This window comes from Coregonus clupeaformis, chromosome 12 (genome assembly GCF_020615455.1).
Source record: "Coregonus clupeaformis isolate EN_2021a chromosome 12, ASM2061545v1, whole genome shotgun sequence".
Taxonomy (NCBI): Eukaryota; Metazoa; Chordata; class Actinopteri; order Salmoniformes; family Salmonidae; genus Coregonus; species Coregonus clupeaformis.
Genome location: NC_059203.1, coordinates 43005107 through 43293464, shown reverse-complemented (window position 1 = coordinate 43293464; position 288358 = coordinate 43005107). Strand labels below are relative to the sequence as shown.

The 288358-nt window shown below is 42.5% G+C and overlaps 8 protein-coding genes and 2 pseudogenes across 17 annotated transcripts; 1 reads left to right on the top strand and 9 right to left on the bottom strand.

Moving 5' to 3' along the window:
- Positions 1-75893: 75893 nt before the first annotated feature.
- On the bottom strand, positions 75894-95685 carry LOC121578479 (annotated as a pseudogene).
- Positions 95686-96082: 397 nt separating this feature from the next.
- On the bottom strand, positions 96083-102983 carry LOC121578478 (annotated as a pseudogene).
- A 1048-nt stretch (positions 102984-104031) lies between these two features.
- On the top strand, positions 104032-109824 carry LOC121578674 (TRAF-interacting protein). Of its 3 annotated transcripts, none has more exons than XM_041893058.1 (16): positions 104032-104073; positions 105161-105272; positions 105413-105470; positions 105610-105696; positions 105829-105868; positions 105986-106113; positions 106209-106303; positions 106414-106527; positions 107755-107842; positions 107946-108035; positions 108167-108255; positions 108371-108526; positions 108630-108678; positions 108860-108967; positions 109186-109236; positions 109438-109824. In XM_041893058.1, exons 2-16 carry the CDS (start codon positions 105175-105177, stop codon positions 109549-109551), a joined length of 1365 nt encoding a protein of 454 aa, XP_041748992.1. In that variant the 5' UTR covers positions 104032-104073; positions 105161-105174; the 3' UTR covers positions 109552-109824. The 3 variants fall into 3 exon arrangements, with proteins under 3 accessions (XP_041748992.1, XP_041748990.1, XP_041748993.1); XM_041893056.2 differs by lacking the exon at positions 104032-104073 and adding an exon at positions 104084-104413; XM_041893059.2 differs by lacking the exon at positions 104032-104073 and adding an exon at positions 104441-104901.
- A 1184-nt stretch (positions 109825-111008) lies between these two features.
- On the bottom strand, positions 111009-151451 carry LOC121578261 (metabotropic glutamate receptor 6-like). The gene is made up of 12 exons (XM_041892492.1): positions 150991-151451; positions 147826-148409; positions 121113-121329; positions 120820-120955; positions 120510-120664; positions 120235-120375; positions 119924-120124; positions 117024-117163; positions 116145-116768; positions 115660-115971; positions 112357-112592; positions 111009-112222 (listed from the first exon to the last, which is right to left on the bottom strand). The coding sequence occupies exons 2-12, from the start codon at positions 148339-148341 to the stop codon at positions 112219-112221; spliced, it is 2682 nt and encodes an 893-aa protein (XP_041748426.1). The 5' UTR covers positions 148342-148409; positions 150991-151451; the 3' UTR covers positions 111009-112218.
- Positions 151452-152127: 676 nt separating this feature from the next.
- On the bottom strand, positions 152128-167182 carry LOC121578673 (catechol O-methyltransferase B-like). 2 transcript variants are annotated; one of them, XM_041893055.2, is made up of 6 exons: positions 167155-167182; positions 165077-165248; positions 159088-159205; positions 153198-153391; positions 152917-153048; positions 152128-152766 (listed from the first exon to the last, which is right to left on the bottom strand). In XM_041893055.2, exons 2-6 carry the CDS (start codon positions 165245-165247, stop codon positions 152584-152586), a joined length of 798 nt encoding a protein of 265 aa, XP_041748989.2. In that variant the 5' UTR covers position 165248; positions 167155-167182; the 3' UTR covers positions 152128-152583. The 2 variants fall into 2 exon arrangements, with proteins under 2 accessions (XP_041748989.2, XP_041748988.2); XM_041893054.2 differs by lacking the exon at positions 167155-167182 and adding an exon at positions 166688-166793.
- A 188-nt stretch (positions 167183-167370) lies between these two features.
- On the bottom strand, positions 167371-178858 carry LOC121578260 (SRSF protein kinase 2). Of its 4 annotated transcripts, XM_041892487.2 has the most exons (16): positions 178696-178726; positions 178342-178393; positions 175513-175893; positions 175294-175402; positions 175093-175180; positions 174817-174904; positions 174583-174689; positions 174274-174439; positions 173990-174015; positions 173784-173840; positions 172878-173250; positions 170975-171072; positions 169140-169247; positions 168990-169059; positions 168777-168869; positions 167371-168582 (listed from the first exon to the last, which is right to left on the bottom strand). In XM_041892487.2, exons 3-16 carry the CDS (start codon positions 175778-175780, stop codon positions 168398-168400), a joined length of 1836 nt encoding a protein of 611 aa, XP_041748421.1. In that variant the 5' UTR covers positions 175781-175893; positions 178342-178393; positions 178696-178726; the 3' UTR covers positions 167371-168397. The 4 variants fall into 4 exon arrangements, with proteins under 4 accessions (XP_041748421.1, XP_041748423.2, XP_041748422.1 ...); XM_041892489.2 differs by lacking the exon at positions 175513-175893 and having other exon boundaries at positions 178696-178858; XM_041892488.2 differs by lacking the exon at positions 173784-173840.
- Positions 178859-183258: 4400 nt separating this feature from the next.
- Positions 183259-210690, bottom strand: LOC121578259 (coiled-coil domain-containing protein 120-like). Its single transcript, XM_041892485.2, has 11 exons — positions 210610-210690; positions 193115-193260; positions 192921-193023; positions 192335-192453; positions 191394-191498; positions 191169-191289; positions 190564-190623; positions 190021-190177; positions 189826-189927; positions 185030-186058; positions 183259-184927 (listed from the first exon to the last, which is right to left on the bottom strand). The coding sequence occupies exons 3-11, from the start codon at positions 192967-192969 to the stop codon at positions 184831-184833; spliced, it is 1839 nt and encodes a 612-aa protein (XP_041748419.1). The 5' UTR covers positions 192970-193023; positions 193115-193260; positions 210610-210690; the 3' UTR covers positions 183259-184830.
- A 250-nt stretch (positions 210691-210940) lies between these two features.
- On the bottom strand, positions 210941-229638 carry LOC121578258. 3 transcript variants are annotated; one of them, XM_041892483.2, is made up of 17 exons: positions 229565-229638; positions 227674-228367; positions 226964-227107; positions 224680-224818; positions 224232-224560; positions 221383-221465; positions 221156-221205; positions 220818-220958; positions 220681-220734; positions 220416-220436; positions 215632-215730; positions 215218-215382; positions 214808-215017; positions 214534-214605; positions 214158-214244; positions 213830-214006; positions 210941-213591 (listed from the first exon to the last, which is right to left on the bottom strand). In XM_041892483.2, exons 2-17 carry the CDS (start codon positions 228147-228149, stop codon positions 213115-213117), a joined length of 2724 nt encoding a protein of 907 aa, XP_041748417.1. In that variant the 5' UTR covers positions 228150-228367; positions 229565-229638; the 3' UTR covers positions 210941-213114. The 3 variants fall into 3 exon arrangements, with proteins under 3 accessions (XP_041748417.1, XP_041748416.1, XP_041748418.1); XM_041892482.2 differs by having other exon boundaries at positions 229467-229602; XM_041892484.2 differs by having other exon boundaries at positions 214808-214996; positions 229467-229602.
- Positions 229639-230758: 1120 nt separating this feature from the next.
- Positions 230759-250536, bottom strand: LOC121578257 (CXXC-type zinc finger protein 1-like). The gene is made up of 14 exons (XM_041892480.2): positions 250448-250536; positions 237038-237150; positions 236844-236944; positions 236605-236747; positions 234998-235153; positions 234728-234874; positions 234443-234550; positions 234051-234229; positions 233757-233964; positions 233506-233616; positions 231954-232003; positions 231747-231843; positions 231466-231618; positions 230759-231157 (listed from the first exon to the last, which is right to left on the bottom strand). Exons 1-14 carry the CDS (start codon positions 250466-250468, stop codon positions 231011-231013), a joined length of 1734 nt encoding a protein of 577 aa, XP_041748414.2. The 5' UTR covers positions 250469-250536; the 3' UTR covers positions 230759-231010.
- A 24779-nt stretch (positions 250537-275315) lies between these two features.
- tfe3b (transcription factor binding to IGHM enhancer 3b) lies at positions 275316-284622 on the bottom strand. 2 transcript variants are annotated; one of them, XM_041892478.1, is made up of 10 exons: positions 284542-284622; positions 284099-284191; positions 282962-283173; positions 282577-282801; positions 281808-281903; positions 279964-280075; positions 279685-279735; positions 279473-279548; positions 279141-279288; positions 275316-276644 (listed from the first exon to the last, which is right to left on the bottom strand). In XM_041892478.1, the coding sequence occupies exons 3-10, from the start codon at positions 283151-283153 to the stop codon at positions 276192-276194; spliced, it is 1353 nt and encodes a 450-aa protein (XP_041748412.1). In that variant the 5' UTR covers positions 283154-283173; positions 284099-284191; positions 284542-284622; the 3' UTR covers positions 275316-276191. The 2 variants fall into 2 exon arrangements, with proteins under 2 accessions (XP_041748412.1, XP_041748413.1); XM_041892479.1 differs by lacking the exon at positions 284099-284191.
- Positions 284623-288358: the final 3736 nt, after the last annotated feature.

Sequence of the window (288358 nt, the reverse complement as noted above, 5' to 3'; positions counted from 1 at the left end):
ATTAGCAACTAGCTGTCCTCTCAAGAGGAATCTTTCTAACTGTGACTAATGCTTATAATGTGACCCAGGTTATCACTCAAAAAACTAGAGTGCATACCACCAACAGTGTTGGATCTGTGACATCCACTTGTATTGATCATATCTTCACTAATACTGCAAAGCTTTGCTCCACAGCAATATCAGTTCCCATTGGCTGTAGTGACCATAACATTGTGGCTATAACAAGGAATGGCAAAGTGCTAAAGGTTGGGCCTGAAGTAATTTATAAAAGATAATTCAAAATGTTTTCTCAGGACTCATTTGCTGAAGATGTAAAACATTTATGTTGGTCTGATGTGTATGAGGAAGTGAATCCAGATGCAGCACTGGAAGCAGGGCCACTGGAAAACGTGTTGGGAGGCGGCATTTGCCACACCACTTTTGATTTAGTTTAATAAAATATATAGACGCAGTGCTGTTTTTTAGACCGATTTGCATCATGATTTGTCAACTCGCACACAATTTCTCTGTCCTGAAGGCTCTTTTGGATGTCACTCCCGACAGACACAAGCAAAAACTCTTACATAAATTTAGCAGCCTAAACATTAGCGATCTGACATGCTGTATTGCATGGAAACAATACTATTTTTCAGTCTGATCAACTGTAGGCTACTAACAACAGCAGCTGCATAGTCTAGCCTACTAGGCACCCTGTCCCTGTGGCCAGCGTAAACGAATCGGTAACATTGTGTATTTATAGCCCATTTGATGGTCAGAAAATGTGAATGGGACCAGATTTGTTTTTTATTCAAACGGGCTGATTACGCTACCTAGACTTTTTCAAATCCAAAATTATTAACTGAAATTAACCAATGAACACAATAGCTGATGTACAGTGGCTTGCGAAAGTATTCACTCCCCTTGGCATATTTCCTATTTTGTTGCCTTACTACATGGAATTAAAATGGAATATTTGGGGGTTTGTATCATTTGATTTACACAACATGCCTACCACTTTGAAGATGCAAAATATTTTTTATTATGAAACAAACAAGAAATAAGACAAAAAAAACAGAAAACTTGAGTGTGCATAACTATTCACCCCCCCCAAAGTCAGTACTTTGTAGAGCCACCTTTTGCAGCAATTACAGATGCAAGTCTCTTGGGGAATGTCTCTATAAGCTTGTCACATCTAGCCACTGGGATTTTTTCCCATTCTTCAAGGCAAAACTGCTCCAGCTGCTTCAAGTTGGATGGGTTCCGCTGGTGTACAGCAATCTTTAAGTCATACCACAGATTCTCAATTGGATTGAGGTCTGGTCTTTGACTAGGCCATTCCAAGACATTTAAATGTTTCCCCTTAAACCACTCGAGAATTGCTTTAGCAGTATGCTTAGGGTCATTGTCCTGCTGGAAGGTGAACCTCCGTCCCAGTCTCAAATCTCTGGAAGACTGAAACAGGTTTCTCTCAAGAATTTCCCTGTATTTAGCGCCATCCATCATTCCTTCAATTCCGACCAGTTTCCCAGTCCCTGCCAATGAAAAACATCCCCAAAGCATGATGCTGCCACCACCATGCTTCACTGTGGGGATGGTGTTCTCGGGGTGGTGAGAGGTGTTGGGTTTGCACCAGACATAGCTTTTCCTTGATGGCCAAAAAGCTCAATTTTAGTCTCATCTGACCAGAGTACCTTCTTCCATATGTTTGGGGAGTCTCCCACATGCCTTTTTTGCGAACATTACATTTATTTCCGTAAAGCCCAGCTCTGTGGAGTGTATGGCTTAAAGTGGTCCTATGGACAGATACTCCAATCTCCACTGTGGAGCTTTACAGCTCCTTCAGGGTTATCTTTGGTCTCTTTGTTGCCTCTCTGATTAATGCCCTCCTTGCCCGGTCCGTGAGTTTTGGTGGGCGGCCCTCTCTTGGCAGGTTTGTTGTGTTGCCATATTCTTACCATTTTTTAATAATGAATTTAATGATGCTCCGTGGGATGTTCAAAGTTTCTGATATTTTTTTATAACCCAACCCTGATATGTTCTACTCCACAACTTTGTCCCTGACCTGTTTGGAGAGCTCCTCTTCATGGTGTCACTTGCTTGGTGGTGCCCCTTGATTAGTGGAGTTGCAGACTCTGGGGCCTTCAGAACAGGGGTATATATATATACTGAGATCATGTGACACTTAGATTGCACACCGGTGGACTTTATTTAACTAATTATGTGACTTCTGAAGGTAATTGATTGCACCAGATCTTATTTAGGGGCTTAATAGCAAAGGGAGTGAATAAATATGCACGCACCACTTTTCCATAATTTATTTTTTAGAATTTTTTTAAACACGTTATTCTTTTAATTTCACTTCACCAATTTGGACTATTTTGTGTATGTCCGTTACATTAAATCCAAATAAAAATCCATTTAAATTACAGGTTGTAATGCAACAAAATAGGAAAAACGTCAAGGGGGATGAATACTTTTGCAAGGCACTGTATTACCAAACCAAGATAAAGTACATAAAACACAATGGAAAAAGACTTGAAATGATATCATGGGCAGAAAACCTGTGTCTGCACCACCACATACTCTCACCACTGGTGTCCCCCAGGGCTCGGTTCTAGGCCCTCTCCTCTTCTCTCCATACACCAAGTCACTCGGCTCTGTCATATCCTCACATGGTCTCTCTTATCATTGCTATGCTGATGGCACTCAACTACTTTTCTTCTTCCCCCCTTCTGACACCCAGGTGGCGACACGTATCTCTGCCAACGTGACAGATATCTCAGTTTGGATGTCGGCCCACCAACTCAAGCTCAACCGCGACAAGACGGAGCTGCTCTTCCTCCCAGGGAAGGCCTGCCCAATCCAAGACCTCTCCATCACGGTTGACAACTCCACAGGGTCCCCCTCCCAGAGTTCAAAGAACCTTGGCGTGACCCTGGACAACACCCTACCATTCTCTGCAAACATCAAAGCAGTGACTCGCTCCTGCAGGTTCATGCTCTACAACATCCGTAGAGTACAATCTTACCTCACACAGGAAGCGGCTCAGGTCCTAATCCAGGCACTTCTCATCTCCCATCTGGACTACTGCAACTCGCTGTTGGCTGGGCTCCCCGCTTGTGCCATCAAACCCCTGCAATTTATCCAGAATGCTGCAGCCCGCCTGGTGTTCAACCTTACCAAGTTCTCCCATGTCACCCTGCTCCTCCGCACACTCCACTGGCTTCCAGTCGAAGCTCGCATCCACTACAAGACCACGATACTTGCCTACGGAGCAGCAAGAGGAACTGCTCCTCCCTACCTTCAGGCTATGCTCAAATCCTACACCCCAACCCGAGCACTCCGTTCTGCCACCTCTGGTTTCTTGCCACTCCCACCCTTACGGGAGGGCAATTCCCGCTCAGCCCAGTCCAAGCTCTTCTCTGTCCTGGCACCCCAATGCTGGAACCAGCTTTCCCCTGCAGCTAGGACCGCAGAGTCCCTGCCCATCTTCCGAAAACATCTGAAACCCAACCTCGTCAAAGAGTATCTTAACTAATCCTACAGCACCCCCCCAATACACCCCTTCCTCAGATATACCCCTCTCCATCTTCACAAAACTTTGTCAATATGACTTGACCATGATAACTGACCATCCAATGTTATTTCTAGGAGTTTAGCTTTTTCAACTTGTTCAATGGTCACACCCTTTATGCACAACTCCAGTTGAGGTTTATGGTTAAGAGAATGCTTTGAACCAAATACAATGCTTTTGGTTTTAGATGTATTTAAGACCAGTTTTTTGTTAATGACCTATTCTGACACTAACTGCAAGACCCATTCTGACACTCCTTGCTAATAGTCTCAGTGGGCTCACTGGCTGTAGGTGCTGATGTGTAGTGTGCAATCATCAGCATACATTTTAAATTCTCGTAAGACAAGTGGAAAATCATTTGTAAAAATAGAGAAGAGTAGCGGTCCAAGGCAACTGCCCTGAGGGTTACCGCATCTGATGTTAGAGAATTTCCATTGAAGAACACTGAGTTCTGTTGGATAAGTAACTCTCCAACCATGTGATGGCAGGTGATGTAAAGCCGTAACAAGTGAGTTTTTTCTATGACAAATTATGATCAATAACATCAAAGGCTACACTGAAATCTAACAGTACAGCTCTCCAACTATCATCTTACTATCCATTTCGTTTAGCCAATCATCAGTCATCTAAGTCAGTGGAGTACAAGTTTAGTGACCTTCCCTATATGCATGCTGAAAGTCAGTAGTTAACTTGTTATTTGAAAAAGCTCTGTGTGTGGAGACTACAACGCTGCCAGGGGGTGAACGGGTGTGAGGGTAAGCCTGGGTATATAGTGGATCGCAATAAGCATTCAAATCTGTGGGGTTTGGAAGTGCTTTTGGCCTTTGTGGGAAAGGTGACAAGAAATGGAATCAACTACAGCAACAGACTGCTCTCAGAGCTGAATTCAGCATATTTTTTAATAATGTACAATGGGGGGTTTCATGTGCAACGTAAATTATATTGAAAAAGACCCAGTCTGTAGTCTTGACAAATTAAATTAATATTGCTTAAGACTGCAATCTTGGTCTAACACAGTGTGATTTGATTATATAATATCCAATCCCAAATATGACATTGTGTTCTTTGTTCCTAAAGGAATGGAGGGTAAATCATAGGCAGACTACTGTATATTTCAATAGCATTATTCTTTCCTTTGCATTGATTATGCAGGAGCTGATCCCGTTTAGTCTGTCAGCTCAGGCATTGTCTCTCTATGTGCACACACACCATGCCTCCTGCCATGCAAACATCACTATTGATTTGAGCAATAAAGCACTGAGAGCCTGTTTGCCTGAGGGGCAGGAAGTCCAGAGATGATGGTGGCACAGGCACAGCCCTGGGGGAGGAGTGACAGTCAGTAGCACCCTGCAGGGACCTGCTGGACCCCAACCTCCCCCCACTGGCAGGTACCATTAGACAACCAGGCCTTCTGGCTATAACACACTCTCTCCTTGCCTCCTCTCTGGTTAAGAGGATGCAGAGAAGAAAACAGGATGAAAGTTTGTCGAGTGCTGCCTGAAACGGTTCCAAGCTGGTGACTCAATGGGTGAGATGTTGTTAGATTGAGATTTGAATTTCGGAGAGGCACAAAATAATAATCCCGCCTCATTTCAGATTCATAGGTGCACCTACATACATTGTCAAAAATAAATTAAAAGTATCTAAGATTCCAAATGAATCATTGGAGTTCTGCTAAAAATAGAAAGCATGGGAACTATTAATCCCCACACTTATCAAAAGGTTAAGAAGTGTATCTTCTTTGGGCCACAGCAGAGTGCAGCCATGAATGAAAGAGTGCCTGTCTCCAAGGTTCTGGATTGGGTGCAGTTAGAGATTCCTCAGGATGTTCAGACGAAGGAATTATGTGTGTGCTGCACAAAACCATTCATAATGCATGCTGTTTAGACCATAGAGTGTAACATCATCCATCATTCCAGATTTCACTTCCCCCTCTCTTTCTTCCCAAGGACTATTAAATTAAACATACAGTGCATTCGGAAAGTATTCAGATCCTTGACTTTTTCCACATTTTGTTACGCTAAAGCCTTTTTCTAAAATTGATTAAATCGTTTTTTTCCCCTCATCAATCTACACACAATACGCTATAATGAAAAAGAAAAGAAAAATATTAAAAAGAAAAAACGGAAATATCACATTTACATAAGTATTCAGACCCTTTACTCAGTACTTTGTTGAAGCACCTTTGGCAGCGATTACAGCCTCGATTCTTCTTGGGTATACAAGCTTGGCACGCCTATATTTGGGGAGCTTCTCCCATTCTTCTCTGCAGATCCTCTCAAGCTCTGTCAGGTTGGATGGGGAGCGTTGCTGCACAGCTATTTTCTGGTCTCTCCAGAGATGTTCGATTGGGTTCAAGTTCAGGCTCTGGCTGAGCCACTCAAGGACATTCAGAGACTTGTCCCGAAGCCACTCCTGCGTTGTCTTTGCTGTGTGCTTAGGATCGTTGTCGTGTTGGAAGGTGAACCTTCGCCCCAGTCTGAGGTTCTGAGGGCTCTGGAGCAGGTTTTCATCAAGGATCTCGCTGTACTTTGCACCGTTCATCTTTCCCTCGACCCAGACTAGTCTCCCAGTCCCTGCCGCTGAAAAACATCCCCACAGCATGATGCTGCCACCACCATGCTTCACAGTAGGGATGGTGCCAGGTTTCCTCCAGATGTGACGCTTGGCATTCAGGCCAAAGAGTTCAATCTTGGTTTCATCAGACCAGATAATCTTGTTTCTCATGGTCTGAGAGACTTTAGGTGCCTTTTGGCAAACTCCAAGCAGGATGTCATGTGCCTTTTACTGAGGAGTGGCTTCCGTCTGGCCACTCTACCATAAAGGCCTGATTGGTGGAGTGCTGCAGAGATGGTTGTCCTTCTGGAATGTTCTCCCATCTCCATAGAGGAACTCTGGAGCTCTATCAGAGTGACCTTCAGGTTCTTGGTCACCTCCCTGACCAAGGCCCTTCTCCCTCGATTGCTCAGTTTGGCCGGGAGGCCAGCTCGAGGAACAGTTTTGGTGGTTCAAAACTTCTTCCATTTAAGAATGATGGAGACCACTGTGTTCTTTGGGACCTTCAATGCTACATTTTTTTTTTTTACCCTTCCCCAGATCTGTGCTTCGACACAATCCTGTCTCGGAGCTCTACAGACAATTCCTTCGACCTCATGGCTTGGTTTTTGCTCTGACATGCACTGTCAACTGTGGGACCTTATATAGACAGGTGTGTGCTTTTCAAAATCATGTCCAATCAATTGAATTTACCACAGGGGGACTCCAATGAAGTTGTAGAAACATCTCAAGGATGATCAATGGGAACATGATGCACCTGATCTCAATTTCGAGTCTCATAGCAAAGGGTCGGAATACTTATGTAAATAAGGTATTAAAGTTTAACGTTTTTTATAAATGTGCAAAAACTTCTAAAAACCTGTTTTCACTTTGTCATGATGGGGTATTGTGTGCAGATTGATGAGGAAAAACATTAATTTAATCAATTTTAGAATAAGGCTGTAATGTAACAAAATGTGGAAAAGTCAACGGGTCTGAATACTTTCCGAAGGCACTGTAAAGGACTGTATAGATCAAGGCTAGGTAAGCAAACAATTATCATTAACTACTACCAACAGTAAATATTAACATGTTAATGCGTGCGATTAATTTAAAAAATGCACAACAGCGTAATTTTTTGGGACGCCATTAATGAATTTTCATATTTTTAACCTTTGAACCTAAATAGTCATCAACAATCATACACGCTCACGCTAGTTTGCTTTGTCACCCACTTGCTATGAGTGAATGATGGAGAAAGCTGCAAAAGGTCTGTTATCGTTTACAAGCAAAACACACCGTTGACGCCGCCAATACTAGTAACGTTAGTAGTGAGAGGGCCGGCAGCGGAGGACATCCTCGGCAGGCAACTCTAGATGAGAGTGCGAGCGGGAGGCCTATGGCCAAGTCAACGAGCAGCAAGCTAACAAAAGCTGCAAAGTGAATAGCTACAGCTTGCAGGCCAATTCACATTGTGGATATCATTCGTATCACATCGAACAACTCAATGGATGATTTAACCCTGAGATCCACCGTAGTTATAAGAATACACGAGCTGAATGAAAACGAGAGGGCTACGAAAGCAGAAGAGTTTAAACATGCAATGGCTGTTGCTCTCACAGGAGATCACTGGACGTCGGTGAGTAACCACAACTACCTTGGTGTTACAGCGCACTATGCTGAGAGGCACTATGCTGAAATGTCCGCTGAGCATTTCATGGATGTAGCAAAGCAGTGGAACATTGAACAGAAAGTTACCACACTTTGCACAGACAGTGCACGGAACGTGATTGCAGCTGCGAGACACCTGCCTTTTTAACACATGCCCTGCACTGCGCACAAATCAAGTCATATTTTATTTGTCACATGCGCCGAATACAACAAGTGCAGACTGCCCTACAAAGACAAAACACAGTAACTACGAATTAGGTCGAAAATCTTTGATCTGTTGTAATATCCAGGTATATTATCTGATTAATGTGGTATTTAGTTCCTGACACAAGAACAAGCCAGTTGATCTGAATATATCATGGAGTATCGGAAATTGCTGTCTGTCTAGACAGAAAACTACTTTGAAGTCAGAATTTTTTTAAAACAGTTATTGCATTTTGCCTTTGTAGGGCAGTAGCATTTACCATGAAATGCTTACTTATGAGCCCTTTCCCAACAATGCAGAGTTACAAAGTAAGAAAAAATTTAAGGAAATAGTAACACAATAAAATAACAATAACGAGGCCAGATACAAGGAGTACCGGTACCGAGTCAATGTGCAGGGGTATGAGGTAATATGTACATGTAGGTAGGGTAAAAGTGACTAGGCAATCGGGATAGATAATAAATAGAGTAGCAGCACCGTATGTGAAGACTGAACGCCTTCAAAGGTCTGTCACAGTGTCCCTGCAGAATAGTGGGTTTGACAATGACCTAGCCTAACGCTGAAAAGTTGTTGGGCATTTCAAACACAGCCCACCAAATGCTGCAGAGCTAAGACAACAGCAAGTTGCAAATGGGCAACAGAAGGAGATGGAATTCCACTCTGGAATGGTCAAGCATTTGCACAGAAACCAACAACCACTGAGAGATGCTCTGGCCCAACAGAAAACAACCATCACCATGCCAGCCACAGCTGAACTGGAGACACTACTGGAGCCCTGCAGGTAATACTCTTCTTTATCACACTATCCAGGATACACTTCCACACTCCATCCCCAGGTGGCAGCAACCATTTCTAGGTTCTGAGCCAAGGCTTGATAAGCACATCAGGTGTTGCCAGTTAAAGGGAATAGTCAGAATGCCAGCTTGGGTAGCCAGCTGGTTTTGTTTGTTTTTGAGTATTTAGTTTGGGCATGCCTTTTGTATTTTTGTACATATTTATGTTTTGTCACCATCTGAACAAATAATACTCTGTTTGGACTGGCTGACCAAAAGGTCAAAAGAGACAGAGCTGGCCCTGGACCAAGGTAAGGTTGCTGTCTCTCTGGGCAAAGTTTGTAGCAGGTGTTTGTGTTGGGCTAGCATGCTAGGTAAGGTTTTCAGCAATGCTAGTGTCAGTTTCAGGTTGCATGTTAGCAAGATAGCTGATGGCTTGGTCAACAGAAATGTGTGGTGTGGCCACGACCGCGAAGGTAGTCAATTGTTTGCAGCTGGTAGTTATTAGCTACTATAGGGCTGATGAGGTGTTTTGCTCGTGGCTCAGAACATTTAGTGTTGACTGCTATGGTTTTTGTAGCTTTTGTTAGTGCTGTGTGCAGGATTAGATTTCCCAGTTGGAGTCTGGAGGACTCTGTGTCACGTTTTTGTGTTAGGGCTAGTGGCTGTGACTATAGTTTGTGGCATTTGTGCAATGCATTCTGGTTTGGTTTTTGCTTGGTAGGAGTGTTTATCTCTGGGGCTTTGAGCGAATGTATTGGTTGGTTAGTGGTGAGCTAGTGGCTAACTGACTTTTGTCAGTCGATTGGTTCTCTTTAGCTTACGGTTTTGAGTATGGGGGCTTTTAAGCCAGCAGTGTTTTAGGTAGAGTTAGAGGATAGTTGGGGTTTTCTCAAGCTAACGAGGGAACTGTTATGTCAAGTGACAGAAATGCTAGAGGTTGAAATGGAAGAGGAGGTGAGCAAGTTAGAGGTTGCAGTGCTGTTATCTGAGAAGTGGAGTGAGTTCTTGCCTCTTGTTCTGGTGGATAGCAGTCAGGAGGAAGACTTGTTGGAAATTGCAAGGCTAGAACAGGAAATAGCACTTGAAAAAGCAGATAAATGAAGGACAGCATAGAGGGGAGAGTTTGTTGCCAGTCAGTCTTGTTAATAAACCAGTTTTCACCAGTGATCAGTGATGCTCTAGTTTACTCAAGTGACCAGGTTTGTGTAACCCCAGTGAAAAGTCTCAGGGGGCAAAGTTTCTCAAGGAGAGTTTTGCGGTGTCCCCAGTGTTAAGTTACTCAGTCAGTAGTGTGCTGATGGCAAACCAGATGGGGAAGAGGATGATGTGTGTGCGGTCTTGAAGGAAACATTATTTACCAAACTTAACAGTGGTTCCCAGGAAATGGTTCTCCCTAGTGAGGAATGTGATTCTTGTGTGTCTCTAGCTGAGACCTTCTGGGCAGAGATATGTGATGTAGTGTACCCTCTGCAGGTTGAGTCGAGTGTCAATTTCTTTGGTGGGTTGAGTGATACTGAGCAGTGTTGCCAACTAATTTTCAGGGGAAGTTGCTAGAGGCAGGTCGATTTGTTGCTAAATGACGTTGTGATGACGTCATTACGTAATAAAGTAAAACTGCGTCATTACGTAGAATACACAATAACGTTACTCAATTTGACTGGCCATCTCGGCAACAAATATGATTTGACATTTGTTAGTTTAGATCTGTTTATTATCACATTTATTTGTAAAAATAATATAAACACAACACATTTTATATGATCAGATATAAACACATTGAATTATTGAACAATTACACATTATTGAACAATTATTAACTAGTAAACCTACACATTCTGAACAATTATCGTTTTAAGCAGGGTATTGGTAGTTAGCTAATATGCTGCCTAACTGATCAACAATTGTAGGTACAAGCTAATAACAAAGTGTATATATGCTATCTTATTGAACAAGCAACTTAACTCAAATAATGATGTGTGCATTAGGCAGCTCTCTCCAGGTTGTTGTGCTGCTTGGCTGGCCTGCTGCTGCCTGTGCACGAGCTGAGCGCCTGCTGCTGATGTCACTCACAATGCACTTTTGCAGCCAGGCACGTGTGTTGTGACTGAGTGTGTGACAGAGAAAATAGTTTTTGTATCAATTAGAGGGAAAATATTTGCGTCACTTTCCAAAAGTTGCTAAAAGTTCCAAATACATTTTTAAAAGTAGCTACATTTGTTGCTAGTTGCTGTTTTAAAAAATAAAAAGTTGCCAGGGTAGTCTGAAAAGTTGCTAAATCTAGCAACAAAATTGCTATGTTGGCATCACCGATACTGAGCCACTAGTTCAATATGTGATCTGAGAAATTAGTTGGTTCTTCTTAGTGATTTGTTGTAATCAGTTTGTCAGTGGGTCTTTTTGTTCCTTTAGCTGACACATTCTTTGCCACAGTGGATGAAGTTGTGGTTACTCAGCAGGCTGACCGTGAGGTTGTTAGGGTGTCAGGTTTTGATTTAGCTGACAAGTTTCTCAATGTTAAGGTTAGTGTGGATCCTCTGGAAGACCCGGTCTGGATTTTGCGGGGTGACACTGCTGTGTCTTGTGTAGAAGTGTCTTGAATCAGGAGCTTGAAGTGAATTTGGTGGAAAAAGCCAGATCCACCGGTTTTGTCACTTCTGGTCGTTGAGGAGCGGTTGACAGCTCCTGCAGCATGTACAGTTGAAGTCTGAAGTTTACATACACCTTAGCCAAATATATTTAATTCCCTGTCTTAGGTCAGTTAGGATCACCACTTTATTTTAAGAATGTGAAATGTCAGAATAATAGTAGAGTGATTTATTTCAGCTTTTATTTCTTTCATCACATTCCCAGTGGGTCAGAAGTTTACATACACTCAATTAGTATTTGGTAGCATTGCATTTAAATTGTTTAACTTGGGTCAAACGTTTCGGGTAGCCTTCCACAAGCTTCCCACAATAAGCTGGGTGAATTTTGTCCCATTCCTCCTGACAGAGCTGGTGTAACTGAGTCAGGTTTGTAGGCCTCCTTGCTCGCACACGCTTTTTCAGTTCTGCCCACAAATGTTCTATAGGATTGAGGTCAGGGCTTTGTGATGGCCACTCCAATACCTTTACTTTGTTGTCCTTAAGCCATTTTGCCACAATTTTGGAAGTATGCTTGGGGTCATTGTCCATTTGGAAGACCCATTTGCAACCAAGCTTTAACTTCCTGACTGATGTCTTGAGATGTTGCTTCAATATATCCACATAATTTTCCTTCCTCATGATGCCATCTATTTTATGAAGTGCACCAGTCCCTCCTGCAGCAAAGCACCCCCACAGCATGATGCTGCCACCCCCGTGCTTCACGGTTGGGATGGTGTTCTTCGGCTTGCAAGCAACCCCCTTTTTCCTCCAAACATAACGATGGTCATTATGGCCGAACCGTTCCATTTTTGTTTCATCAGACCAGAGGACATTTCTCCAAAAAGTACGATCTTTGTCCCCATGTGCAGTTGCAAACCGTAGTCTGGCTTTTTTATGGCGGTTTTGGAGCAGTGGCTTCTTCCTTGCTGAGCGGCCTTTCAGGTTATGTCGATATAGGACTCGTTTTACTGTGGATATATATACTTTTGTACCTGTTTCCTCCAGCATCTTCACAAGGTCCTTTGCTGTTCTTCTGGGATTGATTTGCACTTTTCTCACCAAACTACGTTCATCTCTAGGAGACAGAATGCGTCTCCTTCCTGAGCGGTATTTTTTATTATTTTTTATTTCACCTTTATTTAACCAGGTAAGCCAGTTGAGAACAAGTTCTCATTTACAACTGCGACCTGGACAAGATAAAAACAACAACACAGTTACATATGGGGTAAAAAAAAACAAAGTCAAAAAATACAACAGAAAATATATATACAGTGTGTGCAAATGTAGCAAGTTATGGAGGTAAGGCAATAAGTAGGCTATAGTGCAAAATAATTACAATTAGTATTAACACTGGAATGCTAGATGTGCAAGAGATCATGTGCAAATAGAGATACTGGGGTGCAAAAGAGCAAAATAAATAACAATATAGGGATGAGGTAGTTGGGTGGGCTAATTTCAGATGGGCTGTGTACAGGTGCAGTGATCGGTAAGGTGCTCTGACAACTGATGCTTAAAGTTAGTGAGGGAGATAAGAGTCTCCAGCTTCAGAGATTTTTGCAATTCGTTCCAGTCATTGGCAGCAGAGAACTGGAAGGAATGGCGGCCAAAGGAGGTGTTGGCTTTGGGAATGACCAGTGAGATATACCTGCTGGAGCGCAGACTACGGGTGGGTGCTGCTATGGTGACCAATGAGCTAAGATAAGTATGATGGCTGCGTGTTTATACTTGCGTACTATTGTTTGTACAGCTGAACGTGGTACCTTCAGGCATTTGGAAATTGCTCCCAAGGATGAACCAGACTTGTGGAGGTCTACAATTATTTTTCTGAGGTCTTGGCAGATTTCTTTTGATTTTCCCATGATGTCAAGCAAAGAGGCACTGAGTTTGAAGGTAAGCCTTGAAATACATCCACAGGTACACCTCCAATTGACTCAAATGATGTCAATTAGCCTATCAGAAGCTTCTAAAGCCATGATGTAATTTTCTGGAATTTTCCAAGCTGTTTAAAGGCACAGTCAACTTAGTGTATGTTAACTTCTGACCAACTGAAATTGTGATACAGTGAATTATAAGTGAAATAATCTGTCTGTAAACAATTGTTGGAAAAATTACTTGTCATGCACAAAGTAGACTTGCCAAAACTATAATTTGTTAACAAGACATTTGTGGAGTGGTTGGAAAACAAGTTTTAATGACTCCAACCTAAGTGTATGTAAACTTCCGACTTCAACTGTAGGCCTAGTGTGTCTCGTTAAGGTGGAGGAAAGTGAGGAAGATGTGGCTAAGAGTTCCCCTCCAGTGAGCGCTCCGGCTGGAAGTTTTATGGAAACGAAATAGTATCAAAGTTAGGAAAATACATACTGGTGACTGAGGTTTTCTTTTCTTGTTGGGGTAGGTGTTATGATTTGGGCGAGGGGAGGGCCTTGTAGCCATCCCAGGAGGGGGAGTAGCAATGGTAAAAAATTATTGATGAACGAGTAGCCCAGGCGATGTGTTGATAAAACTTTGATGGTGTTTTCCTCAAATGTTCTTTATTAAAGTCCTCAGCTACAATAAATGCGGCCTCAGGATATGCGGTTTCCAGTTTGCACATAGTCCAGTGTAGTTCCTTGAGAGCCGTCGCAGTATCTGCTTGAGAGGGAATATACGGCCATGACAATGACCGACAATAATTATCTTGAGGTAATGCGGTCGGCATTTGATGGTGAGGTATTCCAGACCGGGAAAACAAAAGGACTTGAGTTCCTGTACATTACCACAATCACACCATGAGTAGTTAATGGTGGTGGGGGGGTACGAACAAATAATTAAATTCAGGTTACAGACCATGTAACTAGGCCTAAGACCCCTAGACTTTGCGAATGCATCAATATTAGTAGGCTTATTCTGCCTTCTATTCTTTTGGCCAAGCGCCTTTTGTTTTGGCGCCATCCAGTGGCTGTTTTGTGTAGCCGCAGCTAACATGTACTATGCTCTGCTACTTTGTTGGTGGTGAAATAGGAAATTAGGCAGTTCAGCCTCATTGTTGGAAAAGAGCAACATAATACTGCTGTTTATCTTCTGCCATCCTTCTTGTTAATTTCTAAGATCATCTTTTAATTGTAAGTATTTTCTGCAGGTCATGTTTTAATTCTGAGTTAAGTAAATCGATAACATGTATTCGCTCGCTAGACTAGCCTGCCTGTTAAGTGCTGTTTTTCAGCTAGCTTCTCTCTACATGTGATTTCTCTTCACACTTAAGTTAGCTTACATGTTATTTAGATATGAATACTCAAGCAGGATACGTACGTTTTCTATGTACAGTGTTGGTCAAGTATTGTTCATTATGCGACTATGAAACATCGGTTAGACTCTATTGTGCATTTATATTGCCTTTTAGTCTGAGCTGCTACAATTTAATTTTTTGGTAAAACTGGAGGTTTATGGAAAGCCTATCCCTGACTGGTTCAGTTCTTGATTGGAGTTTGGCTGGCTGTCAAATTATCATCTGAAAATGTCAATGTTTGTTTTAGCAACTGGCTCAGTGGAAAGTAATAGGAGGACTACAGTGAATGGTAGCATGTTTATGTTCTGGTGAAAATGCTATTAAAAACATTCTGATCCAGATTGTCTTTCCGTCCCTTACAATCAAAGCATAGTTTGCCTATAACTCAATGCACTGTTTCTTAACCCTTGGGCGCGTACGAACACACCTGTGTGATCATTCTACAGTGGTCCCTGCAGCATACGCTCAAACAGGAGTGATTAGAACACTTCATTAGAATGTCTAGTTATGATTGATGCAACAGTCAGTGTTTGAGCTGGCCACACCTTTTTCACAAACATTTTGCACAAACAGTCTTTACAATGTTATGTCCTCAATGTGAGAAGTTTATTTTTGGATGCAATGTTCAGACATTCACAGAAGTAGAAACAGCATAACACAATTTTCATCCCAATTGGAAAATGTACGCTACATTAGTCCTAGCGCTGACTGAGTAAAAAGTGAGCTAACACAAGTGGTCATATTTGGCATGCTCTCGGCTGATAGAAACCATAATATGAATTAGCTAATAGCAATTAGTATTTTTCAATTCATCACATCACAGGTGAGCTCACCAGTGATTGAAATAATTGAGAAACACTTTCTAAAAATCAAAAGTAATCCCATGTTGGGTAGAGGTTGTGCGCGCCGCCATGTTTGTTTTTCTGCATCAACCAAGGAAAAGGAGACCAAATGAGTTGGGTCTGTTTGCAGTATGCATGTTTAAGGCGAAGGGGGAGTGTCGTCTACCATCATTCACTTCCGGATGTTTACTTGAAAGACGAGTGAACCATCTCTTCACCTCGTTTTGCTATAACATCTTTCGTCTGACAGACGTTTACGTGACACCCAGAATGCATTGAATGTCAACAAAAATGGCCGGCAATAACTTAGCATTAGCTCATAGGTACAAACTTCAACAAAGTATTTTACACACGTGTCCATTATAATCTACGTAAGAATTGGAATGTGTGATTTGTCACCAGTACTTAAATGTGAATAAAATGCTAAATAAAGAAATTATGACCGTGAGGAATCAGATTCTGACAGTGACTGTGAGGCGCTGCCCCCCAACCTTGTGGCCATTGAGAACCCTGAATCTGAGGACCCCTTGCCCACTGACGAAGTCCCAGGTCCCTCTGAAGATACTGGTGGTGATGGGGGTACACAAACAGTGGGTGTAATACAGGAGGTCTGCGATACCTGGAAGGCCGCCAGCCATTTCAGCCCTCCTGGCCCTGCTGTTGGCTTGGAGTCCCATTCTGGAGTGCAAAGCCCATTGCCATCTCCCTCTGAGGCAGAGTGCTTCAAGCTGTTTCTGACAGAGGAGCTGGTGGGAGACATGGTCGAGGAGACCAATCGCTATGCCTTGGAGCTACAGGAGAAGAGGGAGCCACAGGGATGGTGGACCACCTGACGAGGGAGAGGGAAAGTTCAAACCAGACTGTGCTTGACTATAATCGCAAAATGGGGGCAGTGGATAAGGCGGACATGACAAACAGCTTTGTGGCATGCGCTCGGAAAACCACCAAGTGGTATAAGAACATATTTTTCCATCTGATCGACACCGCTGTCCTCAATGGACACGTAGTTCTCCGCCAGCTAAAAAGTGAGATTACTGAACATGTTTTTTTGTAATTGCACATAGTTCACATACAAATCAAAAACAGTTCCATTATGCAATTGCGTATATTGACAATCTCGCCCACCTCCCCACTCACTCATCCTCCTTACTGCTTCTCAAAAACAGTAAGTTGCTAGCATACAAAAGCTGTCCTCAATCTTCGGCACGAAAGATGTCCAGTTATGTTGTTGGCAAGTTATGTTCAATACTGTGTGTGGTTTCTGAAAGTGCAGAATAAAGAGGAATTATTAGTAATTAGAATGAAATCAGGACATAGCAATAAAACAATATTACAAGTAACATGACTGAAGAGCTTCACAAGGGGGCAGGGCAAAGCTATGCAGGCCAAATTAATACACAGGCCAATGCAATGGTCATAAGGCCAGGGCAGCTTCCAAGGATACAAGACAAGCTAATACTTATTTGATGCCATTAGCATTGTTTTACAGAACTAATAGAAAATGTTTACTATTTAAGCAGAATTGAGTATAACACCATACAGATTATGAAATCAGTACCTCGTGTGTCTGCAGTTATAAAGGAAGACACACAATACATTATACTCAATACATAAATACGGTGTGCTACTGTAGAAATGACAACAGGATAAACAAACTGTATTATGATAAGGTAATAAGGCACTTACTTTGATTGGAACGCACACAGTAATTATTATTAAGGTAAACAACTGAAGGCAATGCGGGAGCCAGCTGGAATAAGCGGAAGGGGGGGGAAAGTTCTGACTGGAGATGTGCAAATGTCTGCATACTTGACCTGAGGAAACACATTTTCAAACAATCAAAGATTTCATGGACACCAAAAGGACATTGCTAAATTGTGTAGGCCCCATAGTAGTCTTCTAAAATGGCTATTTGCAGCTGCCTTTTTTTAAAGCAGGTAATTTAATTAACTCTGCATTATCGCTCTTTAGTGGTGGACATTCAAAGGTCCCACCTGTTATGTGGATAGGACATGATTTAGAACATTTTGTACCACAAAGAGATGTTTTAAATGTAGAACTAATGTACACTGTCCTCCAATTATTCTGGCCCTTGTGACTGTGCAGTTTCTCCCAGTCCCCTGGCCATGTTTATCCCCCAGGCTGTCCAGCTGCTCAGTAGCTATGTTTCCATTAACTTGTCCAGTGATTTTTGTCATCATTTAGAAAGTTCACATAGAAAATAGATGTGACAATTGCCTGCTACGATGTGTTTCCATTGAACTGTCTTGTGTCAATGAAAAGAGCTGGATATAATGCAAGGATTTACTCATATTTGCCTACCGTTATTCTAATAATTCTCATGTGCCAACGTATCATCACTGTCCATGCTATGGTAACCTAACATAGCAGGCATAAAATAAATCCTGCCAAGAAACTGTGGCAACAACATTTATTGCCACTAGTGGCAAACAGTTGAACAGAAGCCGTTACTGATGAACACATTAGTTCCAAGACCAGTAACTGTTGATGACCAATCGGGGATTAGAAAAATCTGTTGGAGAATGGAAACCCAGCTATATTAGCTAACTACCAAAGTTGTCCAGGCAGTGTCAAACTTAATGTTTTATGAGCTAAATGATGCCTAGGTAGCAATGTCCTGTTTTATGGGATAGAGTGAAACACATTTTGTTGATACCAGTTTCAATCTGTCAGTGCAACTGACTGGCTAGCGGCGCGTAGCTAACATTAGCTATCATATTTTTGCGCAATTTAATGTGATAGCTAGCTAGCTAACTAATGATTTGCCTAAACACTTATATTTTTGGGTGAATACTGTGGTGTCGAGATAACGATGCTGATATGCTGTGTAGACAAGAAATCCGCGGACACTGTACTTGATTATAAAGGTTTATTATATCAAAGGTTCCAGCGTCAATTTACAGATTTCTGCAGAATCTGGAGAACATCTAACCCAATCTCAAATCTGATTATTCTCCCCGTCCTTTGTTGAAAACCTGATATATATATATATATATATATCTGCTATGTAACATAAGATGGGTGTTTTGAATAGACCAATCCCTGGCTTCCACATATCCAAGTCTCCTCTGTTTCAGGGGGCCCCTATAGTAATGCTTTCCAGATGTTTCAGCAAAGCAGAGTAAAATTCCTCTAACACACCATTTGCAAACGTCAGCCAAAATTATAAACTGTTCAGATACTACAATACGTTGCTGTCTTTTAATACCAATATGCTAGTGTCACGGTTCAGTAGCATGTCACCTTGCACAACAGCCTATGTAGCAACAATGAGTTGATTTGACATGAAAGTAAAACTTAACTTATGCTGATGGATTCCCTTACCCGTGCTGTTGGAAGAGGCTGAATTGGGAGGATGACTCATCAACACCCTGGAAATATATGTTTGTGGTGGACTCACACTCATTTATCACTCTTAAAAAGTGTTGAGTATCGGCTTCAAGATTTATATGGCAAGTAAATGCAGGTCTTATTCTCATAAATGTAGCCCATACATTAATTATTTGTAACAATTAGGTCTTTCATTGCTTTAAACTAGTAACAATCACATGTTCTTTCTAGAAGCAATCAGTTACAAACCAAAAATATAGATTGAGGCCTTCAATCAAACTGAGGACAGAGAAATGTGTGCACCAGACAGGTCAAGGCTTCTTGCATGCATGGCTTTGAGATATAACTTAAACAAAACAAAAAATGCTAGGTTGCAGGCATTGGATCAATAGTTGGGTTGTTTTCTGTAAAAACAGCAAGATTGGGTTGTTGGTGCTGGGTTATTAAGGTTGGGTTATGGATATTTGACGCAGCCAGTGGGTTAATTCAAATCAAATCAAATCAAATTGTATTGGCCACATGCGCCGAATACAACAGGTGCAGACATTACAGTGAAATGCTTACTTACAGCCCTTAACCAACAGTGCATTTATTTTTAACAAAAAAGTAAAAATTAAACAACAACAAAAAAAGTGTTGAGAAAAAAAGAGCAGAAGTAAAATAAAATAACAGTAGGGAGGCTATATATACAGGGGGGTGCCGGTGCAGAGTCAATGTGCGGGGGCACCGGCTAGTTGAGGTAGTTGAAGTAATATGTACATGTGGGCAGAGTTAAAGTGACTATGCATAAATAATTAACAGTAGCAGCAGTGTAAAAGGATGGGGTGGGGGGGCAGTGCAAATAGTCTGGGTAGCCATGATTAGCTGTTCAGGAGTCTTATGGCTTGGGGGTAGAAGCTGTTGAGAAGTCTTTTGGACCTAGACTTGGCACTCCGGTACCGCTTGCCGTGCGGTAGCAGAGAGAACAGTCTATGACTAGGGTGGCTGGAGTCTTTGACAATTATTATTCTAATAATTCTCATGTGCCAACGTATCATTTACATTTTTTACATTTTTAGTCATTTAGCAGACGCTCTTATCCAGAGCGACTTACAGTTAGTGAATACATATTTTTTTTTTTTTTTTTTTTTTTATACTGGCCCCCCGTGGGAATCGAACCCACAACCCTGGCGTTGCAAACGCCATGCTCTATCAACTGAGCTACATCCCTGCCGGCCATTCCCTCCCCTACCCTGGACAACGCTGGGCCAATTGTGCGTCACCCATGAGTCTCCCGGTCGCGGCCGGCTGCGACAGAGCCTGGATTCGAACCAGGATCTCTAGTGACACAGTTAGCACTGCGATGCAGTGCCTTAGACCACTGCGCCACTCAGGAGCCCCATCACTGTCCATGCTATGGTAACCTAACATAGCAGGCATAAAATAAATGGTGCCATGGTGAAACTTGCACTCATGTATATCTGAAATAATTGGATGGTGAAACTTGCATCCAGCCAACCAGAAAAGCAAGATGAAGCAATTCAGGCATTCTTGAAAATCAGGACAAAGATCCTGCCAAGAATGTGAGCAAGTGTCGAGACGTGGCAACTTGCAAGTCTTCTAGTGCGACTGACTGAGTGGAAAACGGCTAACGTTATTTCGACAGAAGGGTGTTTTGGCTGTAACAAACGTTACAAATTTGATGGTAATTAAGGTTAAATAAGTTGTCCTATCATGATTAGGTAGCTAGCTAACATTAGCTTGAGCATTAACTAATTACCGTTGGCTAGCTAGCCATTTTCTATGCTAATATCTCTGGCTGTGGTAACGTTAGCCTCGCGGCGGTAGTTTACTGGAGTGTTCAAATCAAATTGTATTCGTCACGTGCTGAATACAACAGGTGCAGACCTTAGAGTAAAATGCTTACTTACAAGCCCTTAACCAACAATGCAGTTTTAAGAAAAATAAGTTAAGTAAAAAATATAAAGAAATAACAAATGATTAAAGAGCAGCAGTAAAATAACAGTAGTGAGGCTATATACAGGGGGTACCGGTACAGAGTCAATGTGTGGGGGCACAGGTTAGTCGAGGTAATTGAGGTAATATGTACATGTTGGTAGAGTTAAAGTGACTATGCGTAGATAATAAACAGAGTGACAGCAGCGTAAAAGAGGGGGTGGGTGGGGACAATGCAAATAGTCCGGGTAGCCATTTTGATTAGCTGTTCAGGAGTCTTATGGCTTGGGGGTAGAAGCTATTAAGAAGCCTTTTGGACCTTGACTTGGCGCTCTCGTGCACCGCCTGGTATAGAGGTCCTGGATGGCAGGAAGCTTGGCCCCAGTGATGTACTGGGCCGTACGCACTACTCTCTGCAGTGCCTTGCGGTCGGAGGCCGAGCAGTTGCCAAACCAGGCAGTGATGCAACCAGTCAGGATGCTCTCGACGTTGCAGCTGTATAACTTTTTGAGGATCTGAGGACCCATGCCAAATCTTTTCAGTCTCCTGAGGGGGAATAGGTTTCATCGTGCCCTCTTCACGACTGTCTTGGTGTGTTTGGACCATGATCGTTTGTTGGTGTGGACACCAAGGAATTTGAAGCTCTCAACCTGTCCACTACAGCCCCGTCGATGAGAATGGGGGCTTGCTCAGTCCTCCTTTTCCTGTAGTCCACAATCATCTCCTTTGTCTTGATCACGTTGAGGGAGAGGTTGTTATCCTGGCACCACATGGCCAGGTTTCTGACCACCTCCCTATAGGCTGTGTCATCGTTGTCGGTGATCAGGCCTACCACCGTTGTTTCGTCGGCAAACTTAATGAAGGTGTTGGAGTCGTGCCTGGCCATGCAGTCATGGGTGAACAAGGAGTACAGGAGGGGACTGAGCACACACCCCTGAGGGGCCCCAGTGTTGAGAATCAGCGTGGCAGATGTGTTGTTACCTACCCTTACCACCTGGGGGCGGACCGTCAGGAAGTTCAGGATCCAGTTGCAGAGGGAGGTGTTTAGTCCCTGGGTCCTTAGCTTAGTGATGAGCTTTGAAGGCACTATGGTGTTAAACGCTGAGCTGTAGTCAATGAATAGCATTCTCACATAGGTGTTCCTTTTGTCCAAGTGGGAAAGGGCAGTGTGGAGTGCAATAGAGATTGCATCTGTTGGGGCGGTATGCAAATTGGAGTGGGTCTAAGGTTTCTGGGATAATGGTTTTGATGTGAGCCATGACCATCCTTTCAAAGCACTTCATGCCTACAGACGTGAGTGCTACGGGTCTGTAGTCATTTAGGCAGGTTACCTTAGTGTTCTTGGGCACAAGAACTATGGTGGTCTGCTTGAAATATGTTGGTATTACAGACTCAGTCAGGGACAGGTTGAAAATGTCAGTGAAGACACTTGCAAATTGGTCAGCGCATGCTCGGAGTACACTTCCTGGTAATCTGTCTGGCCTTGTGAATGTTGACCTGTTTAAAGGTCTTACTCCCATCGGCTACGGAGAGCGTGATAACACAGCTCTCATGCATACTTCAGTGTTACTTGCCTCCAAGCGAGCATAGAAGTAATTTAGCTCGTCTGGTAGGCTTGTCACTGGGCAGCTCGCGGCTGTGCTTCCCTTTTGTAGTGTGTAATAGTTTGCAAGCCCTGCTACATCCGACGAGCGTCAGAGCCGGTGTAGTACGACTCAATCTTAGTCCTTTATTGACGCCTTGCCTGTTTGATGGTTCGTCGGAGGGCATAGCGGGATTTCTTATAAGCGTCCGGGTTAAAGCGGCAGCTCTACCCTTTAGCTCAGTGCGGATGTTGCCTGTAATCCATGGCTTCTGGTTGGGGTATGTACGTATGGTCACTGTGGAGACGACGTCATCGATGCACTTATTGATGAAGCCAGTGACTGATGTGGTGTACTCCTCAATGCCATCGGAAGAATCCCGGAACATTTTCCAGTCTGTTGTCGCAGAATATAGCTAAATGTCCTTATTTTTTTTATTTTTTTGTGTACTAAATTAACTAGCTAGCTACCTACCTTAGCTAGCTAAGTCTGACACTCCTTCTGGACTGCGTCGGACACTGTTTCACTCATTAATGTTAGCTAAGTTACCATAGCTAGATTTTACTTATTCTCCGTCTGGGTTATTTTAACCAAGCTACACTGAACAAAAATATAAAAGCAACATGCAGCAATTTGAGGTACAGTTCATATAAGGAAATCAGTCAATTGAAATAAATAAACTAGGCCCTAATCTATGGATTTCAAATGAATGGGAATACATATATGCATCTGTTGGTCACAGATAAAAAAATTTATCAGAAAACCAGTCAGCATTTGGTGTGACCACCATTTGCCTCATGCAACGCAACACATCTCCTTCGCATAGAATTGATCAGGCTGTTGATTGTGGCCTGTGGAATGTCCCACTCCTGTGCGAAGTTGCTGGATATTGGTGGAAACTGGAACACGCTGTTGTACATGTTGATCCAGAGCATCCCAAAAATGCTCAATGGGTGACATGTCTGGTGAGTATGCGGTCCATGGAAGAACTGGGACATTTTCAGCTTCTAGGAGCTAGCAGCGGATGAATGGCTCGACAATGGGCCCCAGGATCTCGTCGCGGTATCTCTCTGCATTCAAATTGCCATCGATAAAATGCAATTGTGTTCGTTGTCCGTAGCTTATACCTGCCCATACCATAACCCCACCGCCACCATGGGACACGCTGTTTACAACATTGACATCAGCAAACCGCTCACCCACACAACGCCATACTGCCCAGTACAGTTGAAACCGGGATTCATCTGTAAAGAGCACACTTCTCCAGCGTGCCAGTGGCCATCGAAGGTGAGCATTTGCCCACTGAAGTCGGTTACGACGCCAAACTGCAGTCAGGTCAAGACCCTGGTGAGGACGACGAGCACGCAGATGAGCTTCCCTGAGACGGTTTCTTTGATTGTGCAAACCCACAGTTTCATCAGCTGTCCAGGGGGCTGATCTCAGATGATCCCATAGGTGAATAAGCCGGATGTGGAGGTCCTGGGCAGGTGTTGGACGTACTGCCAAATTCTCTAAAATGACACTGGAGGAGGTTTATGATAGAGAATTTAACATTCAATGCATGCCAATTGCACGCTCCCTCAACTTGAGGCATCTGTGGCATTGTTGTTACAAAACGGTACATTTTTAGTGGCATTTTACTGTCCCCAGCACAAGGTGCACCTGTGTAATGATTATGCTGTTTAATCAGCTTCTTGATATGCCACACCAGTCAGGTGGATGGATTATCTTGGCAAAGGAGAAATGCTCACTGACATGGATGTAAACAAATTTCTGCACAACATTTTTGGAGTGCTTTTTGTGTATATGGAACATTTCTGGGATCTTTTATTTCAGTTCATGAAACATGGGACCAACACTTTACATGTTAAGTTTATATTTTTGGCAGGCTTCTCATGCTTGCATGGTGATTGATTGAGTTAGCTGGCGTCACTGTAGCTACTGGTTTTCAATGGTTTCTGAGAGTGACAGCTTTAGTCGAAGTTGAGGAGGATGGATGCAAATTCTGTTAGCTAGTTAACGTTAGTTTAACTTAAATTTGATACAGCCAAGTTAGAATAGCTAGCTATGTTTCCAACATTTCTTTATTTCTGTACTTAAATGCGGAGGTCAAGGCCAATGGACAGCTTTGTAAAGGATATGCTGAATGAGTGGAACCTGGCCAAAGTTTGAGGGTAAGTAAAACAGACATTCTTTTTTTGAAAGTGAGGGGACAGAGCTTGGGGGGAGGAAACACTGATTTTCAGTGACCCTGTGTAAAACAGTATCTACGTCTTACACAGTCATCTAACCAATAGTACAACCTTAATGAAAACTTGAAAGACTTAACTTCACCAGAGCCTCTTAGAACCATGCAGCCACTTTGGGACTAGATACATTACATGCAGAGGAGGCTGGTGGGAGGAGCTATAGTAGGACGGGCTCATTGTAATGGCTGAAATGGAATAAATATAACAGTATCGAACACATCAAACATATGGAAACCACGTTTGACTCCTTTCCATTGATTCCAGTCATTACAATGAGCCCGTCGTCCTATAGCTCCTCCCACCAGCCTCCTGTGATTACATGCACAGTTAGTCTGGCTTTCATTTTACCATACTTGCTTTATTGGGCATTTGCACAGATTCTGTCACAGTGACCAACCTGACACACAACACAGGCTGGGAGCAGCTCATGGGCACTTAGGGGTAAAGTGGCCATGCTTACCTTGTTGCATTTATCACCAGCAGGTAATTCTCGAACATTTTGAACCATGTTAAAAACAGTAACTCTGGCTTTCCCGGGCAAGGTAAGTAAGCAGGTGGGAGAGGAAAAGAAAGCCCATCAATCTCATCGCCAGTTGTTGTGTAGTATGTAGTAGTAAGTGAAGACTTTACTCAGTAACAGAGGTCCAGGCGGAAAGGTACGTTTTAACGTGGCTTTACTGTTGCATCCATATTATAATTTTTTTCCCGTATCCCTTGCGTCACGTCTTTATCCATACAAGTCATTAACCATGACCTTTCTAAGAGCGACACATCGTAAGTGAACACAACAGTTGAAATTAATGTTCTTGCATATGTTGTCTTGACGGTGTTTGCAACATGTGTACCAAATTGTTACAATACGAATACCTGTGATCTGATTTATATGCATTTATGTGCCAGACCATGCCCACGTGAATGTTTATTGGTCACTTTGTTTTAGGTACTAGTCTGGAAAATATTGCGTTGAGAGACCTTTGTCCGTGGATGTCACAGCAGTCGCTCTGGATAAGAGCGTCTGCTAAATGACTAAAATGTAAATATCAAGTTTCATGCGGATCTGTCATTAAGTGCCAGAGGAGTAGCATTTTAAGTGTTTTTCACAAAATTCAAAATGGCCTTATGGGTTCCTTGTGAGGAGAGGGACATATGTATCGAATTTCATGACTTTAGGTCAAAGAGGGTGAGGGGTGTGACCTTCCAAAGTTTGCGTTTTCAATCGCTTGTTATAGCGCCACCATCTGGCCAATCCACAGTCCCCTCCCCGATTTCATCGTGGGAGACAATGCTTTCAGAGGTAAAACAAACGGGGGAGTGATACTGGGAGGAAGGAGGGATGCACCTTCAGGCCTCTGAATACCAACAACATACCCCAGCATGGAAGCTCAAGCCTGGGCTTACGTGCTACAAGGCTTCTCTACTGGGAGCTCAACACTGACGTCTTTCCCTTTTCCACTGTATCTTACTGCTCCGTGATCTGATGAAGACCTACACAATGAACATTGAAGCGTAAGACAACACTCAAGGAGTTGTGGGATATAAACATTAATTGAGTGGCAAGAAAATAGACGGCATGTAGGGTGATGAAATGGATCAGGATGCTAAAGCTGAAATATGAATTAAGCTCCCCGGGCCTCTATGCTGCTTGGTGCTCCCCACACACTGTCTGCATTACGAGCAGATGGTAGGTGGTGAGATGCCGTTGACTTCTGTTCGTGGGTAGATTGTTTTTTCAAGGAGATAAGAGTCTCTCCATTGACTGGGAAGATGGACTGCCTTCATACTGCCAAAAGTCACATGTGAACATCTGCTGTTAGAAACAGTGCCAAAATGGATTAAACTAATTTTTCTCTCACCGATCTACACACAATACCCCATAATGACAGTGACATTTTATTGAAAATGAAATACAGAAATATCTCATTTACATAAGTAAATTGATCATCCTTGATGTTTCTACAACTTAATTGGAGTCCACCTGTGGTAAATTCAATTGATTGGACATTATTTGGAAAGGCACACACCTGTCTATATAAGGTCCCACAGTTGGCAGTGCATGTCAGAGCAGAAACTATACTGTGAAGTCCAAGGAACTGTCCGCAGATCGCCAAGATATATCTGGGGAAGGGCATAAAAAAATATGGAACTACCCAGACTTTGCCTAGAGCTGGCCGGCCAATGAAACTGAGCAACTGGGCAAAAACGACCTTGGTCAGGGAGGTGACCAAGAAACCAATGACCACTCTGACAGAACTACAGAGTTCCTTGGTTAAGATGGGAGAACCTGCCAGAAGGGCAACTACAGCACTTTACCAATCTGGGCTTTACGGGAGAGTGGCCAGACGGAAGCCACTACTGAGAAAAAGGCACATGGCAGTACGCCTGGAGGTTGCAAAAAGGAATGGTGCCTTTATACTGGCCCCCCATGGGAAACGAACCCACAACCCTGGCGTTGCAAACGCCATGCTCTATCAACTGAGCTACATCCCTGCCGGCCATTCCCTCCCCTACCCTGGACGACGCTGGGCCAATTGTGCGCCGCCCATGAGTCTCCCGGTCGCGGCCGGCTGCGACAGAGCCTGGATTCGAACCAGGATCTCTAGTGGCACAGTTAGCACTGCGATGCAGTGCCTTAGACCACTGCGCCACTCAGGAGCAATGACCCCAAGTATACAGTGACCCCAAGTATACAATGACCCCAAGTATACAGCCAAAACAATGCTGGAATGGCTTCAGAGCAAGAATGTGAAAGTAATTGAGTGGCCCAGCCAAAGCCCAGACTTGAATCCCATTAAAAATCGGTGGAAAGACCTAAAGATTGGTGTTCACCGCCACTCCCCATCGAAACCTAACAGAGCTTGAGAAAATCTGCAAGGACGAATGGGAGAAAATCCCCAAATCCAGATGTGCAAAGCTGATACAGACACCCAAGATGACTAAAAGCTGTAATCGCCGTCAAAGGTGCTTCTACAAAGTATTGACTCGGGGGTGAATTCTTACAGTGCATTTGAAAAGTATTCAGACCCCTTGACTTCCACATTTTGTTACATTATAGCCTTATTCTAAAATTGATTAAATCTACACACAATACACCATAATGACAAAGCAAAAACGTTTTTTTTTTTATGTTTGCAAATGTATTAAAAATAAAAAAATTGAAATCACATTTACATAAGTATTCAGACCCTTCACTCTAAAGCACCTTTGGCAGCGATTACAGCCTCAAGTCTTCTTGAGTATGACGCTACAAGCTTGGCACACCTGTATTTTGGGAGTTTCTCCCATTCTTCTCTGCAGATCCTCTTAAGCTCTGTCAGGTTGGATGGGGAGCGTCACTGCACAGCTATTTTCAGGTCTCTCCAGAGATGTTCGATTGGGTTCAAGTCCAGGCTCTGGCTGGGCCACTCAAGGACATTCAGAGACTTGTCCCGAAGCCACTCCTGCGTTGTCTTGGCTGTGTGCTTCAGGTCATTGTCCTGTTGGAAGGTGAACCTTCACCCCTGTCTGAGGTCCTGAGCACTCTAGAGCAGGTTTTCATCAAGGATCTCTCTGTACTTTGCTCTGTTCATCTTTCCCTCGATCCTGACTAGTCTCCCAGTCCCTGCCGCTGAAAAACATCCCCACAGCATGATGCTGCCACCACCATGCTTCACAGTAGGGATGGTGCCAGGTTTCCTCCAGACGTGATGCTTGGCATTCAGGCCAAAGAGTTCAATCTTGGTTTCATCAGACCAGAGAATCTTGTTTCTCCAAAATGTTTCTCATGGTCTGAGAGTCTTTAGGTGCCTTTTGGCAAACTCCAAGCGGGCTGTCATGTGCCTTTTACTGATGATTGGCTTCCGTCTGGCCACTCTACCATAAAGGCCTGATTGGTGGAGTGCTGCAGAGACAGTTGTAGCTCTGGAATGTTCTCCCATCTCCAAATAGGAATGGAGCTCTGTCAGAGTGACCATCGGGTTCTTGGTCACCTCCCTGACCAAGGCCCTTCTCCCCCGATTGCGCAGTTTGGCCGGGAGGTCAGCTCTACGAAGAGTCTTGGTGGTTCCAAACTTCTTCCATTTAAAGAATGATGGAGGCCACTGTGTTCTTTGGGACCTTCAATGCTGCAGAAGTTTTTTGGTACCCTTCCCCAGATCTGTGCCTCGACACAATCCTGTCTCGGAGCGTTACGGACAATGCCTTCAACCTCATGGTTTGGTTCTTGCTCTGAAATGTACTGTCAACTGTGGGACCTTATATAGACAGGTGTGTGCCTTTCCAAATCATGTCCAATCAATTGAATTTACCACAGGTGGACTCCAATCAAGTTGTAAAAACATCCCAAGGATGATCAATGGAAACAGGATGCACCTGAGCTAAATTGTCTCACAGCAAAGGGTCTGAATACTTATGTAAATAAGGTATTTCTGTTATTTTCAATACATTTGCAAAAATGTATAAACCTGTTTTCACTGTCGTTATGGCGTATTGTGTGTAGATTGATGAGGAAAACAATTTATTTAATCCTTTTTAGAATAAGGCTGTAACGTAACAAAGTGGAAAAAGTCGGGGTCTGAATACTTTCCGAATGCACTATGTAAATGAGATTTCTGTATTTAATTTTCAATGAATTTGCTAACATTTCTTATAACATGTTTTCACTCTTATGGGTTATTGTGTGTAAATGGGTGAGATTTTTTTATTTATTTAATCCGTTTTGAATTCAGGCTGTAATAAGTCACGGTATGAATACTTTCTGAAGACACTGTATATCTGTTGATGTGTTTTTTTATCTCACAATAGACCCAGACTCTGTGCAAGACTGCACTGTGTTGCAATAGTTATGGGAAGGCAGTGGGGAAAAAACACAGCTGAATTTTTTATAAATGAACAAAACAACGCTTCTGCATAGAGCTATTCCATGCACATGTTCTGCAGAGTACGCATAGACAATGACTTCAGAATTACAAGGCTCAATTTAATACAACTGTTGATTTGTTCTGGATGCAGTGTATTTTTGGATGCAGAGATGGTACATTTGCTGGAAAGGGAAGAACTCTACCTCTTTTCTTCACTGAAACATTTTGACAATCATGACTACCCAACCAGTGTCAAATGCCTTTTTTTCCCCAGGTATTTGTTTAAACCGATAACCATGCTGCATTAAAGAAAAGCGCATTGTTTCCTGTGTAAAGAATTCAGCAACCCACTCCAAAATATGATTCTGACAGATGCAGCACTACCATTAATAGGGAGAGACAGAACAAACAGATACTATGAATGCACACTTGGCTTAAGCCTTTGTTTATGACGTTTGTGTGGGTGTGTGTGTGAATGTACAGATCTCTGTACCATGTGTGAGAAAGCAGGCTAAGAAATTAGCAGGGTTATTGACGTGTTGGTTCACACTCCACAATAAACAACCCAGATGAGGTCATTTTGTTTTACACTGTTGCATTGTGATTCATGAAGTTTTTATCGACATGTCTCCATAGTCAATCTGTACCCACAGACCCCTAAGGCACTAATGCTCAATGGCTTCAGTATAGTCCATTTGGCTGCTGTCTCAGTGTTTGTAATTAAGTGTTTGCAGCTGCCATAGAGATCCCCCAAAGTATCCATATTCCATGATGACATCCTCAGTTCACGAGGGCCCTTATGTCAATCCAAATAATGAAGTCGCCACTAAAACAAGACCAGAGATTAGGTCCTCATGAGGCCTGCAGAGATGATGATGATGAAATCAGAAAATTTATCAACACTGCCCTGGCAATGGCTGACGTGTAAGGTCAGTAGTGCACAGTGGCGTGGATCGGGAGACCCCGTGGTATGCTAGGTGGAGGGGATGATTATGGTGGGGGTAGGGTGTGTAAGGGCTCTTCATCACTCTTCTGTCAGCATAATCACTCTTCAGAGTGATTACTCTGTTTAGACCACACTATTACATAAACCAGCACTCAGGTCCTATAGCAGCCAGCCCTAATTTGTAGTTGTCCAAATCAACATACCTGTGGTAGAGGTAGAGTAGGACTGCATTCTTGTGGATAATCTTGTTTTGGGGCTAAGGGCCTAATTGTAGGTTGAGGCCAAAGCTTGTCTGTTGCACAAATACATATTCTCTTTACATAACTAATATCAGCAACGAAGTTAGAGTAAATTGTTGTAAAACAATTTTTACATAGTTCTCTGGGGTTGACGTTTTTCATTATGAGCAAATTGGGATTATTCCTTTTTAATTGTGACCATTAATACTCCCAATGCCAATCTGTAGTTATTGATAGGGGATTACACTGGACACTGATTTTAATATACAGGAACCCAGAGAAACCTCAGCCTAATCACAAGATGTCTGCATCAAATCTACAGTGCTGTGAAAAAGTATTTGCCCCCTTTCTATTTCTCTACTTTTGCATATGTTTAATATTAAACATTATCAGATCTTCAACCAAAACTGAATATTAGATAAAGGAAACCTGAGTGAACAAATAACACAATTGCATACTTATTTCATAAAGTTATGCAACATCCAATGCCACTGAGTGAAAAAGTAATTTCCCCCTTTTGGATGAGATGGGTCCCATTTTATGTCTGGCGAAAACTAAACACTGCATTCCACAGTAAGAACCTCATACCAATGGTCAAGCATGGTGGTGGTAGTGTGATGGTTTGGGGATGCTTTGCTGCTTCGGGACCTGGGCGACTTGCCTTAATAGAAGGAACCATGAATTCTGCTCTGTATCAGATCATTCTACAGGAGAATGTCAGGCCATCCATCTGTGAGCTGAAGCTGAAGCGCAGCTGGGCCATGCAGCATGATAAAGATCCAAAACACATAATCAAGTCTACATGAAAATGGTTAAAAAGCTACACATTTTAAGTTTTGGAATGGCCTTGTCAAAGTCCAGACCTAATCCCAATTGAGATGTGGCAGGACTTGAAACGAGCAGTTAATGCTTGAAAACCCACAAATGTCGCTGAGTTAAAGCAGTTGTGCATGCAAGAGTGGGCCAAAACTCATCCACAGCAATGTGTGACTGATCAACAACTACAGGAAGCATTTGGTTGCAGTCATTGCAGCTAAAGGTGGCACAACCAGTTATTGAGTGTAAGTGGGCAATTACTTTTTCACACAGGGGAATTGGGTGTTGCATAACTTGGTCCTCTGTAGCTCAGCTGGTAGAGCACGGCGCTTGTATCGCCAAGGTAGTGGGTTCGATCCCCGGGACCACCCATACACAAAAATGTATGCACGCATGACTGTAAGTCGCTTTGGATAAAAGCGTCTGCTAAATGGCTTATTATTTATTATTATTAATTAAATAAATAAAATAAGAATACATTTGTTTTGTTATTTGTAAACTCAGGCTTTTTTTTGTTGCAAATTGTTCGTACTTTTTAACTCTGCATTGTTGGGAAAGGGCTCGTTAGCAAGCATTTCCCGGTAAAGTCTACACCGGTTTTATTCGGCGCATGTGACAAATAAAATGTGATTTGATTTGAGTGAGCTGAATAATTCATTTACACAGTTTTGCTCTGGGTAAGGAGCACTTTAGTGTTGGCTTCATCCTCAGGCCATACCCTGAGTCCGACGCAAAGACTTACTGCTTTGTCAAGTCAAGGCCCAAAACCCTGTCATCAGTGTGACGAAAAAACTGAGGAAAAGGGGGAGGAGGAAGGGGTGCCCTCCTCCCCCTTTTATTGGCCAACGTGGCCAACGTTATTGGCCAATTATTGGCCAACGTGCAATAATTGGAAAACAAACTGGACGATCTACGATTTTAAGACTATCCTACCAACGGGACATTTAAAAACTGTAATATCTTATGTTTCACAGAGACGTGGCTGAACGACGACACGGATAATATAGAGCTGGCTGGCTTCTCTCTGTGTTGGCGGGACAGAGCTGCTACGTCTGGTAAGACGAGGAGTGTGTGTCTATTTGTCAATATCTGCTGGTGCACGATGTCTAATATTAAAGAAGTCTCAAGGTATTGCTCGCCTGATGTAGAATACCTCAGTGTGGTCTACAGCTTATCATATCTACCAAGAGTTCTCATCTATATTATTCGTAGCAGTCTATTCACCACCACAAACAAGAAAATGCTCATCCAGAAGCGGCGCTCCTAGTCGGACATTAATGCAGGCAAACTTAAATCCGTTTTACCTCATTTTCTACCAGCATGTCACGTGCAACCAGAGGGGGAAAAAAAACTCTAGACCACCTTCACTCTACACACAGAGACCCATACAAAGCTTGCCCTCCATTTGGCAAATCTGACCATAATTCTATCCTCCTGCTTACGAGCAAAAACTAAAGCAGGACGTACCAGTGACTCGCTCAAAACGGAAGTGGTCAGATGACGTGGATGCTACGCAACAGCACTGTTTTGCTAGCACAGACTGGAATATGTTCCAGGATTCATCCAACGGCATTGAGGAGTATACCACCTCAGTCACAGGCTTCATCAATAAGTGTATTGACAACGTCACCACAGTGACCGTACGTACATTTCCCAACCAGAAAAATGGATTACAGGCAACATCTGCACAGAGCTAAAGGCTAGAGCTGCCGCTTTCAAGGAGCAGGACACTAATCCGGACGCTTATAAGAAATCCCGCTATGCCCTCAGAGGAACCATCAAACAGGCAAAGCGTCAATACAGGACTAAGATTGAGTCAAACTACACTGGCTCTGATGCTCGTCGGATGTGGCAGGGCTTGAGAAAAATTACGGACTACAAAGGGAAACCCAGCCGCGAGCTATGTGTATGTAAACTTCTGACCCACTGGGAATGTGATGAAAGAAATAAAAGCTGAAATAAATCCATTCTCTCTACTATTATTCTGACATTTCACAATCTTAAAATAAAGTGGTGATCCTAACTGACCTAAGACAGGGAATCTTTACTAGGATTAAATGTCAGTAATTGTGAAAAACTGAGTTTAAATGTATTTGGCTAAGGTGTATGTAAACTTCCGATTTCAAATGTATATACTAGGCGGTGTCAGAGGAAGGCCCAAAAAATTGTCAAAGACTCCAGTCACCCAAGTCATAGACTGTTCTCTCTGCTACCGCACGGCAAGCAGTACCGGAGCGCCAAGTCTAGGTCCAAAAGGCTCCTTAACAGCTTCTACCCCCAAGCCATAACACTGCTGAACAATTAATAAAATGGCCACCTGGACTATTTACATTGACCCCCCCTTGTTTTTACACTGTTGCTATTTTCTGTTTATTATCTATGCATAGTCATTTTACAAATTACCTCGACTAACCTGTACCTCCGCACATTGACTCGGTACTGGTACCCCCTGTATATAGCCTTGTTATTGTTATGTAATTTTCTTGTGTTACTTTTAGAATTTTTATTTTGTTTAACTTTAGTTTATTTTGGAAAAACAATTCTTAACTTTATTTCTTGAACTGCATTGTTGGTTAAGGACTTGTAAGTAAGCATTTCATGGTAAGGTCTACACCTGTTGTATTCGGCGCAGGTGACAAAACAATTTGATTTGATACCCTATGACTCTCCCATTCCCAGCTCTTAATGCTGATGGAAGATGTTGCTGGGTGGGAATGATGACAGGGTATAGTACGTTACTGTACGAATAGGTTTGTGGAACTCACTTCCCATGCTGAAAACAATGGCGAAGCTAGTAGAAAACATTGACTGTGATTTTCCTTTTTATTCATCAGGAGCAATCCAAGATACATCTCATTCTTGTTGGTCTTTTCATTTGTTTGTCTCCTTGACATTCAATTATTACTTTTCATATACAATTTTCTGATAAGTGTGTTAAGTAGATTCAATATGCTAGATTTATCATCATTCTCATACAGTATGTGTAATCTTCATAACAGCTGCAAGTCCTAACAGTTGTTGTGTTTCAAACTTGAACCATTCACATGGGGAAGATGTTGCATGCTGTATCCTTGTAGTGCCTCCAACTGTTTTGTTGTTTTTCTATTTGTTCTGCACTTCGTGACCCAAAGAAGCATACATAACATAAATATTTGAGAAAAAGGTTGTGATTTTGCCTGGAGTTGAGATTGTCCAAGCACACACAATATATCCCTTCATGCTGAACCTAATCCATTATTCACAAAACGTATTCCTCTCACAGAAGCCAGAGAAGCACCATTTTGAAATGGGTTTAGGGAGAAAATTCCTTCACACCGAGACAAACTAAATAGCTAGTGCTTCCTACAACTTCCAAATGTAACTAAACTATGTTGCAATGTACAAATAAAGACTTATCTACTATATTGAACCAAATTCTGGCATTGCTTTTGGCAACCTACACATCCTCATTATGAAAACAACAGCAGTTACCTTGGCAACAAGCACACCACAATAAGGGCATGTTGGGAGACAAACAGATCGTGCTGTGAGGTGGATGCTGGATCCATGTAATAGATTGACGTAATCAAGGACATTTACTGTACATCCACTCGTACTAAGATCTTGGGTGAAATCTCCAAAGCAACACCCATGGAGACCATTCTGTCACATGGATACTGGGTCATTTTTCCTCTCACCTCCTAATGTACTATCACTGAAGAGGAAGTGGGATTCTCACATGCAGCAGCAAGGTTGCTCAGTCCTGGTTTGAAACGGTGCCGGATGGCACTCTGGTACCTCACAAAGGAGGAACACCTCAGTCCGTCTTTATACAGTATGTTTGGTGTATGCTTGATGAGTTGACGCCAAAATGGTAGGCAGGTGGAATCTGAATTTCATCCATTTCACCCGGCCAGTGCTACTGATAACATTTCACACACTTCAACTGCTTGGTCCATTTCAGTTTGGCACTGATCAAAGAATGATTCCTCTGGGGGAGGTTTTATAATGCTGCTGCTTGTAATGCTGAAGACTCCAGAGGCCTCTCATTATGTCACGTGACTGGATTATTGTTAGCAATAGCTTCTGTCTAGGTGTGACTTTTCCATTTGGGCCTTTTGCCAAACTGCCAAGCAACACCAGGCAGCTCAGCTGGTTTTCCCTTCACACCTAGACTGCAGCTCATGGAATACTGGAGCATGGAGGGCTTCATTAGGGCCCTGTCATACGATGGGCCACGATGTGTGCTCATGCCCAAACACAGCCGCTAACAAGGAAGTCATGACAGTAGAATCGCACCACAGTGACAGCCTTGGATAATTGTACTTCGACCTACATTCTGTTCGCCTGGAGGAACTGCACCCATCCAAAATTGAATTACCGCCTACCTTGCTATTCTGGCAGGGGAAATGTGGCAAACATGATTTGGTCTGCACACACTCCATCACTGATTAAATTAATCTGGAGCTCCATTATCATGTCCCTGCCCTGAGCAGGAGCCAGGGTTTGTTTGGTTGTTTTTACAGTATGAATTTTGATGTTCAGTTTTGCAATGCAGAATTGTTGGAAGACGTAACCATGATATGTTTTCTCAGCCATGTATTCAAAATAATACAAGTCAAAGTTACAAGGCCACTTGTGGAATGAGTAAGTCATATATGTGGTAAATTGTGCAAGGGAAGTGATGTATTTAAAGGGGGGGGAAAAAGCAGGGCTACACAAACAACATTGAATATATTGTAATGCTAAATCATAATCTATGAGTAAAATATGACACCCACCTGACTTATTCAGACACCGTAGCAGGTCAACAGAGGGGGTTGGTTTGAGTTTGTCCGCCCACAGACAGGCCTAAGAAGGTTTTTGCATGACAATGACAATACATACAATTATCCTGTCACACCTTATTCATTCTAACCTACTATATCTACACTGTTCGCTCAGTTTAATTGGCTGTTGGGAGTGAATGTGAGGAATTGCTGAAATATAGAAAACAATTGGTTTGGGATTTCTTTCAATTTTATGAGAATGCTACGTTGATTCATACCTCAGTTTTGTTGTTTTGTCTTGATTATGGCTACATTTACATATTTGTGCCTTGCCATGGCCTTCTATGTTATTCCACCCTGTCACTAATTATTCCTGCAGATGTATTAGAGGACCCTGGTTAATGTGACTTATCTGGGTGACTCAGTTGGCCTGTTTTCGCTCATATCAACTCATATTTAAAGTTGGAATAATTTATATAACACCAAATGTCACAAGTACTACAACCGACAAGAGGATATGTTCAATTTATTCACCCAGTCTTACTACACAGGAACCCACAGTCAGCCGGCTAGCATATGAACACGTCATAAGCAATGGCAAATATGTAGAATTGCAGGACATTAGCTTTAAAACTGCAAAATGTTCTCTCATCCCCATGGCAAAATATGAAGAATAGCATAAGATGAGCTACAAAACAGCCAATTTTCTTTGTCCCATGGCAAAATGTGTGGAATTGCAGGAATTTAGCTTTAAAACTGCAACATTTTCTCTCAGCCTCATGACAAAATGTGTAGAATAGCATTATGGAGGTAGGTGCCCCGGGGCCCCAAATGCATTAGTCCTGCCCTGATGATATTATAGTTCCCCAGTCTGAGTTAAAGCAAATAATTAAATGTCTAACATACATCTAATAGTGGGGCAAATCATGCTACAGTATCTTGGCCTGAAACATTTGTATTGGGCAATTCCACGATAACGTGATTCTACACACTGGCTTATTTCTTTATTCACCTTTATTTAACCAGGTAAGCCAGGGATGTAGCTCAGTTGGTAGAGCATGGCATTTGCAACGCCAGGGTTGTGGGTTTGATTCCAGTATAAAAAATATATATATATATATAAAATGTATGCACTCACTAACTGTAAGTAGCTCTGGATAAGAGCGTCTGCTAAATGACTAAAATGTAAATGTAAGCCAGTTGAGAACAAGTTCTCATTTACAACTGCGACCTGGCCAAGATAAAGCAAAGCAGTGCGATTTAAAAACAACAGTTACATATGGAATAAACAAAACGTACAGTCAATAACACAATAGAAAATCTATATAAAGTGTGTGCAAATGTAAGTTCTGGAGGTAAGGCAATAAATAGGTCATAGTGCAAAATAATTACAATTTAGTATTAACACTGGAGTGATAGATATGTAGAAGATGATGTGCAAATAGAGATACTGGGGTGCAAATGAGCAAAATAAATAACAATGTAAATAATAATATGGGGATGAGGTAGTTGGGTGGGCTAATTACAGATGGGCTGTGTACAGGTGCAGTGATCGGTAAGCTGCTCTGACAACTGATGCTTAAAGATAGTGAGGGAGATAAGTGTCTCCAGCTTCAGAGATTTCTGCAGTTCGTTCTAGTCATTTGCAGCAGAGAACTGGAAGGAATATGGTGGCCAAAGGAGGTGTTGGCTTTGGGGATGACCAGTGAGATATACCTGCTGGAACGCATACTACGGGTGGGTGTTGCTATGGTGACCAATGAGCTAATATAAGGCAGGGATTTGCCTAGAAGTGATTTATAGATGACCTGGAGCCAGTGGGATTGGCGACGAATATGTAGTGAGGACCAGCCAACGAGAGCGTACAGGTCACAATGGTGGGTAGTATATGGGGTTTTGGTGACAAAACGGATGGCATCCAATTTGCTGAGAAGAGTGTTGGAAGCTATTTTATAAATGACATCGCCGAAGACAAGGATCGGTAGGATAGTACGTTTTACGAGGGCATGTTTAGCAGCATGAGTGAAGGAGGCTTTGTTGCGAAATAGGAAGCCGATTCTAGATTTAACTTTGGATTGGAGATGCTTAATGTGAGTCCGGAAGGAGAGTTTACGGTCTAACCAGACACCTAGGTATTTGTAGTTGTCCACATATTCTAAGTCAGACCCACCGAGAGTAGTGATTCTAGTCGGGCGGGCGGGTGCAAGCAGCGTTCGATTTAAGAGCATGCATATAGTTTTACTAGCGTTTTAAGAGCAGTTGGAGGCCACGGAAGGAGTGTTGTATGCCATTGAAGCTCATTTGGTTTGTTAACACAGTGTCCAATGAAGGGCCAGATGTATACAAAATGGTGTCGTCTGCGTAGAGATGGATCTGAGAGTCACCAGCAGCAAGAGCGACATCATTGATATACACAGAGAATAGAGTAGGCCCGAGAACTGAACCCTGTGGCAGCCCAATAGACTGCCAGAGGTCCAAACAGGCCCTCCGATTTGACACATTGAACTCTATCTGAGAAGTAGTTGGTGAACCAGGCAAGGCAGTCATTTGAGAAACCAAGGCTATTTAGTCTGCCAATAAGAAAGCGTGAAAGCCTTGGCCAGGTCGATAAAGACGGCTGCACAGTACTGTCATTCATCGATCGCGGTTATTATATCATTTAGGACCTTGAGCGTGGCTGAGGTGCACCCATGACCAGCTCAGAAACCAGATTGCGTAGTGGAGAAGGTACGGTGGGAATCGAAATGGTCGGTGATCTGTTTGTTAACTTGGCTTTCAAATACTTTCAAAAGGCAGGGCAGGATGGATATAGGTCTGTAACAGTTTGGATCTAGAGTGTCACCCCCTTTGAAGAGGGGGATGACCGCGGCAGCTTTCCAATCTCTGGGGATCTCAGACAATACGAAAGAGGGGTTGAATAGGCTAGTAATAGGGGTTGCGACAATTTCGGCGGCTAATTTTAGAAAGAAAGGGTCCAGATTGTCTGATTTGTAGGGGTGCAGATTTAGCAGCTCTTTCAGGACATCAGCTATCTGAATTTGGGTGAAGGAAAAGCAGGGGGGGCATGGGCAAGTTGCAGCAGAGGGTGCAGAGCTGGTGGCCGGGGTAGGGGTAGCCAGGTGGAAAGCATGGCCAGCCGTAGCAAAATGCTTATTGAAATTCTCGATTATCGTAGATTTATCGGTGGTGACAGTGGTTCCTAGCCTCAGTGCAGTGGGTAGCTGGGAGGAGGTGCTCTTATTCTCCATGGACTTTAGTGTCCCAAAACTTTTTGGAGTTAGTGCTACAGGATGAAAATTTCTGTTTGAAAAAGCTAGCCTTTGCTTTCCTAACTGATTGTGTATATTTGTTCCTGACTTCCCTGAAAAGTTGCATATCACGGGGGCTGTTCGATGCTAATGCAGTACGCCACAGGATGTTTTTGTGCTGGTCAAGGGCAGTCAAGTCTGGGGTGAACCAGGGGCTATATCTGTTCTTAGTTCTGAATTTTTGAATGGGGCATGCTTATTTAAGATGGAGAGGAAAGCACTTTTGAAGAACATCCAGGCATCCTCTACTGACGGAATGAGGTCAATATCCATCCAGGATACCTGGGCCAGGTCAATTAGAAAGGCCTGCTCACTGAAGTGTTTTAGGGAGCGTTTGACAGTGATGAGGGGTGGTCGTTTGATCGCGGACCCATTACGGACGCAGGCAATGAGGCAGTGATCGCTGAGATCCTGGTTGAAGACAGCAGAGGTGTATTTAGAGGGTAAATTAGTCAGGATGATATCTATGAGGGTGCCCATGTTAACGGATTTAGGGTTGTACCTGGTAGGTTCCTTGATAATTTGTGAGAGATTGAGGGCATCTAGTTTAGATTGTAGGACGGCCGGGGTGTTAAGCATATCCCAGTTTAGGTCACCAAGCAGTACGAACTCTGAGGATAGATGGGGGGCAAGCAATTCATATATGGTGTCCAGGGCACAACTGGGGGCTGAGGGGGGTCTGTAGCAAGCGGCAACAGTGAGACTTATTTCTTGGAAGGTGAAGCTCAAACTGTAGAAGCTCAAACTGTTTGGGCACAGACCTGGATAGTATGATAGCCTGCAGAGCTCTATCTCTACAGTAGATTGCAACTCCGCCCCCTTTGGCAGTTCTATCTAGACGGAAAATGTTGTAATTCGGGATGGAAATGTCTTAATATTTGGTGGCCTTCCTAAGCCAGGATTCAGACACTGCTAGAACATCAGGGTTGACAGAGTGTGCTAACGCAGTGAATAACTCAAACTTGGGGAGGAGGCTTCTGATGTTAACATGCAAGAAACCAAGGCTTTTACGGTGACAGAAGTCAACAAATGATAGCGCCTGGGGGGTAGGAGTGATACTGGGGGCTACAGAGCCTGGGTTAACCTCTACATCACCAGAGGAGGAATAGAATAAGGATTTGGCTAAAGGCTTTAAGAACTGGTCTTCTAGTACGTTGGGTACAGAGAATAAAAGTGGCAGATTTCCGGGCATTGTAGAATAGATTCAGGGCATTATGTACAAACAAGGATATGGAAGGATATGAGTACAGTGGAGGTACACCTAAGCATTGGGTAACAATGAAAGAGAGAGCATCACTGGAGGTACCGATTTGAGCCGGTCTCCGCGTGTATGGGGGGTGGGACAAAGGAGCTCTCTGAGGCTGGTTGAGCAGGACTGGGGGCTCTACAGTGAAATAGTACAATAAGAACGAGCCCAAACAGCAATAGGCTAGGCATATTGACATGGGAGAGAGGCATAACGCAATCTCAGGTGTTATTCGAGAGGGCTAAGACAACAACTGGTAATGGCGATGAAAGTTTGGGCTGAGGCTAAACAGATAAACAGGATAGGGTACAGTGTAAAGGAACAGTCCAGCAGGCATCAGCTGTGTAGCTGAGTGATCATAAGGTCCAGTGAACAGCAATAGGTAAGTCCGGGAGCAATTCGTAGGCTGCTACAGCACAGGCGAGCAGGAGGCACGGCTGTTGATTGCGCATGCTAGCGGGCCGGGGCTAGCAGATGGATCTTCGTGGTCGTCGCAACGGTAAGCCTGTTGAAACCACATCAGACGATTACGTCGGCAGACCAGTCGTGATGGATCGGCGGGGCTCCATGTCGACACTAGGAGGTCCCGTCCGGTTGACAGAGAGGTAGATAGCCGGGAGATGGGCCTGGCTCGAGGCTAGCTCAAGGCTAACTGGTGCGTCGGGACAGTGGTGAATTAGCCAACAACAGCCATTCAGTTTCAGCTAGCTAGTTGCGATGATCCGGTGTTAAGGTCCAGTGATTCCGGCAGAAAATCCGATATGCTCTGGGTCGATAGCACGCTGTGCAGACTGGCTGATAATTGTCCAGGCTAGAGCTGGCTGGTAGGTAGTGCAGGCCACAGACAGTGATGAAGACCGCTAACAGTGGCTAATAGCAAGTAGCTAGTTAGCTGGCTAGTTTCAGCCATAGGTTCTTGATAAAAATAAAGAAATAATAGAATCCGTTCCACATTGGGTGAGGCGGGTTGCGGGAAAGTATATTTAGTTAAAGGATGGAAAGTGAGAGAGAACTATATACGAAAAAATAAAAAAACTGGCTATTTACACGAGGATTGATTGCTTCTGTGGACATGTGTCTTTTATACAGGTAACGAGCTGAGATTAGGAGCACACTCTTAAAGGGAGTGCTCCTAATCTCAGCTTGTTACCTGTACAAAAGACACATGTCCACAGAAGCAATCAATCAGATTCCAAACTCTCCACCATGGCCAAGACCAAAGAGCTCTCCAAGGATGACAGGGACAAGATTGTAGACCTACACAAGGCTGGAATGGGCTACAAGACCATCGCCAAGTAGCTTGGTGAGAAGGTGACAACAGTTGGTGTGATTATTCGCGAATGGAAGAAACACAAAAGAACTGTCAATCTCCCTCGGCCTGGGGCTCCATGCAAGATCTCACCTCGTGGAGTTGCAATGATCGTGAGAACGGTGAGGAATCAGCCCATAACTACACGGGAGGATCTTGTCAATGATCTCAAGGCAGCTGGGACCATAGTCACCAAGAAAACAATTGGTAACACACTACGCCGTGAAGGACTGAAATCCTGCAGCGCCCGCAAGGTCCCCCTGCTCAAGAAAGCACATACAGGGCCGTCTGAAGTTTGCCAATGAACATCTGAATGATTCAGAGGAGAACTGGGAGAAAGTGTTGTGGTCAGATGAGACCAAAATCAAGCTCTTTGGCATCAACTCAACTTGCCGTGTTTGGAGGAGGAGGAATGCTGCCTATGACCCCAAGAACACCATCCCCACCGTCAAACATGGAGGTGGAAACATTATGCTTTGGGGGTGTTTTTCTGCTAAGGGGACAGGACAACTTCACCGCATCAAAGGGACGATGGACGGGGCCATGTACCATCAAATCTTGGGTGAGAACCTCCTTCCCTCAGCCAGGCCATTGTAAATGGGTCGTGGATGGGTATTCCAGCATGACAATGACCCAAAACACACGGCCAAGGCAACAAAGGAGTGGCTCAAGAAGAGGTACATTAAGGTCCTGGAGTGGCCTAGCCAGTCTCCAGACCTTAATCCCATAGAAAATCTGTGGAGGGAGCTGAAGGTTCGAGTTGCCAAACGTCAGCCTCGAAACCTTAATGGCTTGGAGAAGATCTGCAAAGAGGAGTGGAACAAAATCCCTCCTGAGATGTGTGCAAACCTGTTGGCCAACTACAAGAAACGTCTGACCTCTGTGATTGCCAACAAGGGTTTTGCCACCAAGTACTAAGTCATGTTTTGCAGAGGGGTCAAATACTTATTTCCCTCATTAAAATGCAAATCAATTTATAACATTTTTGACATGCGTTTTTCTGGATGTTTTTGTTGTTATTCTGTCTCACTGTTTAAATAAACCTACCATTAAAATTATAGACTGATCATGTCTTTGTCAGTGGGCAAACGTACAAAATCAGCAGGGGATCAAATACTTTTTTCCCTCACTGTAGCTGATATGGCTGACTTGTTTAAACAAATGTGGTTTCTACTGACAATTGAGATGTACAAACTATGGCATAAGGGGATGAAGAGCGGATAAGAGGCAATCCATAATTTCAATTAAAACAATGAGCGAACTAGGACAGACGTAGTCAATATAACTATTTGTTCAGCACTTTTGAAATGTACAGAGACAGAATTCAGAACATGGGCCATTCTTACAGAATTCTCCCTGTACACCAAGTCAGAACCGTAGGATAAATAAAGGGGGCATATAAGCAGACAATGAAAGCTCTTACAATATTCAATGATTACATTTCTCTAAAACAGGCTATAGGCTACATGTGCACCACCAAGTCAGAACAGTAGGAGAAATTTAAGATTTAAGAGGGGGAAAAGGGACCCAATTATTAGGGTGAGGCACATGGGCTACTAACAGCTTACTACACAACATACACTTTGTATTACTTTCTTAGCTACAGTATACATATCTCCCTGGTATATTACATCATTTATGCAGCAGCATATAATACATTTTTGGACTCACCTTGTTGTGCTGTGCTCACTTGAACAGGAAGGTGGCACGGCGATCCTTCGTGGGCAAATTTTGTCATCAAAGTCTGGCATTCTCTGGATTTATGGTGCTTTCAAGACAACTGGGAACTCGAATCATGATGACATCAGTGATCTTCAGGTCGGAGCTCCAGAAAGAGGCCCGAGTTCCTGACTTGCAATTCCGAGTTAGGTGACCTTTCAAAATGCATTTTCTCAGTCAGAGCTAATTTTTTCAGAGTTCCCAGTTATGATTTTCCAGTTGTTTTTGAGCGCGGCAGAAGTCATGCATGTCAACGCTTTTAGCGTTCCTCGACCATTCGGCCTCCGAGGAGCGACCACCAGTCATCGGCGTCGCAGGTCGGACCGCAGAACACAGGTTTCCCTCGAGGGCGCCCTCCAAGCTCATCACTAAGCTCAGGGCCCTAGGTCTGAACCCCTCCTTGTGCAACTGGGTCCTGGACTTCCTGACGGGTGGACCTCAATTGGCAACAACACCTCCGCTCAGCCCCCTCCTGTATTCCCTGTTCACCCATGACTGCGAGGCCACGCACATCTCCAACTCAATCATCAAGTTTGCTGACGATGCACCAGTGGGAGGTCTGATTACCAACAATGACGACAGTCTACAGGGAGGTGAGAGCCCTGGCGGAGTGGTGCCAGGAAAATAACCTCTCCCTCAACATCAACAAAACTAAGGAGCTGATCGTGGACTACAGGAGACATCAGATAGAGCATGCCCCCATCCACATCGACGGGGCCGCAGTGGAGATGGTCAAAAGCTTCAAGTTCCTCTGCATGCACATCACTGATGACCTGAAATGGTCCCTTCACACAGACAGTGTGGTGAAGAAGGCGCAATAGCGCCTCTTCAACAATCAGGAGGCTTGGCCCCTAAGACCCTCACAAACTTCTGGTCAGCCCAACGCATCACCGGGGCACACTGCCTGCCCTCCATCACATCTACAGCACCCGGTGTCACAGGAAGGCTAAGATGATATCAAGGGCCTCAGCCACCTGAGCCACGGCCTGTTCACCCCACTACCATATACAGTCGTGGTCAAATGTTTTGAGAATGACACAAATATTAATTTTCACAAAGTCTGCTGCCTCAGTTTTTATGATGGCAATTTGCATATACTCCAGAATGTTATGAGTGATCAGATGAATTGCAAAGTCCCTCTTTGCCATGAAAATGAACTTAATCCCAAAAAAACATTTCCACTGCATTTCAGCCCTACCACAAAAGGACCAACTGACATCGTCAGTGATTCTCTCGTGAACACAGGTGAGAGTGTTGACGAGGACAAGGCTGGAGATCACTCTGTCATGCTGATTGAGTTAGAATAACAGACTGGAAGCTTTAAAAGGTTTGAGAATGACACAAGTATTGGTCTTCAAAGTTTGCTGCTTCAGTGTTTTGAAATATTTTTGTCAGATGTTACTATGGTATACTGAAGTATAATTACAAGCATTCCATAAGTGTCAAAGGCTTTTATTGACAATTACATTAATTTTATGCAAAGAGTCAATATTTGCAGTGTTGACCCTTCTTTTTCAAGACCTCTGCAATCCGTCCTGGCATACTGTCAATTAACTTCTGGGCCAAATCCTGACTGATGGCAGCCCATTCTTGCATAATCAATGCTTGGAATTTGTCTGAATTTGTGGGTTTTTGTTTGTCCACCCGCCTCTTGAGGATTGACCACAAGTTCTCAATGGGATTAAGGTCTGGGGAGTTTCCTGGCCATGGACCTAAAATGTCGATGTTTTGTTCCCCGAGCCACTTAGTTATCACTTTTGCCTTGTGGCAAGGTGGTCCATTATGCTGGAAAAGGCATTGTTCGTCACCAAACTGTTATTGGATGGTTGGGAGAAGTTGCTCTCGGAGGATGTGTTGGTACCATTCTTTATTTATGGCTGTGTTCTTAGGCAAAATTGTGAGTGAGCCCACTCCCTTGGATCATTGAACGCTGGGCACTTTAATCATGTTTACATACTTTTTTACCCACTTTATATGTATATACTGCATCCTATATACAGTAACTACTGCTGTACACACCTTTTCTATTCATATACTGTCCATACACACCATTATACAGTGAGTGTACAAAACATGCCCTTTCCATGGCATAGACTGACCAGGTGAAAGCTATGATCCCTTATTGATGTCACTTGTTAAATACATTTCAATCAGTGTAGGTGAAGGAGAGGAGGCAGGTTAAAGAAGGATTTTTAAGCCTTGAGAAAATGGAGACATGGATTGTGTATGTGTGCCTTTCAGGGGGTGAATGGGCAAGACAAAATAATTAAGTGCCTTTGAACGGGGTATGGTAGTGTCAAGAACTGCAACGCTGCTGGGTTTTTCATGCTCAACAGTTTCCCGTATGTATCAAGAATGGTCCACCACCCCAAAGGACACCCAGCCAACTTGGCACAACTGTGGGAAGCATTGGAGTCAACATGGGCCAGCATCCCTGTGGAACGCTTTTGGCACCTTGTTGAGTCCATGCCCTGAGGAATTTAGGCTGTTCTTAGGGTGAAAGGGGGTGCAACTCAATATTAGGAAGGTGTTCCTAATGTTTTGTAAACTCAGTGTATACTTCCATTGATTTAAAAAAAACTTGTACTGGGATACTTTCAGACAAGGCATGTGTTTGTCATAGAGCAAAACAACCAACATGTACGTGTTTGTGAGAGACTCACCTTTCCATAGAGAGGTCATATTAGTGTGTAGCCCAAACTGTTCGGGCGTTACAGACAGAAGTTGGCAGATCTGCAGTACCCACTTCAGATGAGTCCTGTGTGGTTCGGAGAACAATATCGTGTTCGTGAGAGTCTCATCTTTCCATAGAGGTGTCATAATAGACGTTTCCATGAGAAGACCAATTTTTGGGATGTCTCATGGTCTGACAAACATCGCTGTAGCTCTGCCACCTTTCACCGCAGGTGCGGAAGGGTGACATCGGCGGATGCCGTGGATTGAGACGCTTCCAAAAATATGATTTTTGATGGGGATTTTTTTATTATGCTAAATAGATTTCCGCGGGGGCATTGACATCGACTCTAGAGGGTTAATGTACCTCTTCAGTGTATGGACTTCTTCCTTGGCTGCTCTCTCAATAACCTCAAGGGAGGCTAGACCCCTGCTTGTTTTACGTTTGTATACACAGGGCATGATGTCCTCTCTGTAACAATAAAAATTCACTATCTTGTTCATATGACACATTGCAAAAATACTATGTATATTATGCATAAAACAGACAATGTAATCATGTATGGGGTTTGGAGCCATTGGCTCAACCTACTTCAAGGCAAACATTTTTACTATATTAGCCCACACAGCTTCAAGGATGCACTTTCATGCTAGGATTAGGATGTCATATTGTAGCTTATAGAGACCCCAATTTATGAACAAAACAATCTACTTTGGTATAGATACAAGCATCATGAAACCTCTAATACATTAATTTAAAGTTTTTTTGGGACCTAACTTGCTTACCACTTTTGCCATGTGGTTTCTTCCTTCACAGTCTCCATGAAATGATGACATGGTCACATGATTAATTTTGTGTACGCTTTCCTAGAAACAAGGGATGGCCCAACTAACCTTTTGGCTCAACTTACCCCACTCTTCCCTACTGCTGGAGTGTTTTGAAGTGTGAAGGAATGACCAAGAGCCATATGTGACAGATCCAAGTAGGAAAGATGAGTTGCGCTAGAAGAGACAGAGAACCTTGTGAGTGATGTCATGCCCCAGATGCCTGAGGGACAGCCTGGGTCTCACTGGTCTTTGTACAGAGACAAATCCTGTGATGGTCACTATAGCTCCATGTGTTCAGATATGATAGGCAAGTCTCACTGTCCAAAACAGCCTTCAACACTATAGTAGCCAACGCTTTCCATCTGTTCATTTTGGATGGTTTTCAAAAGATCACATTGTCATCAGCATACCCAAATTTCACAGTTTTTATTTTAATTTTTACATAACAATATTGTGGTCAAACTCAGCAGTGATTGTGATTATATTGTGTTTATCAATGTCATATCTGAAACCTATTTATTGGAATAAGGTGCATTGGTTTGGAAATATCTGACATGAGAAACTGGTGGAGAATTATACATTATGTATGTGTAGCGGGTGATTTTGATGGAGTCAGGCGCAGGAGGGTAAATCACATAATAAATGGTTTATTCGGCAGTACAGCGGTACGCAGCAATGCGTAAAACACTCCAGTGCGGTAAATACAGCTCACTGGAGAACACAAGGCACATGGGTGAATATCCCGGCGATACAATATACAGTTGAAGTCGGAAGTTTACATACACCTTAGCCAAATACATATAAACTCAGTTTTTCACAATTCCTGACATTTAATCCTAGTAGAAATCCCACGTTTTAGGTCAGTTAGAATAATAGTAGAGTGATTTATTTCAGCTTTTATATCTTTCATCACATTCCCAGTAGGTCAGAAGTTTACATAAACTCAATTAGTATTTGGTAACATTGTCTTTTAAATTGTTTAACTTGGGTCAAACGTTTCGGGGAGCCTTCCACAAGCTTCCCACAATAAGTTGGGTGAATTTTGGCCCATTCCTCCTGACAGAGCTGGTGTAACTGAGTCAGGTTTGTAGGCCTCCTTGCTCTCACACGCTTTTTCAGTTCTACCCACAAATGTTCTATAGGATTGAGGTCAGGGCTTTGTGATGGCCACTCCAATACCTTGACTTTGTTGTCCTTAAGCCATTTTGCCACAACTTTGGAAGTATGCTTGGGGTCATTGTCCATTTCGACCAAGCTTTAACTTCCTGACTGATGTCTTGAGATGTTGCTTCAATATATCCACATAATTTCCTTCCTCATGATGCCATCTATTTTGTGAAGTGCACCAGTCCCTCCTGCAGCAAAGCACCCCCACAGCATGATGCTGCCACCCCCGTGCTTCACGGTTGGGATGGTGTTCTTCGGCTTGCAAGCAACCCCCTTTTTCCTCCAAACATAACGATGGTCATTATGGCCAAACAGTTCTATTTTTGTTTCATCAGACCAGAGGACACTTCTCCAAAAAGTACGATCTTTGTCCCCATGTGCAGTTGCAAACCGTAGTCTGGCTTTTTATGGTGGTTTTGGAGCAGTGGCTTCTTCCTTGCTGAGCGGTCTTTCAGGTTATGTCGATATAGGACTTGTTTTACTGTGGATATAGATACTTTTGTACCTGTTTCCTCCAGCATCTTCAAGGTCCTTTTGCTGTTGTTCTGGGATTGATTTGCACTTTTCGGCCACCAAAGTACGTTAATCTCTAGGAGACAGAACGCGTCTCCTTCCTGAGCGTTATGACGGCTGCGTGGTCCCATGGTGATTATACTTGTGTACTATTGTTTGTACAGATGAACGTGGTACCTTCAGGCGTTTGGAAATTGCTCCCAATGATGAACCAGACTTGTGGAGGTCTACTCATTTTTTTCCTGAGGTCTTGGCTGATTTCTTTTGATTTTCCCATGATGTCAAGCAAAGCGGCACTGAGTTTGAAGGTAGACCTTGAAATACATCGACAGGTACACCTCCAATTGACTCAAATGATGTCAATTAGCCTATCAGAAGCTTCTAAAGCCATGACATCATTTTCTGACATTTTCCAAGCTGTTTAAAGGCACAGTCAACTTAGTGTATGGAAACTTCTGACCCACTGGAATTGTGATACAGTGAATTATAAGTGAAATAATCTGTCTGTAAACAATTGTTGGAAAGATTACTTATGTCATGCACAAAGTAGATGTCCTAACCGACTTGCCAAAACTATAGTTTGTTAACAAGAAATGTGTGGAGTGGTTGAAAAACGAGTTTTAATGACTCGAACCTAAGTGTATGTAAACTTCCGACTTCAACTGTAGCTCCACCGAGCTATGGTGACCTCCACAATAAACAATCAAACACAAAGACGGGGGGCAGAGGGAATACTTATACGGGTACTAATGAGGGGATATGATCCAGGTGTGTGTTTTGTAATAAACAAGACAAAACTAATGAAATTATGAGATGAGGAGCGGCAGTGGCTAGAAGGCCGGTGACGACGAACACCGAAGCCTGCCCGAACAAGGAGAGGAGGAAGCTTCGGAGGAAGTCGTGACAGTATGATTTCTGTGCATTAATCATAGTCTCTAAGTATAGTGGGAAATGTTGAAATATCAAATTATTCTAAATAAACAAACAATCCAAACATCCTCATTGCAATCTGATGCAAATACAACATTTAGCACCAGTTTGATGTTGTATAACGCAATTCCTTATAAGCTCCTTAACTCAAACATTTTCCCTCGCTAGCATCTTATCACCTTTGAAATATATTGGCAGACACTGTATTTGCATATACAAGACTGTCAGTTTGAGGAGAAAATAGTAAATTATTTTCAGGCGAACATATACTGTATGGTGTTTATTCAGGTGGTATCATGGCAATGCTTTTTTGGTCAATAATGGCTCTCAGAAGCTCACAGATTCCATAGAGAAAATATGACCAAACAATCCTTTTAGAGAATTTTAAATCAATTCCATAACAGCTGCCTTCAGAAAGGCCTAATGACGGAGTCTCATTATACAGTATGTTCCATCCCAAATAGTACTTGCACCTAACAAACAAAACCAAACAGAAGAAATGTATTATATAAAAAAAGTGTGAACAGGCCATGGGTTCTATGGCATTTAATGGGTCAACTTTATTAAGACAAAAACAAAACTGCAAGTTGCTTAAAATGTCAGTTCAGAATATACTTTTACTTCCAGGAAGCATACTGTACTCCAGTACTATCTAACTTATGGCCAAAAGCACACATATTTGCAGTGAACCAATATCTGTCAGAAACGTGTATAAGTCCCAGATAATCGCTTCACTTTGCTAATACAAAATGACTCAGCATTTCAAACCTTTTAACGAGTGTGAGAAAGTGAGGACAAGCAGAGGAAACGCTCAACAACTATCAACACAACTCCACTCTACTCAGATCTGGGGCAGTGAGGGGAAAAAAACGAATCTCTAATCCAGAAAAAAAAAGCGAAAACCTGGGATAGCAGTGAGCTGCTGACGGCATGCCTGAGCTCCTCTCGCTCTCTCCTTTTCCTGTGTGTGATTAACAAGAGTGTGAGATGAGGAGAGAGCATTTGGAGAGTGGTGTCACTGGGGCCAGGACATTTAGCTCAGAAAGAGTGGCTCATTAGAACAACAATGTAGCAAGACACCACCCGAGGGACAGACAGAACCACTGGCACGATGTAACTATCTCCACCTCTCAGATGATACTGCCTGGTTTTAAATTGACAGTCACATACTTCACAATGCCATTGTGGTAATATGGTATTGATTATAATTGACAAGGTGATTTGACCCCCAAGTCATCATATTACATGTTGTAGAAATGAATTCTCTATCAAATAACAATTAAGTTGTGTCAAGGCAAGAGGGTCATTTGAGGTTACAGCATATGTGGCTTGTCTGGAAGGAACCCCATTATAATGTACAACTAACAGGAATTGCCAAACATGTCCTTATCATGTACTCACCTACTGTATTTAACAAGCTGTATCTATCAGTGGAATGTGCTGTGTGTTCTCAGTACAGAGAGACAATATTTCAACAAGTTATTACTCATTATAACATGATTGATCTTTTCTGACAGGGTAGAATATTTACGGTAACAAAAGGGCAAGCTCCTCAATGTGCATGCCCTGAGTAGGCTACTGATGAAATCACTGTGACACAATGCCCTACTATAACCTCAACCCACTGTGCTTGCATTACCATAATGACAAAAAATCGAATCAAATAAACTTGTATTTGTCACATGCGCCGAATACAACAGGTACCTTACAGTGAAATGCTTACTTACTGCACAAGCTCTTTCCCAAAGATGCAGAGTTAAATAAGAAAATAAAAACACATGAGAAATAAAACACACAGGAATGAATCTATATACAAGGAGTACCAATACCATTTCAATGTGCAGGGTTATGAGGTAGAGGTAGATATGTACATGTAGGCAGGGGTAAAGTGACTAGGCATCAAGATCGATATTGATAACAGTAAAAATAAGTAACAGCAGCGTGTGTGTTTGTGTGTGTGCATAAAGTCAGTGCAGATAGCCCAGGCAGCCATTGATTAGCTATTCAACAGTCTTATTGCTTGGAGATAGAAGCTGTCACAGAGCCTGTTGGTCCGAGACCTGATGCTCCAGTACCACGGTAGCAGAAAGAACAGTCCATGACTTGGGTGGCTGAAGTCTTTGGCAATTTTACGGGCCTTCCTCTGACACCGCCTGGTATAAAGGTCCTGGATTGCAGGGAGCTCGGCCTCGGTAATGTACTGGTCCGTACACACTACCCTCTGAAGTTGTCATGCTATATTTGGCTTCTCTTGCTGTTTCATTGACCACAGACCGCAATCAGGGGAAAGGTCATGCCATGTTTTTGGTTTGTGGGAAATCTTACTTGAGAACAAGAACATGAGATCGGCTGTCATCAAGAGCTGTGTCTGATGTACTGTAGCGTACATATTGCAGCTATAATAAACAAAAATCAATGACCACCTTAGCTATTCCTATCTTACTGAATCATTGTGAATTTAGCTGGCAGGGGTGTGCTCTGCTGTCCTACCCCACTGTCATTGCAATGTTGTAATTAAGTATTATGTTAATTGTCACGGCTGGGGTTGAGGAGCTGCAGGTTTTTATTAGCTGCTGGGGTAAGTACTTTTTTCTTAAGGGGAGGAAGCCAGGGCCAATCCTCCAGTGTAACACTGGATCATTATTATACTCTGTTTTTTACAGGGGAGTGGGAGGGTCAGGGTTGTGCCAGAAGTCTGATTGGAGGTGAACAACTGCATACCATAATATGTGATCCATATTCTTGTAAGTATGGCACCAACTGTGGTTTCCATTGTCAATAGCTAATCATGTCACATACAGTTGAAGTCGTAAGTTTACATACACTTAGGTTCGAGTCATTAAAACTCGTTTTTCAACCACTCCACAAATTTCTTGTTAACAAACTATAGTTTTGGCAAGTCGGTTAGGACATCTACACTGCTCAAAAAAATAAAGGGAACACTTAAGCAACACAATGTAACTCCAAGTCAATCACACTTCTGTGAAATCAAACTGTCCACTTAGGAAGCAACACTGATTGACAATACATTTCACATGCTGTTGTGCAAATGGAATAGACAACAGGTGGAAATTATAGGCAATTAGCAAGACACCCCCAATAAAGGACTGGTTTTGCAGGTGGTGACCACAGACCACTTCTCAGTTCCTATGCTTCCTGGCTGATGTTTTGGTCACTTTTGAATGCTGGCGGTGCTTTCACTCTAGTGGTAGCATGAGACGGAGTCTACAACCCACATAAGTGGCTCAGGTAGTGCAGCTCATCCAGGATGGCACATCAATGCGAGCTGTGGCAAGAAGGTTTGCTGTGTCTGTCAGCGTAGTGTCCAGAGCATGGAGGCGCTACCAGGAGACAGGCCAGTACATCAGGAGACGTGGAGGAGGCCGTAGGAGGGCAACAACCCAGCAGCAGGACTGCTACCTCCGCCTTTGTGCAAGGAGGAGCAGGAGGAGCACTGCCAGAGCCCTGCAAAATGACCTCCAGCAGGCCACAAATGTGCATGTCTGCTCAAACGGTCAGAAACAGACTCTATGAGGGCCCGACGTCCACAGATGGGGGTTGTGCTTACAGCCCAACACCGTGCAGGACGTTTGGCATTTGCCAGAGAACACCAAGATTGGCAAATTCGCCACTGGCACCCTGTGCTCTTCACAGATGAAAGCAGGTTCACACTGAACACATGTGACAGACGTGACAGAGTCTGGAGACGCCGTGGAGAACGTTCTGCTGCCTGCAACATCCTCCAGCATGACTGGTTTGGCGGTGGGTCAGTCATGGTGTGGGGTGGCATTTCTTTGGGGGGGCCGCACAGCCATCCATGTGCTCGCCAGAGGTAGCCTGACTGCCATTAGGTACCAAGATGAGATCCTCAGACCCCTTGTGAGACCATATGCTGGTGCGGTTGGCCCTGGGTTCCTCCTAATGCAAGACAATGCTAGACCTCATGTGGCTGGAGTGTGTCAGCAGTTCCTGCAAGAGGAAGGCATTGATGCTATGGACTGGCCTGCCCGTTCCCCAGACCTGAATCCAATTGAGCACATCTGGGACATCATGTCTCGCTCCATCCACCAACGCCACGTTGCACCACAGACTGTCCAGGAGTTGGCGGATGCTTTAGTCCAGGTCTGGGAGGAGATCCCTCAGGAGACCATCCGCCACCTCATCAGGAGCATGCCCAGGCATTGTAGGGAGGTCATACAGGCACGTGGAGGCCACACACACTATTGAGCCTCATTTTGACTTGTTTTAAGGACATTACATCAAAGTTGGATCAGCCTGTAATGTGGTTTTCCACTTTAATTTTGAGGGTGACTCCAAATCCAGACCTCCATGGGTTGATACATTTGATTTCCATTGATACTTTTTGTGTGATTTTGTTGTCAGCACATTCAACTATGTAAAGAAAAAAGTATTTAATAAGATTATTTCATTCATTCAGATCTAGGATGTTGTTTAAGTGTTCCCTTTATTTTTTTGAGCAGTGTACTTTGTGCATGACACAAGTAATTTTTCCAACAATTGTTTACAGACGGATTATTTCACTTATATTTCACTGTATCACAATTCCAGTGGGTCAGAAGTTTACATACACTAAGTTGATTGTGCCTTTTAAACAGCTTGGAAAATGCCAGAAAATGTCATGGCTTTAGAAGCTTCTGATAGGCTAATTGACATAATTTGAGTCAATTGGAGGTGTACCTGTGGATGTATTTCAAGGCCTACCTTCAAACTCAGTGCATCTTTGCTTGACATCATGGGAAAATCTAAAGAAATCAGCCAAGACTTCAGAAAAAAAAATGTAGACCTCCACAAGTCTGGTTCATCCTTGGGAGCAATTTCCAAACGCCTGAAGGTATCCCATTAGTACACAAGTATAAACACCATGGGACCACACAGTCGTCATACCGTACTTTGGTGTCGAAAAATGCAAATCAATCCCAGAACAACAGCAAAGTACCTTGTGAAGATGCTGGAGGAAACGGGTACAAAAGTATCTATATCCACAGTAAAACAAGTCCTATATCGACATAACCTGAAAGGCCGCTCAGCGAGGAAGAAGCCACTGCTCCAAAACCGCCATAAAAAAGCCAGACTACGGTTTGCAACTGCACATGGGGACAAAGATCGTACTTTTTGGAGAAATGTCCTCTGGTCTGATGAAACAAAAATAGAACTGTTTGGCCATAATGACCATCGTTATGTTTGGAGGAAAAAGGGGGGTCTTGCAAGCCAAAGAACACCATCCCAACCGTGAAGCACGGGGGTGGCAGCATCATGCTGTGGGGGTGCTTTGCTGCAGGACGGACTGGTGCACTTCACAAAATAGATGGCATCATGAGGAAGGAAATTATATATATATATATATATATTGAAGCAACATCTCAAGACATCAGTCATGAAGTTAAAGCTTGGTCGCAAATGGGTCTTCCAAATGGACAATGACCCCAAGCATACTTCCAAAGTTGTGGCAAAATGGCTTAAGGACAACAAAGTCAAGGTATTGGAGTGGCCATCACAAAGCCTGACCTCAATCCTATAGAAAATGTGTGGCCAGACCTGAAAAAGCTTGTGCGAGCAAGGAGAAGGAGGCCTACAAACAGCTCTGTCAGGAGGAATGGATCAAAATTCACCCAACTTATTGTGGGAAGCTTGTGGAAGGCTACCCGAAACATTTGACCCAAGTTAAACAATTTAAAGGCAATGCTACCAAATACTAATTGAGTGTATGTAAACTTCTGACCCACTGGGAATGTGATGAAAGAAATAAAAACTGAAATAAATCATTCTCTCTACTATTATTCTGACATTTCACATTCTTAAAATAAAGTGGTGATCCTAACTGACCTAAGACAGGGAAGTTTTACTAGTTTAAATGTATTTGGCTAAGGTGTATGTAAACTTCTGACTTCAACTGTATATAGTGTTTTGGCAACTCAGCAGCAAGAGTCTCATTTTTGAATAAGAAAACCGAAATTGCTACAAATGTTTCCATTTGACTAGTCTGGCCCTGGTGAGAGCTATTGGCCAGAGGTAACAACACACAGGAGCATGCCTGCTGGTGTTCACTAAATCAGTGTGGCAGAGGGAGAATGGTAATTTGCCAGGCGTTGCTCCAGGACAGTTCTTAACCTGACTGTAGCATGCACTGTGAACTCAGCATGGCATCCTAAAGTACAGCAGGACTTCTGGAGCCAACGGCAACACAAGAACCACTAGAATATCTGACATGTTGTTGTCTAAATCTACCTCTGTCATTCTGTCATCTTTCAACCATCATTTGTCATCAGCCTCTTGCTATATCATTCTCTTTATGTTTCTTCTCTTTCAAAGATGGAATCATAGGCTGGCACACATAATCGAGGAACAGCATTTTTGTGAAATGTTTTGTGACTATTTAAGATCCCTGGGTGTAAGTCAGCTTTAGCCAAAACAAATATATGGAAGGCATATTTAGCCATTTTATTTTTGTTTATGAAGTTGTTGATTTCTTAGATGCATATTTAATGGATGTGTGAGTAGTAGAAACATATGAAGATAATTTATTACAATAAAGGGCCATCCAAAGATTTGTATTCCCAGGTAAAATAGATTTACATAATATAATATGCAAATATACACGCACAACTCTACTCAACTCTAACACCAACACCAATCAATACTTTAAAGCTATAACTGACACATCACCAAGATAACTGCAATTTAATAGGGAACACATCAAGAATGATACTGGTTAACAATACTGTACATATTTTGAAGTAAACACACATCATTTTAAGGACTTGTAATAATAAAGTGAAAGAGGAGGACTGTTTGAATGCCTTATGTAATGGTCACCTATGTTGCTCTGACACTCCACAGATGTGTCAGGAGAGGTAGGCAGCAGTTCCAACACTATTTCAGCATAACAGCAGTAAGAGCTCTTATCCCTCTCTGCAAGCCCACACTCGGACAGGGGCTGAGGCACTTGACAAGCACGAGCAACAGCAAGGCCAGATACCATAATAGAAAATGGATGTAAATGGCATGTTATAGAAGTGTCCAGACAATTTTTTTTGCGATTTGACTTGTTTTTGATAAATTTACTCCAACCAGCGTTGACTTCCTCATCCTCGTTCTGCAGTATGGGGGCTAAAATAAAAAATTAACAAAAGCTCCATAACATCCAAATAATTCCTTTTAGAAACGGACAGTATAGTGGTGTAGGTCTTTGGATGTTGTACACATGAAATTGTGTCATTCGGAACTTTATCTGCAACTTTATATTCCAATTTGTTTCCTATACAGAGCTGTGCAGGCCGGGGGTGTCCGTGTAGTATATGGACACACCCGGCCTCCACAGCTGGTAGGGGAAATGGCTTGAGTCGCACAAAATGGAATATAACGTTGCAGATAAAGACCTGCATCAGTATACTGAGAGCGTGTCCATTTCTAAAATGTTTGTATTTTTCATACTGCAGAATGAGGATGAGGCAATCAATTGCTGGTTGGGATAAGTTTCTAAAAAACAAGTGAAATTGCAAAAGATACGTGTCTGGACACTTCTAGAACATGCCATTTACACTCAAAATATAGATTTGGTTGTAAAAAATGTAACTTTCCTTTAAAGAGACAGTCCAGTCCCCTGGGACCATCCACATGATTGATGTTTGTTTTATTCCATAATAAATGTCAGCTTGAAATTATATTTCCAAAGTCAATGCAGCCCAGATATGGTTATAATGTATCTCCTTTACTTTTAAGTGGAATGTACTCTCTTTTTTGTATTTTATTAGGGATCCCCATTAGCTGCTGCCAAGGCAGCAGCTACTCTTCCTGGGGTCCAAACACATTAAGACACTTACATTACACATAAAATAAAATATAAAACAGTACATCATATAACAATGTCACACCACCACATTTCCAAAACACAAAATGTATAATACCCCCATACAACAATATTACAATGTATGTGTGTGTAAAGTGCGGTTGCTAGCGCCCGTGTGCGTATGCGTGTGTCTGTACCTGTGTGTGTGTCTCTTCACAATCCCCGCTGTTCCATAAGGTGTATTTTTATCTGTTTTTTAAATCTGATTCTACTGCTTGCATCAGTTACCTGGTGTGGAATAGAGTTCCATGTAGTCATGGCTTTATGTAGTACTGTGCGCCTCCCATAGTCTGTTCTGGACTTGGAGATTGTGAAGAGACCTCTAGTGGCATGTCTTGTGGTGTATGCATGGGTGTCCAAGCTGTGTGCTAGTAGTTTAAACAGACAGCTTGGTGCATTCAGCTTGTCAACACTTCTTACAAAAAGTAGTGATGAAGTCAATCTCTCCCCCACTTTGAGCCATGAGAGATTGACATGTATATCATTAATGTTAGCTCTCCGTGTACATATAAGGGCTAGCCGTGCTGCCCTGTTCTGAGCCAATTGTAATTTTCCTAAGTCACTATGAATTTGAAGGGAAAGGAACATTCTGGCCTCAGCTCATCAAAAGGTGTTCAGGAGAGAAAATAATGTATTCAGCAGACTCTTTTGGTATTTCTCTCGCTCTCTTTCTCTGAAATTCCGACAAGTTCTTTTGATTACAGAAACACATCTGAAACCTTGAGCAGTGCTGACTGTCTGGCTTTACTTTTCCACAGATATTTCAACAGGCGCTGGCCTTTAAAGGATAAAAAACAAGCCAGTGCCTCAAACAAATATACCGTACGCCTCTGAAACAATCGAGTCTACTAGCTGAATAAATTTGAATTCCATTCTTGCATTTTTCCCTGAGGTCATTCTGATTCACTGTAATAAGATGGAGGTTCATGCTAAGGCTGACTGTCTACATGCAAATCTCTGTAACAAACCCTGACCTCCAGCACAGCAGATAAGTATCTGCTACTCAACATAATCCATTAGCAAATACTCTCATTGGCACTGAAGTGATGTGAGGATAATGTGGATGTTGTTGCAAATTGTGTTCGCCTACTGCAACCATTTACTGTGAGATGGGGAGTGGTTGGCTTATCACAAGAGAACCATATCACATACAGTACCGTGATGAAGTCTAATTTTGCACAGGTATTTTCACAAACTGCATTCTAATTATAGGGCTTGTTCAGTAGCTACCTAAATGTGGACATTAAGCTGGTTTCAGCTGCCATTGTATTAAACTCTTATCATACTGTACCATTGTGTGCACAAGTTTGTATATAAGGGCTTAGAATCCCTATGTGTTAATTGTAGAACAAAATGATTGAAAGACAATCGGATGAGCACAGGGACTGACTTTTTGTAAATGTTAGCTACATGTCTTCTGGCTCAGTTCATGTGAAGCACAGGCAGTCTCACGGTGCTATTCCCAGATCATTTACTCTGGAGTGATTCAGTCCTGTTGTTGGACAAACAAACACCACCGCAGCCCTTTATGTCCTTGTGAAGCCAGTGAGATGGTGAGTGACTAAGTGTTTGCCATTGTAAATTATTCAGCCAGTGCCCCAAACAGTTACATGCTGAGCTGCTCGCTCAGGGGTTATTGTACTTTAGCATGGACAGTAAGTAGTGTCAGTAGTTATTAATGAAACAGGCTTTTCATGACATAAAGAACCACATGGCCGTATCCTTAACAAGATAGTGTACATGATAAAGAATTTATGGATTTGGACCAAGGGGCAGATTGAACCAGGTGGTCAGTTTGACCTTTCCTTGACTCTTCGTTTGAGCAGATGAGACACTCACTGTATAGCAAAGTTATTATAGTAAACGAAAACTAATCATGAAAAAACAATTTAGTAAACTGATATAAAACAATTAACAAACCCATTTTTAAAACTATACTGAAACTATTATCTTTGACTCCAAAACAAACTAAAATATAACAAAAACCATCATGAATTATGTTCAGTTTTAGTTTTTGGGGGGCAAAAATGTAATGGTGTTTTCAAGTATTTTTTTCTAATGGGGTTTTCAAGCTTCTGAATCTGGCGGGGCATATTGAGATTGACTTTATAATTTAAAGGTAGACTCAGCATGACGGTGCCACGAGCAGCACCGCAGATATTGGGAGCATTTGCGTGGTAAGGCTAAAGCAACCGACTGTAGACTAAAGTCGAGGAGTGAAGTCGGGGGAGGTGTATCTGCGACAGCCGAACGTCTTTTTTCTAACAGCAAGGCTCAGATCAACATGGCAGTGTTGCCATTATTTATAAACATTTTTTTAATAATGTCGAAGTAAACATGCAGGACGTATCTAACCCAGAGACGGAGGAAGTAGGGGTGCAGGAATTCAGCAGCACCCCTATATTTGTACACTGAAGTTTTAGCCTACTGCAGTAACTGAAATATGGACATGACAGTAGGCCTATAACTCTCACATGTAGCCTACTGCGGTAAAATTATGCACCAAATGCACATTTTGTCTTGGGAATAGGAGTGGAGAAATATTATTTATTTCAGCATCTTGAGAGAACGTGAATGCTTGGTTAGGGACCCTGCAAAATCTGACATTAGGCTATTTCAACCACATAAAATATGTATCCAAGACACTTGGATCCATGTGGTCCTCTGTAGCTCAGCTGGTAGAGCACGGCGCTTGTAACGCCAAGGTAGTGGGATCGATCCCCGGGACCACCCATACACAAAAAAATGAATGCGCGCATGATTGTAAGTCGCTTTGGATAAAAGCGTCTGCTAAATGGCATATTAATATATTATATTTATTAAAACTGAAATCATATCAGATTCATGTTGGATTGTTTTCACAGCTTTTCATTTCCTTGTCATTTGGACATTTTGCAGCGAAAATCTTTCTGCTGTTTTAGAGATAGCCTATTGCATTTTCTCCCTGGTCCCTACCTTGCTCTGCGAGCAGAAATGGAAGATAAAACTTGAACGATGTCAACTAGATTATGCTTATTATTGATGAATTAATTGCCCTGTACTGCTTTTTTTGTCTTCTAGGGCAACACCTAGCCTAATGAGAGAAGATAAGATGCATGTACTGTAGGTCTATCTAATTATAGACAAGTTGGCTTACAAATAGTCTACCAAATGTCCGAAATGATATGCAGAAAAATATCTTAAGTAGGGATGAAAGTAGCCTGATTAGGCAGAGATGACTGGCCGGGCAAATCTGACCATGACTCCATTCTCCTGCTTCCTGTTTATGAATAAAAGCTCAAACAGGAAGTACCTGTACGGAAGGGGTTGGATGAAGCAGACGCAAGGCTATAAAACTGTTTCGCTAGTACAAACTGGGATATGTTCCAGGAAAAATTCCATAGCAATGAGGAGTTTCCAACAACAGTCACAGGCTTCATCCATAACTGCATAGACCATGTCGTCCGCACAGTGATTATAAGAACGTATCCAAACCAAAAACCATGGATTACAGGCAATGTCTGTGCTGGGCTAAAGGCTAGAGATACCGCTTACAAGGAACGGGACACGGACATGGATGAATACAAGAAAGCCTGCTACGACCTCATGGAACATGGAAAAGGACAATATAGGAGGAAGGTGGAATTCTATCACACCAGCTCCCACACTCGTCGGATGTGGAAGGGCTTGCAGACGATAACTTATTACAAAGGGAAACCCAGCTATAAGTACCCAGCGATGCAGAACTCTTAAGCGAGCTAAATGCCTTTATGCTCGCTTCGAGGAATATAACACTGTGCCTTGCATGAAAGCCCCTGTTTTACCGGATGTTTGTGTGATATCGCTCTCTGTGGCAGATGTGAGCAAAACGTTTAAACAGGTTAACAATCACAAGGCCGGAATACCAGGGCGCGTTCTCAAAGCATGCGCAAATGAGCTGGCAAGTGTCTTCACGGCCATTTTCAATCCCTCTTTGTCCCAGTCTGTAATCCCGACATGTTTCAAGATGACTACCATTGTCCCTCTTCCCAAGAACTCCAAGGTAACCTACCTAAATGACTATCGCCCTGTAGCACTCACATCCTGTAATTATGAAGTGTTTTGAAAGGCTGGTCATGACACAAATGAACACCATCTTCCCAGACACCCTAGACCCACTCCAATTTGCATACCACCCCAACAGATTCACAGATGATCCAATCTCAATTGCACTTCACATTGCAAAGAACTACAAAGGGTGGTAGGGACAGCGCAGTACATCACTGGGGCCGAGCTCCAGGAACTCTATATCAGGCAGTGTCAGAGGAAGGCCAGAAAAATTGCCAAAGACTCTAGCCACCCAAGCCATAGACTTTTCACTCTACTACCGTCCGGCAAACGGTCCCGGAGCATCGGCTCTCGGACAAACAGCTTCTACCCCCAAGCCATAAGACTGTTAAATAGCCAGACTACTAAATTGTAAATTAATGGTACCCAAACTATCTGCCCTGACCCTACGGCAGGGGTGGGCAAACCTTTTGGCTCAAAGGCCACATTGAGTTTTTGAAACCAAGTGAAGGGCCACATACTATACAGTGGGGAAAAAAAGTATTTAGTCAGCCACCAATTGTGCAAGTTCTCCCACTTAAAAAGATGAGAGAGGCCTGTAATTTTCATCATAGGTACACGTCAACTATGACAGACAAAATGAGAAGAAAAAAAATCCAGAAAATCACATTGTAGGATTTGTAATGAATTTATTTGCAAATTATGGTGGAAAATAAGTATTTGGTCAATAACAAAAGTTTCTCAATACTTTGTTATATACCCTTTGTTGGCAATGACACAGGTCAAATGTTTTCTGTAAGTCTTCACAAGGTTTTCACACACTGTTGCTGGTATTTTGGCCCATTCCTCCATGCAGATCTCCTCTAGAGCAGTGATGTTTTGGGGCTGTCGCTGGGCAACACGGACTTTCAACTCCCCTCCAAAGATTTTCTATGGGGTTGAGATCTGGAGACTGGCTAGGCCACTCCAGGACCTTGAAATGCTTCTTACGAAGCCACTCCTTCGTTGCCCGGGCGGTGTGTTTGGGATCATTGTCATGCTGAAAGACCCAGCCACGTTTCATCTTCAATGCCCTTGCTGATGGAAGGAGGTTTTCACTCAAAATCTCACGATACATGGCCGCATTCATTCTTTCCTTTACACGGATCAGACGTCCTGGTCCCTTTGCAGAAAAACAGCCCCAAAGCATGATGTTTCCACCCCCATGCTTCACAGTAGTTATGGTGTTCTTTGGATGCAACTCAGCATTCTTTGTCCTCCAAACACGACGAGTTGAGTTTTTACCAAAAAGTTCTATTTTGGTTTCATCTGACCATATGACATTCTCCCAATCCTCTTCTGGATCATCCAAATGCACTCTAGCAAACTTCAGACGGGCCTGGACATGTACTGGCTTAAGCAGGGGGACACGTCTGGCACTGCAGGATTTGAGTCCCTGGCGGCGTAGTGTGTTACTGATGGTAGGCTTTGTTACTTTGGTCCCAGCTCTCTGCAGGTCATTCACTAGGTCCCCCCGTGTGGTTCTGGGATTTTTGCTCACCGTTCTTGTGATCATTTTGACCCCACGGGGTGAGATCTTGCGTGGAGCCCCAGATCGAGGGAGATTATCAGTGGTCTTGTATGTCTTCCATTTCCTAATAATTGCTCCCACAGTTGATTTCTTCAAACCAAGCTGCTTACCTATTGCAGATTCAGTCTTCCCAGCCTGGTGCAGGTCTACAATTTTGTTTCTGGTGTCCTTTGACAGCTCTTTGGTCTTGGCCATAGTGGAGTTTGGAGTGTGACTGTTTGAGGTTGTGGACAGGTGTATTTTATACTGATAACAAGTTCAAACAGGTGCCATTAATAGAGGTAACGAGTGGAGGACAGAGGAGCCTCTTAAAGAAGAAGTTACAGGTCTGTGAGAGCCAGAAATCTTGCTTGTTTGTAGGTGACCAAATACTTATTTTCCACCATAATTTGCAAATAAATTCATAAAAAATCCTACAATGTGATTTTCTGGATTTTTTCATCATAGTCATAGTTGACGTGTACCTATGATGAAAATTACAGGCCTCTCTCATCTTTTTAAGTGGGAGAACTTGCACAATTGGTGGCTGACTAAATACTTTTTTCCCCCACTGTATGCGTGACAAAACATGTGAAGCCTTTATTCATTTTCACATTGACACGCAACTACTAGTGTACTGTAGGTGTACATATGCTTGCAGAACAATTCTACCCTTGTTTTTTGTGAACAAATGTTTCACAAAATTGATATAATTTATAACATCACAGACAGTCAAACACACACACAGATCCTGCATCTCTACCCTTGTAAAGTATAATCAAACTTAGTCACAATATGCAAATTTAAAAATATTATATGACTCATGACATGCAAAATGTAACAGCAGATGTGAAAAAAGAAAACTATTCTAAAATTTGAGTAAAACATGTGGTAAGAGCATCCATTTCATTTGGAATGGTCTGTTTTTGAAAGCATATTAAGGAACAAGTCTCATCTCCATTGTGAGCTATATTTACAGTTATCCAATCACATCAGCCCAAATCTGACTGATTAGTTATTACCTGTATCCAAGTGCATTGCTGGATAATTCTCACTGCTGTAACACAACAAAATGTGGAATAAGTCATGGGGTATGAATACTTTCTGAAGGCACTGTAACATACCACACATACCGACACAACACAAACACACATCCATACACATTACAAGCACAATCACACACAAACAGTTTTTACACTCATCATATGCTGCTGCTACTCTGTTCTTTATTTTACTCTTATCATTATCTATCGTGATGCCTAGTCACTTTACCCTTGTTACGTGTGACATGTTTATCTTTCTCCCAATTGTCCTTTGTAGTGTCCTTTGACTAGAGCGTATAGACTGTTTGTCGTGTGAGAGAGAGAGAGAGAGGGCACTTTTTGTTTGGTTGTTTGGCTGAGGATTTGGTTATTGGTTGTTTTGATTTATCTTTGTTTGTGTTCCAGCCTGTCCTCCTGCTATATTCCACCCTACCTGGGTCCTGGAGAAGGGAGAGGTAGTTCTGCCCATGGGTGTACATTCACACGTAGATAACCCACTGTTTTATACACTAGGTTAGCCGGGCGGGTGTCACCCCTGTATTTGTGGTAACAGGTAGGAAAGCGGGTTAAGGCTTAGAGTGTGTTAGGAAGGATTAGATGTGTAGAAGAGGAGGGACCTTTTTGTTTATTTTCATTACTTGGACCCCGTTCCCAAACATTCCCTTCTCTTACCATCCCTGGTTTGTTTGATTGGTCTTTGTTTTATTACTGTTTCTTAATGGGTGTTGTATATTCATTTTGTTTAATACCTTACTAAACGTCCCCGAGGGCTAACATTGAGTTCTGGTTGTTGTGTCTGGTTATTTTAGTTCGTTACACCCCACATTTCTTCCCCATCCATCTAGTTTACCTTGTGTGCGCAGGCACGGGCATTTACGTCTCCTCCTCAGACGAACTACACCCGAGGGGAGAACGTAACATGGGGGCTCGTCCGGGATCTTTGATCCAGCTTGTGCCCGCACACTTTGGTAGTAGATGTGGATTGTGTGGGTGTTGTGTTGGGTGTAGTGTTTAGTTCTGTATTGGATGTTGTAGTTAGGTGGTGGATTTAGAAAATGGCCACCTTTTTAACCTGAAGTTTTTTCTGGATAACCCTACGTGGGAGGGTTTTGAGAATTGTAGGAGAGTGGATTTAGAGACTTTGGCAGACCATTTCAATATCTCCGTGCCAAGGGGTTTTGTTAAGGCGGAGGTAAGGGTATTGGTGTTAGCGGCGCTGATTAAACAGCAGGTGTTGTTTTTGCCTCGGCCTGCGGTGGGAGAGGTGGTGGATGCTCCGGGTACCCCGTATAGGCCCGACGATGAGGTCGAGTATAAGGCCCCAGTCACCTTGCCTCGATTTGACCCTCTCTCTTCTATGCCTACGGCTGTACACTTGCAGCTGGAGGTAGAAGAGAGAGCACAAATCCGAAAGGATGAGCTACATCTCAAGTTGGAGATGCGCCGACTGGAGTTGGAAGCAGAAAGGGACATAAAGATTAAGATAAGGCAGATGGACTTCGAAATGCACAAATTAGAATTAGAGGCAGAGACGGCGAGGCTGGCCGCTGTCCCTGCCGTTCCCACTAGTGTGTTTTCCACCCCAGGATCTGCCTCTATCTTTGACATTAGCCGGCATATTGCTTTAGTTCCACAATTCCGTGAGTCTGAGGTTGACTCTTACTTTTGTGCATTAGAACGCATAGCAGTGGCTTTGAAATGGCCTAGGGATGTGTGGCCGCTGTTACTTCAGTGTAAATTGTCCGGTAAAGCGCATGAGGTGATGGGTACTCTCTCTCTCTCGCTGATAGTCTTAATTACGACATTAAGGCTACTGTGCTCCGTGGGTATGAGCTTGTGCCGGAGGCTTATAGACAAAAGTTTAGAAAGCACTCCAAATCCTCTATAAAAACTTTTGTTGAATTCGCTAGAGAGAAGGAATCTCTCTTTGACAAATGGTGCTCAGTGAGTAAAATCAATGACTTTGAAGGTCTTCATGAATTAATGTTATTGGAAGAATTTAAAAACAGCCTCCCAGAGAGGTTGGTTGTATACATTAATGAACAGAAAGTGTTAAAGTTATCTGAAGCCGCGGTGCTTGCAGATGAGTTTGTGTTAACACATAAAACAGTGTTTCCCACACACCATAGTGAGAATAGACTGGTTGTATCCTCTCCTGTCTACAATTCCCACCGTTACTCAGGAGGTACACGGCTGACTCCAAAGGAGGAACGCGCGTGTTTTTACTGTCATAAAGTCTGACACGTAATTTCGGAATGTATGTCTTTAAAACGAAAGTCACCACCTTCAACCCCTAAACCCCATAAAAGTGTGGGTTTGATTAAGGTAACCACTAAGAGCTCTGTAAAGGAGAGTCCTGGGGTTGTACTAAGTCGTCCCGATCCAACCTACGACCCGTTCCTATTTAAAGGCTTTGTTTCACTAACAGGTGATTCTGGAGAACAAAAGCCAGTTTTGATATTGAGAGATACTGGTGCGGCTCAGTCTGTAATTCTCTTGAGTGTTCTGCCCTGGTCAGAGGAGTCTTATTGTGGCTCTAGTGTATTATTAAGGGGGATCGAAATGAGTTGTGTGCCTGTTCCGTTACATACTGTCCATTTGACTTCTGATCTAGTGAGTGGATGTTTCAGAATCGGTGTACAGTCCGAGCTTCCCATAAATGGGGTTGCTCTAATCATGGGTAACGATCTAGCAGGAGGCAAAGTTGTGCCTGTGTTAGAAGTGCTAGACAAGCCTGATGCTCAATCAAGTGCTGATGTTTTGGCCACTACGTTTCCCGAAGCATTTCCAGCGTGTGCCATTACGCGTGCACAGTCGCATCCCTTAGGTACCATGGTAGACTTAGCTGACTCTGTGCTTGCACCTATGTTGAATGGGGAAGATATCCAGTGTTCTACTCCTGTGTTCCCAGTGAGTTCTGATTATGAGGATGGTAATAAAGACAAAACAATGGCTTCCTCGGTGGACTGTTTAAGGTTGCCAGTTACTCGGGAGAAGCTAATAGCTGCCCAGAAAGAGGATGTGGGCTTGGCCAAATGTTTTTCCTCCATGTTACCTTTGAGTGAGGCAAAAAGGAAAGGGGTGACGTATTTCCTTGAAGGGTCTTTTGACGAGAAAATGGACTCCCCGTGCTGACCTAGAAAATGATTGGAGTTCCGTTTTCCAAATTGTAGTTCCTGCCACGTTTCAGACTAAGGTGTTGTCCCTAGCTCATGATATTCCCTGGTCTGGTCATCTAGGGGTGACTAAAACCTACGATCGAATCCTCCGTCACTTCTTCTGGAAGGGAATGAAACGGGATGTGGCTCGTTATTGCCGTACATGTAGTACGTGCCAAGTGGTGGGGAAGCCTAACCAGGTAATTTCCCCGGCTCCTCTCTGCCCGATTCCGGTCATGGGAGAGCCGTTTGAGAAAGTAATAATCGATTGTGTTGGTCCATTACCCAGGACTAAGTCGGGTAATCAATTCTTGTTAACAATGTGCACTGCTACAAGGTATCCAGAGGCGATCACCAGTAAGGCAATTGTGAAGGCGCTGATTTAAGTATTTCTCTACCTTGTACGATTTTTGGAAATCCAAAGACTGCTCAAGGCACTAATTTTACATCAAGATTGTTTGGTAGTGTGTTGAAGTCCTTGTCAGTGTCCCATCAGATGTCTAGCGCTTACCACCCGGAGAGTCAGAGTGCGCTGGAACGTTGGCATCAGACGCTAAAAGCCATGTTGCGTAAATACTGTATGGACACAGAAAAAGATTGGGATGAGGGGGTGCCGTATGTGCTGTTTGCTATTCGGGAGACCGTACAAGAGTCTTTTGGGTTTAGCCCAGCTGAGCTAATCTTTGGTCACACAATGAGAGGGCCTCTAACGGTACTGAAAGAACAAATTATGGCTGATGATTCAGTTGGGTCCTCTACTAATGTACTAGACTATGTTAGTCAAGTCCGGGAGCAGTTGCCTGACGCCTGTGCTGTAGCCAGAGAAAATCTGTCTTCCACACAAAAGAAAATGAAATGTCACTTTGATGTAAAAACTGTCTCGTTCTTTTCAACCAGGTGACCAAGTCTTGGTGTTGTTGCCGGTACCCGGCTCATGTCTCTCTTCCAGTTTCTCTGACCCATATTTGGTGGAGCGAAAACTCAGTGATACTGATTATGTTATCAAAACGCCAGACCATAGACGCCCATTTCGGGTTTGTCACATTAACATGATTAAAGCTTATCATGTTAGAGTTGGTATCGAATCCCCCATTACCAGTAAACCTCCTGTGGTATCCTCTGTTGCTTCTGTGAGCATGGTTACCCACCCAGGAGTCAGCGTAAATGATGAGGACGGTTTGGTGATGCGAAATACTCCTGAGCAGTGTGCTCGTATATGTAATTCGTAGATGGTAGCGTCTCTCCAATCCCATTTGTTGCATTTGAATGATCAGCAGAGGGCTGATATTGAATTACTAATCACTGATTTTCCGAGTCTCTATAAGGATGTTCCCAGTCGTACAAATGTGTTGCAACATGATATAAATGTAGGTGATGCTGCTCCAATCAAACAGCACCCTTACCGTGTGAATTCAATCAAGAGGGTAATGATGAAGAAAGAGGTAACTTATTTAGTGGAAAATTAGATGGCAATCCCCAGTGGCAGTCCTTGGAGTTCCTCCTGTCTGCTGATTCCAAAGCCTGACGGGACTCAAAGGTTTTGCACTGACTACAGAAAAGTGAATAATGTTACTATACCCGACTCATTCCCTTTACCTTGTATGGACGACTGTATAGACACCATTGGATCGGCTGCGTATGTTACTAAGCTTGACTTGTTAAAAGGTTATTGGCAGGTGCCTTTAATCCCTCGTGCCTCTGAGGTGTCTGCTTTTGTAACCCCTGACAGTTTCTGCCAGTACACAGTAATGGCTTTTGGAATGAGGAACGTCCTGGCCATGTTTCAACGTTTGGTAAATATTGTATTGGCTGATGTTCCTGATTGTACCGCATATCTTGATGACCTGGTTGTTCATTCGACCACCTGGCTTGATCACATGAGCACATTGAGGGCTGTGTTTGCACGCTTGGCCAGCGCTTCTTTGACCCTTAACTTAGCCAAATGTGAGTTTGGAAAGGCTACTGTTACATATTTGGGTAAAGAGGTGGGGCGGGGTCAGGTTCGTACAGTAACAGCTAAGGTGGACGCTATCACCCGGTTTCCTGCCCCTGCCACTCGACGGGAATTACGCAGATTCTTAGGCATGACGGGTTATTATCGTACATTTTGTAGGAATTTCTCAACTGTTGTAGCCCCAATGACTAGGTTACTCAGTCCTTCAGTGTCCTTTGAGTGGACCGCTGAGTGTCAATCTGCTCCTGTTCTTTCTGCCCCTGATTTCAAGAAACCATTTAAGTTGGAGGTGGATGCCAGTTCAGTGGGTGCAGGTGCTGTACTTTTACAGGAACACGATGGTCTAGATCGCCCCGTTTGTTACTTCTCTCGCAAATTCAACAGCTGTCAGTCACGTTATTCCACTATCGAACAGGAGCCGCATGTACAACCACAACCAACGTCTCATGCGTTGGGCGTTGGTTATACAGGGTTATAATTTAGAAATTAATCATATAAAGGGTGCAGAAAACGTGGTTGCGGATGCTCTGTCACGTGCCTAGTTCAGAGACAAAATGTAAATAATAGAGCGGGAGGGTTGACAACTATGGGGGGATGTGTTGGAAGTAAGTACTTGGTATTATATATATATATATATATATATAGAAATGTCATGCTCTTATCATAAACCCAGGGGTTTACTCTTTTTGGGGGGCGTGTTACGTGTGACATGTTTTTCTTTCTCCCAATCGTCCTTTGTAGTGTGTGTGTGTGGTTCAGAGTGGTTGTTCTGTTTGTGTGTTCTGGTTATTACAGGTGTGCTGAGTTGTGGCTGACGATGGTGGGCGTGGCTTCGGTCCAGAGTCCTGGCAGCTGTCGTTGAGTGACTGATTGACTAGAGCATATAAACTGTTTGTCGTGTGAGCTCGAGCGAGAGGGCTCTTTTTGTTTGGCTGAGGATTTGGTTATTGGTTGTTTTGTTTTATCTTTGTTTGTGGTCCAGCCTGTCCTCCTGCTATATTCCACCCTACCTGGGTCCTGGAGAAGGGAGAGGTAGTTCTGCCCATGGGTGTACATTCACACGTAGATAACCCACTGTTTTATACACTAGGTTAGCCGGGCGGGTGTCACCCCTGTATTTGTGGTAACAGGTAGGAAAGCGGGTTAAGGCTTAGAGTGTGTTAGGAAGGATTAGGTGTGTAGAAGAGGAGGGGCCTTTTGTTTATTTTCATTACTTGGACCCCGTTCCCAAACATTCCCTTCTCTTACCTTCCCTGGTTTGTTTGATTGGTCTTTGTTTTATTACTGTTTCTTAATGGGTGTTGTATATTCATTTTGTTTAATACCTTACTAAACGTCCCCGAGGGCTAACATTGAGTTCTGGTTGTTGAGTCTGGTTATTTTAGTTCGTTACACCCCACATTTCTTCCCCATCCATCTAGTTTACATTGTGTGCGCAGACACGGGCTTTCATGTACTGTACATATCTACCTCAAATACTACCTTGTACCTCTGCACATTGATCTGGTACTCCCTGTATATAGCTCCATTCTTGTGTATTTTATTCCTCGTGTTACTATTTTAAACTCTGCATCATTGGGAAAGGCTCCTAAACAAGCATTTCATGGTAAAGTCTACACCAGTTGTATTCACCACGTGACAAATAAAAACTGATTTGGGATCGTGACGCGCGTGGACAGCAGTGGACACATCAATCAATTCAGAATACAAGTGTGCCTAATGACAATCCCCGAATGCCATTACACTTTTGGTGTTCTAAGATGAATGGCGGTGCACTGTTTTAGATGCTGGAATCATTATAAAGTGGATCGAACGTGCGCAGGTAGCCTATTTTTTTTGAAGTGATTTGTTTGACAATCAAATGAAACATCATGCCTCGTTTTGTTCATGCCACATTAAAAGTTAATTTGAAAAAATACAGTTAAATGACGTCATTACTATTATTCACAATGGAGGTCCCGCACCCCCTTTGAAAAAATCATTCCGCCATCCCTGTTCTAACCTGCATATCACACACTCACAAACTGAAATCAGAATATAATGTGTACACATTGTACAATCAATTAGTGAGAGAACCTCATATCACATTTATTAGTATATATCAACTGTGTACACAAATCATTGCTAATTTGTTCCTGTTTCAGTCATGTCTTTGGTCACGTTTGCATGAGTCAAACAAAAACACCCTAATGATTGGTTGATAATAGAGCCTCCCACAATGCAGGCGATGGCTGCAGGATAAAGTTGGTGAAGAGCAACTGCAGAAACTTGCAGTCAAAACTTAATGAGCTTTGGTTGGATTTAAACCCCTCTCTAACAGTGAGTCAGACACAGCAGTGTTTTAACACAACCCATGCTCTTTCTTAAACACTACTACTAGAGGTGAGAATCGACCTGAATAACCCTTCACACTTGTTGAGGATTTAAAGCTTGATAAAGACTGATGTCAGCAAGAAGTCATTAGAAGTCATTAGCCCTGCTCCTCCATCTTCAATTGGGACATACCTTGAAGTCCCAGGCCAAGTCCATTTGAGGGTAGGAAAGAGGAGGAAAAGGCTTTACTCTGACTAGTATTGTGAGAGGACAGATGGGTCAGAACCACTGAGAGACCTTCTGTTTAAGGAAAAGATATGGTGCTTCTTCAGCATGCATCAGACAAGTTGAATTACCACAAGCAATCATTTACTTGGGATTGACAGCATTGATCATTGATTTGTCCGTCTGCTTTTAGGATTCCAATTTCCTAATCCACTAACTGTAATGAGCAGGATTACAGAGCTAATCAATTTGGAGACGAAAACTACTTTCAAAAGCTGAGACAAAATATAATTTGGAACTATGCAAACACTAAGCAAACAGTGTCTATCCAATCACCAAAACCATATATGGGTTTTTCGAATACCTAGAGTGCAACATTTCAAAGAAAATATGTATATTCCTAAAGCGCTAGGTGCCAAATAATATTCTTAAATGGATTCTTTACACTTTTTTAATCGTTTTTACATCTTCTCTCTCAATCCATGCAAAGTGTTTCCAAAGAAATCAACAAGATTGATTGACCTCTTGCTGCAAATAATTCAGACATGTTGCTGTGAAATCAATAGTTTTTAACGTCACCATATTTCAAACCCATCTTCCCGGACCCTGGACCAATATCGGCTTGTCAGAGTGAATCTCCTCTCTGCTGTCAACACAGTCTGGAGAGAAAAGGTTTGATTTTTTTTGCTCCCCTTTCAAAAAATATGTGTAAATTATTCATGGCTTGCATTAAAGATGCAGACTGGATCTCTCTGGGGAGTAAAGTTTTCTTCCAGATGAAAAACTGACATAGTAACAGTGTGCATTCTTCTCATCTGCTCTGTTGAGCTCCAGCCCCAATCAGCAGAGCTAGGCAGTCGAAGGCCTATACACTACTGATGGATGTCTGGATCAATACTGTCAGTCAATCACCATGCCTCTTACATTACTGATTTCTATTCTGACACATTGTTTTGTGCCACAAGAAAATAACCTTGATTTACCATCTTGTTTCTCATGGTCTGAGAGTCGTTAGGTGCCTTTTGGCAAACTCTAAGCGGGCTGTCATGTGCCTTTCACTGAGGAGTGGCTTCCGTCTGGCCACTCTACCATAAAGGCCTGATTGGTGGGGTGCTGCAGAGATTGTTGTCCTTCTGGAAGGTTCTCCTATCTCTACAGAGGAACTCTAGAGCTCTTTCAGAGTGACCATCGGGTTCCTTCTCCCCTTATTGTTCAGTTTGGCCGGGTGGCAAGCTCTAGGAAGAGTCTTGGTGGTTCCAAACTTCTTACATTTAAGAATGATGGAGGCCACTGTGTTCTTGAGGACCTTCAATGCTGCAGAAATGTTTTGGTACCCTTCCCCAGATCTGTGCCTCGACATAATCATGTCTCGGAGCTCTACGGACAATTCCTTCGACCTCATGGCTTGGTTTTTGCTCTGACATGCACTGTCAACTGTAGGACCTTTATATAGACAGGTGTGTTCCTTTCCAAATCATGTCCAATCAATTGAATATACCACAGGTGGACTCCAATCAAGTTGTAGAAACATCTCAAGGATGATCAATGGAAACAGGATGCACCTAAGCTCAATTTCTAGTCTCATAGCAAAGGGTCTGAATACTTATGTAAATAAGGTATTTCTGTTTTTTATTTCCATAATTTTTTTATTTCCATAGATTTGCAAACATTTCTAAAAACTTGTTTTCGCTTTGTCATTATGGGGTATTGTGTATAGATTGCTGAGGAATTGTTTTTATTTAATCAATTTTTAAATAAGTCTGTCACGTAAAAAAATTTGGAAAAGGTCAAGGGGTCTGAATAATTTCCGAAGGCACTGTATGTCTGTTTGAAGTGTATGTATTGGATCATACAAGTGGTTAGGCATTTTCAACACACAAATGTTTCTTAACCTTTTACTGCAGTGGGCTTAATCAGGGTCACACAGAGTGATTAAACAAATCTACTTTGAAACAAAAGTATACACCTCACACACATGGTTATGGGCTTAACAAAAAGAAGACACCCGTACTATGTCAGATAAAGTTTAAATGTATTCCATTTTGAGTTTGCATCCCAATATTACACTTTATATACATCGCAGAAGACTGAAATATAACAAAACCGTTTGACATAGAAACACTGGATTTTCGGCGTATTTAAAATAAATAGACATTTTATTAATTATGAAAAATATTAATAACATTCCACCCATGAGGCCATTGACTGCAGGAAAGGGCCATAAAGACTTGAAGAGAAGTAGTCTTTCATGGTTGAGGAGAAATGGACTATCATGCATGTTGTTGATGTTAGTTCTGTGTGTGCTGTTAAGGGCAAGGCATGCTGCTTTGTTTTGAGCCAACTGCAGCTTTGTTAGGTCTTTCTTTGCTGCACCTGACCATATTACCTGACAGTAATCAAGATGGGACAAGACCAGAGCCTGAACAACTAGTACAGTTGATTTTTGTGTCAAAAAACGCAGAACTTATTTTTATAATAGACATACCTCTCCCCATCTTCACTACAACTTTGTCAATATGACTTGACCATGATAACTGACTATCCAATGTTACTCCTAGGAGTTCAGCTTTTTTAGCTTGTTCAATGATCACATCCTTAAATGCACAACTCAAGTTGAGGTTTAGGTCTAAGAGAATGCTTTGAACCAAATGCAATGCTTTTGGGTTTAGATGTATTTAAGACCCGTTTATTATTAATTACCCATTCTGACATTGACCGTAACTCCTTGCTCAGACTAGACCAATCACCTGGTTTGTGATTGAAATCCACTTATTCGTGTGTCTTTCATGAATTTTGCATAAGTAATTTGTGTCCATTTCACTATAATTTGTGATAGTGGGTTGCATAGGTGGGTCACAGTGGTTGCAGCATTAGCACACAGGCAGGCGGTGCGGTGAGAGAGCGAGCAGGCTCTTCATCCCTTGCTTCTTTAAAACCCAGGGTTCTGCCCTCCCCGGCACCCAGACACATTTTTGACAATGTGCGCTTCTCTCAGAACAAATCACAGGCCCCGCCATCTGGGAATTCACTTTTGTTCTTTGGTAGCTTGGAAAGAAAAAAACGTTGATGTTTATTTCCCTCTAGTTTTATTGGTCTTGGATTATTTTTGTGTGCAAGAAGCGGGATTGTTGTTACTTATTTTTTAACTTTGTTACCATTTTCCACAGAAAGTCAGCTCGTCTTTGGATGGGTGTTTTATTGTTGTTCATTCCATTTATTAATTACAGAAAAAACGAATGAGCTACTAACCACTGTGTGCAGTCTTAAAGATAGATATGCAGTTTGAGAGTAAGGAAATGTTATGCATATGGTATTTACACCAATGCTACATGTTTTTCAGCGTCTCTTTTACTTTATGGTGTTCAGAAAATGTGATTTACATATTAAAGTGCTGTGTTTTCTCCATATTTCTCCAGTGTACATATTTCTCTAATACAACACTGGCCTCTAGTGGAAGTCTTTCTCAATGACAGTAATAATATCCTGATTGACAACTCATGAGGAATTAACAGTAATGGTTTACACCAGTCTCAGTTGTCTCTGATCTACTGTAAGTGTACAGTAACAATGGATGAAGCGCCACATGGGAAGAAGCTAATGTAAAAAAATATCTTATCATAGTGGATTTTTACTTAAATAAGCAATTTTACTCAAATCTCACGAACAAGAGTCTATAAACAAATATGTCAATATTTCGCTATCTAAAACACATTGTCATTGAAATAAGTAACAGAATAATGACAGATCACTGTTAAAACATTAGGGTCCATTTTGTTTGCAAAAGTATGATCCAAATTATACATTATAATTACTTCATCTCAAAACAATTAAGAGAAAACATATAGACATTACATCCGTTCTTATAATACAAAAAGCTTTGCCAGGTAGTATACTATAATGTGAGTGGGGGAGGAACTTTCAGGTCCCAACACTGCAGCATGATGGCATACCTGGAGAGAGTTACATATAGCACTTAGTTTTTCTCAATCGCCTACAAGCATTTTTGGATCTGTGTTGAAACGTATCTATACATTTTACATTAAATTGCTTGTTACTGGGTAAGTATATTGTAAATACGTGTATATCCATTGCAACAACATTGTAATTACAGAGTTGGTTGTTAAAGATTGTCATATTGTAAGTACAATGTAACTAAGAGGGTTATAACTAATGTTCCCTAATTTCTCCTAGTTAGCTTATTGTCGGCAAAGGTGGTTTCATTCTAACTACATAGTAATTATAAAGGTTACCCTACTGGGTTTCACTTTACATTGTAAGTTGTTAGCTCCTGGGTTGGTACATGATAATTACAAGTATATCTTATGTAACTACATTGTTCTTACATTTCACTTTATTCAGTATACCCTTTGAGCCACGTATGTATTGTAAATAAATACATGTATTATTATGTAAATACATGTTCATTTAAATATGTAAATTGATTGATCTCCTGGGATTTTAAAAAGACAGACTAACTTTCTGTTTTGTCTGCTTGAACTCGAGATAAATATGGTTGTGTTAATCTTTTTGCATGCAGTTTCTTTTGATTAATGTATTTGCAATTTTGACGGTATGTTTTTGATGAATGTATTTATGTTTTGAGAAGGCAACTACATTTTGAAAAAGCATTTACTGTTTTGCAAAAGGCCACAGAGTTCTGTGTCTTGTGGACTCTGTTTTGAAAATCGACAACACTGTTCCAAACTATTTTTTTTGGAAAAACTAATCGGGTGCTTTCTTCTAACAATAGGAGTACAAGTCCTACAAAATGCTTAACTGAAATAAAATAGTATTGTGCAGGCTCAGTAAATAACATCTGTAATTACACATGTGGAATAACCTTCAGCAAGTGGATGTGGAATTACACATTCCTTGTTCCAATTGTGTAATAACTGATACTGCTACAACCCTATTACCATGTAATTACATAGTAATACCTATGTAACTACTATGTGGCCTTACAGGGGCAACTTAATGTAAAGAGTTACCCAATGTGCTTTTTATTTTATTTTTTATTATCAGGAATAATATTACATTTGATTAGTTTGAAATTGTTTAGTGAAATATGCATAAAAGGAGAGTAATTGCCCATAATTCTGTACCTTTGGATAGTTGTACTTTCAATTTTGATCATGATTTAGTGACTGCAAAGAAAATGTATCGATCTTCTGGGATTTTAAAAAGAGAGACTAACTTTCTGTTTAGTCTGCTTGGACTCAAGAGATAAGTATGGTTGCCTTAATCTTTTTGCATGCAGTTAACTGAAATAAAATAGTATTGTGCAGGCTATGTACTCATTTCAACTTACGGACTGAAATGATTAAGCAAAAGCGATATGGAGGTGATTCATGGCTTTTACATATTTGAGATATTGAGACCCATGTTTGTTCCCACACGGAAAAGTCAGCCATTATGTTGTGTTCTTGTTCTCAATCATTAATCTGTCTTTCAACACTTCCTATTTGTTACTGGGAGAGGGGACACATTAGATTAGACTGTAGGATTAATCACTGATATTGGGACGAGGACACAGGGAAAAACATGTTGACGTTCATATGTAATCTCACTCCAGCGTGTGTGTGTGTGTGTGTGTGCGTGTGTGTGTGTGTGTGTGTGTGCGTGCTCTTGCGCACGTGAGGATATCTTTGAAGTGAATATAGTGATGATCATTAACTCCCAGACTACACTGCTTAACCATATTCGAATATGACTGTGGTGGACATTTACGGGTTTAACACTGCAGGTTGACCTTTCCAACATCTTTTAATTACTGGCTAGACTTTCCTGTTCCTCTTTGTTGCAACTGAAGAGTTGGGAAATTCATACGCCATAACTTTCTGATTTTTTTTAAGCATCTCTGTTAGTATAACCATATTTACTATAGACATATTTGTTTACTTTGAACAGGGCTTTTCTTTTAGTTCTAATATGAAGTGTTAATAGACTATCATTACCACTACTTACAAAGGGTCAGGACAGAACTGTGGTTGGGGGAGTCTCCTGCCCTTCAGTAGGTAATGTGTGTTGTCATAGGGGTCCACCTCTGGGTAGGGGCTTGCTCCTCTGGTTAACATCTTGGTGAGAAAGGATTTGGGGGTAATATAAAGTTGCTCTTTTGCTGTGTAGTAACACTATAATGAATGAAGTAACATTGTCAGTCCTAATTCCACAAATGCTGCCTAATTCTTATTATGTTATCAGAAAGTAATTCCTTCACTTACTACGTCTGACTTGGCAGTGAATTTCTGTGTCTGTAGGCTCTCAATGGCCATCCACTTGACTGGTAGCTTGGCCTTCCTGTGGTCCTGGATGCTGTAGTACTCCTTATCAAACACATCCCTGGCCATGCCAAAGTCTGCCACCTTCACTGTGGATGACTCATCCAGCCTGCACAGACAATAATAAGGGCAAGATTGGTGATCTGTGAAAGCAAGCCTGCAACTATAGTACAGTAGCATTGCTAAATAAAATATAATCAGTTTGCTTATGTCAGGTCTAATGTATAGTTTAGCCAGTCTCCAGACCTTAATCCCATAGAAAATCTGTGGAGAGAGCTGAAGGTTCGAGTTGCCAAACGTCAGCCTCGAAACCTTAATGACTTGGAGAAGATCTGCAAAGAGGAGTGGGACAAAATCCCTCCTGAGATGTGTGCAAACCTGGTGGCCAACTACAAGAAACGTCTGACCTCTGTGATTGCCAACAAGGGTTTTGCCACCAAGTACTAAATCATGTTTTGCAGAGGGGTCAAATACTTATTTCCCTCATTAAAATGCAAATCAATTCATAACATTTTTGACATGCGTTTTTCTGGATTTATTTGTTGTTATTCTGTCTCTCACTGTTCAAATAAACCTACCATTAAAATTATAGACTGATCATTTCTTTGTCAGTGGGCAAACGTACAAAATCAGCAGGGGATCAAATACTTTTTTCCCTCACTGTAAGTGAACATTATAATTGGAATGAGATTTAACGACATACTGTACATCACGTCATGGGTTTAACTCCCTATTATTTAAAATGGCCAATTTGACATATAGTATAATAACACCTGCTAATCCATCAGTAGAGACTAAAAGGTATGGGAGTAGTAGCCTATGTGCATTTGATTGTTGTCTAAAAAACACAAAAAGCACTCTCTGTGTAGTGCTGTACACACTGTAATGAGACTGACCCTTGCCAATGATCTGGTGATGCTGGACAATGAGCATGTCTGCTGGGATCAGCACATCCTTCACCTCCTCCAGGAGCTCTGGTCTGAAGCTGGAGATGGAGATCTTCTCAGGGGGCAGGAGGGGGGTGAGTGTGGGGTCCATGCTGCCTGCAGCGTAGGCCAGGCTGGGGAACACCACTGGGCTTCCCAGAGCCGAACTTGGCCTCTGAGGCACGACTACTAGAGTGGTAAAGGGCAAGGTCAGTAGAGTTCCTTCAGCATGTGTAGATAATGCACATACATCAGTGTGTGTAGATAATGCACATACATCAGTGTGTGTAGATAATGCACGTACATCAGTATGTATAGATAATGCACATACATCAGTGTGTGTAGATAATGCACATACATCAGTATGTGTAGATAATGCACATACATCAGCATGTGTAGATTTCAACCACTGAATAGAAACTGAACGAGATACAAAATATATATTACCCAATTAGAGTCTCACCTCTTCTGTAGTCACCTACAGGTGACAGTTCCACACTACTTCTGTAGGATCGGTTGTGGTTTTGGGCCAAACGGGTCTCCACCTGAGAGGCTGGAAATGTCACAAGAGTTTTCAATCATAAACCACGGGAGTAGGAAACTGCATCACAGTCAACAAGACAATGTTAGCTACCACTGTCACTGTGCATGGCTGTAGATGTCCTACGTTAAACCAGTTGCATAAGACATTATCATTACATGTCATGGGGTTGTGTAAGATGACCTGATCAAAGTCCAGACAGACAGGGAACCCCACCTTTCTTCTACTTCCTCAGGTGCTTCATGACTACGAAGGCCAGCACGGCCCCTGCCACCAGGGCCCCCAGTATCCCCAGTACGATGCATACCATGTAGTGGTTACTGACCAGGACCACAGCCCCAACGTTGTGAACCTGCCCATTGATGGAGATCTGGGGAAGGAGAGACAGTGGGTGGGTCTTGATTGATTCATTTTATTTCCTAGTTTAAAAAACACATACACACATACAGTGGGGAGAACAAGTATTTGATACACTGCCGATTTTGCAGGTTTTCCTACTTACAAAGCATGTAGAGGTCTGTAATTTTATCATAGGTACACTTCAACTGTGAGAGACGGAATCTAAAACAAAAATCCAGAAAATCACATTGTATGATTTTTAAGTAATTAATTTGCATTTTATTGCATGACATAAGTATTTGATCACCTACCAACCAGTAAGAATTCCGGCTCTCACAGACCTGTTAGTTTTTCTTTAAGAAGCCCTCCTGTTCTCCACTCATTACCTGTATTAACTGCACCTGTTTGAACTCGTTACCTGTATAAAAGACACCTGTCCACACACTCAATCAAACAGACTCCAACCTCTCCACAATGGCCAAGACCAGAGAGCTGTGTAAGGACATCAGGGATAAAATTGTAGACCTGCACAAGGCTGGGCTGGGCTACAGGACAAAAGGCAAGCAGCTTGGTGAGAAGGCAACAACTGTTGGCGCAATTATAAGAAAATGGAAGAAGTTCAAGATGACGGTCAATCATCCTCGATCTGGGGCTCCATGCAAGATCTCACCTCGTGGGGCATCAACGATCATGAGGAAGGTGAGGGATCAGCCCAGAACTACACGGCAGGACCTGGTCAATGACCTGAAGAGAGCTGGGACCACAGTCTCAAAGAAAACCATTAGTAACACACTACGCTGTCGTGGATTAAAATCCTGCAGCGCACGCAAGGTCCCCCTGCTCAAGCCAGCGCATGTCCAGGCCCGTCTGAAGTTTGCCAATGACCATCTGGATGATACAGAGGAGGAATGGGAGAAGGTCATGTGGTCTGATGAGACAAAAATAGAGCTTTTTGGTCTAAACTCCACTCGCCATGTTTGGAGGAAGAAGAAGGATGAGTACAACCCCAAGAACACCATCCCAACCGTGAAGCATGGAGGTGGGAAACATCATTCTTTGGGGATGCTTTTCTGCAAAGGGGACAGGACGACTGCACCGTATTGAGGGGAGGATGGATGGGGCCATGTATCGCGAGATCTTGGCCAACAACCTCCTTCCCTCCGTAAGAGCATTGAAGATGGGTCGTGGCTGGGTCTTCCAGCATGACAACGACCCGAAACACACAGCCAGGGCAACTAAGGAGTGGCTCCGTAAGAAGCATCTCAAGGTCCTGGAGTGGCCTAGCCAGTCTCCAGACCTGAACCCAATAGAACATCTTTGGAGGGAGCTGAAAGTCCGTATTGCCCAGCGACAGCCCCGAAACCTGAAGGATCTGGAGAAGGTCTGTATGGAGGAGTGGGCCAAAATCCCTGCTGCAGTGTGTGAAAACCTGGTCAAGACCTACAGGAAACGTATGATCTCTGTAATTGCAAAGAAAGGTTTCTGTACCAAATATTAAGTTCTGCTTTTCTGATGTATCAAATACTTATGTCATGCAATAAAATGCAAATTAATTACTTAAAAATCATACAATGTGATTTTCTGGATTTTTGTTTTAGATTCCGTCTCTCACAGTTGAAGTGTACCTATGATACAAATTACAGACCTCTACATGCTTTGTAAGTAGGAAAACCTGCAAAATCGGCAGTGTATCAAATACTTGTTCTCCCCACTGTAGATACAAACATGTTATTTTTTTTCTATTGCTCAGTCTTTAGCCAGCTTTTGACATTCTTTTTAAATGAAGTTATGGTCGGCATGGTCACACACCAAGACTACTGCCAAAGACTGCTGTCTTGTTTTCCTGTAATTTCGCCACACATTCAGGGAAAACAACCAAGTGGAGCCCAATAGTAGGATGTGTATGGTTAACATACTCTAATGTTGAATGCACAACATAGTGTCCATAAACCAACAAACCTTCACAGGCAGTCCTTCACTGATGGTTACATTTCTGGGGATCCTGCAGGTGATTTAATTGTCCAGAACTTTCGCGTCATAATCCACTCCTCCCACTGTCATAGTGATTGTCATGCAGGAACTCACAAGGTTCAGTTTCTGGTGCTGTGAGGGGGAAGAAAAAGAGTTCTGAGTTTTCTACTTTAACATTTTTAAACAATATGTAAGCAATAAAAAACAAAATTCCTATTCCTTCTGACAGTAATTACCAGTCAAATAGACATGACACCATGAAAAATGTGTGTTGTTATGGCGCTGTTGCACTTACATGTAGTGACACTTCATCTTGTCCAGGGTACAGCCTAAGTACATGGCCCTCAGTTTCAAAGGGTATGGGTTCGCCATAGGGGTGGTAGGAGAACTCTCCATTCCACAGTCCAACAGCTCCATCCATATCAAAGGAGAGCTCCCCTTCCTCTGTCTCTTCCCGGGGGAGAGCAGGAGTTATGCACTCCATCCGTGTGAGCAACGACTTGCCTTTGCACTCCTGGAGGGAATTATAAAAGAGTTGTATGCATATGATTACATGAAACATATATTTTTTTATCTCTATCATGTATACAGTATGTGGTTGTATAATATTTTATTGGCCCGTAACGGTGACAGGTTTCAGGTGGCCCTCATTGGGCCTAAAGCGGATGAAGGTCCTGTAAACAGAGTCCAAGTCCAATGATTATCTTTGACCCCCTGGAGTCGACAGAGAAAAACAATGGAGAGTGGAGTGCGTGACAATAACATTTGCAGATTCTACAGAGACCCACCAGCAGGGCTTAGATCTATCCACCTTTTATTTTGGTTGAGATGGTGACACAGATTGTTAAGGCTGGCCTACCTGTCGAAACTGCAGTCTGGGAGGACGGCTGTGACCTCTGGGTTCTCTTTGTAGTAGAAGACTTTGGTGGTGAGGACAGGGGACTTGTCTATGAACACACTGAGGGGAATGTCCCTCACCTCCGAGATAGGCTGAGACAGACAGATGATGGAGGACATGTTCCCTCTGGGCACTGTGACTCTGGAGACAGGTGAAGTAGGGAGGAGTATACTCCTACAGGTCAGACTTAGGGTCACCTCACTCTACACATAGTTTTATGTGTTTATCACCCTACATCTGACACGTTAAAAAGTTTAACAGACTACTTAAAATATATAGTATATTTAGAAAATTTAAAAAAGGATCCACCACACTGACTTAATCATCACAACTAATTTACTAGTTTTTCATTCACTCCCTGTAATTGAAAGGTTTAAATTAAAAATTAAAAATAAAGTAGTCTGAGCACAGATTGCGATCAGTTTCCCATACTGACGTTACTGTACACACACATGCTGGGACAAGCATAGGGCTCACACATGTAAATAGTAGATAGTAAATTATGTCATACAGGCAGGTATTTTAGAAGTACAGGTTAGAGAAAACAGGCTTTGGGTGAAGACGTCACAGGAGAGCCATAATGACATAACCAGTAACTGGGTCATTCCACGAAATGAGTGCCTTTTGCGTCCTTTGATATTTTGCACCAAAATTGAAATGAAAAGCCTGTTATGTTCAACTACGTGCCCTGTAATATAGACCACATGGAAAATTCAATAAAAGTAGATTTTTTATTTGAATAAAGACTTGCTAAAGTGCCAAAATCATAATTGTAAAGCCTTAGTTATTTTGTTTCTTTGACAAAGTAATTTCTGAAGATTATTATTTATTTCATGTGATTAGTGATTCATTTGATTAGTGATTCATCCCACAAGGTCAACCATGTTACGTGAACTGAACACTCATTTTAATATGGTTAAACTATTCCTTTTTAAATATTATTTTCAAAAGAAACATTGAACATCTAATAGTCAAATCATAGTGTAAAAGCAGGTGAGCTGGATTGTCCATTTTCTGGTGTTTTGTGGTGGAAAACAGAGTGTGCCAAGCATAACACGTCAACCCTGTTACCCATAGATAGACAGGCTATAAATGTTTTAACAATTTCATTTTTTTTGTGAAGCTTGCATTCAATTACCCCTCCCTGTTGCACACAACAAGCTTCCACAAGGGGATTAATGGCTGATTTAAGATGAAATTGTCAACCCTGTTACAGTCAACCCTGTTACTTTATTTGGCACTTAATAGGCACTTACTATAGTAATCTTTTGGCAAAACATGTTTTTTATTATGTTGAACATGACAGAATGTAAACATTTTGTGAAATCAAACGTTTTTTCACCAAGTTACACATCTCAAAATGCACCGAATTGGTGGAATGGCTCAACTACATCCACCTGGTGATTGGGCAGGGCTCTCCATTCAGAGTGACCTTCCTGGTCTTCCCAGCGTCCAGGTGAGGCCCAGTCACAGTGATCAGAGTTCCCCCAACACGAGGCCCGTAGTTGGGCTGGATTTCTGTGATGTTGGGAATCTGCCAGAGGGAGAAAAATGTCACCGGTTTAATCCTAAAGCCATTCATAAAGTACCCCTGAAAGTGTGATGGTGAATTTGTATGTACAACAGAGGATACTTCCAAACTCACTTGATAATTACAGTATGTCTCTGTTACATGTAATAATGCATCTTATTATTTACAGAGGCATAATCAAATGAGTCACCCAACTGAAACTAAGTAGTGCAATCAATTGTAGATTCAAATTACCACAAAGGTAAATCCTGGCATCTCTGATTTCCCGTCGATGGAGTAGCGGCCCTCCACCTTCCCCTCATGCACCTCCACAGTGATGTTAACTGATTTGGACAGCTCAATGGGCCCCGAGCGGATCTTACACACCAGGCTAAGGAGTGGCACAACAACAGTGTCAAACTAATAAAAAATAAAATAAAAAAACATTGATGAAGCAGAAATTACCATGAGACGTCAACCCATTTCAGTTGAATTAACATCTACAGTATGCTGCATTACTGGCCCATACTAGTTGAGTAAAACCTACCTACTGTACACCTATATGTCAATTTCACTAATATGATCCACTGTGTATCTCAAATCAAATAAAAAATTTCACATGCGCCGAATACAACAGGTGTAGACTTCATTGTGAAATGCTTACTTACAGTGCCTTCGGAAAGTATTCAGACCCTTTGACTTTTTCCCCATTTTGTTAAGTTACAGCCTTATTCTAAAATTGATTAAATAAATAAAAATCCTAAGCAATCTGCACACAATACCCCATAATGACAATGCAAAAACAGGTTTATAGAAATTTTTGCAAATGCAAAAAAAATGAAATATCACATTTACATAAGTATTCAGACCCTTTGCTACGAGACTCGAAATTGAGCTCAGGTGCATCTTGTTTCCATTGATCATCCTTGAGATGTTTCCACAACTTGATTGGAGTCCACCTGTGGTAGATTAAATTGATTGGACATGATTTGGAACGTCTTTATAAGGTCCCACAGCTGACAGTGCATGTCAGAGCAAAAACCAAGCCATGTGGTCGAAGGAGTTGACCGTAGAGCTCTGTGACAGGATTGTGACGAGGCACAGATCTGGGGAAGGGTACTAAAACATTTCTGCAACATTGAAGGTCCCCAAGAACACAGTGTCCTCCATCATTCTTAAATGGAAGAAGTTTGGAACCACCAAGACTCTTCCTAGAGCTGGCCGACCGGCCAAACTGAGCAATCGGGGGAGAAGGGCCTTGGTCAGGGTGGTGACCAAGAACCCGATGGTCACTCTGACAGTGCTCTAGAGTTCCTCTGTGGAGATGGGATAACCTTCCAGAAGGACAACCATCTCTGCAGCACTCCACCAATCAGGCCTTTATGGTAGAATGGCCAGACGGAAGCCACTCCTCAGTAAAAGGCACATGACAGCCCGCATGAAGTTTGCCAAAAGGCACCTAAAGACCCTTAGACCATGAGAAACAAGATTCTCTGGTCTGATGAAACCAAGATTCAACTATTTGGCCTGAATGCCTAGTATCAGGTCTGGAGGAAATCTGGCACCATCCCTACGGTGAAGCATGGTGGTGGCAGCATCATGCTGCGGGGGTGTTTTTCAGCGGCAGGGACTGGGAGACTAGTCAGGATCGAGGCAAAGATGAACGGCGCAAAGTACAGAGAGATCCTTGATGAAAACCTGCTCCAGAGCGCTCAGGACCTCAGACTGGGGCAAAGGTTCACCTTCCAACAGGACAACGACCCGAAGCACACAGCCAAGACAACGCAGAAGTGGCTTCGGGACAAGTCTCTGAATGTCCTTGAGTGGCCCAGCCAGAGCCCAGACTTGAACCCGATCGAACATCTCTGGAGAGACCTGAAAATCGCTGTGCAGCAACGCTCCCCATCCAACCTGACAGAGCTTGAGAGGATCTGCAGAGAAGAATGGGAGAAACTCCCCAAATACAGGTGTGCCAAGCTTGTAGCATCATACCCAATAAGACTTGAGGATGTAGTTGCTGCCAAAGGTGCTTCAACAAGGTACTGAGTAAAGTGTCTGAATACTTATGTAAATGTAATATTTATGTGGGGGGTTTTAAATATAAATTAGCAAAACATTTATAAAAACCTGTTTTTGCTTTGTCATTATGGGGTAATGAGGGGGAAAACAATTTAATCCATTTTAGAATAAGGCTGTAACCTAACAAAATGTGGAAAAAGTCAAGGGGTCTGAATACTTTCCGAAGGCACTGTACAATCCCTTTCCCAAAAATGCAGAGTTAAAAAGTAAGAAAAATTTGCACTAAATCAAAAGGAAATGGTAACACAATAAAATAACAATAACAAGACTATATACAAGGTGCACCAGTACCGAATCAATGTGCATGGGTACGAGGTAGTTGAGGTAATTGAGATAATTTGAACATGTAGGTAGGGGTAAAAGTGACTAGGCAATCAGGAAAGAAAATAAACAGAGTAGCAGCAGCGTATGTGAAAGAGAGGGAAAGTGTGTCTATGTGTGAGTTTGTGTGTGTTGTCAATATGCATGTGTTTTGTGTGTGTGCGTGCGTGCATGTGTGGGTAGAGTCCGGTGAGTGTGCATAGAGCCGGTGCAAGAGAGTCAGTGCAAATAAAAAGGGGGTCAATGCAAATAGTCCGGGTAGCCATTTGATTAACTGTTTAGCAGTCTTGGCGCTCTGGTACCGCTTGCCGTGCAGTAGCAGATAGAACAGTCTATGACTTGGGTGGCTGGAGTCTTTTACAATTTTTAGGGCCTTCCTCTGACACCGCCTGGTATAGAGGTTCTGGATGGCAGGGAGCTCGGCCCCAGTGATGTACTGGGCCGTACACACTGCCTTCTGTAGCGCCTTACAGTCTAATGCCAAGCAGTTGAAATACCAAGCGGTGATGCAGCCAGTCAAGATGCTCTCAATGGTGCAGCTGTAGAACTTTTTGAGGATCTGAGGGCCCATGCCAAATCTTTTCAGCCTCCTGAGGGGGGAAAAGCGTTGTCGTACCCTCTTCACGACTGTGTTGGTGTGTTTGGACCATGATAGGTCCTTAGTGATGTGGACACAGAGGAACTTAACGCTCTTGACACGCTCCACTACAGCCCCATTGATGTGAATTGGGGCGTGCTCGGACCTCCGTTTCCTGTAGTCTACGATCAGCTCCTTTGTCTTGCTGACGTTGAGGGAGAGGTCTCTGACCTTCTCCCTATAGGCTTTCTCATCGTCGTCGGTGATCAGGCCTACCACCATTGTGTCGTCGGCAAACTTAATGATGGTGTTGGAGTCTTGCACAGCCACGCAGTCATGGGTGAACAGGGAGTACTGGAGGGGACTAAGCATGCACCCCTGAGGGGCCCCCGTGTTGAGGGTCAGCATGGTGGATGTGTTGTTGCCTACCTTCTGTCATTGTTAGTGGTACTCACTGTGTGTTGTTGCTTCAATATATCCACATAATTTTCCTTGCTCATGATGCCATCACTTGTGTGAAGTGCACCAGTCCATACTGCAGCAAAGCTCCCCCACAGCATGATGCTGCCACCCCCATGCTTCACGGTTGGGATGGTGTTCTTCGGCTTGCAAGACCCCCCTTTTTCCTCCAAACATAACAATGGTCATTATGGCCAAACAGTTCTATTTTTGTTTCATCAGACCAGAGGACATTTCTCCAAAAAGTGCGATCTTTGTCCCCATGTGCAGTTGCAAACCATAGTCTGGCTTTTTTATGGCGGTTTTGGAGCAGTGGCTTCTTCCTTGCTGAGCGGCCTTTCAGGTTATGTCGATATAGGACTCGTTTTACTGTGGATATAGATACTTTTGTGCCTGTTTCCTCCAGCATCTTCACAAGGTCCTTTGCTGTTGTTCTGATATTGATTTGCACTTTTCGCACCAAAGTACGTTAATCTCTAGGAGACAGAACGCGTCTCCTTCCTGAGCGGTATGACGGCTGTGTGGTCCCATGGTGTTTATACTTGCGTACTATTGTTTATACAGATGAACGTGGTACCTTCAGGTGTTTGGAAATTGCTCCCAAAGATGAACCAGACTTGTGGAGGTCTACATTTTTTTTTCTGAGGTCTTGGCTGATTTCTTTTGATTTTCCCATGATGTCAAGCAAAGAGGCACTAAGTTTGAAGGTAGGCCTTAAAATACATCCACAGGTACACCTCCAATTGACTCATGTGATGTCAATTAGCCTATCAGAAGCTTCTAAAGCCATGACATCATTATCTGGAATTTTCCAAGCTGTTTAAAGGCACAGTCAACTTAGCGTATGTAAACTTCTGACCCACTGGAATTGTGATACAGTGAATTATAAGTGAAATAATCTGTCAATTGTTGGAAAAATTACTTGTGTCATGCACAAAGAAGATGTCCTAACCGACTTGCCAAAACTATAGTTTGTTAACAAGAAATGTGTGGAGTGGTTGAAAAAACGAGTTTTAATGACTCCAACCTAAGTGTATGTAAATTTTCGACTTCAACTGTATCTTTATGATAACCATACACACATATGACTAATTACATTTCTTTGAATTCATCAACACATTATTCCACATAGAACCTAGCCAGCATTAAGATCCATTGTATGATAGGGTAGCTAACTGCTCCAATCTAAACTTCCCTGCATTAAACAAACACATCCCTCTCCCCAGTTCTTCTCACCCCGGTAATACCAGGGGGGCAAGACTCGTTCCTCCAGCGGCCACTGCACTCCTCCTCCCAGGAACACTCTCCAGAGCACCAGCCACAGACCATGAACTCAGGGGCCGTCAGGCACATGGCACAGGTCATGAAGTGCTGGCAGCCTGGCCCCCTCTGAGGCACCTGGATCACCTGCCAGCCAAAGAGAGAGATTTGATTAACTTTGATTCAATCAAAGAGTCACTTTGATTGCTGTGTTTGCTAACTGTAACTGACTTTGAACAGGCTTTTCCAAACCTTGTCGCCAACCACAAACAGTAGAGATTCTGATGAGCACACAGAAGCAATTGAGGCGACCCTCTGGTTCTCTACCAAGGTGTAATTGGCAAAGATAATAGGGCTTGATCTTCTCAAAACAAGCTGCCAAAAAGACAGAGCAGATCGTTAATAATCTATCGAAGAAGAGCAGAACTACAGAATGTTCACATTTTAAATTTAACTCCATCTTGGATTAGATCAAATGGATCAGGATCACACTCTATTGTGAGCTCTCTGTCCGCCTCCATACCTGCAGGAGCCGTCCAGTGGAGGTGCCAATGTGCGCCACGGTCTTGTTCTCTATGGTGGTGACAAGCAGGGAGGTGAGCAGGACGTAATTCATCTGCCTGTTGAAGAGGTCCACTCTGTAATAGGGCTTAGACACCATGGTGGGGTGGTCCCTGCAGGTGGCGTTGTTCTTCATGCTCTGGTCACAGGGAGATGGGGCATAGTAGATAGGGAGATGATGTATGTTTTGAGTAGGGCCAGGAGTATTTTCTGACCATGGGCCTAGACCAAGAAAAAATAATTTGGGGTAGTTATAGCCCATAACAAGCGCCCAGAGTTTTTTCTGGTCAGGATGAATCAGAATAATTCTGGGCTGCAAACCAACGACTCATAGGGGCATGTGTAAATAAATCTACTTGTGCTATTCAAATAACATATTCAAAACTACTTACACAATACTTGGATAACACAAAATTACCAAAAGCAGAAAAATGTGTTCACATTTCATAAAAAAAGCTCTCTAGCTACAACCTGTTAAAGTGCTTTAGTAAATGTAGGTTATGAGGGTACTTGACATCAGGCCTTGAGGCACTATAGCCTACTGCTGTTGTTTTGTAAACAGATGTTCTAGGAACAAGGAACTGGGTGAGCAGTTTTTCTGATGCCAAGTGAACAAGGAAGAAAAGGTTGTAAAGCAAATGCACCCAAGCTTGTGTTATGCTTTATAAGGGAACACTTTGAGAACACACTGACCAATGAGTTTCTCCACAGCTCTGATGTTATTATATCAGTTCTATTCTGTGCAACTTTATTGACTGATTTAGCCCACCTTCCTCATGGGACCAGAAAACCTTTGTTCTGCTTCAGCTTCCTGAATGAACCACAATGGCGTCTGACCTCAGATGCGAAAGACCCACAGTGATTCATAGCTCTCACTACTATATTATATTTATTATACTGATGTGGTACAAAGAAACTCCATCTAAAGAGGTACAAATAACATGTTTAATAAACATAAATTGTCTCAGATGTCAAGTTCCAACAGTCATTGTCATGAATATGCACAAAAACTAGAAGAACAAGGATATAACCAAGGAACAGTATGTGCTTATTAGTTCAGGTCCAACAGAACTGTTAGTGCTATTTGGGAATCAAAATCTGTACTACTGACACAGATGCCAAAATGGAATATGCCTTATCAGTGTATTTTTCTGACTGTCTATATCTATATGTTTTCTCCCACAATACTGTACTAGGAAAAGGTTGGCTAAGGTGGGTTTGTTTCCATGGTTTCATAACATCTGGGCATGCTGGAGGAAGAGGGCAGACAGTGTGGCAAAGACCAGACAACAATAAGCACTCAACGCCACGGGCCAGTAAAATAACACATAAATAGGCTTCAAATTATATGACTAAATATACCTACTTCAATAATACCTACTACACAACAGATAATGACACTCATGGGAAGTGTAGTTGTTCTTCTGAGAAGCAGGGTTATTAGTAGCAGCTGTGAGCTACTGTTGGAGAGGGAGGGACCAGGATTTCAGATTCCTGTAAATTCCAGCTGGCAGGCCACTCCTGCCCTGAATTGTGAAAAAAAAAAGGAACAGCCAAGTTGTCACGATCGTCTAAGGAGGAGGACCAATGCGCAGCGTTGAAGGTGAACATATTTATATTTATTAGAGTATGATCACACGATCAAAACAACAGACGAAAAACGTGATGTCTACGGTTGAACACAAACCAAATAAGAACAAGAAACCACAAACACAAAGTGAAAGACAGACAGTTAAATATGGCTCCCAATCAGAGACAACCAGCTGACACTCGTTGCCTCTGATTGGGAGTCACTCAGGCCAACATAGAAATACAAACATAGAATTACACACCCTGGCTCAACATAACAGTGTCCCCAGAGCCAGGGCGTGACAGTACCCCCTAAAGGCGCGGACTCCGACCGCGCCAACTAAATACCACAGGGGAGGGACCGGGTGGGCACTCCGCCTTGGCGGCGGATCCGGCTCGGGCCTGATCCCCACTCCCTCTCCAACCCCCCAAAGTACCCCTGGTCCGGTCTGGCCCCGCTGGCCGGAGCTGGACTGCACACTGATGGAGCGGATTGCTCTAGCTCCGGCGTAACGCATCTGACCGGTGCCGGACCAGGCACCAGTGGAACAGGCACGGGCCGTGCCGGACCGACGACGCACACCACTGGCTTGGTGTGGGGAACAGGCACGGGCCGTGCTGGACTGACGACGCACACCACTGGCTTGGTGTGGGGAGCAGGAGCGGGCCGAACAGGGCTGACGAAACGCACCACTGACTTGGTGCGGGGAGCAGGCCGGGCCGAGCTGGCGACACGCACCGTAGACTTGGTGCGGGGAGCAGGAACGGGCCGAGCCGGGCTGACGAAACGCACCACAGACTTGGTGCGGGGAGCAGGAATGGGCCGGACTGGGCTGGCGACGCGCACCACAGACTTGGTGCGGAGAGCAGGAACGGGCCGGACAGGGCTGACGAAACGCACCACAGACTTGGTGCGGAGAGCAGGAACGGGCCGGACAGGGCTGACGAAACGCACCACAGACTTGGTGCGGGGAGCAGGAACGGGCCGAGCCGGGCTGACGAGCGCACCACTGACTTGGTGCGGGAGCAGGAACAGACCGGACCGTACTGGGGACACACACCACTGGCCCTACATCGGGATCTGGAACAGGCCGGACCGGACTGGTAACACACCCCAGTACCTCTCGCCGTGCCTCTCCACCTTCCATCCCCTCTTCGACCAGTGGCCCCCGTAACCTGGCGGCCTCCTCTGCCAACCCGCTGGACCGCTCTATCGCGGCCTCCTGCTGCCCTGACGTCGTGAGCCCCCCCCCTAAAAAATTTCTGGGGGTCTCTCCTCCCCGTGGGCCAGGCCTCTATCGTTCTCGCCCAACTCTCGCTCTTCTGTCTCCAACTCCCGCTATTCAGCTCCTCAATGGGCTTGACCCTACGGTTGAACACAAACCGAACAAGAAACCACAAACACAAAGTGAAAGACAGACAGTTAAATATGGCTCCCAATCAGAGACAACCAGCTGACACTCGTTGCCTCTGATTGGGAGTCACTCAGGCCAACATAGAAATACAAACATAGAATTACACACCCTGGCTCAACATAACAGTGTCCCCAGAGCCAGGGCGTGACACAAGTACTGTAAAACAGTAGTCCCTCTCGGAGTCACGTTCACTGCGGTTACGTTGGTTGTACTGGGGTACGGCTGTAAAAATCCCTCAAAATCTATTGTTGATGCCCATTCAAATTAGCCCCCCTAAAGAATCTCAGAACCAGAGATCTGTAGAGGTCAGGGAATATTTGGGGAGTCAAATGAGATCTCATAGTAGTGACACTCACTGGCACGTTTTCAGTTATTTGCTGATATTCTTAGTCAATAAATTAAAAATTAAAAAATAACAATCAAAAATGTCAATGGACATTATGGCAGACACGTAGTTCAATTTCACAGTATTAAAACATGTTAATTCCCAGCTAAATGAGGCATACAATTCATTTGACTGACAATAAAACATTGCCAAAGTCACCGTTCCATGAGAGATTTATTCAAAGACGCATATCCGGAAACAGGTTTAAAAGCTAACTAACTCCCAAACGTTGGCCTCTGTCCAAAATCATGTTCCTTTTCAGCTGTTTTCTTGTGTTGGCATAATGGTGTGTCCTTTTTCCATTAAGCAGTTTTCCATCCCACAAAAAACCTTCCAGACAAATGGATTGCTCTCTAGAGGAGTCAAGAGCCAGTGAATGCTATTGGTTACTACAGGAATCGTATTACACCAGTGTCATGGCCTGTTTAAGTGTTGTCTGTCCTGAACCTGATAAAAAGGATAGCAGCCTAATTAGATTTCAAAGACACTGTTTGGTTACTGCTAAATATACATGTAGAATTTTGATTAAGCCTAAATCACAGTTTCCCTTTCATGGATATGTCATCTGGATCATGTGAGATGTAAAGGATGTGTCCATAGTGGATCGACTACCCGAAGCAGCGAAGAAAAATAACTTGTACACACTATAAAGTCTCTGCTTTGGACTGGCCAATACATGTATGCCCAGGCCAGAAACATTTTGTGGAGCAATTGCATTATGATGTCAATGGATTTCTCTGTGTCTAGATACCTGTTTGCACATGAAAACACAGATAAAGGATATATTTTGTGATAAGAGATTATTGTATGTCAGAATCAAAATAACTCCTTCCTTACAACCCTCCTATGCTCCTGTGTAAACCAAATTGAGCAGGTTGAGACAACCCATTGTGTGATTAAATACAGACCATTAAACTCTGACACCCTGTTTTTGAATAGCATCCTTGTCATGTCCAAATCAAATCAAATCAAATTGTATTTGTCACATGCGCCGAATACAACAAGTGTAGACCTTACAGTGAAATGCTTACTTTGTTTAGAAACATTGGAGTAAAACAAGCTTATATTTTGGGTTCAGATTGGGTACGACAGTTGAACTAAGCTCATGGAGCATTTATAAGTTAAATTCTTTAAGAATCAATGGGTACATATCATTCAAGTCCAAAAATCGATGTAGCTACTTCAGATTGCTAGCCTGACAACTCACACTAAATTATTCCGCTGCTCTGTCGTTCGCTACATACTTGCGGAATAATTTAGTGTAAGGGTGTTGTACAAAACAAATTCATCAGTGATTTGATCGTCTCTAACCAATCAGAGTATCAAAGCCAATGAAGAATTTTCAAACCTCCACTTTACCCACGTGTGTTCTGGCTATGGCCCATCCCATTGGTTTCTGGACCAATCAGACAGCCCCGAACATGTTCGCATTCGGTGAAGGGTCGGGGAGGTACTCAGATCCAGACTCTGGGCGTGGCGTAGCGTTTGGCCAGAGCAAGGAGTCTGGGTAGCCAGGCAAGCAGATTGCCGCTTTAAATAGTTACTAAATAAACCCAAAGGTCATATCTGATGCCAGTTGTCTTATGATATCCTACAGACAAAATCCTCACACTGTGTTGTACTCAGAGATGAACACATACACATGAAATGTCATATAATTTATTTATTTGATTATTTATCATAATAGTAGACAATTTATCTCTAGACAAATGGGTAAAATGTTGGCAGATCTAGGAGCTAGACTTACCCTAAAACTCTAATAATGTATTTATAGCACAACTATAAAGGCAGTTAGGCATGAAAAGTAAGGGAAGGCTTTTGAATCACCTTGACGGTGAATGTGAAAATTGATGGACCCCATGTAAACTCTTGTGATTTGTGAACAACAACAAAAAATCCTATTATTACAGACAACTCAGAGATTCCCATCTTAAAATAAAGATACTTTCCCAAGTACATCACCTTTGACAGTGAAATCCATGATCCAAAACCCAAGCAACAAATAAAGACACACAAATAATAATTAAATTAACTCTTCCGAGCAACACAACAATAATCATGGTAGAATTTTCACCTTGGAGTATGCAGATAAACAAAAGAGTGGAATTAATAGAAGTACATTTTTTAAGTATGTGCATATACTGTAAGTAGAGTGCATGGGGCTAACTGCATTACAGTCAGTAAGTGAGATGAATCTTTCTTGGTTTCATAAATTAATGGGTTAACCATTAGGGACTCTTTTGACAATATTAGGCAGGTTTCCATTGAGCCAGTTTTATTAGACAAAAGTAATGTCACAAAAAAATAATAACAACATTGCGACGTGTAATGGAAACGGCAGCTATTAGAGAAATGTTCTAAACATCGGTCAGTCTCTATTTGCAATTTTTTTACATTTTACATTTTAGTCATTTAGCAGACGCTCTTATCCAGAGCGACTTACAGTTAGTGAGTGCATACATAATTTTTTTATAAAACCAGTGCACTAATGTTTACCCAGGCCAGCAGGTTCTCAGTCTCTCCACAGCGGTAGATGGAGCGCATGGGGCGTGTCGGGTGGTGCAAGCGGCTGTGGAGGTACTGGTACAATCCCATCAGCCTCTCCTGCTCCTCAACAGATTGGTATGGCAAGGGCAGCTCAGTGCTGGTGGAAGACACAGCAACAGAATGGAAAAACAACTGGAGGTAAGCAGGGATAGGAGATTGGTAACAAGGACTATAAGCCGTATAAGCCGTGATGGTGTACACCAGCGGCTCCCAAACTGTGGTTCCCAAAAGGTGGTTCCCCCACCCCAAAAAATATATTATTATTTGTATTTCTTTTTTTAAAGGAACTCAGTCCAGCTTTCAACTTACTCTTGAAAGTTTTAATAGTAGAACGCACAAGGAGCAATTTCGAAATTGGGTAGTGCATCATCAGTTTTCCTCTTGTCATGTCAGTCATGCATTCCTTAGACAGCTATTTATAACTTGTCAGAAATGTCCAGATCAACTAGCCCATGTCAGCTAAAAAAAATTTGCTAGGTTTTTTACCCATACCCATGTGGTGCAGGTACTGGTCCTTCTTGCGTACCAGGGTGACCAGACGGTCCCCAGCCAGGAGGATGGAGAAGACCAGGCTCTTGGTCTTGGCAGCCTACAGGCTGGAGGAGACCAAATCGCAGGTGGAGCTGGCCAGGGGGAGGCAGGTGACAGTGCTGAGGAGCAGGCCTGGGTCACGGTTGTCCGTGAGGTGCTCGGAGCCTGCCAGTAGGCAGCACAGGTTGTAGTTCTGCTTGTGCTGGAAGATGTGGTTGAGCTGGGTGAGGGTGAGCTGGCTGACGATCTGGTAGTAGATGTACTGCAGCTCACGCGTCAGCTCTCTGTCTGACTGACAGGTCCGGGATACGCCCACCAGGAACAGAGGAGTCTTGTGAAGGAACACCACTTTGTAACCGTCTTGAACAGAAGATTTGAATGAGAGGGCAATGAAACATCTACAGTACAGACAGACAGTTTTTTTTGCAATATGGCATATCTTACTGACTGAGCTTTGATTTTATGTAGCCTACTTCATGGTTGTTCACTGACAAAAACTATGACAAGGCTACTTTACCCTCTAACTCTACTTTTCCACTCCACAGAGATACTCCCCACACCTTCTACTCACCTGTGTGAATGCAGCGGATTATATTATTGTCTGCCTCCACGATGGAGACCAGTGCCATCATGACCCCCATGGTGCTGAGAGGGCCTCCTCTGTGCCGAAGCGGGTGTAGATGGGCTTGCCTGCCTCACTCAGTACAAACACGTTTCCTGTGGCTACGCCAGGCCTCACTGCACACATCCTCTTCCTTACTCCTGCTTTCTGGGCACACCTCCTCCCTCTCTACCTCCACCTCAGGCTGCTTCTCCTTCTGGGTCTCCTCCTCAGCCCCCAGACACAGAGCCTCCTCCTTTGCAGACTCTCCTGACTCCACAAGCACAGAGTCTCTTTCAGTTTCCGTCTCAGTAGTCGCCTCACTGTCAGCAGTCAGGTCCTCAAAGGACTGTGCATGAACAAACATGGCACTCTCCTAGCCAGCACCTGTGGAGATGAGATGTTTTTAATACAGTGATTATTGACATAAACCCATTCTCATAAACATATGAATACAGGGGGAGCATATATGGCTTAACTCACTGTCCTGACAGCAAACCCTGGGTTAAATATTGATTGGTCTGTTATATTGTACTATTATGTACAAATGTCAATTGATGAAATAGTGAAATCTACAGGCAAAAAAAGGAAATGAGTAAAAGTGTAATAAAGTAAAACTGAAATCAGTATATGGATCTTCCTGGAAGGAAAGAGAATTGAGCTACTTCAACTGTGCTTTGACTACGACACTAAAAAGTCATTCCAGACAGAGATCATGAATGGTGTGTATTATGATAGCCTCCAGTAGAACACCACTATGACATGGGTGCCTAAGGGGAATGGGAAAAATAGGGAGGCCATCTTTCATTGAATGACAGCAAGTCATATCCTATTGGATATTGATCTAATCTAGATGACACTTCCATCTACCGTAACAGAGTTCTCAAGTCTTTTGCCAGGTCAGACAATGATTTAAGTTCTCCACTGGAAATATAAAATCAATGAAAAGAAAGTTGAAACTCATAAACCAAAAAAACAGATTCAACACTGGTGGTACAAGCCAACACAATAAGCTTCCCAGTTCTTGAGTCCTATTTTCAATAAACAAGCGTGCCCTATCAATCATAATCCAACCCACATACTCTCATAGTCTAAAACAGAGCAAAACCTACCACTTATTTCAAAGACCACTTATTCTAACTCGAGGAAGAAAAGTATGTGGATGAGAAAGGATACATGTGAGCTCTTGTACATGGACATTCCTACTCCCTCTTATCCAGTCAACACACACTGACAGTTTGTTCACAGGGTCGTTCCATTTGATTTCAATCACTTTTTGACTGCACCCCTTTTGATTTGAACCAAACTTTCCGTACATATTTGTCCATGGTAAAAGTGATCAGAAAGTAACTTTTTGGACCTGAATGCCAAAACATTTCGGAGATGGAGGTGCTCAAAGTTGACACATTTTGCATACCCCACCCTACCATCCTGTTTTTAATTTACATGCTCCCTCTCTGCCAAATCCTCCGAGATTATAACATCAACTTCCACTGCTACGCTGACGATACCCAGGTTTACATTAACACCAAACCTGACACCATCTCAGTCCTAGCAAAACTCAGCAGCTGCCTAGAGGACATCAGGGCATGGATGAAAGAGACTTCCTCCAGTTGAACAGAAGCAAGACTGAGGCTATACTTATTGGGACACCCAAGCAGGTCACCAGTGTTGGAAACATCTGCCCTACAATCAACAGCCAGGCCATCCACCTGTCCTCTGTCATCTGTAATCTCCAACCTACGAGTCAAGTTTGATCCTTCTCTGTTCTTTGATGCCCACATAAAACAAATATGTAAAACATAATTTTTTCTAAACATTGCCCGGGTCATGCATGCATGCCATCACTCTCCCAGCCAGATGCAGAGAAACTCAACCACACCTTCATTTTCTTTCGGATTGACTACAGAAATGCGCTGTTTGGGGGCCTCCCTGCCAAATCACTACAGAGGCTCCAACTAATCCAGAACTCTGCTGCCAGGGTCCTTACCAGGACCAAGAAGTAAGACCACATCACCCCGATCCTGGGCCAACTCCACTGGCTACCGGTCAACTACAGGATTGACTTAAAAATCCTCATGCTTGTATTTAAAGCCTTGAATGGTTTCAGTCCCACCTAAATCAGCGACCTCATCTCAATCAGCGAGCTACTTTGCACTCTCCGCTCCTGCCACTCCCTACTTCTTCAAGTCCCCAAGACACGTCTCCAAACTATGGAGGACGGAGCCTTCTGCTCCCTTGCCCCTCACCTATGGAATGATCTCCCTGACCATCTGAGAGCCGCGCCATCACTCTGAACTTTTAAAACGGGCCTTAAAACCCACTTCTACAGATTGTCTTTTACATAGTCCTAGCCCAATCTAAAATGTATTTAGAACTTAGCCCACTATTGCTATTTTACCTGCCTTGATTCTAAATGTATGTTGTTTTTATTGTATATAATGTTGTCAGTAGAGCTTTGAGATAACTCCGTAATGAAAAGGTCCTCCCGATAATATTTTTAAAATAATTTTCCTGTAATTCTACAGTGTTTCTTAACAGGGGGAATCCATATTTATGAACAGAACTGTGCTGCCATCTTGTTAGAAGGTAACAGATTATTTTATTATAGTGATTAAGAGTGACTTTCATTGTGTTCCATGGTGTTTAGCGCCCCCTAGTGGAGCTTTCTGGTACTTAGAAATATGGACAAAAACCGGAAGTAAAGTAGTCATTCTGCAAGCAGACAAGCAGCTAGAAACAACGCTACTGTACAGTTCTTTCAGTGCAACTATTTCTTGTTACGCTTCAGCCTCGGAAAATATTTGTTTGTAAGTTCAATTCAAGCATATTGCAAGTGATGATAATATTGTTATTGACAGAATTGCTTACTTATCAATGTTAGTTGGTTACATTTACTCACGCAAATTGCATTGACTTTCATGGATGCCGTTAGCTGTATTAGTTGCTCGTGCGTCATGTAAAATAAGTGTAAAACATACTATAGTTTGTTACTGTTTCTAGTGTAATATGCTTTGTTATTGTACAGAAGTGTTTGTACATTATTAGAGTAATGAAAGGAGTTGGCTAGTTGTTACTCATAGAGTAATTATCTATTTGGTTTGTCGTCATGCCAGATACATGGTAACTTGGCACTTGCTTTGTATTTATGCAACTTCAACTTGAAATGTATAATGTACAGCTACAGTATGTCAATGTGAATTGAATACTAAAGTATATTATTTTCTGTATTTGCAGTTTCACAACATAAACGTTTTCAATACATTCGTTCAAGAAAAGTCACGCCTTGGAAGTTTTATTGAAGACTCAGTTGTTAGCTATCTGTCTAGTTTTGCACGGGAACGCAATTCCAGGGCAGAATAAGAACACAACCATTTTTCTTAGGTTTTGCCACACTAAATTATATTGAAAACGTGTTTTAATGACTAGATTACTAATCTAATCCCTTCCCTTAAAATCCCACCCCCAATAATGAATTGACAGGTCTGAAACCCTACCAACCCTGTGACTCACAAACATCCCGCCTTTCCCTGAAAATCCCACCCATAGTGATTGATTGACAGGTCTAAAACCCTACCAACTCTGTGACTCTCACAAATATCCTGCTCCTCCTCTGACAATCCCACCCACAGTGATCGATTCACAGGCCAAACTGTTAAGAATGTGGCCAGGATAATGCATGACAATGAGGAAATGAAGTAAAAAATGGGAGGAATAACATTGTTTTAGCCAATAAGGATTTGAATTAGAATTTTTCGCTTCGTAGGTTAAGAAGAATCATTGTTAAATTGCACATCGAGTTCACATTTTTACAAATGTGAACTTTGATTTTTCTTTTAACAATTTTCATTTTCAACAACAACCACATTGAGTCTGCTACATACTGTATTTGATAACAAATCGTGAAGAAACAGAATAATCATGAAAAGTATGAGGAATAACAAATGTATTCTCAGCAAGCACATTAACTGACCGTTCTGTTTTTCCTCCAACATGGACTTTTTTTGGTACCTTTGTTTGAAGCACTGTCACCATGAAAATGTTTAAAATTAACTTGTCTCAGCAGCATACATATTTGATGCAAAGAGGGTAGAAATTGTTTATTTTGTCGATATTACTTACCAAGCTAAGCAGCGCTGTTAGTTTTAACGATATATAAATTATCCTGTTCTTTTTCATTTGGCGCATATGCGCGTATAACGTTGCACAGCTAGTCTAAATTGTAACGGCAAAGCGGCACGGTGCGCTCGCATATGGGGCTCACCCAGGACTGTTACTTTTGTAACTGAATGAAAACATTTTAACAATGTGATTTAACCGGTTGATGTTGGGAAAATACACAACGTAGCCTGTAAACAGCTTGGGAGGAGAAAACAATTCAGATGTAATTATGTAATATACTACTTATTTTTTGTCAATTGGGATCCACTCCATCGAAAACCCGCGAGCTACCGGACATGCAGTTTTCTGCAAAGGGGGCAACCTTTGGTACGCTGATGGAAGGCTACTCAGTCAGAGGCTGCGATACATCGAAACCAAGACATGCCCGGGCCGTACTCATCATGGTTCTTACAGGCAAAGTGAAAAGATACAATGAATTAGCTCATGATGCACGCTACTCAAATGATATGTAACAACTTCATTGGACCAACACCATCGGGCATGAAACAACGATACAAATGTAACAACTGCACAACAAAATAGATAAAAACAAATTTATTTTGCAGGTGCCTTTTCATTTTATACACCAGCGGTGCAACTAGTGCTTTCTAACTGCACTGAACTAAAACAGTGGCGCGTGGGAGCGAAGCAAAACTTTCGAGTGGTCAAAGCCATTCATCATGAGGCACCGGGGGACGGGGTGCAAAATGCAATCTGTTAATTATCCATTTTAATACATACTAGCTCAAAACATTACTTATAATTTAAAATGACAAATTGACCTAATGGATTTTCTGGTTTTAAAAAAGTGGGGGTGCAAAAACATACGTTTGCACTCCTATTTTGAAAGTGGGGATGCAGCAGCTCCGTTTCTTCCATTGCTCAGGCGACAATGGATGCAACAGTTATTTCACTGCTGCTGTCTGAAATTATGACACAGACATTTTTTACATTTACGTCATTTAGCAGACGCTCTTATCCAGAGCGACGTACAAATTGGTGCATTCACCTTATAGCCAGTGGGATAACCACTTTACAATATATATGTATTTATTTTTTGGGGGGGGTTGGGTAAGGGGGGGTAGAAGGATTACTTTATCCTATCCCAGGTATTCCTTAAAGAGGTGGGGTTTCAAGTGTCTCCGGAAGGTGGTGAGTGACTCCGCTGTCCTGGCGTCGTGAGGGAGCTTGTTCCACCATTGGGGTGCCAGAGCAGCGAACAGTTTTGATTGGGCTGAGCGGGAACTGTGCTTCCGCAGAGGTAGGGGGGCCAGCAGGCCAGAGGTGGATGAACGCAATGCCCTCGTTTGGGTGTAGGGACTGATCAGAGCCTGAAGGTACGGAGGTGCCGTTCCCCTCACAGCTCCGTAGGCAAGCACCATGGTCTTGTAGCAGATGCGAGCATCAACTGGAAGCCAGTGGAGTGTGCGGAGGAGCGGGGTGACGTGAGAGAACTTGGGAAGGTTGAACACCAGACGGGCTGCGACATTCTGGATGAGTTGTAGGGGTAATGACAAGGGGTATCCAATATCCAAGACATTATTCTAATTCCTGTTTTCATTGGAGGAAATTATTGAAGCAGCCCATTTAGCCTATGTTCAAGTGGCCACATAGTTCAATTAGAGAACTATTCATTTTATGTCACCATAAAGTGACATTGTTCAGGACAACCACTGGATTTTTTATTCTGACAAGGGAGCTGTTCTGTAGTAACATGACATCTACAGTAGGTAATAATAATAATAATAATATAATAATAATATGCCATTTAGCAGACGCTTTTATCCAAAGCGACTTACAGTCATGCGTGCATACATTTTTGTGTATGGGTGGTCCCGGGGATCGAACCCACTACCTGTAGACTACAAGTGGACATCGCTTGCTGGAGCGCAATGCCACCATTAGAGTTGCCTTGCCCACCTGCTTCTGTGCCCTCCACCAGGCCTGGGGTGGTGTTTTCAGACCTCTCGTTGCGGAGACAGTCCACTGGTGCCAGGGTGCCATTCTGCTGGACCTCCCATGGCACACCCCTATTGTGGACGTCTCCAGCCATCACTGCTACCTAAGTAACTACCTAAGTAACTACCGGGACAACCACCTGAAACACAAGATAGTAGATACCAAGTCTGTCAACATCACAGAGGGGGTAAAGGTCAACATCTGCTTATAAAAGAGTGAGTTTCTGTATGAGCAATAGTGTCCTTGTGCATCCTGGCTCAAAGTTTTGAGTATAATACACTGACAGGGTTTCTGTGTGACTATATTGCTATCATGATAAAGATTAAAGGGAAAGATGACTGGTACAACACTCTTCAAAGTCAATGGCTATAGCTATAGAGATGGAAAGAGGCCTCATCATTGTATCTGTGCCGTTATGGCGTATGTGACAACATGAGCATTGCCATTGAGGCTATCTAAATTTTTAAGTAATACATTTTCTTCTTCACGATTGGCTGATCCCTCCTGATGACCCAGTTGGACATGACTCCAACAGGATCACCAGGAGGGCTCAGCCAATGAAGTTGGAAGTCCCACAACGTTGACTACATTAAAATGGTGGAAGCCCTTAATTGCGCTCCCTCAATTGCGCTGCGGTGCCAATGCTAATATGGCCTTTTGGCCACTAGAGGCCTTTATCATTCTCTATGGCAATAATGTCACACCACAATGTCAACAACTTGACCTGATCTTCTTTGAGCTGTTCCTGACCTGCTGAGACAGCACACAGATAAAACGATGAGACAGATATTTCGCCAGATGTATAAATATGAAACATTTGCTTGGCGTTTCCACTCACTTCCAGATATGGCAGTGGGAGAAGATTAATTAATTAATTTTGGCCTAGCTACATTCTTCAAATGTTCTCATTGATTAAACATTTGATCTCAATACAGTTTTTTTCCCAAAACTAAAATCTGTTATCTTAATTGCGTTGTTTAGAAGGAGTGCAAGGGCGAATTGAGTTACTGCACATATTGCACACATGCCCTTCACAAAGTAGGCGTTCCCTAACGGAAATATGCCAATTCATGCTGGAACACGCCAATAGGATCTCGCAAGCTCCTGATTGGCTCTACCCTCTCCTTTTGCCCACTATGACTCATTTGTTTACATTGCAAACGACAGGCAGTGGTCTATCTTGGGTTAGTTATGAACATCTTTGGACAGCACTTAGCTGCTAGCTATGCAGCTAAATAGGATAGTTAGCTAAGAAGCTAATGCATTTTCCTGCGTGTAACGTTACACAAAATATTCTTAATGCATAGCTACCTTTAATTTATTCGAGTCGAATTAAAATGCATGTTGAATGTTGTAACGTTATCGTAAACCGTTGAGTGTCACACCTTATGTGTAAAATAATACCACTCGCTAAGGCTGGCTAGCACATCATTTTCTGACAGGTCACGGAGGTACAGGGGTGCAATCATTAGTACAAACAGTTGCGTTTTGCAACGAAAACGAGTTTCTTTTCGACAAATTCAGGTAGGTCCCTCCCCGTTTCGTTCCGTTTAAGAAACGGTTTGCAACAGAATTGGCGTAATGAATACACCCCAGTTTCGCTATCATTGTACCATGTGTAATTAAGTATTTTCTCCCCATTTTTGCGCATATTGGGTACGTTCCCGAATGCTTGTATTTTCACTTCACCAGGGTTTGATTGCCGTAGATTCGTTTATATAAAACTCGCTAGTTTTGTGGCGGTTAACACTATTTCAAGTTTTAAAAGAATGCGACGGTTTAGTTTAGACTAATCTCTTTCACTGCAAAGCTCAGACTGAAAGAAAGCAGACAAATCTGAACGTACCATTTTGATGATTACGTACACACACAAGGGGCGGGGACTATTACGTTCGAACTGCGCGGCGCGAGTGTTGCGTGTGTGCTAGCTAGGTGTAAACAGGATTCGAGAATTATTAGAACTGCAATGAATAATATAAGTATTAATTTAACATATACGCAATAGCTTTAAGGTAAGTACGGGCGAATGTATGCAACCTAACCTGCTGTATCGTAGGTGACAATGAGGGTTAACAGCTAGCTACTTGGCTAACGCGAGCTAGCCAGCTAGCTAGTTTGTTAACTATTGGTTAGATAACCATTGCCAATATAACAAAGCTAGCTAACGTTAGCTAGCTAGCAACTTAGCTACCGGTAGCTGATAACAACAATAGAACCAGCAAACATGACCATGTTGAACACAAACATGATAACTTGCTTTTTTCTTGACAGGGTGGTATTCAAAAATGCCTATTCGTGCCTACTGTACCATCTGTTCAGATTTCTTCGATCACTCAAGAGATGTGGCTGCCATCCACTGTGGGCACACCTTCCACTATGAATGGTGAGTTACCAATGACAGTCAGTCTCTACATTAAGGAAATATTATGACTAGCCAGTACTTGTGCTCTAGCCAAATGTAGTTGTCTAGCTATTGTTAAATGTCAGTTGTGTGTAACTTTTCACCCCTTCCTCTGCTTACAGTCTTCTTCAGTGGTTTCAGACTGCCCCCAACAAGACATGTCCACAATGTAGAAAACAGGTAGAACTAACTTGCAATACTGGTGACCCCTTCTGAACACTGGTGTTTCATTCTACACACATTACATATATCCCATTCATCTCAAAATAACCCTACAAATACTTGTTCTACATGTTTATCTTTATGTCTCTCCCCTCAGGTTAGCACCAGACACATTATCAACAAGTTGTTCTTTGACATTGGTGGTGAAGGAGAGGGATCCTCTGCGGATCCAGAGTGTTTGCAGGTAGGCCTACACCAGGAGGACTACAGTCTTTACTCATGTTGTGGCAACATTGAATAGAACATTGTCATGGCATGTGAATTGGGGATATTGTATGATGTCGCTTATTTACTGTTTCATTTTTTCCTTCTGCAGAACGAGCTCGATAGAATGAAAGCTGTTTTAAGTACCAAAGGTAAGAGGCCAGTGAACAAAACTGATGCTTGCTTTGATAGACCACGTGTCATTATGATGGTGTAAATATTTTTTGCATTTGGACGGTTGAAACATTGACTTGTATTTCTATCCTCAGAGAGAGACTGGAGGGACAGACTGAAGATGGTAGAGGGCTTGAAGGAGACTGTGGACAGGCAGAAGAAAGACCTGGACAGTGTTAGGAAGGAGATTGGCGAGAAAGAGATGCTCTGCTCAGCTCTCAGGGTAGGATGTTAAGTTGTCAAACAAAGCCAAATGTATTTACATGCTCCTTTCTACCTGACATGTCTCTAACATTTTGAGGGTTTTGGGACTTTCAGAAACAGATGAAATACCTGGAAAACCAGCAGAGTGAGACTCAGGCTGCTAAGGAGGAGGCCCGACGACTCAGGACCAAAATGAAAACATATGAGAGGTAGCCCACAGACTCACACAATAATAATTTTCACACTATTGTGCTGACCCAAACCATACTGTGCTGGCTTGTATATGTTACTAATGTGTGTGTGTGTGTGTCCTTCCCAGTCTGGATGTGGTGTTACAGGGTCAGAGGGCTGAGGTGGAGTCCATGATCAGTGACATGGGTGTTGGTCAGGCTGCCGTGGAGCAGCTCTCCATCTACTGCATCTCTCTCAAGAAGTAAGGAAGGTCAAACTCAAACTTTTGCACTATACACTGAGTATACCAAACATTAGGAACGCCTTCCTAATATTGAGTTGCCCTCAGAACAGCCTCCATTCATCGGGGAATGGACTCTACAAGGTGTCGAAAGCGTTCCACGCGGATGCTGGCCCATGTTGACTCCAATGCTTCCCATAGTTGTGTCAAGTTAACTGGATGTCCTTTGGGTGGTGGACCATTCTTGATACACACGGGAAATTGTTGAGTGTGAAAAATCCAGCAGCGTTGCAGTTCTTGACTCAAACCGGTGCGCCTGGCACCTACTACCATACCCCGTTCAAAGGCACTTACATTTTTTGTCTTGCCCATTCACCCTCTGAAAAGCACATATACACAATCCATTTCTCAGTTGTCTCAAGGCTTAGAAACCCTTCTTTAACCTGTCTCCTCCCCTTCATCTACACTGATTTGAAGTGGATTTAAGTGATATCAATAAGGGATCATAGCTTTCACCTGGTCAGTCTGTCATGGAAAGAGCAGGTGTTCTTAATGCTTTGTATACTCAGTGTACATTGTCAGGGCAAAAGTGTTTTGTAAGGATATTTATTAGGGGTGTAACGATTCGTTTTAACAACGATTCGATTTGTATCACGATTCGTGGTTGTCGATACGATTCAAGGACGATATTGGTTCATTTAGAACGATACGATCCGAAACGATTCAGTGACTTGAAATCGATTCAGTAACCTTTTAGCCAAAAATTCAAACAGTGTGACTGAAATAAATACCTGGATACTGGACAGTGCAGGTGAAGTTTCCTAGATTCCTGTTTCTTGTAAGGACCGCAATGGTGGCTTGATAATTTCTCGCTCGTCGGCTTCTCCTCTGTCGTCCGCCATGCTATGTTTTGTTGTCTTTGCGCTGCTGCTGGCGCGGGGCGATGACGTCACGGATAGGCAGACTGAATCGAGTGATGTTTAAAGCCTTTATCATTAAAAGTGCTAAGAAAAAACATCCATATAAAGTCTGACGTGCTTAAATCCAATGGGTTATTTCCTAGTATCGATACAATCGATTTATTAAATTTTAAAACGATGTTAGATTGATATATGTTGTCCAAAAGGCCAACTCGCCGAGCACAGATCGATGTAGTTGGATCATAGGAATATAAATCGATACATCGATGTAGTAGATGGATCGTTACACCCCTAATATTTATCAAGTAATTGCTATTATCCTTTGCAGAGAGTATGACAACCTTAAAGGGAGCCTCAGATCTTCAAATGAAATGTCTGAAAAGCTCAAAAGGGAGGTGTTTGCTTCAAACAACAAGGTAATGCATGTAAACAAAATGCATTCATTGAAATGTTCTGTGATAATGAGGGATGTCTCACCTACTTCCAATCTGAGACTGACAGTTTCTCTTATCTTTATAGTTACAGAAAGCCACAATGGAAATGAACAGGACCAAGGATGACATGAAAGCTGTCCAAAATGACTTGACCAACGCAGACAAAGAGATCACTGTAACGTGCCCCTAATTCTAGAAATGATTAGCACTAAATTATAAGCGATGTTATATTTGGATAATAAAAATACAAATTTAGTTGACAATCTGAGTTTACTATCCACTACTTTGTGTTTTTAACACTGTTAGAGTCTGAAGAAAAAAGTTGAGATTCTTCAAAAGACCCTGAGCACACCAACCCGCACTAACGAAGCCTTGAGCCGACTAGTCTTCGAGAGGTTTGTCACTTCACCAATCGATTTTCTACACAACACATGCTACTTAATATATAGAGAACTTCTTGGTTGATCTGGTGTTAGTCACTGATAGGGGTCTTTCCCCCTTGTCTTTCAGCCCTGCCCCAGTGGAGCTGAAACAGCCCCGTCTCCACCAGCCTGCCAACAGTGAGGACATTGACCTCAACATGACCTTTGACATCACCACACCTGAACCGGTGGATAAGAGGCCGTCACAGGTCCCATCCAAAAAGATGCGTCTGGACCCAGCCACGTGAGTCTCCCTCTACAGTGTGTCATTGACAAGGGACATATGCTCCTGACACTTATTTGTTAAACATTCCTGAAGTATTTATCTTATGTTCTTTGTTTCTCAGGTTGTCGTCCTCGCCAACCAAACACCGTGACGCCTCGTTTGGAAGCAAGGTATTTTACCACTTCCAAGGGTTCACTTAAAACATGCACCACATGTACTGACTTTGTGTAGACTACATTGCTCTGGATAGAAGCATCTGCGAAATGACTAATGTAACATTTTAAAGCTAGGCATGTTGTACATTAGTGTGCATGGCATGCCATAAGCTTCTGTGTTTGTGAATTCTCCCAGGCCAGAGAGGAGGCGGCACCCATGGATACATTCTTCCGTAACTCCATTCTGTTCAGGAAGAAGACCTTCGGCAGCATGCTGGACCCCCAGAGGAGTAAACTGGGAGCTGTAAGTAACCTGACTCTATTGTATTTCCCTCGCAACACTACAGTTACTGTATGATTATTCTGGTATTTTTCTTACTACGGGCCTGTTCCACATTTTCACACCCTCAATTACAGTATTCAAGTACAGTGCATTCCACCTAAAGACTTCTAAAACATGACCCACATCCCTGTCATGTTACTGTCAATGACATGACAAAATGTATGACTCTCATATTCCAGATCAGAAGTGGTTATGATGGACTTGGAGGAAGAACCAAATTCTTCCAACCTGTATCCTTTTCTTAAAATGCAGGTTTCCTGACCGGTGTTTCTCATTGAAGTGGGTGTTGAAGTACATATTGTGACTGTATTATATCCTCTATGATGTCTATTGATTAATGTCTGTTATACATTGCTGTAACTAATCTCATAGGAAACAATAGGGGAGGAACAGGTGAATGCCATTTTCCTGAATTCGGCCACCCACACCAGTCTCCTTTGTCAGAGATTCGCCCGCTCATGATGAAGGCAAAGAGAAAAAAGGTTTCCCGACCAGCTCCTCCCAAGATCTCCACCTGCCTTACTCTGGACAGTTTTTTGGAGTGACCTGTGACCTGTCCATCCCTGACTAATGCATGCGTGTCAGATGCACCTCAGACACTAGGGACCAGCCCTTCTGCAACAATAGAGAGAGGAGCAACCTGAATAGGTTTACCGGTCAAGTAAAAGGACTATGGTGTACTTTAGTTTGCACGTCTTACTTGAGGGCTCGCTCTGAGCTTTGGGCATGAATGGGCACAGCAGATGTTTTGGTGTAGAATATTTGTTTTGATGTATTGAGACTTCCTTTGGCTCATCATTAAACTCTGTGTGTAGTAATCTTGTGTTGAGGCATTTGTTTCATATAATTGAGTGTGAGGTTATCTGCTGACTGAACTTTCCTGCATTATGATTATTAGCATCTGTGAAATGCCAGCCATTTGACTGTTGTACATTACAAAAACATCTTATCTTTCGCACTTGAACATTTCTTGTTTTACTAACACTGTCTGAATATTGTAATACAGCATTGTATTGAATATTTGTTTTCCACTTCCCCAGAACATCATTCTCTTGTTTTAAGTGCTATTTATTTTTTTAGATGCATACTTTTACTTGATTATTGCGTAAGATCGCGTATGTTTGTGAAATAATAAACTATAGTTTTTTTTTAAACTATGTATTTTTTTTTTCAGTCTACACACTATGCATCTCATTATACTGTAGCAGAGAAATCCTCTCCACAGCATGGTCCAGTAATGTGCCATACAGTCCACTCTCCATGCTACAGAATGGTTGTTACTTAGCCAGTACATTGCCGTTTTACTGTACACTTTTAATAAAGCTCCAGCAGGTGGCAATGTAAGCATGATGGCAGCCTCAATGGCTACAGCTATAGAAGTACAATAGTACAAGGGTGGAATTATTGGGGTTTATCTATATTTTCGTATTCACAGTATTTTAAGATAAAAAAAAAAAACACCCATCAAGATAAAATGACTAAAAAAATGTCAAACACCTTTTTTTTCCTGAAAACTAACAATCATTTACATTTTAGTCATTTAGCAGACGCTCTTATCCAGAGCGACTTACAGTTAGTGAATACATTTTTTTTTATACTGGCCCCCCGTGGGAATCGAACCCACAACCCTGGCGTTGCAAACGCCATGCTCTATCAACTGAGCTACATCCCAGCCGGCCATTCCCTCCCCTACCCTGGACGACGCTGGGCCAATTGTGCGCCGCCCATGAGTCTCCCGGTCGCGGCCGGCTGCGACAGAGCCTGGATTCGAACCAGGATCTCTAGTGGCACAGTTAGTACTGCGATGCAGTGCCTTAGACCACTGCGCCACTCAGGAGTACAATAATCCCAGCCAAACCAAAAAAAAAATATTTTTTTGGACAAAATCAGAACGCAATACCCCTCGGCACAGAGTAAATGCTACACGCATGTGTTCTGTGTTCTAGGACTGTGACCTGAACTGGGCTATCGTGATTTTGTCGACCATTACAGTGCCACAGTATTCATTTTCAAATAGGTTTACATCAAATAAAATCACAATATAATTTAAATTAAGGAAAACTTGTAACATTCCATACATTTTGAGAACACAAACCAGTGATTTAATGGCACAATATTGAAGAACACAAGTGATCATTAATGCTAAAACCAGTGATATTCTCAGTGAAATCAAGTGTTACCATAAACTGTTCTCATAATCGCAACACCAGCAGCACTGTAAAGATATTTGGAACAATCTACAGAAATGCCATACAGTACATTGTTGTCTAGCGTCTACCATACGTTGTTGTGATTCCAACAACTTAATTGTCTCAGAACACAATATCCTGTTCAGAACCACTGGTTTCCTATTTAGAATGTAGCAGCACAAACAAATCATTCCTGCTAAAGCAATTAACACCAAACTAAACAAAAGCATTAACAGTAAATTATATAATATTAAAATGGTACCTTACATGAGATCTGGTAGTATTGATGTCATTAATCAAAATTCCCTACAGTTGTTTTTCTCTTTACCACTATTTAATTCAATAACTCTACACTAATTATTCCAGGATAAAGTGGTGCATAGAAAAGCTAGTTCCTTCCAATGTAATCAGTAAAAAATAACAATGCATCAAAGTCGTAACACCCATACAAACAGTATCGTGGAAACATTCGTATAATGTACACACAAACACACAACCCATGATGCAGTGCTGATAAATCAAGTAAACAACTAAGTTTGTTCTCAAAAGATCCTACTTTAGATAATCTAGTCAGGAAAAGGTTTAACATTTTATTAACTATTGATCCAACTAATTGTCCTGAGGAGAGAAATCAAAGATAACTAATTCATTGCCATGGTCGCTTTGAGATATCCTACTGTAAAAGGAGACTGTGTCCTGAAATCTAGCAAAGCTGTCCATAATGTTCATTGTGTTCTGTTCAGGAATCAGGATGATCCAGGATGATCCAATACATCAACTGTTCCATTTACAGTTAGGTCACAGCATGTGGCGAGTCAGTGAGTGTGTATTTCAAATGACAGAAAATGTCGCATCTCCATTTTCCTTTATTTCCATTCCACCCATGTGACAGTGTAGCCTTCACCATTGATCAAAAGCTGGCCCCTTCTCCGCATGTGAGGGAGTGCTTTGCCAAGAGAGAACATTCTAAGCTGTCATCGGTTAGGTGCCAGGAGTCGTATTCATCTCTGGTTTCCTGCTGGGTTATCTAAAGTGATTGAAGAGAGAGACAAGTACTAATAGTCGTATTGAAAAATGAACACTAATCTGTTTCTATATCATTGTGAATACATACAGTAACACAGGTGAAGGATCAGTGGATACCGCCTCTGCTTTACTCACTGTGATCGGTCAGGCACTATGGCACTACTTTTGGACTCTCCATTCTGCTTGTCCTCTTTCTGGGAGAGTTGTGAGGTCACTGTGGAAGCCACAGCCTTGATGCTGCGCTTGCGTTTTTGCACGTTCTGCTCCGGTTGGAAGATGATGACGTAGACCTTAGGGATGTACAACATGCCCAGGGACACAGTGGCACTCAGGCTCATGGACACCGTCAGGGTAGTGGTCTGGATGAACATCTAGAGCAGAGGGAAAGCAGCGTGAAAGTTAATAATAAAAACCTCAGTATAAATCTAGACATTTTACAATAGGGTTTGGATTGCCTGGCTGAGTACTACATTAATTGCCTGTGTTGCATTCACAACTCAAAATATTCATTTTAATCATTTTCCTTTCTATCCTATGCCTATCATTCCAACTATTAATCTGAGAATAACCTGAGAATGAGAATATAGTATTCTGAGAATACAGTAAAACTGTACATTCAATAAATAATAATAATGATAATAATAATGTATGGAGGTTGTCTTACATTTTCCTTGGCAATCCCCATGACTTTATTATGTCTAATTACTGTAAGAATAAGCAATAGGATGTGAAATCTCAGAGGTACACAGTATACAGACGTTGTTTCTTCATTTGAATGTTCAGGAGACAGGTGTGTTTTTAGCCTGGGATGAACGATTTATAACCCAGTATATGCACTGAGGAGTGGTGCTCTATTTATGGGCCTTCAGCATCTATTCACTGTGTTGTTCCTCTGTTGTCAGGTGGGCAACAACAATACTGAGAACAGACTTGTGGTCTGAATCCGATGCACTGACAATTCAAAAGCAGTACACGTCATTAATAAATTAAGAAATACATGCCATAATTTTTTATTTTTTTTAAGACATAGCTACATGGCACAATATCCCTCACTTATCTTCTCTGTTCTCGTCATGTTTCTTATTGGCTCTCAATGTCTTGGCCATCACTGATGTGGCAACGCATAGATGACCAGGGAGCACCGTTCATAACAGCCATTCATTTGAAAGGTTGACTCGATATGACGTAGATGCAGAAAGTAACCAGCATAGTGGGTCAATTTCCGCAACAACTAAGAGCGTTGAAGTGAGAGGCTCAACTTCTCTACTGTTTTGGTGCCCTGGCTACCACGCTGTAACAGCGTGAAGCAAACCTGTGCACATGCGCAGATACTGTGTGTGACTGTGTGAGAGCGATGTCTTGCATCTCGCTCATCTCAACATCTGCGGTGCTACTCGCAGCAACTTCATTTCGCAGAGTTTACCTTTAAAGATATTACTGACCCCAGGCTAGTGCTAGGTACGGTATGTATGTATGCCTCAGTCACTTCTAATATTTTTTCCATTAATTGGTCTTTTGACCAATCACATCAGATCTTTTCACAACATATCTTTTTTTAGAGCTGATCTGATTGGTCAAAAGACCAATTAGTGAAAAAATAGATGTGAATTGGCCTGCCTGTCTGAACGCAGCCAAAGTGTCATTGAAATATGACAGAGAACAGTTCTAATGAGATCCAGGCAATCCAGAACAGAACGGGATCTTTTCTTGTCAGGTGCATCAGCAAGGAAGTCAACCATCTGCACCAAAACAATACACATTGTATTGAAAACGTAAAAACTTAGCCAACCCCCTAAGTTTGCCAATACCTTTCATTCACACTTCCCTAATGATCAGCTTGCAATTGTTTGCACCTTTCTGAGTACCTCTCAAAATCTAATACATCAATACCCCTGCATTCCTATCTAATAACACTCCACAGTTATTGTACTATTGTAATACTTTCTGATAATAAATGGAAACTAATGCGATCTGACAACTAAATGTTATTGATGCTATATTTAGATGTTCTAAGCTCTAAGTGTGTAACTGAATAGCATGTATGGGTATTTTTTTGTCTCTCAGAGACCCATTTTGTCCCTGAGCTCATCTGACCTCTTTTCAGACCTCTGATACATTTCATTTCCATTTGCAGAGGTGAAAATACTTTAAAAGCACCTGGGGGTTGGATAATTTCAGGCTGACTGATTTAACAACACACTCTACTAGTCTGAACATACACTACATGACCAAAAGTATGTGGACACCTGCTTGTCGAATATCTCATTCCAAAATCATGGGCATGAATATGGAGTTGGTCCCCCCTTTGCTGCTAAAACAGTCTCCACTCTTCTGGGAAGGCTTTCCACTAGATGATGGAACATTTCTGCGGGGACTTGCTTCCATTCAGCCACAAAAGCATTAGTGAGGTCGGGCACTGATGTTGGGTGATTAGGCCTGGCTCGCAATCGGTGTTCCAATTCATCCCAAAGGTGTTCGAGGTCAGGGCTCTGTGCAGGCCAGTCAAGTTCTGCCACACCGATCTCGACAAACCATTTCCGTATGGACCTCGCTTTGTGCACGGCGGCATTGTCATGCTGAAACAGGAAAGGGCCTTCCCCAAACTGTTGTCACAAAGTTGGAAGCACAGAATCATCTAGAATGTCATTGGTAGCTTAGTGGGTAAGAGCGTTGTGCCAGTAACCGAAAGGTCGCTGGTTCTAATCCCCGAGCCGACTAGGTGAAAAATCTGTCGATGTGCCCTTAAGCAAGGCACTTAACCCTAATTGCTCCTGTAAGTCGCTCTGGATAAGAGCGTCTGCTAAATGTATAATAAATAAATATAATAAATTGTATGCTGTAGCGTTAAGATTTCCCTTCACTGGAACTAAGGGGCCTAGCCCAAACCATGAATAACAGCCCCAGACCATTATTCCTCCTCCACCAAACTTTACAGTTGGCACTATGCATTCGGGCAGGTAGCGTTCTCCTGGCATCCTATGACCGTGCCTCGTTGAAGATCACTGAGCTCTTCAGTAAGGCCATTCTACTGCCAATGTTTGTTTATGGAGATTGCATGGCTGTGTGCTCAATTTTATAGACCCGTCAGCAACGGGTGTGGCTGAAATAGCCGAATGCACTAATTCAATGGGGTGTCCACATACTTTTGTATATATAGTGTACTTCCTTCTTTTAAATCCTGACCATTGTTCCTCTGTCATTCAATGAAGAGGATGCTGAACATACTGTGAACGCCTCATGGAAAAAACATCAGATATGACAGGTAACAAACTAACATTTGATAACAGTGTTGACAGTTCTTCAATAGAGAAGGTAGCTCTAGAACCTATTTTAGAAAACATAGTTCTAGGGTTGCATTTTTAAGTATATAAAACATTTACTTTCTCTGCCAATGGATAAATACCAGCAAATATAGAAATATGACATTGATTTTCAAACCTTCTCAGTAGACTGTGCTGTACCAAAGAAGATGGGCACAAAGGCCAACCAGATGATACAGGTGGTGTACATGGTGAAACCAATGGGCTTGGCCTCGTTGAAGGTCTCTGGCACCCCTCTGCTCTTGATGGCATACACAGTGCAGGTCACCATCAGCACGATACTGTAGCTCAAGCAGAGGACCAGGGCCAGGTCGGACATGTCACATTTTAGGACCCCACGTGCAAACTCTGGGTTGGGCGGCCGCTGCTCCTCATAGTCTATGATGGTGTGTGGGGGCACCACTCCGAACCAGATGAAAACGCCAAGTAACTGTGGAGATACAGAGAATGATCCAAAGATTGATTTGGCCCATGATTCAGCAGATTAATCTAATTCTACTGTATACCATTCCAGACACCATTTCCTGTGTCTTTAACAAACACTGTTGTATTACTGCCTTGTTTTCATCACATGCAGTAGGAGAGAGGCAGGAACCCACTCACCTGCACTCCAATGAGTATAAAGGTGATGATCAGCTGAGAAGTAGGGCTGATGAACGGAGGTGGCGTGACTGCTTTCTTGCCCTGCTCAAAGATACGGTAAATGCGGTTGGTCTTGGTGAGCATAGCTGAGTAGGTAATACACATGCCCAGGCCTAGCAGCAGTCTGCGGAAGGCACACACCGGGGCACTGGGCTCTGCGATCATGAGGAAGGTGATCAGGTAAATGAGGAAGATGCCTGTCAGGAGAACGTAGCTGAGCTCACGGCCAGAGGCCCGGACGATGGGGGTGTCGTTAAAGCGGATGAAGGTGAGGATGCATCCGGAGGTGGCCAGGATGCCCAGGACAGCCAGGAACACAGGGATGATGGCCCAGGGGGAGCTCCACTCCAGCTTGATGATGGGTGTGGATCGGCAGCCCGTCCGGTTTGGCATGGGACGCATATCGAAGGGACACATGTCACAGTTTAGCTCATCCAGTTGGTATTGATATCCGTCACACAGCTCGCAGTGCCAGCAACAGGGCACACCCTTCACCATCTTCTTCCTCTCTCCTAGTTCACAGGGGAAACTGCACACCGAGTCAGGGACTGCACGGTCCCCACCCGACCACTGCATCTCCTCAGCCTTTAACAGAAACAGAGACAATGCTAAAGAACATCAAGTGAACTCCTGAAGTAGTCATATCATGTCATTATTGCGAGAAAGAGGATGAGTGACTAAATGGAGCTAAATAAAAGTGCAAGAATAACTGGAATGAGTTTGGTTAAATTGAAAGGTGATTAACTCAAAACACAAACAGTACATTCCTCAATGCAATAGCAACACTGATAAAGTGAACATCATCATCGAAAAATCTAATAGACCAAAACAAATGTTTACATTGAGTCGCAGTTGGTTTGTCCACTGGCCAATACACCGGTAGCCAGGGTTGGTGGTGTTGGAGAGTTGGAACTGGAAGATGTCATAGCGACCAGGAGCATCTCCATTCTCATTGAACATGACCCCAGTCCCTGCACTGCCTGTTGGATAGAGGAGCAATCATTTTAAACAGGGCTACCCGATATTGGGCAGTGCAATGCCTTTACCTTTGACCAAAGAAAAATGAAACCTAAGGTGAACCTAAGGCACGTGTCTTCTGCAACCAGGGCAAAGCTGAGCATAAGATTCTTCCTGCTGAGGGTTCCTTTCCATACATTATGCTATTTTTATGTACTCTCTGGTCTGTTGCCTTAACACAAATGCTCGTCGGATGTGGCAGGGCTTGAAAACTATTACAGACTACAAAGGGAAGTACAGCCGCGAGCTGCCCAGTGACACAAGACTTCCAGACGAGCTAAACCACTTCTATGCTCGCTTTGAGGCAAGCAACACTGAAGCATGCATGAGAGCACCAGCTGTTCCGGATGACTATGTGATCACGCTCTCCGTAGCCATGTGAGTAAGACTTTTAAGCAGGTCAACATTCACAAGGCCAGACGGATTACCAGGACGTGTACGCCGAGCATGTGCTGACCAACTGGCAAGTGTCTTCACTGACATTTTCAACATGTCCCTGACTGAGTCTGTAATACCAAGCAGACCCCGTTTCAAGCAGACCACCATAGTCCCCGTGCCCAAGGACACTAAGATAACCTGCCTAAATGACTACCGACCCGTAGCACTGACATATGTAGCCATGAAGTGCTTTGAAAGGCTGGTCATGGCTCACATCAACACCCTTATCCCAGAAACCTTAGACCCATTCCAATTTGCATACCGCCCCAACAGATCCACAGATGATGCAATCTCTATTGCACTCCACACTGCCCTTTCCCACCTGGACAAGAGGAACACCTACGTGAGAATGCTATTCATTGACTACAGCTCAGCATTCAACACCATAGTGCCCTCAAAGCTCATCACTAAGCTAAGGATCCTGGGACTAAACACCTCCCTCTGCAACTAGATCCTGGACTTCCTGACGGGCCGCCCCCAGGTGGTAAGGGTAGGTAACAACACATCTGCCACACTGATCCTCAACACGGGGGCCCCTCAGGGGTGCGTGCTCAGTCCCCTCCTGTACTCCCTGTTCACCCATGACTGCATGGCCAGGCACGACTCCAACACCATCATTAAGTTTGCCGACGACACAACAGTGGTAGGCCTGATCACCGTCAACGATGAGACAGCCTATAGGAAGGAGGTCAGAGACCTGGCCGTGTGGTTCCAGGATAACAACCTCTCCCTCAACGTGACCAAGACAAAGGAGATGATTGTGGACTACAGGAAAAAAAAAGAAGAGGACTGAGCACGCCCCCATTCTCATCGACGGGGCTGTAGTGGAACAGGTTGAGAGATTCAAGTTCCTTGGTGTCCACATCACCAACGAACTATCATGGTCCAAACACACCAAGACAGTCGTGAAGAGGGCACGACAAAGCCTATTCCCCCTCAGGAGACTGAAAAGATTTGGCATGGGTCCTCAGATCCTCAAAACATTCTACAGCTGCACCATCGAGAGCATCCTGACTGGTTGCATCACCGCCTGGTATGGCAACTGCTTGGCCTCCAACCACAAGGCACTACAGAGGGTAGTGCGTACGGCCCAGTACATCACTGGGGCCAAGCTTCCTGCCATCCAGGACCTCTATACCAGGCGGTGTCAGAGGAAGGCCCTCATAATTGTCAAAGACTCCAGCCACCCTAGTCATAGACTGTTCTCTCTGCTACCGCACGGCAAGCGGTACCGGAGTGCCAAGTCTAGGTCCAAAAGACTTCTCAACAGCTTCTACCCCCAAGCCATAAGACTCCTGAACAGCTAATCATGGCTACCCGAACTATTTGCACTACCCCCCCCACCCCATCTTTTTACGCTGCTGCTACTCTGTTAATTATTTATGCATAGTCACTTTAACTCTACCCACATGTACATATTACTTCAACTACCTCAACTAGCCGGTGCCCCTGCACATTGACTCTGCACCGGTACCCCCCTGTATATAGCCTCCCTACTGTTATTTTATTTTACTTCTGCTCTGTTTTTCTCAACACTTTCTGCTTGTTGTTTTATTTTACTTTTTTATAAAAAAATAAATGCATTGTTGGTTAAGGGCTGTAAGTAAGCATTTCACTGTAATGTCTGCACCTGTTGTATTCGGCGCATGTGGCCAATAAAATTAGATTAGATTTGTTCCTACCTGTTCCCTTCAGGCATTCAATCAGAGAGGGCTTCCATACAAGCAAAGGTCATCCACAAAGAGGGAAAAGGAAATAGCTATGCTTTTCATAGAAAGCTCCTTGACTCCAATCAAAATATTTTTTTATGAAAGATGGAGATGAAAATAGTGTTTCTTGTGTATGAAGAAAGAAGAGAGGCAGCCCTGGGGAACAATAGTGCATTGAAGAGATGTGCTGTGTACTGTGGCTTAGTACATTAGCAGAGATTGCAAGGCTAAAGCAGAGTGCAGTGCTGTCTTCAGACTGACCTCCATCCACACTGTTTTGGAGTGACTGACCTCTCAGACTGACCTCTCCGATGGGATGTGATGGGAACCAGGAGTGGAAAAGGCTTAATGAAACCAGGACATTTAATTAATTAAAAAATATATATCATTTCAATTATCAAGAGTATTATCTGATTTGAGACAGCAACAGCAAAAAGAAAAGTCTGTTGATCGACTTTGAAAATGAATCTTCTATCCAAAGTTTATTGAATGTTCCCAGACCTGATTAACTGCTGCTCCAATGGAATCGCTCAAGACCCTTTTTAACAACCCCTGGTCTCTACATTTCCAACTCACCATTAAAGTTCACTGAGCGAATATATTGGAGCAGCTGACTCCCTTCTACTGGGTCCATCTTCTCACAGACGCCCATGAAGCCCGGACAGAGGTCCAGGTGCATGCTGTGTAAGGCATGGGCCATGGAATACACTGCGTCTATCACAAACTGTACTTTCCCTTCCTGCTCGTACTGAGATTCCTGAGCGATTCTCTCTTCACCTGATGAGAGGAAGGGTGCATACAGTGGTTAAAATCAGTGTAGCCTGTAAGCAAATCTGCTTATTTGAGATAAACAATTGAAATATGTCAGAAATAACCTCTTCTCCTACCTGTACATTTTCTCCTACCAAGGTCGTACTTGATACCTGGTCGAGTCAGTTTACATTTGAAGTCGTCCTCCCAGTATTCTGCAAACCAGATGTTCCTTCTATTGTTTTCCAGAGATCTTGAGGTGAAGTAGTTGTCGAACCCTGGGCAAAGGACCAACAGAGCATCACTATCACCATATGTTTAAGACTTTCCCAAACTTTCCCATCACCCACTAAAGTCATATTTTATACCTAAATATAATGTATCTCTGCAATATCTCTCGTGTTTGCCTTACCGTCGATGGAGGCCCTCTTGGGGAGGATGGTGACAGCCCCCTCAGCCACATCCTCCTGGTCCAGGATGGGAGAGCTCTTGGCCCCCCAGCTGTCAGAGCCCACAAACAGGAAGTGACCCGTCAGGTTGGCTCGCTTTGCTGCCTCCAAGACACGTCTGTGATAAGTGGTGATAATGCATTAGCACACTGTACCTTCATTAGCTCTAGAGTATATAGGAACTGGGGTGCTTAGAGAACAAGTAGCATGGTGGTTATGTGACAACATTCCTAGGGAAAGGAAAGGAGGAGTTACTACTAGTTTGCCACTAACCTGATGTCGTCCTCATTGGCAAAGATGATGACCCCACGAGCATTAGAGGTCTCCATTAGTCTCTTGATGATCTTATCAAACCCACCTGGTTTCGGCTCTCGAGGGATTTTGATGGATTGACCGATGCATAGACCTCCTGAATGAAGGGAGAAGAAAGACAAGATCCAAACCAAGGCGGCTCCTCCATTGGACGTCAAATCCTCCCCATACAGTACCATCAGTTCTAACACCATGTTGGCCATGGTTAGGCTACACCAGAACATTTAAATTTGGCACTATAATTTGGTACAAACCTGCCTCTCGAGATATCTGGAGGAAGGCATCGACGCCGCTCTCACCGTAGTTTCCTTCTGAGGCCAGTGTAGATACGTAGTTCCACCCCATAGCCTTGACGATGTCCACCATGGCCTGGGCCTGGTAGGAGTCAGGAGGGACCACGCGGGAGAAGAACTCATAACGGCTTTTGTCACTCAGCTCTGGAGCTGTGGACGCATAACTAATCTGGGGGATCTGAAAGATACAGATGTTACATGTTAATGGCTGCATGGTTTTAAGAAGAGACTGGAGACAATCATTCGATTCAAAAGGAGGGTTAATGGATGTTGGACAGTTACTGAACCATGTGGGCTGTTCTCTGCAGCACCAGACACCATGTGTTACTAACAAATCAATCTTTGTCTGGAAAAATCAGACACCGTTGTTAAACAAACCACATAATACCTTATGATGACACGTTGCCAGTCATTTTGTACCAAAATGACACTATAATTGAGAGTACTGAATAGTTCTCACTTGTCCAGCCAATGTAATCCACTGGGACATGGCGACATTCATCCATTGTAATATTTCTAGAGCTTTATCTATTGGTCTATGTCAGCCATAAAAGCCAACGTCATACAGATGGTAAGTTTCAGTTCTGTAAAAGCATTTGTTTGAAAAAAAAAAATGGATGAGAAGATTAATTTACTGATGTGCTACTTCCTTAATGACACACCACTAATGCCTGCCCATGGCTTGATGAGAGGTTCTTTAGAGGGACGAGTAGAGAAAGGTAGACTCACAAAGGGTTGTGAAGAGAGGAGAAGAGAGAGAGAACCATTTCACAGATTATCTGGAAGGATTATATGGGTTTTAGTCAAATTACATTAAGCACAGAGGGAGAGAGACAGATCAAGAGACAAGGTTACCATATCTCAGCTGTAAGCCATACAATATATTAAATTCTGATGACACACGCAGCTTAAATTTGCTGCTTTACTTTAACCTTTTCCCTCTAGTGAGAACATTCATCTATTACTATGATATCTATGCCATATACAGTATGGCTCCTACTATATAATCTGTCTGGGAGGGTAAAATTCAATACACCAAACACTGATGTGATTTACATTTACATCATTTAGCAGACGCTCTTATCCAGAGCGACTTACAAATTGGTGCATTCAACTTATTTAATAACTTACTTACTTTTTTTAATGGGGGGGATAGAAGGATTGCTTTATACTATTCCAGGTATTCCTTAAAGAGGTAGGGTTTCAAGTGTCTCCGGAAGGTAGTCAGTGACTCTGCTGTCCTGGCGTCGTGGGGGAGCTTGTTCTACCATTGGGGTGCCAGAGAAGCAAATAGCTTTGACTGGGCTGAGCGGGAACTGTGCTTCTGTAGAGGTAGGGGAGCTAGCAGGCCAGAGGTGGATGATCAATGATAACATACATTTCAGATATTTACATTCCAACACTAATTCCAAAAGACAAGGATGCCATAATGTATCTTCAGAAATCAATTAATTATGGCAGTCAGACAGTCTATCAAAAAAAAGAAATACATACACTACCAGTCAAAAGTTTGGACACACCTACTCATTCAAGGGTTTTTCTTTAATTTTACAATTTTTTACATTGTAGAATAATAGTGAAGACATCAAAACTATGATAACACATATGGAATCATGTAGTTAACAAAAAAGTGTTCAAAAAATCAAAGTATACAGTGGGGGAAAAAAGTATTTAGTCAGCCACCAATTGTGCATGTTCTCCCACTTAAAAAAATGAGAGAGGCCTGTAATTTTCATCATAGGTACACGTCAACTATGACAGACAAAATAATAATAATAATAATATGCCATTTAGCAGACGCTTTTATCCAAAGCGACTTACAGTCATGCGTGCATACATTTTTGTGTATGGGTGGTCCCGGAGATCGAACCCACTACCTTGGCGTTACAAGCGCCGTGCTCTACCAGCTGAGCTACAGAGGACCACATAAAATGAGATTTTTTTTCTCCAGAAAATCATATTGTAGGATTTTTAATGAATTTATTTGCAAATTACGGTGGAAAATAAGTATTTGGTCAATAACAAAAGTTTCTCAATACTTTGTTATATACCCATTGTTGGCAAAGACACAGGTCAAACGTTTTCTGTAAGTCTTCACAAGGTTTTCACACACTGTTGCTGGTATTTTGGCCCATTCCTCCATGCAGATCTCCTCTAGAGCAGTGATGTTTTGGGGCTGTCGCTGGGCAACACGGACTTTCAACTCCCTCCAAAGATTTTCTATGGGGTTGAGATCTGGAGACTGGCTAGGCCACTCCAGGACCTTGAAATGCTTCTTACGAAGCCACTCCTTCGTTGCCCGGGCGGTGTGTTTGGGATCATTGTCATGATCACGGATCAGTCGTCCTGGTCCCTTTGCAGAAAAACAGCCCCAAAGCATGATGTTTCCACATCCATGCTTCACAGTAGGTATGGTGTTCTTTGGATGCAACTCCGCATTCTTTGTCCTCCAAACACGACGAGTTGAGTTTTTACCAAAAAGTTATATTTTGGTTTCATCTGACCATATGACATTCTCCCAATCCTCTTCTGGATCATCCAAATGCACTCTAGCAAACTTCAGACGGGCCTGGACATGTACTGGCTTAAGCAGGGGGACACGTCTGGCACTGCAGGATTTGAGTCCCTGGCGGCGTAGTGTGTTACTGATGGTAGGCTTTGTTACTTTGGTCCCAGCTCTCTGCAGGTCATTCACTAGGTCCCCCCGTGTGGTTCTGGGATTTTTGCTCAACGTTCTTGTGATCATTTTGACCCCACGGGGTGAGATCTTGCGTGGAGCCCCAGATCGAGGGGAGATTATCAGTGGTCTTGTATGTCTTCCATTTCCTAATAATTGCTCCCACAGTTGATTTCTTCAAACCAAGCTGCTTACCTATTGCAGATTCAGTCTTCCCAGCCTGGTGCAGGTCTACAATTTTGTTTCTGGTGTCCTTTGACAGCTCTTTGGTCTTGGCCATAGTGGAGTTTGGAGTGTGACTGTTTGAGGTTGTGGACAGGTGTCTTTTATACTGATAACAAGTTCAAACAGGTGCCATTAATACAGGTAACGAGTGGAGGACAGAGGAGCCTCTTAAAGAAGAAGTTACAGGTCTGTGAGAGCCAGAAATCTTGCTTGTTTGTAGGTGACCAAATACTTATTTTCCACCATAATTTGCAAATAAATTCATAAAAAATCCTACAATGTGATTTTCTGGAGAAAAAAAATCTCTATTTGTCTGTCATAGTTGACGTGTACCTATGATGAAAATTATAGGCCTCTCTCATCTTTTTAAGAGGGAGAACTTGCACAATTGGTGGCTGACTAAATACTTCTTTCCCCCACTGTATTTTAGAATTACATTTTAGTCATTTAGCAGATGCTCATATCCAGAGCGACTTACAGTCAAGTGAGTGCATACATTATTTGTTTTAATTTATTTTTTTCCATACTGGCCCCCCGTGGGAATCTAACCCACAACCCTGGCATTGCAAACACCATGCTCTACCAGCTGAGCTACATCCTTGCTGGCCATTCCCTCCCCTACCCTGGACGACGCTGGGCCAATTGTGCGCCGCCCCATGGGTCTCCCGGTCGCGGCCGGCTACGACTGAGCCTGGATTCGAAACACTGCGCCACGCGGGAGTACACTGCGCCACTCGGGAATCTTAAAATAGCCACCCTTTGCCTTGATCACAGCTTTGCACACTCTTGGCATTCTCTCAACCAGCTTCACCTGGAATGCTTTTCCAACACAGTCTTGAAGGAGTTCCCACATATGCTGAGCACTTGTTGGCTGCTTTTCCTTCACTCTGTGGTCCGACTCATCCCAAACCATCTCAATTGGGTTGAGGCCAGGTCATCTGATGCAGCACTCCATCACTCTCCTTATTGGTAAAATAGCCCTTACACAGACTGGAGGTGTGTTGGGTCATTGTCCTGTTGAAAAACAAATGATAGTCCAACTAAGCCCAAACCAGATGGGATGGCGTATCACTGTAGAATGCTGTGGTAGCCATGCTGGTTAAGTGTGCCTTGAATTCTAAATAAATCACAGACAGTGTCACCAGCAAAGCACCCCCACACCATAACACCTCCATGCTTTATGGTGGGAAATACACATGCAGAGATCATCCGTTCACCCATACCGCGTCTCACAAAGACACGGCAGTTGGAACCAAAAATCTTAAATTTGGACTCCAGACCGAAGGACTAATTTCCACTGGTCTAATGTCCATTTCTCGTGTTTCTTGGCCCAAGCAGGTCTCTTCTTATTATTGGTGTCCTTTAGTAGTGGTTTCTTTGCAGCAATTCGACCACAAAGGCCTGATTCACACAGTCCCCCTGAACAGTTGATGTTGAGATGTGTCTGTTATTTGAACTCTGTGAAGCATTTATTTGGGCTGCAATTTCTGAGGCTGGTAACTCTAATGAACTTATCCTCTGCAGCAGAGGTAACTCTGGGTCTTCCATTCCTGTGGTGATCCTCATGAGAGCCAGTTTCATCATAGCGCTTGACATTTTTTTGCGACTGCACTTGAAGAAACATTCAAAGTTCTTGAAATGTTCCGTATTGACTCACCTTCATGTCTTAAAGTAATGATGGACTGTCATTTCTCTTTGCTTATTTGAGCTGTTTTTGCCATAATATGGACTTGGTATTTTACCAAATAGGCCTATCTTCTGTATATCCCCCCTACCTTGTCACAACACAACTGATTGGCTGAAACGCATTAAGAAGGAAACTTAAAAATGTATGCACACATGACTGTAAGTCGCTTTGGATAAAAGCGTCTGCTAAATGGCATATTATTATTATTATAAATTCTACAAATTAACTTTTAAGAAGGCACACCTATTAATTGAAATGCATTCCAAGTGACTACCTTATGAAGCTGGTTGAGAGAATGCCAAGAGTGTGCAAAGCTGTCATCAAGGCAAAGGGTGGCTATTTGAAGAATCTCAAATACAAAATATATTTTGATTTGTTTAACACTTTTTGGGTTACTACATGATTCCATATGTGCTATTTCATAGTTTTGATGTCTTCACTATTATTCTACAATGTAAAAAAATTGTAAAAATAAAGAAAAACCCTGGAATGCGTAGGTGTGTGCAAACTTTTGACTGGTACTGTATGTAGACTGTTATGCTATGTTGCAACCCTAACTGGTTCTTTGGCCCTGCCATGTAAATTGTCAGTACCATGCGTGTTGAGTTCAATGACATATCCAGGGATCTCTGACCTCAACCCCATAGACAAACCTAACCTTTTTATGACAGGAACATTTAGACCACAATTATCTAGGCTTTCATTCAAATGTAGTTGTAATCCTTATCATTGGCATAAAACAATCATAACTGAACTGAATTAGAGTCGCTGACATGATATGTCAAGGTGATATGCCACATTCCTTTTCTGTGTAAAACATTTTCATTCAGAATATACTGAAATTACTGATGGCAAAGCATCAGTAGGCTAAGTATTGTTTAGTAGGTGCACTAGCACTCTCCATTCATAGAATCCTGCTCTATAATTGAACTGGCACTGGACCCTGCCCTGTCTTACTTCCAGCCCCTTCCCATAGCTCTTACAATTCAATCTCAATGTTTGTGTACTCTCAAGTCAAATGTTTGTGCTGAAATTCAATAAAATACCACAAAGAACATGTAGTTCAGATGTCATGTTAGAATATTATGTACTGTGATTAGAGAACAGTCATTCAAATATAGATTTTTTATAAATTCTCTCTGAGAGATGATACTGTGCATATTAAATCAGACTGTGGACATCACACTTTAACTGAGTAATTGTGCATACTCTAGAAATGTGCATACAGGTAAATGCCAAAATAAAAGGAATCACTTGAGTAAATGAGGGATAGAAAGTATATTGAAACCAGGTGCTTCTACACAGATGTGGTTCCTGAGTTAATTCAGCAATTAATCCCATTGTTTAGGGTAATGTATAATAATAGAGAGGCAGCTTTAACTCTGAGGTGGATGGGGACAGACTGTTGCGCCCCATCTGCGGTCCGCAGATACACCCTACTCATCTCGCCTAGTTATCTGTATTGCAGTCTATGTAGCCAGTTGGCTCTTTACTATGTTAAATGAGTTATTTGTTCTAATGAATGTCTCCAATTCATGAATGTAGAATGTCAAAATGTGTATAGAGAATATTTTTTGTCAGTCATTTCCAAACAGGCTATAATATCTTTAATTTGTGGTAGAATTTTGTATATTTTATGTATTTAGTGTAAACTATATGCTTGTTGTAATACTAGCCAAAGCATGCTAAACAGCCTGTCATTTTTCTCCAATAACTGTAGAAGCATAATTTCCATCAGTCATTTCCATCACAAACTTAACTGTGGTGGAAATGACAGAACGTGGAGGAAATTACATTCATTTTTAGTTTAGGCTTATTTAATCATGTTTTAAATTAATTTAATCTAGAAAATGCTCCAAGGTGTGCACAAGTTGAAAACTAAGTAGTATTTTTCTTTGTTTTTAGAAGATGCCACATAAAACAGCACAGCACAGACATAGAAACAAAATAAAAAAGTATCCTATACGATACCAGGAACATCTGCAAAAAGACAGGGAGAGATACTGGAAGAAAAAAAGAGAAGGGAGAAGAGAAATCTATCTCTGAGCTTACAAAGCGAGAACAAAGAAGCAAGAGATGGCAATGGAAATGCAACCAACAGAATAGAAGACAGACTTTAAAGATAACAGTTGCAATGGAGACCTACCTATCAGGTACAGTGGGGAAAAAAAGTATTTAGTCAGCCACCAATTGTGCAAGTTCTCCCACTTAAAAAGATGAGAGAGGCCTGTAATTTTCATCATAGGTACACGTCAACTATGACAGACAAAATTAGAAAAAAAAATCCAGAAAATCACATTGTAGGATTATTAATGAATTTATTTGCAAATTATGGTGGAAAATAAGTATTTGGTCAATAACAAAAGTTTCTCAATACTTTGTTATATACCCTTTGTTGGCAATGACACAGGTCAAACGTTTTCTGTAAGTCTTCACAAGGTTCACACACTGTTGCTGGTATTTTGGCCCATTCCTCCATGCAGATCTCCTCTAGAGCAGTGATGTTTTGGGGCTGTCGCTGGGCAACACGGACTTTCAACTCCCTCCAAAGATTTTCTATGGGGTTGAGATCTGGAGACTGGCTAGGCCACTCCAGGACCTTGAAATGCTTCTTACGAAGCCACTCCTTCGTTGCCCGGGCGGTGTGTTTGGGATCATTGTCATGCTGAAAGACCCAGCCACGTTTCATCTTCAATGCCCTTGCTGATGGAAGGAGGTTTTCACTCAAAATCTCATGATACATGGCCCCATTCATTCTTTCCTTTACACGGATCAGTCGTCCTGGTCCCTTTGCAGAAAAACAGCCCCAAAGCATGATGTTTCCACACCCATGCTTCACAGTAGGTATGGTCTTTGGATGCAACTCCGCATTCTTTGTCCTCCAAACACGACGAGTTGAGTTTTTACCAAAAAGTTCTATTTTGGTTTCATCTGACCATATGACATTCTCCCAATCCTCTTCTGGATCATCTAAATGCACTCTAGCAAACTTCAGACGGGCCTGGACATGTACTGGCTTAAGCAGGGGGACACGTCTGGCACTGCAGGATTTGAGTCCCTGGCGGCGTAGTGTGTTACTGATGGTAGGCTTTGTTACTTTGGTACCAGCTCTCTGCAGGTCATTCACTAGGTCCCCCCGTGTGGTTCTGGGATTTTTGCTCACCGTTCTTGTGATCATTTTGACCCCACGGGGTGAGATCTTGCGTGGAGCCCCAGATCGAGGGAGATTATCAGTGGTCTTGTATGTCTTCCATTTCCTAATAATTGCTCCCACAGTTGATTTCTTCAAACCAAGCTGCTTACCTATTGCAGATTCAGTCTTCCCAGCCTGGTGCAGGTCTACAATTTTGTTTCTGGTGTCCTTTGACAGCTCTTTGGTCTTGGCCATAGTGGAGTTTGGAGTGTGACTGTTTGAGGTTGTGGACAGGTGTCTTTTATACTGATAACAAGTTCAAACAGGTGCCATTAATACAGGTAACGATTGGAGGACAGAGGAGCCTCTTAAAGAAGAAGTTACAGGTCTGTGAGAGCCAGAAATCTTGCTTGTTTGTAGGTGACCAAATACTTATTTTCCACCATAATTTGCAAATAAATTCATAAAAAATCCTACAATGTGATGTTCTGAATTTTTTTTCCTCAATTTGTCTGTCATAGTTGACGTGTACCTATGATGAAAATTACAGGCCTCTCTCATATTTTTAAGTGGGAGAACTTGCACAATTGGTGGCTGACTAAATACTTTTTTTCCCCCACTGTAACACATCAACTCAGTCACCAGATGACTTGCAGCCAGAGGCCAACATACCTGCCCCTGATGTATGCCCTGATACCCTTTCCTCATCGTCTGCAAGAGGAATGAGAAGTCGAATACTTGCTGGAAGGAAAAAGGTTGGAAGAGGCCGTTCAAAAACATACAGGGATCTTTGCATGACAAATGTTAAACTTGATAACGCTTTACGGAAAGCTGTGAAATACAAAAAAAATGGTATGATCGACCGATGAAGAAAATGGAGACAAGATTCCCCAAAGACAAAGACATAACAACAAATGAAGGGAACTCCGAAGAACTTGAGAAGGATTTAATTATTTCAAGATGCCATCATTGCAGAGTTAAAGCAAAAGTATCAAAATGTGCAGTGCCAAGGACAAACAAGTGGCTTAAAAAATGCTCAGAGGCAACATCCTGAGAAAGTATGGCCTGGTCAAAGCAGCAAACAGAACTTGGATTTTCGGCAAACACAATGAGGGAAAAGGAAAACAGGCCAACAAGTCTTCAATACTCCAGGAAAAAGCAGTGTAACAGAATTAGTACAGCCACAGAAGAGAAAATCTCTTGATTCTATGAACGTAATGACAACAGTAGAGCAACAACAGGGAAAACGGACACTAACGAGGAACAAGAAGAAGTGCTTCTTGAATGGCACAATTCAGAACATTTATCAGAAGTTTAAGCGGGAGTATTCAGAGATTCAAATGTCCTACTATGAATTCTGCAAAATACGTCCTTTTTGGGTTGTCAAGGAAACAGTCCAGGATAGGGACACATGCCTCTGCAAAACCCACGTCAACCTCCAGTTCATAGCGGACAAACTACAGTATCACAAAGTGATCAGCTGCAACAACATTGAGAACCTTATTGAGTCTTTCTGCTGTGAGAACCTGAAGAAAGAGTGCATGTACACTGAGTGCTCCCTTTGCCAAGCAAAAGAGCTTAAACATCTGACTTTGATGCAGGTGAGCAGACATTGTGGTTTGAGTGGAAAAACTAATCTTAAGAGAGACAGAAGAAAAACAAAGAGGGAAACTTGGAGAAGTTCACTGTACATTTGACAGGAAAATAAAAGGTGTGGCACACTGCAGATTCTACTGGAGGACTTCTCCGAAGGAATTGTTAGAAATTGCGTCAATTCAAATCTGATATTAGGAACAATAGAGGTCAACACGACTTCTAAGGTATACTAGTTATTTTAATTAATGCAAAAACCTTCAATGGTAAATATGATGTTTCGTATATATGGGCTCTCTGAGATGTCTCGCAGAACACCCCAGACAACTAACACATTGTTTCAGAAACAATACCCAAATACTCTGACAGAAAGTTTCCCACTTCTCTGCTGGCCAATTAGAGTAAAGACTTGAGCGTGGTTTAAACTTTCTCAGCCAATCCGTTGGTTCAGGGGTTGGTCTCATCTCCTCAGCGCCATTTGTTGCACACTTCAGCCAGGCACAAGATTATCATAACAACCTATCATAGTGAGAAGAGCCAGCTCCCTTAGACATCATTCCTATGTCAAAGGAAGGCTCACAGATCACAAATAACTATTATAGTCTAGCATTTGAAGACACAATCCTTATCTTATTTTTACCCCCTAAAACAGCTCTTCACATCAATCACAGCCTTGCCAGGAGTCACAGCCTACATTAGCCCAGTCAAGACTGCATTCTTTCTAAGTTAGTCATCCCATCAATTTAGGAGAATAATAAATCCCCAATAGAATATAAGAGAAGTTGGTGAAACACGTGTACAACATTCGACACCAATATTCCACATGAGTATACTATGTATAATTTACATTGATTGATTTGTTTTAGATAGGGAAATCATAGTGTTGTTATCATAATCTCACAAAAAGGTTGGGTGGAAATATTTGATTTTTCATGATAAATGAATGTTTTCAGCTGTCACAAAGGCAAGTTTATAAATTCGGGTCGTGTTGAATTATAATATTAGGAAAACCCTAAAAATCACTTAAGGCCAGGCACCACAGGCAAACATTTTGATTTTGCTTCCATAACTCCGTCAACTACACCTAGCATAAATGTCGTACTTGTTATCTTGTTTCATGTAGAACCGCTATTTTATTTTTATCTCTCCATGTTGAATCATATTGCATTCAAAAGCTTGTTTTCCGGAGCGTATCGTTAGCTAGTCCATACATGGCTATATCCTTTGTAGACGTAGTGCTTCGTGCTGAAAGATTAGTCATTTCCTGACATCCGATTGGTTACTGGGATTTAAAAGGCCCTTTCCGGCAACCTGATTGGTTAAAATGCCTCACATGTAGCGCAGCACTTCCTTTTTTTGAAAATATCTCCCGCGAAGAATCCACGTAAAGAGAGACCTACAGTATGTGAATAAAAATAGGCGATCTCAGTTAGCCAATGCGAGAAAAGCAGTGAATTAAATAAAAAATTAGCCTGCGCGTCGAGTCGCAAATCAGTTGAGCTGAAGATGACAGCTAGCAGCGATAAACCAGACAGCAACAAGCCAACAGTGGCTTTTATTCCACGTCACAAATATACCAAATTGTACATTATTTGATTTGCCGTAAGTGTCTAACCACTGGACTGAAAATCACCATAGACCCCACCAACCAGGGTTTCTGTATTTCTGTCATGATAGAATGTGCACTGTGAAGGTGATCGTGATGCATTAGGAGAAGTGTTTACACTTCCTCCAGGCTGCAGGAGTGCTCCAGGGGAGATGTGGCATTTGATATAAATGTGAGGATAGTTCTTCTAGCCCACGAACTTGGAATTGATTATGCAGCTCTAAAGAAAATAAGCAAAGTCCTAGGGATTCCTTCCTTGCGTCTCAGCTCATATCAGAGACATGACAGGAGAGTGACAGGTATATAAAAAAGGAGAGTAGGCCATTATTGTCAGGTGACTTGCTGTGTATAAATAATATGTATTTCCTTGCTCCAGCAAATGTATTCAAAGTGAATAAACAGAGTGATAGGAAAACATAACTATACAATGAGACGGTCACACAGGCCTAGTGTCATAGGGCTGTAACCTACTGTGATTACTGAGAAATTAGCTTTACATAAAGTAAATACATGCTGATATGCTAATATTTACATAGGGTAACATGCTGATATTTAGGTCATGCAGTTATGACTATAATGTCGACAGACATAAGTACTTTTCCCCCCCACTTTAGATGCAGATTCAGAGACGGCTACAGTCAGAGAGTGCAGCAAAGCTAATTAGAAGAGCATACGCAGATATAGACCCAGACATAGCAGAGTTGCTGAAGGAGGATGAGGATGCCATCATAGACTGATATATCATTTGATGGCACTTAGCACAAGAGAGGATTCACTTCCAACTACGGGATAGGCGTGTGCATTGGTGCTGGTACCAGCGAGCCCTAGAAAATGGTGAAGATCCACCCAGTCACAAAAACCATGGATGCCATACATTTCTTAATAGAGAGGTTGCACAGAAAATGGTACCTGTATATCATAGGATGTCAAATAATAACCTCCTCAAAAGAATGTAGCACGGAGGAACCCAGATTGCAAATGAATGTCTGAACCCTAATATGGTCGCGATGCCCCAAAACTGTCTTCGTGGGCAAAAGGCGCATTTACGCAACAGCGTAGCAACGTTCAATGAGGGAGCCACTGCTATATCAAATGTGATGGACAAATTGTGGATTGAGAGCACTTTGGTGACACCAGAAGGAATCAGAGACACAGTCAAGAAAGTAAAGCGGCACCAGCAACAACTCAAAGGCCTTACATATTGGGCAGGCATAGCTGATTAATGTTCTGCACATTTCAACAGCCATACAAAAAGCCTTGTATGTGACAAATTGAGCAAAGTGATATGCGAATTTGCCCAAAACTGCATACTTGCCCAACAGACCAGTATTCAAATCATACACTCTATTGCTTGAAACAAATATATTAAACGTGCTGATGTATTTGTAAAAGGTATATTTGAATTGGATTAGCCTATCTTTATCAGCCATTTTCTCAAAATGACATGTTCACCGTGCGCCAATTATTTTTTCTCCACATTATTCCACACACAGGTTCTTAGGTCTTCTAGTCAGACTAAGAGGCTTTTTTTGATATCTTGTGTCATTTTGATTTTAAATGTCATTTTGTCGCAAAATATGCATCTGTCATACATGTGAAATAGTATGCATACAATTTTTTTCCCCAACTAAAATCAGTGGTGGAAAAAGTACCCAATTGTCATACTTGAGTAAAAGTAAAGATACCTTAATAGAAAATGACTCAAGTAAAAGTGAAAGTCGCCCAGTCAAATATTACTTGAGTTAAATTCTAAAAGTATTTGGTTTTAAATATACTTAAGTATCAAAGTAAATGTAATTGCTAAAATGTACCTAAGTATCAGAAGTAAAAGTACAAATAATTTCAAATTCCTTATATTAAGCAAACTAGACAGCACCATTTTCTTGTTTTTTTATTTACAGAAGGCCAGGGGCACGGGCCAACACTCAGACATCATTTACAAACGAAGCATGTGTGTTTAGTGAGTCCGCCAGATCAGAGGCAGTAGGGATGACCAGGGATGTTCTCTTGATAATTGTGTGAATTGGACCCTTTTCCTGTCCTGCTAAGCATTCAAAATGTAACAAGTACTTTTGGGGGTCAGGGAAAATGTATGGAGTAAAAATAAAATAAAATTCTTTAGGAATGTAGTGAAGTAAAATTAAAACTTGTCAAAAAATATAAATAGTAAAGTAAAGTATTTTTACTTAAGTACTTTACACCACTGACTAAAATGGATGTTTAATGACATAATGGAAATGACATTTGTCTATGGCGGTCTGGGAAAAATGTCAAAAATATATACATTCCTGAATAGTACGATTGCAGCCATTATCAGATTCTAGACAAATCAAATACAATTGTAATACTGGTAAAATGGTTTTTCAATAAGTTTTAATTTCTGAAATCTTGTAGGGCCAAAGTGCCCGAAGTTACAGAATCACCCAGTGACCATGTTGATCATTTTGCATTTGTCTAACTACTGTTACCAACTTTCATGTAGACCCACTACTTATGTTTAGTCTGGAAGATATTGCAAAACATGTTGATTCTCTCATTATCACTGTGTTGACTCACACTGCTTTTTAAAAACTATTTTGCATGGGTGAGCCTGACTGATGCCACACACAACTAACTCAAGCTGAACTGAAAGAGGTGGCTGCAGCTTTGGTCCATGTTGTGTCTAGAACCGTCTCCACACTGACAAGAAAACACGCACTACTGTGAAGGATCCTGCCAGACCCAAATGCTTAAAATGGCACAATTACATAAGAGGCTGTCTGTTTGACAATGTGTTTATCAAAATGAAACCACCAGAACACAATCCCTCACAATGTCGACTAAAAACAGTGGAAGTGCCAGTTCCAACATCATAAGTTGTGTACTCTGCAAGGTCTGAACTACATGTTCTCTGTGGTATTATATTGCATTTGGCCAGTTCATTAGGTACACCACCCCATTCGCTCCCATGGAAAGTGAGTCACGTGGCCGTGACTTGCTATATACAGTGAGGGAAAAAAGTATTTGATCCCCTGCTGATTTTGTACGTTTGCCCACTGACAAAGACATGATCAGTCTATAATTTTAATGGTAGGTTTATTTTGAACAGTGAGAGACAGAATAACAACAAAAAAAAACAGAAAAACACATGTCAAAAATGTTTAAAATTGATTTGCATTTTAATGAGGGAAATAAGTATTTGACCCCCTCTCAATCAGAACGATTTCTGGCTCCCAGGTGTCTATTAACAGGTAATGAGCTGAGGTTAGGAGCACACTCTTAAAGGGAGTGCTCCTAATGTCAGCTTGTTACCTGTATAAAAGACACCTGTCCACAGAAGCAATCAATCAATCAGATTCCAAACTCTCCACCATGGCCAAGACCAAAGAGCTCTCCAAGGATGGTGTTTTCTGCTAAGGGGACAGGACAACTTCACCGCATCAAAGGGACGATGGACGGGGCCATGTACCGTCAAATATTGGGTGAGAACCTCCTTCCCTCAGTCAAGGCATTGAAAATGGGTCGTGGATGGGTATTCCAGCATGACAATGACCCAAAACACACGGCCAAGGCAACAAAGGAGTGGCTCAAGAAGAAGCACATTAAGGTCCTTGAGTGGCCTAGCCAGTCTCCAGACCTTAATCCCATAGAAAATCTGTGGAGGGAGCTCAAGGTTCGAGATGCCAAACGTCAGCCTCGAAACCTTAATGACTTGGAGAAGATCTACAAAGAGGAGTGGGACAAAATCCCCCCTGAGATGTGTGCAAATCTGGTGGCCAACTACAAGAAACGTCTGACCTCTGTGATTGCCAACAAGGGTTTTGCCACCAAGTACTAAGTCATGTTTTGCAGAGGGGTCAAATACTTATTTCTGTAATTAAAATGCAAATCAATTTATAACATTTTTGACATGCGTTTTTCTGGATTTTTTTGTTGTTATTCTGTCTCTCACTGTTCAAATAAACCTACCATTAAAATTATAGACTGATCATCTCTTTGTCAGTGGGCAAACGTACAAAATCAGCAGGGGATCAAATACTTTTTTCCCTCACTGTAAAGCAGGCAGACAGGCATCAATGCATTCCGTTACTGTTCGATTAAACGTTAGAATGGGCAAAACGAGTGACCTAAAGAGACTTTGAGCGTGGTATGATTGTTGGTGACAGACGTACTGGTTCCATTATCTCAGAAACAGCCGTCCTCCTGGGCTTTTCAACACGACAGTGTCTAGGGTTTACCAAGAATGGTGCGACAAATAAAAAACATCCAGTCAGCAGCAGTCCTTTGGGCGAAAACAACTTGCGGATGAGAGAGGTCGAAGTAGAATGGCAAGAATCAAGCTAACAGGCGGGTCACAAACAGGCAAATAACCTTGCAGTACAACAGTGGTGTGCAGAACGGCATCTCGGAAAGCACAACTCGTCGGTCCTTGTCATGGATGGGCTATTGCAGCAGAAGACCACACCGGGTTCCACTCCTATCAGCTAAAATCAAGAAGAAGCGGCTCCAGTGGGCACACGATCGCCAACACTGGACAATTGAGGAGTGTAAAAACATTGCCTGGTCTAAAGAATCCCGTTGTGTCATGCTGAGTCAGGATTTGGCATAAGCAGCATGAGTCCATGGCCCCAACCTGCCTGGTGTCAACGGTACAGGCTGGTGGCGGCAGTGAAATAGTGTGGGGAATGTTTTCCTGGCACACGTTAAGGTCCCTTGATACCAATTGAGCAATATTTGAAACACACGCCTTGTAGAATCCATGCCCCCAAAGAATTCAGGCTGTTCAGGAGGCAAAGGCGGGTCCGACCCGGTACTAGATGGGTGTGCCCAATAAACTGGCCACTGAGTGTATATACAGTGGGGAGTACAAGTATTTGATACACTGCCGATTTTGCAGGTTTTCCTACTTACAAAGTAGAGGTCTGTCATTTTTATCATAGGTACACTTCAACTGTGAGTGACGGAATCTAAAACAAAAATCCAGAAAATCACATTGTATGATTTTTAAGTAATTAATTTGCATTTTATTGCATGACATAAGTATTTGATACACCAGAAAAGCAGAACTTCATATTTGAGACAGAAACCTTTGTTTGCAATTACAGAGATCATACGTTTCCTGTAGGTCTTGACCAGGTTTGCACACACTGCAGCAGGGATTTTGGCCCACTCCTCCATACAGACCTTCTCCAGATCGTTCAGGGTTCGGGGCTGTCGCTGGGCAATACGGACTTTCAGCTCCCTCCAAAGATTTTCTATTGGGTTCAGGTCTGGAGACTGGCTAGGCCACTCCAGGACCTTGAGATGCTTCTTACGGAGCCACTCCTTAGTTGCCCTGGCTGTGTGTTTCGGGTCGTTGTCATGCTGGAAGACCCAGCCACGACCCACCTTCAATGCTCTTACTGAGGGAAGGAGGTTGTTGGCCAAGATCTCGCAATACATGGCCCCATCCATCCTCCCCTCAATAAGGTGCAGTCGTCCTGTCCCCTTTGCAGAAAAGCATCCCCAAATAATGATTTTTCCACCTCCAGGCTTCACGGTTGGGATGGTGTTCTTGGGTTTGTACTCATTCTTCTTCTTCCTCCAAACACGGCGAGTGGAGTTTAGACCAAAAAGCTCTATTTTTGTCTCATCAGACCACATGACCTTCTCCCATTCCTCCTCTGGATCATCCAGATGGTCATTAGCAAACTTCAGACGGGCCTGGACATGCGCTGGCTTGAGCAGGGGGACCTTGCGTGCGCTGCAGGATTTTAATCCATGACGGCGTAGTGTGTTACTAATGGTTTTCTTTGAGACTGTGGTCCCAGCTCTCTTCAGGTCATTGACCAGGTCCTGTCGTGTAGTTCTGGGCTGATCCCTCACCTTCCTCATGATCATTTGATGCCCCACGAGGTGAGATCTTGCATGGAGCCCCAGACCGAGGGTGGTTGACCGTCATCTTGAACTTCTTCCATTTTCTAATAATTGCGCCAGCAGTTGTTGCCTTCTCACCAAGCTGCTTGCCTATTGTCCTGTAGCCTATCCCAGCCTTGTGCAGATCTACAATTGTATCCCTGATGTCCTTACACAGCTCTCTGGTCTTGGCCATTGTGGAGAGGTTGGAGTCTGTTTGATTGAGTGTATGGACAGGTGTCTTTTATACAGGTAACGAGTTCAAACAGGTGCAGTTAATACAGGTAATGAGTGGAGAACAGGAGGGCTTCTTAAAGAAAAACTAACAGGTCTGTGAGAGCCGGAATTCTTACTGGTTGGTAGGTGATCAAATACTTATGTCATGCAATAAAATGCAAATTAATTACTTAAAAATCATACAATGTGATTTTCTGGATTTTTGTTTTAGATTCCGTCTCTCAGAGTTGAAGTGTAACTATGATAAAAATTACAGACCTCTACATGCTTTGTAAGCAGGAAAACTTGCAAAATCGGCAGTGTATAAAATACTTGTTCTCACCACTGTATTTAGCTGTAGAGGGATGAGTGTGTTGATTACCTATGCCACCCCAGGTTTAAACGAGAGCATGTGGAGCTCTGCCTAGTAATACAGTACAATACAGGTTCTTAGATCTGGTGGGAATTCCCACTGTTTCACCCAGGGAAGAGGCTGAGACTGGAATAACTTTCTGGAATGTATTTATTTTAATGTCACTTTTAAAAGGTAGAGTCGGCGATATGGCATAGACACAGACGTAAAGGCATCCTTTCTGGTCAGAGGCAACCTACCATGAGTTGGGCTAACACGAACAAAAGGGGTGGGTTAACAGCATGACATTGTGTTTAATGAACAGTGAGCCTCAAAAGTACTGGGACAATGACACATTTTTTGTTGTTTTGGCTCTGTACTCCTGTACATTGGATTATAAATGTTACATTGACTAGTAGGTCATTAAGTGCAGACTGTCAGCTTTAATTTGAAGGTATTTTCATCCATATCGGGTGAACCGTTTATAAATTACAGCACGCTTTGTACATAGTCCCCCCATTTTAGGGGAGCAAAAGTATTGGTATTTAGTCAGCCACCAATTGTGCAAGTTCTCCCACTTAAAAAGATGAGAGAGGCCTGTAATTTTCATCATAGGTACACGTCAACTATGACAGACAAATTGAGAAATAAAATCCAGAAAATCACATCGTAGGATTTTTAATTAATTAATTTGCAAATTATGGTGGAAAATAAGTATTTGGTCAATAACAAAAGTTTCTCAATACTTTGTTATATACCCTTTGTTGGCAATGACACAGGTCAAACGTTTTCTGTAAGTCTTCACAAGGTTTTGGTGAACTTGTTATCAGTATAAAAGACACCTGTCCACAACCTCAAACAGTCACACTCCAAACTCCACTATGGCCAAGACCAAAGAGCTGTCAAAGGACACCAGAAACAAAATTGTAGACCTGCACCAGGCTGGGAAGACTGAATCTGCAATAGGTAAGCAGCTTGGTTTGAAGAAATCAACTGTGGGAGCAATTATTAGGAAATGGAAGACATACAAGACCACTGATAATCTCCCTCGATCTGGGGCTCCACGCAAGATCTCACCCCGTGGGGTCAAAATGATCACAAGAACGTTGAGCAAAAATCCCAGAACCACACGGGGGGACCTAGTGAATGACCTGCAGAGAGCTGGGACCAAAGTAACAAAGCCTACCATCAGTAACACACTACGCCGCCAGGAACTCAAATCCTGCAGTGCCAGACGTGTCCCCCTGCTTAAGCCAGTACATGTCCAGGCCCGTCTGAAGTTTGCTAGAGTGCATTTGGATGATCCAGAAGAGGATTGGGAGAATGTCATATGGTCAGATGAAACCAAAATAGAACTTTTTGGTAAAAACTCAACTCGTCGTGTTTGGAGGACAAAGAATGCGGAGTTGCATCCAAAGAACACCATACCTACTGTGAAGCATGGATGTGGAAACATCATGCTTTGGGGCTGTTTTTCTGCAAAGGGACCAGGACAACTGATCCGTGTAAAGGAAAGAATGAATGGGGCCATGTATCGTGAGATTTTGAGTGAAAACCTCCTTCCATCAGCAAGGGCATTGAAGATGAAACGTGGCTGGGTCTTTCAGCATGACAATGATCCCAAACACACCGCCCGGGCAACGAAGGAGTGGCTTCGTAAGAATCATTTCAAGGTCCTGGAGTGGCCTAGCCAGTCTCCAGATCTCAACCCCATAGAAAATCTTTGGAGGGAGTTGAAAGTCCGTGTTGCCCAGCGACAGCCCCAAAACATCACTGCTCTAGAGGAGATCTGCATGGAGGAATGGGCCAAAATACCAGCAACAGTGTGTGAAAACCTTGTGAAGACTTACAGAAAACGTTTGACCTGTGTCTTTGCCAACAATGGGTATATAACAAAGTATTGAGAAACTTTTGTTAATGACCAAATACTTATTTTCCACCATAATTTGCAAATAAATTCATAAAATCCTACAATGTGATTTTCTGGATTTTTTTTCTTCTCATTTTGTCTGTCATAGTTGACGTGTACCTATGATGAAAATTACAGGCCTCTCTCATCTTTTTAAGTGGGAGAACTTGCACAATTGGTGGCTGACTAAATACTTTTTTTCCCCACTGTAAGTTCACAGCTGATACATCAGGAAAACCTATACACGGCTCAGAGCATTGGTTCAAAAGGGGGAATAGGGTTCACTTCCCATAGATGTCATACCCTACTGCTACATAGCTGTACCCAAACTTCACTAATGAACAGTCCCTTACACCAAAAAATACATGTGAAATTTTATTTTTCACATGTTGAGCTTAAATTGCACGTGAAATCATACTTTCACATGTATTACATTTAGAAATCACATGTTAACACCACCTTTTCAAATGTTTTCACGTGAAAAACAAATCACATTTGCAGTTTCACATGTAAGAAAACTCCATGTGAAAATCTAACTTTCACATGTGGAATTGTAAGTTCACATATGGGGGTGAAATAGTGTTATTCTCCTCACATGTGAAAAGGTGGTGTTAACATGTTGCAGTAGCAACGTTTCAACATGTGGAAATGCAAATTCTGTAATGCCATTCTGTAAAAAGGTTATTTAGCCTACCTGAGTATAATAATTCAATACATCTTTGTTATTTCTGAGCCATCCACTCCATTATTATTGTAGTCCTCCCATGGTGTTGCATTCAGAAGAAGAATGGCGCCGGAGAAGATGGCTGCCGTTTTACAGCCCTCTAACCAATTGTACTATTATGTGTGTTTTTCCGCGTTATTTGTAATTTATTTTGTACATAATGTTTCTGCCATCGTCTCTTATAACCAAAAAGAGCTTCTGGATATCAGGACAGCGATTACTCACCTCGTATTGGACAAATAATTTTTCTTCAACGAGGCGGCCGCGAAGGATATCCTACAGACACCCGACAAGGCCCAAATCCCCGTCATTCGCATGAGGAAGAGACGGAGATATCGTGGACGTAGGTCGGGGTGCCTTGTAAGGATCCGACGGCGAGCGAGTAAACTGCCGCTCCCATCAATCCTATTAGCCAATCTTCAATCATTGGAAAATAAATTGGATGACCTAAGATTACGGTTATCCTACCAACGGGACAACTGTAATATCTTATGTTTCACCGAGTCGTGGCTGAACGACGACATGGATAACATACAGCTAGCGGGCTATACGCTACATCGGCAGGATAGAACGGCTGACTCCGGTAAGACAAGGGGTGGCGGTCTGTGTATATTTGTAAACAACAGCTGGTGCACAAAATCAAATACTAAGGAAGTCTCTAGGTTTTGCTCGCCTGAGGTAGAGTATCTTATGATAAGCTGTAGACCACACTATTTACCAAGAGAGTTTATCTATATTTTTCATAGCTGTCTATTTACCACCACAAACCAATGCTGGCATTAAGATTGCACTGAATGAGCTGTATAAGGCCATAAGTCAACAGGAAAACGCTCATCCAGAGGCAGCGCTCCTAGTGGCCGGGGACTTTAATGCAGGGAAACTTAAATCCGTTCTGCCTAACTTCTACCAGCATGTTAAATGTGCAACCAGAGGAAAAAAAACTCTAGACCACCTTTACTCCACACACAGAGACGCATACAAAGCTCTCCCTCGCCCTCCATTTGGCAAATCTGACCATAACTCTATCCTCCTGATTCCTGCTTATAAGTAAAAACTAAAGCAGGAAGCACCAGTGACTCGGTTAATAAAAAAGTGGTCAGATGACGCAGATGCTAAGCTACAGGACTGTTTTGCTAGCACAGACTGGAACATGTTCCGGGATTCTTCAGATAGCATTGAGGCGTACACCACATCAGTCACTGGCTTCATCAATAAGTGCATCGATGATGTCGTCCCCACAGTGACCGTACGTACATACCCCAACCAGAAGCCATGGATTACAGGAAACATCCGCACTGAGCTAAAGGGTAGAGCTGCCGCTTTCAAGGAGCAGGATTCTAACCCGGACACTTATAAGAAATCCCGCTATGCCCTCCGACGAACCATCAAACAGGCAAAGAGTCAATACAGGACTAAGATTGAATCGTACTACACCGGCTCTGACGCTCGTCGGATGTGGCAGGGCTTGAAAACTATTACAGACTACAAAGGGAAGCACAGCCGCGAGCTTCCCAGTGACACAAGCCTACCAGACGAGCTAAACCACTTCTATGCTCGCTTCGAGGCAAGCAACACTGAAGCATGCATGAGAGCACCAGCTGTTCCGGATGACTATGTGATCACGCTCTCCGTAGCCGATGTGAGTAAGACTTTTAAGCAGGTCAACATTCACAAGGCCGCAGGGCCAGACGGATTACCAGGACGTGTACTCCGAGCATGTGCTGACCAACTGGCAAGTGTCTTCACTGACATTTTAAACATGTCCCTGACTGAGTCTGTAATACCAAGCAGACCACGTTTCAAGCAGACCACCATAGTCCCTGTGCCCAAGGAAACTAAGATAACCTGCCTAAATGACTACCGACCCGTAGCACTGACGTCTGTAGCCATGAAGTGCTTTGAAAGGCTGGTCATGGCTCACATCAACACCATTATCCCAGAAACCCTAGACCCACTCCAAATTGCATACCGCTCCAACAGATCCACAGATGATGCAATCAATATTGCACTCCACACTGCCCTTTCCCACCTGGACAAGAGGAACACCTACGTGAGAATGCTATTCATTGACTACAGCTCAGCATTCAACACCATAGTGCCCTCAAAGCTCATCACTAAGCTAAGGATCCTGGGACTAAACACCTCCCTCTGCAACTGGATCCTGGACTTCCTGACGGGCCGCCCCCAGGAGGTAAGGGTAGGTAACAACACATCTGCCACACTGATCCTCAACACAGGGGCCCCTCAGGGGTGCGTGCTCAGTCCCCTCCTGTACTCCCTGTTCACCCATGACTGCATGGCCAGGCACAACTCCAACACCATCATTAAGTTTGCCGACGACACAACAGTGGTAGGCCTGATCACTGACAACGATGAGACAGCCTATAGGGAGGAGGTCAGAGACCTGGCCGTGTGGTGCCAGGATAACAACCTTTAGTTTTATTAAAAATAAATGCACTGTTGGTTAAGGGCTGTAAGTAAGCATTTCACTGTAATGTCTGCACCTGTTGTATTCGGCGCATGTGGCCAATAAAAGTTGATTTGATTTGATTGATATACATGTATACTTAGCGCCACCACTAGGGAGAGGTATTCTGAGTTTTAATGCTGCAGGCATACGTTGGTCCGTGACCGTTGGAAGCCCAGTGAAAAAGAACAGAGAAGCTAGCTCGCCGTCTCCTTATTTTGTATCCTGTTTTCCGGTTTGTACGCATGGTTTTCAAAATCTAGAGAGAACAAGTTTAACTAAAAACTTGAGTTCTGGTCATTTTGATGTATAGTTTAATTGTTTTGACTGAGTAAAAAACAAGGGAGATTTACCCATTTACACAAGTGAAGCCAAGCTAAGTAGCTAGCTAGCACACTTTTGTATGCAAGTCAATGAGAACAAGATGGCATTTCAGATTATTTTCTTTTCGTTATAAATGTTTTGGCTCATACATTTTTTATATTGTTTTTTACAAACAAGGGCTCAGAGTGCATTTACATATGTACATATGAAGCATGATAATGAAATGTATTTTAGGTAACTTTGAGAAAAAATAAGAAACCCCGTACATTGGTTACTTTTTATTAGATTTGTTTCTAATGGTTGCATGCTAATTGCTAACCGCTAGCTACCTGATAGGCGATAGCAAAATGTTGTCCTAACTAGCTATTTTTAGCTTCTGTTATTGTTGGCTGTCCATTGGTTATTGTTACATTTAATACACAGGTCTGAAAGGGATTTTAATGTACACAGAACGAAAATATAAAACGCAACATGGAACAATTTCAAAGATTTTACTGAGTTAAAGTTCATAAGGAAATCAGTCAATTGAAATTAATAATTAGGTCCTAATCTATGGATTTTACATGACTAGGAATACATATGCATTTGTTGGTCACAGATAGCTTTTTTTTTTTAATGTAGGGGCGTGGATCAGTGCGACACATCTCCTTCGCATAGAGTTGATCGGGCGGTTGATTGTGGGCCGTGGAATGTTGGCTGTGTGAAGTTGCTCGATATTGGCAGGAACTGGAACACGCTGTTGTACACGTCGATCCAGAGCATCCCAAACATGCTAAATGGGTGACATGTCTGGTGAGTATGCAAGCCATGGAAGAACTGTGACATTTTCAGCTTCCAGGTATTGTGTACAGATCCTTGCGACATGGGGCCGTGCATTATCATGCTGAAACATGAGGTGATGGCGGCACGACAATAGGCCTCAGGATCTCATCGCGGTGTCTCTGTGCATTCAAATTGCCATCGATAAAATGCAATTGTGTTCGTTGTCCGTAGCTTATGCCTGCCCATACCATAACCCAATCCGCCACCATGGGGCACTCTGTTCACAACGTTGACATCAGCAAACCTCTCGCCCACACGATGCCATACACGCTGTCTGCCATCTGCCCGGTACAGTTGAAACCGGGGATTCATCCATGAAGAGCACACTTCTCCAGTGTGCCAGTGGCCATCGAAGGTGAGCATTTGCCCACTGAAGTTGGTTACGACGCCTAACTGCAGTCAGGTAAAGACCCTGGTGACAATGACAAGCTTTCCTGAGACGGTTTCTGACAGTTTGTGCAGAAATTCTTCGGTTGTGCAAACCCACAGTTTCAACAGCTGTCCGGGTGGCTCGTCTCAGATGATCCCGCAGGTGAAGAAGCTGGATGTGGAGGTCCTGGGCTGGCGTGGTTACACGTGGTCTGTGGTTGTGAGGCCGGTTGGACGTACTGCCAAATTCTCTAAAACAACGTTGGAGGCGGCTTATGATAGAGAAATTAACATTACATTATCTGGCAACAGCTCTCGTGGACAGTTAGCATGCCAATTGCACGCACCCTCAAAACTTGAGACATCTGTGGCATTGTGTTGTGTGACAAAACTGTACATTTTAGAGTGGCCTTTTATTGTCCCCAGCTCATGGTGCACCTGTGTAATGATCATGCTGTTTAATCAGCTTCTTGATACGCCACACCTGTCAAGTGGATGGATTATCTTTGGCAAAGGAGAAATGTTCACTAACAGGGATGTAAACAAATGTGTGCACAACATTTTAGAGAAATAAGCTTTTTGTGTGTATGAAAAATGTCTGGGATCTTTTATTTCAGATCATGAAACATGGGACCAACACTTCACATGTTGCGTTTATATTTTTTGTTCAGTGTATTTGAAAATGTGTGAATGTGTTTGCTATTGGACTGAATGTAAATATATACTTTTAAATAATCTATACAGATAGAAAAAGCAATGACATTGAGGTTAAAGAACGTACTATATCAATTTACCTAATTTTGCTAACCGTTACTTTGGACAAAATCAAGACGTCAGTATTGTGTAATGCTTTTTTTTTTTTTTTTTATCTTAAATTACAGCTCAATGAGCAAATTCAGAATTTTCTATTAATCGTGATTAATCACAGCAAATCCTGCGATTAACTTGATTACATGTGAAAATCCATTTGAAACTTCACACGTGTCCTAAAACCACATGTCTGACTTACGTGACATTTTTCACTTGATTTGTTCAAACGTGTGTCCGAAAGCCATAGGTATTTTTCTCGCGTGATTTTTTAGCACATTTGGTTCCATGGAAGTTATGGGAACATATGTTTTTGGTTTCACATTGGTTTGGGGAACGAAATCATAAGTTTCCTGACCGGTAAAACTGAGAGAACAGAAGTGAAAATGTAGCCTATTCTGGGATCGTTTCTTTTTAGGTTGTAGGGAGGTGCTGAGAATGCTTTACACTGGTTCTTTGAAGGTTTCCTGGGAGGTTTTATTAACGATCTGAGAACGGAAATTATAGATTATTTTGAGTTTAAATAACTTCCTTAAAAACGTTCACTGAATGTTTCAATAAGACTTTTAATAACACTGCCACTGTCACTTATTTTGGATTTTAAAAAATTTAAGCACAGATAGGACACGTGGGAATTCATTTCCTTAGGCATTAACCATGCAAACACATTTCTTTATTGTGAAACGGCATCAGTGAGATTCAAACCTATAATCTTCTGTTCTCTATCCATGGAATTAGTCCACTGCGCCTCCAGGATGGAGCTTACATGCCATGTTTTGGTAGAGCATGGCGCTTGCAACGCCAGGGTTGTGGGTTCGTTTCCCACGGGGGCCCAGTATGAAAATGTATGCACTCACTAAGTCGCTCTGGATAAGAGCGTCTGCTAAATGACTAAAATGTAAATGTAAATGTAGTTTATTCAAACTCATTAAGATAGAGCATAGAGTTCTGTTGATGCTAAGAAAGGAATGTATATGTTTTTAAATAACTTTCTTAGAACGTTACTAAAGTTCTCTTGTGGTTTTTATGGAAAGTTTTCTTAACGTTCTCGGAACAATTTGAGAACTTTAAAATAGAACCATGAGGAAACCTGTAGGAAACGTTATGCTGAAGTACTGAAATTCCCACAGAAGAACATTGTTTCTTAACATTCTTGGAACAATGAGAACATGGCTTTAAAAATAGAACCATGAGGAAACGTTATGCTGACGTAATGACATTCCAACAGAAGAACATTGTTTCTTAACGTTCTCTGAACTATGAGAACATTCCCAATGTCAAACCATCTGGAGAACGTTCCTAGAACATTACCAAAATTGAAATGAAATGTAACCATGTTTGAACTTTTAGGAAACTTTCTGCTAAAGTAATGTAATACCAAGAAAAAAAAAAACAGCTTTTTTGTCAAGTGCCTTAAATGTGCTGAGAATGTTCAAAAGCCAAGCAACTATCCTGGGCCCGGTTTCCCAAAAGCATCTTAAAGCAAAATTAATCTTAGAACCATAGGATCCTATGGTTCTAACGATGAATTTAGCCTTAAGAAGCTTTTGGGAAACCGGGCCCTGCACCATTCCCAGAAAGTTGCGGAAGGTTGGATGCAAAATAACCATAGCACAACCACGCTCTCCCCCAGTTCTAAGAAACATATGGTTCTCAGAACGTTATGTTCTAGCTGGTAGCTCTCTTGATTGTGAGCACTGAGAGCAAATCAAGCAATTGCCCCCACACATTGCAGTATGGTTCTAGTGTAAAAACATACCTTAGTTACACAATTTAAAAAGGTACATTAATCCTGATGAAGAAAATGTAAGAGTGTGTGAGGATGAGGATTCAGCATGGGAATATAGTATAGTGAGGGCTAAAATGCACAGCACAGGAAGGAATCTCACCGCAAAGAGTCTCAGCACGTTGGCCACCATGATGGACACGGAGCTGCCGGATGCCCCAATTACTCCCACCACCCTCTCCGGTTTGGGAATAATGGGTGGCTCGCCATTGGAGCAGCGCACGTCCGAGTTATCCTTCTGGATGAGGGCCTGGACGAAAGTGAGTGACTGCTCCAGGGCGTAGGTGTCTCTAGAGCAGGTGTCCAGGATCATGGCCCCCAGGGTGATGTTAGGCAGGAGGTCAGGGTCACTGTTGATCTGATCCAGCGCATACAGCATGGCCTCCATACGGTGGATCCCCTTCTCCCTCTTGATCTCCCCACAGGGCACACCGGCTGGCCCACGGGAGTGCACTGGAAACAGGCCACCCAGGGTGATGTCCCCCTCGATCTTGATGGAGTGTGGTTGTGTGCCCTGCTGAGCCCATGACTCTGGACTTAGACCCAGAAACAGCATCCACAGTAACCTGGGCAATGTTGTTACATGACATCCAAACGGTGGATCAAACTGTGATATCATGATTCTGGCCACCAAAGGTTCCTGTATCCAGCGTTAAAGTACCAGGCTTCTCCCTCTAAATTTGATACCTGTGAACAGTAATGAGGACATGTTGGTATTTGGTTTAAGGTCAGTTACAGCTTTCTTCACATCAATTTTAGACAAACAGTTATTTTACTCACTCAGTGTTAATCATACAAATTGATCTGCAAGTGCTCTTACCATGGCAGCAGAAATTACTACACAGAACAGTGCCTTGCAAAAGTATTCATCCCCCTTGGCGTTTTTTCTATTTTGTTGCATTACAACCTGTAATTTAAATGGACTTTTATTTGGATTTCATGTAATGGACATAAACAAAATAGTCCAAATTGGTGAAGTGAAATCAAAAAAATAACTAGTTTAAAAAAAGTCTAAAAAATAAATAATGGAAAAGTGGTGCATGCATATGTATTCACCCCCTTTGCTATGAAGCCCCTAAATAAGATCTGGTGCAACCAATTACCTTCAGAAGTCACATAATTAGTTAAGTAAAGTACACCTGTGTGCAATCTAAGTGTCACATGATCTCAGTATATATACACACACACCTGTTCTGAATGGCCCCAGAGTCTGCAACACCACTAAGCAAGGGGCACCACCAAGCAAGCGGCACCATGAAGACCAAGGAGCTATCCAAACAGGTCAGGGACAAAGTTGTGGAGAAGTACAGATCAGGTTTGGGTTATAAAAAAATATCAGAAACTTAGAACATCCCATGGACCACCATTAAATTCATTATTTAAAAAATGCAAAGAATATGGCACCACAACAAACCTGCCAAGAGAGGGCCGCCTACCAAAACTCACAGACCAGGCAAGAAGCGCATTAATCAGAGCGGCAACAAAGAGTCGAAAGATAACCCTGAAGGAGCTGCAAAGCTCCACAGCGGAGATTGGAGTATCTGTCCATAGGACCACTTTAAGCCGTACACTCCACAGAGCTGGGCTTTACGGAAGAGTGGCCAGAAAAAAAGCCATTGCTTAAAGAAATAAATAAGCAAACACGTTTGGTGTTCGCCAAAAGGCATGTGGGAGACTCCCCAAACATATGGAAGAAGGTACTCTGGTCAGATGAGACTAAAATTGAGCTTTTTGGCCATCAAGGAAAACGCTATGTCTGGCGCAAACCCAACACCTCTCATCACCCCGAGAACACCATCCCCACAGTGAAGCATGGTGGTGGCAGCATCATGCTGTGGGGATGTTTTTCCCATCGGCAGGGACTGGGAAACTGGTCAGAATTGAAGGAATGATGGATGGTGCTAAATACAGGGAAATTCTTGAGGGAAACCTGTTTCAGTCTTCCAGAGATTTGAGACTGGGACGGAGGTTCACCTTCCAGCAGGACAATGACCCTAAGCATACTGCTAAAGTAACACATGAGTGGTTTAAGGGGAAACATTTAAATGTCTTGGAATGGCCTAGTCAAAGCCCAGACCTCAATCCAATTGAGAATCTGTGGTATGACTTAAAGATTGCTGTACACCAGCGGAACCCATCCAACTTGAAGGAGCTGGAGCAGTTTTGCCTTGAAGAATGGGCAAAAATCCCAGTGGCTAGATGTGCCAAGCTTATAGAGACATACCCCAAGAGACTTGCAGCTGTAATTGCTGCAAAAGGTGGCTCTACAAAGTATTGACTTTGTGGCTCAAGTTCTTTTGTCTTATTTCTTGTTTGTTTCACAATAAAACATATTTTGCATCTTGAAAGTGGTAGGCATGTTGTGTAAATCAAATGATACAAACCCCCAATAAATCCATTTTAATTCCAGGTTGTAAGGCAACAAAATAGGAAAAATGCCAAGGGGGTGAATTCTTTCGCAAGCCACTGTATGTCTTGGCATCAATGGCACATTACCAAACATTATCATTCAAGTGGACAATATAGGACATGCCACTTCAGTTCCTCACCCCAATCTCAAAATGGGTATAAAAATGTGTTTTAAAGTGTGTTTGTGTCAGAGAATATCTACTGCTTCTAGACTTAAACATAGTTCCACTCAAACCCCACAGGAAAGAGAGTCTTCTAAGTAAAGGGTATCTGCATGGAAAAGGTTGGACAAGTAAAACACAGCCAAGAGAGCAGCAAAGAGCATAGTGATAACATCTCATAAATATTGCACAAAAGCTAACATGGACAGTGTTTTATGAATGTTTTTCACGTTCTGTAATACGATTTAGGTTTAATAAAACATAGGGGTGAGAAGTATAATTAAGTGGCATGTTCAAGATACAAATATGAGTTATGTAAGGAACAAGTTATCCTGATTAATTTCATACTGATACGAAGCTAATATAAATATATACAGAAATATTTTTGCTCAGTTTGACTGCCTATCCAGCTTTATTTCCTTCAAATTTCACTGTGTCGGGGGAGATCCAATTAAGTTATAATAGTATAAAAACCTGGTATATGATGTAAATGATTTGGTTTAAGAAGTTTACACAAATGATGCAATGCATTGAAATAGAGATGTGCCTCAGAGATTAAATGTTCAATACACAGTACGGGCAGCAAGGTTAACATTTATATGACACATAATGGAAGAGTAAAATGTGACCTAGGTACTGGTAGGTGAAATCTGAAAAGAGGTCTATGGGTGTAATAAATATAAGAATTGACTGCTTACCTGAACATTCCATTTGGACTAGTCTTGATTTCATCAATCACTCCATCGCTCCCAAACAGATCTATTCCCATATTCAATATGTGATGATATTCAGTGCCGGTTTCTTTGTTGTTTAAGCAAAAAGTAAATCCATTAACATCTCAGATATTATATGTATTTTCCAAAAAATAACTGGAATGGACTCAAATCCTTCAATAACATAACATTTGTTTTAGTTAGCAAAAAAGTATAGAACATTTTGGCTTTCGAGGCTTTAGTGTATAGCATCGTCTGGCTCACGGAAAAGTCGAAAAAGCACAATATTACACCACTGAGATTCTACAAATCACTGCCAAATCCCTTAAAAGCTCTCTCCCACTTGCTCTCTGTCTATGTCACTGTCCCTCTCTCTCTCTGTTGAACCCTCTTCTCTCTCAGTGCACTAATGGGCACAGATTGAGATTATCATGCAGCAGTCTGTGAAGAAAGCCCTAGGTGGACTAGCCTTTATATTTGTATGCAGCTGTCCTATATGTAGTACCCTCCCCCTTTTATGATGGCACTCCGTCACTTTGCAGGGGAGATTAGAAAGGCAGTGATTTGAGAATACATTCTCATTCACACCTGTAGAATATCATGTTCTACCAACTAAAACAGGAACATTTTCAACTAAAACAATAGTGATTCACAATCACATGCAAATTATAAAGATCCATCTGTTTCTCTGCTGTATAGATGCAATCATTTTCTATAGCATCTCCAGGATCAGTCACATTAATCAGTACTGTTAATTCCTTGCTTAAATTTAAATTTTTGTGATCTGTTTGATACCCATTGGATTTGATCAAATCAAAGATTTTGATGCAACATAGACCTTTCTCACAGAATCTTTAATAACGAAATGTAGACCTGATACAGATTCATGACAAAACATAAATCATTATTTATAGTTGCTAGATATGGTGTAAGATTTTAGTCCGTTTTATGTCTGCCTAAACCAGAAAGAAGGCTATACATGCTATGAAGTTATGATGGGGCGGCAGGTAGCTTAGTGGTTAAGAGCGTAGTGCCAGTAACCGAAAGGTCGCTGGTTCTAATCCCCGAGCCGACTAGATGAAAAATCTGTCGATGTGCCCTTGAGCAAGGCACTTAACCCTAATTGCTCCTGTAAGTCGCTCTGGATAAGAGCGTCTGCTAAATGACTAAAATGTAAAATGTAAAATGATGGGACCACTTCACATGCTGCTTTTCAGTTGTTTGATTTGAATCTCTAAAAAGGCACACTACTGCCACCTAGTGAATTAGATCCATGTTTGAAAAATACATCACTACCATAATTCTGCAGCGGTAAAACTGACAGCACTAAATATAACTGTTAAGACCTAACATTTTAACAATTTGCATAGCTAGATAGCATTGTGACAATGTCAAAACACACAAATACTTTTTCAAAGATATTAGTTTACTCTAGATAAATTCTACAGGGAAAGAAATGCTTACCACAGTAAGTTACAGTATGTCATAACTGAGATATAAGGCAGCGCTTTAAATTGAAACTAACAAAAAATATTATCAAGAGAGTTAATGTTTTAAAGCAAGAGGCTCAATGTTTGGCTAGTACCCTAAGAACACAGACTTCTCCAAGCCATCCTCTGCTTTGGTGTACTCCAGGTGGGATCTGTAGTACTGGCTGTTGTAGCGAGGGCTGTTGCGGACGTACTCCAGATAGTCAGGGGTTCCTGGACAGATGACATTGTCTGCCAGCAGCACTGTGCCTTTCTGTATGAGACCACACTCCTAGAGAGAGAGGAAAATAGGAAGAGATAGAGTTGGGGGAATGGGAGAAAGAGAGAATGACATGTTTTGTGTTTTGATTGATCATATCGGTGTAGGACTATCAATGATTCCCTATAATCACAGGACGGTCAAATTAGTCATCTTACTTACCTCCAGCAGTTTTGTGTCAGGAAGGTAGCGCTCTTTCCAGTGGTCCAGAAAAACTAAGTCAAATGCATGGACCCCGAAATGCTCCTTCATCCGAGGGATCCAGTCTCCTGAGGCTCCCTCCACTAGCTGCACCTGGACAACAGTAAAGAGATCTCATCTAAGCTTCTAAGTTACAACTGACCTGTATCTTTTAACATCTACTACCCACCCATATTTACATGAATGTACATCACTTTCATCATCAAATGTAATTATGTTAATCCATACCAATCTTTTTTTACCTTATCTTCCAGTCCTGACAATTTGATGACTTGACTAGCAATGGCAGCATAATCTGGGTTGAACTCCAAGGTAATGACACAGGCGCCAGGGAGTAATAGGCGGGCTATGCGCACTGTTGAGTAGCCACAATAAGTGCCTAACTCCAAGACAGTGACTGGACTCACTTCATTGACCACCGAGTCCAGAATGGAGCCTGTAATGAACACAGAGTACATAGACACATGCACAAAGATGTGGACATGGTCAAGACCAGGCAGACATGTGGCCTGGGGGGGTATAGAGATCTAAGAACACATCCTGTATATACTGCTGCAACATGGGTTAATTCAATTTTACTGCTCTTTCAGCACTCTCCCCTACCTTTTACCTCTATCTATCCAATAAACATACAAAATACTTACAATATACTGTGTGTGTGTGTGTGTGTGTGTTAATGTATATACACTACCAGTCAAAAGTTTGGACACACCTACCCATTCAAGGGTTTTTCTTTATTTTTACATTGTAGAATAATAGTGAAGACATCAAAACTATGAAATAACACATTTGTATTTGTATTTATTTTACCTTTATTTAACTAGGCAAGTCAGTTACGAACTAATTCTTATTTACAATGACGGCCTACACCAGCCAGACCCGGACGACGCTGGGCCAAATTGTGCGCCGCCCTATGGGACTCCCAATCACGGCCGGTTGTGATACAGCCTGGAATTGAACCAGGGGGTCTGTAATGACGCCTCAATCACTGAGATGCAGTGCCTTAGACCACTGCGCCACTCGGGAGCCCATGTAGTAACCAAAATAGCCACCCTTTGCCTTGATGACAGCTTTGCACACTCTTGGCATTCTCTCAACCAGCTTCATGAGGTAGTCACCTGGAATGCCTTTCAACTAACAGGTGTGCCTTCTTAAAAGTTAATTTGTGGAATTTCTTTCCTTCTTAATGTGTTTGAGCCAATCAGTTGTGTTGTGACAAGGTAGGGGGTATACAGAAGATAGCCCTATCTGGTAAAAGACCAAGTCCATATTATGGCAAGAACAGCTCAAATAAGCAAAGACATGAAGGTCAGTGAATACAGTTTCATCATAGTGCTTGATGGTTTTTGCGCCTGCACTTGAATAAACTTTAAAAGTTCTTGAAATGTTCCGTATTGACTGACCTTCATGTCTTAAAGTAATCATGAAGCTGGTTGAGAGAATGCCAAGAGTGTGCAAAGCTGTCATCAAGGCAAAGGTGGCTATTTGAATAATCTCAAATATAAAATATATTTTGATTTGTTTAACACTTTTTTGGTTACTACATTATTCCATATGTTATTTCATAATTTTGATGTCTTCACTATTATTCTACAATGTAAAAAATTGTAAAAATAAATAACTACCCTTGAAGGAGTAGGTGTCCAAACTTTTGACTGGTAGTGATTATATATACACAGCTGTGGAAGAAATTAAGAGACCACTGCAAATTTTTCTTAAATCAGCATCTCTACATGTATGACAGCCATTCCATTCCAGTGTCTGTTGAATTCCAACACAGGCACACCTCAGTCTACTGAATTAGGTACTGATTAGGTGATCACATGAACCAAATCTTATTTAACGAGGAAAAGTATAAAAACCACTGCTGTGGTCATCACTATCCTCTTGCAATAGGACCGGCTGGATGGCAAAAACAGTGCTAATAGTACCTCAAAAATAACTATTGACCATGCCAAAAGAGTTGAAAAGGAATGTTTTGAGTGAGGAAAAGAAGGGGTAAATTCTGGCTTTACTGGCAGAGGGATAAAGTGAGCGTCAGGTTACTTCCATCCTTATAATTTCAAAGACGGCAGTTCATAAGAACAAGGTCAAGCAGCAGACATAGGGGACAACAAAGCTACAGACCGGCAAAGGGCGAAAACGACTCTCTACTGATCGGGATGACCGCCAACTCATTCGAATGTCACTCAACAACCGTAGGATGACATCAAGTGACCAACAAAAAGAATGGCAAACGGCAGCTGGAGTGAAGTACATGGCGAGGACGGTTCGAAACAGGCTCCTAGGGGCAGGGCTGAAGTCGTGCAAAGCTAGAAAAAAGCCCTTCATCAAAGAGAAGCAAAGAAGAGCCAGGCTGAGGTTTGCAAACGACCATAAGGATCGTAGAGGACTGGAGTAAGGTCATCTTCTCTGATGAGTCCAATTTTCAGCTTTGCCAAACACCTGGTCGTCTAATGGTTAGACAGAGACCTGGAGAGGCCTACAAGCCACAGTGTCACACACCCACTGTGAAATTTGGTGGAGGATCGGTGATGATCTGGGGGTGCTTCAGCAAGGCTGGAATCGGGCAGATTTGTCTTTGTGAAGGACGCATGAATCAAGCCACGTACAAGGTTGTCCTGGAAGAAAACGTGCTTCCTTTTGCTCTGACATTGTTCCCCAACTCTGAGGATTGGTTTTTCCAGCAGGACAATGCGCCATGCCACACAGCCAGGTCAATCAAGGTGTGGATGGAGGACCACCAGATCAAGACCCTGTCATGGCCAGCCCAATCTCCAGACCTGAACCCCATTGAAAACTTCTGGAATGTGATCAAGAGGAAGATGGATGGTCACAAGCCATCAAACAAAGCCGAGCTGCTTGAATATTTGCGCCAGGAGTAGCATAAAGTCACCCAACATCAATGTGAAAGACTGGTGGAGAGCATGCCAAGACGCATGAAAGCTGTGATTAAAAATCAGGGTTATTCCACCAAATATTGATTTCTGAACTCTTCCTAAGTTAAAACATTACTATTGTGTGTTTAAAAATGAACATGAACTTATTTTTTGACAACACTGCATATTTTTTGTTATTTTGACCAGTTGTCATTTTCTGTAAATAAATGCTCTAAATGACAATATTTTTATTTGGAATTTGGGAGAAATGTTGTCAGTAGATTATAGAATAAAACCAAAATGTAATTTTTACCCAAACACATACCTATAAAATAGTAAAACCAGAGAAACTGATAATTTTGCAGTGGTCTCTTAATTTTTTCCGCAGCTGTATAGTGGGGAGAACAAGTATTTGATACACTGCCGATTTTGTAGGTTTTCCTACTTACAAAGCATGTAGAGGTCTGTCATTTTTATCATAGGTGCACTTCAACTGTGAGAGACGGAATCTAAAACAAAAATCCAGAAAATCACATTGTATGATTTTTAAGTAATTCATTTGCATTTTATTGCATGACATAAGTATTTGATACATCAGAAAAGCAGAACTTAATATTTGGTACAGAAACCTTTGTTTGCAATTACAGAGATCATAAGTTTCCTGTAGGTCTTGACCAGGTTTGCACACACTGCAGCAGGGATTTTGGCCCACTCCTCCATACAGACCTTCTCCAGATCCTTCAGGTTTCGGGGCTGTCGCTGGGCAATACGGACTTTCAGCTCCCTCCAAAGATTTTCTATTGGGTTCAGGTCTGGAGACTGGCTAGGCCACTCCAGGACCTTGAGATGCTTCTTACGGAGCCACTCCTTAGTTGCCCTGGCTGAGTGTTTTGGGTCGTTGTCATGCTGGAAGACCCAGCCACGACCCATCTTCAATGCTCTTACTGAGGGAAGGAGGTTGTTGGCCAAGATCTCGCGATACATGGCCCCATCCATCCTCCCCTCAATACGGTGCAGTCGTCCTGTCCCCTTTGCAGAAAAGCATCCCCAAAGAATGTTTCCACCTCCATGCTTCACGGTTGGGATGGTGTTCTTGGGGTTGTACTCATCCTTCTTCTTCCTCCAAACACGGCGAGTGGAGTTTAGACCAAAAAGCTCTATTTTTGTCTCATCAGACCACATGACCTTCTCCCATTCCTCCTCTGGATCATCCAGATGGTCATTGGCAAACTTCAGATGGGCCTGGACATGCGCTGGCTTGAGCAGGGGGACTTGCTTGCGTTGCAGGATTTTAATCCATGATGGCGTAGTGTGTTACTAATGGTTTTCTTTGAGACTGTGGTCCCAGCTCTCTTCAGGTCATTGACCAGGTCCTGCCGTGTAGTTCTGGGCTGATCCCTCACCTTCCTCATGATAATTGATGCCCCACGAAGTGAGATCTTGCATGGAGCCCCAGACCGAGGGTGATTGACCGTAATCTTGAACTTCTTCCATTTTCTAATAATTGCGCCAACAGTTGTTGCCTTCTCACCAAGCTGCTTGCCTATTGTCCTGTAGCCCATCCCAGCCTTGTGTAGGTCTACAATTTTATCCCCTGATGTCCTTACATAGCTCTCTGGTCTTGGCCATTGTGGAGAGGTTGGAGTCTGTTTGATTGAGTGTGTGGACAGGTGTCTTTTATACAGGTAACGAGTTCAAACAGGTGCAGTTAATACAGGTAATGAGTAGAGAACAGGAGGGCCTCTTAAAGAAAAACGAATAGGTCTGTGAGAGCCGGAATTCTTACTGGTTGGTAGGTGATCAAATACTTATGTCATGCAATAAAATGCAAATTAATTACTTAAAAATCATACAATGTGATTTTCTGGATTTTTGTTTTAGATTCCGTCTCTCACAGTTGAAGTGTATCTATGATAAAAAATTACAGACCTCTACATGCTTTGTAAGTAGGAAAACCTGCAAAATCGGCAGTGTATCAAATACTTGTTCTCCCCAAGGATGTCAGGGACAAGATTGTAGACCTACACAAGGCTGGATTGGGCTACAAGACCATCGCCAAGCAGCTTGGTGAGAAGGTGACAACAGTTGGTGCGATTATTCGCAAATGGAAGAAACACAAAATAACTGTCAGTCTCCCTCGGCCTGGGGCTCCATGCAAGATCTCACCTCGTGGAGTTGCAATGATCATGAGAACGGTGAGGAATCAGCCCAGAACTACACAGGAGGATCTTGTCAATGATCTCAAGGCAGCTGGGACCATAGTCACCAAGAAAACAATTGGTAACACACTACGCCGTGAAGGACTGAAATCCTGCAGCGCCCGCAAGGTCCCCCTGCTCAAGAAAGCACATATACATGCCCGTCTGAAGTTTCCCAATGAACATCTGAATGATTCAGAGGAGAACTGGGTGAAAGTGTTGTGGTCAGATGAGACCAAAATCGAGCTCTTTGGCATCAACTCAACTCGCCGTGTTTGGAGGAGGAGAAATGCTGCCTATGACCCCAAGAACACCATCCCCACCGTCAAACATGGAGGTGGAAACATTATGCTTTGGGGGTGTTTTTCTGCTAAGGGGACATGTCAACTTCACCGCATCAAAGGGACGATGGACGGGGCCACGTACCATCAAATCTTGGGTGAGAACCTCCTTCCCTCAGCCAGGGCATTGAAAATGGGTCGTGGATGGGTTTTCCAGCATGACAATGACCCAAAACACACAGCCATGGCAACAAAGGAGTGGCTCAAGAAGAAGCACATTAAGGTCCTGGAGTGGCCTAGCCAGTCTCCAGACCTTAATCCCATAGAAAATATGTGGAGGGAGCTGAAGGTTCGAGTTGCCAAACGTCAGCCTCGAAACCTTAATGACTTGGAGAAGATCTGCAAAGAGGAGTGGGACAAAATCCCTCCTGAGATGTGTGCAAACCTGGTGGCCAACTACAAGAAACGTCTGACCTCTGTGATTGCCAACAAGGGTTTTGCCACCAAGTACTAAGTCATGTTCTGCAGAGGGGTCAAATACTTATTTCCCTCATTAAAATGCAAATCAATTTATAACATTTTTGACATGCGTTTTTCTGGATTTTTGTTGTTGTTATTCTGTCTCTCACTGTTCAAATAAACCTACCATTAAAATTATAGACTGATCATTTCTTTGTCAGTGGGCAAACGTACAAAATCAGCAGGGGATCAAATACTTTTTTCCCTCACTGTATTACCATTATTAATAACCCATTCAAAGCACATGTAGAGTACCTTTCTCATCCCCCACATTCATGGCCCATTCTCGATGTCTGCAGAAGTGGTCAATGGCTGTGATCACACTCTGGGGGTCTCCTACAGTGGCTTTCCTCTGCACTGCCTTCAGAAGACGCTAGATATTTCAGAGGAGAAATTACAGATGGTATTGTACCTACGATGAGGCCTACATTAAGTTTAGTATTTACTATTTTATTAGGATCCCCATTAGCTGCTGCCAAGGCAGCTGCTACTCTTCCTGGCGTCCAAACAGGAATAAAACAACACATCACACAATACATTGTACACTATACACATTTACACTGCTCCACCATAACAAATGTACAATGTAAAATGTACAATATTACAACAACACAATATCACAAATACAATGTGTGGGTGTGTGCATGCATGCTTGGCAATGGGTGCGTGCGCATCTCTTCACAGTCCGCGTTGTTTTATTGTTTTTAAAAAATCTGATTTTACTGCTAGCTTCAGTAACCTGATGTGGAAGAGAGTGCCATGTAGTCATGGCTCTATGTAGTACTGTGTGCTTCACAGCCTCTGTTCTGGACTTACGGACTGTGAAGAGACCCCTGGTGGCATGTCTTATGGGGCATTTATGGGTGTCTGAGCTGTTTGTTAGCGGTTTGAACAGACAGTTGGGTGCTTTCAACACGTCAATACTTCCGACAAAGACAAGCAGTGATGCAGTCAATCTCTCCTCTACTTTGAGCCAGGAGAGATTGACATGCATGTTCTTGATATTAGCCGTGCTGCTCTGTTCTGGATCAACTGTAATTTTCCTATGTCCTTCTTTGCAGCACTTTACCATATATATATATATATATACACACACACACTGCTCAAAAAAATAAAGGGAACACTTAAACAACACAATGTAACTCCAAGTCAATCACACTTCTGTGAAATCAAACTGTCCACTTAGGAAGCAACACTGATTGACAATACATTTCACATGCTGTTGTGCAAATGGAATAGACAACAGGTGGAAATTATAGGCAATTAGCAAGACACCCCCAATAAAAGACTGGTCTTGCAGTTGGTGACCACAGACCACTTCTCAGTTCCTATGCTTCCTGGCTGATGTTTTGGTCACTTTTGAATGCTGGCGGTGCTTTCACTCTAGTGGTAGCATGAGACGGAGTCTACAACCCACACAAGTGGCTCAGGTAGTGCAGCTCATCCAGGATGGCACATCAATGCGAGCTGTGGCAAGAAGGTTTGCTGTGTCTGTCAGCGTAGTGTCCAGAGCATGGTGGCGCTACCAGGAGACAGGCCAGTACATCAGGAGACGTGGAGGAGGCCGTAGGAGGGTAACAACCCAGCAGCAGGACTGCTACCTCCGCCTTTGTGCAAGGAGGAGCAGGAGGAGCACTGCCAGAGCCCTGCAAAATGACCTCCAGAAGGCCACAAATGTGCATGTGTCTGCTCAAACGGTCAGAAACAGACTCCATGAGGGTGGTATGAGGGCCCGACGTCCACAGGTGGGGGTTGTGCTTACAGCCCAACACCGTGCAGGACGTTTGGCATTTGCCAGAGAACACCAAGATTGGCAAATTCGCCACTGGCGCCCTGTGCTCTTCACAGATGAAAGCAGGTTCACACTGAGCACGTGACAGACATGACAGAGTCTGGAGACGCCCGTGGAGAACGTTCTGCTGCCTGCAACATCCTCCAGCATGACCGGTTTGGCGGTGGGTCAGTCATGGTGTGGGGTGGCATTTCTTTGGGGGGCCGCACAGCCCTCCATGTGCTCGCCAGAGGTAGCCTGACTGCCATTAGGTACCGAGATGAGATCCTCAGACCCCTTGTGAGACCATATGCTTGTGCGGTTGGCCCTGGGTTCCTCCTAATGCAAGACAATGCTAGACCTCATGTGGCTGGTGTGTGTCAGCAGTTCCTGCAAGAGGAAGGCATTGATGCTATGGACTGGCCTGCCCGTTCCCCAGACCTGAATCCAATTGAGCACATCTGGGACATCATGTCTCGCTCCATCCACCAACGCCACGTTGCACCACAGACTGTCCAGGAGTTGGCGGATGCTTTAGTCCAGGTCTGGGAGGAGATCCCTCAGGAGACCATCCGCCACCTCATCAGGAGCATGCCCAGGCGTTGTAGGGAGGTCATACAAGCACGTGGAGGCCACACACACTACTGAGCCTCATTTTGACTTGTTTTAAGGACATTACATCAAAGTTGGATCAGCCTGTAGTGTGGTTTCCACTTTAATTTTGAGGGTGACTCCAAATTCAGACCTCCATGGGTTGATACATTTGATTTCCATTGATAATTTTTGTGTGATTTTGTTGTCAGCACATTCAACTATGTAAAGAAAAAAGTATTTAATAAGATTATTTCATTCATTCAGATCTAGGATGTGTTATTTTAGTGTTCCCTTTATTTTTTTGAGCAGTGTATATATATACAGTGAGGGAAAAAAGTATTTGATCCTCTGATGATTTTGTACGTTTGCACACTGACAAAGACATGATCAGTCTATAATTTTAATGGTAGGTTTATTTGAACAGTGAGAGACAGAATAACAACAAAAAAATCCAGAAAAACGCATGTCAAAATTTTTATAAATTGATTAGCATTTTAATGAGGGAAATAAGTATTTGACCCCTCTGCAAAACATGACTTAGTACTTGGTGGCAAAACCCTTGTTGGCAATCAGAGGTCAGACGTTTCTTGTAGTTGGCCACCAGGTTTGCACACATCTCAGGAGGGTTTTGTCCCACTCCTCTTTGCAGATCTTCTCCAAGTCATTAAGGTTTCGAGGCTGACGTTTGGCAACTCAAACGTTCAGCTCCCTCCACAGATTTTCTATGGGATTAAGGTCTGGAGACTGGCTAGGCCACTCCAGGACCTTAATGTGCTTCTTCTTGAGCCACTCCTTTGTTGCCTTGGCCGTGTGTTTTGGGTCATTGTCATGCTGGAAAACCCATCCACGACCCATTTTCAATGCCCTGGCTGAGGGAAGGAGGTTCTCACCCAAGATTTGACGGTACATGGCCCCGTCCATCGTCCCTTTGATGCGGTGAAGTTGTCCTGTCCCCTTAGCAGAAAAACACCCCCAAAGCATAATGTTTCCACCTCCATGTTTGACGGTGGGGATGGTGTTCTTGGGGTTCATAGGCAGCATTCCTCCTCCTCCAAACACGGCGAGTTGAGTTTATGCCAAAGAGCTCGATTTTGGTCTCATCTGACCACAACACTTTCACCCAGTTCTCCTCTGAATCATTCAGATGTTCATTGGCAAACTTCAGACGGCCCTGTATATGTGCTTTCTTGAGCAAGGGGACCTTGCGGGCGCTGCAGGATTTCAGTCCTTCACGGCGTAGTGTGTTACCAATTGTTTTCTTGGTGACTATAGTCCCAGGTGCCTTGAGATCATTGACAAGATCCTCCCGTGTAGTTCTGGGCTGATTCCTCACCGTTCTCATGATCATTGCAACTCCACGAGGTGAGATCTTGCATGGAGCCCCAGGCCGAGGGAGATTGACAGTTCTTTTGTGTTTCTTCCATTTGCGAATAATCGCACCAACTGTTGTCACCTTCTCACCAAGCTGCTTGGCGATGGTCTTGTAGCCCATTCCAGCCTTGTGTAGGTCTACAATCCTTGGAGAGCTCTTTGGTCTTGGCCATGGTGGAGAGTTTGGAATCTGATTGATTGATTGCTTCTGTGGACAGGTGTTTTTTATACAGGTAACAAGCTGAGATTAGGAGCACTCCCTTTAAGAGTGTGCTCCTAATCTCAGTTTGTTACCTGTATAGAAGACACCTGGGAGCCAGAAATCTTTCTGATTGAGAGGGGGTCAAATACTTATTTCCCTCATTAAAATGCAAATCAATTTATAACATTTTTGACATGCGTTTTTCTGGATTTTTTTGTTGTTATTCTGTCTCTCACTGTTCAAATAAACCTACCATTAAAATTATAGACTGATCATGTCTTTGTCAGTGGGCAAACGTACAAAATCAGCAGGGGATCAAATACTTTTTTCCCTCACTGTGTGTGTGTGTGTGTATATATATATATATATATATATATATATATATATATATAGTGCTATGAAAAAGTATTTGCCCCCTTTCTAATTCTCTATGTTTGCATATTTGTGATACTGAATGTTAGCAGATCTTCAACCAAAACCTAATATTAGATAAAGGGAAAATAAGTGAACAAATAACAATTACATATTTATTTTATTTATTTCATAAACAAATTCATGCAACACCCAATTCCCCTGTGTGAAAAAGTAATTGCCCCCTTACACTCAATAACTGGTTGTGCCACCTTTAGCTGCAATGACTAACCAAATGCTTCCTGTAGTTGTTGATCAGTCTCTCACGTCGCTGTGGAGGAATTATGACCCACTCTTCCATGCAGAACTGCTTTAACTCAGTGACGTGTGGGTTTTCAAGCATGAACTGCTCATTTCAAGTCCTGCCACAACATCTCAATTGGGATTAGGTCTGGACTCTGACTAGGCCATTCCAAAATGTCCAATTTGTTGCTTTTTAGCAATTTTCATGTAGACTTGATTGTGTGTTTTGGATCATTGTCTTGCTGCATGACCCAGCTGCGCTTCAGCTTCAGCTCACAGACGGATGGTCTGACATTCTCCTGTAGAATTCTCTGATAGAGCAGAATTCATGGTTCCTTCTATTAAGGCAAGTCGTCCAGGTCCTGAGGCAGCAAAGCATCCCCAAACCATCACACCACCACCACCACCATGCTTGACCTTTGGTATGATGTTCTTACTGTGGAATGCAGAGTTTGGTTTTCGCCAGGCATAATGGGACCCATCTCGTCCAAATATGGTCTCACAAGGGGTCTGAGGATCTCATCTCGGTACCTAATGGCAGTCAGGCTACCTCTGGCGAGCACATGGAAGGTTGTGCGGCCCCCCAAAGAAATGCCACCCCACACCATGACTGACCCACCGCCAAACCGGTCATGCTGGAGGATGTTGCAGGCAGCAGAACGTTCTCCACGGCGTCTCCAGACTCTGTCACGCCTGTCACATGTGCTCAGTGTGAAGAGCACAGGGCACCAGTGGCGAATTTGCCAATCTTGGTGTTCTCTGGCAAATGCCAAACGTCCTGCACGGTGTTGGGCTGTAAGCACAACCCCCACCTGTGGACGTCGGGCCCTCATACCACCCTCATGGAGTCTGTTTCTGACCGTTTGAGCAGACACATGCACATTTGTGGCCTGCTGGAGGTCATTTTGCAGGGCTCTGGCAGTGCTCCTCCTGCTCCTCCTTGCACAAAGGCGGAGGTAGCAGTCCTGCTGCTGGGTTGTTGCCCTCCTACGGCCTCCTCCACGTCTCCTGATGTACTGGCCTGTCTCCTGGTAGCGCCTCCATGCTCTGGACACTACGCTGACAGACACAGCAAACCTTCTTGCCACAGCTCGTATTGATGTGCCATCCTGGATGAGCTGCACTACCTGAGCCACTTGTGTGGGTTGTAGACTCCGTCTCATGCTACCACTAGAGTGAAAGCACCGCCAGCATTCAAAAGTGACCAAAACATCAGCCAGGAAGCATAGGAACTGAGAAGTGGTCTGTTGTCACCACCTGCAGAACCACTCCTTTATTGGGGGTGTCTTGCTAATTGCCTATAATTTCCACCTGTTGTCTATTCCACTTGCACAACAGCATGTGAAATGTATTGTCAATCAGTGTTGCTTCCTAACTGGACTGTTTGATTTCACAGAAGTGTGATTGACTTGGAGTTACATTGTGTTGTTTAAGTGTTCCCTTTATTTTTTTTAGCAGTATATATATATATATATATATATATGATTACATTAAAGGGATGACACACACTGTCATTTCACTCTGAAACGCTCAAAGGGAAACACTGTCATAATACCTTTCATGATAGGTCTGGAAGAATCACAATACCAACATACTATAATAACAATGGTGAACACCAAAGACTTAACTATAAATCTGTTTAGAGAGCTCACTTGAGGACGTGAAGTTCGGGTCAAGGTGTCCAGTGTGCGCTCCACGATGACATCATGCCACAGTAGTGCCAGTCCTCCATGATACTGCACAGCTGTGGGGATCACCCAGCGGTAAAGAACAAAGAGGACAGCTGCTCCCACGATCAAACCAGAAAGAAGGCTCAGCAACATCCTAGGACACAGAGATGGTGGTTATAAAAATTAATTCACTGTAAAATAAACTTTCTAGTTAAGTTATGAAGACGGATAAACAAATAAGTAACCATAGAAACACTGTACCCATTTAAAAAGATTTTGTAATACAGTATGTCCTCTTATTAACAAGAAATCTGTGTGATCATAATGAAATGAATACTTATGGAAATCAATGCCCACGTCCATCAGCTCTTGTATCTCTCCTTTCATTCCTCCCTTTGTACTAGGCTAATGAAATGGGTATTTACTATGCAGCAGATGACACTCAAACATATCCTCCTCTCATTATCATTCAACCACTGTTGTCATATCCACTCATTACTCTCCATCACTCTCACCGTCTCTCATCAAGGGGAAATGGATTATGATTGCCACTTTATATTAATATTATCAACAAATACATTAATGTGTCGATGTGTTACAAAATAATACTAACTAAATCACACTGGACAATGTGACAAAGTAACAACAAATATATCAAGTGTCTATGCATGAAGAAAAGACAGTCAACAACCTAGAGCTCATATTGAAAATCCGAACCACCTCTGAAACATGGTGGTTGAGTTGAGAAAAGTGTAAAAAGGAATAAGAACTAAGCCTAAATCCACTACAAAACAAATGATTTTCTGTTTTATGGAAAAACAGAAAGAGTGCATGGAGGGGGGGAGTGGGTGGACTCTTGAACCTTTCAGAGAATACAACTCTTGTCTATAAGACCAGGAGAGGCTGAACGGAGGTAATGCCTCGCATTGGGCAAAATGGGTCAAGCTGTGAGACAAAACCCATGGCACTGGGGCTGTGACCATCTTTACTTTGGCTTTCTTACACATGTTCTGTAGCTACATACATAAAAGCTTCTGGAAATTCAGTCAGGCGCTTTGAGAGAGTGCCTTAATTTGATGGCAAATATACTGTAAATTGTTTGATGAAGCGGATATTCCAGTGGGCATTACACACCCCTCAAGGTGCTTGGTGACTAAACTGAAAATGTATAAAGACAAAATATTAAAATCAGATTATACTAAAATGATTACAAACTGCGGTGTACAGAGAGGGAGCTCAATGAAACAACTCTGAAGATAATTCCAGGACATCATGAGGTGAAGAGAGGCATGCGAATCAAATGATATAAAAGACATGCCACACATATTTAGCCCAATCACCTCTGATGTAATTATGGCATCTGAACAGTTCCATTGAAATCTACACAATTCAGTCAGTCAGAAACTTCAGAATGCTCTGCAACATCTTAAGCTTTTTAAAGGGAGAAGACAACTCACTGCACTGTTATCATAAAACCACAGTTGAAACCAACAATGTAAGCATGCAAAAAGTAGTAGCTATTTACCATACTATTTCAGCGTGCAAATATAGATTAAAGACATGTCAATGGCATAATAACATGGCTTTACTTACATCTGAAGCTTGTCAGCCTCCAATCAGGGTAGAGATATTGTTCCTTTTCTTCACTCACACTTCTCCTTCTTGATGCCACCTCTCTCGCCATAAACTGTTTCACACCTTCCAGCACAGTTCGTCTCACACACCAGCGCACGCACATTTTCATGAGACTAACCCCTCCCTACTTACCAACCCTCCCCCTCTCTTTCCTCTGCTGAATTATAGCTAACCCTTAGTGTGAACCCACTGAGCACAGACATCAATTCAATGTCTATTCCACATTCGTTCAACATAATTTCATTTAAATTATGTGAAAACGTTGAATCAACCATTGTGTGCCCAGTGGGATGTGGCTGTGGAGGTCTCACTAGAGAAAGCCCACTTTCAGTCATCAACACATACTCAAAGCACACTCAGACATAAGTTAGATCACAAGGGATGACACAGAAGGAAGCAGTGAAAAGAGGGGAGATATGGCTTACCTTGCATGGACTGGGTGCCCGGGCTGCAGTTTTGAACCCTACTCAACAGTATACCAATACCCTTTGAAGCCACTCCTTCTCTGTCATTCCATGAGGTCTCATGACAGGAGTCCAGTGAATCAGAGTATTATGAATTCATACATGAATTGGCTAAATCAACACAATGTCTAATTCTAACCCGATTTCTATTAAGAAAAGTGGTAGATAATGAAAGCCTTCTATAAACAAATAACATTTATTCAATGAAAGTCAAAAACAAAAGTAAAGCCTTCCCAGTGTCCTTTTGAAAAGGCAGTATTCCAGTAAATCTTGCCTTCTTTATGATTTTGGTCATTGATGTGTTTAAATTTGAATAATCTGAACACAGGCCATCACATATAATAATCTGGAATATCAAATTAATATCTAAAGACAGCTGTAAAATTCAACAGTGACATTTTTACATAAACTGGTTAAAACTTATGAGGGGCATTAATTTAGCATGTACAAAGATAAATCAGGATAGCATCTTGTTGACAAAACAGCACTATGGATTTGTTTCATCATCATGTCATCTCTCCACATCAAACGCTTCAAATCACCAGAAAAAATAGAGTAATAGTTGATTGCTCTCCCAGAGCAAACTGAAAAATAGCACTTGCAGAAAATCAGCAGAAAAAAAATAACACTTGCTGAATATCAGCCGTGTCCCACAAACCCACTTAAATGGCAATTCTGCGACTTTTCAAAATCATAATTAGCACCAGCACCAAACCAGTGTCTACATACGGTATGTGAAAACAGCATGTTTCTATGATCTGTGGTTAAAAAGATAAGGTCCTAAAAAATACTTCTCTGTGACATCACAGGGTAGGATTAAAAAGTAAGAGAAACTGATTTTCTAAACCGGCAACAAGTTTCTAGCCAGAGGGAGGGTATTTTCTTGCTCCCCACGTCGCCGCGAATCTCACAGTGTTTGAAAGCACATATATTTTTTAATGTTTTAACTTTTGATGATGTCATCGGGTAGAACTTTTTTAATTTATTTTTTGTTCTACAAAACGTAGAAATGTGCCATTTTAACATATTTAGACACTGGTATTGTGCTGGAGATAATGACATGGTGTAAAAGTGGTGGAAATGCCCTTGAAGTCATCATCATATTAAGGGACTTCAGCTGTGTAACATCTGTGGCCTCGGTAAGACAGCTGTGTGTCCATGAGGGGATCCAGAGGGGTTCAGACACTAGGTAGCAGTATGATGTCTATGAGGAGATCCAGGGATGTTTTAGACACTGGGCAGCGGTGGCTCTCTTCTCTGGGAGGGGCTCCAGCATGGTGAGGAGGAAGGCACTGAACTGAACTGCCTGCTCCCGTGGCCACTCGTATTTATCCAGCAGGATCTCACACAAAGTCCATGGCTTCAGCCTTGAGATGTGCCGCAGCTGCCCTGTGAGCAAACAAGGGAAATAATCGTACCTAATTAAACTAGGTATTGACTGAACAGGATATGTAAAAGGAATTTGATAGTCATTGTGTGGGTGAAACTAAAATAAGGGTACTTTTTCACAAAAATATGAATCATATCCTACAAGAAACCATTAGTGTATACAACAGTTCACAAGTCAATGTGAATAGATATACCTTTGTGATTGAAATATCGCCTGGAGTTTCTCCCTGAGAGGGCAAACTGGGATGGAAGGGGTCCCAGCAACTCAATTATATGAGCAATGTGATCTGAAAGGAGACATAGGACTATCCTGGTAAAATAAATATTATAGCATTTGTTTTTTGTTTTGAGCAAGAACAAAATCACCAGGAAAACACAGGACAGAAAGGAGAAAGGACAAGGCTTACCTTCCTCTCGAGAGAAGTTGTCCCCTGAATGGGGTTCAAACAGATATTCCCCAGTGGCCAGCTCAAATGCCTGTATGGAAATGTAAGAGTTCTTAGTAATAGATATTATGGACAGTCATAAGTGTGGATGTGGTGCTCCTGGGTTCTCACCATGCAGGCTGTGCTCCAGATGTCTGCAGGAGTGCCATAGTCAGCCCCAATCAGGACCTCCACAGAGCGGTACTGACAGGTCTGGATGTCCTCTGTGAAGTGTTTGTACTGGAGGAGAGCAGAGGTGAATAATTAGCCCTCCATACCATGAGCAATTACTTAATAGTAGCCTGTTGAATTTTATTTTAATGTATTTTGTCATTTAAGGTACCCTATTTAATACATACACTACCGGTCAAAAGTTTTAGAACGCCTACTCATTCAAAGGTATTTCTTTATTTTTACTATTTTCTACATTGTAGAATAATAGTGAAGACATCAACACTATGAAATAACACATATGGAATCATGTAGTAACCAAAAAAGTGTTAAATGAATCAAAATATATTTTATATTTGCGATTCTTCAAATAGCCACCCTTTGCCTTGATGACAGCTTTGCACACTCTTGGCATTCTCTCAACCAGCTTCATGAGGTAGTCACCTGGAATACATTAAAATTAACAGGTGAGCCTTCTTAAAAGTTAATTTGTATAATTTATTTCCTTCTTAATGAGTTTGAGCCAATCAGTTGTGTTGTGACGGGGGACGGGGGGGGACGGGGGGTATACAGAAGATTGCCCAATTTGGTAAAAGACCAAGTCCATATTATGGCAAGAACAGCTCAAATAAGCAAAGAGAAATGAAAGCCCATAATTACTTTAAGACATGAAGGTCAGTCAATATGGAACATTTCAAGAACTTTGCAGTCATAAAAACCATCAAGCGCTATGATGAAACTGGCTCTCATGAGGACTGCCACAGGAATGGAAGACCCAGTTTTACCTCTGCTGCAGAGGATAAGTTCATTAGTTACCAGCCTCAGAAATTGCAGAACAAATAAATGCTTCACAGAGTTCAAGTAACAGACACATCAACATCAACTGTTCAGAGGGGACTGTGTGAATCAGGCCTTCATGGTCGAATTGCTGCAAAGAAACCACTACTAAAGGACACCAATAATAAGAAGAGACTTGCGTGGGCCAAGAATCACGAGCAATGGACATTAGACCGGCGGAAATGTGTCCTTTGGTCTGGAGTCCAAATTGGAGACGTTTGGTTCCAACCGCCATGTCTTTATGAGACGCGGTGTGGGTGAATGGATGATCTCCGCATGTGTATTTCCCACCGTAAAGCATGGAGGATGTGGTGTTACGGTGCTTTGCTGGTGACACTGATTTATTTAGAATTCAATGCACACTTAACCAGCATGGCTACCACAGCATTCTGCAGCGATACACCTCCCATCTGGTTTGGGCTTAGTGGGACTATCATTTGTTTTTCAACAGGACAATGACCCAACACACCTCCAGGCTGTGTAAGGGCTATTTTACCAAGAAGGAGAGTGATGGAGTGCTGCATCAGATGACCTGGCCTCCACAATGCCCCGACCTCAACCAAATTGAGATGGTTTGGGATGAGTCGGACCGCAGCGTGAAGGAAAAGCAGCCAACAAGTGCTCAGCATATGTGGGAACTCATTCAAGACTGTTGGAAAAGCATTCCAGGTGAAGCTGGTTGAGAGAATGCCAAGAGTGTGCAAAGCTGTGATCAAGGCAAAGGGTGGCTATTTGAAGAATCTCAAATATAAAATATATTTTGATTTGTTTAACACTTTTTTGGTTACTACATGATTCCATATGTGTTATTTCATAGTTTTGATGTCTTCACTATTATTCTACAATGTAGAAAATAGTAAAAAATAAATAAATACCTTTGAATGAGTAGGTGTTCTAAAAATGTTGACCGGTAGTGTATATTCATTCAAATACACAATGTCTGTCAGATAGTAACTCACCACCCAGCAGGCATTGCCCAGATCTGCAATCTTGATGCTGATTTCATCAGCATTCTGTGGCTTCAGAAGATTCTTCAACAGCTCTGTTTCACTGAACCCTGAAACAAATGCAGATGGCGCAGATAGATATTACTGAATACTTGTCCACTACAATAATGGATGCGCCGTGAGTGCTCTGGTGCAAAATGGTTGCTATGTATGAGGTATTACAACATCCAATATCATTCATATACACGGAGTATACAAAACCTTAGGAACACCTGCTCTTTCTATGACATAGATACACTGACCAGGTGAAAGCTATGATCCCTTATTTATGTCACCTGTGAAATCCACTTCAATCAGTGTAGATGAAGGAGAGACGAGAGGTTAAGGATCGGACTGTTTTTTTCCAATTTTCGCCTAAAATGACATACCCAAATCTAACTGCCTGTAGCTCAGGACCTGAAGCAAGGATATGCATATTCTTGATTACATTTGAAAGGAAACACTTTGAAGTTTGTGGACATGTGAAATTAATGTAGGAGAATATAACACATTAGATCTGGTAAAAGATAATACAAACAAAAAAAACATGCTTTATTATATTTTTTGGTTCCATCATCTTTGAAATGTAAGAGAAATGCCACAATATAATATTGCAGTTTAGGCGCAATTCAGATTGTGGCCACTAGATGGCAGCAGTGTGTGCGCAAAGTTTCAGATTGATCCAGTGAAGCTTTGCATACTGGACTATTTTGTATCAAGTCTGCCCAAATGTGCTGAATTGATCAATTGATATATTTTCAAGTACATAACTATAGTGAACAACACAAATGATATGGTAATACAAAATGTAAGTTTACACACTCCCAGGAATGTCATACATGATGGATCATTAGCTTATACACTAACTTTCACACATCTAGATGGCCGGGCAGGGTGGGTGTGGAGCCAGAGACAGCAAGGGTTCAAACTGTAGAACCCAGTTCCTATATTTGAATATAAAAATTGATTTTATCAAACTATGCTACATTTTCTCTCTGGGACCCTCACGATGACAAATTAGAGCAAGATTACTGAATGTAAGTACATTATTTACCTTCAGAGGTGAATGTATCAAACCAGTTGCCGTGATACGTTTTTGTTGTTGTGCAATCTCCTCAAACAATAGCATGGTATTTTTTCACTGTAATAGCTACTGTAAATTGGACAGTGCAGTTAGATTAACAAGAATTTAAGCTTTCTGCCCATTTAAGACATGTCTATGTCCTGGAGAGTTTGCTGCTACTTACAACAGTCATGCTAATCACATTAGCGCACATTAGCTCAACAATCCCGTATACGGGACATCGATCCCGTAGAGGTTAAAGAAGGATTTTTAAGCCTTGAGACAATTGAGACATGGATTGTGTATGTGTGCCATTCAGAGGGTGAATGGGCAAGACAAAAGATTTAAGTGCCTTTGAACGGGGTATGGTAGTAGGTGACAGGCGCACCGGTTTGAGTGTGTCAAGAACTGCAACGCTGCTGTTTATTTTTTTCACGCTCAAGAGTTTCACGTTTGTATCAAGAATGGTCCACCACCCAAAGGACAGCCAGCCAACTTGACACAACCGTGGGAAGCAGTGGAGTCAACATGGGCCAGCATCCCTGTGGAATGATTTGACACCTTGTAGAGTCCATGCCCCAACGAATTAGGCTGTTATGAGGGCAAAAGGGGTTGCAACTCAATATCAGGAAGGTGTTCCTCATGTTTTGTACACTCAGTGTAATTAAACATAATCATCAGCATATGCATGAAATACTATATTGCAAATCATTGAAGTTCAATTGAAAGACTGGACAGGTATTCTGACGTATACTACACGGAAATATGCTGTGACAATATACTCCATACAGCCGCCTCCAGAGCAAGACTGACCATGTGATGGTGATGAGGGCTGGTTGTCTCTCTGGGTAGAATGATGTAACACTGCAGATTGTCTAGAGCAGAGAGACATTGTAGTCAATGATGGTGCATCTTCCATCGGTGACAAGGCTGACTCCTTGCTGTCAGAGCCCATTGCTTCTTCATGCAGCAGGGTCTGTCTCCAAGTAGCACACACAGGACCTGAAGACTTAGAGGAAGAGGTGGAACTAGGAGTGCTACATGGAGTGGTGATATTAGAGAATGACACATGAGGTTTCGCCCTCTTCTGACGGTCAACTAAAGTGTCCTCGCCCTGCTGCGGCTGTTGATGTTTGTTCTCCTTTCTCGACAACCTGGCCCTCGGGATCCTGGAGACCTTCCCGGTCTATGAACACAGTCACAGGAGTATGATGGGAAACTTAAAAATGGGCCATCTCTCATTTTGCAGCACGCAACAGTGTTAAAAAATTTTTTTCTAACAATCTCTGCAAATATGGTACATTTCATTAAATATCAGTACCACAAATCCCTTTTTCATGCAGTGCATGCTAATTTTCAGTGAGTTGATCAAGGTGAACAATTTCACTACAAATGCAAAGGTGTAGTTATACATACTGAATGAATACAAATAGCAATGAGTAGACTGTGCATCTTCATTCAGAAATGCAGTTAATGTGCAAGTTAATGATTAATACACATTTCTCATAACACACACACACACACACACACACCACTGCTCTGTTTTCATGGTTGAATGAGTAGAAAACCTAAAAACAATACCGTAACTATTGACAACAGCCAAAACAAATAACATAGCACATTTTTAGATTCACAGATCAATGCTTTCCTTCAGAAGGACCTTCCTAGGGCCAATATGCAGTGAATCAGCACACACCCACAATGCCAAGGCCATCTTACCCAAACCCCAAGAGTCTGGAAAGCCACAGTCAACTTCCCCAACAAGTTTGACACAATCTAATACCAAAGTTATGATAGGAGGGGTAAGAGAGACATAGGTGACAGATGAGGTCATCAAAAGATTACCAGAAACTATGTTTCCCCCTTTGTAGCAGTATGGTTGGTTTATGCTTTGAGACAACAAGACAAAGCGTTGATTGACATACCTGCTTCTCTCTTAGACTGGTATTTGCTGGCATCAGTAGTAGATGAAGAGATCAGCAGGGCACAAGAGAGCATGAAATCAAATCATAGAGAACAAAAATCTAAATCTATTGAAGTAATATTAACCTTGTTAATCATCCACTCCTAATATTCAGCATCGTTATTGCATCTCCATAACAAATCTTTTCCATTTCCCTCCATCTAAAAATAAAATAAGTAAAAAACAGACAGAGGAATATGTACTTAATGACATGTATGCCAACATGGAATAGAGAGCAATCCTAACCTGAACAGCTTGTGGGAGCAGGAGACACCGGCAGCTCCCGTAGCTTGGTGTCGGCTGCCAACTCCTGGACGTAAACCTCATCCACTCTCAAAAGGATGTTCTCTGGCTTGATGTCTGTGTGGATAATCTTGCATTTAGTGTGCAAGTAATCTAAGCCCTGGAAAACCTGTGATATGAGACAACAATGGTGATATACTGTGGCTACATGACACCAGGGAACACACAAAGGAGATCATCCGTTCACAAAAGCTGCTCTGGATGATAAAACGGTAGAGAGAGGATTTGGAGATCACAGGGGAAAGACACCACCTGTCTGAGGATGCTCTTTACGCAGGGCAGGGGAAGGCCAGTGTAGTTGGATTTGATGATCCACTTCAGCAACTGGTGACCCAGCACTTCAAGAACCATGCATACATCTGGCACATAGCTGAATTAAGGAGAAACCATTTCACTCAAAATGTGCAAGTTAACATATGACACATATTGTATGAGAAATAGATAATGGGTAAAATGATAACATGTGGATGGCTTTTAAAAGGATACGCTCCCCATTGACTCCAGAGACTTTGAAGTCATCGATAAGCTGCACAACAGTGTCTCGTTTAGGGTCTGATGGGTCACTGTCCCTTACCTAAATGCAATTGATAACAGGACATAACTGGGGAGTAAACATTACTTTTCATTATCACCATTGTGCAACTAATAAAACACAATAGTTCCTAATAAGCTTGGCTCTGGTTGATGAACAAGGAAGGTATTACACTGATTAGGCCTATATAGCAGAGAATAAATGGTTGAACATGGGTATATAATACTGACACATTTCAGAAGCTTGATCTCATCCAAAGCAGTCTCTGTGAAGGTTGGAGCACTCTTTACCACCTTCAGAGCCACAAAACGCCTCTTCCTGCGCATACAAATAAACAATGTGAATCACTTGCTTTAGCTGTCATAATCACAATATGAAACCGAAGGTCAATCAATAACAAAAACAATGTTATCAGTAACTATTATACTTACTCAATGTCCCAGCCTAGCCACACAGTGGAGAAGTGGCCCCATCCCAGCTTCTTCACCACCTGGTAACGGTCAATTAATATTGCTCCAATTTCCACCGGGTAGTAGCCACCTACAATGAACAGTGAAACCTCTTTCTGATCAACAATAAACTGTATAATAATCTCCTACCACACATTATTGTACTGTTGTTTGGTGATATTCAGCACACTGGTGAAGTACCTATACAGTAATCAGATGGATTCTCCTGTTCCTCGTCATCTGATCCCAAAATCTCAGGTGAAGGGGGATATGATGGTAGTTTGATGGTAAGGGGTGGTTTGGGGGTAGGGGCCACTAGTGGTTTAGGGGTAAGGGATTTGGGGGTAAGCGGTGGGTCGGGGGCAGTGGATGAACTGAGGGTAAGGGGTGGGTTGGGGTTAACAGCAGGTAAACTGAGGGAAAGGGCTGATATCGCAGCTGCATATCTAGATGAAGGCACATTGGACATTGTCAAAGGACACACAATAGAACAGAGAGCCGATGCCTTCTAGCCTAGACAGCACAGGCCATACAAGAGCAGAATTGAAGAAAATGGAGATGAAGATGGTACACGCAGAAGGCCTACGACAAAAAGAAAAACAGACAAACTGTTCATGAAACACTTTCACACTATTATAAGTTGACCTCCTAGGCATTCATACATAGGATCTATGAGGTTAAATCAGGCAACACAACATGGCCAATGTACAGATAACTGCCAAAATAATGGAGACACCAACATAAAGTGTCTTAACAGGGCATTGGGCCACCACAAACCACCAGAAAAGCTTCAACCCCTCTTTTAAAGTCATGAGATCTCTTCTAGCCATGGTACCCAAAATAATGGGCAACTGGGCAATTTTATACATGACCCTAAGCATGATGGGATGTTAATTACTTAATTAACTCACCATATCTGTGTGGAAGCACCTGCTTTCACAAAGTATTCACACCTCTTGACTTTTTCCACATTTTGTTGTGTTACAGCCCAAATTGAAAATTGATTAAATTGAGATGTTTTGTCACTAGCCTACACACAATATCATGCTGTGGGTATGTTTTTCCATCGGCAGGCACTGGGAAACTAGTCAGGATCGAGGGAAAGTACAGAGAGATCCTTGATGAAAACCTGCTCCAGAGCGCTCAGTACCTCAGACTGGGGTGAAGGTTCATCTTCCAAAAGATGAAAGACCATAAGCACATAGCCAAAACAACGCAGGAGTGGCTTCGGGACAAGTCTTTGAATGTCCTTGACTGGCCCAGCCAGAGCCCAGACTTGAACCTGATCAAACATCTCTGGAGAGACCTGAAAATAGCTGTGTATTGACGCTTCCCATCCAACCTGACAGAGCTTTAGAGGATCTGCAGTGAAGAATGGGGAAATACTTCCCAAATATAGGTTTGCCAAGTTTGTAGCGTCATACCTAAGAAGACTTGAGGCTGTAATTTCTGCCAAAGGTGCTTCAACAAAGTACTGAGTAAAGGGTCTGAATACTTACGTAAATGTGATATTTCAGTTTTGTATTTGCAAAATTTTCTAAACTTGTTTTTGTTATCATTATGGGGGTATTGTGTGTAGATTGAGGGGAAAGGCTGTAACATAACAAAATGTGGAAAAAGCAAAGGGGTCTGAATACATTCCGAATGCACTGTATCAATACACCCAGTCACAACAAAGATACAGGCGTCCTTCCTACCTCCAGAGAGGAAGGAAACCGCTCAGGGATTTCACCATGAGGCCAATGGTGACTTCAAAACCGTTAGAGTTTAATGGCTGTGATATGAGAAAACTGAGGATTGATCAACAACATTGTAGTTACTCCACAATACTAACCTAATTGAGAAGAGTGAAAAGAAGAAAGCCTGTACATAATAAAAATATTCCAAAACATGCATCCTGTTTGCAACAAGGCACTAAAGTACATTTAGAAAAGCACTTAACTTTTTGTCCTGAATACACCATTTTATGTTTGGGGCAAATCCAATATATTACTGAGTACCACTCCATATTTTTAAGCTTAGTGTTGGCTGCATCATGTTATGATTAAGGAATGGGGAGTTTTTCCAGGATAAAACATTTACGGAATGGAGCTAAACACAGGCATAATTCTAGAGGAAAGCCTGGTTCAGTCTGCTTTCCACCAGACACTGGTAGATGAATTCACCTTTCAGCAGGACAATAACAGAAAACACAAGGCCAAATCTACACTGGAGTTGCTTATCAAGAAGACTGTGAATGTTCCTGAGTGGCTGAGTTAGCTTTGACTTAAATCTACTTGAAAATCTATGGCGAAAATGGTTGTCTAGCAATGATCAACAATCAATTTGACAGAGCTTGAAGAATTTTGAGAAGAGTAATGGGCAAATGTTGTACAATCCAGGTGTGGAAAGCTATTAGAGACTTGCCCAGAAAGACTCACAGCTGTAATCGCTGCCAAAGGTGCTTCTGTAAAGTATTGACTCAGGGGTGTGAATACTTATGTAAATTATATATTTAATTTAGACTTTCAATAAATCTGTCATTATGGGGTATTGTGTATAGATGGGTTAGGTTTTTATTTTAATTGAATCATTTTGAATTCAGGCTGTAACACAATGTGGAGTAAGTCAAGGGGTATGAATACTTTCTGAAGGCACTGTACTTCGTATTCCTCATTTACTGAAGTGTTTCCTTTATTTTGGCAGCTCCTGTACCTACAAAAGAGTAAAGCCTATTCAAATTCTATATTTAGTAAATATGATCATTCTAGATACTGCCTGCAATTACATTTTAAAGGGTCCAGTGAATGTGCAAGAGACAGTTTATTTTTAGCTGGGTTTCGATGAATGGCTTGTCAACGTAAATAGCGCTTCAAAGCTGGCCTGTAACTATTGACTGAGTGCATGCTCTCTAGCTGAGTCAATCTTGTAAACATGTCACAACTACAGCTAGATACGGCCGTCTCAGTCAAGTCATGAAGGTGTCAAACACAACCCCCAGTCAGAGTTGTTTGGTAAGAAAATTGCATGTAGAAAACAAAAAAGTCAAACCTGGTCCTGCTTTTGACCAATTCCGCACTGCCAAGTCCAGCAAACCTGTCCTCTAAAGAAAAAGAAAATATTTTGTAACAGATTATTTACATTTGTATAACTGATTTGTTTAACTAACTAGCTAAGGCAAAACGGAAATTAGCGGGCGAATAATAGTCGTTAGGTAGCCTGAGTCTGTTCTCGACAAAAGTTGTGTATTTGTTGCCGTTAGTCATTGCTTTGAAGCTGATATCAACGACCGACTTCAAGTTTATGCAGTTGTTACAATGTGACATATCAAATAACAATTGGTTATAAACTTTATTACACCCTGTAACTGTGAAAGAACAATGTCATATTTACCCAAATACTTACATATAATTGTGAAAAACGGAGTCCTCTGATTTCTCTGGCAGCTGAGGGACGGTTCCTTCCTCGCAAATGTTTGCTCCGCGTGAGTGCCTGCCCATACGCACAGCACATGTTCTGAAAATCACATGTTCTGAAAATAACATGAGCTGAGTTGAGCTGTGCGGGAGCTGAGTTGAGCTGTGCGGGTAGCTGGCAAGACACTGGTTTCCACTTTCCACTAGAATCAGTGGTATTCAACCGGGTCTCCGCTGCCCGCTGCAGGGGGTTTCAATGTTTTTATGAATATCGCTAGCAACAACATAATACATTAATTTTGAATTACAAACATACTAGTGCATTGGCTGTTGGTAAACGTTCTTAACTTGGACATACATTTTTGCCAAAACATTGCTAACCTTTGTTTAAACAGCTGCTCTTAGCGAAAATGTGTTTGGAGTTACCTTTCTAGCAAATAGGTTATGTTGGAGTTTACACTTCCGCTTCCAATTATAATGTGGGGAGGTTAAAATAATGAAACGATCTACCAAATCTATTCATTTTAAAATGTTGATTACTTCTCCGTGCCATTATCATTCACCTGATGAGAAAACATATGATGGGGTCGCCGGTTTGCCTGGGAGGGGGTCCCTGGGCAAGAAAATGATTTATAAAATACCCCTGCACTAGATAACACAGCCACAAAGTCAAAATTGCTATATTTTAAACATTCATGTTTTTTGGTCTTAATTCAAGGTTAGGGTTAGGCATAAGGTTAGCAGTATGTTAAAAGTTAGGGTTAAGGTTAGGTTTACACATTTTACTCACTCACTTTCCCTCACTCACAAACTCTCTCAAGGGGTGGAAAGAGTATTCAAGCAGAAGTACTGTTACTTTAATTACATTTTACTCAAGTAGAAGTAAAATTACTCGGAAAAGCTACTCAATTACAGTAACAAGAGTATTTGTAATTAGTTACTTTGCACCTCTGGAAAAAAAGTAATCTGTCAAATTGTGTCAAATTCTTCAAGCAAAGCCAAAGCCATTTGAATTAGGCTAATAAGGATGAACTGATGAAATGTCCTATGATACATATTATATTTAATTGAGGCAAATCACTCACAGTCATTACATTGTAAATACATGAAAATCAGTATACTGTATTTTCTTTTAAAGATTCCAGTTCAACGTGTTGAATTAACCATGACAACACTTTATTTAAAAAGATCAATGAATGCACCCCATCCTCCTCACACAGAAAATGTACAGTATTTCTCATCCCTTTGAAATATGGTCATAGCGTAATGGGATGAAGAAAATATGATGAGAAAAAACAGATCAGTCAATATGTCTTAAACCATTCCAGTCAATCAATATAACTCATTTGAGGCATTACTCCAAAAAACGAATACACTTGTAAATGTCAGTTAACACCACACTTATCTTGCTGGTGCTGAGAATTATATGGGCTTTATGACAGAAGTGTATTTCACAAAAAGATACAAAATATTATAAGTTCATAAATATACAATATATATTCTGGATAAATTTGCTTTGAGCTAAATGTATATTCATTTATGTTTTACAGACATAAGTTACATCACCTGAAAAATACATTTACGACCCCCAATGCACAGCAGTTTGGTCATCAGTTTCAGGTTTAGACTAGCTGGAAGAACTTCACACACTAACTATTGAATGGGAAAACACCAACATTTTAAACCATATAACATTCCACTAAAGGTACTTGAGAATAAAGGAATATTTTCAGCTGTAAAACATGTCAATAGATGAAAAGCCATGACATTCATGAGTCTGTTATCCTCAGTAAAAATGAAAGATCATTATTAGCTACGTACAGTTGAAGTCAGAAGTTTTCATACACTTAGGTTGGAGTCATTAAAACTTGTTTTCCAACCACTCCACAAATTTATTGTTAACAAACTACAGTTTTGGCAAGTCGGTTAGGACATCTACTTTGTGCATGACACAAGTAATTTTTTCAACAATTGTTTACAGACAGATTATTTCACTTATAATTCACTGTATCATAATTCCAGTAGGTCAGAAGTTTACATACACTATGTTGACTGTGCCTTTAAACAGCTTGGAAAATTCCAGAAAACGATGTCATGGCTTTAGAAGCTTCTGATAGGCTAATTGACATAATTTGAGTCAATTGGAGGTGTACCTGTGGATGTATTTCAAGGCCTACCTTCAAACTCAGTGCCTCTTTGCTTGACATCATGGGAAAATCAAAAGAAATAAGCCAAGACCTCAGAAAAAAATTGTAGACCTCCACAAGTCTGGTACATCCTTGGGAGCAATTTCCAAATGCCTGAAGGTACCACGTTCAGCTGTACAAACAATAGTACGCAAGTATAAACACCATGGGACCACGCAACCGTCATACCGCTCAGGAAGGAGACGCATTCTGTCTCCTAGAGATGAACGTACTTTGGTGCTAAAAGTGCAAATCAATCCCAGAACAACAGCAAAGGACCTTGTGAAGATGCTGGAGGAAACAGGTACAAAAGTATCTATATCCACAGTAAAACGAGTCCTATATCGACATAACCTGAAAGGCCGCTCAGCAATGAAGAAGCCACTGCTCCAAAACCGCCATAAAAAAGCCAGACTACGGTTTGCAACTGCACATGGGGACAAAGATCGTACTTTTAGGATAAATGTTCTATGGTCTGATGAAACAAAAATAGAACTGTTTGGCCATAATGACCATTGTTATGTTTGGAGGAAAAAGGGGGTTGCTTGCATGCCGAAGAACACCATCCCAACCGTGAAGCACGGGGGTGGCAGCATCATGCTGTGGGGGTGCTTTGCTGCAGGAGGGACCAGTGTACTTCACAAAATAGATGGCATAATGAGGAAGGAAAAGTATGTGGATATATTGAAGCAACATCTCAAGACATCAGTCAGGATGTTAAAGCTTGGTTGCAAATGGGTATTCCAAATGGACAATGACCCCAAGCATACTTCCAAAATTGTGGCAAAATGGCTTAACGACAATAAAGTCAAGGTATTGGAGTGGCCATCACAAAGCCCTGACCTCAATCCTATAGAAAATGTGTGGGCAAGGAGGCCTACAAACCTGACTCAGTTACACCAGCTCTGTCAGGAGGAATGGGCCAAAATTCACCCAGCTTATTGTGGGAAGCTTGTGGAAGGCTACCCGAAACGTTTGACCCAAGTTAAACAATTTAAAGGCAATGCTACCAAATACTAATTGAGTGTATATAAACTTCTGACCCACTGGGAATGTGATGAAAGAAATAAAAGCTGAAATCAATAATTCTCTCTACTATTATTCTGACATTTCACATTCTTAAAATAAAGTGGTGATCCTAACTGACCTAAGACAGGGAATATGTACTGGGATTAAATGTCAGGAATTGTGAAAAACAGAGTTTAAATGTATTTGGCCAAGGTGTATGTAAACTTCCGACTTCAACTGTATACAATAGTATGTGGACACCCCTTCAAATTAGTGGATTCGGCTATTTCAGCCACACCCGTTACTGGCAGGTGTATAAAATCAAGCACACAGCCATGCAATCTCCATTGACAAACATTGGCAGTGGAATGGCCTTACTGAAGAGCTCAGTGACTTTCAACATGGCACTGTAATAGGATGCCACCTTTCCAACAAGTCAGTTGGTCAAATTTCTGCCCTGCTAGAGCTTCCCCGGTCAACTGTAAGTACTGTTATTGTGAAGTGGAAACATCTAGGAGCAACAACGGCTCAGTCGCGAAGTGGTAGGCCACACAAGCTCACAGAACCTGACCGCTGAAGCGCATAGCGCGTAAAAATCGTCTGTTCTCGGGTTGCAACACTCACTACCGAGTTCCAAACTGCCTCTGGAAGCAACGTCAGCACAATAACTGTTAGTCGGGAGCTTCATGAAATGGGTTTCCATGGCCGAGCAGCCGCACACAAGCTTAAGATCACCAAGCGTCGGCTGGGGTGGTGTTAAGCTCGCCGCCATTGAACTCTGGAGCAGTGGAAACGCGTTCTCTGGAGGGATGAATCATGTTTCACCATCAGGCAGTCCGAATCTGTGTTTGGCGGATGCCAGGAGAACGCTACCTGCCCCAATGCATCGTGCCAACTGTAAAGTTTGGTGGAGGAGGAATAATGGTCTGGGGCTGTTTTTCATGGTTCGGGCTTGGCCCCTTTGTTCCAGTGAAGGGAAATCTTAACGCTACAGCATACAGTGACATTCTAGACGATTCTGTGCATCCAACTTTGTGACAACAGTTTGGGGAAGGCCCTTTCCTGTTTCAGCATGACAGTGCCGCCGTACACAAAGCGAGGTCCATACAGAAGTGGTTTGTCAAGATCAGTGTGGAAGAACTTGACTGGCCTGCACAGAGCTCTGACCTCAACCCCATCAAACACCTTTGGGATTAATTGGAACGCCGACAGCGAGCCAGGCATAATTGCCCAACATCAGTGCCCGACCTCACTAATGCTCTTGTGGCTGAATGGAAGCAAGTCCCCGCAGCAATGCTCCAACATCTAGTGTAAAGCCTTCCCAGAAGAGTGGAGGCTGTTATAGCAGCAAAGGGGGGACCAACTCCATAGTAATGCCCATGATTTTGGAATGAGATGCTCGACGAGCAGGTGTCCACATAGTTTTGGTCACGTAGTGTATCATGGGAAGCTTATAAAAGTGTCGTTCTTGAATTGTGGTGGCATTTGGGCATTCATGAATAAAATAATTTGTACCATTTTGATAACATTGTGCCACCACTAGGAGTAGCGTATGACAACATGATACAATGGAAATGGAATCTCATACTAGCACACACTTATGAGTTCTGACATAAGGCCTGCTCACGCCATCATTCAGCAGTCCCATCCCTAGCCCTGTTCTAGTTAGACCCCTTTAAAAGGAATTTATTGTCAAGTCTTGCTTATTATCATGATACATACAGATCCAAATATGTGGTTTATTGTTGGGCCACAAACATTCACCATTTGACGTAGACTTGAACATGAACTTCACCCTGGTAACACTTGATACCCTGTCAACCATTTTCTGGTTTTCAAGTGTTCTCTCTTGGGGAAAATGTCTCATCCCACTGTTTTACTTGCTTTTAAGGGGTTAAGGCTTTTGACATTCATAAAGTGCTCTGAAGGAAAACGTGCTACGCAACTGAATGAATAGAAATGACTAGAAAGTTAATTAAACGACTGTCCTAGACCTCTAAAAGCCCTCAGGTTTTTATCTGAACTTTACTATTATGACCTTTCAGCAGCTGGACTCAGAAAATGCAGAAAAATTTGATTGCATGAAACAACTCAATTTGGCAACAACATGAATTGCTTTCATTTGTTGATTGAAGACCAAGCTTTGAAAGGATTTGTGTTAGCATTGCAGATGATTAGAAAGCGCTAATGTTTTTACAAAAGGTAGGGTTTTGTTTTAAACACAGAGCCACAGCTCCTGTTCCTCAGTCTACGATATTGCAATGTAAGTCCCCATTCATTTAACAAACATGAGAAATAGCAAGCCAATGCATGTTTGATGGACAGATGAAAAGATAAGACAGATGTAATATATTCATCTTTACAAACATGTACATTTACACATTCACTGGTCTAAATACTTTTTAGATGATATGAGTTCATTACATATTTTTGTAAATCACAAGACTCATGAGCAATAAATTACCTCTTCTATATCTATTCTTTATATCTCAGAAGATACAAAATAGTAATTTAGAATACATATACTATATTCTGTAAAAAATTATATCTTGGGAGATTTGTTAGGTTAAACAAGGAGGATATTTGTTACATGTGGCTTGGGTCTGACCAACAATAGAATACAATACAGTATACGGTAGCTACAGAATAACAATATATTCTGAGACTCCGGGGACAGCTCCAGTGCAAATCCATTCTTCGCTTCGCGATCTAGGAGTCAAAAGTTGCTGGGCTAATTTTCAACAGAGGGCATTCAGCACAGCTTTACAGTCTTTTTCTGCTGGGGTTGTAATGTGTTTTTTTTTTAGCTTGTGAGGTCACCTTATATCAGCTCCTTTTACATTGTTCGGATCTCTGTGTGTGTGTGTGTGTGTGTGTGTGTGTGTGTGTGTGTGTGTGCACGTGTGTGTTTAAATAAATATTCAGCTACATTAGACCAACGTGCCAGGGTCAGCACTGGGCTCCTTCAGAGTCATGTCTTGCATCTGAGGATGAATGGGCTCTTGATAGAGTGAGAACTCCATTGACCTGCCATAGAGAGAGCACAAATCATTACTGCACTCAAAAGTACCGTAATGTGCACCTGTGTGAATGTTACCAACAATCATTACAAAGTACAGAAATACTCACCTTCCATGCAATGGGTGGCCATGGAAGCTGGCTGACTGAGACATCTGGGACCTATGGAGTGGATCACCTTGTATAGACTGAGCCTGACGCACCAAAGGGTGGGGGTGTGAGAGGCGGGAGACCCCTGCATCATGCCCCTTTGACGTGGTGGTAGGGTAGCCGAGGGCGTTCCTCAGATACCAGTCTCTGAGACCCTCCAGCGCCAGGGCTTTATGCAGACTCCTCGTCGAGTCCTCAGGGGTGGGGAGAGAGAACTGGGGAGGCCTGTGATTGAATGAGGGGCCGGACAGCTCAGTCTGGTAGGGGTGCAGGTTGGGAATGGAGGAGGTAGTGGAGCTTGGGGCAGGGTGGGGAGACTCATAGGCAGAGAGCAGGATGGTGTCCTGCTGCAGGGGGATGAAGGGTCCACAGGACTTGGTCCGCGTGACTTTGACTCTGTGAGGCTCAGCCTGGGAGCCACGGATCACCATGGGGCTGTAGGCAGGGGCAGCACTGGGAAGATGCACCTGGGAGTGTGAGAAGCCGTTGGCTTGAGGAGGCACTGCAGCAGTAGAAGATCGAGGAGAGGAAATGTCCTGCCAGATTCTACCCGTTGATTGGTACAGCTGGTGTTGCACTTGAATCCTCTGTTGCTTCCCCCAGATGTAATCCATTAGGAGCTCGTTGTAACCCCCTCCCCCTGCTTCTCCTCTCCCACCCATGGACAGCCGCATGTTGCCCTGCTCCATAGAGCCGTCCAGGTGTCTCTCAGGACTGCCCAGGTGGATGTGCCTCAGCTTGCCGTCAGTGAGGGCCTCAGAGCTTTTGTAGGGCCCTCCTTTGGGGGGCATCCCGTTCCTGGGGGCTGGGTCCTCGGGGAGACTGGAGCGGTCAAGCAGGGCCTCAGAACTGTTGCTCCGCCGGGCACAGGAGCTGTAAGGGCAGCCTCTGCGCTCCGAGGAGGAGCCTTCCTGGGCCAAGGGCACCATATGTGGTACATCCAGGCTGCCAGACCACTGCTTTAGCGCAATCCCACCAGAGCCATCCGATCTGAAGGAGAGAAAGAGAGCAGCATTTGATGAGCTTATTGGAATAGGTTAGTCCTAATGTAAACACAGTATCTTTACATTTCATATCCCATTGATTGAATGTGTGATATCAAAGGGAGCATGATATACAGTGGCTTGCGAAAGTATTCACCCCCTTGGCATTTTTCCTATGTTGTTCCCTTACAACCTGGAATTAAAATTGATTGTATCATTTGATTTACACAGCATGCCTACCACTTTGAAGATGCAAAATATTTTTTCTTGTGAAACAAACAAGAAACAAGACAAAATAACAGAAAACTTGAGCTTGCATAACTATTCCCAGCGTCGTCCAGGGTAGGGGAGGGATTTGGCCAGCAGGGGATGTAGCTCAGTTGGTAGAGCATGGCATTTGCAACGCCAGGGTTGTGGGTTCGATAAAATAATGTATGCACTAACTGTAAGTCGCTCTGGATAAGAGCGTCTGCTAAATGACTAAAATGTAAATGTAAATGTATTCACCCCCGCAAAGACAATACTTTGTAGAGCCACCTTTTGCAGCAATTACAGCTGCAAGTCTCTTGGGGTATGTCTCTATAAGCTTGGCACATCTAGCCACTGGGATTTTTGCCCATTCTTCAAGGCAAAACTGCTCCAGCTCCTTCAAGTTGGATGGGTTCCGCTGGTGTACAGCAATCTTTAAGTCATACCACAGATTCTCAATTGGATTGAGGTCTGGGCTTTGACTAGGCCATTCCAAGACATTTAAATGTTTCCCCTTAAACCACTCATGTGTTACCTTAGCAGTATGCTTAGGGTCATTGTCCTGCTGGAAGGTGAACCTCCGTCCCAGTCTCAAATCTCTGGAAGACTGAAACAGGTTTCCCTCAAGAATTTCCCTGTATTTAGCGCCTTCCATCATTCCTTCAATTCTGACCAGTTTCCCAGTCCCTGCCGATGAAAAACATCCCCACAGCATGATGCTGCCACCACCATGGTGGATGGTGTTCTCTGGGTGATGAGAGGTGTTGGGTTTGCGCCAGACATAGTGTTTTCCTTGATGGCCAAAAAGCTCAATTCTAGTCTCATCTGACCAGAGTACCTTCTTCCATATGTTTGGGGAGTCTCCCACATGCCTTTTGGCGAACACCAAATGTGTTTGCTTATTTTTTTCTTGAAGCAATGGCTTTTTTCTGGCCACTCTTCCGTAAAGCCCAGCTCTGTGGAGTGTACGGCTTAAAGTGGTCCTATGGACAGATACTCCAATCTCCGCTGTGGAGCTTTGCAGCTCCTTCAGGGTTATCTTTGGTCTCTTTGTTGCCTCTCTGATTAATGCCCTCCTTGCCTGGTCCGTGAGTTTTGGTGGGCGGCCCTCTCTTGGCAGGTTTGTTGTGGTGTACTATTCTTTCAAATTTTTAATAATGGATTTAATGGTGCTCCGTGGGATGTTCAAAGTTTCTGATATTTTTTTGTAACCCAACCCTGATCTGTACTTCTCCACAACTTTGTCCTTGACCTGTGTGGAGAGCTCCGTCTTCATGGTGCCGCTTGCTTGGTGGTGCCCCTTGCTTAGTGGTGTTGCAGACTCTGGGGCCTTTCAGAACAGGTGTATATATACTGAGATCATGTGACAGATCATGTGACACTTAGATTGCACACAGGTGGACTTTATTTAACTAATTATGTGACTTCTAAAGGTAATTGGTTGCACCATAACTTATTTAGGGGCTTCATAGCAAAGGGGGTGAATACATACAGTGGGGAAAAAAAGTATTTAGTCAGCCACCAATTGTGCAAGTTCTCCCACTTAAAAAGATGAGAGAGGCCTGTAATTTTCATCATAGGTACATGTCAACTATGACAGACAAAAGGAGAAAAAAAATTCCAGAAAATCACATTGTATGATTTTAAATTAATTTATTTGCAAATGATGGTGGAAAATAAGTATTTGGTCAATAACAAAAGTTTCTCAATACTTTGTTATATACCCTTTGTTGGCAATGACACAGGTCAAACGTTTTCTGTAAGTCTTCACAAGGTTTTCACACACTGTTGCTGGTATTTTGGCCCATTCCTCCATGCAGATCTCCTCTAGAGCAGTGATGTTTTGGGGCTGTCGCTGGGCAACACGGACTTTCAACTCCCTCCAAAGATTTTCTATGGGGTTGAGATCTGGAGACTGGCTAGGCCACTCTGGGACCTTGAAATGCTTCTTACGAAGCCACTCCTTCGTTGCCCGGGCGGTGTGTTTGGGATCATTGTCATGCTGAAAGACCCAGCCACGTTTCATCTTCAATGCCCTTGCTGATGGAAGGAGGTTTTCACTCAAAATCTCACGATACATGGCCCCATTCATTCTTTCCTTTACACGGATCAGTCGTCCTGGTCCCTTTGCAGAAAAACAGCCCCAAAGCATGATGTTTCCACCCCCATGCTTCACAGTAGGTATGGTGTTCTTTGGATGCAACTCTGCATTCTTTGTCCTCCAAACACGACGAGTTGAGTTTTTACCAAAAAGTTCTATTTTGGGTTCATCTGACCATTGGACATTCTCCCAATCCTCTTCTGGATCATCCAAATGCACTCTAGCAAACTTCAGACGGGCCTGGACATGTACTGGCTTAAGCAGGGGGACACGTCTGACACTGCAGGATTTGAGTCCCTGGCGGCGTAGTGTGTTACTGATGGTAGGCTTTGTTACTTTGGTCCCAGCTCTCTGCAGGTCATTCACTAGGTCCCCCCGTGTGGTTCTGGGATTTTTGCTCACCGTTCTTGTGATCATTTTGACCCCACGGGGTGAGATCTTGCGTGGAGCCCCAGATCGAGGGAGATTATCAGTGGTCTTGTATGTCTTCCATTTCCTAATAATTGCTCCCACAGTTGATTTCTTCAAACCAAGCTGCTTACCTATTTCAGATTCAGTCTTCCCAGCCTGGTGCAGGTCTACAATTTTGTTTCTGGTGTCCTTTGACAGCTCGTTGGTCTTGGCCATAGTGGAGTTTGGAGTGTGACTGTTTGAGGTTGTGGACAGGTGTCTTTTATACTGATAACAAGTTCAAACAGGTGCCATTAATACAGGTAACGCAGTGGAGGACAGAGGAGCCTCTTAAAGAAGAAGTTACAGGTCTGTGAGAGCCAGAAATCTTGCTTGTTTGTAGGTGACCAAATACTTATTTTCCACCATAATTTGCAAATAAATTCATTAAAAATCCTACAATGTGATTTTCTGGATTTTTTTTCCTCAATTTGTCTGTCATAGTTGACGTGTACCTATGATGAAAATTACAGGCCTCTCTCATCTTTTTAAGTGGGAGAACATGCACAATTGGTGGCTGACTAAATACTTTTTTTCCCCACTGTATGCACGCACCACTTTTCCGTTATTTTTTATTTTTATTTTTTTGAAACAAGTCCTTTTTTTCATTTCACTTCACCAATTTGGTCTATTTTGTGTATGTCTATTACATGAAATCCAAATAAAAATCCATTTAAATTACAGGTTGTAATGCAACAAAATAGGAAAAATGCCAAGGGGGATGAATACTTTTGCAAGGCACTGTAAATATCTATGGCACTTGACTTCTCACAAAATAAATAATCTTGAGAGCTTTGATGATAAAATGTTGATGCAAATGTTGATGCAACGTTTTCCATGACTGGCATGTTCTGTAGCCTAATTACCTGCTGCAATAATCTGTTATTCTGTCAGCCTCTCTGTCATCATAGTGGGTGGGTAGCAGTGGATGTGCTGCATTAAGCAGAAGCACTGGACCAGAGGAGGAATATTACCTGACATGAACACTGATTGGGGCGGTTCGGGCGATGAGGGGGGTAGCAGGAACACTTCTGCCTTCAACATTAGATGTACTCCTTGGTAGAGAATGACTAGGGCTAGGAAAAAACATGAGTTCATAGCATTAGACACAAGAAGAAAGAGTGCTTTACACTTGTACACACACACACACACACTGACACTGACAGTACCTGATGGAGCTGGTCACAGAGTTACGGCGCGTCCTCATTTCATAGTATATCTCCACTGGGGACAGTTTCCTACAGACCTGGTGGTCTGGGCTGCCCAGGGTCAGACGGGGCTGGGACATGGAGCGGTGGTCTGCTGCCACACTGGGAGAGGACTCCTCTAAGGGAGGGAGAAGATGGGGTTTGGTCAACTTGAGTCACTCTAACTCACAACTGACACGCAATTACAGTAAACCGCTCATTCTCTTTCATGAACATAATCAGGCAGCAGCTGTGTAATTCCAAACTTAAGGAGGAGAAATGTGATTCTTCGCCCTTCTCATTTTCACGATAGGTACTGAAATGTGATCTGTCATCTAGTAACTTATTATAACCTGTGAATGTGCACAGTACCAATCTCTCGCCTCACAGAATAACATTTGGATAATATTTTGCAAGACTTTGGTGTTAGGGTGGAACAGACAAAGATAACTGCTCAATGATTTTACACACTGGCTTTAACAGATTCAGTTGTTATGATTGTATTTGAAGCTCTGGCTGACTCACCATTGTCATGGGATGTTGAATCTGACATGGAGCTAGTGCTCTCTGACATCACTGTGTCCTCTGCAAGAAAAACAAACACAACCTCTTTATATTACAGGGAGTGGAGACCAAATACACAGACCATCACATCATTGGAGAGGACAGGAGAGGAAACTGGCTCATATCATAACTTCTGTAAGGTTAACCTTTTACTGCAGCGGGCCAAATCAGGGTCACACAGAGAGTTTCTTGGTAGTCTTAAACAAATATACCTCACACACATGGTTATAGGCTTTTTAAAAAGATGACACCTGTACCATGTTGGATATAGAGTTGAAATGTATTTGATTTTGAGTTTGCATCGCAATATTACACTTTATGTGCATCACAGAAGATTGAAATATAACAAAACCGTTTGACATAGAAACACCGGATTTTCTGCAGTTTTTTAAAATAATGTTTATTAATGATCAAATTATGAAAAATATTAATAACATTCCACCCATGAGGCCACTAGGTCATTTGACTGCAGGAAAGGGCTACCCAGTACCCTGTTGTTCGGCCTAGATCTGTATGTATAGCTGTTAACACGTCTTTGAACTCTGCTGTACACAGCACTGCCTTACCTGTGTGGCATCCCCGGTGAACGGTCCTCTTGCTGTTGGGGACATTCCTGTCTGACTCTGAGTGCCTGTACAGAGCACCACTGAAGAGTGTTTTCATCTGCCTCCGCTGACCTGTCTCATCCTGCACAAAGCAATAACTTAGTCAGTGATGTGTTGATAACCAGTATTAACAGACATACAGGTCCTCTGTGACCAGTGTCATAGTATCTGAGAAAATCCTCTGACCTCTCCCTTGGTGTTGTTATGTGGCAGGCCAGCCCTGCACTGTACAACGGGAGCTCTCTCTCCTGTCTCCAGGGGAAAAGCATGTGGGACCTTCCCGGTCAGCTCCTGCAGACAAAATACATGCAACAGAATTAGCCTAGTTTGATTAAAAAGCTAACACTGTTTTCATATAGCCAGTGCCAAGTCAAATTTCATACTGTCTGTTATATAATATATATTTATATACAGCAATAGGAACAAATGTAATAAACACTGATACATATACTGTTACAGTCTCCAGCCTTTGTATCTTAAAATAGTTTATTGTTGCGCTGAAATAAATGTGCTAGAACTAATGTGATAAGAGTCCAATGAAGATTAAACTATGTTGGTCAAGAATAGTATCATTTCAATGGTAGTACATCTGACCACCAAATCAAATGTACTGTATATAGCGAGAATATAGAGAGCATTTCCATGCATTAATAATATTTTTCTAGAGAGAAGCTGAAACACATCTGTGTTCAATTTCAAACCAAAAGCAAGGTGTGTGAAACAGCTGTGAGTGAAAAGCTGGAGCTGCTGCCTGGTATGTCTGGCTCTGCCTCTGGAGAAATCAGGCTACAATTGATACGCTGTCGCTACATATTCTTGACTCACGCAGCTCTGGAAGGGGAAAGCTTTAAACTTAGCTATGTAACAAAAGTTGCCAAATGTTGTTCTTTCATCTGTGCAGCCAAACTCAGTGAGCCTGATTTATAATTTCAGGTGGTTGAGGTTTACAGGGGTTTAGAGCTGCTCTGTACTGAGTCAGATGCAGAAAACAAACCCAAAGTTGTTTTATGCTTTCCAATAATCTGATAAAGCACACGTCTCTATATCATGGCTTGGGTGTATGGAGCCATTCCCTCTAACTTGCCCTGAGCCCTACAATGGTTAAAAGGTAGGAAAGAGGAACTGACCGCCTCCAGCAGACACACTTGTCTCAGCTCTCCCACTCGGCTGCTGAGGAGGTCCTCCAGTAGTTGCTTTCTCTCCTGCAGTGCGGAGATGCGCTCAGCTTGCAGCTTGCTGTCCTGATCTGCACACCAACACACACATCAACACATTCAGCTGAGACAACAACCATTTATACAATTATTTTGTAGCTACAATGGTGTTACTAGTTAATTACAGTGTTACTGAGTACTTAAAATATTGCGTAGTTGCATCAGATTATCAATTAAGTTCTGGGGGCAGATGTGTTAGAAAATATACTAGAATGAGGAGTGGAAGCAGGGCGGGAGCTCCACCCCACTCTCTCTGCAAGTTTCCGGCAAGTCTATGGGCCAAATGTCCCCTCCCCGAAAGATGCGAACACCTGGGAAATTGTGATTTGTCCAAATGATCAGTGATGAAAAAATCTGTGCACCGGAACAAAGTTTGTTGTTAGTTATCACATCCCACAGGCTGTTGACAGACGCTACGATACCATCTTATGTTATATGCGCCTGTCCACGAGAGATTAGTAAGTGCCCCAAAATCTCTTTGTGGAGGTGTAAAACTCACCTGGAGCCCCCACACCCATGGATGTGATGAGGCGCCCTTTGACCTCCATGTGGTCTGATTCGTGAGGTCTTGCTTCTCAAACCTCAGCCAATCAAAACCTCACCTGTTGGGAGAGAGCACTGTGGTTACCTAATAGAAATGGTACAAATAATATAGGCCTAGAGCACAGGTTGGCTTAAATACATTAATCTTACCTAGCAACTTCAAGCATGTGTTTGTTCTCCAGTAGTTTGGTTAGCAATCTATTTTTGTTAAACCAGTAAGAATGTGTCTTCCACTAGTCAAGAACCGCCAGTGGGGGGAGCCACTGTAACTCTTTTCAGGGGTCTAATGCTAAATCCTGTAACAGAGAGAGACAGAGCGGTTCAATTTTCAGTAATGTGACTAAACACGAATAGGCCTACAGTTCAGTGGCGGCTGGCCGATAGAGGGCGCTAGGGCGCCGCCCCCTTAAATAAAATTATTTAAAAAAAAAAAATAAAAAAAAAAAAAATAATAAAAAATAATAATAATAATAATAATAAAAACATCAGTATGTCAATATTTGTGTGTTTGAAATATGGAATGCACACAGTAATATGTGTAAGATATGATAGAAAATCATATTCGCAACCTTTCCTCTGCCTGTCAAACGCCTCGTCAGCTCTGGGCGATACAGAAAGTGCCCCGAGGAGGCGGGTCTACGTAGCAGTTAAGCCAATTGCTAATTTAAGATATGAATGTATGACATAAAATGTAGCCAATCAGCGATCTTAAATCGAATCCAAGGAGGGCGATTATTTTATCGCCCCAAGCTCGCCCCCTGATAAAATAAGGACCGGGCTCCAGTGGCGCCATTTTTACTAGACGACAATGGCGAGCGCAAAGCGTTACTCCTCCAAGACCCAACCCTAACTCGGTGAAATCTCTCCTCCAAGATCCGTTTGAGAGGAGAACTTTGTCAGAGAAAGTTCGGGTGAAAGAGCTGGGCCCAGATCAACCTGACCTCTCAATCAGACAGCAGGCTAGCGAGAAAGGGAAGCAGTATATGCGCGGCTTCTCCCGTAGCTGGTACACCAGGAAGGCTTGGCTAGCTGGGTGCACTGATGCTAATGCTTTATTTTGCTTTCCGTGCTTGCTTTTTTAAAACGACGGGGTCAGATTCAGCATGGACAGGTACCGGAGTGAGGGATATGAAGCACCTGTCAGAGAAGGTAAAGAAACATGAGAACACCAGGGCACACATGGACAACTCTGTAAAGCTAGCTGTATTAGGAAGGGTGAACATTGCTACGCAGCTGGATGACGGCCACAGGATTGCGGTGAGGAAACACAATGAGGAGGTGGATAAAAACAGGCACATTCTATCCAAAATTATCGATTGTGTGAAGTTCTGTGGGGCTTTTGAGTTGGCCTTACGTGGGCACGAGGAGACTGACTCCTCGGACAACCCCGGCATTTTCCGGGGCTTAGTGGATTTTGTTGCCTCCCTCGACAGTGTGCTGGAGGAGCACCTGAAGACAGCTACCGTTTTTAAGGGCACGTCAAAGACGATACAGAACGAGCTGTTGGACTGTATGCTGTCAGTGCTTAAGGATTACATCCTGGAGGAAGTAAAGAGTGCTGATTTTATCGCCATTCAAGCTGACGAGACGACTGACGTTTCCACCCACTGCCAGTTGGTGCTTGTGATACGCTACATCGATGCTAAAAGTAACGTCCAAGAGCGTTTTTTCGAGTTCATTTTGATCGAGAACGCAACCGCCGACACCATCGCTACAGCGCTGCTGGAGAGGCTCAGCACCATACTCTCACATGGACAAAAGGCCAAACTTATTGCCCAGGCTTACGACGGAGCAAGTGTGATGAGGGGAGCCACCGGCGGAGTGCAGCGTAAAATAGTGGATGTGTACGAAAATGCGCACTCACGTCCACTGCTATGCACATCAGCTGAACCTCATCATGCAGCAGGCTACTTCACGCATCCCCAGGATCGGCACTTTCTTTTCCGACCTTGCAGGATTTTCTGCTTTCTTCTCCAGGTCTCCCAAGCGAACCACCGTGCTTGACGAAGTGGTTGCGCATAGACTCCCAGAGCCTCTACAACACGGTGGAACTTCCACAGTCGCGCTGTAAACACTGTGTACGAGTACAGGGATGACCTCCTAACGTGTTTCCAGACCATCAGAGACTCTGGGAACTTTGATGCCCGACTGTCAGAGAGGCGGGGGCTTTGTGAGGATGCTCGAAGACGAGGCTTTCTGTTTTTCCTGGCACTGTTCCACAAGATCATGCCAAATGTGGACATGCTTTTCAGCCAGCTGCAGAAGAGGAACATCGACCCTGTCTTCATTAAAGCACTTGTCCAGAGGTTCACAGACAGCATGCTAACAATCAGGTAAATAACTATATTTACTATTGGCTGATAAAGATGTTGTTAGAAAGATGAATAGTTCACTTACAACAGTTTAAAAGCCTAAATGTGTCTGGTCATCAAAGTGAGTGATTATCATAGAGCCGTCACAATTATATTTGTTTTAGTATTTTAAAAGGAAAGAGAAGACACAATCAGACGTTGATAATAATGCAGGAAAGTACTACACAGTTTGTAATAATTATTCAGGTGTCCACCAGGTCAATTTCTAGAAGAGGCCTAGTTGTTATTGAAGATTAACTTTATTGCTAAGTGCACAGCAGAACAAAATGATGTTGCATCCCTCTCACAAATGTAATAGAAAAAGGCTTTAAAACGTAATAACATCAGTTAATTATGTACATCACAGGTTAAAAGCAGTTACTAGACATAGTTTGTGTGTATATACACACTATCTGTCTGTCTGTCTGTCTGTCTGTCTGTCTATATATATATATATATATATATATATATATATATATATATATAAAAGTCACTGGTTGTGTGTTGAGGGGGAATTACAGTGAGTTAAGAAGTCTGATTGCAAGTTATCAAATTAAACTATTTTTTGGACCCAGGGCCTCAATTCCCTCTTTGTGTGGGGACAGCGCATCTGACGAGCAGCAACAGCCCATCAAGCGACGGAGGATGCTGGGACCAGGAGAACAACAGAGGTTGGCTATAGAGGTAAGTTGTGATGTAATTGTCAGTGTTTCCCCCTAGAACTTTTTTCAGGCCTGGTAGTATGTAGCCAAAACCCTGAACAATCAGCACCTTGGTAATCATATACTTGAGTTGGACATAGGCATGTGTCAGTCAGGATCACTTGCATCAAAATAGCTTAATTGCAAATTAAAGCTGATGATGTATCTTTTACAGGTATGTGATACCATCCTGAGTCATGCCAAAGAGAGGTTCTCCTTCACCCAGCACCTCATCAGCGCAACACTATTGCACGGAGAGTTGTTCCCACAACACAGTGTGAAGTTCCCGATACAGCGCTTGAAACAACCGTGGAGGCGTACCCCATGTTGAACAAGGCCAAGCTCAAAACCGAACTGTCCCTCATCTATGAGAACAGTGAGTTCAAGGCTTGTAGTGGTGCAGTGCCCCTGTACCAGTTCTTCATGGAGAACAACCTTCAGAGCACTTTCACAGAGACTGCCAGCCTCCTCAAGATCCTCATCACCACACCCATGACAACTGCTGAGTCAGAAAGGTGCTTCTCTACACTGAAAAGGATCAAGACCTTCCTGAGAAACAGCATGACACAGGATCGCCTGAACGCTCTGGCCATGCTCTCCATTGAGAAGAAACTTGTCAGGGACATTCCTGACTTTAATCAAAGGGTCATTGAGAGGTTTGCCACTCAGAAGGACAGACGGGCAAAATTCCTGTACAAATAAGATGACAGACACACACACACAGAGCAGCTCTGGCCGCATGTTTCTTTGTATATAGTTGACCTTAGCATAAAAAATCCAGTTATATATGGTACTCTAGAAAGTCTTAATAGTGTCTTTGCTAATATTACTGTATATATGTTGTTTTGTATCAATTAATTGTTGCAGTTCTGGAGCACATTAACAATTAGTCACATTTAGTATGATCATAAAATACTGTATGCTATTCTTCCAGTCAAAGGTTTGAGTTCATCCACTTGATATCCATTTCTATATTATACATCCTTTTATACAGTGTAAGATTTCCTATAAACTTTATAATAATTTCATGTTATTGTCCACTTTCCACTCTGTTCTGACAGCATGCCTGTTGCGTTGCCTGTTTACTACCAATGGTGAAAAGTTCACTTTAAATGCAAATGAAAGGCTTGGGTTTGTGTAATATGTTTTTGTGTAAGAATGCCTCAACTTTTTAATATTGGCATTAAATAATTACTGAATGTTTCACTGAGCACTGCTGTCCTGCAGTTTGTGTTAAAATATATCGCGATGGTTACAGGAAAAAAAAAGTATGGCACAGCCCCACCGAGAATATTTTTCACCAGCCGCCACTGCTACAGTTAATACAGAATGAGAACCGTGTGTATTGTTTTAATAATAGACTATCAGGCCTAGCCTGTCTATGTCCATCGTATGTGCATTATACAAAAAGTATGCTTGATGGCATTGGATGGCTTCACGTTAACAGGTTAATTCAAATGTTTGCTTAATAGAGTGATTCAATAATTCAATAACTTAAGTATTTAACATGATAGTGTAGTCTGTGCCAACATAATAAATAATAATAAAGCAATTTTACACAAGGGCATGGTAAACAACTTTTTTAGCACGGCTGTGCTGCGGTCATAGGTACGAAGCGGAGAAGGTCTGCCTGCCTGCCTGTCTGTGTAAAATGTATCTCTTAGCTCTTACAATCATGTCTTTGAAGAGGAGTGAGAGCAAAACAGAATTAATAATGTATGGAGAAGAACAGATGGAGAGAAACCGAAACTGCGTGTATTTCATGTCTCAATTTCCAAAGGTAACCAACACAAAAGAAAATAATGAACCAAAAGTAACAGCAACGACTTTGCACTGAAAGTAAGACACAACATGCTTTGTTTATGCTCAGTTGCACACATTCACTGAAGACAACTTACACCCAACAGTTTATTTAAAGTGACAGCATTCTCCAAACGTTCTCTAAAACAGTGGCTCCCAAACTTGTTTGTGTTGTGAGCCGAGCCTTCGGGATTTTCTTGTGACTCGCCCAATAAAAAAACAAAAACATTTCCAGTCAGAAACCCAGGAACACAAGTGGGTCCTGATTCATCATTTTGGAAACATTGCTCTAGAGGAGTTAGACAGATATTTAGCTGACATCTCAACAGAACCTTTAAAGGCAGTGTAGCACCTATTTCTCAATGCCAGAAACACATATAATTATAACTTAGAAGACCCCAATAAAACATTCCCAAATGACAAACTCTTAAATCAATTGTTATAATATTGTAATGTTGTTCTAAAAGGTGGGTTTGAGGTTTTCTCCAAATCAAACTTCGGAAACAATTCCACAACGCCATGCGTCATTCGGTGAATGAAAAACTTCTAAAAAGTGGGATACATTTGTGAATATTAGGCGGGCGAATTGGGTGTCTACTCGTCAATCTGCGGCGCACATTTCATCCCTGAGAACTTCCACGGAAATCAACAATGGATTGAAGGCTTCAGCAAAAAGTTGCTTCTCAATGTGGATGCTGTCCCTACCATTGACGTTGCTTCTAAATCATCTCAAACAGCCAGGAGAACGAGCAGAGAAGTGTCGTAGTAAATATATAATGTTATAGCTTGGTCTGACTAAAATCTTGTGCATGACCCATTTTGTGTTGGGCCTTTGTATTCAATACAATGCACAAAAGAGTCCTATCTTGTCAGCCTTATCAGCAGGTGGCTAAGGACAACACCCACGCCATAGGTCTCTCAGTTCTTCCAACTCACGAGTTCTTGCTCTGAGGACACACACACACACACCCCCACACACACACACACATACACACACACACACACACACACACACATACACACACACACACACACACACACACACACACACACACACACACACACACATACACACACACACACACACACACACACATACACACACATACACACACACACACACACACACACATACACACACACACACACACACACAAAAATCCCCTTCTCTTAGGCTGAACATCTGAAGACAGAGAACCCGACTCAGAGCCAATGCAACAGTGATACTAACCTGGAGGGGACCTCGCCCAACTCATCAGGACCAATCAGAAGATCAGAACTACTAGAATCAACCTACTTCATTTTATTGTATAAAATGTCAGCACACAATGTTTCGGGGCTCTCTCAGATATCTCCCTACGAGATTGACGAACGGGTCCGTGCACGCGATTCCAGATATCTTTACCTCTGAATAAACTGCCTTATATTATACAATTATCCACCTTGTCCAAAAGTCTCTACTTGGTCTCCGTTCTCCAGTAAACTTGTTTTATCAACAGAAGTGAACCGGGTAAGTGAAAGAGCTAGCTAGCCTGCTACCTCTATGCTAACGTTAGCTAGCTATAGAGCTACTGCATTTAGCTCACGTCTTCCATCTAAATAACACTGATAAAACTAACCACATGTAAACATGTCTGCCAGCTGTTGGTAGCTAACTGCTGATGCTGTCATAGATAGTACAAGCCTATGGGAAAGGTGTTTTTCGGGGCTGCGTGTTGCGGTAATTCGTCATTCTGTGGCTCTGGGGGAGTTTTCTATACGGCCTGCCGAGTGCGGGCTAAACTGAAATGCTACGCTTTGGCCATGGCTCAGATCGCGGATCAGGTGCCATTTCAGAGAAGCCCCGGAGCCATGTTTTCTTTGGAGGGATGGATTTTGGTCCATGGGAAACGTTTATTTTTGGATCTTAGGATCAATGTGGTCACAGTTGTTTCTTGTTGAAGAGGCAGCAGACAACTTTAGCTTGCTATCCTCTTCCTCCATTTCTGAATGACTTTTTGGCTATTTCTTTCTAGCTGGCAAAATAAGTGAGCTAGATTTTGTTTGTGTACTGCCATATGTCGATAACATAGCTACGTTTATCACTAAATATCCTAAACCTAGCCAGTTAAACAGTGATAGCTGCAAGCTAAAACCTTGGAGAGAGAGAGGAGATAATTTAATTTCTGTTTCATCTGCTGCTGGCTTGTTAATGTTCACTCTAATATGTTTTTACACATTTAATTAATGAAATTATATTTGTGCCACTTGGTGCGCATCACTTGGCGTGCACCAGTTTACTATGTACAGGCAACATGTTCCTCCACCGTGTGAGTCATAGAAATTACAATCTTGCGATCGGGGCTTTCCCGCAGTCTACATGGTTTTTGTATGCGGGGAGCTTAAATTCTACAATTGTAAACTAACAAAGAATTGTTCAAGTTAGAACCCATGTATACTGAACAAAAATATAAACACAACATGTAAAGTGTTGGTTCCATGTTTCAGATCCCAGAAATGTTCCAAACGCACAAAAAGCTAGTTTCTCTCAACTTTGTCCACAAATTAGTTTAGATCCCTGTTAGTGAGCATTTCTTCTTTGCCAAGATAATACATCCACCTGACAAGTATGGCATATCAAGAAGCTGATTAAACAGCATGATCATTACACAGGTGCACCTTGTACTGGGGACAATAAAAGGCCACTGTAAAATGTGCAGTTTTGTCACACAACACAATGCCACAGAGGGAGCATGCAATTGTGACTGCAGGAATGTCCACCACAGCTGTTGCCAAATAATTAAATGTTCATTTCGCTACCATAATCTGCCTCCAATGTCGTTTTAGAGAATTTGGCAGTACATCCAATCGGCCTCACAACCGCAGACCACGTGTAACCACGCCAGCCCAGGACCTCCACATCCGGCTTCTTCACCTGCGGGATCATCTGAAACCAGCCACCCGGACAGCTGATGAAACTGAGGCGTATTTCTGTCTGTAATAAACCCCTTTTGTGGGGAAAAACTAATTGACTGGGCCTGGCTCCCCAGTGGAGCCCACCCATGGCTGCGCCCCTGCCCAATCATGTGAAATCCATAGATTAGGGTCTAATGAATTTATTTCAATTGACTGATTTCCTTATTTATTAATATTTTTAGTCATTTAGCCGATGCTCTTATCCAGAGCGACTTACAGTTAGTGAGTGCATACATTTTCATACTGGCCCCTCGTGGGAAATTAACCCACAACCCTGGCGTTGCAAGCGCAATGCTCTACCAACTGAGCTACAAGGGGCCACTTTAACTCAGTAAAATAGTTGAAATTGTTACATGTTGCATTTATATTTTTGTTCAGTATATATCAGTGGAGACTCCTCAGAGGAGGAAAGGGAGGACCATCCTCCTCAGTGAATTTAATAAAAATTGTGAAACATTTAAAAAGGTATCCTTTTTAGATAAGACTATACTAAATATATTCACGTCACCAAATAATTGATTAAAACACACTGTTTTGCAATGAAGGTCTACAGTAGCCTCAGCAGAACTCTGTAGGGTAGCACCATGGTGTAGCCGGAGGACAGCTAGCTTCTGTCCTCCTCTGGGTACATTGACTTCAATACAAAACCTAGGAGGCTCACGGTTCTCACCACCTTCCATAGACTTACACAGTAATTAAGACAACTTCCAGAGGACATCCTCCAACCTATCAGAGCTCTTGCAGAATGAACTGACATGTTGTCCACCCAATCAAAGGATCAGACAATGAATCTAGTACTGAAAGCATAAGCTACAGCTAGCTAGCACTGCAGTGCATAAAATGTGGTGAGTAGTTGACTCAAAGAGAGAGAAAGACAATAGTTGAACAGTTTTTAACAAATTAAGGAGATGCAAGAGAGGGAGAGCTAGCTATTAAACGTTCACTTACTTAGTTAGCTAGTTTAGCCTACTCAAACACCCGGCTCAAACAGAGAGGGATGCCATGTTAGTTAGCTGGCTTTGGCTACCCAACACTGGAACTCTTCCAAGTCAAGGTAAGCTTTTGGTTTTATTAATTTATTGCCACTGGGGCCCGCCGGTGTAGCTGCTAAACTTATTTCTGACTGTCCACTGTACTGCATGATTGTAGCGGGTTCACTAACGCGTCAGCTCTAGTAGCTATGTTGACTATGACATGATGTGTAGCGGTTAGCGGTCATGATATGAAGGTTTGGCTTGGAAAGTTTTCTTCACCTGGTCACAGACAGCTGATGTGTTGTGCACTGAAGTCCACAAGCGAAGGGAAAAGGTGAGAGGAGGAGAGTGCGTAGATAAATGTGAGAAGGAATTATATATACAACGAGCTACTTGTATGTGTCTACTATGAAAGTGAACTGTGTTTGCGTGTGATCAAGGGTGTGTCCATTGCGCCGATTCTGTTGAAAAACTTTTCTTAAACGGAAGCAAACGGAACGAAACTGGGATAAAAATACTTGAATTTGTCCAATAGAAACTCTCGTTTGCAACTGTTGGACTAATTATTACACCCTAGATCAGCTAGAAGCAGGCAAGGCGATATTGAATGTGGCACTGTCTGTCACCTTGATTACTCAAAATTCTCTCGACCTGTGCACATATGCTGTAAACTTTCATTCATAAGCTAGGTTGTAGCAACCTCATAATGGGTACAGGGAAATTTTGAGTATCATGTAGTAGCCTAAACCTATCGATGTTACATTGAGCTGGGTGAATGGAATATGAATGACAGTCATCCAATATGCTGTAATAGAAATAAGGCCATGTTCATTAAAAAAAAAAAAATCCTCCCTCATCTTAAATGGCACCACTGATGTACATTAGTTAATATACAGCACCAACTAAATAAATATCAGATAAGGTCCATTATCTACTGCCTGGACTTTAAAGCCTGCCAGCATTGGCCAAAGCAGGAGGTTGCTCATCTCAGTCTAAAGAGGTCAGGGGTAGCCTATCATTCTACTTTGTGGTATTATTCAGAATTCCATGCAAGCTTGTTCCAAATCAGGCTTTATTCCCTTACGCTGCATAGAGAACAAACAATAGTGATACTATTCAGTGCCAGAGCCTCTCTCACTCAGACTCCAGAATCTTAGTCATAAATAACAGGCAGCTCCTTGCAGTCTACTAAATATTAAAATGCTTATTTTCTTAACAAAACACCACCAACAACACAGAATGACTCAAGGGCTAAGACTAAGGTTGGATAATTTTTAAGACGTCCCGTGTAGCTCAGCTGGTAGAGCATGACGCTTGCAACGCCAGGGTTGTGGGTTTGTTTCCCACGGGGGGCCAGTATGAAAATGTAAGCACTCACTAACTGTAAGTCGCTCTGGATGAGAGCGTCTGCTAAATGACTAAAATGTAAATAACGGCACCATATTGTCATTGTAAAAAAAGTAACATTTACCTACCACCTCAGTCACACTATATGGGAGCTTCATGCTTCAAATACCTCACACATTTAACATGGGTTCCAGTCCTGGAGCTTAGACTGTCCTGTTTGCACGTACTAGTGTGAAATTCCCCCTGTGTGAAATTCCCCCATTGATAGACACAGAGGAGCCTCTTAAACAAACAACTGACACAGTAATGATTCACTGTCCATTGACACTGGTAGTCTGACCCAGCCCATCACATGCATCCACTCCAGTCCTAGTCAATCGATTATTCTTCATTTAACTTCATTTGCACTTAAGAGGACATAATATCATTGACCAGAGGGAGGTGGTGTACCAAACTTCAACCAAAATTATTAATAATGTGCCATTCAACAGTTTAAAAACATTGGGAAAAGGGGCAAGACTGAGAGATTGATAGGAAAAATGATGAGACAGACAGGAACAGTTGGGTGTCCACTCCTAACAGGAACAGTTGTGGGTCCCAACAGGAACCATTGGGTGTCCACTTGGAGGGAAGTGGTGAGTTGACGCCTGGAGCCATAAGGCAGGCACGTCATCTAGGAATGTTTTCCTCCACACAAACCAAATAATACACGCAGCACAGCAAGGCAGTGTGAGCAGCTAGATCTCTACTTTCCACAATCAGTTTAGAAAGTTCATAAATAATGAAGGTAAGTTCATAAATAATCAAGGGAAACATGGCATGAGAGGGATGAGAATCGGGGGAGCTGGTAAAATACAACAGGACTCCTATCTTACTTTACTGGATTTACTGCCTTCTGAACCTAGTACCAAATAAAGCACACCTGAAAGGACTGCTGATCCCATGGTGTGAATCAGAGGTAACTACTGGCACATCTGGAGGGCAGATGTGTTCAGAGACACAGGTACAATAACTCAGCACTAAACTCACATTCCTGAGTGAAGCTTACGGGAAAGAAAGGAAAATCATCACTCAGTCAGACCAAATGAGGTAAGAGACAGTGAGATGAGTGAGATGATCAGAGAAACAAGAGGGAGTGACAATTGACAGTAAAAGAATGAGATGGACACTTAGGAGACCCAGCCAGAATATGCTAGGAGTGAGACAATGGTTATTGTGATACAGATGAGCTGTGGAGAGAAACACGCTGATTAAAACATGAGCTGCGCTGTGAGAGCAGGCAGGCAGCCCCTGTGCAGCTCGCATCACACGGGATGAAAAATGTAAATCAACCAGGAGTTTAATATTCAAGTCCAGGGGGCCACATAGTCAATGCTGCAGGGCAGGCCTCTCTCTCTCTCTTCTACCATGTCCACTCTCACAACACCACGTATCTTTACAAGCTTAGCCTATTATATGATCATATTCACACGCCGTGTAGCCCCACCACTGCAGGCCAGGCAAAAACCCATCAAAACTCAGTAAACAATGCATCTTCCAGCCCATTGAAGATACTAAAATGGTTTTCTTCTGTAGCTTGGATTGTCCAAATACCTATTCATTTGCATATTTTAGTGCATACTACTTTGAATACTGTGATGTAGGCTATTATGTCTTTGCCAAAGGGAAACAGTTTCTTATTTATAGCAACTCAATGCTTTGATACCATTATTATGTTGATGCTACTAGCAGAGCCAAAGAAGAACAGATGAAATGTGTCCTCGGCTCCAGTGCAGACAGACTGACGGTGAGGCTACAGTGACACACTCACTCCTGGTGGTGGCTTCAACTATTGTTTACACAGCTGCTGCCTGCTCCTGTCATGAATTTTCAAATGACACACAAACTCACTTCAACAGATATGCTACATATATACTCGTCATCAGAATGAGAAATTATAATTTCATAATAACTAACCAATGTTCTTTTTAAAAACGTAAAAATATTCCCAGACCAGCATCCTTTTTTAGTGATCTCTCTCATAAATTAGCATTGCTTTATCAAACAGATATGTTGAATTTACCTGCTCTCTTCTGTAGCTGTGCCACATTTTCTCTATGTTCGTTTGTGTAACTTCCCTCAACTGACATCTGATAATAATAGTGTAGTAAGTATGCAGTATTCCCGGAGGACTGTTAGGGAGACTAAAACAGGGGTGGGGGATGGAAAGTTAACAATATAACTGAGGAAATGTCCACACCTGGGAAGGAACTTCAATTGAAAATTGAAATGCATATCTTACCATATGCATTTTGGCCGAAAATACGTTTTCCGTTTAGTTCATTTTATAGTAATTTTCATTTGCGTACCCCTCTAAAGGTCCTTGACTGTTGGTTTTGCAAGAGATACACTACATGACCAAAAGTATGTGGACACCTGCTCGTCGAACATCTCATTCCAAAATCATGGGCATTATTATGGAGTTGGTACCCCCTTTGCTGCTATAACAGCCTCCACTCTTCTGGCAAGGCTTTCCACTAAATGTTGGAACATTGCTGCGAGGACTTGCTTCCATTCAGCCACAAGAGCATTAGTTTGGTCGGGCACTGATGTTGGGCGATTAGACCTGGCTCGCAGTCGGTGTTCCAATTCATCCCAAAGGTGTTCGATGGGGTTAAAGTCTGGGCTCTGTGCAGGCCAGTCAAGGTCTTCCACACCGATCTCGACAAACCATTTCTGTATGGACCTCGCTTTATGCAAGGGGGCATTGGCACGCTGAAACAGGTAAGGGCCTTCCCCAAACTGTTGCCACAAAGTTGGAAGCACAGAATTGTCTAGAATGTCACTGTATGCTGTAGCGTTACGATTTCCCTTCACTGGAACTAAGGGGCCTAGCCCAAACCATGAAAAACAGCCCCAGACCATTATTCCTCCTCCACCAAACTTTACAGTTGGCACTATGCATTGGGGCAAGTAGCGTTCTCCTGGCATCCGCCAAACCCAGATTCGTCGGTTGGACTGCCAGATGGTGAAGCGTGATTCATCCCTCCAGAGAACGCGTTTCCACTGCTCCAGAGTTCAATGGCAGCGAGCTTTACACCACTCCAGCCAACGCTTAACATTGCGCATGGTGAACTTAGGCTTGTGTGCGGCTGCTTGACAATGGAAACCCATTTCATGAAGCTCCCGACAAACAGTTATTGTGCTAACGTTGCTTCCAGAGGCAGTTTGGAACTTGGTAGTGAGTGTTGCAACCGAGGACAGACGATTTTTACACACTATGAGCACTCGCCGGTCCCATTCTGTGAGCTTGTGTGGCCTACCACTTTGCGGCTGAGCCGTTGTTGCTCCTAGATGTTTCCACTTCACAATAACAGCACTTACAGTTGACCGGGGCAGCTATAGCAGGGCAGAAATTTGATGAATTGACTTGTTGGAAAGGTGGCATCCTATGACGGTGCCATGTTGAAAGTCACTGAGATCTTCAGTAAGGCCATTCTACTGACAATGTTTGTTTATGGAGATTGCATGGCTGTGTGCTCGATTTTATACACCTGTCAGCAACTGGTGTGGCTGAAATAGCCGAATCCACTAATTTAACAGCGGTGTCCACATACTTTTGTATATATATTGTAGATGGATATTAATTGTTTAATCAGGTGAGTCAAGGGACTCCAAGGGAAAGTAGGCCTATACTTGTTCTGGCACTAGCTGTTCTCCTTCTTATCACTACAATATAATTATTTCCTAATCTAAAGCCAAAGGATGAAGATCACGAAGACATTAAGTCAAAAAAAGCTATATTGGTGCACTAAAACTCGTAATGTTTTAAGTACACTCTTAGAAAAAAAGGGTTCCAAAAGGGTTCTTCGGCAGTCCCCATAGGAGAACCCTATTTGGTTCCAGGTAGAACCCTTTTGGGTTCCATCTAGAACCCTCTGTGGAAAGGGTTCTACATGGAACCCAAAAAGGTTTTAACTGGAGCCAAAAAACTTTCTTCAAAGGGTTCTCCTATGGGGACAATCGAAGAACCCTTTTAGGTTCTAGATGACACCTTTTTTTCTAAGAGTGTAGGCAGAAGGAGGGAAGCCATTTCGTTGGGGTGCGAGTGAAGCTTCAATTTAAAAATATATATAGTAAATACAGTCTTCAGGATTTATTACAGTCATTATGCCTCTCATTCAACAAGCTGCACCTCAACAGCCAGCCACCAGCTGGACCCTGTGGAGAGCTTATGGAGGGTCAGGTGACCTTCCAATTTGATATCTTCTCACTCTCTGTACCTCCCTGAACTACTGATTATAACATGCTTATCAGCACAGCCCAGAGCAGCTTAGCACATGGTGGCCAATCCTATGGCCAGCCCAGTGTTCCCATCTTGAAAGCCTGCTCCCTTCCCTCTGCCCTTGATGGCTCGCTCCCCTACGCAGATCTGAAACAACGGTATAGGTGAAAGCAATCTGGTGATTCCTTCTACTACTATATTTCTGGTAGGTTCAAGGTAGAAGATAATTTAATAAAAAATGGAATGTGGCCCTATGTCCATAGAGATTATTACTATACTGTTTTCCCATGATCCGTAACACATGAAGGGATCTCTGTATCTATTCCAAATCCTTGCAGTGAAAAATGTTTGTCCTAATCCCCCAGCCCTTTATATTGGTTAAAATCCTTGCTGTTGGATGACAGAGACTCATTGACACATCACAATGTGTATGATACAAGGTAACAATTTCGGCACATTCACCTATCCAGCTGAGTCTGGGTCAGTGTGTGGGTGTGACCCAAGAATATTATTGTGTAGGCTACTGTACACTGAGTGAACAAAACATTAAAGACACCTGCTCTTTCCATGACATAGACTGACCAGGTGAATCCAGGTGAAAGCTATGATCCCTTATTGATGTCACTTGTTAAATACAGGTTAAAATAAGGATTGTTAAGCCTTTAGACAATTGAGAAATGGATTGTGTATGTGTGCAATTCAGAGGTTGAACGGGCAAGACATAAAATGTAAATGCCTTTGAACGGGGTATGGTAGTAGGTGCCAGGAGCACCAGTTTGTGTGAGGAACTGCAACGCTGCTGGGTTTTTCACGCTCAACAGTTTCCTGTGTGTAACAACAATGGTCCACCACCCAAAGGACATCCAGCCAACTTGACACAACCGTGGGAAGCATCCCTGTGAAACGCTTTCGACACCTTGTAGAGTCCATGCCCTGTCGAATTGAGGCTGTTCTGAGGGCAAAGGGGAGGGGGGGTGCAACTCAATATTAGGAAGGTGTCCTTAATGTTTTGTAGACTCAGTGTATGTCTGACAGCTGATAACTACATTCATGGAACATCAAGCCAGCTGCTCGAATCCTGTCAGTCCGTATCAGTTGGACATACAATAAATGGCATGGACACGGTGTCTCCTTGGCGCAACAACCAATTATAATGTTTGTATCCACCTGTGTCTGGAAACTCAATTTCTACACCTTGTGAAGTGGAATTGACAGTACACAAGGTCAGAGCATGCTTTATAGAAAAGTAGAATAATAATTATACCTGAATTCATATGAAACAATGACATGATGAGGGGGAGAAGGCCAAACCAACCTGCAGCTCTAGTTAACTTGGGCTACAAGAAAACAGTGTGCACAAACGATACTCTTAGACAAGCATTCAAAAAGGTTTACTGTCTGCTGCCCACTGATTTCCAGACCATTCTTTAACTTCATTGATGTACTGTGACATCATCTAATGGTCATGCTCAATGAACTCAAAGACCATGTGAAAAGGATAACTTCTAAAGTGATCAGTACCAAGCACCACTGCATTAGCAACAAGGTAGAAAATCATTTTCTGAGAACACTGCAGTGTTTCCCAGACAGACCAAAGCAGCAGCAGCAGTGAATTACCCCGAGGCGCTGTCCGGGTGAACAGATTTGGACAAGTCCCTCAGATCCTGGCAGCTCTGGATATCCTTGTTAATGAATATTTTCATAATAGTGTTAATATCAGTGCTGGTCAATGGGTGTGGGAACATGCACACCCTACAGACTTTGTCTCTAACAACTCCACTGTTAAAGCTGAAATGATAAATATAAGTAACATAATTAACCATCTTAAAGGTTGAGAAAATATAGAAATATTTATCCTAAATATAAATAACATAATTAACCATCTTAAAGGTTGAGAAAATATAGAAATATTACATTCTGTAGGAGTCAGACAATAACAGGGACAGATTACAAGAAAATTGCTTCCGAGAACAAACCGTAAAGGCTCTAGGTAGTAACTGCATAAACTATTGATGGGCCCAGTGTATGTATGTATGTTCCATATCATCCTCCTCTGCAGCAACAGCTTGAGGAGATTAAAGCCCCCCCATCATACATGTGCCTGAGTAAATCCTACAAACATAGAATTTTGTAGTATTCAGAATAAAATATTGATATCTCTTTGGAATTTAGTGTGTGTCCAACATGATATGGGAATTAATCAATGTGTCATGATGAAATGTCAAAATGTAAGGTACAACCAGAAGAAATCACAACCCAAAATAGGGAGATGTTTTGGTTTTTCATGTGAGACAGGAACGCAGTGGGAAGGCTACAAATAGATTACAGTAGCAGTGGTGAGGTTGTTGAATAGAAGATGTATAATTATCAAAAATATATATCACTGATTAAAAATATTTTTTATCTAAGCGCATGCTACATGTGGCCACCTCCCCATTCAATTAAGCCATGTTTAATACGCTAAAAGAGCAGTAGCCTACGCTACATCTGCATAGATTCTGCAGATGGACACATTAGACTGGTACAGCCTAATGAAAAACAGCTGTGGGTTGATGAAGGCATCTCATATTGCATTTCTTAATTGCATTGCGTCAGGACAGAATTTGAATGCACGTTTTTGTTGTAAAGTAATTGTACAAAATTATATTGCAGAAGGTTTTACTTGCCTGAAAGGGAACCCCGTGAGGACGAAGATTTTAATCTCAAATTAATTAAGACATGCCATGAACTCATGGATGGAGTATAGTATTGGCTATAGGCTAATATTTTCCATGATGTACACGTCCCTATACTGTTACAACGAAGAGGACATATTTGAGCCTATAGAATCCCCATCCCTGGGAGTATGACCGGTGTGTGCGGAGGTCTCCATGGTGCTGTTCAATGTTGTAATGCCACCGGAGACGGCCCGATCAAAGCGCTCGAGGTTATGTTATTTTAATTTAAATGAATTTAATGTAGCAATCAATGGCCCATTCGCTACAATTTCACGATATTCTTCTTCTGCGTATCCAATGTGGCTCCATATTCAATTGAAATGAATCAGCTGCCCCTTTCTCGCGCGTCTACAACCCCCATTCTCCCTTGCGTCGACGCCTTCCGCATCTCAAACGTGAAATCTGTCTTCACGGGAAAGGTTGTCCTACCTAGTGCACCCGATAAGATATAGAACATTTTGAATAGCAGGTTCCATATCACACAGGCCTATTAGTATAATTTCACTGTCCGTTATGTTTCAGAATGAAATAAATACCTGCGTTTTGCAAGCCTACATTTCCAATCCGTGGCGCGCTCCGTGTCGTCCAACATTTTAGCCTATACTGTTTGCTAAATTCACAAACCATGGTCACCACACCTTGTATGTAAATTAGTAACGTCTTCGATGCTTGATAAAGAACCAAATAGGCTTGTAGCTAGAAGACCAAGGTAGTTTTTATGTTCTGCCTCCTGTTGTAGCCTAACTGACATTTTACAAATAATCCTATCCTGATTTTTTTTTTTGTCAAAATGTATTTGCTTAAATACTATATAAATTCGTATAATGAATCACAGCCACAAAACAAACGGCCAAAATACTTCCCATATTTATCATAAACCACTTTATTTGACAAAAAATAGGCTTTATTAATACACCAGAATTTTCACACTTTACAGATGCATATTTCTCCACGATACGAAAAGTTGGAATAACTGTCTGAAGTAGAAAAAAAACAACACACTGACCAGTGCCATAGGAATAGAATTCACATGCTTCAAACAAGGGACAATAAGAGGGATTCTTTTCAATCATGATAGAATAATTCGGTGCTTAATCTTTTTGAAATACAGATTTTACTTTTTTGTCAAATAAATGTTTTCAAAAATAGCTGTACAGAAAACGAAATACTGCTTCAACTTTAGCACATCTGTATTTTTTAGATGTGTACATCTGAAGAGTACATCTTCAACAGAGAGAGACCTGACTGTAGTTACCTAACAAAATGTCCATGAACACTGTGAAAGAAACAGTATAACATGCTTAATTCAAATCAAGCATGCCATTTGGCTGTGGTTCTCTTGAGATGATTGACAGTGGCAATAGGAAGATGATGCTTATGAGGATTATCACACACGGTCTGTCACCCTCTAGAAGAGGTTCTGGAAGCCCTTCTCTCAAAACAACAACATTGGGTTAAATGGTTGACTGAATGTGATAATCCCATCACAGGAGGTTGGTGGCACCTTAATTGGGGAGGACGGGCTTGTGGTAATGGCTGGAGCGGATTGAGGGGAACGGTACTAATACAAACACATGGTTTCCAGGTTTTTGATGCCATTCCATTCGCTCCATTCCGGCCATTATTATGCACCGTCCTCCCCTCAGCAGCCTCCTGTGAATCCCATCCACGTAAGTCTTCATTTGGGGCATTAGTTTCACATATTGATTAATCTGCAAATCAATGTTCATGTGCTTATGGTCAATAACTTGTTTGAAGGTTGCTTACTTTACCAAGAGAATCAGTGGTTTGTCTACATGAGGAAATGTGGACGCACTGTGACCTTCCACATTGACCACTAAACAGGATAAAAATAAACAGGACACACGGCTCACAATGGATGTCAGATTATTCTGTACTAGTGCTCCAAGCAACCTGAAAAGCTATTGCAAAAAAAGCAGGCTTTAAACCCTCATGATTTGTACATTTAATTGTAAGACAGACTTAAGAAATGGGCAATAAAAAACAACAACTTCCTAACAAATATCATTGCAAAGTCTAGTGGTAAGAGCGTAAAATACTAGACAGTCCAGGTTGTCCATCGCCACCAAAGACTTGAGATGTTCTGTGAGGGCAGAGGTGCGATGCTCTGTACTGCGGCACTGCTAAGTGCTGGTGACTCTTAACCCTGCACTGCGGCACCAAATGTTCTTAAGGCCAGGCACCCCAGGCTGAAATGACATTTCAGCATCTACCTATCAATTGAGATTTGTTGGTATTTTGGTCCATTAATATTAGTATTTTCAAAAAGTAAACAAAAATGACAATCTTGATAAAAATGCATATTTTCTTTCGTTTATCATTCTACCGTCATCAAAATGTCATGAATTTTAACCACTTTAAAATGGACATATCCATAATTTCAAAGCCCACTACATTGGATTACACAATTTTAAAAGCCCATTTCATAGAGAATGTAAAAAACTGAACTATATGTAGTAACTTACTTTGAAGAGATGGTGATTGGGTCTAAATAGGTGTTTGGTGTGTGGTAGTCTAAATTCAGTGTACTTGTATTTAACTGCCATTTCCCAAAAGTCAAGACTCTTCCCACAAGCCAACTCATTTTCCCCAGCTTCAGAAGCATCTGTTTTCACCAAATAGTGTGTGGTTATCATTAGATATATTCTCGATACTTTCCTATAGGGAATTTCTATTATTTATTCTAGATAACATTTTCTTGATTTTGTGTGTCTTTAGTATTTTACAGATAGAAAGATGAAAAAAGTATTTATCCACAATGCACTGAGTAAGTCCAGTCCTGGAATGTCTTAACAATATGAAACCAAAATATTTAGGTTATTTAGTGTCCAGAATTTGTTGTTGTTGCGGGATATGCAAATATTTAATGAGATATAATCTCATTTGCATATTTTAATACAATATTTCAGAAATTGTAATACAAAAAAATATTATTTGTGTCTAATTCAACTGGTAAAAGTTGATTGTGATATGATTAAACGGGGGGGGGGGGAATCCCTATTAGGGTGTGATGCCTGGCCTTAACTGCCACAGGATAAGGCCTTACACTTTGCACAGTGCTCGGTTTCTTTAAGTACCAGAAAGTCACAGGTTGATGCCCGCTCAATGATAATTGGAGCCTGGCTGAATGGCTGCTCCTTGGTCGGGACCCCCTGGCACACGTTGTACTTCTCCAGATCCAGGAGCAGGTTTGCCACCTGAGGCACAGATGTCAAGGACGATGGGTGAGCTTCATACAGCGGGTGGGTGAGGAGCAGCGGCTGGCCCTGTACACAGATCTGATAGTAGAAGTCCGGGTCAATCTGCACGGTTGTGTCCACCATGTGGGAGAGCTTGGAGCACTGCAGTAGCTGTAGCATCGGGCCCTCCACCATTATGGCAAACCAGAGTGTGGGGAGTGCAGAGCTGTGCAGGGCCTCCAGTAGCATTAACAGCTCATGTTCTTGTTCCATCCCACTTGTTCCTGCACTGTCAGCCAGACTGAAGATCTGAGTGATCTACACAGAACATAATAGGGATAACAAAATATAGTTGGAATCAATTCCACTCTAACTCCAGCTAATTACAGATTTACTTTCACGTGTATCTCCTATAGAATATCTTAAAACGAAATTTTAAGATATTCTAATCCCGAACTTCCTGTAGTCTGAAACTATAAGGTAATTATTAGGCTTAAATATTGGTTACAATGTTGTAAAGTGTACGTATGCACCAAAGCAGGAAGTGGTCACTTACCATAGGTGTGACCTCCTCTACTTCTGGCTCCCCAGACGGCGTTTCTACATCCTTGTCCACACTTGGCCTTCCTCCGTTCATTCCACTCTGTCTGTCCGGAGCTGCTAAGGACGTATTCTCACCTGGTGGTCCAACATATTTCACTGCGGAGTCTGCCGGTTTGAACAGTGTGCAATACTGGGAAATATAGAAAGAGAAATACACCATACTCCGGTCTAAATGTTAAAAGGTAAACACTGAAGAGCACACTAGTCATGGGATTTTATTGTACTGTAAAACATTACATGCTTAAGATAATTTCAATAAGGTAAAGAGAAGGGTGACTCACTGCTGGAGAACTTATATGGTTGAGGATATCTGGGACATGCTCCAGAAGTGAATTCTTTTTTACAATTTCCAAAGTCTCTTTGTGAGCCTGTAAAATATGAAAAATCAGTTGAAATGATTGTGCATTGGAAAGATAAAATACCATTTTTAACCAATATAAAATGCCAAAAAGCAAATGCCACAAAAGTAAACCTAAACAAAAGCTTAAAATCATGATGTGGCCAGTTATAATTTGCTTCTTGAAAGTCCTAGATCTTAAAAACTTGACTGCTGACATGCAAAATATTTTGGGATCAACAGTGGACTAATTAAAAAAAAGACCAAATTATAGTTTGAGTGGATTTTCCCTTTAAGCTTGAATCCAATTTGATACCAACCTGGACTGTCGGTATGTGGTTTCTGAAGTTTTCATCCTGGGGTTTGCTGGGAAGCATAGGGCACCAATGTGCCTACAACAATAACAGACAGACAGTGGGAAGAAAGTGGGAGCACAAGATTTTACAGACTTTGGTATAATTCAGATTAATGCATGTATCAGTATTTGCATGGAATCCTGTACTTAAGACAATGTGACGTTAAGATGGAACAACAATAATAACTTTTTAAACACTGCCTTTCCCTATTGTGCCATCTCCACACAGCAGTACTTACTGTTTCCATGTAGCGATAATCATCTTCTTCCTGCAGCGGCTCGTCTTCATCATCAGTGAACTCCAGGTCCACTTCTAGATGCTGCGTTTTACTTTTCTTTGGGGTTGTCTTGCGACTGTATGTAAAGTGAGGCCTAGGCCTGCCAAGCTGCACCCACCCCTCTTGGGACCCAAAATCAGTCTGGCCCAACTGAAAGGGCAACAAGTGTCTCTGTCAAACACATACATACACATAAGAGCACCATTGAAAGCATTGTTAGGAATCCATTCATGGCATAACAATGAGTATGGCCATTGCTTAATTCCAAACAAGGACTAATTCAAACGGTATTTAAAAAAATAAATATTGTCACCCTCAAATGCTCATACAACTGACAATTATCTCAACATAGGTGAGTAATCAACCCTTACCATGGCCTGTCTCTGGCACTGCCGTAGACGGCACTTCTGTCTCTTCTTATTGCTGCCTCCAAACTTCGGTTTGTCTATGCAGAAATCACAAGTGCCACAGTCCGTCCTACTATTACAGGCTTCACACTTCCCACAGGAGCGCCGCTTACGTTTCCTCACCCAAGCCTGAAAGACAGAATGATAATTAAAAAACAAATCAATTATCGTTAACTGTCAAAGAATACAACAAGTACATGTCACTGTCTAGATATTCAGTGGACCAATATAAGGGAGCTTGTTGGCACAAACTGTGACCAACTTCAGATGGAGACCTCACTAGGATGAGCAGGGTTTTTATGTGGGAGGGGTTGTAATTGGTCAGCAGGGGACACTCCTAGATAGAAGTGGGGTAAGATTTCTTGAAGCAGAGCTCACCTCATAGTCAGCATCATCACCATCAAACTCTTCATCGTCATCTTCTACATCAACATTCACAGAGAAGTCCTCGGGGTCACTGTATTGAGGAGTGGAGTTCTGTGGGAATAATGACAATTATCCATTCTGCCCTCTCCTTGGGTCTTTATTCAATTCCAAATCAAATTTTATTTGTCACATGCGCCGAATACAAAAGGTGTAAACCTTACCGTGAAATTCTTACTTACAAGCCCTTAACCAACAATGCAGTTCAATAAATAAAGTCTTATAGCTTGGGGGTAGAAGCTGTTAAGGAGCCTTTTGGACAGACTTGGCGCTCCGGTACCACTTGCCGTGCAGTAGCAGAGAGAACAGTCTATGACTTGGGTGACTGGAATCTTTGACAATTTTTTGGGCCTTCCTCTGACACCGCCTAGTATATAGGTCCTGGATGGCAGGAAGCTTGGCCCCAGTGATGTACTGGGCCGTACGCAATACCCTCTGTAGCGCCTTACGGTCGGATGCCGAGCAGTTGCCATACCAGGCGGCGATGCAACCAGTCAGGATGCTCTCAATGAACTATTTGAGGATCTGGGGACCCATGCCAAATCTTTTCAGTCTCCTGAGGGGGAATAGGTGTTGTCGTGCCCTCTTCACGACAGTCTTGGTGTGTTCGGACCATGATAGTTTGTTGGTGATGTGGACACCAAGGAACTTGAAAGTCTCAACCCGCTCCACTACAGCCCCGTCGATGAGAATGGGGGCATGCTCGGCCCTCCTTTTCCTGTAGTCCACGAACAGCTCCTTTGTCTTGCTCACATGGAGGGAGAGGTTGTTGTCCTGACACCACACTGCCAGGTCTCTGACCTCCTCCCTATAGGCTGTCTCATCGTTGTCGGTGATCAGGCCTACCATTGTTGTATCATCAGCAAACTTAATGATGGTGTTTGAGTCGTGCTTGGCCATGCAGTCGTGGGTGAACAGAGAGTACAGGAAGGGACTGAGCACGCACCCATGAGGGGCCCCAGTGTTGAGGATCAGCGTGGCAGATGTGTTGTTACCTACCCTTACCACCTGGGGGCGGCCCGTCAGGAAGTCCAGGATCCAGTTGCAGAGGGAGGTGTTAAGTCCCAGAGTCATTAGCTTAGTGATGAGCTTTGTGGGCACTATGGTGTTGAACACTGAGCTGTAGTCAATTAACAGCATTCTCACATAGGTGTTCCTTTTGTCCAAGTGGGAAAGGGCAGTGTGGAGTGCGATTGAGATTGCGTCATCTGTGGATCTGTTGGGGCGGTATGCGAATTGGAGTGGGTCTAGGGTTTCCGGGATGATGGTGTTGATGTGAGCCATGACCAGCCTTTCAAAGCACTTCATGGTTACCGACGTGGGTGCTACGGGGCGGTTGTCATTTAGGCAGGTTACCTTCGCTTTCTTGGGCACAGGGACTATGGTGGTCTGCTTGAAACATGTGGTATTACAGACTCGGACAAGGAGAGGTTGAAAATGTCAGTGAAGACACTTGCCAGTTGGTCCGCGCATGCTCTGAGTACACGTCCTGGTAATCCGTCTGTTGACCTGTTTAAAGGTCCTGCTCACATCGGCTACGGCGAGCGTGATCACACAGTCTTCCGGAACAGCTGGGGCTCTCATGCATGCTTCAGTGTTGCTTGCCTCGAAGCGAGGATAAAAGGCATTTAGCTCGTCTGGTAGGCTCGCGTCACTGGGCAGCTCGTGGCTGGGTTTCCCTTTGTAGTCTGTAATAGTTTGCAAGCCCTGCCACATCCAACAAGAATCAGAGCCGGTGTAGTAGGATTCAATGTTAGTCCTGTATTGACGCTTTGCCTGTTTGATGGTTCGTGAGGGCATAGCGGGATTTCTTATTAGTGTCCCGCTCCTTGAAAGCGGCACCTCTAGCCTTTAGCTCAGTGCGGATGTTGCCTGTAATCAATGGCTTCTGGTTGGGATACAGTGGGGGAAAAAAGTATTTAGTCAGCCACCAATTGTGCAAGTTCTCCCACTTAAAAAGATGAGAGAGGCCTGTAATTTTCATCATAGGTACACGTCAACTATGACAGACAAATTGAGAAAAAATAATCCAGAAAGTCACATTGTAGGAGTTTTAATGAATTTATTTGCAAATTATGGTGGAAAATAAGTATTTGGTCACCTACAAACAAGCAAGATTTCTGGCTCTCACAGACCTGTAACTTCTTCTTTAAGAGGCTCCTCTGTCCTCCACTCGTTACCTGTATTAATGGCACCGGTTTGAACTTGTTATCAGTATAAAAGACACCTGTCCACAACCTCAAACAGTCACACTCCAAACTCCACTATGGCCAAGACCAAAGAGCTGTCAAAGGACACCAGAAACAAAATTGTAGACCTGCACCAGGCTGGGAAGACTGAATCTGCAATAGGTAAGCAGCTTGGTTTGAAGAAATCAACTGTGGGAGCAATTATTAGGAAATGGAAGACATACAAGACCACTGATAATCTCCCTCGATCTGGGGCTCCACGCAAGATCTCACCCCGTGGGGGTCAAAATGATCACAAGAACGGTGAGCAAAAATCCCAGAACCACACGGGGGGACCTAGTGAATGACCTGCAGAGAGCTGGGACCAAAGTAACAAAGCCTACCATCAGTAACACACTACGCCGCCAGGGACTCAAATCCTGCAGTGCCAGACGTGTCCCCCTGCTTAAGCCAGTACATGTCCAGGCCCGTCTGAAGTTTGCTAGAGTGCATTTGGATGATCCAGAAGAGGATTGGGAGAATGTCATATGGTCAGATGAAACCAAAATAGAACTTTTTGGTAAAAACTCAACTCGTCGTGTTTGGAGGACAAAAGAATGCTGAGTTGCATCCAAAGAACACCATACCTACTGTGAAGCATGGGGGTGGAAACATCATGCTTTGGGGCTGTTTTTCTGCAAAGGGACCAGGACAACTGATCTGTGTAAAGGAAAGAATGAATGGGGCCATGTATCGTGAGATTTTGAGTGAAAACCTCCTTCCATCAGCAAGGGCATTGAAGATGAAACGTGGCTGGGTCTTTCAGTATGACAATGATCCCAAACACACCGCCCGGGCAACGAAGGAGTGGCTTCGTAAGAAGCATTTCAAGGTCCTGGAGTGGCCTAGCCAGTCTCCAGATCTCAACCCCATAGAAAATCTTTGGAGGGAGTTGAAAGTCCGTGTTGCCCAGCGACAGCCCCAAAACATCACTGCTCTAGAGGAGATCTGCATGGAGGAATGGGCCAAAATACCAGCAACAGTGTGTGAAAACCTTGTGAAGACTTACAGAAAACGTTTGACCTGTGTCATTGCCAACAAAGGGTATATAACAAAGTATTGAGAAACTTTTGTTATTGACCAAATACTTATTTTCCACCATAATTTGTAGGATTTTTAATGAATTTATTTGCAATGTGATTTTCTGGATTTTTTTTCTCATTTTGTCTGTCATAGTTGACGTGTACCTATGATGAAAATTACAGGCCTCTCATCTTTTTAAGTGGGAGAACTTGCACAATTGGTGGCTGACTAAATACTTTTTTCCCCCCACTGTATGTACGTACGGTCACTGTGGGGACGACGTCGTCGATGCACTCATTGATGAAGCCGGTGACTGAGGTGGTATACTCTTCAATGCCATTGGATGAATCACAGAACATATTCCAGTCTGTGCTAGCAAAACAGTCCTATAGCATAGCATCCGCGACATCTGACCACTTCCGTATTGAGCGAGTCACTGGTACTTCCTGCTTTAGTTTTTGCTTGTAAGCAGGAATCAGGAGGATAGAATTATGGTCAGATTTGCAAATGGAGGGAGGGAGAGCTTTGTATGCGTCTTTGTGTGTGGCGTACAGGTGGCTCTAGAGTTTTTTCCCCTCTGGTTGCACATGTGACATCCTGGTAAAAATGAGGTAAAGCGGATGTAAGTTTGCCTACATTAAAGTCCCCGGCCACTAGGAGCGCCGCTTCTGGATGAGCATTTTCTTGTCTACTCATGGCCTTATACAGCTCGTTGAGTGCAGTCTTAGTGCCAGCATCGGTTTGTGGTTGTAAATAAACGGCTACGAATAATATAGATAAACTCTCTTGGTAGATAGTGTGGTCTACAGCTTACCATGAGGTACTCTACCTCAGCCGAGCAATACCTCGAGACTTCTTTAATATTAGACATCGCGCACCAGCTATTACAAATATACACTCCCATCCCTCGTCTTACCAGAGGTAGCTGCTCTGTCCTGCCAATGCATGGAAAACCCAGCCAGCTCTATATTATCCATGTCGTCGTTCAGCCACGACCCAGTGAAACATAAGATACAGTTTTTAATGTCCCGTTGGTAGGATAGTCTTGATCGTAGATCATCCAGTTTATTTTCCAGTGATTGCACGTTTTCCAATAGAACAGATGGTAGAGGCGGTTTACCCACTCCCCGACGAATTATCACAAGGCACCCCAACCTCTGCCTCCTGTATTTCCTTCACGCGAATGACGTCGGACTCATTAAAGAAAAAATCTTCGTCCAGTTCGAGGTGAGTAATCGCTGTTCTGATGTCCAGAAGCTCTTTTCGGTCATAAGAGACGGTAGCAGCAACATTTATGTACAAAATAAAAGTTACAAACAATGCGAAAAAACAAATAAAATAGCACAGTTGGTTAGGAGCCCGTAAAACGGCAGCCATCCCCTCCGGTGCCATTATTATTCAATTACATTCATAAATTCCTTTGCATATTAAATTAACACTAAGGTAAGGATTAGAGGAGTATTATTAGAGAGGGCTTGGTATTATTACCTGCAATTCTCCGCTGTCAATCTGCAAAACAAATGCTTTATATTCAGTTATGGGAGCTTTTCATGGAGAGGTGAAGAGAATATTCCAAATTAACTGCCAATGTTCACATGTGGACTTGTGGGACATGCTGCTCTATATTGAGTCAGCAGAATAGATATAAATAGACAATAGCCTTCTGCACTTTTCATATGCATGTATTCAGATTTTTTATATACTTTAAAACAGAAACTAGGATACCCTAGGTAATGGGGTTCTAGACAATTACCTTGAAATTCGTTATGGGATAGGGATCCAACTTTTGGGGACCATCGGGTTTATGCTGAAATACACATAAATAAACAATCAAAATAAACTACCACTTGGATTTCTTCAATCTCTGTCTCTTCTTCTGTCAGTCTGTACCTTGAGGATAGGACATAAACATTTGCGTTTCCGACAGCAGACAGGTTTTCTGGTGTCAGGGTTCAGTGTTTTTTTGCAGTTGGCACAGCTCCCACAATCTTCTGTGGTAAGGCAAGCCTTACAGTTACCACAAGGAATCCACTAAAACAGACAAAAATTCTGAAGTTAGAGTATTCCTCTCCATTCAGACCCATGTTGATAAATCATTGTTTAACTATGTAAAACTGAAATAAGTAAAGGGAAAGAGTCAAAAATACAAAACGGGAACTCGAGGAGCGCATGTTAAAAACAGAAATGATGAGAGTAGTAGACTCGTTAGTTGACGAACACTTGTTTACCTTTCTGAATCTTTGATAAAGTGGATTCTTGGCTATAGCTGGCTTATTGGCTAAAAGCAAAGAGGGATACTGTTAACACAATATTAAACTGACACTTCATAAACAGTAAAAACAGGCACATTTACAATGTTCGTTAACATTTAAAATATGTCAATTGTGTTCCTCTTCAAAACGATTTTGTGAAGTGGCTTTCCTTTAATTGGATTGACACTAAAGAGTTCACATACCCCTGCATTTGGGGAAACAGGGATCCTTCATCTGCCTTTCATATTCAAAGCCTGTATATGAATTACCACAAATGGCACAGATGCTGAAATAAAGAGTATCGAAGCAAGTTACCTAAGGTTCCAAGTGCATAACATCACAATCATCCTCAAGATATTAACATCTACCCCTTCAATCACTCCCATGTATTCTTTGCTTATTTTACATTAAAAAAAGCTGTATCTCAGGGGGAAACACATTTCCAATTCATATAATACACACTTGTATACAATGGGGAAAAAACTATTTAGTCAGCCAACAATTGTGCAAGTTCTCCCACTTAAAAAGATGAGGCGCCTGTAATTTTCATCATAGGTACACGTCAACTATGACAGACAAAATGAGATTTTCTTTCTCCAGAAAATCACATTGTAGGATTTTTTTTATGAATTTTTATTTGCAAATTATGGTGGAAAATAAGTATTTGGTCAATAAGAAAAGTTTCTCAATACTTTGTTATATACCCTTTGTTGGCAATGACACAGGTCAAACGTTTTCTGTAAGTCTTCACAAGGTTTTCACACACTGTTGCTGGTATTTTGGCCCATTCCTCCATGCAGATCTCCTCTAGAGCAGTGATGTTTTGGGGCTGTCGCTGGGCAACACAGACTTTCAACTCCCTCCAAAGATTTTCTATGGGGTTGAGATCTGGAGACTGGCTAGGCCACTCCAGGACCTTGAAATGCTTCTTACGAAGCCACTCCTTTGTTGCCCGGGCGGTGTGTTTGGGATCATTGTCATGCTGAAAGACCCAGCCACGTTTCATCTTCAATGCCCTTGCTGATGGAAGGAGGTTTTCACTCAAAATCTCACGATACATGGCCCCATTAATTCTTTCCTTTACACAGATCAGTTGTCCTGGTCCCTTTGCAGAAAAACAGCCCCAAAGCATGATGTTTCCACCCCCATGCTTCACAGTAGGTATGGTGTTCTTTGGATGCAACTCAGCATTCTTTGTCCTCCAAACACGACGAGTTGAGTTTTTACCAAAAAGTTATATTTTGGTTTCATCTAACCATATGACATTCTCCCAATCCTCTTCTGGATCATCCAAATGCACTCTAGCAAACTTTAGACGGGCCTGGACATGTACTGGCTTAAGCAGGGGGGACACGTCTGGCACTGCAGGATTTGAGTCCCTGGCGGCGTAGTGTGTTACTGATGGTAGGCTTTGTTACTTTGGTCCCAGCTCTCTGCAGGTCATTCACTAGGTCCCCCCGTGTGGTTCTGGGATTTTTGCTCACCGTTCTTGTGATCATTTTGACCCCACGGGGTGAGATCTTGCGTGGAGCCCCAGATCGAGGGAGATTATCAGTGGTCTTGTATGTCTTCCATTTCCTAATAATTGCTCCCACAGTTGATTTCTTCAAACCAAGCTGCTTACCTATTGCAGATTCAGTCTTCCCAGCCTGGTGCAGGTCTACAATTTTGTTTCTGGTGTCCTTTGACAGCTCTTTGGTCTTGGCCATAGTGGAGTTTGGAGTGTGACTGTTTGAGGTTGTGGACAGGTGTCTTTTATACTGATAACAAGTTCAAACAGGTGCCATTAATACAGGTAACGAGTGGAGGACAGAGGAGCCTCTTAAAGAAGAAGTTACAGGTCTGTGAGAGCCAGAAATCTTGCTTGTTTGTAGGTGACCAAATACTTATTTTCCACCATAATTTGCAAATAAATTCATTAAAAATCCTACAATGTGATTTTCTGGAGAAAGAAAATCTCAATTTGTCTGTCATAGTTGACGTGTACCTATGATGAAAATTACAGGCCTCTCTCATATTTTTAAGTGGGAGAACTTGCACAATTGGTGGCTGACTAAATACTTTTTTCCCCCACTGTATAAGCACCCAACAAATATGTACTGAACAAAAATATTAAAACGCAACAAGCAACAATTTCAATGATTTTACTGTTACAGTAAATCAGTCAATTGAAATAAATTCATTAGTCACTAATCTATGGATTTCACGACTGGGCAGGGGCGCAGTCATGGGTGGGCCTTGGAGGCCATAGGCCCACCCACTGGGGAGACAGGCCATGCCAAGAATGATTTCTCTAAAACGACGTTGGAGGCGGCTTAAGGTAGAGAAATTAACATTAAATTCTATGGCAACAGCTCTGGTGGACATTCCTGCAGTCTGCATGCCAATTTCACACTCCCTCAAAACTTGAGACATCTGTGGCATTGTGTTGTGAGACAAAACTGCACATTTTAGAGCGGCCTTTTATTGTGCCCAGCACAAGGTGCACCTGTGTAATGATCACGCTGTTTAATCTCCAGAGTGGCGCAGTGGTCTAAGGCACTGCATCTCAGTGCTTGAGGCGTCACTACAGACCCCCTGGTTCGATTCCAGGCTGTATCACAACCGGCCGTGATTGGGAGTCCCATAGGGCGGCGCACAATTGGCCCAGCGTCGTCCGGGTTTTGACGGTGTAGGCCGTCATTGTAAATAAGAATTTGTTCTTAACTGACTTGCCTAGTTAAATAAAGGTAAAATAAAATATAAAAATCAGCTTCTTGATATGCCACACCTGTCAGGTGAATGGATTATTTTAGCCAAAGGAGAAATGCTCACTAACAGTGGTGTAAACAAATTTGTGCACAAAGGTTGAGAGAAATAAGCTTTTTGTGCTTATGGAAAATTTCTGGGTTCTTATTTCAGCTCATGAAACATGGGACCAACACGTTACATGTTGCGTTTATATTTTTGTTCAGTGTATATATAGCCTAAACCATGATTATGTCTGAGGAATGTGTTAAACTTAAATTCTCAGAGATAAAATTATAGGAAAACATAGGAGCATTTGACTCACCAAAAGCAGGGCTCTGAACCAGCCATCCCATTGAAGGAGACTGAAAGCGATGATGCAGGGCTCCAGGGCAGTTTAGTTGCATTGTGCTTCATACCTTCCACATCATGAGCGACAGAGGCTGAACTAATCTGTGTGAGAGAGGAGTTCGGTCTTGGGGGAGTGGTATGTTGGAGGTGGGGGTCTCTGCTTGGCGTGCCCATAGAGCTGCGACTCAGAGGGGTCAGTCTGTGATGGGAGTCAGGACTGTCTGCCCGGTCCCCTCTGTCCATCAAGCTGGACTCTGAGGAAAAGCCACAGTCCACTAAGGGAGGATGATCCTTCTGTATATTCTAACAGACCATGGGTTGGAATAGACAAGATGGTAGTTGTTAGAAAATACATTCAAATTAGTGAAGTGAAAGAAAAAGGTATAATTTCAAGTGTAAATGCTGGGAGCTTTTTTTATTACCGTCTTTCTCGCACGCAAGGGCTTGGGCTGTCCAGCACCCCTGAACACCCCAGCTTTGTAATCAAACATTGTCATGTCCAGAGTATCTGCCAGGACTTTGGAAAGCTCAACCCTACTTCTCACACGCTCATTACTCGGACTTCAGGGAACAGAGATGGGAATAAAGTGACATCAATGGTTTATAAAGTTACAGTGAGGGGAAACAGTATTTGATCCCCTGCTGATTTTGTATGTTTGCCCACTGACAAAGAAATTATCAGTCTATCATTTTAATGGTAGGTTTATTTGAACAGTGAGAGACAGAATAACAACAACAAAATCCAGAAAAATGCACGTCAAAAATGTTAAATTGATTTGCATTTTAATGAGGGAAATAAGTATTTGACCCCCTCTCAATCAGAAAGATTTCTGGCTCCCAGGTGTCTTTTATACAGGTAACGAGCTGAGATTAGGAGCACACTCTTAAAGGGAGTGCTCCTAATCTCAGTTTGTTACCTGTATAAAAGACACCTGTCCACAGAAGCAATCAATCAGATTCAAAACTCTCCACCATGGCCAAGACCAAAGAGCTCTCCAAAGATGTCAGGGACAAGATTGTAGACCTACACAAGGCTGGAATGGGCTACAAGACCAACGCCAAGCAGCTTGGTGAGAAGGTGACAACAGTTGGTGCGATTTTTTCGCAAATGGAAGAAACACAAAATAACTGTCAATCTCCCTCGGCCTGGGGCTCCATGCAAGATATCACCTCGTGGAGTTGCAATGATCATGAGAACGGTGAGGAATCAGCCCAGAACTACACGGGAGGATCTTGTCAATGTCAATCTTGTCAAATCTCAAGGCAGCTGGGACCATAGTCACCAAGAAAACAATTGGTAACACACTACGCCGTGAAGGACTGAAATCCTGCAGCGCCCGCAAGGTCCCCCTGCTCAAGAAAGCACATATACAGGCCCATCTGAAGTTTGCCAATGAACATCTGAATGATTCAGAGGAGAACTGGGTGAAAGTGTTGTGGTCAGATGAGACCAAAACCGAGCTATTTGGCATCAACTCAACTCGCCCTGTTTGGAGGAGGAGGAATGCTGCCTATGACCCCAAGAACACCATCCCCACCGTCAAACATGGAGGTGGAAACATTATGCTTTGGGGGTGTTTTTCTGCTAAGGGGACAGGACAACTTCACCACATCAAAGGGACGATGGACGGGGCCATGTACCGTCAAATTTTGGGTGAGAACCTCCTTCCCTCAGCCAGGGCATTGAAAATGGGTCGTGGATGGGTATTCCAGCATGACAATGACCCAAAACACACAGCCAAGGCAACAAAGGAGTGGCTCAAGAAGAAGCACATTAAGGTTCTGGAGTGGCCTAGCCAGTCTCCAGACCTTAATCCCATAGAAAATATGTGGAGGGAGCTGAAGGTTCAAGTTGCCAAACGTCAGCCTCGAAACCTTAATGACTTGGAGAAGATCTGCAAAGAGGAGTGGGACAAAATCCCTCCTGAGATGTGTGCAAACCTGTTGGCCAACTACAAGAAACGTCTGACCTCTGTGATTGCCAACAAGGGTTTTGCCACCAAGTACTAAGTCATGTTTTGCAGAGGGGTCAAATACTTATTTCCCTCATTAAAATGCAAATCAATTTATAACATTTTTGACGTGTTTTTCTGGATTTTTTTTTTGTTATTCTGTCTCTCACTGTTCAAATAAACCTACCATTAAAATTATAGACTGATCATTTCTTTGTCAGTGGGCAAACGTACAAAATCAGCAGGGGATCAAATACTTTTCCCCCCTCACTGTATCTAAAAGCATATAATACTGACAATCAAATGAATGTCCTGTGAGTCTGTATTATTAAGTAAATTGTTTGTACCACGTTTTTATTTCAAACCAACGGCTTATTCAAACAGGTACAGCAAGTGAGCCCTCGTAAATGGGCTCCCGAGTGGTGCAGTGGTCTAAGGCACTGCATCTCAGTGCTTGAGACGTCACTACAGACCCCCTGGTTCGATTCCAGGCTGTATCACAACCGGCCGTGATTGGGAGTCCTATAGGGCGGCGCACAATTGGCCCAGCGTTGTCTGGGTTTGTCCGGTGTAGGCTGTCATTGTAAATAAGAATTTGTTCTTAACTGACTTGCCTAGTTAAATAAAGGTAAAATAAAATAAAAAAAATAAAAAATAACAATGAACCTCATGTCATGAGACAATACCAGTGGTTAAAAATCTAAACTGGCCCTTGGTCTAAAAATTGAATTGAGTTTTGCCAGAATATTTTTACCTCATGTAATAAACGTCACTCTGACCAACACTAGAACCTGAACGACGAACAACCGCTTTGCGCTTCCAACCCTTTCCAAGTGCCGGCCAGTCCTCCCAGCCCTCTTCAACTGTTACTCTTTTCTTCCGTCTATAAACAGAAAACCTGGCATAAAATAAAAACAAATGTCAGCAAAGTATATCAGCATAAGAGCATAAAACATAACAGCAAAGCATATCAACTGGCTACATATTTGCTACAAGAAATAACATTTGGGGCCCATTACAGCAGGTTGACGTTTATTCTCATGAATCTTGCCCCGGAGGCAGAACTGAGCTATTTCCGCTAGATAGGCCAGCTGCAAAGTCAAAATTGGCTATATCGTACAAAATATGAAAACAAAATATGCTTTTGGTCTTAATTTAAGGTTAGCAGTGTGGTTACGGATTTGGTTAAAATGTGATTTCATGACTTTGTGGCTGCGCCAGCTAGTGACCATTCTGCATAGTAACCTCCAGAACAAGGTTCATGACGAAAAACGCTAACCTGCACCATTTCACTGCCCCAGATAAATCCTTCTTTAAAATGTAGGGTACTTTAATGTTGAGGAGTAAATTATCCAACTTCTGTATTGATTTGTGGGCCCTAGAAATCCTGACACGTTGTTATAATAACATTGATACAACAGCAGCCAAAGCTAGTCAAATCAAGTGTCACATCACTCAACATACAGGTTGTTGCTGTTGATTTTCTTCTCAAGGCCTGCCACGCTCCCGCTCCTTTCGCTCTCTGCAACACTCTCCTCTTCGGCATCCTCCTTGTCATTCACGCATCGCTCCCCCATAGCAAGGCCCAAGTCCAAGCCCTTTGTGTCATCGTCATAATTGTCATCCTCCAGGGGCTCAAACCAGTCTACAGGGGGTTCCTCAGCAACTCCCCCTGGGATCTTCTCTGTCTGCCTATGGCCTGTCATCACAGGACCGGAGGTGGCATGGTCCTGAATGTCAAGGCTGTCCGAGGGAGCCAGGGCCTCCAGTGGCGATAGGACCTGAGAGGTCCTCTCCATCCCATTGTCCCCGACTTCAGTCCTCTCCTCCCTTTCTATAAGTGGATCATTTGTAGATTTGAGTACCTCTCCGTTTATCTCCATGTCTTCCTCCCCTGGCCCTCTCCCGGAACCTAGGTTATCCACCAGTCCTTCATTCATTTCTGGGGCTCTATAAACTCATGAAGCCATAGGTCTAAATGTCCTCCAAAATCTTCTTGAACAATGACTTCTAAGGTTCACACGTCCAAGACTTTGCATAACAATACAGAGGAGTGCTCACACATCCAGTGGGGTCCTAGAGTAACTCAAGCATAAACTTTGCTCGCATTCCAGCAGGGCTTTCCAAAACCTTTAGTCTTCCCATTGATGTATAGGACCTGGTAAAGACAAAGTTGAGCAATTACAGCATTGGCTTTTAACAGAATTTCACATGGGTATACACTGAATCAATGCATCAACATAACAGCTGAGCTGATCAAGACGTTCCACCCTAGTCGAGCCACTGACATGAATCATGATGCTTGCTTGACAGAGTCTGCTATTGCCAGAGACAGCTACTCATAATATATATTTCTGGCTTGACAGTCAGCTGGCCAGTAATTGTAAGTGTGTAAGTGTTGTTAACTATTAGAAACATAATGTGGAGATATTATTTATATATATTTTAAAATATATATAAATTATATATCAATAATAGGAACTTCGTTTTATTAGTTGTATTAGTAGCTGTAGCAGTAGTTTTTATGAGTTGTATGGCTATTAGTAGTTGTACAACAACTTTATTTTGCTGTTAATTTTTGTTTTTAATCATTATTTGACAGTACTTGCCATATTATTGATTCTACGTTTTTTTGCTTTTCACACTTGAAACGAGATGGTGCATCATTCAAGACATTTCAACCTCAAATGTCAAATAAATTCAGACATGTCACCTGCTAGCTAGCTACTGTAACGTTAGCTACAATAATCCAACCAACGTTGATCAATTAACTCTAACTAGGTAACAGCTAACTAATGCTCCTCTCCCCTATGTACCGATTATTTTAGTGACGGCGTTATCAGATATTATTTGGTAAGAACTACATAAGTGCTAGCTAGTAGCAACACACCGATAAGCTAGTTAACGTTAGTTAGCTAATGCTACCGTACTTCGTCGCCTTTTGATTGTTAACTAACGTTAGCAAGATAGCTTGCTAATTTGCAGCTAACAACACTTCACGACCACCATGGCAAAAAGACTCAAGTAATTTCAATCACATTCACATATTAAAACCAAACCTGCCAAACAGCTACCGAGATACCACAGACAAATACAGGAAAAATATAGGGCTAGCTAGATAACGTTACCTATTAATAGAATCGTTGTTAGCGGAAGTATAGCTAGATAAGTTAGCAACAATGTCGTTAGCTATTTGTTATGGTGTTGGTTACGTGCCAGACGAGACAACATCGGACAGAGCTAACGTGCTAACCTACCACTTGCGCTGAGAGACATCAATGTGATAAAAGAACGCAGCTCCAAAACAAAACAGCATAAAATATTTTCTAAACAGCATAAAATATCGAAAACATACCATCGACGGTTTAAGAACCGGAAATCACCTGCAACATAACAGGAAACACAAATTAAACGCAAATTGGGATGCTTGGGACGTCCCTACCCTCTAACCCTTATTATTTCTACTGCTACATTAGTTTACCCTTACCTTAACCAAAGACAGTGTCTATTATATTGACAAGATATTCGAGTGACCATTCCAACAATAGAAAGTCATGTCCTCAAAGATGGAAGGCAGCTCGGAGGGGGCGAGATCAGGTGGGCTATTCTAGCCAATAAGAGGGCAGATACTTGCGTGAACAACATGCCATAGAGATAGATAGAGGACTCATCTTGGTATCTGTGCCATTACAGCGTCTGTGACAGCATGGGCAGCGCCATAAAAAAAAAAGAAGTAGTCAGTTTTCTTCATTAACTGATTGCTCGAAAATCATAGGAATATCCACGCAGTTGACTACTTTTAAATTGTGGAAGCCCTCAATGGCAATGTCCATGCTAAAACGGGTTATGTCCATGATGAGTCAGTCCTCTATCTCTATGACAACAGGCATACCTCCAATATAAAGTAGTTTTTTCAAAGTTGCCGAAATGCCACGTGTGTCAACTCATAACAACCTAACCATTACAAAACGTCGATTCAATCAAATAAACCTCACATAGCAAATTAGCAATTCAATGTATTGTTGACCAAATTCGACACTCTGACCTCCATACAAAAACTCCTCACTTCGTGGACAGATTTTGGGCGGAGTAAAACCTCCCGCTTCGCTTAACCGAACTTCAGTGGGGTGACGTCAGAGTTGGGACGTCCCAATGATCCCGTTTAGACTTATCCTTTCTCGCTCGCGTGACGATGACCGCTTAATGCATGTTTTTAGTCTCTAGCTAGGGCGTTTGTCTTTTTTTTTTGTATACGGTGTTGTAAAGTATGACTGTATATTTTATATTTCTTTATAAAGAAAAAGTATCTAGCTAGCGACTACCAAACTAACTTGCAGCGTGAATGTGTGAAATATTCCATCTCATGACAACTTAACAGTTGACTGGAGTGGAGAGTGCAGCTAAAGAGGTTTGAAACCACTCTGGTGTACCTGTTTCTTAGTAGGTGTGATAACAGAATGGTATTACACATGGTGAGACAAACAGCAAACAAAGACACAAAGCAAAATACTCAGAAATATAAATGCAACAGAAAATTATCAACTTCTTGTTGTACACATATCCTTTATTTTTTGGACTATCATGAGAGAGATACCAGCAGTGACAGGACAGCAATAGTACCGGACACAAGGAAAAATATATTAATTTACCATTCAAATATTTCAGTTCATCAACAAAGGTTTTAAAATCCTTCATAAAAATAGCCAAAGTCTCTACAAAAAGGATTATATTCTAATCTAAGATATACTACAAATCTAACAAATGCCACTCAGAAATAACATGAAGATGCAGATGTGGCTGGCTATCTGTCCTTGTTGCAACGGAGATCCGTTGTCAGGGGGTCATGCTGAATGGTTTGGTGCAGCATGAGAGCAAGTAGACCTGCCCTGTTGGTCATAGCAGTCCTCATGTTGCGCTCCTGCTCAAAGAGCTCATCTAGTTTGTACCACTGTTCACAAATACATTTTGGGAGAAAAGCAAGGTGTAATGATTAATATACTAAAACAATCTTTGAAATCAACTGTTCTTTAAAATTCACTTTCATGATCATATCAACTACCATTTATGAAGGCCAATAATATGTTTGTTATAACCAGGGTCTTAGTCAATTTCATTTCAAGTTAGCTAAAATCAAGAGATGAACTGGAATTCTGGGATCTATCTGATTAGAATCTCCAGGAATTCCAATGGAATTGACCCCAACCCTGGTGAAGTGTCCTAAAATAAGAGATTGATGTGGTGCATTCCACTACTAACCACTCGGACACGCTCCAGGTCCACCTCAGCTCTTCTGAGCTTCTCCCAGTTGTAGTGCTTATTACATTTGCGCTTAGAAACCCTGCAGTATTCTCCCGTCACCTCAAACACATTACGGACCAGAGGACAGCCGCACACCTCATCCCCTGGGACCTACCCACAAAACAAGAGAAGGGCAAGATAAGCCAAGATACAAATCATAAGTCAAACAGCAGGACAATTAGTGTGCTTTATGCTTTATGACAAAGTTATTTGGATTTGACTTGCCAATCATCACTGACCTTTGGGTCCCTGGAATGCTCTGGGCACAAGACCTGAAGCCTCTTGCAGTAGGTCTTGCTCTGGGGGTTGTACACGTCGCAGAAGAGTCTTGTTGCTCTGAGAAAACAAAAAGTACATAGAATACCTTGGTGAAACAATATGGAAACATAAAGAAAGCAACAAAGTCCACTTCTAGCAAACCCATTCAAAGTGCTTGACTCTCTTACCCTTCGATCTTAGTTGGGTACATGGAACCAAAAGAAGTCTGGCTCTCATACTGTCAATGCAAAATAGAGAGAAATACAGAATGTTATCAGTTTACAAGAGTACACTTTTCCTTTGTCCTTTTGGAAGGAGTGCATATTTGCAACTTATATATTCTTATTGCTAGTACTCTATATTAAGTGTTCATTCTGTACGTTTCATCTTCTCCCCATATAGGATGTTGCAGCAACTGCAAGCAGACACTTATCAGGCAAGTGCACTGCAGTCAGGATGTATACCACAAACTGTCAGAACCAAGATCAGAGAAGCTAAATAGGAAGTCTGTCTAAAGCCTGTTGCATGCTTCCCAGTCAAAACCTTTAACGCACATATTATGATGACATTGTTACCTTTTTGTTTGTTTTGGTGTTCAGCAGGGTTTTCTTCGTCTTTTTCGCGCACACAAAACTGTTTCTTAAGGCAAGTCGAAGTTCGGTAGCCGAAGTCTACACTCCTTCGTCGGTGATTGGTAAACAGTAGGGGTGGGAACTATGGACGGGATTCTTCAATTAAGTGTTTACTGTCATTCAACTAGAGATGAGGGCAGCTAGGCCCTACTGTCTGCTGTGCACTACTAGTTTTCATGCACACTTTCCCACTTGAGAAATACTGCACCAAACATCTTAGCTAAATGTAAAAGACTTCCTCTGCAAAAAAAATTAAAATGGGGCCTACCGAGTGGCGCAGCGGTCTAAGGCACTGCATTGCAGTGTTTGAGGCTTCACTACAGATCCGGGTTCAATCTCTGGCTGTGTCGCAGCCAGCTGCGACCGGGAGACCAATGAGGCGGCACACAATTGGCCCAGCGTCGTCCAGGTTAGGTTTGGCTGGCCGGGATGTCCTTGTCCCATCACGCTCTAGCGACTCCTGTGGTGGGCCGGGTGCATGCACGCTGACACGGTCGGCAGTTGTACGGTGCTTCCTCCGACACATTGGTGCGGCTGGCTTCCGGGTTAAGCGAGCAGTGGGTTAAGCGAGCAGTGTGTCAAGAAGCAGTGCGGCTTGCAGGGTCGTGTTTCGGAGGACACATGACTCTCGACCTTAGCCTCTCCCGAGTCCGTACGGGAGTTCCAGCGATGGGACAAGACTAACTACCAATTGGATATCACGAAAATTGGGGAGAAAAAGGGGTAAAAACTACAACAACAAAAAAACAAAGATAAAAATAAAAAAAACACTTAAAAATGATTTACAGATTTCTTGATTTATCTTAGATTAATTCTTAGACTATTTTGAGGATTGTTTCTGGCCATGTTGTTGCTAAGGTGGCTCAAGAGGGAAAAACAACAGTAATATTGCCGAAGGTCTTTAGGGAGTATGTGAGCACAGACGTTCGCATGGCCTAGTCAAGTTCTGCAAGGAGCAAACCGAAACTATGTATGCGGAAGTCTACATACAAGAAAATGGCTGCAGTCTGAAACCCTGTCCCGCTAAGCTAACTGAGTTAGAGGGGAGGTGTGAAAGGAAGGATACGTTAAAGCATTTTTGGGGTTGGCTCAACATCTACAGGCTCACCTTAGCATAACATCTCTCCATGTGTCGCAGTGCCACCTTTGGGTTGATAGGGTGACTGCAGGACACACAGAAAATCAGCAGATCTGTTTCTTCATTATCCCCTTCATTCGTCTGAAACAGGAACCAAAAAAACAACAATAGAATAACTATAAATAAACAGAAAGCCCCTGAAACATTTGAACCCAAACAGGCAAAACATATCTCTAGCTGAGGAGCTTCGACCCCACTGGATAAATACTGCAGTGGCTCACCTCCTCATCCTGCTGGACCACCTGCTGCTTGGCCTTGGCAATGATGCCCTCCAGCTCGTGGAAGCGTTTCTCCATGTCGGTGAGGCGCATGCGGGCGTTCTGCTGATCTTTCCGGATCCGCTCCAGTTGCTTCTTGCCCTGCTCCTCAGCGACGCAGGGGCTCTGCTGCCACTGCTGGATACGCTGAGGGAGAATCTCAAAGATCCGGCTGCACAGACAGAAATACAAAGGGTTTTACAGGGTTTCTTACTGTTGCATGTGTCAGTGTTGTAGTTTTGGTGTTCGTGCCCTTACTTGGCAGCCAGCTTTATGCCACATTCCTCTGAGCAGTATTTGGAGTTGGCTCGTGCTGCCTCCACACAGCTGGGCCCGAGGCACTGCCGCTGCCCTCCTCCATCGCTGGCATCGCCCTTATCGCTGTGCCTAAGTTTGTCCTTGTGCTTCTGCTTCTGTTTGTGCCGCCGTGATGCTTTCTGATGTCACAAAAACAAACCCCATTGCACACATATTATATTATCATGTAAAATCATTTCACTTTTATGTATTTTGTCACAACAGTAATATTCCCATGATGCCATAAAACACAAAAGCTGAAAGATTCAAATATTTGGTAGATGTGGACTGCATGGATACAAGTATCAATAATCGTTGTGTGTCTGCAAGATCTAAAAATAAAGTTTGCTTACTTTCTTGTCAAATTTATTTTCCCGTCTCTTCACATGCTTGACCTTAACAGCTTTCTTTCGCAGGACAGGGCTGAAGGGAGGCCCGTCATCCTCATCACTGAGCCATGGCTGGGTTGAACATAAACAATAGATGAACCCACATTCAAAAGACTTGAAAATGTGCTATCCAAGCTAAAGAACAAAAGCAACAAGGACAATAATAAGGATCTATTTGTATTTTGAATGCATTTCAATTTGTTGTTGATAGATAAATGAGAAACTAGGCTGAACATTCTATTGTAATACCATGTATTCGTCGTATCCTGCCGCCTTGTACTTTTCATAGAGTTCTGCCTCACTATCGTAGTCATCTGAATATCGTCTTCGCCGGTGGTAGGAATTGTCCCTCCTTTCACGCAAATTAAACTCTTCATCCTTCACACGCAACATTTTCTGCACGGAGAATAAGAGACATTATGTCACACAGTTTGCAAGACTACAACTGTTTTTTGACCAGTTGAAAATAAGTTAGGAGGAAAAATAAGATTGATGGCATAGTCTCATTAGGAAACTCACCCTGGCTCGGACATCACACTGCCTAAATCGACACTTCTGTCTTATTTTGTTGGGACCCCCAAATTTCTTCATGTCCTTGCAGAAGTCGCATGTGGCGCAGTCCTCAGTCCTCAAGCAGGGTTCGCACTCCCCACACATACGAGCAGAGCGCTTAACCTGAGAAACACAGAAGAGACAAAGATACAGTGCCTTCAGAAAGTATTCACACCCCTTGACTTTTTCCACATTTTGTTGTGTAACAGACTGAATTTAAAATAGATTAAATTAAGATTTGTCACTGGCTTATACACAATACCCCATAATGTCAAAGTGGAAATATGTTTTTCTAAATTTTAACAAATTAATAAAAATGAAAAGCTGAAATGTCTTGAGTCAACAGGTATTCAATCCCTTTGTTTAGGCAAGCCTAAATAAGTTCAGGAATAAAGATTTGCTTAAAACGTCACATAATAAGTTGCCAGTACTCACTCTGTGTGCAATAATAGTGTTCAACAATAATAGTGTTATCCCTTTGAGCATGATGAAGTTATTAATTAAACTTTGGATGGTGTATCAATACACCCAGTTACTACAAAGATACAGGCCTCCTTCCTAACTCCATTGCCAGAGAGGAAGGAAACAGCTCAGAGATTTCACCATGAGACCAATGGTGACTTTAAAACTGTTAGAGTTTAATGGCTGTGATAGGAGAAAACTGAGGATGGATCAACAACATTGTAGTTACTCCACAATACTGACCTAATTGACAGAGTGAAAAGACGGAAGCCTGTACAGAATAAATATTCCGCAACAAGGCACTAAAATAATACTGCAAAAAATGTGGCAAAGCGTTTTGTCCTGAATACAAAGTGTTATGTTTGGGGCAAATCCAATCCATTACTGAGTATCACTCTCCATATTTTCAAGCATAGTGGTGGCTGCATCATGTTATGGGTATGCTTGTAATCATTAAGGCCTGGGAGTTTTTCAGGATAAAAAATAAACGAATGGTTCCATCTGCTTTCCACCAGACACTGGGAGGTGAATTCACCTTTCAGCAGGACAATAACCTAAAACACAAGGCCAAATCTACACAGGAGTTGCTTACCAAGAAGACAGTGAATGTTCTTGAGTAGCTGAGTTACAGTTAGACTTAAATTGACTTAAATCTATGGCAAGACCTGAAAATGGTTGTCTAGCAATGATCAACGTCCAACTTGACAGAGCCTGAACATTTTTTGAAAAGAACAAATGGGCAAATGTTGCAGAATCCAGGTGTGGAAAGCTATTAGAGACATACCCATGAAGACTCAAAGCTGTAATTCTTGCCAAAGGGGTGTTAATACTTAGATATCTGTATTTCATTTTCAATAAAATGTGCGAAAATGTCTAAAAACATGTTTTCACTGTCATTATGGGGTATTGTGTGTAGATGGGTGAGAGAAACATTTTATTTGATCCATTTTGTTTTCAGGCTGTAACACAACAAAATGTGGAATAAGTCAAGGAGTATGAATCCTTTCTGAAGGCACTGTATGTTTGCCAACAGAGTAGTTCCAAAGACGCACAACTGTAGAGATACATTGAAAGAAAGTGGGGACATAACATTTAGATGTAAAATAACTAACCTTTGATCCACGGCGCTTTTCAGATTTATAATCTGGAGTGCTGTTCTGTCTTTCAAAATGTATCTCTGGCTCTCTCTGGCTCTCTGCCTCCTTTTCACGGCTCTTCTTTGGACGGTATTTTATCTCCAATGATGGGTTTTTGTCTGATCAAAAGCAACAGACATTGTGTAAGTTTAGAAAGCGCATGTGACAAGTACCCAATGTGAATGATAGTGAATGGTAAACCATTAAAACCTCACCTTGGCACTGCAGGCAGTACCACTGCCTAATAGCTTTTGCCATCTTCTCTGTGAGATTGATGCAGTTACCATGAAACCACTCATTGCAATTGTCACAACCACTACAAGAAAAACAGATGTGAGCCCCATGAAACCAAGGTTAATGTTTCAAAGTCATTTTATGATTACTTTTATGATCATCTGATTAAACTCACATCATGAAGCAATTGATGTCAGGTTTTCGACAAATGCAGTACACTGGTGCATTCTCCCCCTCCATACTGCTCTCAAGCCCCGGAACAGGCTCGAAGTCTGACACTTCACTGTCCTGGAAGAGATAAACATCAGAAGATCATAATCATTTGCCAATCAGATTGTGATTGCCTGTGATATTTGCTTATTGATTTCTCCCGCCGGTGTGGCATCTGTTGTCAAACTGAGAAAGCTGTTCTGACTTTGTGGCTGTGTTATCTAGTCTCTAGTAAATATCTAATTTCCTGGTTGCCTCTACACTGTTCACTATTTATGTGAGAAAACAAGCACTGAATAGTGTAGTGCAGGGGTGTCAAACTCATTCCATGGAGGGCCTCATGTCTGCAGGCCTTTGGTTTTTCCCTTTCAATTAAGACCTAGACAACCAGGTGAGGGGAGTTATTAACTAATTAGTGACCTTAATTACCAATCAAGTACAAGGGAGGAGTGAAAACACACAGACACTCGGCCCTCCGTGGAATGAGTTTGACACGTGGTGTAGGGAATCATTGTACCATCTAAAATCGCTGTGAAATATATTCAATAACAAATAATATTTTTTTTTACAGCTGTTTGAAGCTGGTGGACCAAAACTAAAGTTAACTTTCAGTTTTGGACCACCAGCTTCAAACAGCGGTTTTGGTCCACCAGCAAAATATACACTTACTGTAAGCAGTTTAGAAAAGTTGCACCCGGCTGTATTTTGAGAAACACCGTAAATGTGAAATGGAATAGTCCAATGGAAACGCGAGCGCAAGGTGAGAGGATGCGTCGTAGCCGAGGCGGTGTGTGAAAACAGCCGGGTGCAACTTTGGTTACCTGTGCACAGTAAGTGTATATTTTGTATTTTAAATATTATTTCTCGTTTATATGAAAGTTCCAAAGGTGTCCAAAACCATATCGCAAGTGAGGCGTATTTGCGTTTAGACAGAGCGTTGGGATTAAATAGAGCGGCAGAATTGTAGTTCACATGGAGCCAGATGTGGCCCGTATCATCAGCTGAGAACCCAGCTGGGTATACCCCCCTTGAGTTCGAGAGCTATAGCTTAACTAGCTAGTACTGGAGGTCAACTTGATGGGCTATTGAAAGCATTGTACATTTATTTTCAACCAACCTTTAGTTGCCGATACTTTCTTCATTCTTGATTTGGAAGGCACGGGTGTCTTATAGACGTCTGTTTCCAGTTGCAGGTGGAACTCCAATAACCAGAGAATATTCCGGAAAATATTAAATCCACTTTTTGCACGGAGTTCCCTCATCATTTTAGCTGCCGGATATCTCGCAAACAACCCAAACAAAGATTTACACACATACGAGAAGCCATTTCTCACGCAATATAAAAAGTGGATCAACATTTTTTCTGAATATTTTCAATTTTTGGGGGTTCCCCCTGAAACTGGAAACAGAAGTTTATAAGACACCAGTGCCGTCCAAATCAAGAAAGTATAGCCAACTAAAGGTTGGATGAAAATACATGTACCATGCTTTCAATGGACCATAGGATAGACCTCCAGAGTACAAGCTAGCTGCCCCAGTTTGTGTGTTAGAGATGTTGACGATGAGTATGACGTGTCTCCAGGACGCTGAGCAACTATATTCATTTACTCCCGTTACTGCCGGTATTTACTTCCAAAAAAGGTCTAAATAATAGTTTACAAGCAACCGAAAAAAATGCCTCTTCGGCACCTCCAATGTACTGAGCTGTTGTAGACTTCCGAATCTGTGCGTGGCAGTAATTGGTGATTTACATTGTAGGTGCCGAATAGGCATTTGTTCAGTTGCTTGAACATAGGGCTGTGGCAGTAATTTAATAACCGTGTAACTGACGGTTATGGATGAAACCATTTAAGTAGGCCTACATTCATTTTACGATGTATTTTTATTAACTTTATTTTAATGTAGATAAACTTAACCTAATAGCGGGAGTGTTTACTAATGATTATAAGCAAAAAAATACAGCTAACTTAGTCTGTCTATTAAACTTTCTACATCTCCTCCTCTTTCCAACTTTCTTTTGATGCAAGAACAGCTAATCACTAGATGTAGATGCAGGGATGTAGAGTGCTATAGGCAAAGGCGCTTCAGTAAAATACATTGTTTGATGTGTGGACTTTCTTTGATACAATGCTCGTTTTCATTGTAAATAAAATAAAATGTTTCAAAAAAGGTAGTATGTGTCTGACTATTCATTAATGATTCAACAGCAGTCGACAAAGTTGTTATGGCTCTGAGGCCTATAATGCGCTAATGTTGTGTCAAATGGACATTTACATTTACATTTTAGTCATTTAGCAGACGCTCTTATCCAGAGCGACTTACAGTTAGTGAGTGCATACTTTTTTTATATTTTTTTAATACTGGAATCGAACCCACAACCCTGGCGTTGCAAATGCCATGCTCTACCAACTGAGCTACATCCCTGCCGGCCATTCCCTCCCCTACCCTGGACGACGCTGGGCCAATTGTGCGCCGCCCCATGGGTCTCCCGGTCCCGGCAGGCTACGACAGAGCCTGGATTTGAACCAGGATCTTTAGTGGCACAGCTAGCACTGCGATGCAGTGCCTTAGACCACTGCGCCACTCGGGAGGATGGACAATACGCCAATCCTCTCCAACCTGGCACGGTATAATTTGATACGGAATTTCTTAATTTAGACGAATCAACGCTGATCAGGCCCGGTCCTGGCCGATATGCTGCCCTAGATGAGAAACATATTTTGCCACCCTCCTATCCCTGCAAAGTAGAATAGTAGCCTAGGCTATTCAGTGTGGAATCAAAATGTATGTCACATGCGTCAAATACAAAAGGTGTAGACCTTACCGTGAAATGCTTACTTACAAGTCCTTAACCAACAATGCAGAATTTCTTTTACACTAAGAAAATATTTGCACAAAAAATGTTGCTATAAAATAACGAAGCCATACACAGGGGGTAGCGGTACCGAGTCAATGTACGGGGGTACAGGTTAGACAAGGTAATTGAGGTAATATGTACATGTAGGTAGGGGTAAAGTGACTATGCATAGCTAAACAGTGAGTAGCAGCAGCGTAAAAAAGGGGGTCAATGCAAATAGTCTGGGTAGCCATTTGATTAACTGTTTAGCAGTCTTATGGCTTTGGGGTAGAAGCTGTTAAGGAGCCTTTTGGACCTAGACTTGGCGGTCCGGTATCACTTGCCGTGTGGTAGCAGAGAGAACAGTCTATGACTAGGGTGGATGGAGTCTTTGACAATTTTGAGTTCCTTCCTCTGACACCGCCTGGTATAGAGGTCCTGGATGGCAGGAAGCTTGGCCCCAGTGATGTACTGGGCCGTACACACTACCCTCTGTAGTGCCCTGTGGTCGGAGGCCGAGCAGTTGCCATACCAGGCGGTGATGCAACCAGTCAGGATGCTCTCGATGGTGCAGCTGTAGAATGTTTTGAGGAGCTGAGGACCCATGCCAAATCTTTTCAGTCTCCTGAGGGGGAATAGGCATTGTCGTGCCTTCTTCATGACTGTCTTGGTGTGTTTGGACCATGATAGTTTGTTAGTGATGTGGACGCCAAGGAACTTGAAGCTCTCAACCCGCTCCACTACAGCCCCATCGATGTGAATAGGGGCGTGCTTTCATGTAGTCCACGATCAGCTCTTTTGTCTTGCTTACGTTGAGGGAGAGGTTGTTGTCCTGGCACCACACTGCCAGGTCTCTTACCTCATCCCTGTAGCCTGTCTCATCTGGGGGTGGCCCGTCAGAAAGTCCAGGATCCAGTTGCAGAGGGAGGCGTTTAGTCCCAGGGTCCTTAGCTTAGTGATGAGATTTGAGGGCACTATGGTGTTGAACTCTGAGCTGTAGTCAATAACCAGCATTCTCTCGTCGATGTTCCTTTTGTCCAGGTGTGAAGGGGCAGTGTGGAGTACAATAGAGATTGCGTCATCTGTGGATCTGTTGGGACGGTGTGCGATTCGTAGTGGGTCTAAGGTTTCTGGGATGATGGTGTTGATGTGAGCCATGACCAGCCTTTCAAAGCACTTCATGGCTACAGATGTGAGTGCATGGGGCGGTAGTCAATTAGGCCGGTTACCTTTTTATTATTGGGCACAGGACTTTGGTGGTCTGCTTGAAACATGTAGGTATTACAGACTCGGTCAGGAAGAGGTTGAAAATGTCAGTGAAGACACTTGCCAGTTAGTCAGCGCATGCTCTCAGTACGCATCCTGGTAATCTGTCTGGCTCTGTGGCCTTGTGAATGTTGGAACAGCTGGTGCTCTCATGCATGGTTCAGGTTGCTTGCCTCGAAGAGAGCATAGAAGGCATTTAGCTCGTCTTGTAGGCTGCCGTCACTGGGCAACTCGCGGCTGGGTTTCCCTTTGTAATCCGTAATAGTTTGCAAGCCCTGCCACATTCGACGAGCGTCCGAGACTGTGTAGTAAGATTCAATCTTAGTCCTGTATTGACACTTTTCCTGTTTGATGAATAGTCAGAGAATAGCGGGATTTCATATAAGAATCCGGATTAGTGTCCCACCCTTGAACGCGGCAGCTTTAGCCTTTAGCTCAGTGCGGATGTTGCCTGTAATCCATGGCTCCTGGTTGGGATATGTACGTACGGTCACTGTGGGGACGACGTTGTCAATGTACTGTTTGATAAAGCCGTTCACTGATGTGGTGTACTCCTCAATGCCATAGATGAATCCCGGAACATATTCCAGTCTGTGCTAGAAAAACAGTCCTGTAGCTTAGTATCCACGTCATTAGACCACTTCCGTATTGAGCGAGTCACTGGTACTTCCTGCTTGAGTTTTGGTTTGTAAGCAGGAGGATAGAATTATGGTAAGATTTGCTAAATGGAGGGCGAGGGAGAGCTTTCTACGCGTCTCTGTTTGTGGAGTAAAGGTGGTCTAGAGTTTTTTTCCCTCTGGGTTGCACATGTGACAGATTTAAGTTTTCCTGCATTAAAGTCCCCGGCCACTAGGAGCGCCGCTTCTGGGTGAGCATTCTCTTGTTTGCTTATGGCCTTATACAGCTAGTTGAGTGCGATCTTAGTGCCTGCTTCGGTTTGTGGTGGTAAATAGACAGCCATGAAAAATATAGATGAAAACTCTTGGTAAGTAGTGTGGTCTACAGCTTATCATGAGGTACTCTACCTCAGGCGAGCAAAACCTTGAGACTTCCTTAATATTAGAGATCGCGCACCAGCTGTTGTTGACAAATACACAGACCACCACCCCTCGTCTTACCGGAGGTTGCTGTTCTGTCTTGCCAATGCACGGAAAACCCAGACAACTGTATATTATCCATGTCCTCGTTCAGCCACGACTCGGTGAAACAGAAGATATTACCGTTTTTATTGTCCTAATGGTAGGATAGTCTCGAACAGAGCTCATCCAGTATATTCTCCAGTGATTGCACATTCGCCAGTAGGACGGATGGTAAAGGCGGACTATCCACTCGCCGCCGAATTCTCACCAAGCACCCAGATCTGCGCCCCCTTTATCGGCATCTTCTCTTCATGCGAAAGACAGGGATTTGGGCCTGGTCCGGGAGGAGCTGTAAATCTTTCACCTCCGATTCGTTAAAGAAAAATCTTCATCCAGCCCGAGGTGAGTAATGTCCAAAAGCTCTTTCGTCATAAGAGATGGTGGCAGAAACATTATGTACAAAAAAATTAAAATAAAGAATAGCACAATTGGTTAGGAGTCCGTAAAATGGCAGCCATCCCCTCTGGCGCCATTATGCACTCCCTTTCCCTTTTATGAATGCCCAGTGTCGACATTATGGGCGGGCTTTAGGGGCCTGGCCCGCCCTATCATATCTCCTTGCCCATAGAAATAAAATATTGAAATATTGATAATTTATTTGACCGAGACAAACGCCAACAGAAAGACACATTAATATCAGTTAAAGCAGGGTTCTTCAATCCTGGTCCTGGAGGGCCGAAACACCTCTGTTTTTCATCCTCTCCTTCTAATCAGGGGCTAATTCAGACCTGGGAAAACCAGGTGAGTGCAATTAACTACCAGGTAGAAATAAAAAACAGAAGTGTTTCGGCCCTCCAGGACCAGGATTGAAGAACCCTGAGTTAAAGCATTCGAGAGAGTGAAACAGCGCCCCTCTGTCTCTGTATGTGTACAGTCGTGGTCAAAAGATTTGAGAATGACACAAAGTGGCGCAGTGGTCTAAGGCACTGCATGGCAGTGCTAGCTGTGCCACTAGAGATCCTGGTTCGAGTCCAGGCTCTGTCGCAGCCGGCCGCAACCGGGAGACCCATGGGCGGCGCACAATTGGTCCAGCGTCGTCCAAGGTAGGGGAGGGTTTGGCCTGCAGGGATGTGGGTTCATAATGTATGCACTCACTAACTGTAAGTCGCTCTGGATAAGAGCATCTGCTAAATGACTAAAATGTAAGTATTGGTCTTCACAAAGTTCGCTGCTTCAGTGTATGTGGTCCTCTGTAGCTCAACTGGTAGAGCACGGCGCTTGTAACGCCAAGGTAGTGGGTTCGATCCCCGGGACCACCCATACACAAAAATGTATGCACGCATGACTAAGTCGCTTTGGATAAAAGCGTCTGCTAAATGGCATATTATTATTATTATTTATGAGATATTTTTGTCAGATGTTACTATGGTATACTGAAGTATAATTACAAGCATTCCATAAGTGTCAAATGCTTTTATTGACAATTACATTAAGTTTATGCAAAGAGTCAATATTTGCAGTGTTGACCCTTCTTTTTCAAGACCTCTGCAATCTGCCCTGGTATACTGTCAATTAACTTCTGGGCCAAATCCTGACTGTTGGCAGCCCATTCTTGCATAATCAATGCTTGGAGTTGGTCAGAATTTGTGGGTTTTTGTTTGTCCACCCGCCTCTTGAGGATTGACCACAAGTTCTCAATGGCATTAAGGTCTGGGGAGTTTCCTGGCCATGGACCCAAAATGTCAATGTTTTGTTCCCCGAGCAACTTAGTTATCACTTTTGCCTTATGGCAAGGTGCTCCATCATGCTGGAAAAGGCATTGTTCGTCACCAAACTGTTCTTGGATGGTTGGGAGAAGTTGCTCTCAGAGGATGTGTTGGTACCATTCTTTATTCATGGCTGTGTTCTTAGGCAAAATTGTGAGTGAGCCCACTCCCTTGGATGAGAAGCAACCCCACACATGAATGGTCTCAGGATGCTTTACTGTTGGCATGACACAGGACTGATGGTAGCGCTCACCTTGTCTTCTCCGGACAAGCTTTTTTCCGGATGCCCCAAATAATCGTGAAGGGGATTCAGAGAAAATTACTTTACTCCAGTCCTCAGCAGTCCAATCCCTGTACCTTTTGCAGAATATCAGTCTGTCCCTGATGCTTTTCCTGGAGTGAAGTGGCTTCCTCGCTGCCCTTCTTGACACCAGGCCATCCTCCAAAAGTATTCGCCTCACTGTGTGTGCAGATGCACTCACACCTGCCTGCTGCCATTCCTGAGCAAGCTCTGCACTGGTCGTTCCCCAATCCCGCAGCTGAATCAACTTTAGGAGACGGTCCTGGCGCTTGCTGGACTTTCTTGGGCGCCCTGAAGCCTTCTTCACAACAATTGAACCTCTCTCCTTGAAGTTCTTGATGATCCGATAAATGGTTGATTTAGGTGCAATCTTACTAGCAGCAAAATCCTTGCCTGTGAAGCCCTTTTTGTGCAAAGCAATGATGACGGCACGTGTTTCCTTGCAGGTAAACATGGTTAACAGAGGAAGAACAATGATTTCAAGCACCACCCTCCTTTTAAAGCTTCCAGTCTGTTATTCTAACTCAATCAGCATGACAGAGTGATCTCCAGCCTTGTCCTCGTAGAAATGCAGTAGAAATGTTTTTTTGGGATTAAGTTCATTTTCATTGCAAAGAGGGACTTTGCAATTAATTGCAATTCATCTGATCACTCTTCATAACATTCTGGAGTATATGCAAATTGCCATCATAAAAATTGAGGCAGCAGACTTACAGTGGGGAAAAAAAGTATTTAGTCAGCCACCAATTGTGCAAGTTCTCCCACTTAAAAAGATGAGAGAGGCCTGTAATTTTCATCATAGTTACACGTCAACTATGACAGACAAATTGAGAATATTTTTTCCAGAAAATCACATTGTAGGATTTTTTATGAATTTATTTGCAAATTATGGTGGAAAATAAGTATTTGGTCACCTACAAACAAGCAAGATTTCTGGCTCTCACAGACCTGTAACTTCTTCTTTATGAGGCTCCTCTGTCCTCCACTCGTTACCTGTATTAATGGCACCTGTTTGAACTTGTTATCAGTATAAAAGACACCTGTCCACAACCTCAAACAGTCACACTCCAAACTCCACTATGGCCAAGACCAAAGAGCTGTCAAAGGACACCAGAAACAAAATTGTAGACCTGCACCAGGCTGGGAAGACTGAATCTGCAATAGGTAAGCAGCTTGGTTTGAAGAAATCAACTGTGGGAGCAATTATTAGGAAATGGAAGACATACAAGACCACTGATAATCTCCCTCAATCTGGGGCTCCACGCAAGATCTCACCCCGTGGGGGTCAAAATGATCACAAGAACGGTGAGCAAAAATCCCAGAACCACACGGGGGGACCTAGTGAATGACCTGCAGAGAGCTGGGACCAAAGTAACAATGCCTACCATCAGTAACACACTACGCCGCCAGGGACTCAAATCCTGCAGTGCCAGACGTGTCCCCCTGCTTAAGCCAGTACATGTCCAGGCCCGTCTGAAGTTTGCTAGAGTGCATTTGGATGATCCAGAAGAGGATTGGGAGAATGTCATATGGTCAGATGAAACCAAAATAGTACTTTTTGGTAAAAACTCAACTCGTCGTGTTCGGAGGACAAAGAATGCTGAGTTGCATCCAAAGAACACCATACCTACTGTGAAGCATGGGGGTGGAAACATCATGCTTTGGGGCTGTTTTTCTGCAAAGGGACCAGGATGACTGATCCGTGTAAAGGAAAGAATGAATGGGGCCATGTATCGTGAGATTTTGAGTGAAAACCTCCTTCCATCAGCAAGGGCATTGAAGATGAAACGTGGCTGGGTCTTTCAGCATGACAATGATCCCAAACACACCGCCCGGGCAACGAAGGAGTGGCTTCGTAAGAAGCATTTCAAGGTCCTGGAGTGGCCTAGCCAGTCTCCAGATCTCAACCCCATAGAAAATATTTGGAGGGAGTTGAAAGTCCGTGTTGTCCAGCGACAGCCCCAAAACATCACTGATCTAGAGGAGATCTGCATGGAGGAATGGGCCAAAATACCAGCAACAGAGTGTGAAAACCTTGTGAAGACTTACAGAAAACGTTTGACCTGTGTCATTGCCAACAAAGGGTATATAACAAAGTATTGAGAAACTTTTGTTATTGACCAAATACTTATTTTCCACCATAATTTGCAAATAAATTCATTAAAAATCCTACAATGTGATTTTCTGGAGAAAAAAAATCTCATTTTGTCTGTCATAGTTGACGTGCACCTATGATAAATTACAGGCCTCTCTCATCTTTTTAAGTGGGAGAACTTGCACAATTGCTGGCTGACTAAATACTTTTTTTCCCCACTGTATTTATATTTGTTTCATTCTCAAAACCTTTGACCACGACTGTACACCATGTATCTGATGCTGCCGGACAAAAAGAGTATGATATGTCATAATATTTCTGGCCAGACAGCATCAGAGACATGGGCTACATATAGAGGGTGATATAAATTGAACAAAAATATAAACTCAACATACAACAATTTCAAAGATTTTACTGAGTTAGTTCACATATTGAAATCAGTCAATTGAAATAAATGCATTAGGCCCTAATCTATGGATTACACATGACTGGGAATACAGATATGCATCTGTTGGTCACAGATAGCTTTTTTTTTTTTTAAGTAAGGGCTTGGATCAGAAAACCAGTCAGCATTTGGTGTGACCATTTGCCTCATGCAGCGCAACACATCTCCTTCACCTAGAGTTGATCAGGCTGTTGATTGTGGCCTGTGGAATGTTGTCCCACGCCTCTTCAATGGCTGTGCGAAGTTGCTGGATATTGGCGGGAACTGGAATACACTGTCATACATGTCGATCCAGAGCATCCCAAACATGCTCAATGGGTGACATGTCTGGTGACTATGCAGGCCATGGAAGAACTGGGACATTTTCAGCTTCCAGGAATTGTGTACAGATCTTTGCGACATGGGGCCATGCATTATGCTGAAACAGGAAGTGATGGCAGCGGATGAATGGTACAACAATGGGCCTCAGGGTCTCATCACGGTATCTCTGTGCATTCAAAATGCCATCGATAAAATACAAGTGTGTTCATTGTCTGTAGCTTATGCCTGCCCATACAATAACCCCACCGCCACCATGGGGCACTCTGTTCACAACGTTGACCTCAGTAAACCGCTCGCCCACACGACACCATACACATGGTCTGTGGTTATAAGGCAGGTTGGACGTACTGCCAAATTCTCTAAAACAACATCGGCGGCGGCTTATGGTAGAGAAATTAACATTCAATTCCCTGGCAACAGCTCTGGTGGACATTCCTGCAGTGAGCATGCCAATTGCACACTCCCTCAAAACTTGAGACATCTGTGGCATTGTGTTGTGTGACAAAACTGAACATTTTAGAGTGGCCTTTTATTGTCCCCAGCACAAGGTGCACCAGTGTAATGATCATGCCATTTGCAGCTTCTTGATATGCCTCACCGGTCAGGCGGATGGATTATCTTGGCAAATGAGAAATGCTCACTAAGAGGGATGTAAACAAATTTGTGCACAACATTTGAGAGAAGTAAGCTTTTTGTGCGTATGGAAAATGTCAGGGATATTTTATTTCAGCTCATGAAAAATGGGACCAACACCTTACATGTTGCGTTTATATTTTTTTTCAGTATGTGTGTGAAGATGTGTCTTGAGTGTCATTTAAAATGTTGCATCAAGGAGATGAAGAGGGGTGTGTGTCTACGATATGATGTGTCTCTCTCCAGAATGTATGCATATGTTGGAAAGTGACATTGTCAATGTCTGATTGTCTTAAAGAGACAAGGAATACCTGGGATAGGATAAAAGTAATCCTTCTACCCTCCCCCAAAAATAATAATTATATATATATATATATATATTGTAAAGTCGTTGTCCCACTGGCTATCATAAGGTGAATGCACCAATTTGTAAGTCGCTCTGGATAAGAGCGTCTGCTAAATGACGAAAATGTAAATGTAAAATGTCTTAACTCCCCACATACACCACTAATAATTTGAGCTTCTCAGTCACAAGTAAATGAAGTCTGTTTTTTTAACATCCATTTAAAATGATAGTTCCTCAGTATTTGAAAAATATTTCCAACACTGCAGGCCTTGATGATAAATCAACAAGCCTCGGTGTGAAAGACCAAAATATCATGATCCCACATATCCAGTGGCAACGTTATAAAAACAACTGCTGGCTGTCTCGAGCTCACTGGCACAGGAAACTCTGAGGGCGCGGAATAGGCTAGTTGATACAATGTTGCAAGTTCGCTAGTTAGCGACGGGCCGGACCGGACCCAGTGATAATTTGATACAATGTTGTACTTCACTAGCAATAGCTCAAGTCAATTGTCGTAGTAAATATATAATGTTATAGCTTGGTCTGACTAAAATATTGTGCATGACCCATTTTGTGTTGGGCCTTTGTATTCAATACAATGGACAAAAGAGTCCTATCTTGTCAGCCTTGTCAGCAGGTGGCTAAGGACAACACCCACGCCATAGGTCTCTCAGTTCTTCCAACTCACGAGTTCTTGCTCTGAGGACACACACACACACACACACACACACACACACACACACACATCATCACTGATAAACACACACACACACACACACACATCATCACTGATAACACACACACACACACACATCATCACTGTTAAACACACACACACACACACACACACAAAAATCCCCTTCTCTTAGGCTGAACATCTGAAGACAGAGAACCCGACTCAGAGCCAATGCAACAGTGATACTAACCTGGAGGGGACCTCGCCCAACTCATCAGGACCAATCAGAAGATCAGAACTACTAGATTCAACCTACTTCATTTTATTGTATAAAATGTCAGCACACAATGTTTCGGGGCTCTCTCAGATATCTCCCTACGAGATTGACGAACGGGTCCGTGCACGCGATTCCAGATATCTTTACCTCTGAATAAACTGCCTTTATTACACCATATCCACCCTGTCCAAAGTCTCTACTTGGTCTCAGTTCTCCAGTAAACTTGTTTTATCAACACAATACAGATAGAAAGGGAGTAAAACAGGCGTAGTAGAGAGATTAATGTGATTGAAAGAAGCGGCATTTTCACCAGGATATTTTCTGCTGTTTTTATTTGTCGGCTTGCTGCATTGGCTATCTCGGAGTTCCTTCTTCTCATTTATTATAGCCGCCAATGGATCACAGTGTGTCCATAACTAGGATGGTGCTCTCGCCTTAGTTTTTTTTTTTCCACAGATACTGGGGCACATGTAGGTTTTTCAGCCATTACATTCGCCCCATGCACTACAATTAACGTGTTATTTGTGGGGGGGTTTTAATTGGTCCGTGGGCCAGTTGCCCATCCCTGGTTTAGACTAAGCCTCTGGGCTCTTAACAAAACACCCCGGGTCAGAAGATACTATCGTTGGGTTGAGCAAAGCTAGCTAGCTATACCGCTGGAGTTTCGATCTGATCGGCTAATCATGTTGTTTTTTAACTACCCTGATGGCAAACACAACATAAACATGCTAAATTGTGTAATATCTACTATTTTACTTACTGTCTACTCTACATCGAGTCGGACTAGTCTGCACAAAGAGACATTTGTTTATAAACAAATTCTTCCGCGTTCAAGAAGGCAAGTTAGCTAATATCCAGAGCCATATATTTGGATATATACATGGCTCTGGCTATATCTAGCTGGGTAGTTTTTAACTTGAGACATAACAGATTACTAACGCCGAACTAACAATAAAAGCTAACAAGCCAAAAGTCTTAAAGAAATAAGCAAGCTGTTTGCGTTTCCATCCATTGCGACTTGGGGGAGTCGGTACTGGCTAACTAGCTAGTTAGTTCATACCAATACATGGCACTTGATAATACCAGAGACAGAAAAGGAAGCGAGACACCCCACTCGCTGTTTTTTTCTGGTTCATTGCATTTGTGCCTATGGACGACACACCCAGTTAAGTAGACCAGAACGTACCTTTTTTTCAATGGTAAACAGCCAGGGTGCTGGCTAGCTACCTTAGCAAGGCAAAAGCACAAATCTATCTCAATGCTAGGCAACTAACCGTGAAATTCACATAAACCAAAACGCCTTTCTCTTTACTAATTTAGCCAACCAACATTACCATTTGCGATGTCTTTGCCATCCTCGATCAAACTTCAACGATAGTAAACAACTGCTCAGGGTCACAATCTGGTTTGACGACGCCGGAAATCATCGGCGGAACTCGGATTGATTCGGTATCATCTTCTTCATGAGGTTTATCGGCGGTTGGCATCCAACGTTATGGTGCATTACCTCCACCTACAGTACTGGAGTGTGGGCCAGAGACAGGGAGAATCTAAATCCTACATTTTACATTTACATTTCAGTCATTTAGCAGACGCTCTTACCCAGAGCAACTTACAGTTAGTGAGTGCATACATTATTATTTGTATTTCTTTTTCATACTGGCCCCCCGTGGGAATCAAACCCACAACCCTGGCGTTGCAAACGCCATGCTCTACCAACTGAGCTACATCCTACCTACCAGCCCCGTTGCTCTTAAAAAATATAAAATATTTGAGACTATATCTAATGACGTTCTACTCAATATCCCCTTCTCCCTCATACCAGATCTCATCCTCTCTCTTTCCCTCTGATACTGCCCACACTGAAGCAATACATGCTCCACGGTCTGTTTCCTGACAATAATCACACTTTCCTGTTGGATGCTTTCCTATCACATTTATTGTCTTATTCAACTGGCTGTGTCCCACCCTTAATCTTGTAAAAATAGCCTCCTGTCTTCTGTCCCTTCCTGCCGTCCTCCCCTTCCCGACTTTCCTCTGTACTTGAAATAAATGCCTTCCCTTATTATCTCTATTCCACTGCTCCTGCCATCTCTGCACCGTCACTGTATGTATGCATGTATGTATGTATGTATGTATGTGTGTGTGTGTGTATATATATATATATATCAGTCTTTTTGCCTCTGCCTTGCTCATTGAAACTTTGTATGGATTCGGTATACAGCTGGCAAACCTTCTTCGATGAGGTTTAATGGCGGTTGGCATCCATTAAATGTTGCATTACCGCCACCTACTAGTCTGGAGTATAACTCCCTTATACTTTGCTTGAAAAAATAAAAAAATAAAAACTTTACAAAAAATACCCTAACATCTAACACTACACTCACAAAAAAATGTAATGTAAAAAACAAAAAATACCATACTCCACTATTTAAATCTATTTAGTCCTACTTCAGGTCAACAGCCTGAAAGGATGGGACACCACCACATAACACACCCTGTAACTCTTCTGATGTCAAGTCTCGCACACCCAAACCAAATACCTATTTTCTGCGACTTACGTTCCATCCCTGCAGTACAGTTGATAGCCATTGCTATAAATGCCAAAAATCCAATCTTACTGAAACTTATATCACTTGTTGGTTTATCCCTATGTACTGGTACATATCTACTTCTCACACCACTCCTCTCAGGTCTGCCTAATTCTGTACTACTAAGAAAAGAAAATTTTAAAACCAGATAAATCCCTACTAACTTCTACCCCCCCCCCAAACTAAAAACCTCCCAAGCCCCCCATTCAGCATGTCAACAACCATTTCGGCAGTAGGATCTGTTACCCCCAATAACTATTTTGCTGTATCCTCAATAACCTTCAACCTGGCATTTCTGCTTTCCACAACCCGAGTCGTGTTGATAACCTTACCAATTGGCTACGCTCTCCGTAGCTGATGTAAGTAAAACGTTTAAACAGGTCAACATTCACAAGGCCGCAGGGCCAGACGGATTACCAGGACGTGTACTCCGAGCATGCGCTGACCAACTGGCAAGTGTCTTCACTGACATTTGCAAACTGTCCCTGACTGAATCTGTAATACCAACATGTTTTCAAGCAGACCACCATAGTCCCTGTGCCCAAGAACACTAAGGTAACCTGACTAAATGACTACGACCTGTATCACTCACATCTGTAGCCATGAAGTGCTTTGAAAGGCTGGTCATGGCTCACATCAACACCATTATCCCAGAAACCCTAGACCCACTCCAATTTGCATACCGCCCCAACAGATCCACAGATGATGCAATCTCTATTGCACTCCACACTGCCCTTTCCCACCTGGACAAAAGGAACACCTACGTGAGAATGATATTAATTGAATACAGCTCAGCTCCCGAGTGGCGCAGTGGTCTAAGGCACTGCATCGCAGTGCTAGCTGTGCCACTAGAGATCCTGGTTAGAATCCAGGCTCTGTCGTAGCTGGCCGCGACCGGGAGACCCATGGGGCGGCGCATAATTGGCCCTACGTCGTCCAGGGTAGGGGAGGAAATGGCCGGCAGGGATGTAGCTCAGTTGGTAGAGCATGGCGTTTGCAACGCCAGGGTTGTGGGTTCAATTCCCATGGGGGGCTAGTATGAAAAATAAAATAATGTATGCACTAACTGTAAGTCGCTCTGGATAAGAGCGTCTGCTAAATGACGTAAATGTAAATGTTCAACACCATAGTGCCCTCAAAGCTCTTCACTAAGCTAAGGACCCTGGGACTAAACACCTCCCTCTGCAACATCGCAAAGCCTATTTCCCCTCAGGAGACTGAAAAGATTTGGCATGGGTCCTCAGATCCTCAAAAGGTTCTACAGTTGCACCATCGAGAGTATCCTGACTGGTTGCATCACAGCCTGGTATGGCAACTTCTCGGCCTCCGACTGCAAGGCACTACAGAGGGTAGTCCAGGACCTCTACACCAGGTGGTGTCAGAGGAAGGCCCTAACAATTGTCACCCTAGTCATAGACTGTTCTCTCTGCTACCGCACGGCAAGCGGTTCCGGAGCGCCAAGTCTAGGTCCAAAAGGCTAGGTCTAGGTCACTTTAACTCTACGTCCATATTACCTAAATTACCTCGACTAACCTGTACCCCCGCACATTGACTCTGTACTGATACCCACTGTATATAGCCTCGCTACTGTTATTTTACTGCTGCTTTTATTTTTTACTTAACACTTATTTTTCTTAAAACAGCATTGTTGGTTAAGGGCTTGTAAGTAAGCATTTCACTGTAAGGTCTACTACACCTGTTGTATTCGGCGCATGTGACAAATAAACATTGATTTGATTTTAGGAAGTTAACTTTATTCACTATTAAAGTGTCCTTTGACACAGCACATTCATGAGCGCAGGATTTCTGAACGGGTCTGGAAACCATGCCAGGACCAGCAGAAGCACCAGCCCCGACATTAGGTCCACTTAGTACAGGAGCAGCCATGGAAGCTCCATCAGTCCGCACTGTAGTTCCCCCAATCTGTTTTACAGCCTCTGCTCATGGCTGATTCTATATCACTGAGCCTCTCTAGCCTCTCTCTGGACCTGGCATCCACCAAATGCTGCACTATGTTCCCCCAAAAAAATTACAACACTTAACCTTCACATTGCTCCTACATTCAACATAATCATGTTCCCCTCCACACTTGGCACATATTTTCTTTCCTTTACACTGAACAGCTACACATCACATTCTTTGGCATTTAAAACACTGCAATGGGGTTTGGACAAATTCTCTGATATTTAAACTAAGGAATCCTATCTGTACTTTTCCTGGCAAAAAAATGTCAAACCTCAGCAGCACTGATAAGCTTTCCCTTTTTTGACCCTCTTTTCTACTGATCAACCTTTTGGCCTCAATTACTCTGCCGCGCTTCACATTTTCTTTAATATCATCTATGGACATTGATATTGGGACCCCAGTGATGACTCCACTCAACCTAGCATAAGCGCCGGGACATGCCTTTTAATATTCATCCCATTAAGCTTTTCCATTTTCAGAATCTTCCCTTGCTGAGCCTGGCTACCACAAAATATTAACAATCTACCATTTCCAATGAACCGGGCTAGTTTGACTTCACCTCTCTCTTTCTCTATGGCATTGGTTAGTCAGATAGGGTGTAAATGAGGCCCTGTGGTCTCAACAAACGCCATCACCACTTTCCACTCCGACACACTATTACTCTTGCTTCCTACCTTGGCCCTCTTTATGCTTTCTTTACTAGACACTCCATTGCTTTCCGTATCATGTCTTTCAACTACCGACCATTCCGGTCCTCGACCCTCATCCTCCCACTCCATACCATCAGAACTGACACCCATAGTGTTCGCATTCCAGCACAGCTCTTCCTTCCAACCTTTTCTCCATTTCGTCTGCACTACTCACCGCCATTTCCAACCAACTCCATCAAACCAACAATCACACTTCCTTCTTCCTCCATCCAGTGGGTGGTTCTTCTTCTTCTTCTTCTTCTTCTTTGAGGTTTATTGGCAGACTACAACCGATAAGGTCTATTTGCCGCCACCACCTGTACGGGGTAGTTAACTATTTAAAAAAAATCCATTGCAGGAAAGGGGGGGGAGACATCATAGAAAAATAGACACATTAAAAAACCATCCCACTCCTTCAGTCACAGTCCACTTCGAATCACATCCCAACAGGCTCAGGGGCCTGTGAAGGTGGAACATTCTTCGACAGGATTCCTTGCAAGGCCTCAGCTGTAAAACATTGAGTCCTAAAAAACGTTCAGCTGCACTCACAATGACGCCAATTTTCTCAGATTTCTTCTCTGTTTACGCTGTTCAGTTTATGACCATTGCAATAAACGATACAAAGTCCACCTTTTTAACATGCATTATATTTGGATCCCTCAGATGCCTAGAAACATTCACTGGTGCAGGTTCTACTACCATTGCATTTTCAACGGTACTCACTCCTTTGACTCTTCTCATCGCCTCTAGATAGGAGATACGCTGGCCAGCCCTTACTCTTGTCACCTAGTCTATTTCACCCTAACAGGGCAATCCGGAAATTCGTGTGCATGTTCGAAACCACAATTGCAACATACAGTATAAACTCCTCTGGCACTCAATCATTTTCCATCTGCATACACTTGCCACATGACCAATTATTTTGCACTTATGACACTGAAGGGGTTTATGCATGAAAGTTCTTAAAAAGCCACTGAACACGCCGATTGGCACGTCTGTTTTTCTGTTGCTCATTAGAAAAACGAGATTTCAGTCTTGGATGTGCGTTTCCTGACCGATTCTGCGTTTGGTTAATGATGTTTGTCCCCCATGAGACACTAGACGCGGAAGCCTATTTCCCTTCTTTAAAATCCCTAGAATGAATCTAAGGTAACTCAAGAAATCTATAATTAATGTTTACGTTTTTGCCAAGGATGTTTTAGTTGCACAATTTTACATCTAACTAAGGTGTTCGGTGCAGTATTTCTCAAGTAAAAAAAAAACAAACAACGTGTTGTCTTATGTAAACAAAGTCGGAGCTGATGGGCAGGTCTGTCTCACCGTCTATGCATAGAGAGCAATCAGCGCAGCTGTTCACCCAAGGTTAGTGGGCAAATGGACGTCAAATCAAAACCCAACCTTCATTTACCCGTTGGGAGACACGGATGTTCCAAACGCTGTTTTAGATTATACTGACTTTATGAGAAAACACTTTGTAGTAAATGTTGACAGTAGAATAACTGTTTTCAAGGGATCTTTTTTAAAATGAGACTGGAGACTGTTTATCAAATAACAAAATTATGGGTGAAGTGAATTTGTTCAATCCATCCACCATATGGGTCTATTGACGGGTCACCAACTTCCTCATGTATTTCATATACATGCAATTCATGCGCTAACCAAGAGATAAACCCCTTTATAGGCACTCTGCTCCCAGATAACACTGGTCCTGAACCCTCACTCCGACTAAAAACAAATCTAGACTAGTCTTGGATTTCCTAGTTTCCAGCACAACTTTACTTCTCTTGTTTCCTTTCTTTTTCGCCACTGTAGCCCACTCATTCTCTGTGCTCTCACCTTCACCAGACATGCTGTCAGTTTCAAACAGAACATCTGCGCGGTCAAGGCGATCTCCTACGGTGATTCATCAAGGTGTCACTTAATTGGGTGCATTCAAATGTAAAACGTTTTACCTTGTTTGACTGGGTTACATTCAAGATAGCAGCATTACATCCCATATAGGTATTGTTTCTGAATCCAGTATCTATAAATATTAGTTTCTTATCCCACCTCATGTCATCTCTCATTTCATCTCATCAGTCACCTCTCTCGCTCTCTTTCTCGCACACAAGCACGCACACCCACACCAGGGAGAGAAGCATGGGAGGGAGGGGAGAGGTGGTCCCCAGTGTTGTTTAGGTTGTTAGCACAGTAGGCTATATCCACTTTCAACTACAATGCCAGAGAGCTTCTATCCATGCCAAAGCTTCTAATGTAGGTACATTTCGTTTATTGCAGAATATGTCATTACAGTGGTTGCATTGCAAAGTTTTATTTTTTCATTAGGATGTCAGCATTTCCTCATCCCGGCCAGTAAAAGTCTCCAGATGTCTTTTCCAAAATGGAGATTAATAATAGATTAACTATGCTATTTGTTGCATATCTGTGCATTTCCATCAGGTCCTGATTGTGAATGAAAGTACCTGAAACTGCTGCCTCCAACCAATTTAGTGAATGGCTGAAATATTATTTGTCTCTTTGTTGCCTTTTAGATTTCAAATTGATTGAGCTGCTTTGGAGACAGCAAATGTTTCATGACTGATGCCATGGATGGGAACATTGAGTTTGGAGATGTGAATAAAAAGAGATCTGAGTCTTGCTATGTAATAGACGAGCTAAGTGCACAAAATGTTCCCAATGGATTGGACCACACAGGTACTTCATGTGCTTCATGTGTACAGATTGCTAGCCTTTCAACGTGAATGTTCAGCATTATCTGGGTGTATTCTCATTTCATTGCTATGTGTTAGAGATCCCGTGTAGCTCAGTTGGTAGAGCATGGCGTTTGCAACGCCAGGGTTGTGGGTTCGATTCCCACAGGGGGCCAGTATAAAAAATGTAAAAAAATTATGCACTCACTAACTGTAAGTCGCTCTGGATAAGAGCGTCTGCTAAATCACTAAAATGTAAAAATGTTATGTTTTCTTCTCCTCACCCAGGAAACAAATATTGCATGTTGTAAGTGGTATTTTCTTCCCAATTCCTGAAGTCTCTGCCAATGAGAGCTCCTACCTGCTACCTATTTATTCCATATTACCAACAAAAATATTAGGTATTGTCATGGAAATACTTCTCAAAGATATCTCTCAGACACCGGAGCTTGTGAGTTCAGAATAGACTTTATTACAAAGTAACAAGCCAAGCTGGTCTGCGGAGCAACTGCCAGTCCCAGATTTGGAGCTCTCTTTTTATACAGCTTCATCTTTTCATATCATACCGGAACCCCCTCTTTATCCAAATAGCCACCCTCCCTTGACCTTGAGCCACTATGCTTTCTTTGTCTAGCCTCTTTCCTGTCTATGCCCATGTCTGCTTGGTTTCCTGTCCTCTTACCTGACTCTATTGGTGGCGTGATAAAGACAGTCCCACCTGATGATAATTATATAGTACATTGATTACTGCAGTCACAATGTGGTTGTCCAGTCATGCATCTGGATTACAAAATATGTTTCATAATATGTTTCATACATCATAGACAGGTGTAGTCACTAATCCTCTTTTAAACCCATAATGATTCTGCTTATTGTGAAATTATTTTATAATATATGTAATGGAAAAATACCTATAGTATCACTTTGAATGAAGATTGAAGCAATCTGTACACAATACTGTTGCACAAGATGACGTTGCATTAGCTGAAAACATAACTAACCACCACTTATTTATTGATCTAATTTCATATCAGGTCTGTCACATTCAGAACCTCCAATTGATGAGAATTCTGAATTTCATCACCAGAACATCCATATAACCTTACCAACAGACGACATGAATGAAGCACAACAATGGTCTGTGGCAAAAGACCAACCACAGCCTACTTCCCCACAGTTGACTCCCACAAAGCATTGCCCACCACACCAAATGAGAGAGCCATCCACTTCAATCAGCAAGAGCAGCCACAAAACTTCTGCTGCACAGATCAACCAAGTGGATGGAGATGGTAAGAGACTATTCTGAATGTGAAGAAATTAATTACTTATAGATTTAGATAGTATAAATCTAGTTTTGTATTTATAGTGTTGTACTTTCCAAATGCCAATGCCCTTCCAATCCATGTTTCCCTGCTTTCTGTCTTATCACACCCTTAGGCCTGTGTGCCTCCATCCTCTTGGCATGTCTGTTCTGCCAGCCTTGGGACTGTTTACTGGCCACGGGAAAGGATGCCATGCCTGTGCCTCGTCCCTGTGCTCCACAGTGTGCTGCTGTGAGCCTGATTTCCTGGAGCCTATGCTGGACATGACCCATCACTGTGGCTTCTGTGGGTGTCTGGATGCCCACTGCTGCCTGTGTGGAGGTCCAGAATTTGAGTGCTGTGTCTGTGATATACAGTGGGGAAAAAAAGTATTTAGTCAGCCACCAATTGTGCAAGTTCTCCCACTTAAAAAGATGAGAGAGGCCTGTAATTTTCATCATAGGTACACGTCAACTATGACAGACAAAATGAGGGAAAAAAATCCAGAAAATCACATTGTAGGATTTTTTATGAATTTATTTGCAAATTATGGTGGAAAATAAGTATTTGGTCAATAACAAAAGTTTCTCAATACTTTTTTATATTCCCTTTGTTGGCAATGACACAGGCCAAACGTTTTCTGTAAGTCTTCATAAGGTTTTCACACACTGTTGCTGGTATTTTGGCCCATTCCTCCATGCAGATCTCCTCTAGAGCAGTGATGTTTTGGGGCTGTCGCTGGGCAACACAGACTTTCAACTCCCTCCAAAGATTTTCTATGGGGTTGAGATCTGGAGACTGGCTAGGCCACTCCAGGACCTTGAAATGCTTCTTACGAAGCCCCTCCTTCGTTGCCCGGGCGGTGTGTTTGGGATCATTGTCATGCTGAAAGACCCAGCCACGTTTCATCTTCAATGCCCTTGCTGATGGAAGGAGGTTTTCACTCAAAATCTCACGATACATGGCCCCATTCATTCTTTCCTTTACACTGATCAGTCGTCCTGGTCCCTTTGCAGAAAAACAGCCCCAAAGCATGATGTTTCCACCCCCATGCTTCACAGTAGGTATGGTGTTCTTTGGATGCAACTCAGCATTCTTTGTCCTCCAAACACGACGAGTTTAGTTTTTACCAAAAAGTTATATTTTGGTTTCATCTGACCATATGACATTCTCCCAATCCTCTTCTGGATCATCCAAATGCACTCTCAAACTTCAGACGGGCCTGGACATGTACTGGCTTAAGCAGAGGGACACGTCTGGCACTGCAGGATTTGAGTCCCTGGCGGCATAGTGTGTTACTGATGGTAGGCTTTGTTACTTTGGTCCCAGCTCTCTGCAGGTCATTCACTAGGTCCCCCCGTGTGGTTCTGGGATTTTTGCTCACCGTTCTAGTGATCATTTTGACCCCACGGGGTGAGATCTTGTGTGGAGCCCCAGATCGAAGGAGATTATCAGTGGTCTTGTATGTCTTCCATTTCCTAATAATTGCTCCCACAGTTGATTTCTTCAAACCAAGCTGCTTACCTATTACAGATTCAGTCTTCCCAGCCTGGTGCAGGTCTACAATGTTGTTTCTGGTGTCCTTTGACAGCTCTTTGGTCTTGGCCATAGTGGAGTTTGGAGTGTGACTGTTTGAGGTTGTGGACAGGTGTCTTTTATACTGATAACAAGTTCAAACAGGTGCCATTAATACAGGTAACGAGTGGAGGACAGAGGAGCCTCTTAAAGAAGAAGTTACAGGTCTGTGAGAGCCAGAAATCTTGCTTGTTTGTAGGTGACCAAATACTTATTTTCCACCATAATTTGCAAATAAATTCATAAAAAATCCTACAATGTGATTTTCTGGATTTTTTTCCCTCAATTTGTCTGTCATAGTTGACGTGTACCTATGATGAAAATTACAGGCCTCTCTCATCTTTTTAAGTGGGAGAACTTGCACAATTGGTGGCTGACTAAATACTTTTTTTCCCCACTGTATGCATACAGACCACAGAGTGTCTGGATCTAGGCATGGAGATCTCACAAATGCTCTTCCACTAACCTGATCAGTGTCAAACCAATGTGAACACTGTAAAGAGTCAGATATTGTAAAGATGGTGTGGGCCAAACTCAAAGGACAATAATGAATCCGCTCAATCATCTAACAAACGCAGGTGCTGCACAGTGGAGGCTGCTGAGGGGAGGACGGCTCATAATAATGTCCGGAATGTGGAGTTCTTAGCTGCAAGGAAGGCATCAGCATTTGAAAAGACAACTGAGAATGAAAAGTTAACAGCAGCATGGTAATATTATTATGGACAATAAATAGTATGAATTCTAGAAATGTGATATATTGGCAGTATAGGGCACATTTTCAGTATGGCTTGATATTCAGAAGTTTCGTAGGTATACTGTATACATTTATCGAAAATTAGTGTTGATATTCTTAGTATTCAAGAAAAATGATTTATAATGGAATTAAAGTTATTAACACCCACTTACACAGAAACAGTATCTCTGGACAATTGCACTCATGTATTGAATATCTGTATTTTTGGGAGATTGCTCTCTGTATACTCCCCATCTTGAGACAATAACTTCCGACACTTCAGCAATTTAATTACAGTAGTTTGGGAAAATAAAGCTGTAAACCTCCTTGCACTCTCATGCAATCTGTGAAAATCCGGTATAATTTCCTGCAAAGATAGGGAGATCCACAACACTACTATATTGAATACATTCCAAAATCCATGTGCCAGTTGATACCTAAGTATGTACTGATATGTGTGTATGTCTGTGACTGGTGGACACTGCTGGGTGTGAATATGGTGTATGGGAATGAAGGTGGAAATGTAAGACAAGTTGCTGAGGTGAAAACCCTTAAGTTAAAACTTTAGAGGGAAGAAACTACACTGCTCAAAAAAATAAAGGGAACACTAAAATAACACATCCTAGATCTGAATGAATGAAATAATCTTATTAAATACTTTTTTCTTTACATAGTTGAATGTGCTGACAACAAAATCACACAAAAATTATCAATGGAAATCAAATTTATCAACCCATGGAGGTCTGGATTTGGAGTCACACTCAAAATTAAAGTAGAAAACCACACTACAGGCTGATCCAACTTTGATGTAATGTCCTTAAAACAAGTCAAAATTAGGCTCAGTAGTGTGTGTGGCCTCCACGTGCCTGTATGACCTCCCTACAACGCCTGGGCATGCTCCTGATGAGGTGGCGGATGGTCTCCTGAGGGATCTCCTCCCAGACCTGGACTAAAGCATCCACCAACTCCTGGACAGTCTGTGGTGCAACGTGGCGTTGGTGGATGGAGCGAGACATGATGTCCCAGATGTGCTCAATTGGATTCAGGTCTGGGGAACAGGCGGGCCAGTCCATAGCATCAATGCCTTCCTCTTGCAGGAACTGCTGACACACTCCAGCCACATGAGGTCTAGCATTGTCTTGCATTAGGAGGAACCCAGGGCCAACCGCACCAGCATATGGTCTCACAAGGGGTCTGAGGATCTCATCTCGGTGCCTAATGGCAGTCAGGCTACCTCTGGCGAGCACATGGAGGGCTGTGCGGCCCCCAAAGAAATGCCACCCCACACCATGACTGACCCCCGCCAAACCGGTCATGCTGGAGGATGTTGCAGGCAGCAGAATGTTCTCCACGGCATCTACAGACTCTGTCACGTCTGTCACGTGCTCAGTGTGAACCTGCTTTCATCTGTGAAGAGCACAGGGCGCCAGTGGCGAATTTGCCAATCTTGGTGTTCTCTGGCAAATGCCAAACGTCCTGCACGGTGTTGGGCTGTAAGCACAACCCCCACCTGTGGACGTCGGGCCCTCATACCACCCTCATGGAGTCTGTTTCTGACCGTTTGAGCAGACACATGCACATTCGTGGCCTGCTGGAGGTCATTTTGCAGGGCTCTGGCAGTGCTCCTCCTGCTCCTCCTTGCACAAAGGCGGAGGTAGCAGTCCTGCTGCTGGGTTGTTGCCCTCCTACGGCCTCCTCCACATCTCCTGATGTACTGGCCTGTCTCCTGGTAGCGCCTCCATGCTCTGGACACTACGCTGACAGACACAGCAAACCTTCTTGCCACAGCTCGCATTGATGTGCTATCCTGGATGTGCTGCACTACCTGAGCCACTTGTGTGGGTTGTAGACTCCGTCTCATGCTACCACTAGAGTGAAAGCACCGCCAGCATTCAAAAGTGAACAAAACATCAGCCAGGAAGCATAGGAACTGAGAAGTGGTCTGTGGTCACCAGCTGCAAAACCAGTCCTTTATTGGGGGTGTCTTGCTAATTGCCTATAATTTCCACCTGTTGTCTATTCCATTTGCACAACAGCATGTGAAATGTATTGTCAATCAGTGTTGCTTCCTAAGTGGACAGTTTGATTTCACAGAAGTGTGATTGACTTGGAGTTACATTGTGTTGTTTAAGTGTTCCCTTTATTTTTTTGAGCAGTGTACATAGCTTCAGCAGGAGCCAAGGACCATAGGTGAAACTCCAATCTGACTCTGGTTCATTTGACGTGAGCAATAAGACCTTGTTCATTTTATGAGCAGTTCAAAAGCCCAGCACAATACCTCAGACAACCCTTATAGGTGGTAGACTGTAACACGTTACACTATATCTCAGCTAAAGCCCGTTAAGGGTGATAGACTGTAACAAGGCTCAAGATAGAGGGCTGCAGACTCCGACAGTGATCATTGGGGCGCGGCCAGCATATTTCATGCTGTGGTTGGGATGAAAATATTTTTGTTGTCCTGCAGATGATTTGGAAACGGCTTTGTATGTGTTAGCCTACCTATTGTATTAAAAGCACATCTTTGTCGCATTATTCACACACTCAGAATTCGCTGCTTCAAGTGAAGTAGCCTACCTCTCCTAGTTGGGCATGTGAGATCAAGTGTGCCTAGTACACTGAGTGTACAAAACATTAAGTACACCTGCACTTTCAATGACATAGACTGACCAGGTGAATGCAGGTGAAAGCTATGATCCCTTATTGATGTCACTTGTTAAATCCACTTCAATCAGTGTAGATGAAGGTGAGGAGACAGGTTAAAGAAGGATTTTTAAGCCTTGAGGCAATTGATTGGATTGTGTATATGTGCCATTCAGAGGGTGAATGGGCAAGACAAAATATTTAAGTGCCTTTGAACGGGGTATGGTAGTAGGTGCCAGGCACACCGGTTTGTGTCAAGAACTGCAACACTGCTGGGTTTTTCACGCTCAACAGTTTCCCATGTGTATTGTTGTGTCGAGTAAACGTTGCTAATTATGCTGTGAAACCAAGGAGTCCGCTTATACTGTACTTTGATTATACGTTTTATTTATATCACAAGATTTCAGCATAAGTTTACAGACGTCTGCAGCATCTGGAGAACAGTGTCCCAAAATAATATGTCTGTTCTGATCTTCTTTGTCTAAAACCAAGTATTTATAATCTTTACCAGGATATGAGTGGTTTCCCATACTGACCAATCACCTGTCTCCACACAACAGACTTCCTCTGTTCTATGGGGTGTCCCTCTAAAACTGCTCCTCCTAAAACTGAAAACATCCTCTCAGGTTCCACTTTGAAAACATTAGCAAAGTCATAATCCCTCATACACTACAGTATCAAGAATAGTCCACCACCCAAAGGACATCAAGCCAACTTGACACAACTATGGGAAGCATTGGAGTTAACATGGGCAAGCATCCCTGTGGAATGCTTTCGACACCATGTAGAGTCCATGCCCCCAACGAATTGAGGCTGTTCTGAGGGCAAAAATTATATTGATCACCCATATTTGTCTCCGTCTGAAAATCGTCCCACTCCTAAAATGTAGGCTATAAAACATAGCTCAAGAGAAAATGCAAGTCTCTCCAACTCAGCTCTCTTTAAACTACATCTAGCCTATTTGTTGATATAGCCCAGTACCGATAGCCTAATATAATGGGCCACGTGAGAATCTCTGGTAATTTAACCTACACTGAGTGTACAAACCATTAGGAAAACCTGCTCTTTCCACAACATAGACCAGGGGTATTAAACTCTTACCCTACGAGGTCTGGAGCCTGCTGGTTTTCTGTTCTACCTGATAATTAATTGCACCTACCTGATGTGCCAGGTCTAAATCAGTCCCTGATTAGAGGGGAACAATGAAAACAAGCAGTGGAACTGGCTTCGAGGTCCAGAGTTGAGTTTGAGGGAGATAGACTGACCAGGTGAATCCAGGTGAAAGCTATGATCCCTTATTGACATCACTTGTTAAATCCACTTCAATCAGTGTAGATCACGTGTCAAACTCATTCCACAGAGGGCAGAGTGTTTGCGGGTTTTCGCTCCACCCTTGTTCTTGATGGATGAATTAAGGTCACTAATTAGTAAGGAACTCCCCTCACCTAGTTGTCTAGGTTTTAATTGAAAGGAAAAAATGAGTTTGACACCCCTGCAGTGGCGACCCGTCATGCTAAACTACCTGCTCTTCAGGACACCTACAGCACCCGATGTCACAGGAAGGCCAAAAACCACCCGAGCCACGGCCAGTTCACCCCGCTATCATCCAGAAGGCGAGGTCAGTACAGGTGCATCAAAGCTGGGACCGAGAGACTGAAAAACAGCTTCAATCTCAAGGCCATCACCCTGCACCTTAGAGGCTGCTGCCCTATATACATAGACTTGAAATTACTGGCCAATTTAATAATGTTTACATATTTTTGCTTTACTCATCTCATATGTATATACTGTATTCTATTCTACTGTATTTTAGTCTATGCCACTCCGACATTGCTCGTCCTAATATTTATTTATATACTTCCATTAATTCCATTATTTTACTTTTAGATTTGTGTGTATTGTGGCGAATTGTTAGATATTACTGCACTGTTGGAGCCAGAAACACAAGCATTTCACTACACCCGCAATAACATCTGCTAAACATAACATTTGATTTGATTTAATTGTAACAAAAGCCCTTCAGGTTTAAGAGATTACATGTTACCCCAGTAAACCCTGGCCAAATTAGGAGAGGATGTCAAGTCAGTATTATTCCTTGTTTGCCATTATAGTTAAGATCAAATGGTGGTTATTGGCGAGAGTGGAGATGGGATCTATCTGAGGGATCAGGTACGGGGAAGCTGGGAGGGCATCAGACACTTCCCTGGAGTATGTGTGGTGCCTCCACTCATCTCATGTCGGTCTCTCGGTGGACCCACTTTTCCCAAATAGAGCCCCACCTGCCACTATACTTTAATTCACAAGGTATTACAAACTGACCACTGTATTTAAGTGGCAGTCTTTCTCCAATGTATTTACAATGACATAATCCACAGATTCTTGGTACATTAGGGGAGGAGTAGGATCTTTAAAGTCCTACTTGCTTTATGTTTTTTTGTGTGTTCTCTATAAAGTGTTTGCTCAGCCTACATGTTCACACGTTTTATACAGTGCATTCAGAAAGTATTCAGACCCCTTGACTTTTTCCACATTTTGTTACGTTACAGCCTTATTCTAAAATTGATTAAATTGTTTTTTCCCCTCATCAATCTACACACAATACCCCATAATGACAAAGCAAAAACAGGTTTTTATCAATTGTAGCAAATGTATTACAAATAAAAAACAGATATCACATTTACATAAGTATTCAGACCCTTTACTCAGTACTTTTTTGAAGCACCTTTGGCAGCGATTACAGCCTCAAGTCTTCTTGGGTATGACACTACAAGCTTGGCACACCTGTATTTGGGGAGTTTCTCCCATTCTTCTCTGCAGATCCTCTCAAGCTCTGTCAGGTTGGATGGGAAGCGTTGCTGCACAGCTATTTTCAGATCGAACGTCTCTGGAGAGACGTTCGATCGGGCTCAAGTCCGGGCTCTGGCTGGGCCACTCAAGGACATTCAGAGATTTGTCCCAAAGCCACCCCTGCGTTGTCTTGGCTGTATGCTTAGGGTCGTTGTCCTGATGGAAGTTTAACCTTCGCCCCAGTCTGAGGTCCTGAGCGCTCTGGAGCAGGTTTTCATCAAGAATCTCTCTGTACTTTGCTCCGTTCATCTTTCCCTCGATCCTGACTAGTCTCCCAGTCCCTGCCGCTGAAAAACATCCCCACAGCATGATGCTGCCACCACCATGCTTCACCGTAGGGATGGTGCCAGGTTTCCTCCAGACGTGACGCTTGGCATTCAGGCCAAAGAGTTCAATCTTGGTTTCATCAGACCAGAGAATCTTGTTTCTCATGGTCTGAGTCCTTTAGGTGCCTTTTGGCAAACTCCAAGCGGGCTGTCATGTGCCTTTTACTGAGGAGTGGCTTCCGTCTGGCCACTCTACCATAAAGGCCTGATTGGTGGAGTGCTGCAGAGATGGTTGTCCTTCTGGAAGGTTCTCCCATCTCCACAGAGGAATTCTTGACCTCTTTCAGAGTGACCATCCGGTTCTTGGTCTCCTCCCTGACCAAGGGCCTTCTCCACCGTGTGCTCAGTTTGGCCAGTCGGCCAGCTCTAGGAAGAGTCTTGGTGGTTCCATACTTCTTCCATTTAAGAATGATGGAGGCCACTGTGTTCTTGGGGACCTTCAATGCTGCAGAATGTTTTTGGTACCCTTCCCCAGATCTGTGCCTACGACACAATCCTGTCTCAGAGCTCTACGGACAATTCCTTCGACCTCATGGCTTGGTTTTTGCTCTGACATGGACTGTCAACTATGGGATCTTATATACACTACCGGTCAAAAGTTTTAGAACACATACTAATTCAAAGGGTTTTCTTTATATTTACTATATTGTAGAATAATAGTGAAGACATCAAAGCTATGAAATAACACATATGGAATCATGTAGTAACCAAAAAAGTGTTAAACAAATCAAAATATATTTTATATTTGAGATTCTTCAAATAGCCACCCTTTGCCTTGATGACGGCTTTGCACACTCTTGGCATTCTCTCCACCAGCTTCATGAGGTAGTCACTTGGAATGCATTTCAATTAACAGGTGTGCCTTCTTAAAAGTTAATTTGTGGAATTTCTTTCCTTCTTAATGCGTTTGAGCCAATCAGTTGTGTTGTGACAAGTTACAGAAGATAGCCCTATTTGATAAAAGACCAAGTCCATATTATGGCAAGAACAGCTCAAAAAAGCAAAGAGAAACAGTCCATCATTACTTTAAGACATGAAAGTTTCTTGAAGTGCAGTCGCAAAAACCATCAAGTGCTATGATGAAACTGGCTCTCATGAGGACCGCCACAGGAATGGAAGACCCAGAGTTACCTCTGCTGCAGAGGCTAAGTTCATTAGAGTTACAAGCCTCAGAAATTGCAGCCCAAATAAATGCTTCACAGAGTTCAAGTAACAGACACATCTCAACATCAACTGTTCAGCTGAGACTGTGTGAATCAGGCCTTCATGGTCAAATTGCTGCAAAGAAACCACTACTAAAGGACACCTATAAGAAGAAGAGACTTGCTTGGGCCAAGATACACGAGCAATGGACATTAGACCGGTGGAAATTTGACCGCCGTGTCTTTGTGAGACGCGGTGTGGCTCAACGGATGATCTCTGCATGTGTATTTCCCACCGTAAAGCATGGAGGAGAGGTGTTATGGTCTGGGGGTGCTTTGCTGGTGACACTGTCTGTGATTTATTTAGAATTCAAGGCACACTTAACCAACATGGCTACCACAGCATTCTGCAGCGATACGCCATCCCATCTGGTTTGGGCTTAGTGGGACTATCATTTGTTTTTCAACAGGACAATGACCCAACACACCTCCAGGCAATGTAAGGGCTATTTGACCAAGAAGGAGAGTGATGGAGTGCTGCATCAGATGACATGGCCTCCACAATCACCCGACCCCAAACCAATTGAGATGGTTTGGGATGAGTCGGACCACAGAGTGAAGGAAAAGCAGCCAACAAGTGCTCAGCATATGTGGGAACTCCTTCAAGACTGTTGGAAAAGCATTCCAGGTGAAGCTGGTTGAGAGAATGCCAAGATTGTGCAAAGCTGTCATCAGGGCAAAGGGTGGCTGTTTGAAGAATCTCAAAATATATTTTGATTTGTTTAACACTTTTTTGGTTACTACATGATTCCATATGTGTTATTTCATAGTTTTGATGTCTTCACTATTATTCTACAATGTAGAAAATAGTACAAATAAAGAAAAACCTTTGAATGAGTAGGTGTTCTAAAACTTTTGACCGGTAGTGTAGACAGGTGTGTGCCTTTCCAAATCATGTCCAATCAATTGAATTTACCACAGCTGGCCTCCAATCAAGTTGTAGAAACATCTCAAGGATGATCAATGGAAACAGGATGCACCTGAGCTCAATTTCGAGTCTTATAGCAAAGGGTCTGAATACTTATGTAAATAAGGTATTTCTGTTTTTAATTTTTAATACATTTGCTAACATTTCTAAAAACGTGTTTTTCATTATTATATTGTGTGTAGAATGATGAGGAACAGGCTGTAACGTAACAAAATGTGGAAAAAGTCAAGGGGTCTGAATACTTTCCGAATGCACTGTATATGTAATGTATACAATATGTATTCATACTCTGACTCTTCCATATCCATGGGATGTCCATCGCCCTCATATGACATGTCTGCTAAAATGTTTTATCTGGTTCTTCAATGACAGACGGAACAGAAAATGTTAACTTTGATTCTATACAAGTAAAGGACAATAAAATCCAATTTATTATATACAATGTGCACGAGCTTCATGATGGCAAAAAAAAGCATGGTTCTTGAACATTAAAAAGAGATTGTCAGCAGATGTGGTTTTCCTGCAAGAGCTACACTTCTAAAAAGAGAATAAATGTATTATTTAAAGAGACGCTGGGCTGGAGAAGAGGTGTAGGCATTCTGATAAATAAGAATACACCCTTTTCCCTTACAGTGGCTTGCAAAAGTATTCACCCCCCTTGGCATTTTTCCTATTTTGTTGCCTTACGACTTGGAATTAAAATGGATTTTTGGGGGGTTTGTATCATTTCATTTGCACAACATGCCTACCACTTTGAAGATGCAAAATATGTTTTATTGTGAAACAAACAAGAAATAAGACAAAAAAACAGAACTTGAGCGTGCATAACTATTCACCCCCACAAAGACAATACTTTGTAGAGCCACCTTTTGCAGCAATTACAGCTGCAAGTCTCTTGGGGTATGTCTCTATAAGCTTGGTACATCTAGCCACTGGGATATTTTCCCATTCTTCAAGGCAAAACTGCTCCAGCTCCTCCAAATCCCTGGTGTACAGCAATCTTTAAGTCATACCACAGATTCTCAATTGGATTGAGGTCTGTGCTTTGACTAGGCCATTCCAAGACATTTAAATGTTTCCCCTTAAACCACTCATGTGTTACTTTAGCAGTATGCTTAGGGTCATTGTCCTGCTGGAAGGTGAACCTCCGTCCCAGTCTCAAATCTCTGGAAGACTGAAACAGGTTTCCCTCAAGAGTTTCCCTGTATTTAGCGCCATCCATCATTCCTTCAATTTTGACCAGTTTCCCAGTCCCTGCCGATGGAAAAACATCCCCACAGCATAATGCTGCCACCACCATGCTTCACTGTGGGGATGGTGTTCTCGGGGTGATGAAAGTTGTTGGGTTTGCGCCAGACATAGCGTTTTCCTTGATGGCCAAAAAGCATCTGACCAGAGTACCTTCTTCCATATGTTTAGGGAGTCTCCCACATGCCTTTTGGCGAACACCAAACGTGTTTGCTTATTTTTTTCTTTAAGCAATGGCTTTTTTCTGGCCACTCTTCCGTAAAGCCCAGCTCTGTGGAGTGTACTGCTTGAAGTGGTCCTATGGACAGATACTCCAATCTCCGCTGTGGAGCTTTGCAGCTTCTTCAGGGTTATCTTTGGTCTCTTTGTTGCCTCTCTGATTAATGCCCTCCTTGCCTGGTCCGTGAGTTTTGGTGGGCGGCCCTCTCTTGGCAGGTTTGTTGTGGTGCCATATTCTTTCCATTTTTTAATAATGGATTTAATGGTGGTCCGTGGGATGTTCAAAGTTTCGGATATTTTTTTATAACCCAACCATGATCTGTACTTCACAACTTTGTCCCTGACCTGTTTGGAGAGCTCCTTGGTCTTCATGGTGCCGCTTGCTTGGTGGTGCCCCTTGTTTAGTGGTGTTGCAGACTCTGGGGCCTTTCAGAACACGTGTATATATACTGAGATCATGTGACAGATCATGTGACACTTAGATTGCACACAGGTGGACTTTATTTAACTAATTATGTGACTTGTGAAGGTAATTGGTTGCACCAGATCATATTTAGGGGCTTCATAGCAAAGGGGTGAATACATATGCACGCACCGCTTTTCCGCTATTAATTTTATAGAATTTTTTGAAACAAGTTATTTTTTTCATTTCACTTCACCAATTTGGACTATTTTGTGTATGTTCATTACATGAAATCCAAATAAAAATCCATTTAAATTACAGGTTGTAATGCAACAAAATAGGAAAAACGCCAAGGGGGATGAATACTTTTGCAAGGCACTGTATATCCCAGCACATGAACCAAGAGGGACCTTTTCTAATTTTGAATTGTACCTTACATGGGGGAAAATACACATTGATTTCATTTTATATCCCCCCAGGGGCAAACCTGGTGTTTTTAGACAGAATTCAAGCTTTATTAGATCCAACCCAGACAGGAACTATTATTTTAGCAGGTGACCTAAATAAAGTATTCAGCAAGTTAGAAAGACATAGCAATAAAAAAAGGAAAATCCGAGGAGCCTTCAAAAAGGCTGACAATTTTAATTTCTACAAATATTTTACAGGACACCTGTAGATTATTATTCCCAACTACAAAAGACTACTCAGAGTAAGAAAACCTATTCAAGAATTTACTACATTTTTATTTCCAAAAATACAATTTCCAAAAATCTAAAATCCATGATATAGTGATATCAGATCATTCTCCTGTATCATGCTTAATTACACCAACAGAAAATACACTTAGTGACAGAATATGGAGAATGAACAGAGATCATCTTCAAGATCTGAAATGCATTAAATAGTTAAATGAAAAATAAAGACCTTTACCATTACAAATGTAGACATAAGAGGACAGAGAAAAGCCGACCCCTGACATCATTTGGGATGCTTTTAAGGCGTACAGTAGGGGAATGATAATATCATACTCAGCTAAAGTTACATCTGAGTTTAAAATGAAAAAGAAATCACTATCTTAGAAAAAGCCCATAAAAATGTTTACAAGGTAAAGAAGATAATACAATTTCTGAACTTAAGCAGGAATATGACTTTTTACTTTTGAAGAGAGCCAACAACTACAGGTTAAACTCAAATAAAGCATACTATTTCATGGCAAATAAACCTAGTAAACACCTCGCAGTCCTCACAAAATGAATACACGCCAAACCAGTTATCATTTTAAAAGATAAGGATACAAATGCTTTAATTAAAAACAACAACGCTATTAATAACAACTTTAAAATCTTTATGAAAATCTATATAAATCAGAATTAAATAACAGTTGGACTGATCTTACAGCCTTCTTAAACTCCATAACCCTGAAACAACGATCAGCAGATTAAAAATAATCACTAAACATGGAAATCACCCAAGAAGAAATATTAGACAATGTTAAAACATTTGTGCGGAGACAATCACCAGGGATGGATGGCTTTCCCATTTAAAAAAATTGATATTCTGGGACAAAGTAGCTCCCCTATTTATTCAAATGACAACACACGTCACTCAATTCAGTGCTTCCGAGTTCCAGTTATTTCAGTTATATTAAAACCAGGAAAATCTGGAGAGTCCCCTGTCGATAACAGACCCCTACATTTAATAAATTGCAACAATAAAAGAATAACAAAACTCATAAGCAACAGAATGGCAAAAGTCTTACCAGACTTACCAGTCTTACCAAAACAGGGTTTATTAAAAAGAGGTTCTTGTATTTGTATGTGTCTATTTCAGTATAATACAATAAGCTAAAAAACAAGATGTAGATTTGTCAATAATGGCTGTTGATACTGAAAAGGCTTTTGACCGTCTTGAGTGGCCTTTTATTTTATTTATAATTTTAGTGTAATTTTTACCCCTTTTTTCTCCCCAATTTCATGATTACGATCATGTCTCATCGCTGCAACTCCCCAACGGGCTCGGGAGAGGCGAGGGTCGAGTCATGCATCCTCCGAAGCATGACCCGCCAAACCGCGCTTCTTAACACCCGCTCGCTTAACCCAGAAGCACCAATGTGTCGGAGGAACACCGCTCAACTGATGACCGACGTCAGCCTGCAGGCGCCCAGCCCGCCACAAGGAGTCGCTAGAGCGCGATGAGCCAAGTAAAGGTCCCCCGGACAAACCCTCCCCACGCTGGGCCAATTGTGCGCCGCCCTATGGGACTCCCGATCACGACCGGTAATGACACAGCCTGGGATCGAGCCCCAGGCTGTAGTGACGCCACAACACTGCGATGCAGTGCCTTAGACCGCTGCGCCACTCAGGAGGCCCTTTGAGTGGCCTTTTCTATTCAAAACTTTGGAAGCATTCAACTTTCCAGCTGAAATAACACATTTCATATTAATGTTATATAAAGATCATAAAGCAAAAATATACACAAATACATGATTTGATTAAATTGTTTTAGAAAGGGGCACGAGACAGGGATGTCCTCTCGCCCCCCTGCTGTTTGCACTGGCAATTGAACCGCTTGCAGAAAGAATAAGACAGGACCCAAACGTAACAGGTATCAGTATTGATAAAAATGTATATAAACTAAACTTATTTGCTGACGATCTCCTGATATACCTGACTAATATTGAAAACTCAATGCACCCCTTGTTAAAAATATTTTCTGAAAGTTACGTGAAAAAAAATGGAAATAATTGCAATAAAAAAAAAAAAATAACTCATGATCTACAACAATCCTTTAAGTGGACCACAAAAAATATTAATTACTTAGAATGCTTGATAAGTGATAACAAATATATAAAGATAACTTCATTCCGTTACTCAACAACATGAAAGCAGATCTTATGAAATGGAACAATCTCCCCATAAATTTTACAGGGAAATCTTGTGTATATTTTAAACCTCTTTAGAATGCCATGGCTCCAAAAATGTTATATTTATTTTCCGTAATACCAATTAACCCACCAAAGACATGCTTTAAAAAAGTATACACTGCCATAAGACTTCATATGGGCAAATAGAACTCATAGAACAAATAGGAAAGTTGTACATGTCCTTAAATCTGAGGGTGGTTTTAACCTTCCAGATTTTGAATTGTATAAACTTGCCACCCAAGGCTTTTACTTGCGACATATAGTTAAATGCACTAAAGAGGAACAATGGGTACATATTGAAGATGCGCATGGTCATCCTCAGAATCTTTTCACGTGTCTGTTTTCAAAGGATGGAGCTAAGAACTTTAACAACTTCATAATTAAGAACACTATAAAATGGAAGAAAATGAAACGTATTCTACAAGAACCAATATCACTCCCTAAAAACAAACCCCTATGGAACAATCCTTGGATAGCGTTTCAGAATTGACTGATAAATTGGCCCACATGGAAAACTAAAGGCATAGAAACCGTAAATGTCGTAGTAATAGGAAATACAATTATTTCCATGACTGAATTAAAAAGAAATGTTGGACTGATCAATGTAGACATTTTCAAATATATTGTCCTTGTGGTATACTTGTCTATTAATGTTATGTATTATCTCATGTCTTGTGTGGACCGCAGGAAGAGTAGATGCTGCTTTAGCAGTAGCTAATGGGGATCCTAATACAATACCAAATACCAGTCTGAGAAAGCAGTGGGTATGCAAGGGGAGTGTGTTTATAACAATGAAGCCCAACCATTGAGACACATTGCACTCTGAAAACCCTTTACTTTGTCCATTGTGAAATATCATGATCAAATAGACAAAGCAAGATATTGTAATTTCATCACTGCAGTGAAAAGCATACAATATAGGCAAAAGTTTTTTCCACATTTTTATTTGGTTTAAAATAAAACATACCAGAAAATAGTAAAGATTGACAGATTGCTTAATATTGCTGAGTATAGAAAAAGCAAGTAATTCAATACACATTCAAATATAATTCTAAAGTAACCAACAACAATACATTCCCTTTAAAGCTGTTAAAGGTTTGTGTTCCAGTAAACGCAGAACCATAACTGAAAATCAGAACAGCAATATATATTTTTCTAAATGATTCAAAATAGAGGATCTCATATCAAACCACAGCCACAGTCCAAGCAACACTAGACTGCATAAAAAAAAAAACATTTAGATAATCAGACATATTGCATTGTTTTTTGAGTTCATGTCTCAAACATTTCTCATTTTTTAGGAGAGTACACTCTGCACCTATCTTCCTTGACATGGAGTAAAGGCACAAATGTTTCAACAGTGAGAAGCATCAATGACAATACATAGAAAAACAGAGTTCCAGACGTGTAAACAGATCCCTAACATATACTGTTAATGAATGTACTTTTCTTTGAAAAGCTTGTCAATACAAATGAAAGAAAGACTGATGGCTAGAGGAGTGATACACACTAACCATGCACGGATTTCAGTCTCTGGGAAAAACATGGAATGTTAGACAGTCCCATCACCATACACATTTTCAGATTAGATGACCCAGAAAAAGGTAACTGTATGTCTAGAGCTAGAGGTCAAGTCTATGTGACTAGGCCTTGGAAAATCACTATATAAATCTTATTCATATTATCATATCATCACAAGTGACCATATGATCGTCTAAGAAATATACTACATAGCCCAGCACGTTTTTACAACACACACAGTATGCAGTGTTTGAGATTATTGCCATACATTAAAGCTATACTTTCATTGACAAAAAAATAATATATATATAATGCACACATATAATGACTTAAATCTATGATCATTCTGTGAAAGGTGGTCTACTTTGGCTGACTAGCTGCAGCAGCTTTTGCTTTACTTCTATCTTTGTCTTGTTGAGTTACATTCTGGCTGTATAGCCATTCAACAGACAAAAGCTTTTTAAAATGCATAAACAACAGGAAAAGGTGCAACAAACATGTTTTGAAAGTTCACAAATATTTTAAAATGTAAGATACAGTAAATATATATATATACATTTTTGTTTTTATAGGTCAAATATTTATTTTTTATCACAAACCATGTGCCATATATTTAATAAAATATCCCTTTGGTACATTTTTGTTAGACAAACATGAGATGTGTAAAACACATTCACTTGTGCACTTTAAGTGTACAAACCCTGATTTTCAAGCCAGTTAAAACATATCTAAATTCAATAGAGCACCCGTTATGTAGTTCATGCCAATTTCACTAAATAGACAAGAACCTCACTGCTTTCTTCCCACAAAAGTTAAAGTGCACAATGTATATACTCTACAATAAAACACTGTACTTGACTAAACCACCAATGTTTCCTCTTTAATTTATGTGCAGGGAAATCTTGGTTGAGTTGAGCCTTGCAAGAAAAGGTTTTCAAAATAAAAATCTATGTCCATATCCAAATCCTCATTTTACTATGTTCCATTTGAAAATCATTGTATTCATCATTGATGGTGTACTGAAAGGGGGGGGGGGTTCTAAGATCAGGGACCAATATTAACTTGGTAAGGGAGGAAAAGATTGCAATTTATTTTGTACCAACGCATGATTCAGATCAAAGTAATTTTTTGTGAAACGGTTGGCTGTTTGTTTTAAAGCAGAGTCCAGTCCCATATGTTCTAGCTCTTATTTTCCAGTGCTCCTCCTTCTTTCCCCAACCCTCTCATTCCCCAACTCCCTGGTCTCTCTCTACCACTTTGACCCCAGTATGACCCCGCTACAAGTCCTCCTCCATGCTGAAGCTGCTCCTACGACTGCTGGTCTTTGAGGCACCTGGTGACACGAAAAACAGCGGGTCCATCCTCTCTGGGGACAGTGTGCACTCCTCGTCCATGAGGATGTCCCCCAACCCCACGTCTAGGTACAGCCCAGCATTGGAGGGGTCATCCAGCTCAGGGAAGCTCAGACTGCCCAGGTCCAGGGGGCTGCTTATGGTCACACCCACCGGGGAGTCAGAGGAGGGTGGGGAGAGGAAGGAGGTAGGGACAGGCTGTGCCATGGCTGCGGCCCCGAGGCTGAGAAAGGTTTGGGAGCAGGCCTCTCCAGTGCTGGGCCCCAGTGTATGGTCTCCCTGCTGAAGGTGCTGCTGCTGGAGGAGGGAGGGGTCTGAACTCAGGCCATGGGACACCGGGCTGGAGAGGCCATGGAGCCGAGCCTGCATCTCCAACTCCTTCACATAAGAACAATAAAAGGAAATAAGGGAACATTGTGACTAATCACTAAATATATTGTATGATAACATTTCTATAATTTTTCTCCTTATATTCATGACAACTACAGTGCCTTCAGAAAGTATTCACACCCCTTGACCTTTTCCACATTTTGTTGTGTTACAAAGTGGGATTAAAATTGATTTAAAATTTAATTATTTTGTCAACGATCTACACAATATACTCTAATGTCAGTGGCAGATTTTTTAAAAACATTTGTAAAAATAAAAATATGAAAAATAAAAGGAATATACACTCAGTGGCCAGTTTATTAGGTACACCCATATAGTACCAGGTTGGACCCTTTGCCTCCAGAACAGCCTGAATTTTTCGGGGAATGGCGTTCAATCGTTGCTCAATCGGTATCAAGGGACCTAAATTGTGCGAGGAAAACATTCCACACAACAGTACACCACCGCCACCAGCCTGTCCCGTTGACACCAGGCCGGATGGGTCCATGGACTCATACTGCTTCTGCCAAATCCTGACTCTGCCATCAGCATGACGCAACCGGGATTCGTCGGACCAGGCAATGTTTTTCCACTCCTCAATTGTCCAGTGTTGGTGATCGCGCGCCCACTTCTTCTTGTTTTTAGCTGATAGGAGTGGAACACGGTGTGGTCGTCTACTGCAACAGCCCATCCGTGACAAGGATCTACGAGTTGTGCGTTCCGAGATGCATTCTGCACACCACTGTTGTACTGCGCCGTTATTTGTCTGTTTGTGGCACGCCTGTTAGCTTGCACGATTCTTGCCATTCTCCTTCGACCTCTCTCATCAACAATCTGTTTTGCCCACAGTACTGCCGCTGACTGGATGTTTTTTGTTTGCTGCACCATTCTCGGTAAACCCTAGACACTGTCGTGAGTGAAAAACCCAGGAAGGAAGCCGTTTCTGAGATACTGGATCCGGTGTGCCTGGCACCGACTATCACATCACGCTCAAAGTCGCTAGTTCTGCCCATTCTAACATTAAATCAAACAGTAACGGAATGCCTCTGTCTGTCTGCCTGCTTTATATAGCAAGCCAAGGCCACGTGACACAGTCTGTAGGAGCGATACATTTTCGTGAACGGTGTGGAATGAAAAAAAAGTGTGGTTACAATATTTTTTTGAAGAATCACATTTGGCAGTGATTACAGATGTGAGTCTTTCTGGGTAAGTCTACGAGCTTTGCACACCTGGATTGTACAATATTTGCACATTATTCATTTTAAAATTCTTCAAGCTCTGTCAAGTTGGTTGTTGATCATTGTTAAACAGCTATTTTCAAGTCTTGCCATAGATTTTCAAGCTGCTTTAAGTCAAAACTGTAACTAGGTCACTCATGAACATTCAATGTGGTCTTGGTAAGCAACTCTAGTGTAGGTTTGGCCTTGTGTTTTACGTTATTGTCCTGCTGAAAGGTGAATGTCTCCCAGTGTCTGTTGGAAAGCAGACAACCAGGTTTTCCTCTAGGATTTTGCCTGTGCTTAGCTTTATTACGTTTCTTCTTATTCTAACATACTTCCTTGCCGATGACAAGCATTCCCATAACATGATGCAGCCACCACCATGCTTGAAAATATGAAGAGTGGTACTCCGTGATGTGTTGTGTTGTGTTGGATTTGCCCCAAACATAAAAATTTATATTCAGGACAAAGTTAATTTACTTTAGCGCCTTAAAACAAACAGGATGCTTGTTTTGGAATATGTTTTATTCTGTACAGGCTTTCTTTTCACTCTGTCAATTAGGTTAGTATTGTGGAGTAACTACAATGTTGTTGATCCATCCTCAGTTCTATCACAGTCATTAAACTCTAACGGTTTTAAAGTCACCATTGGCCTCATGGTGAAATCCCTGAGCGGTTTCCTTCCTCTGCAGCAACTGAGTTAGGAAGGACGTCTGTATCTTTGTAGTGACTGGGTGTACTGATACATCATCCAAAGTGTAATTAATAACTTCACAATGCTGAAAGGGATATTCAAGGTCTGCTTTTTTATTTTTACCCATCCACCAATAGGTGCCCTTCTTTGTGAGGCATTGGAAAACCTCCCTGGTCTTTGTGGTTGAATCTGTGTTTGAAATTCACTGCTCGACTCAGGGACCTTACAGATAATTGTATGTGTGGGGTACAGAGATGAGGTAGTCATTCAGAAATCATGTTAAACACTATTATTTTACACAGAGGGAGTCCATGCAACTTATTATGTGAGTTGTTAAGCAAATTTGTACTCCTGAACTCATTTAGGCTTGCTTATATTACTTATTGACTCAAGACATTTCAGCTTTTCGTTTTTAATTAGTAAACATTCTGAAAAACATAATTCCACTTTGACATTATGGGTTATTGTGTGTAGGCCAGTGACAAAAAAATCTCAATTTAATCCATTTTAAATTCAGGCTGTAACAACAAAATGTGGAAAAGTCAAGAGGTGTGAATACTTTCTGAAGGTACTGTATGTCCAATAACTAACCTGGATGCGCAGCATCAAGCTGTGGTTAGCATGTTCCAGCTTCTTCTGACGCATCTCTACCTCCTTGGCTCTCTGCTGCTCCTTCTGCAGCTTCCTGATGTAGTCCACCGAGGTCTTCAGAATGGTGCCCTTATTCCAGCGCATCTCCCTACAGCCATGAGAGAAATAGAGAAGGTTGTTAGAGAGGAATATAAAATCTGATACAAATTGAATATTGCTTTTCATTCCCAAAATTGAAAATCTGATTGAGATTTCATTTGTGTCAATACCACAACTGATTAAGTCATCCAAAGTAAATGTCCTGAATAAGAGAAAAATAATGACAAACTCACGGATCACTTGACTTTGGTATTATGGACCCCAGCTCCGTTATGCGGTCATTGATGTTAAACCTCCGCCTCCTCTCAACTGTCAAGAGAAACCATGGAGAAAGAGATTTAGAAATGAAACTCACTGCCACTCCAAGAGGAACAAGCGCTGTCTAGCATCATAGTGGGTAAAGAACAATACAGAAGTGAGCAAAAATGTAAAAGGTATGACTCACTGAGGTTATGGTTGTCTTTCTTCTGTCTTTCTTTCACCAGCGCTTTGGTATCTGCATATTGAACATAACATATACTTTAGAGGTGCTGCTGTGCAATCTAAAAATACATTCTTACAATTTACAAGTTACAATTCAACAAAATGGAAAGTTACATAGGACATCACATAAGAAGTTTATAATCCAAAAAAATAATATATTATCTCCAGAGCTATATAAAATAAGGAGGAAGTGGACAGTGAGGATCATGGGCCTAGTACAGGGAAAGGAACAAAGCCATACCAGAGTATTCCCTTTTAATACTGGTCAGATCTGCAGGGCAGGAGTTGCTGACAGTGAGGGTAGGTGCTGCCATTCCAGGACTATGGTATACATCCAGGAGGTTACCGGGGAGCTGTAAGAGACATGGGAAACCACTGCATTAATATCAAAGCAAACAAAGTTTGACACTGACAACCTGGACAAGCTTACTGGAGAAACTAATGAAACATAAAAATTCAACTCAATATATTTTCTATTGTCTTTTCTTGTTCTACATGTATCAGAATACTCATTTAACTGGTATAACTTTCAAAACAGGCTGTCTCGTAGCCGTTGGCGATCAGGCCCACCACGGTCGTGTCGTCGGCAAACTTAATGATGGTGTTGGAGTCGTGCGTGGCCACGCAGTCGTGTACAGGGAGTACAGGAGCAGACTCCGAGACAGCTACCACCACCAGGCCATCAGACTGCGGAACAGCGAACTCTAGTGGTCTCCCTGAACATACCTGAACCTTAGACTATTTGCACCTTAGAGATTTTTTGCACTGACTACCCACACAAACACACACTCAACGCTGCTGTTCTATTGTTACATTTGAGTCATTTAGCAGACGCTCTTATCCAGAGCGACTTACAGGAGCAATTAGGGTTAAGTGCCTTGCTCAAGGGCACAGTCAGATTTTTCACTTAGTTGGCTCGGAAATTCGAACCAGCGACATTCCGGTTACTGGGCCAACGAGCTTAACCGCTAGGCTACCTGCCACCCCACTATTATATAATATTTATTCCACTGTGTGATCAAGTCACTACCCACTTTATATTTGTAAATACAGTGTAATACAGTCCATTATTACTATGCATACTACCTCTCTTATTACTTCTATTACTTGTTATTTTTTACTTGACTCTTTGTTATTATTGTTATTGACTAATGTACAGCATTGTTGAGGCATTTCACTGCACCTTTTATACCTGATGTAAACTGTGTATGTGACAAATACAATTTGATTATGGGAATTCAACAACCTATATTTCCAATAAATCCGAAAAGAAAAAAAAGTACAATTGTATGTACTAACATCTCTCGTAAGAACTATCCTGATAGAAGTAGAACATTTATAAGATAGGCTACACTGTAGTGCTGTATTATATTTGACCTTCAATGATTGTACACAAGGATACTAAATTACCATATTACAGGTTGGCTGGCTTATATGTAATATCATTTCAAGCAAGTCATCACAATTTATTACAGGTCTAATACCTTGTAGAACCTTCAATTAAGGGAAAGTTCTCCAAAAGCATTAACGCATTTGAATTTGAAACAAATCTGACAGGTGTTGAGGTAGGCTATAAATCCTTATAAATGTGAGAGAAATTGCTAAATGTCTATTCCCCTTAACAAGGCCACTTTGTCTTGTACTACCAAACAACACGATTGATTTACCTCAATATTCTTTCTTTTCTTTGCATGTTCCTGAAGCAACTCGACTGTTTAAAAACATATTTTGTTAACCCTCTGCATTGTCCACCATTCCAACTTCACATACTGCCATGCCCTGCATTCTTTGTCCTCCTCTCCCATTTCCCCTTGTTGCTACCCCACCCACACAACACTGGCCTGACTAGTCTTAGTTAAGTGCCAGAAGTGTATGTTTACTCCTTCAGCACCACTGAATTCCAGTTTCAGAATTTAAACCAAGACAAAACAGATATAGCAAGATAATTCCAAGAATGATAGGCTATTTGTTAATTTAATTTCACTGCATAATGGTCACTAATTTGACAGATCCATACATTTTGTTTAACCTTGTCCCTTTTTGGATTAGCCCAAGTGCAATGCACAAATACACATTTCCACATACCGTACTAGGCAGCTGTAGACCCAAGTCAATTAACGTCATGAAGTCATCATTGAAACTTGATTCAAGGCTGATGATGTCGTCAATTACGCCATCTATCTGGAAAGATACACACACACCCAATCAATGCATAGAATAACTTAGCTTTACATTAATAGAACACCTAATAAAATATTTATTTTTTTACCGTGGAAAGTTAAAGGACAGCTTGAATTTAACTGTATTACATTACTTACTTGAAATGTATATAGGGGAGGTACACTGACACAAAGCAAGTAATTATCTTGCCCTAATGAAGAATGATTTAAAAAGCAAAGGCATGTGTGTAAGAGAGGTACAGATATCATTAAGCTGCCAGTGTAGTATTTAACAGCAGACTGTACCACTAAGCCAACAAGGGCAACATGGCAAGAGGCATGCATCCTTGTTGAGACATCTCAAGCATGTCATTACAGAACAAAAAGTAATTAGAAATAAGTGACCAGTAGGTTAGGCCTTCAACCTAAACTTTCATGGAAAATATGTCTGGGAATAGACAATGAGAAGCCGTTCAATTGTGCGCTTTATCCATGGACTTCCCATAGCTTTATTCCATTTAGACTAAACAAAATGTCTGTAAATTGTGGGAGTTCAGATTTGTAACTAATTTGTTGCCTGCCGCAAAAGGCAGTAGGTCCATACAAACTGTAGCATGATACCATCCCACTTAAGACAACAAGCCAATGTGAGGGGTGTATTGCAGTGTAATGAGGTCTTCAGTCATACCACATACCTCCTCTTTGTTGGATCCCAGGTTGAGTAAAGCCATTGAGCTGTTTGGAGCACTGAGGGCTGTGGGAGCCATCTCAGGGGCAGAGCTAGACAGTGGCAAGGGAGACACACCCGGGGTCTGAGGTGCCACCTTATCGCCGAGGGTGGTGGAGAGATACTGCTTCACCTGCTGCCTCTGAGACTGCTGGATGTGATACTTGGTGGGGTTCTCCAGATGGGTCTGCACCTAACAGATTTAAATAAAGAACGTCAGTCAAACAGCCAACTAAGAATGCAGCTTGTAACATGCCAATTCAGTATGGAGGTTATAAGCTGCCATTTCATGATGCGGCATGCCATGCTAGTGTAGTTCCTCTGGAGAGAAGCCTTTAGAAGTGGAGTCTCACCTTCAACACCTCCACGGGCACCTGTGTGGGCGGAGGGCGAGCAGCCATTGGGGGCAGAGTGACAGAGATTGCAGGGGTGGAGTCAGTTGCCCTGAGCTGAGCCACAGAGGCCTGCTGCTGGGCCTCCCGTCTCTCTTGTTCCTGGGCTTGTTCCCGCATCAGCTGCTGCCGAAGCAGCACGCGTGATGACATGGCTCAGTTGGGTTGTACGCCTACAATCAAACAGGCCAGGGAAAAGAGAGGGAAGAATATATACATGTACAATATGCTCTGGCTTTTATATGGCCTGGCTGTATAGGCCTACCTCATCCTCAGATAACAAGCCCTGGAAGTCAGACTACTGAACAAGATTATATTTCCAACACCCAGATGAACCAGCAGAATAAGTTGAAATGGGATTTTGTTCAACATTCTCACTTGCTGGGCTCCTTTCATTGATCCTGCTTTGTGGTATAACTACCCCTCTGTGTAGGGCATGCAGTCATTGGTGCAGGGTCTCATATGGTAAGCGGGCTTACTCTAGCTCTTTCTGACCAATGACTGAATTTATGGGCTTTACTTCAGTCTACCCCTTTTGGCTCCAGATACATGCACCCAGAGCAGTGGTATTCAAACTTTTTCAGCGGGGACCCCATTTTTTCCAGTCAGAATTTCTGGGGACAGCATTTTTTCCATAAGAATTTCGCACAACCCCACCCCACATCTAATGACACAACATCAACAAATAACGTTAAATTAATTACATTTTCGTCACTTATCAAAATGAAAAGAAACCAATTAATACATTTACTCAATAAAACTGTATTTTTCAAATGATCTCTCTCAAAACGTTTGTATATTGTCCCATAAAATAATCTGTACCATATGGCACTATCCTCATGACATCAATATGAATAGCCATCTCGAGACAACTCCGATATAAGTGTTTTTCTCAAAGTTGCCGAATTTCATGTGTCTTACTTATATCAGTACACTCGTAACAACTTAAACATTACGAAACTTCTATTCGACCAAATAAACAACACGTAGCAAATAAGCCATTCATTTTTTTGTTGACCAAATTGACCAAATTGGACACTCATTGACCTCCATACAAAAACAACTTCCTTGGTGGGCGAAACAACGGAAAAACGCCACCTGCTGGAGGGAGACAGATTCTCCGACGAGTTGGGCCTCTCGCTTCCTCTCTGCTGTTTACCAGCATGTTGAGTCCAGTTCAAGAATAACGATCTGTATTGGAAAGCACTTGCATTGACTGAATTGAATTCACCCTAACTGTTAACCAGATTAAAGCCTGTACATTTCACTGTTTGTTTACTCATTTTCCATGACAGGCAGTGGATAGCTAGGTCATAACGACGTTAGTTAGCTAAAGTTACACAATAATGACGACTGTTATGTAAAAAATAATGTGTGGACATACTAGCTAGTTAGCTAAATTAGCTAGCTGCTAACGTTACGGAGAAAACAGCTACGCTTCCAACGTGTTGGACAACAAACAAGACAAGTTGGTCAGTGTGGCCACTATAACACAATTGGGTTACCACTTCAACGCTTTTATAAAGAAGACAAAAACATACCTTTACTTTAGTTCAACTATTTCAGAGTACGAGCCACCTGTGTGAGAGCAGCAGTAGCCAACGTTAGCAGGAAGTTTTTTTTGGGTGGGGGGGGTGGGTGGGGGGGGGGCAGGAAGTAGTCAAAATAACTAACTGGACAATTCGTGTTCCCGGTCATGTCTGCATTTAGCGTGAAATGTAGAATTCTGGCGAGCTAGATACAGTATCTAACTAATAAATGTGCTAATTGCGGAATACTAAAAAAAAACTAGAAACAACGGAGTTCAAGCATCACAACAACAGTGATGCTTCTGCACGAGCCCGTATGCCAGCAACTAATAGTGGTGGGGAGTTCACTCCAAAATAATCGATTCCTCGACTCCTTGCCCGTCTACTCCCATTTCTGGGTGTCACGCTTCAATCGACTCCTAAGATTCAGTATTTTTGCAACGGAGGAAACTATTTTCCATAGTCAATTCAATTTCAATTGAAGGTTTTTTTTGGCATGGGAAACGTATGTTAACATTGCCAAAGCAAGTGAAGTAGATAGTAAACAAAAGAGAAATAAACAAATATTAACAGTAAACATTTCACTCACAAAAGTTCCAAAAGAATAAAGACATTTCAAACGTCATGTTATCTATATATACAGTGTTGTAACAATGTGCAAATAGTTAAAGTACAAATGGGAAAATAAATAAATATGGATTGTACTTACAATGGTGTTTGTTCTTACAAGTCTCCCGAGTGGCGCAGTGGTCTAAGGCCATGAGGTCAAAGGAATCGTCGGTAGCCGGCCGCGACCGGGAGACCCGTGGGCGACGCACAATTGGCCCAGCGCCGTCCAGGGTAGGGGAGGGAATGGCCGGCAGGGATTTATCTCAGTTGGTAGAGCATGGCGTTTGCAATGCCAGGGTTGTGGGTTCGATTCCCACGGGGGCCAGTATGAAAAAATAATAATGAAAAAATAATAAAAATGTATGCACTCACTAACTGTAAATCGCTCTGGATAAGAGCGTCTGCTAAATGACGTAATTGTAAATGTTCTTTACGGGTTGCCCTTTTCTTGTGGCAACAAGTCACACATATTGCTGCTGTGATGGCACACTGTGGTTTTTCACCCAGTAGATAAGGGAGTTTATCAAAATTGGGTTTGTTTTCGAATTATTTGTGGATCTCTGTAATCTGAGGGAATATAGTGTCCTTCGAGAATATAAAATCTCGCGTTTTTCACAGCAAAAACAGAGCGATCGTCGGCCACTAGGCAGACTGTTAGAACTGTGCATCGGTAATCAAAATATGTAGAATGTTAGAACTGTGCATCGGTAATCAAAATATGTAGAATATAGCAATGCTGTATTTCGCAATTTCTTGGCATACAATGTCTCGTGCAACTGCACTAAAGTAGGGGCTATCAATGAGTAGGCTGAGCTATTCTTCACGTAACAGACCGAAGACACACTAGCGTTTTTCATAGAGAAGAAAAAGAGGAGCAGGCGAGGGAGAGGGGATCGGGCCAGGCAGAGACAGTCAGAACCGTGCGCATAAACTAAATCTTGGTAGTCTGTATCTAGCAATGTCTCGTAAATTCACCTAAAGTATATAATAGGCTATCAATGAGTATGGTTAAGCTATTCTTCATAGTGCCAGTAAATTGAAGTTGATCATCGACAAATCCATCAGTTTAATATAGTCTAGGATGCCACCTTTCCAATAAATCAGTTCGTGAAATGTCTGCCCTGCTAGAGCTGCTCCAGTCAACTGTAAGTGCTGTTATTGTGAAGTTGAAACGTCTAGGAGCAACAACAGCTCAGCCGCGAAGTGGTAGGCCACACAATACCTGTTAGTCAGGAGCTTCTTGAAATGGCTTTCCATGGCCGAGCAGCCGCACAGAAGCCTAAGATCACCATGCGCAATGCCAACTGTCGGCTGGAGTGGTGTAAAGCTCGCTGCCATTGGACTCTGGAGCAGTGGAAACACGTTCTCTGGAGTGATTAATCACACCTCACCATCTGGGAGTCCAACTGACAAATCTGGGTTTGGCGGATGCCAGGACAACGCTACCTGCCCCAATGCATAGTGCCAACTGTAAAGTTGGGTGGAGGAGGAGTTTAGTTTCAGTGAAAGGAAATCTTAACACTACAGCATACAATGACATTCTAGACGATTCCGTGCTTCCAAATGTGGCAAGTTTGGGGAAGGACCTTTCCTGTTTCAGCATGACAATGCCCCCCTGCACAAAGCTCAGTGTGAAAGGACTTGACTGGCCTGCACAAAGCCCTGACCTCAACCCCATCGAACACCTTTGGGATGAATTGGAACGCAGACTGCGAGCCAGGCCTAATCGCCCAACATCAGTGCCAGACCTCACTAATGCTCTTGTGGCTGAATGGAGGCAAGTCCCCGCAGCAATGTTCTAGTGGGAAAGCATTCCCAGAAGAGTGGAGGCTGTTATAGGAGCAAAGGGGGGAGACCAACTCCATATTAATGTCCATGATTTTGGAATGAGATGTATGACGAGCAGTTGTCCACATACTTTTGGTCATGTAGTGTATGACGGTGCCACGTTGAAATTCACTGAGCTCTTCAGTAAGGCCATTCTACTGCCAATGTTTGTCTATGGCGATTGCATGGCTGTGTGCTTGATTTTATGTGGCTGAAATAGCAGAATCCAATCATTTGAAGGGGTGTCCACATACTTTTGTATATATAGCGTATTGTTTGATTTGCTTGCCATCTATAGTGGTGATGACAGTAGTCCGACTGACAACTTCACTAGGATGAGGATTTGCTGATGTCAATCTCTGCTGAAGCAAGCTAAATGACTTGTTTCTTTAGCTGGCTAGCTAAATGCCAAATGGATAGGCTACCCTCACAGTTCTGTCAATGGTTTTAGCAGAGCTGGGGTCTCATTGCCCCCCAGCAGCCAAATCGAAAGTGCTTGGCTAAATACATTGGTTATCAAGATATGTATTGATTGTGGAAGTGCGATACTTGTGCCTTTTGCATAAATCATTATCAGTTAGGCCTATAGCCTATTTGTAAGTCGCTCTGGATAAGAGCGTCTGCTAAATGGCGTAAATGTAATAGACCATGTAGGACTACTGAACATTACAACACAGGACATTCCTAACAGTTTTGTTTACATGTATTTTTTCTGTAGGATTCCAGTTTAAGAGCACAGTCCTCATCTGCTGTGGAAATAATTGGAGAGGAAGACCTTTCGAACTGGTTAGTGAATCTTTCACCTTTGGTTCTGTTCACACGTTTCACAACATTCAAATCATACTACACTGCATTCTGAAATGTACTGTTGCTTTGTTCTTATCATTACAGGCTAAATGTAATGAGCTGTCTTTTGATGAAAAGGGAGAGGTACTGGAGCAGGTGTTGTCCCACCTACTTGGAATGATCATGGAATTGCGTAAGGCCATCCCAAGAACTCCAGACATCCCCAGACTGAGGACAGCACCCAAGTGCACCAGCCTGAATTGCCTGGAGATGGCCACTTACCTTGAGAGGAAGTGCTGCGGTCAGGGCCCGGACAGATGAGTGAGCAGGATGGAAGGAGGCAGCGCCATCAAAGCCTATAACATGGACAACTGTTCTACCATTTACAGCAGGGGTGTCAAACTCATTTTAGCTCAGGGGCCACATGGAGGAAAATCTATTCCCAAGTGGGCCGGACCGGAAAAATCATGGTATATATAACTTAAAAACAACAACTTCAGATTGTTTTCTTTGTTTTAATACGATCAACATACAACATAAAGCTGGAGCCTGAGGACAGTGTGTCCAAAATAGTACAAGCACAACATCACTATTAATCATAAAACAC

Coding starts and splice junctions, on each gene's coding strand:
- LOC121578674 (XM_041893058.1), top strand. CDS start 105,175: ATGCCTATTCGTGCCTACTGTACCATCTGTTCAGATTTCTTCGATCAC. Junction 106,528..107,754: donor TACTGCATCTCTCTCAAGAA/GTAAGGAAGGTC, acceptor TATCCTTTGCAG/AGAGTATGACAACCTTAAAG. Junction 108,968..109,185: donor AGAGGAGTAAACTGGGAGCT/GTAAGTAACCTG, acceptor CTCATATTCCAG/ATCAGAAGTGGTTATGATGG.
- LOC121578261 (XM_041892492.1), bottom strand. CDS start 148,341: ATGATATCACAGTTTGATCCACCGTTTGGATGTCATGTAACAACATTG. Junction 120,376..120,509: donor CAAGAGGGCCTCCATCGACG/GTAAGGCAAACA, acceptor TCCTTTGCCCAG/GGTTCGACAACTACTTCACC. Junction 115,972..116,144: donor TTATACTCATTGGAGTGCAG/GTGAGTGGGTTC, acceptor GTATCTCCACAG/TTACTTGGCGTTTTCATCTG.
- LOC121578673 (XM_041893054.2), bottom strand. Junction 153,392..159,087: donor GAATGTGGGGGATGAGAAAG/GTACTCTACATG, acceptor TGTTCATTACAG/GCTCCATTCTGGACTCGGTG. Junction 152,767..152,916: donor CTGACACAAAACTGCTGGAG/GTAAGTAAGATG, acceptor CTCTCTCTCTAG/GAGTGTGGTCTCATACAGAA.
- LOC121578260 (XM_041892487.2), bottom strand. CDS start 175,780: ATGTCCAATGTGCCTTCATCTAGATATGCAGCTGCGATATCAGCCCTT. Junction 174,016..174,273: donor TGCTCCCACAAGCTGTTCAG/GTTAGGATTGCT, acceptor TACTGATGCCAG/CAAATACCAGTCTAAGAGAG. Junction 171,073..172,877: donor GCCCTCATCACCATCACATG/GTCAGTCTTGCT, acceptor CATTTGTTTCAG/GGTTCAGTGAAACAGAGCTG.
- LOC121578259 (XM_041892485.2), bottom strand. CDS start 192,969: ATGGAGGTCAAAGGGCGCCTCATCACATCCATGGGTGTGGGGGCTCCA. Junction 189,928..190,020: donor TCTGTGACCAGCTCCATCAG/GTACTGTCAGTG, acceptor GTTTTTTCCTAG/CCCTAGTCATTCTCTACCAA. Junction 184,928..185,029: donor GGCCACCCATTGCATGGAAG/GTGAGTATTTCT, acceptor TCTCTATGGCAG/GTCAATGGAGTTCTCACTCT.
- LOC121578258 (XM_041892483.2), bottom strand. CDS start 228,149: ATGAATGAAGGACTGGTGGATAACCTAGGTTCCGGGAGAGGGCCAGGG. Junction 224,561..224,679: donor CCTTGCGTGCGAGAAAGACG/GTAATAAAAAAA, acceptor ATGGTCTGTTAG/AATATACAGAAGGATCATCC. Junction 220,437..220,680: donor ATCCCATAACGAATTTCAAG/GTAATTGTCTAG, acceptor TTTGTTTTGCAG/ATTGACAGCGGAGAATTGCA.
- LOC121578257 (XM_041892480.2), bottom strand. CDS start 250,468: ATGGCAAAGACATCGCAAATG. Junction 235,154..236,604: donor AAAAGCGCCGTGGATCAAAG/GTTAGTTATTTT, acceptor TGTGTTTCTCAG/GTTAAGCGCTCTGCTCGTAT. Junction 231,158..231,465: donor ACCTGGAGCGTGTCCGAGTG/GTTAGTAGTGGA, acceptor ATTTGTGAACAG/TGGTACAAACTAGATGAGCT.
- tfe3b (XM_041892478.1), bottom strand. CDS start 283,153: ATGTCATCACGCGTGCTGCTTCGGCAGCAGCTGATGCGGGAACAAGCC. Junction 282,802..282,961: donor TGCCCGTGGAGGTGTTGAAG/GTGAGACTCCAC, acceptor TAAATCTGTTAG/GTGCAGACCCATCTGGAGAA. Junction 279,549..279,684: donor GAAAGACAACCATAACCTCA/GTGAGTCATACC, acceptor TTCTCTTGACAG/TTGAGAGGAGGCGGAGGTTT.